Raw genomic sequence first — 278613 nt, forward strand, 5'->3', positions numbered from 1 at the left:
CTCCCGCTATCCAACGCTTTTCCTACTGTTGCACTCAGTGGAGTGGGAGTAATAATTTTTACCCCTACGCTATCCAACGCTTTCTCTACTGTTGCACTCACTGGAGTGGTAATAGTAAATTTTACCCTCCCGCTATCCTACGGTAAAAATATTGTTTATTTTTTATTAATATTATGTTCATATATATATATATGTATTAAAAAATCAAATGGTATGGTTTTTTTTAACTTACATTAATTATTTATTAATTTTAAGGTTATTTAAGTATTTTAAGTATGTTTAAGTTAATTATATTTATTATTTCATTAATTATTAATTACTTTTAAGACATTAAAAAAAATCGATATTTTGACTAACTATATTTTTTACAACGGTATTTTTGATTCGATATTTTTGTACTTACCTGTTTGGAGATAGGAATTCGATATTTTTGCATTCTATATTTTTTCCTCGATATTTTGGTAGTTCTATATTTGTGTCATCAATATTATGTCAGTGATCCGGCCTGGCTCGCGGCAAAGACCTGTGTTCCACATTTGGCAATAGGGGGGGGATACTGTGTTTATTTGGCAATGATGGCTAAGTCACCTGTTTGGTCTATACTAGTTCTGGGGCGACAGGCGCTCTGCAATGTTTTGGGGTGCTGGGCAGTCCTAAGCCTGCTGTGCCGGGTTGCAGGGGGACAGGGTTAGATGGGGGAGGCGTGCCAATTTCAGGTACTTTCATTTTGGTTTTGGATTTCACAGTTAAACTGCACGAAAGGGGGAAATATTCAGCCCTGAACGGGCTGCCCTGTGAGTGACCGAATGTGAAATGTGAGAGCACGGCTTGGTGGTCCCCAGGAAGAGACAGTATTGCTTTACCATGGCTAACGTGAGGCAGCTTAAAATACGTTCATGGAATGTTAATGGATTAGATAGAAAAGAGAAGTGATCCTCCCATACTTTATACAATATGACTCTGACATAGTAATGATTCAAGAGGTGAATATGGTGGGTAACAACTACTAAGCCTTGGATAGATGGGGCTACAAAATGCTAGCCCATGCATGATACACCTCGGACTCCTGGCAGGAGGGTATACTCATCAAGAAACTGATCCCATAATCCCCCAGTAGGCATGGAAAAAACCAGAGGGCAGATACGTGGCTCTCTTGGGAAGCTGGGAGAGTCAGACAATATATATATATATGCTCCATTTACATCCCACTCGAGCTGTATGTCCTAGTTCTGCCATAAGTAAGCTCTCTACTCCTGCAACTCTGAGAGGGTGCGCTGCAACTGGGGGGTGATTTTAACGTGGTATTGAGGGCGGACTGGGACAGATCGACAAGTAGGGCAACACAGGGAAAACCGAGCCCAATCTATGATTATTTAACCGCAACAGGGCTGGTGAGTATCTGGAGAATCCACAACCCTTAAGGCAGACAGTGCTCATTCTACTTGGGCATGCATGGTAGCCTCTCTCGTATTGATTACCTACTCATTCGCCACATGCAGGCCTACCGATACTCAGACATCTGACACCTCGCCAGAGGTATCTCGAACCACTAACTAGTATGGGCAGTGGTACACAAACAGTTTGACACTCTAGGGAGGGTATGGCCAATCTATCTATGGTAACTTAAAAACCAGAAAATCATTAGGTAGCTTCAGAACTGCACAGACTACTGAAATTGAGGGAGCAGTTGACTTAGCCCTTACTTTGTGGGAGGCATACAAAGCACAAATCAGAGGACATGTGCTCTCCCTTATAGAGGAGTTAAGCAAGACAGACAGGGAAATCTGGCTAAATTGCAGAGGGACATTCTGGAGATGGAAGGCCTCCACGTGACTGGGGAGGATGCCGCCATATGCCATAGATTAACCCTGAAACAACAAGACTATATAGACCATGCCAATAATCAGACTACAGAGGGGCACCAGGCACAGGTGCCCACTGTTGCTGATGATCTTCACCCTGGCACTGGAACCACTGACTACCTGAGTGCGACAAGAACCACTGGTCAAGGGACTGGACTGGAGAGACACCTGGAAAACAAAATATCCCTATATGTCCTACTCTATATTTCTGACCCTGAGGTGACGAATTTTGGCAAGTACTCGGCGTACATAATTAACTGGAATAAGTCCCTCTTGTACCTGCTGGCGAGCAGGATATTGACATACCACCATGTTGTGAAGTTAGCAGACTAGTGGTTGTGGGTGGAGCTAGGGGAGGACAGGAAGAGGAGGAGACGGAGTGAGAGGAGGGCAGTTAGAGTAGGGACAGGGTTGAGACAGGTTGCAGATAATAAAGCTCCTGAAATATAAGAACCTGTGTCTGTGGTTCTTTGTAGCACGATGCTACAACTGGCGACGAGGGTGGGATGAGCAAGACTGCAGCCCACAAATTCGTGTGAGAGCACCCTGTCCCCTGCAGCGTCGAAAAAGAAAAGTCCGCTGCTGTGTAATGCTGCCAGCCAAAGGAGAGACCAACAGTAGGTGACCCTGCCCCTCCTGTGATTGTGGGAGCCCAGAGGGAGCCGCTACCACGAGCGCTGAAACGCTCGAGAAAAGAAGAAGTTTTCGCGCCGAAAGCGCGGGCCCCGCCTGATGCGTGAGCTTTGGCACGCTATCGGCACCGAAGAGCGGGAACTCAGAAAGTGAGTTGGGAGCCTACCCCAACCCAACCTGACGACTGCAGTGGCCAGAGAAGAGGGAATCCTGGGGTGGATTGCCCCACGAAGGCCTGCTGCCGAGCGCTGCTGAGCGCAAAATAATTGGAGCCTGAGCGAGCTCCGACGTCGGAGAATCTCACGCCGGATGCGTGAGACTTGGCACGCCGCCGCCGAGGACCCTGCAAAGTAAGGCGGGAGCCCACCCCAACCTCACCTGATGGTAGCAGTGACCAGAGGGAGCTGAATCTGGAGGGTGCTGCTCCTGAAAACGACTGCCGGTGAGTCCTGGGTGAAGAAAAGGGTCGAATGCAGAGAGAGAAAGTAGTGCCTGCAGATAACCACGGCGGCCATCTTTGAATCAGGCAACTTTCAGGACACCTTCCCTGTGCAAACTGCAGGCGGCCATTTTGAAGTCAGGCATTGAGCAAATGAACAAGCATTGGCAACAGAAATAAACAAGCATTGGCAACAGAAAATAAACAAGCATTGGCAAACAAACAAGCATTGGCAACAGAAAGAAAACAAGCATTGGCAACGGAAAATAAAACAAGCATTGGCCAACAGTTGAACGAGCATTGGCAAAGAAACAAACATTGGCACCAGGAAACAAACAAGCATTGGTGGGACCCAGTGAATTTGACAAAAGGAAAAGAAACGCAAACAAGCACTGGACTCCACCTCCAAGCAAGCTCTACAGAGAGGCAAGTAGGATTCGTGAAACACCTACTGCAGAATGGTGTCCGATGATGAAGAGGCTAAGCCTAAGGTTCTAGGTGGGTCGCACCTGCGAGCACCCGAACCTCTCAAAGTGACCACTGGGGGAACCATGGGTCCTAAATGGCAAGAATGGTTAGAGGAATTTGAGGATTACATCAAAGGATCAGAAGTGATCGTGGACAAAAAGAAGTTGATTGCCCTGCGCAACTTGGCAGGGCGAGAGATAGTCAAAATAATCAAGGACCTTCCTGCCACTGAAGCGGACACCTATGACAAAGTGCGAGACGCATTAAACAAAAGATTTCTTCACAAAAAAAACATCGACTATGAACGACATACATTCCACTCGGCTCGTCAAGGGAAGGAGGAACCAATGAGCGCCTTCATGATGCGCCTGAGGAGACTAGCCAAGCACTGTGCATTTGATCATTTCTCGACAGATGCTGCAATAAAGTCGCAAATAATTGATGGATGTCACTCCGACCAACTGAGGAGACGATTGCTGAGGAAAGAACATAGCCTAGACGACATAGAGGAAATGACACGAGTCTTTGATCAAGCGGAAGAGTATGCAGCCGACATCGAAACAGGGCACAAAGGAAGTCGCGAACAAGTGCGACGTGTACACGCTAAAAGTGATCATCGAAGGAGTTCGAGAGACAGATAATGGAGGTCACGCCTGTCATCTCGTCAAGAGCAGTCAATATATCAGCGGCGAGAACCGTGGAAGAAAGAGAAAAGACCAGAGAACGTGAGGAAGTGCTTCCGTTGCGGGTATGACTACCCCCATGTAGACAGTTGCCCTGCCATGGGTCAGAGATGTCGGAAGTGCGGTAGAACTAATCATTTTGAAGTGATGTGTGGGGAATACCACAAGGAGAGACGAAGTGGAGCCACAAGGACAGCTCAGCCCGAGACAAGAAGAGGTACCTCGAGAATGTCCCGGTCCAACACCCGAAGACACCATGCAAGAGCGGTCCAAGAACAAACTGAGCAGTCGTCTGGGTCGTCACACTCCAGCCGGGAGTCACGTCGGTCCAGGTGGGAACGGAGGTCACCGTCCAAGGAGTCTAGGCCGTCATCCAGAGACTCAACATATACCATTGAATATCTGAACCTAGCCCCAGATCCAGACCAACTTAAGACATATCCTCGGCTGGACATCAAAGTTGGCAATCATGATACAAAGTTTGTACTAGACTCAGGTGCATCCCTGAACTATATTCCAGTCACCGAATATGAAAGAATGAGTCCGCGTCCCCCCCTGTCCTTTGCACCAGTCAGAGTCTTCACATGGATGGCTAAGAAGCCACTTCCCTGCCTTGGGAAGTTCTCGACAACTCTTAAACATGAGGACACATCCATCTCAGCGGTCATCCATGTTATCAAAGGCCCAGAAGCGGACTGTCTGCTGAGCCTACCGACAGCTGAACGCCTTCACCTAGTGGAAATCCTCTTCAAGGTCAGCGGAAACCAAGATGTGACCCGTCAGTTTCCCAGATTATTTCAAGGATTAGGCAAATTAAAAGACTGTCAAGTGCGGTTGCATATTAATGAACAAGTCAGACCCGTCGCTCAACACCCTCGACGGGTACCGTTCCATCTGCAGACCGCCGTGGAAGAAGAACTCCAGGACCTGCTAGCCGCTGACATCATCGAGCGCACCGAGGGCCCAACACCGTGGGTGTCCCCAGTAGTTATCGTCCCCAAAAAGGGCACGGCCAACAAAGTCAGACTCTGTGTGGACATGCGCCTGCCCAACACTGCAATCGAAAGAGAACGACATCCGGGACCACACTTGAGCGATATGATCTCAGCTCTCAACGGGGAAAAGGTGTTTTCCAAGTTGGACTTAAATAAAGGATACCACCAACTAGAATTAGAGGCCAAGTCAAGATACATCACCACGTTCGCAACCCATCTGGGGTTGTTCAGATATAAGAGACTCAGTTTTGGAGTTTCCTCAGCAGCCGAAATATTTCAAGAAGCCATTCGACAGCTCATCCAGAACATTCCCAACACGCTCAATTATAGTGATGACATCCTTGTGTATGGTTCTGATCTACGAGAGCATGACATTGCACTCAATCGTGTTTGCCACGTACTACTGGAGGCAAACCTGACTCTAAACAGAGAGAAATGCGAATTCCACCAAGACACATTGAAATTCTTTGGTCATATCTTCTCAGGCGCTGGCATGAAACCTGATCCTGACAAAATTGGGACTCTGAACAACACCAAGAGTCCCCAGGACGTCAGTGAGCTCAGGTCATTTCTTGGGATGGCCAGTTATTGTGCTCGTTATATCAGGGACTATGCAACAATTAGCCATCCCCTCCGCATCTTGACCAAACAAGGCCAACCGTTTGAGTGGACTCCCCAATGCGAGAAATCATTCAAGGAGATCAAGAAGGCGGTGGCATCTGCGGATCACCTGTCATATTTTAACCCGCAAAGAAAGACTGAGATAACTGTGGATGCCAGCCCGGTCGGGCTTGGAGCCATCCTGGCACAGTATGACAACGACTCAGATCCACGTCGAATCATTGCATATGCGAGTCGTAGCCTGACTGACCCGGAGCGAGCATACTCGCAGCCCGAGAAAGAAAGTCTTGCCGTAGTGTGGGCATGTGAACATTTTCATGTTTTCATATATGGTAAACACTTTACTTTAATCACAGACCACCAAGCTCTCGTCACCATTTACGGAAACCCACGATCCAAGATGCCCCCAAGAATCGAGAGGTGGGGCCTAAGGCTACAGGAATACACGTTTACTATCATCCACAAGCCGGGGAAGTCAGAAAACCCGGCTGACTACATGTCCAGGCACCCACTTGCATCGTCAGTCTCTAATTCCTCCATTGCGGAAGAGTACATACACTTTGTGACTGACCAAGCTCTTCCTCCCGCTATCCCAATGGACACCATCCGAGAGAGTACAGCCCAAGATGTTGTCCTGCAGAAGGTCCTGCGCAGGATTCGGCACAATAGGTGGAGACATGATTCTAAAGATGAAGAGACTGATCCTATCATTAAACAAGAAATGCAAGCCTTCCAAAATGTGTGCAGCGAACTGTCAGCCACCACTGATGGCATACTGCTGCGAGACCAGCGAATCGTGATTCCCACTCAACTGAGACAAGGAGTAGTTGCCCTTGCCCATGAAGGACATCGGGGTATTGTGTCAACCAAACGTGCATTAAGAGAGCGAGTGTGGTTTCCATATCTCGACCAAATGGTGGAAGCCACCTTGAAGGACTGTCACCTCTGTCAGCTCACGAGCAAAAGTGATCCTCCAGCACCACTGCACATGACCCCTTTACCACCGGGAGTGTGGCAAGAAATTGCCATTGATTTCTATGGACCCCTGTCATCGGGCAAACATGTGCTGGCCATCATTGATGAGCATTCTCGATATCCCATTGCATACTTTGTACCGTCTACAAACGCCGCGAGTACTCTCAAAGTACTTGATGAAGTCTTTGCGGCCTGGGGCGTTCCCTCAAAAGTAAAGACGGACAACGGACCCCCATTTAATGGACAAGAATTTGCAGCATTTGCGAAACATTTAGACTTCCACCATCGCAAGATCACACCCCTCTGGCCACAGGCCAATGGAACAATTGAAAGATTCATGGCCACGCTCAAAAATACTTTTCAACATGCGACCGCGGAAGGAAAGGACTTACAAGTGGCACTCAATGAAGTCCTCCGAGCTTACCGGACGACTCCTCACGCGACCACGGGGCAATGCCGGGAGACACTCATGCTGGGACGTCCCATGAGGAACCGTATTCCAACGTGGGAAGGGGCCTTGCGACCATCATTGTCATCCACTCAAGACCATCAAGAAATGATAGCAACCGACAAGCGCCGAAAAGACAAAATGAAGTCGTATGCAGATCGACGGAGAAGAGCAAGGTCACTCTCGTTACATGAAGGAGACCATGTGCTCGTCAAACAAGAGCCGCAGAGAAAGACCGACTGCCCATTCAAGGATGAACCGTTATTGATCACAAAAAAGAAAGGAACTATGTTGACTGCAGAATCAGAGCAGCGGCGAATCACAAGAAACATCTCGCACTTCAAGAAATTGCCACGAGACACCACTGGAACCCTATTGAGTGAAATGGACACTCCCGGTTCGGAAGAACCACATTCAGTTGGTTGCGAGAACACTGGTTCAATCAATGAGACACGGAACAATATTAGTCCGAGAGCCAAGTCACCACAACCTCATCGTGACACACGTCCACCCAAAAGACTTATCGAAGAAATGGACTAAGAAGTCAGTGTGTTTATTTGTTTTGTTACAAAAGGGGGAGATGTGAAGTTAGCAGACTAGTGGTTGTGGGTGGAGCTAGGGGAGGACAGGAAGAGGAGGAGACGGAGTGAGAGGAGGGCAGTTAGAGTAGGGACAGGGTTGAGACAGGTTGCAGATAATAAAGCTCCTGAAATATAAGAACCTGTGTCTGTGGTTCTTTGTAGCACGATGCTACACACCAGACTGCTAGCCAACAACTGTACTGAGAGTATTTCACTACTCTCTTCTTTGCACAGAATCAGTACTTGCTGTTGGAATGACTAAGTGGTAATGTGCAGCATTGGCGCACCCAGCAATTTTCCCTGGTGGCAGAGCAGCATTATTTATAATGATGTTTTTGTCACGCTTTTTGTATGCACAGCAAAACACCCCCTACAAGGCCCCGAAGGAATATTTCAGAACGGGAGAGGCGTTAATTCAACTAATGTTCTGGGATGGCGGGCCAGCACAGATCGCCTGGTCCAAACTGACATGGGGCTGGTGTGATGGGGGAATTGCCCTACCAAAAGTACTACTGGACAGCCCAATGACTGGGAATTCTTGGCTCAGAACGTACTGGCATTACAAATGGACAGATGTGATAGGTGACAGGGGGTACCTAGCTGCGCTATATGATAGACGACACTTTGGTGGTGAAAATCTGGAAAGAAGCAACTATATACTTAGGATGGGGAAATACACTCACACAAGTTACCCCGCTATGGGGTGCAGCAGCTTTGGCTGCTCTGGGGAGGCTGAAGGTATTTGCCAAATAGGAGATAATTGGTATCTCCACAGTGGGCTACCTATGGGTTTGGTAGACATAGTTCGCTGCCAGAATTAAGGCGAGACTTCTAGCTGGCAGCTTCAGAGACCTATCAGTATTTGCAGGTTAGGCATGCTTTACGATCAATGACAGCGAATGGTACGGAACTGGAGGAACCCTCCCCTCTGGAGGACAGACTACTGTGGGACTACTGTGGGACTCCATGCCTAAAAAAGCCTCATCCGTGACATATAAAAAGATCCTAAATCATGCCCCGGATGTCTTACAACATCTTAAGGTGCGATAGGAGGAAGATGTGCAAGGGGTTGAGGATGGAGAGTGGGAGCAGGCCCCCAAATCTGGATTACAGGTTGGTCCACCTACATATACTACCTCACCCATACTATGCCAGATCGACCCTCTTAAAAATTTGAAGGACCACTTCAAACCTATGTCTTTGGGGTTGTGGGCAGGAAGGGTCCTTCTTCCACATTTAGTTGACTTGCTAGGCGATACAGGTATTCTGGACGAAACTCACTGACTGTACTATGCTGGCGGGGTAGTTGGGACCAAGTGGCTCAGCAAAAAGGTATGTGCTGATTGTCAGGGGAGAGGTGGCGGCCCAGAGATATCAGAAATTGTGGACCACTTTGGGCTTGACTGTAGCAGGGCCGAACTGGGAACAGCAACCAGCCCTGGCAGATTGCTGCTCGACCGGCCTGGGGGTTGGGAGGGGGGTGCTAGTGAGACGTGCCGCTCCCGCTTTGGTTACAGGGGGCCGACATTGCAGCACTAGGGCCAGTCTGGCCATGGACTGTATTGAAAAGGAATATTGATAAGACGTGGGGGGTGTCTGGGGCTTCATCCGATCTAGAAATGCAGTATGGGCCGGTGCATGCTTGCTACAAAAGTAATATACGAAGGCAGGGGCTGCTCCAAGAAATGGGAAAAGAGCTGGAATACTGGAACTCATGCCGTGGATTGGCCTCAGTGGGGTCTGAGCCGAGACACCTTACAAACAGAGACAATGAATGCGAATCAGAGAAGCGCCAAACAATTTCAAAAAGATTTTCAACCGTCCAAAATGTTTGGGAGTCTTCCATTAATAAGTCCTTATGTATTGTTTGGAACTTGCTTGGAATACGAATCATAATAATAGAGAAGAAGATTGTGACTGCTTTTGTTATATGGATTTTGAACTGTGATCATTGAAAAATAGAAAAAAAGAAAGAATCTTCTTGAATTCAACATACTGCCTAAGGACTTATTATTGGAATACTCCCACAAATTTTGGACGGTTGAAAATCTTTTTGAAATTGTTTGGCGCTCCTCTGATTCGCATTCATTTTCTTAGTTCTTTGTGGCACTGAAGCCGTGGACCACACAGAGTGAGCTCCAGTGTTCATTACAATAATCTTTCCACACATCAGTATAATCAACTAGTGCGCCCAAGGTGCTTTACCCTAACCGCTTAGATGTCTTAAATTTTCACCTTACACACGGACATGGTATTCCCTCTGCAGCGGAGGCTCCAGAATGAGGGACGAAGGGTGGAGGACGATGGATGATGGTGTAAGGAAGGAAGTAAAGTTCTTGGGGAGTTCCAATCCATTCACGGTACAGAGTTCTAGAGGGCCATATGTATCAACACATTTCCCCATTGACACAGAATGAGTAAAACCCTTTGCTACATCTGGCCCTCTGTGTATAAGAAAGTGAAATGTTGTAAACAGTGTTGCACTATCTTTAAAATCTTTCATAAAAATATGTCTACAAAAACATGTGATATTTATGACAAATGTTGTGTCCAGAGTCTAGATAGAGTTTCACTGTTTTAAGAGGACCTTTTTCAAATGTCTGCCTTGCGGGCTATTAATAGTGCCTGGAACTGTGCACTTGTGTTCACCAGATGCCAGTGTGTGCAAGCCACATCTGATGAGTCAGGGTCCCCATTGCAAGTTGGCCCTGCTATAGTAAGTATGAGGTTCTAAGAACTCCCTAAATACTGTCAGAGACCCTGGTGACCCTCCCTCACCTGAGCCCTCCAAAGACGAAGGGTCAGTGGGTCTTTCTGAAGCCTCCAAAAATAACCTCAAGGGGATCAGAATTTAAATGAGAGAGCAAAGAATGGATAGAAGTAAAGAATAATGTGTCGTATTCAACTAGGGATCATCCAGACCAATACTAGACAAAGGGGGAATGGGTAGGATAAATTCATCTCACTTCTAGATCTCCTCCTGTGCAGAGGCCAAGGAAGAAATGGGCAGAGAGACTGAACTACTCCAGTTCATGAAGGCATCCTTTCTTAGGCACAGACTTAGATGGGGCCACACATTGGTCTACACTCTCACTGACTGCATACAGCTGTCCAGGGAGAGGTTATAATTTGAATGAGAGTAAAACCCTCTCATTATGCACTGTTGCTCCTCTCAAAAGAGATGTCATTTCACAACAGAGGTAAAGCGAAACATGAGCCTGAACTCTATTGCCACTCACATAAAATAAATAATCTCATGGTATGCATTCATTCCTACAATCAACTAACAATTATTCTGGGGTTCAAGGGGTGTGTTTTAAGACCTGGGCACAGTTATACCCCCCACACAAGTATTCAAAAACAACAAATAACTGTGGGTCTAATGGTGAGCTCAAAACATGCTATGTATGGCTGGCTATGTGTCTGCTACTTCTCTGAAGATAGAAGACAGGCTGGACAGTTAACCACTGTGAAAAATGTCCATCAGTTACGCGATTGTAGGCACCCAGTACATCATCTGGTCTACTCCACAGTAGTTTCACCACCACTCTATCACCATAGATCAATATTGGAGACACAGAGTGATGGATGGATGTCTGGTAGATTAGGTTATCGTAACTGTGAGCAGTGCACAAAAAATAAGAGTGTTAAAAAATGATAGGTGTAAGATTGGATGGTGCATACAATTATTTTTTATTCTGGAGTCATGCACCTCCAAGGCTAAAAACAATAGTGCAAAAAAGTCAGGTGGTTCAAACAAATACCTTCTGACTGGGCTATCTGGTCGACATGTTTCTGCGGTTACTGGTCAATTATTACCATCCGCTTCCTCAGGTCCCATAAACTTAATTGCTACTGCTAACTCAGTGATAAGTGAAAAAACAGGACATTCTATGAACATAAAAAGTGTCACCTGTACACTTCCATTTTTCTCCTGTGAGTGTCCGTTTTTGACACAGCCAGCGAATCCACATGTAATGAAAAACAAACAGTCATAGCACTCACATTAGTTAAGGCTATCCCAACAAAATTGTTCAAAATATTATAATACTCCATCTGGGTCAGATGACCCTAGTGTGTATCACATTGTCATAATAATCAATGTCTCACCTTAATTTGTAAGGGGAATGGCCTCACCTCACCTGGCAAACAGCTCAGGAAAATGAAGCACCGCTCTGTAGTGCAGAGAGAGATATATGCATACGTCAGTGTTAAAAGACAGTGTCAGGCAGGTACAGAATCACCACCTAAAGGGTGCCAGGAACGCACCCCAAAGGGGTCAGTTGACTTGTCGTGGTGCCCAATTATGGCATAATTCAATTTATTCAGCACACAACCCATGAGGTATCTAGCGTGCTGTCAAACAGCAACTTGCTCGCGGTTTGGTTGTCATATCATGATAATCAGTTATGGCATATGTTTACAAAGCTAGAGGCATTCTAGATCCGTCATATCGCCAGGGGGTGTCTCCCACAACCAATCATTAGTGTTAATGTTTTCCAAAAGATGAAGAGGGCCAACAGCACCAAGCGTCTTAATGCAATAGTTGCTTACAAACATAGTAACTGCCAAAGGAAATGACTAGTAGTTTGGCAGATAACCAAATGTCTACAAAACGCGCTGGATTCTGAAGCGCATCTAACCCATTAATACAAGCAGCGTCTATCGCGCCCTGCTCATCAAACAAGGAGTTAATGAAAAAAGAAAAAAGCAAAGCCCCTCCTGCAGCCTCACCTCTCCGTCGGTACTTCAGACAGCCAGCCGGGCTGTTTGGGGAGGTGCCGCGGGGGGAGACGTGCACTTCCTTATTGTCTCTGTGCTTGCGCGCTGGGTCATGCGCGCAGATCCCAGAACTACAAGTGCTCTAGGGTAATGTAGTCCAGCTCACTTGCGACAAGCGCCCTAGTGCGCGAGTCCGTTAAGGACTACAAAAGCCTCTGGGAATTGTTGTTTCGAAAGCGCCCCTCGATCGCGCTTGGTTAATGCTGCCGCTGTGCAGTGAGATGTCATTTATAGCGCGATGACCTAATAAAGTCAATTCTGGCGCGGAGGCTCTCTGTTTATTTATCTTAGTGTGTCAGAATGCTTGAATAACCGTCCACCAGCCATCGAGCTCCTTCTCAAAAGGACAGGGGATCGGTATGGACTATAATATGAGGTAGCATACTATCGCCATGTTCTAAGCATATTTACAAAGCAGCCATGCAATTGGCTGGATGACCTCTATCTCTGTGATAGAAATAATTACTAAGGTCCATGTCTCAATCGACAGGACTAATCTCAGGATAGTACCAGGTGGCCAGTCAGGTAAGCCTCTCAGATTACATGCAATCATTGGATGATGCTCCTACAGTGTCATCCACGGGATGTCTTCGTTAAGCCCGCCTTTATCACAGTTGAGCTTATACACCCATTTTTGCTCAATTTTGAACAGGTACCTGGATATGTCCGTGATGTGATTAGGAATATTGGGTTGTTCTAACACAGTCCACTCAAACTCCGTGGGTCTGTGCCCAACTTGAATGAAGTGATTTGTCAATCTTGTTGCCTGCTTCTTGCACCTTATTGTGCTCTTGTGCTCCGAGATCCTTGTTCTGATCTTCCGGGTGGTCATTCCAACATATCTCAGGGCGCAGGAGCAGGTGATGAGATAGATCAGATTGCTGCTGTTGCAGTTGGTGAACCTCTTCTGCTCCCACGGCCGATTCGTTCCTATATCCACAGAGGTGGTCCTTTTGGTCTGTGGACAGGCCGCGCAGTTGCCACACGGATGGTGTCCCGTTACTGGTGGCATGTTCCAAACCGTCCCCACTTGATGGATTGCCTTGGGAGGAGGTCTGGTGTGAACAAGCCTGTCTCTCATACTAGTTGCTCTTTTGAAAGCAAATAGTGGTTGTGGTAGGGAATCTTCTCCGGTATTTAAAATCCTCCAATGTTTACGGACAATGCGCTGTATGGCGTTGGATCTTGTGCTGAAAGTGTTAACACATGTAAGCCTATCGTTCTTGGTCTTTGGGACCGGTGGTTCCAATAAGGCTTCCCTATTGTTGTTAGCTGCTCTTTTCATTGAGCGCCTAATCAGTTTCTTAGGGTAGTTCCGTTCAGCAAGTTTAGATGCCAAGTCGTCAGAGTGCTTGATCGAGTCCTCCTTATTGGTGCAATTCCGCTGCACTCGCAAAAACTGTCCATACGGGAGATTATCCCGTAGCGATTTAGGATGACAGCTGGTGTACTGCAGCAAGGAATTGCGAGCCATAGGCTTTTTGTAGAGCTCGGACTTCAGACCCTGTGGTGTGATCGTAATCAACAGGTCTAAGAATGCCAAAGAGTGTCGGCTGCTCTCCAAAGTGAACCGTAGAAAAGAATTCTGCTCATTGAGCCAACTATGGAAATCGTGGAGAGATTGTTCATCGCCACGCCAAATCACCAGGATATCGTCGATATACCTCTTCCATGTGCATATCGATCTCAGAAAGGGGTTCGTATTGGTTAGGACACAGTCTTGTTCAAACTTGTGCATGTACAGATTCGCCAGGGACGGAGCAAAAACGCTGCCCATGCTCGTCCCAGACGTCTGCAAGTAGAACTGGCCTTCGAATTCAAAAAAAAAAATTTTCTTTCATAGCAATCGTAGCCAGATTCATCACTAATGGAATAGGTGTTATTGACTCCCACGTTAATTCACCCAACAAAACTTCGATGGCCTCTAGTGTTTCGTCCTGGGGAATGGAGGTATAAAGTGACTCTACGTCGAAGGATACCAGGTGATCAGTCAGGATGTTAAAATCCAGCTCTGGTAGCAGTCTCAATAGGTCTTTAGTGTCCTGCAAGTAGGTTGGCATCAATTTAACCATGGGCCTCTCCTCGAGAATACAGGACTCAAGAAACCATCCACTTTCAGTCCCCTCACAGCTATGGTTCCCGCGAAGGTAGTCACCTTTGAAGAAGCCGTACAGCACGACATACAAGAACTGTTCAAACAATCTCACAATCCATTTGTGAATATTTCCAAACCTGAACAAGAAGCCCTCAAAGATCTGACTAATGATCGTTCCATCATTATCAAACCAGCTGATAAGGGTGGTGCTACAGTCCTTTTAGATACATCTACCTACAGGGAGGAGTGTTTACAACAGCTGGGAGACACGCGTTCCTATAAGCTTCTAACAACAGACCCCACGCCAAGATTGAAAACAACTATTGGGCATCTTGTGGAAGAGGCACTGGCAGAAGGCTGGATTACGACCAAAGAAGCAGCCTATCTGACCACTCCAAATCCTGTGACTCCATACTTCTATGTCCTGCCAAAGATCCACAAGGCCAGGAGACCACCACCTGGTAGACCCATCATCTCGGGCATTGGGTCTATACTTGAACCCCTGTCCTCTTTCGTAGATGTCTTTCTGAGGCCCATGGTTAAATTGATGCCAACCTACTTGCAGGACACTAAAGACCTATTGAGACTGCTACCAGAGCTGGATTTTAACATCCTGACTGATCACCTGGTATCCTTCGACGTAGAGTCACTTTATACCTCCATTCCCCAGGACGAAACACTAGAGGCCATCGAAGTTTTGTTGGGTGAATTAACGTGGGAGTCAATAACACCTATTCCATTAGTGATGAATCTGGCTACGATTGCTATGAAAGAAATTTTTTTGAATTCGAAGGCCAGTTCTACTTGCAGACGTCTGGGACGAGCATGGGCAGCGTTTTTGCTCCGTCCCTGGCGAATCTGTACATGCACAAGTTTGAACAAGACTGTGTCCTAACCAATACGAACCCCTTTCTGAGATCGATATGCACATGGAAGAGGTATATCGACGATATCCTGGTGATTTGGCGTGGCGATGAACAATCTCTCCACGATTTCCATAGTTGGCTCAATGAGCAGAATTCTTTTCTACGGTTCACTTTGGAGAGCAGCCGACACTCTTTGGCATTCTTAGACCTGTTGATTACGATCACACCACAGGGTCTGAAGTCCGAGCTCTACAGAAAGCCTATGGCTCGCAATTCCTTGCTGCAGTACACCAGCTGTCATCCTAAATCGCTACGGGATAATCTCCCGTATGGACAGTTTTTGCGAGTGCAGCGGAATTGCACCAATAAGGAGGACTCGATCAAGCACTCTGACGACTTGGCATCTAAACTTGCTGAACGGAACTACCCTAAGAAACTGATTAGGCGCTCAATGAAAAGAGCAGCTAACAACAATAGGGAAGCCTTATTGGAACCACCGGTCCCAAAGACCAAGAACGATAGGCTTACATGTGTTAACACTTTCAGCACAAGATCCAACGCCATACAGCGCATTGTCCGTAAACATTGGAGGATTTTAAATACCGGAGAAGATTCCCTACCACAACCACTATTTGCTTTCAAAAGAGCAACTAGTATGAGAGACAGGCTTGTTCACACCAGACCTCCTCCCAAGGCAATCCATCAAGTGGGGACGGTTTGGAACATGCCACCAGTAACGGGACACCATCCGTGTGGCAACTGCGCGGCCTGTCCACAGACCAAAAGGACCACCTCTGTGGATATAGGAACGAATCGGCCGTGGGAGCAGAAGAGGTTCACCAACTGCAACAGCAGCAATCTGATCTATCTCATCACCTGCCCCTGCGCCCTGAGATATGTTGGAATGACCACCCGGAAGATCAGAACAAGGATCTCGGAGCACAAGAGCACAATAAGGTGCAAGAAGCAGGCAACAAGATTGACAAATCACTTCATTCAAGTTGGGCACAGACCCACGGAGTTTGAGTGGACTGTGTTAGAACAACCCAATATTCCTAATCACATCACGGACATATCCAGGTACCTGTTCAAAATTGAGCAAAAATGGGTGTATAAGCTCAACTGTGATAAAGGCGGGCTTAACGAAGACATCCCGTGGATGACACTGTAGGAGCATCATCCAATGATTGCATGTAATCTGAGAGGCTTACCTGACTGGCCACCTGGTACTATCCTGAGATTAGTCCTGTCGATTGAGACATGGACCTTAGTAATTATTTCTATCACAGAGATAGAGGTCATCCAGCCAATTGCATGGCTGCTTTGTAAATATGCTTAGAACATGGCGATAGTATGCTACCTCATATTATAGTCCATACCGATCCCCTGTCCTTTTGAGAAGGAGCTCGATGGCTGGTGGACGGTTATTCAAGCATTCTGACACACTAAGATAAATAAACAGAGAGCCTCCGCGTCAGAATTGACTTTATTAGGTCATCGCGCTATAAATGACATCTCACTGCACAGCGGCAGCATTAACCAAGCGCGATCGAGGGGCGCTTTCCAAACAACAATTCCAAGAGGCTTTTGTAGTCCTTAACGGACTCGCGCACTAGGGCGCTTGTCGCAAGTGAGCTGGACTACATTACCCTAGAGCACTTGTAGTTCTGGGATCTGCGCGCATGACCCAGCGCGCAAGCACAGAGACAATAAGGAAGTGCACGTCTCCCCCCGCGGCACCTCCCCAAACAGCCCGGCTGGCTGTCTGAAGTACCGACGGAGAGGTGAGGCTGCAGGAGGGGCTTTGCTTTTTGCTTTTTTCATTAACTCCTTGTTTGATGAGCAGGGCGCGATAGACGCTGCTTGTATTAATGGGTTAGATGCGCTTCAGAATCCAGCGCGTTTTGTAGACATTTGGTTATCTGCCAAACTACTAGTCATTTCCTTTGGCAGTTACTATGTTTGTAAGCAACTATTGCATTAAGACGCTTGGTGCTGTTGGCCCTCTTCATCTTTTGGAAAACATTAACACTAATGATTGGTTGTGGGAGACACCCCCTGGCGATATGACGGATCTAGAATGCCTCTAGCTTTGTTAACATATGCCATAACTGATTATCATGATATGACAACCAAACCGCGAGCAAGTTGCTGTTTGACAGCACGCTAGATACCTCATGGGTTGTGTGCTGAATAAATTGAATTATGCCATAATTGGGCACCACGACAAGTCAACTGACCCCTTTGGGGTGCGTTCCTGGCACCCTTTAGGTGGTGATTCTGTACCTGCCTGACACTGTCTTTTAACACTGACGTATGCATATATCTCTCTCTGCACTACAGAGCGGTGCTTCATTTTCCTGAGCTGTTTGCCAGGTGAGGTGAGGCCATTCCCCTTACAAATTAAGGTGAGACATTGATTATTATGACAATGTGATACACACTAGGGTCATCTGACCCAGATGGAGTATTATAATATTTTGAAAAATTTTGTTGGGATAGCCTTAACTAATGTGAGTGCTATGACTGTTTGTTTTTCATTACATGTGGATTCGCTGGCTGTGTCAAAAACGGACACTCACAGGAGAAAAATGGAAGTGTACAGGTGACACTTTTTATGTTCATAGAATGTCCTGTTTTTTCACTTATCACTGAGTTAGCAGTAGCAATTAAGTTTATGGGTCCTGAGGAAGCGGATGGTAATAATTGACCAGTAACCGCAGAAACATGTCGACCAGATAGCCCAGTCAGAAGGTATTTGTTTGAACCACCTGACTTTTTTGCACTATTGTTTTTAGCCTTGGAGGTGCATGACTCCAGAATAAAAAATAATTGTATGCACCATCCAATCTTACACCTATCTTTTTTTAACACTCTTATTTTTTGTGCACTGCTCACAGTTACGATAACCTAATCTACCAGACATCCATCCATCACTCTGTGTCTCCAATATTGATCTATGGTGATAGAGTGGTGGTGAAACTACTGTGGAGTAGACCAGATGATGTACTGGGTGCCTACAATCGCGTAACTGATGGACATTTTTCACAGTGGTTAACTGTCCAGCCTGTCTTCTATCTTCAGAGAAGTAGCAGACACATAGCCAGCCATACATAGCATGTTTTGAGCTCACCATTAGACCCACAGTTATTTGTTGTTTTTGAATACTTGTGTGGGGGGTATAACTGTGCCCAGGTCTTAAAACACACCCCTTGAACCCCAGAATAATTGTTAGTTGATTGTAGTTCCGGAGCAGCCGAGGCTGCGGGTTCATTTTTCTTATAGGGTGATAAGAATATCACCGCCCACCTCCCGAGTGAGGTTGTGGCTATCTAGTCTTTGTTGACTATTCAGTGTTAAGGCACAGGCAGAGCACCCGTTGTACTTGTCGGCCCATTTGGCTGTACTTGTCGTGTTAACGATGGCCTCCATCTTGGGTTTGGCATTCGACGAAGCCGAAATACAATCCATATTAGATGACAACCCCAGCATGCTGGATAATTTATCCAAACCTCAGGATAGTAGCCAGGATGGTTGGCCTAAGATCTTGTCTTTGAAAAAAAGTCATTCTCGAACATGCATTCATGGGATTACCATGGCGGAGTATCTTAGAGGGAACGGTGCACCAACAGGACTGATCGTAGTCAATTCACCGAGACTCTTTCTAGATGATCCTGACTTCCTAAGAGATTGGTACCTCATTGCATGGAAATGTACCAGAGACTGGCTGGTCCTGATAATTAAGACCGCGAAAAAAGCTGCGGACAAAATAATGATCGAGATTCAGCTTCTAGAAGGCCAAATCAAAACTACCATAACTGGCAAACTTTTTACTAAACAGCAGGATGAGAACAACAAAACCAACAAGGACTTCAAAGATAACATCCTCTTCTCTAAACTAGAGAAGTGTAAGAAGGATTTAGAGAAGTTCTCTAAGGAGAAAGTCTATCCCTATACCAGCGCAAACTATGTTCCGACGCCATTCAATCGCAATGGAAGAACTGGAGGCTCGACTTATGGAACATCCTCATCCGAGAACTCTACTGACTCTGACTCCTCCAACCAAGGCAATCAAACGACGAAACCTAGAGGAAGAGGCCAGTGGAAACAAAGAGGAGGACAGAATTACAATCAGGGCCAATTCAACCCCTGGTGGCCACCCAATCCATGGATGCAAGGGCCACCCCAGATCCCGCAACAGATGGGACCTTTCGGACCAGGACCATACTATCCAGGTCCTAACGTGCCTTTTTTAGGGTTTGGCCGAGGGAGGTCGCGTGGACGACGCCGGACTGCACAAGGACAAGGACAAGTCCAATGGAACGTCCCCCCACAGGCGATGGGACTCCGGAGCGGCAAACAGATCCCACAGGATCAAGCAGGCCAGAGCACGGGACCAGCCTCGTAGTGAATCTCAGTTCACATAATCTAACACCAATGGAAGAAAAGGTACTGAACCGAGGCCTGGGGTTTGTGAGTACTAACACAGGCGACCCATTTTTGACACAGATTGAGATGTCGAAATTCTTCCGTAAAGTGAGACTACACTTCTTTTACTCGAAGGCAGAACCACCTGATACTCTCCTCGAGAATACAGGACTCAAGAAACCATCCACTTTCAGTCCCCTCACAGCTATGGTTCCCGCGAAGGTAGTCACCTTTGAAGAAGCCGTACAGCACGACATACAAGAACTGTTCAAACAATCTCACAATCCATTTGTGAATATTTCCAAACCTGAACAAGAAGCCCTCAAAGATCTGACTAATGATCGTTCCATCATTATCAAACCAGCTGATAAGGGTGGTGCTACAGTCCTTTTAGATACATCTACCTACAGGGAGGAGTGTTTACAACAGCTGGGAGACACGCGTTCCTATAAGCTTCTAACAACAGACCCCACGCCAAGATTGAAAACAACTATTGGGCATCTTGTGGAAGAGGCACTGGCAGAAGGCTGGATTACGACCAAAGAAGCAGCCTATCTGACCACTCCAAATCCTGTGACTCCATACTTCTATGTCCTGCCAAAGATCCACAAGGCCAGGAGACCACCACCTGGTAGACCCATCATCTCGGGCATTGGGTCTATACTTGAACCCCTGTCCTCTTTCGTAGATGTCTTTCTGAGGCCCATGGTTAAATTGATGCCAACCTACTTGCAGGACACTAAAGACCTATTGAGACTGCTACCAGAGCTGGATTTTAACATCCTGACTGATCACCTGGTATCCTTCGACGTAGAGTCACTTTATACCTCCATTCCCCAGGACGAAACACTAGAGGCCATCGAAGTTTTGTTGGGTGAATTAACGTGGGAGTCAATAACACCTATTCCATTAGTGATGAATCTGGCTACGATTGCTATGAAAGAAATTTTTTTTGAATTCGAAGGCCAGTTCTACTTGCAGACGTCTGGGACGAGCATGGGCAGCGTTTTTGCTCCGTCCCTGGCGAATCTGTACATGCACAAGTTTGAACAAGACTGTGTCCTAACCAATACGAACCCCTTTCTGAGATCGATATGCACATGGAAGAGGTATATCGACGATATCCTGGTGATTTGGCGTGGCGATGAACAATCTCTCCACGATTTCCATAGTTGGCTCAATGAGCAGAATTCTTTTCTACGGTTCACTTTGGAGAGCAGCCGACACTCTTTGGCATTCTTAGACCTGTTGATTACGATCACACCACAGGGTCTGAAGTCCGAGCTCTACAGAAAGCCTATGGCTCGCAATTCCTTGCTGCAGTACACCAGCTGTCATCCTAAATCGCTACGGGATAATCTCCCGTATGGACAGTTTTTGCGAGTGCAGCGGAATTGCACCAATAAGGTGGACTCGATCAAGCACTCTGACGACTTGGCATCTAAACTTGCTGAACGGAACTACCCTAAGAAACTGATTAGGCGCTCAATGAAAAGAGCAGCTAACAACAATAGGGAAGCCTTATTGGAACCACCGGTCCCAAAGACCAAGAACGATAGGCTTACATGTGTTAACACTTTCAGCACAAGATCCAACGCCATACAGCGCATTGTCCGTAAACATTGGAGGATTTTAAATACCGGAGAAGATTCCCTACCACAACCACTATTTGCTTTCAAAAGAGCAACTAGTATGAGAGACAGGCTTGTTCACACCAGACCTCCTCCCAAGGCAATCCATCAAGTGGGGACGGTTTGGAACATGCCACCAGTAACGGGACACCATCCGTGTGGCAACTGCGCGGCCTGTCCACAGACCAAAAGGACCACCTCTGTGGATATAGGAACGAATCGGCCGTGGGAGCAGAAGAGGTTCACCAACTGCAACAGCAGCAATCTGATCTATCTCATCACCTGCCCCTGCGCCCTGAGATATGTTGGAATGACCACCCGGAAGATCAGAACAAGGATCTCGGAGCACAAGAGCACAATAAGGTGCAAGAAGCAGGCAACAAGATTGACAAATCACTTCATTCAAGTTGGGCACAGACCCACGGAGTTTGAGTGGACTGTGTTAGAACAACCCAATATTCCTAATCACATCACGGACATATCCAGGTACCTGTTCAAAATTGAGCAAAAATGGGTGTATAAGCTCAACTGTGATAAAGGCGGGCTTAACGAAGACATCCCGTGGATGACACTGTAGGAGCATCATCCAATGATTGCATGTAATCTGAGAGGCTTACCTGACTGGCCACCTGGTACTATCCTGAGATTAGTCCTGTCGATTGAGACATGGACTTTAGTAATTATTTCTATCACAGAGATAGAGGTCATCCAGCCAATTGCATGGCTGCTTTGTAAATATGCTTAGAACATGGCGATAGTATGCTACCTCATATTATAGTCCATACCGATCCCCTGTCCTTTTGAGAAGGAGCTCGATGGCTGGTGGGCGGTTATTCAAGCATTCTGACACACTAAGATAAATAAACAGAGAGCCTCCGCGCCAGAATTGACTTTATTAGGTCATCGCGCTATAAATGACATCTCACTGCACAGCGGCAGCATTAACCAAGCGCGATCGAGGGGCGCTTTCGAAACAACAATTCCCAGAGGCTTTTTGTAGTCCTTAACGGACTCGCGCACTAGGGCGCTTGTCGCAAGTGAGCTGGACTACATTACCCTAGAGCACTTGTAGTTCTGGGATCTGCGCGCATGACCCAGCGCGCAAGCACAGAGACAATAAGGAAGTGCACGTCTCCCCCCCGCGGCACCTCCCCAAACAGCCCGGCTGGCTGTCTGAAGTACCGACGGAGAGGTGAGGCTGCAGGAGGGGCTTTGCTTTTTGCTTTTTTCATTAACTCCTTGTTTGATGAGCAGGGCGCGATAGACGCTGCTTGTATTAATGGGTTAGATGCGCTTCAGAATCCAGGGCGTTTTGTAGACATTTGGTTATCTGCCAAACTACTAGTCATTTCCTTTGGCAGTTACTATGTTTGTAAGCAACTATTGCATTAAGACGCTTGGTGCTGTTGGCCCTCTTCATCTTTTGGAAAACATTAACACTAATGATTGGTTGTGGGAGACACCCCCTGGCGATATGACGGATCTAGAATGCCTCTAGCTTTGTAAACATATGCCATAACTGATTATCATGATATGACAACCAAACCGCGAGCAAGTTGCTGTTTGACAGCACGCTAGATACCTCATGGGTTGTGTGCTGAATAAATTGAATTATGCCATAATTGGGCACCACGACAAGTCAACTGACCCCTTTGGGGTGCGTTCCTGGCACCCTTTAGGTGGTGATTCTGTACCTGCCTGACACTGTCTTTTAACACTGACGTATGCATATATCTCTCTCTGCACTACAGAGCGGTGCTTCATTTTCCTGAGCTGTTTGCCAGGTGAGGTGAGGCCATTCCCCTTACAAATTAAGGTGAGACATTGATTATTATGACAATGTGATACACACTAGGGTCATCTGACCCAGATGGAGTATTATAATATTTTGAACAATTTTGTTGGGATAGCCTTAACTAATGTGAGTGCTATGACTGTTTGTTTTTCATTACATGTGGATTCGCTGGCTGTGTCAAAAACGGACACTCACAGGAGAAAAATGGAAGTGTACAGGTGACACTTTTTATGTTCATAGAATGTCCTGTTTTTTCACTTATCACTGAGTTAGCAGTAGCAATTAAGTTTATGGGTCCTGAGGAAGCGGATGGTAATAATTGACCAGTAACCGCAGAAACATGTCGACCAGATAGCCCAGTCAGAAGGTATTTGTTTGAACCACCTGACTTTTTTGCACTATTGTTTTTAGCCTTGGAGGTGCATGACTCCAGAATAAAAAATAATTGTATGCACCATCCAATCTTACACCTATCATTTTTTAACACTCTTATTTTTTGTGCACTGCTCACAGTTACGATAACCTAATCTACCAGACATCCATCCATCACTCTGTGTCTCCAATATTGATCTATGGTGATAGAGTGGTGGTGAAACTACTGTGGAGTAGACCAGATGATGTACTGGGTGCCTACAATCGCGTAACTGATGGACATTTTTCACAGTGGTTAACTGTCCAGCCTGTCTTCTATCTTCAGAGAAGTAGCAGACACATAGCCAGCCATACATATACATAGCATGTTTTGAGCTCACCATTAGACCCACAGTTATTTGTTGTTTTTGAATGCATTCATTCCTCCCTTGAAGATTGTCAATAAGTGAGGTATAAGCAAGAGAGAAGTCTGTCCTCTCACTCACAGAGCTCAATTCAGAGAGGCCAAGAATGGTATGGGTCTAAAGATTGCAATCTGTAGGCACTCCTACAGCTCCTTCCTCTACAGAGAGGCCAGGGTAAATCAGTCATTCATACTAAAATACTAATACTTCTAATGGCTGCTCTGACAGAAGTAGGCTGTGGAATGAATCTGTTTTTCAAATCAATTTTAATTATATGCAGGGCTCCCGGTTTTATCGTACTGACTTTTTAAACATTTATGGCGGTATTTATTAATATATCAGCACAACTTGGACTCAACATACATAGGGGAAAAAACAAGATCCTGAAGACTTACACGGCCAGCATAACTGCAGTCACTCTTGCAGGGGATGCACTGGAAGACGTTGAGGCCTTCACCTACCTGGGCAGTGTCATAGACAAGCAGGGGGCACAGACGCCGGCGTGAAGACAAGAATCGGCAAATCAATGGCTGCCTTCAATCAGCTAAAGAAGAGCTGGAGCTACAAGGACCCAACGCTGTAAACCAAGATCGGGCTGTTTAACACCAATGTAAAATCAATATTTCTGTTGTATAGAACAGAAACTTGGAGGGCAACAGTAAACTCCACCAACAAAGTCCAGAACTCAGTTGCGGCTGGTGTTGGAACAAATTGGCAGGGGAAGCGGGGGACAAAACAAAAAACAAATAAAAAACATACCTGAATCCTGCCGCATCGCTGCTCTCCTGGCTCCACTACAGGCACAGACTCTCAGACTGCCCTGCGGCCAATCCTGACGCTGCTCTCACATCAAGGGAGCAGCATCAGGATTGGCTTGAGCGCCCTCGATTTGCACTCCCAGGGAAACTGGGAGCCTGTGCCTGCTCTCTCTGGGGTGGCAGAGTGAACTAAAGAACGGTGATGGATTAAACCCAGATCTGTGACTGGGTGTGAGTGTTTGATTGGTTCAGATGCTCCGTCCATCACCACCCCCTTTTGTACCGCTTTGTTCGTCATAAGTTGGCAGGGTATGCTCAGACGTGAGTCCCTTGCTCACTTTGCCACTGGATTCAAGCAAGCCGGGCTGAAGACGGCTGAAATGCCAGAAACCGGTCCTAGGAAGCTTGTTTCCGGTCCAAGGAAGGCATGGCTTGGCAGTTCGGGCTGGACTGTTCCCATGAGGCACAGGGTCAGACAGATTTGCATATGGCCATGTCTGAACTGGGGTGGCAGAGTGGGCTAAAGAACGGTGATGGATTAAACCCAGATCTGTTGATTGGATGTGAGTGTTTGATTGGTTCAGATGCTCCGTCCATCACCACCCCCTTTTGTACTGCTTTGTTTGCCATAAGTTGGCAGGGTATGCTCAGACGTGAGTCCCTTGCTCACTTTGCCACTGGATTCAAGCAAGCCTGGCTGAAGACAGCTGAAATGCCAGAAACCGGTCCTAGGAAGCTTGTTTCCGGTCCAAGGAAGGCATGGCTTGGCAGTTCGGGCTGGACTGTTCCCATGAGGCACAGGGTCAGACAGATTTGCATATGGCCATGTCTGAACTGGGGTGGCAGACTGGGCTAAAGAACGGTGATGGATTAAACCCAGATCTGTTGACTGGGTGTGAGTGTTTGATTGGTTCAGATGCTCCGTCCATCACCACCCCTTTTTGTACCGCTTTGTTCTCCATAAGTTGGCAGGGTATGCTCAGACGTGAGTCTCTTGCTCACATTGCCACTGGATTCAAGCAAGCCGGGCTGAAGACGGCTGTAATGCCAGAAACCGGTCCTAGGAAGATTGTTTCCGGTCCAGGGAAGGCATGGCTTGGCAGTTCGGGCTGGACTGTCCCATGAGGCACAGGGTCAGACTGATTTGAATATGGCCATGTCTGAACTGGGGGCTAAAGAACGGATAATGGATTAAACCCAGATCTGTTGACTGGGTGTGAGTGTTTGATTGGTTCAGATGCTCCGTCCATCACCACCCCCTTTTGTACTGCTCTCTCCAACCCGGTAATGCAGCTGGGGCTGGAGAGAGCTTAAGTGAGCATGACAGTCTGGCTGGCCAAACCGTTATGCGCACTGATAACAGTGCCCACCACTCCCCACAGTGCCTGTCATCCCCTGGCCCCACCCCCAAGACTCCATGGTAGGAGAAAAATAAAACAATAATAGAATTGGTTTATCATCTTTTTATTTTTCAAGTTTTGCAGCTGCTGGCAGGGGGAGCGACGCTCCTCCACCATAGCGGAGGGGCCGCCGCTGCTAGAACTTCATCAACACCTGTCTAAGGGAAATCCTCCAAATCCGCCGGGCAAACATCATCAACAACAATGACCTAACGCAGCAGACTTTCCAACTCCCTCCTCATGAAGGAATCATGAAATGGCGCTGGTGCTAGGTAATTAACACCCTCCACAAGCCTGCATCAAACACCACCAGGCAAGCCCTAACCTGGAACCCTCAAGGAAAAACAGGAGGGCCAAGAAACACCTGGTGCCGAGGCTTCGAGGCTGAGGGCAAGGAGATGGGTTACACCTGGAGTCAGATTGAAAGAAAATCCCAGGACAAAGGTGGCTGGAGAGTGCTGGTTGATGCCCTATATCCCAGGAGGGGTAGTACCCATAAGTACATTATTGTTATTTATATTCTGCGCATGCTATTAGTAATTGTATATATTTATTTTATGCTTCACAAACAAATTAAGACGTAGGGAGTAAATGTTCACATTTTTTAACTGATAAATACGCGTGCTTTGATGAAGCAGCACAATTAAACATAATTGTGTGATCTTAAGAACATATTAGCATTATAGTACATACAAGTGCACACATAAAGTTATTTAAGAACATTTTATTGCTTTTGTTTCAACCTCCACGCTGTGAATTTGGACAAGTATTTACCTGAAAGTCTTGATCAACATTGAAACAAGATGACCTTTATTCTGTATTTTTTCTGCTTGTACAAATAAACACATACAAAAAACATTGTTTTCTGGCTTTATTTATCTACACCAAAGTAAAAACCACAAACGGTGAGCCTTAATTATATTTCAGACAATATCAACATATCTCTAAACATAAGCACACACAACCCTAATGATACATAAGAACTTTTTACATACACATGCCATATGGCTGTGGTCAGTGCACATTATCAGGCTCTGCATGCCAGTACTAAAAATATCTTACAAACCACAAACACTCGTTAAATAGCAATCATTACAATATTGCATTTCAGCTGTACATTACCAGGAAGAAGAGCCAAATCTGATCTCATTTCTGCAAATTTTACTATACTTGAAGGCAATCCCTATATGTTATCTTCATGGCTCATGTGTTCAATCCATAAATCAATATTGTGCATGCACAATGATTAGTAGACCCTGAAAATCAATTTCCTGGTAACTATTACAGTTTTGAAGGCATTCATATTAATAGCATTGGCCTCATCTTATGAATTGTGAACAGTTTTCTGCAAAATCACACTCAATCTTTCCAAACATTCTAAAAGGAGATGGAATAAGGCAATCAGAAAATCCAACAACCAGTGGTGTGTCTGCCACACAGTCTGCACATGCTTAGATAGCAGTGCCGATTGATTCACTGTTTCTAAGTCATTGTCAAACAAGTCTTGACATGAGTCTTTGAAGGCATGGTCACTTGTACATTTTTATTATGGACATGTTTTCTTAGTTGCAGTGGGCATTTTTCCCTGTGGCTCCAATGGACATTTTTTATAGGCATGGGCAGAGTTTGCGGAGTTCTTGGTAGTTCAAGCTGGACTGTTCCCATGAGGAACAGGGTCAAGACTGATTTGCATATAGCTCTGTCTGAACTGGGGTGGCGAAGTGAGCTAAAGAAAGATGATGGATTCAACCCAGATCTGTGACTGGGGGTGAGTGTCAGAAAAGTTTCAGTGCTCCGCCCACCATCTCCTTGTGTTTGCTTTGTTCGCCCTAAGTTGGCAGGGTATGCCCAGACGTGGGTCCCTTGCTCACTTTGCTCCTGGATTCATGCTATCCTGGCTGATGAGGGGTGTTACTCCAAAACCAGTCACAGGATGCTTGTTTCGGGTCCAGTGAAGACCTGGCTTGGCTGTTCGGGCTGGACTGTTCCCATGAGGCACAGGGTCAAGACTGATTTGCATATAGCTGGGTCTGACCTGGGGTGGCGAAGTGAGATAAAGGACGATGATGGATTCAACCCAGATCTGTGACTGAGGGCGAGTGTCTGAAAAGTTTCAGCGCTCCATCCATCATCTCCTTGTGTTTGGGAAGAATTTAATGACAGGGTCACCGCTTTACGCTGCTCTGCCGGGATGAAGGAAAATATCTTTTTCATAGATCTAATAATTTGGAAGCATGTGCTACTAGTCCGGTTAACCTGTAGGTTAAATGACAAGGAATTGTCAAAAATACCCCCTAGGTTCATTGCTGGCTCGACCGGAGTACGTAGTTAGCCGCAGGACTTTGGACACCACAGTTCAGACCAGATGGACTGCTGTGCTCCAAATAGCAAAACCTCTGTTTTTTCAGCATTTAGCTTAAGAAAGTTTTTTTTCATCCAATTACTAACTTTGGCCATACAGTCCTTGAACCTGTCTGCCACCAAGGACACAACGTCCGCTATTGACACAATAGTTTGAGTGTCATCTGCACAGGACAGCATCTGAAAGCCAAAAGATCTGACCATGGTGCCAATGAAGAAACATAAAGATTAAAAAGAGTAGGAGTAAGTGAGGAGCCCTGTGGCAACCCACATGGAAGACTAAACGTTTCTGCGCTGAACTGTCTACCACTTACCACTTGTACCCTGTCCACTAAAAAAGAATGTAGTAAGCTGAGCGCATTGTCTTCCACACCAAGTTGCAATAGTTGATTTGTCATAAGATTCAAGTAGGCCGCATCAAAGGCCGCAGACAGGTCAAGCATGACCAGAACTACGGCTCCGCCTCAATCAACCTGGCCTCTAATACTGTTGACCACGGCAACTAGAGTGGACTCCGTACTGTGACCACTCCCGAAACCAGTCTGGAATGGATCAAGAAGATCACAAGTATCAATAAATTCCATCAGTTCCTGGTTCAAATGCTTCTCCAGTATTTTAGCAGAAGTGGGCAGTAATGAAATTGCATGATAGTTTTTTAAATCCTCAGAAATAAGATTAGGTTTCTTCAGGGCTTTAAGTGGGCCGGGTCTCAAGGGGTTTGAGCACCGGCAGTTTTTTAAAGGGTGCCTCAAAACGGGTCTCTATCGGGCTCTGTTTTGAGCCCTGGCACAGGCGGTCCGTTTTTTTCTCGGACTGTAGTGACAGCAGTTTGCTGTCACTGCAGTCCAGAAAAAGAGTGCCAGGGTGCAAAACAGCCCGATAGAGACCCGTTTCGAGACAGCAGGCACATCGATGCGCCTGCTGTCACTGCTCACTTCTCACTAGTGGAGAAGTTACGGCATGACGTCTTGCCAGGTGAGCGCTGTAGGGGAAGGGAAATCCTTCAAAGAGTCAATTTCTCTCTGGATTTCCCTTCTCTTTCTGAAACACAAGAGAGGCAACATTGTGGTGGTGTCACCAGGGATTTAATTGGAAGCTTTTTCAATATTATATGTAACAAGCCATAGTTGCAGTTTTTTTTTATCTTATGCAACTAATAACCATTGACAAAGCCAATAGTCCTTACTTGTTGTAGGTACGATGTTACTTCTTGTGTCACATATCTGGATGCAATGACAGAAACAGCAAAATACAAGTCCGGTGGCACACTATGCTAAACCCAGATTTTTAGCGTCAGTGTTTTAAGGCCATGCCCCTACTTACACGCCACGCCCCTTTGAGAGACCCCCCAGTTTTTTCATCCCACTTAAAGCCCTGGGTTGCTTAACCAAACTAATGACAATTGCTTCTTTCTAAAGACTGGAACATTTTCCAGCCTCTATGACATTATTAATGGTCGGTACAAGATGTTCTGCTACAGTTTCCGGGGCAAGTTGTAAGATTTTAGGTGGAAAGGGATCCAACAGAGATTCAGATCTAATCTTACATCTATCTTACAATGACCATCGAGAAAGGATTAAACATCAAGAAAGGATTATGGGTTGATTTATCATTTTAAGTTTGGAAGTCCATCTGTTAGAAAGGAAGAGGACATTACCTTTCCCACCCTAATGGAACACCATCCACCAAATTTAGAGATAGCCAGCTGCCCAGCCATCACCTCTGTAAATTGAAAGGAATCGACATGACGATGGTTCCTTTCAATATACAAAACATTTGGTGGATAGCCACCGTCAGTTGGGACAGACGTTCAATATACTATTCCTAAGATTTTTTTTCAAGAAACAAACTCCCAAAGTGTGAGTTTATTTCTGAAAAACAACAACCTAATGACTCCCACACCCTTAGAAATGTTTCCCTTGGTGTGGGGATCATTAATGTTTTTCCTAGATCTGCCAGATAAACAAAAAAGACATCACACTGTCACCCTAAAAAGGGCAGAAAGTGTAATGTCCTTTCTCTGATGATCCATGTTGTGTTGGGTTATTGGAGAAAGCTTTTTGTCGACGCAGTCCATAGGGACTCCATCAACAAAAAACTTAAGGCCCTTCTGCCTCTAAATGGAGTGGGTGGATAAAGCGTTTGACGTACAGGGTATTCCATCGTATTTGCGACAAACTACCTGCCTGCCAAACTCTAAATCAGGTGCCAAACGTATTTAATATGGTAACGCTCAAGGTCCAGCTTGTCAGCAGAGACCCCATGGACACTTTTTTGGTGACGTGTGCCTACATGAATCCTTACAAAATGCATTAGCAGTAAGTTCTGTTTTCCTTATACAACTAGTTCAAGCAATCAATCAAAATTACTTTATTCGGTTTTTGGATGTAAAACCATAAAAGTTGCCAATATGTAAAAACAGTAGTTGATCAAATTTCATGAAAACCATTACACAATTCATTACAAACAGAAACCAATTCATAGATAAAATGGAATGCAAAATACTTAGACGGTCATTAGGATGACGGGCGGACTTTGTCCGCCCGCCACCCTATCGGTATTCGGGACCGCCCGCAATAAGGGCGGGGGTCCCGTTGGGGGAATTAGGATGTGCCCGCCACAGTGGCGGGCACATCCTTCATCTTTAGCATTGTGGCGGGCGGTGCACTGTTCACCGCCCGCCACAATGCTAAAAATGTTTAATCGCATTTGCATATGCAATGTGGCAGGCACTGCGCGGTGCCTGCCGCTTTGCATATGCAAATGTGGGGGGGCACCATAGGTACCCCCCGTGTGCAGCCCCCACCCCTCCTTCACTCTAGGGGCCCGCAGGGCCGGAAAAGCGGCGGACGGTCTTCCCGTCCGCCGAGGTCCCCCCCGCCACTAATATGGCGGGGGAGAAAATGAGTCAGAATGGCGGGCGGATTGCCCCCGCCAGGCTGGCGGTGGTAACCGCCGCCTGGCGGGGGCAATCCGCCCGCCACCCTAATGGAACCCTTTGTCTCCTAAAATCAAAGATTCAGATAAACCAGTGAATAAATAAGGCCCAGGATCCTATCTGAATTTGTCTCATTCGGGGTACGAAATTTTTTACATGACCCTCAAAGATGTTACCATCTATTCTATGTGGGCCCTACATTTTACTGCAGATTTAAGGAAATTAAGCACAAACAAAACAGAGTCTTCATACAACAACTGTAGATAGATAAGAGCTGGACGAGCCTGTCTGAATTTCAGCCTTCTTAGAATTGGGACAAAAACATTTTTCCGGGGATCACATAAAACCTACAAGATAATAGAAAACGAAGCAGATCCTGTGGAGACACACCACAGCAGCCACAGGGTGCTAAAATTTGTCCTCTGCTACTCCCCCTAGGTGAAGCCAATAGGAGGTGAAGAAAAACCAGGCGAAACCTAGTCAGCAGAAATCGTTCATATGTGCTGAAAGATCCCAAAAGATAAGGCTCAGTGGATAATGTTGTTGTCAATATTAAAAGTTTTCGGACACTAGGTTTCCTCAATTCCAGCTCTTCCCCCTCCAATTTCCTTAGGCTACCAAAAGACTCCCTTACCCAACCCAGATCCTTATTGGATACCAGTTTGGGGTTAGTGTATAATTCTGCTCTGCCCAGCCTATCTAAGCTACTCTTTTATATCTAAGCCATGGTATACGATGTGGGTGATCAAGAGAGATACACTCTTTCAATATCGATTGGGTCAACGACAATTCGTCATTCTGCCAAAGTTTCAGCCAAAATGTTAGTGGACGGAGAGCCAAGGTGTCACCCAGATATGAGACTCCTAGTTTTTTTGGGCACCACCATATTAGAAGTTCCAATTGGCACACCTAGTAGACGCTTAAGGAACGTGTTCTCAGCCACTTGCAATTCCTCCATGGCTACATGCCCCCATATTTCACTGCATATGAGGCCATCACAACACACTTGGCCTGATATATCTTTAAAAGTGCCGCTATCGGTCTTCTGCCTAATTTAGAGGCAAAATTAAAAATGGCCGTATTTGCCCGCACTAAGTCACCCCTCTTTCTTTGTTTTAGTGGGCCCCAGTTCAACTGTTCATCCAATACGACCCCAAAGTATGATAAAACATCAGTACGGGGAACCTGCACGGTACCTACCCTGAACTGGAAGGTCTTTTTTGTGCATAGGCCCACCTGCATCACAAAAGATTTAGAGTCATTTATGGATAGATCCTGATCCCTCATGAAAGCAGAGAAGGAGTCAAGCAGAGTTTGTAACCCCCTAGCGGTCCTGGATATAAGAACCGCGTTGTCCGCATATTATAAGACCGGCAGACCGCGATGGCCTACCTGCGGATAATCAACCCTTTTTATATATATATATATATATATATATATATATATATATATATATATATATATATATATATATATATATATATCTCCACACACAAAATCGAAATTCGAAATTGATGGCACTCCACTCAGGGAATCTTTAACAGCGTTTTATTTCACAACTGTGATCGCCTACGCGTTTCGAACGTAGCGTTCTTGATCACGGCACATTTTCAATATATATAGGCTATAGCTCAAGGTCCAGCTTGTCAGCAGAGGCCTGTTTTCCTTATACACCTAGTTACCAGTGTATGAGCACTGCTCTACCATTGACTTTCTAGAATATACTTGTTCTTATGGCCATACCCGGTGCATACTGGAACCTGGATACATATTAGCGGAGTCCTTGCATAGGTCCTGATGAAGAGCTCCAGATCTGCGGTGGCCTAACTACAAGGGCTGAAACATGTCAACAATGTACATCAGGGTTTAGGGACATTGCATCACCTCAAAACACCTGTCTGACATCATTTTAACCATAACAAAGGCACCGAATATTAAAGGCACATTGGGATGCTCTTCATTTATTTTTATCTTATCAGTAGACCCCAAAGGAAATAATATCAGAAATGCTCCCTGCAAAATGGTTGAACCCATCCTGGCTTATAGGGACCGGGATGGGACCCGATGATGAAGCATCACACTAGGGTGTGTGAGGGTCACTAAGGACCTAATGCGGTTCTCCTCTTCGAGGTTCTGAGTTTAGAGAGATAGTGACCATGAAGTGAAGGGTTACGGGACGCCTTTGTGTGAGAATTAGCAACCTGGGAGACAGTATCTCGGATCCTGGATCCAAATAGAAATCTCTCTCCCTTTCCAAGCTAGTAATACTCGGTGAAATAGGAAAGAGATGCTATAGACGGTCTGCATCCTAGTTGATATTATATTTTTCTCCCTGTTTGATGTGGGCATTTCTCTTCCTGATTGCGCTGGTAATTTTGCTCCTGGTTTCTAAAGCATATTCTCCGTGGTTGCCAGGGACTTGTTTTTCTCATGATTGCATAGGGCATTTTCTGTTCTATATAGGGATACAATGTATATTTTTCTGCCTGCTTTCTATATATGTTTTTATCATGGTGCATATGCCCTTTTACCATCATGCTGCTATTGACATTTTTCCACTTGGTTGCAATGAACATTTCTCCACCTGATTGCTATGGACACATTTCCTGATGATTCCTACTAACATTTTCTTCCTAGTTAGAAATAAATATTTTCTTTGTGATTGCTACATCCATTTTTTCTTGGTTAATTTTTGCCTTTTTCCGCATGGTTCATCCTGGTTGATGTGGACATTTTTTTCTCCTTGTTCCTAGTAACATTTCTTATTAAAATTACTATTGCATTTTTCCACCTGGTTGCTATTGGACAATTTTCCTCATCATTGCTATGGGAATCTTTCCTCCTGGTTGCTAAAGACATTTTTTTATCCATTATTGCTATAGACTTTTACTCTTGTTTTTTTGGCATTTTTATCATAGTTTTAATGGGTAGTATTTTCTTTGGCTCCTAGGAACATTTTCTCCATGTTTTCTAAGGACATTTCTCCTCATGATTGTTATGAACATGTTCCTCCTGGTAGATATAAACATTTTTTTCACACTCAGAAATACACAAGAAAGTGCTTCATTTTTGTTTCTGTAACTGCTGACATATTGTGAACTATTTGTAGAGTTCATTTACAGGCATTTAAATGTTGTGTATTCGAAAACAATTATATTCTACAGCCTTTCCATTCACACTGCAGGTACCCCAGCAAGTTGGTCACACAGTTCACTTTACAAAATTCTCCCACTTTGCAGGAAGAGAAAGAAAAGTGAATACCAGTCTCAATATAAAACAAATAAGCAGCAATATGTCAGAAGACATCGCCGACACCTGACCCCTGTCTTTGGAACATCGAATGTGATAAGCTAAAAACAAAATTCGAAATTCATTTCTATTGATCATTCACCTTCTGAATCCCCGCACGGTTATTTTGGGGGTGCTGTAGCTTCCCCGCACCCATACTTCCAGTGCCTATGACTGAGGGCTCCTTGCCCTGGTTACATGCTGTCAACCCAGATTATGTCACCACTTTGTCCAGTCGAAGGGGAGTTCGCTAGAATGCTGCAGAATTGCCCTATATATGCGAATAACACTCGTAACACACGTCATCTCCTGGCGTGTTGTTAAAATCCATAAATTCCAATTATACACTTTCTTATTGCCAAAATGAGGAGAGAGAACGCAGAGTAAGAAATACATTGAAAATTGTGCTTATCTTGTGTATTGAAAAAAAGAACAGGTCATAATGTTTATTTCTCATGTCTTTATCCGTTTAATTGGGATACTCCAATAAAACAGCATGAAAAAAATGTAATGCACAACAAATCATGACAGCAATACAATGCAAAAAAAAACCTCAAATAAAAAGAAAGCCGCTGCGATGGCCGGGAATCGAACCCGGGTCAACTGCTTGGAAGGCAGCTATGCTAACCACTATACCACCATCGCTTGCTTTGTTTTCACCTTTAATAATGCTATCCTATCATTTATACTGTAGCATGTATTGTATTACATAATTGTTTTGTTTGCTTTTTTTTTAATTATCTAAGCGCGTTTCTTATTCCCTCCTGGCCGTGTGTGATACGTCACCTTCCTTTGATGTATTCTAGGTGAATCCTATTGTGCAGAGCTGTGCTTTGTTCCAGCTCCATCCCTGCATCTCCCCATTGCTCTTCCCTAACCGCAGGAGGCTGCTGTTACCATAGAGACGGCTGCTGATGGCTAGACAGCCGACTGTCGCCTGACAGAGATGAGCTGAAAGAAGGTTCCCGGTGGCCATCTTATGTTAGCTGGGCATGGAGCTGGAGGATGTCAATAAAAAGCCCTCAACAGACATCACACATTTGTAAAGCAAACAGTTTCCAAAAGATACACTGTAAAATTAAGTGGCAATAAAAATACTTTGGTAAAATGGGAAAACAGGGTCATGTGGCTGGTGTGCAGCTGATCACAGGGGATGCTTCTTTTATGTTGCATTTGCAGAGGAGAATAACTACAAGGGTTTTTGTTAAATCCCCATGCACTTGTCCTGTCTGAGTCTCAGATAAGATTGCGTCATCTGAGTCTGCAGAATAGGGGGGGGGGGGGGTTGGGGGGGGGGGGGGGGGGTTGGGGGGGTTATCAGCCAGCCTTCAAACCTCAGGCAGTTTGTGCCTGGGTGTGAAGACGGAGGATTCTGACTGCTACATTGGGCATTTACCTCTCTAACTGCAACACATGAAGAAGAAACTTTGTATCACCTCTCTTACGAGTAGGAAAACGAAATAATATATATATGACGTTATCTCCACGTGCACAGCACTTCTCTGTTACTAATGTCTCGTGACGCAATCAAACAGGGACACATTCTACAAGCAGTGAGGAGCGCCCATACGCTGCACTTGGAAGTTCATACTTCAGGCGAAAGTCTAAGAGATTTATTAACAGAACCAGTGCTTAATTTGTAAAGAAGAAAGTGCCAGGGCCCTATTCAGGAGGACACTGCAGCCTGCATCACTCATTGCCAGAACCAACACAAGTACTAACCATCACTCTGCTACAAGTGTAATAATTCAAACTATCACAGCCACCCAAAGCTATTATAATGGTATATGCAAAAGATATTCATTTTTAATGTATATTAACCAGTGCTTGAAATGGAAAAATAGAAGTGCATGTACTTTGTAGCGGAGTACCTTCTTGTTTTTGAGAAGTGCCAGTACTCTCAGATTCAATGTATTACATTTCTCTTAAGAAGTGCCGGTACTCTCCCTCTCAAAATAAACAAGCATTTACAATGCAACGGTTTCGCCTTTGTAAAAGTTAGAGCTATTGGCATTGTAAATGACAAATTTTTTATTTATGTGTTGGTTTTGAAAACCTATAAATAAATGGCATTGTCATTTACATTGCCAATAGCTGGAAACAATTGTTTGTTAAATCTTGCAAATTATCAAGCCGATAACGTGTGGGCAGCCCAAGGCATCTTCACCATCAATCAACCAGGATCAAATAAACATCTGTAAACAGTTGCGAACCTTCAATACATATACACAGGGTGTGATGTTTTACCTTGAGAGTTTGGCTGCTGAAAATAACTAGATTCTCTGGATGAAACTATGAGAAAAACATTTGGGTTTGTATCATTTTATTAGTGCATAGTGTATTGTGTCACCTGTAACAGTAAGAGGAGCTTACTAGTATGTAGGGATGTTCTAATATATAAATGAGGGTAAAGAATATGGTGCAGGAAAGAAGCCAGTTCGCAGACTATTACGGCTGTATACATCCTTGTAAGAAGATTGCTACAATAAAGTTTTATTCTGGATAACATCGTGTGTGCTCTATCACTACACGCCCCCTACAATATCAGTGCCCCAGCCTCTTGATCATAATGTGTTCCGAGCCGGTCACTCCGCAAAACTGCTGCACCAGAAACCTCAGCCTGACTTTGCAGCTCAAGGAGCAAGCCTTTTTCACCAGAGAATCAAGTCCTGCGTCATCTGTGGCTGCGGGTGCCTGGAAGGTCACCCAGGACGGGAAAGGACGCTGAAGGAAGAAATTGCACGGGAACCACAAGAACATATTCAGTTTAAACACCACGTTGCTGTCTGCGGTTAGTTCACACACTTGTAAGCTGAACACCGGACAGTGCACCATGCCTAGAAATAGAAATACTCTGACCCTCACTCACCCGGTGCCCTCGTTGCCATCTTCGCCCAGTAAAACCTGCAGGAACTGCAGTTGAGGCTGAGACGTAATAGTGTGGAACGTCATTTCCGCCGAAGTAAGCCACCGGAGAAAGAGCACTAGAATGTCAATGGGTGAATGGTGTTAACATGCTAGCTGGCGGTCATCTTACGAAGGGAACACTTTGCCGTTTCTGAGCCCATAGGTTGGTGAACTCCTTTTTTCATTGATGAGCCACTTACTCTATAAACAACGGGGCTCTGCTTTGAAATAATGTTTAAAACGCCATTATGAGCAGCCAGGATTACGACATTCACCCATCACCAAAATACACAACGGTTTGAGTGAGGTGCAGGATGTTAAACTCTGGTGTAAGGGAACGTACGTAAGCAGGGTGAAAGTGAAGCAGAGCGAGGGATAGCGAACAACTTTACGGAAGGTGGGGCTACATCTATAGAACGATCTAGAAAATATTAGAATTTGCGAGAATGATCAGGGTCGGAAACTAAAACCAGGCTTAACAAACATGTGTAAACCGACCAACATTTTAATTATCTCACGGCCCGCCCGGCCGTCGTGTCGGGTGTTAAAGCGGACCACGCCATGAAGGCTACTGCCCGGCCGCCATCTTCAGAGAACTGACCAAAAGAAACCTAAAAAAATAAATAAATAAACCACCGCCCGCATGATGTACGAAAAGGGGTGGGATGAGTAAAAATCGCGGGAACGTCCACGAATCTGCTCCGGCAATGACGGACAGATCGCTCTTCCAATGGCTAGCCTCCATTTATGGAGCTAGCTAATGGAAGAGCAGGCGGGACAAAGCCCCCGTACTGTTCTGACATTAGATTTCGTCTGCGCGAACGCTGCTGCGCAGCGGATCGCCAGGCGAAACCTAAAAAGTGCTGGTACTCAATACCAGCCTGTCTAAAGCACTGATATTGACAAATTAAACACTGTTGTAGTGCATATCTCAAAATTTGACAGAAAGCGCCATCATGTGGTAGGCTGTCACTAGAGCCGGTGCTGACAATTACGTGCCAGTGGCGAGCACCGGAAACCACCAGCTCAAATTAAGCACTGAACAGAACATGCTCTCCAGTCACACGTCTTGGAAATTCACAGCTCAGTGAATGGAACAATGAAAGATCTCCCAGTGCCCTTCTACCCCAGCCTCTTTGAGATGTCCCCAGGGTTGCATCATCTACTTTACAAGCAACCATCACAAACTAATGTAGCGTAAAGTTAACGCAACCTTAAGGCAGACTAGACAAAATTGAGGGGTTCCCTAAGATTCCGCTCTTCAATGGAAACCTCAGAATCAGGCATACGATACTACCAGAGAGCAGAGGTCACTATGAGGCCATATTAATGCCAGGCTGTGCCCTCCAAAAGGGCCACAACATAACATCTCACGTGTATTGGAATTCTGAATTTTATTAAGGACGCCACGAAAATACGAAACCTTTATGAACAGCGACATTTTTAAAACAGATCATTTTAGTTTCACACGCCAGACTCTATAGCTCTGTTTTTTAAAGATTTTAAGGAGATGTAGTTTTAAATAATTTTGACATTTTAATGGATTTGTCTTATATTTGCACGTATTTTATAAACGTATACTTTTATGATATTTCTAAGTGTTGAATGAAGATTTTGAATATGAACTGAATATCTCACATGCAAGAAATGACAAAGAATGAGAGTTTAACCGATTGCACCCATGTGTAGTATGTTATGTTATGTTATGTTATAACAATTTATTATGCGCACAGCGACCCCAGCGAAGGAGCATCCCGGCGCAGAGACAACGGAGCAACATAACATAACAGGGAGACAATGCCACGGAAAAGAGGTTAAAACAAAAAGGTCTTGATGGCTCTACGGAAAGACAACAGGTCCTCAAGCAGCCGGATTTCGACTGGAAGGGTGTTCCAGACTAACGCCGCTTTCACCCTGAAAGAACGACCCCCCATCCTGCTGAGCCTAAACCTAGGGACAACAGCAAGGGCCTGACCTTGAGACCGAAGGTTGCGGGTGGGGACATAGAAGGAAATAGAGTTGGCCAGAATCTCAGGGCCTATGCCTCTTAGAATTTTAAAGGTCAAACACAAGACCTTGAAAAGAATACGCTTCCTGACCGGGAGCCAGTGCAGGGAGCGGAGGACATTAGTCACCGGGCAAAACCTAGGTAAGCCGACAATGGCTCTCGCCGCAGCGTTTTGCACCCGCTGCAGGCGGGTTAACTCAGCCTGGTTAGCCCCAGCCAGCAAAGAGCTTGCATAGTCCAGACGAGAGATGATGGTTGCCTGGACTACAAGCTGTCTGGTGGGGGCATCGAAGAACCTAAGCACTGGCCTTAAGCCTCTTAAGAGTCCAAAGCAGCAGGCTGCGGTTTTTTTGGTGTGCCCTATGAATGTGAGACCGGCGTCTAACCAGACCCCTAGGTTCTTCACCTCCGGCACCGGGGTCGGAGTGGGGCCCAGCTCCGAAGGCCACCACTGATCGCCCCAGAGCTCCACTCCCTTCCCGACAACCATGACCTCTGTTTTTGTGGCATTAAGCTGGAGACAGTTGCCTGTCAGCCAGCTGGCCGCCGCCTTCAGTCCAGACTGAAACCTGGGGGCGTCCTGTTCCGCGTCCCCGCTGAGAGTAACCGCCAGCTGTGTGTCGTCGGCATATGAGACCAAAGATAGGCCCCACTGCCTTGCGACATCAGCCAGCGGTCTCACGTAAAGGTTAAACAACGTGGGACTCAGCGAGGAACCCTGCGGAACCCCCAAGGCCAGCGGCTGGAACCTGGACTTGAAGGGAGGGATGGCAACACAGAAGGAGCGGTTGTCTAGGAAGGAGCGGAACCATTGCAGCGCCTGGCCACCGATGCCAATCTCCTCGAGCCGCTGGAGGAGGATGCTGTGCGATACAGTATCGAAGGCGGCGCTGAGATCTAACAAAATCAGCGCCGCCGTCTGACCTGCATCCAGCCTCGCACGGAGATGTTCCACCATCACCAGAAGGGCAGTCTCCGTGCTGTGACCAGCACGGAAGCCATTCTGTGTGGGATCGAGGGCATTGGACCGGGCTAGATGTTCAGACAGGGCCAGGTTGACATGGGCCTCTGTCAACTTAGCTGGCCAGGGTAGCAGCGAAATGGGACGGTAGTTTTCCGGTTTAGACGGGTCAAGAGTAGGTTTTTTAATAATCGGAGACACCACCGCCTGCTTCCAGCTAGTAGGGACTACCCCCGTCTCAAGGTACTGAACCAGTTGAGCCGGCTCAAGGCACTAATCATCTGACTTGGACAGATACTAAAACTTCTAAATGGAAAGAGGACCAGTGCATTGTCAGAGAAGTAGAAAGACACCATTCCAAGCCAGAGGGACTGCAGGGAGACATGCCTTCTTCTTGTAGATCTGAAAAGAAGCTGATGTATTGTTTCATCGATTGAAGAAGTCAAGTTGAGAAGAACCCCATAATTTTTCCTACCCATGGTTGGGGCAGCAGTGATGTAAACATTTAGCGGCCAAGCATGAAATAGTGCATTTCTTTTGGCTTCTGTAGGGGTTCGACACTTAATGTGGCTGTCTTGTTAAACATAATGGCAATGCAGCATGTGAGGGGAACCCTCCATCATACTGTAATCTTGTATGTATATATATATACTAGCAGCCCGCCCCAGTGTTGCCTGGGGCAGAAGGGGGCTGGGGGCAGCATTTCCGGATTGCGGCAGCGTTGCCCGGGGCAGAAGGGGGCTGGGGGCAACATTTCAGACTTGGGTGCACTCCCGCCCCGGCCCCCGCCCGCCCCGACATTGCCCAGACCGCCTCCCGCCTCCCGCCTCGCCTTTGCCTTTGCCTTACCTGAGCCGCCGCTCTTCCCCGCGCTCCGGACTTCACCGCCACTCCTCGCTGCTCGTCACCGCTCCTCCCCGCCTGTCGTCATCACGCACGTTGCGGACATCGCTTGGTCGCGGCCAGCGCTACGTCGCGGCCGGCGCTACTTTTAGGGGACTACTTTGTTTTTAAAGTTTAATTTACGTTTTTTTTTTTATGCAGCCTATGTCCATCTACACACCCTGAGGATTACAACAATGTATTGGGTGTGTGGATTGGCGCTGTGGTTCCCGAGTTTACCTTGCCAAAAGGTTTCTGTTCTCTCTTTATAATAGTAGTATAGATATGTGAACTCGTCTTCTTGAAAAATAAAACTGAGTCAAATCCTACCTTGGAGTGCCGGATGATTGTCTGTTTACTAGTTGGATAATCCTATATTCAATATATATATATATATATATATATATATATATATATATATATATATATCGCTGCACGCTTTCTGTGTCCGGTCCCGGTTTCAGAAAAAAGAGGCTGGCACGCTGGTATCCATTTGTACAATTTTAATCACCAATACCCCCCTCACCCCTTACAGACGCGTTTCGCCTTCAACAGGCTTCGTCAGTGTAACGTTCAAGTGCAATTAGAATCACCATTTTAAAGCTATTGGTCCGCTCCACTCTCCATGGACATAGAAGAGGGACATATTTTTTACATCATTGTGGCGGCCATCTTGTAACGTGCAAATAGCATATTATGTACATACTTTACCAATGGTGGTGTAGTGAAAGTGCTTAGTGCTCATTAAAAAAACGAGTAACGTTTACGAAATGTATCATAAATATTTTTTAACACAATTCCATTATCACAGTACTAATACTATGGTAGACAATTGAGATATTTTACATCAATTCATTGCTCATAAATTGTCTATTTTTAGTTATTTTGCCCTGAATGGGCGGTTAATTCAACAGTGCAAATCCGAAAAAATATATACATATAACAAATGCATGGCATGACGATTAGGAAGTAGAGATGGTACACAGTTCAATTTCATTATCTACTAGAGTATCCCAATCATTGTGACCTTTTACTATTTACAGATGAACCCACAGTTCTTCATTGTTATTCAAACCCCAAGGAGTGGTCGTTTTTAAATTGATAATGTGTTTGGACTCAAGAATCCGAAGAGCCTTTTCCCTGTCACCTCCTCGTTCTAATTTAGGGGCCTGATCCATGCAATAGAAACTTAGTTTTTCCCATTTGCTTTGATGGTATTGAGCAAAATGGCGGGCTACCGGATATGATTTATCATTGTTACTGATAGCCCGCATGTGCTCCAAAATCCTAAGTTTTGCGGGTTTGATGGTACTACCAATATATCGCAGCTTGCATGGACAGGTAAGACAGTAAACAGTGTACTCCGAGTTACAATTAAGTAGCTGTTTGATTTTTATGTTGGGTTTATTATCGCCTGTGCGATTAGGGTATTCCGATATTTTGTCACTAAATTTACATGCCTTGCATTTGAGACACGGAAAGAAACCAACCGATTTCGATATTTTGATGGGTTTTGCCAACGTTTTAAAATGGCTGTGGACCAAATGATCTGCCAAAGATGGACATCTTTTGTATGTAATCAAAGGTTTCTTTGGCAGACTTCTCTTGAGGACTGGGTCAGCAGTGAGTAAATGCCAGTGTTTCTGAAAGATCTTTGTCACTTCGCCTGATTTGGTGTTAAATTCAGTAATCATGCGAACTCCATCAGATGTCTCTGTTTTTACTTTGGGAACCAAGAGATCCCTCCTATTTATTTTAGAAGCTTTGTCACTGGCTTGTTTCAGGATATTGGTGTTATATCCTCTACGTTCAAATCTACCATTTGCTTCAGTAGCTGCAAGCTTGTAGTCTTGGTCAAGAGAGCAATTTCTCTTTAGGCGAAGAAATTCGCCATATGGTACATTTTTTACCAGACTTTTTGGATGATATGATTTAGCATGCAGTACTGCATTTCCCGCTGTCGGTTTTCTATACAGACGGGTATGTAAGATGTTATTATGCACGAATACTTCTAAGTCCAAATAATTGATACTATTTGTACTGATCGTGCTTGTAAATTTGAGATTGAGCGTGTTTTCATTTAATATGGTGATGTACTCTTCTGCTGATTGACGATCACCTTGCCAGATTATAAACAGATCGTCTATATATCTGGTCCACATGAGTATTTTGTTGGTCCATTTTCGATTGGAGTCACTCCATGCCTCATGCTTCTCCCACCAACCCACGAATAAATTCGCGTAGCTGGGGGAGAAGCATGAACCCATTGAAGTGCCCCTTTTCTGATTGTATAAAATACCATCAAATAGAAAAATGTTGTTATACAAACAAAATCTAATCATTGACAAAATCATAGCATTATGGATGCCAAAGTGTTCTGGTTTATGATCTAAAAACCATTTGACAGCATAAAGGCCTTGTTCATGGTTGATGCAGGTGTATAAATTAACCACATCTAGTGTTATTAATAACATTCCTGAATCCCATGTGACATTGTCCATGATATTAAAAGTCTTGTGTATCTTTTAAATAAGATGGAAGGCGTTTAACAAAAGGAGACAAATACGAATCAACAAATCTGGAAGTATTTTCAAGTAGGCTTCCTATGGAGGACACTATTGGACGTCCAGGAGGTCTTTTTGCATGTTTATGCACCTTTGGTAGGTGGTAAAAAGTTGGTAATATTGGTGCCTCGCATTTCAAAAAGAGATATTCGTCCATTGTTAGCATGCCCTCTTTTTGCCATTCATCTAGCATGCTGTGAAAAGTTAAAATGCTCTTGTTGTACTCAGTTCTTTGTATCGGAGTATAACATTCTTTATCTTTTAACTGTCTATGGGCCTCTGTTTTGTAGTGTTCTCGGTCAAATATCACAATGTTTCCTCCTTTGTCAGAAGGTTTTATTTCAATTGTAGTGTCCTCCTTTAATGATCTGATGGCTTGCCATTCTTTTTTTGTTATGTTTGATGTTTTGTAAGTTATTTTGTTCTTAGTTCCAGATGCGATTTTATCTAAATCCTCTATAACTGCTTCATTGAAGAGATCTATTGCATCATAGTTTGTGATGGGCAATTTTTTTGATGTATTTTTCATGTGACTCGGTCACGTTTTTGTGCAATGTTACTTTGTAATGAGATCTCAGTAATGATTGGATTCGACATTAATTGTTGAGTTGGTGTCAAAAGGACGTCTGCTAGTTCTTCACACGTCTGGGTATCACTAGAATTTTCAATGGGAGCTGTAGGGTTGGGTTCAATATTTGCATTGTTCGACTTCTGTAGAAAGATCTTTTTAAACTTTAATTTTCTCGTATATTTAAATAGATCAATCCGTGTTGTTACTGGGTCAAAGTCATTAGCTGGACAAAAGCTCAAACCTTTTTTGAGAATGGAAGTTTCATCGTCAGTTAGAGTTCTCTTAGAAAGGTTGATAACGTTGTTTTCTTGCTCGTCCACTATCTTCTGCGGTTCAGCCCACTCCTGGTTACTCTTGGGGATGCTGCCGCTTGTTGGCCCCCACCTCTTGCTCCTCTTGCCCCTCCGCGTCCTCCTCTTTGCTTTTGTTGAGGTGCTGGCGGGTGATTTCTCTGTTGAGGGCGGAGACGAGTCTCCTTGATTACCTCGAACTCGTCGAAAAAAGGATTGTTGGTTGCCACAGTTCTTTCTTTATTATTTTCAACTTGTTCGCCTTCTGAGACTTCAGATTCCTCAGTTTCCTCATCAGTGGGTGTGACATTTCCTTGTGCCATGCGTTTTCTGGTGGCGTCAAATTTTTTGGCGAATGTTAAAATTCTCCCTGTGAGGTAATCTTGTTCATCTCTAAGGAATTTAGATTGTTTGCGTTTACGGATGGTTAGTTCATATCTTTTAATCCTCTGGTTCATGGTATCTCTCAGTTCTTCTTTTTCTTTGGAATCCTTTTCCTTCGTTATTTTGTCTTCGAGGTCTGCTATATCCTTGAGACATTTGTCTCTGTCACTCCACGCATATTTTATTAACATTCGCACCATCCCTTTCGCTGACTCTGCAGTATACTCTGCCCAATCTTTGAGTAATGCTGGGTCCGGATTTTCATACGATGGCACAGTGTATATGCGCAATCCTCTAGGGATTCTTCCACAGTCAATGTACCTCTCCAGTGAGGTGGCCTCCCACCATTTTCGAACTGCCCTTTCTTGTGTTTTTTCTAGTTTCGAAAATAGTACCTTAAGTACACTACCGGAGGCAGTTGTTGTTGTCGTTTTACATGACTGGGTTTGTCTAATGGCAGAACTTCTGAACATAAAATTGGCGGCTGATTCCCTTTCTCCTGAGATACCTTCTTCGCCGGACATCTTATAAATTTGCACTGTTATTACTGTGTTGGAAGGTTAACAACGGGGTGGTGAACAAGTCACTAAAGTTTGGGGTTTGGTGATTACTGTTTCGGAACCTTCAGTAATGAGGCTAAGCACATAGGTCTTGGAATAGAGTCGGCGTTCACTCACCGAGCCTGCCGTCCGTTCTTAGCCCTCGTCAGCAGCCGCTGGTGTCGGACCCGCCTTCGTCCTGCAGACCCGGTTGTTTCCCGCTTCGTGTGGAGTTCAGCCTGTAAGCCGCTACACTTTTTGCCGATGCGTCCACAATATCCTTGCTTATTTCTCCTCGGGGCCAACGGTCATAGTAGTTTGTGGCACGGTTCAAAATCACCGCCGTCGCTCCACTTCTTCCTGGGTGCCAAAGACGCCAGCGTTGGTGAAACGCTTCAAATCGCTGCACGCTTTCTGTGTCCGGTCCCGGTTTCAGAAAAAAGAGGCTGGCACGCTGGTATCCATTTGTACAATTTTTTTTTTTATTTTTTTATTTAGAATTTTTTTTTATTGGCATACAAAAGAAGGCCGTACAAAAATATATATATACAGGTGTGCGTACAATGATGGCGGTCATATCTATAACAGTCCATTCGTGGATGCGCGTTTGTTCTCCCTCCACTGGAAGAGGAAAGAAAGAAGAAAAAGAAGAAAGAGGGGGGGGGGGGTTGTCCTTTACTGGGTCTTCCTCAGGTGCTCGTCGAGTGGGTCCCACATGTGTAGCTTGGCTTTATGTTCTTTTGAGAAGTTGCCCGTAATGTTGTCGGCTCCTCTCAGGAAGGTGACCCAATTAATCCATGTTTTGAAGTTTGCTTTGGCTGTGTTTTTCCAGTTCGTTAGGATTATTTTAAGGGCTGCTGTGAGGAGTAGGTCTAGGAGTTCTCTCTCTTCTCGACTTTTTAGGTTCGCTGTTAGGTGCTCAGTAGCCAGGCTCACGAAGCTGATTTTCAGATCGGTTTTGAGCATATCGTTCAAGAAGGTGTTGATTTGTGTCCAGAACCTCTTGACTTTCACGCAGGTGAAGATGAGGTGCTCGAGGGTGCCTTCTTCTTTCTGGCAGTTCCAGCATTTGTCTGAATCTGCGATGCCGACCTTGTGGAGTTTGGATGGCGTCCAGTAGGCCTTGTGGAGTAGCCAATATTTTGTTTGCGCTAGCTGTGGGGTAATTTTGTTTGTTGTCGCTGAGCTCCACATTTTTGCTCGTTCTGTTTCATTCAGTTGCCTGCCCAGGAGCGTCTCCCATGTATTAGTGGCTTTTTTGTTCTGCGCCAGCTTGGATGGGCTCAGGAGCTTATAGATCTTTGCCGTTTGGTGACCTGCTGAGTTGAGGAGCTGCAGGTATTTGATGATTCCCGGCTCTCCTCCGCATAGGTTGGCTTTTGTTATTGCTGTCTTGATCTTTAGGAAGTTATAGAGCTCTTGGTTCGGGAGGTCATGTAGCTGCTGTAGGTTCTGAAACGTCAGCGGTCTTTGCCTGGTTTCTGTTTGGCTGGGGGTGCTGATGCCTTTCCCGATCCAAGTGTCATTATGCAATGTCGCTCCCTGGTAGGTCACTTTAGTGTTGAACCAGATGGATTCCCATGCTGTGCCTTTCAGCTTCTGCGCCATGTGCCTGTCCACTTTCAGCAGGGCCTCTCTCGTGTGTTTTAGTATGGCGTTGGCTTTTAGTGGGTGCCGGTTCGCTGTTAGGAGTGCTATTGGCTTGAGCCCTCCAAGGATGTCCTGTTCGACCTCTAGCCATACTGGTATGTACGTTTGTGTGGCATCTATCCAGGCGATACCCTGTCTCGCCAGACATGCCGTTTGGTATGTCTTGAAGTTTGCCAGGTTAAGGCCTCCGAGGTCCCTTGACAATCTTAGTTTTTGTAGGCTTATCCTTGGTTTTTTGTTTTTCCATAGAAAGATGTTTATAAGTTGGTCCAGTTTTTTGTGGAATATCTCTGTCATTGGGAGTGGTAGCATTGTTAGCGTGTAGTTTATCGCCGGTGTTATCATCATTTTGATGGTTTCAATTCGTCCCCACCAGCTGATGTACTTTGGTGACCATAACTCCAGCCTCTCTTTTATCTTTTTCAGCGTGAGATCTTCGTTGTGTTGTAGCGTTGATGTGAGGTCTCTCCCAAAGTGGAGACCTAGATATTTTAGTGGTTTCGTCTGCCATGCCAGGCCGGATTCGCCTAGGACTTCTCTTGTGGTGTGGACATTCATTGGCTTGCACTCCGATTTCTCCTTATTGAGCTTGTAGCCTGAGGCTTCCGCGTATTTCCCTATTGTGGCCATCAGCGCTTTTATTGACGTGGAGGGGTTTGCTGTTGTGATTAGGATGTCGTCGGCGTACGCCGCTAGTTTGACGGTCTTCTTCTTGAACTTGACGCCTGTTATCTCTGTGTCGTCCCTGATTCTGGCTAGCAGGGGTTCTAGAGCGACCAGGAAGAGTCCGGGGGAGAGGGGGCATCCTTGTCTGGTGCCTCTTCCCAGCGTGAGCGTTTCGGATGCACTCCCGTTTACCACTATTTTTGCTTTCGGTTTGTTGTATAGGGCCATGACCATTGCCGTGTACTTCCCGCCTAGGCCAAAAGCTCCCATGCAGTTCCTCAAGAAGGGCCACGAAACTCTGTCGAAAGCTTTCTCCGCATCCAGCGCTATCATGACCGCCTGTTCGTTGCTACTTGCTGTGTGGTTGATTAGATGGCACAGTAGCCTTGTGTTGTACTGCGATAGTCTGTTTTTGATGTACCCCACTTGTGAGGTATGGATGATGTCTGGCAGAATCCTGTTTAATCTATTGGCTAAGACCTTCGCGTAGATTTTGCAGTCGACGTTTATTAGCGATATTGGTCTGTAGTTCTGTGGATATTGTGGGTCTTTCCCCTCCTTGGGAATTATGGTGATGTTGGCTTCGCACATGGACTCCGTCATCTTCCCGTTTTGGATGCATGTGGAGTACGTTTGTGCCATTAGCGTTTTAATGTGTTCGCTGAAGGTTTTGTAGAATGCTGCGGAGTAGCCATCCGGCCCTGGCGCTTTGTTCCGTTTCAGTTGGCATATGGCTGTTCCAATCTCTTCTTCCGATATGTCGGCTTCGAGTGACTCCCTCTCCGTCTCCTTGAGTTTCGGCAGGTTGGTGTTTCTGAGCAGATCTAGTCCTGCATCCTTGCTCAGGGTTTGATCCTCAGTGTACAGCTCTTGGTAGAATTGTCTGAAGACCTCTAGTATTCCTTTGTTAGTTGTTTGAGATGTGTTCGTTCGATCAGTTATTGCTGCTATCGTGTGTTGCCTCTGTTTCGCCTTTAAGTAGGACGCCAGCTGCTTCCCTGCTTTGTTTGCTGCGCATAGGTTAACTGACTTGAACTTCTTCAGCCAGGACCCCGCTCTTTCGCTTAAGATCTTGTTCAGTTCGTATTTCTTTTTTGTGAGCAGGGTGAGCGTGTTCTTGTCCGTTATGTTTGCGCAGTGGCCCCTCTCCAGTGCTGGTATTTCCTCCTCGAGCTCAAGGATTTTCTTGTTCCTTCCTCTGTTCATCCTGGCTTTGATGTTTATCAGTTTCCCCCTTAGTGTCGCTTTGAGGGCGTCCCAAACGGTGTCTTTCCCTACTTCGCCATTATCGTTGTGCTCGAGGTATTCTTTGATTGCGGCTTCAATTTCTTTGACGTTCTCTCTATGCTGGAGGATGTCATCGTTCAGCCTCCATCTCCTCGTTGGGTTTTCGTTGTGTTTCCCACTTAGAGTGAGTGTTATGTGAGCGTGGTCCGAGATGGTGATTGGAGCTATTTCCGTCTCTTCTATGAGGTGCGTGTGTGTGTTGGACATCAGTATATAGTCAATCCTGCTGTAGGAGTTGTGTGGGTGTGAGTAGAAGGTGTACTCGCGCGCCGTCGGGTGTTGGAGCCTCCACGGGTCTGCCAGATGCTGTTTAGCGCATAGGTCTTTCAGGGTGGTGTTGTTGTTGTTGGAGTTGTGGCTTGGTCTGTTTGGGTGTCTGTCTGTTGCCTGGTCCATTGTCTTGTTCATGTCCCCAGCTGTGATCAGGAGGTCCTCTTGGGGGAGGTCGGATAGTTTGCTGTCCACTCCCTGCCAGAATTGTTTGTCTTCCGAGTTGGGACCGTAAATGTTGACCATGTGGATTCTATCGCTACCTCTCTGGACGCTTGCTATGAGCATGCGGCCGTCTTCGTCTGCGTCCGCCGCTTGTGTTATTAGATTGGCCCTCTTGCTCAGGACCTCAGACAATCGCACAACAAGAACAACCGTATCTACCTCAGCAAAGCCACCATTTGTACAATTTTAACACCAATACCCCCCTCACCCCTTACAGACGCGTTTCGCCTTCAACAGGCTTCGTCTCCACTCTCCATGGACATAGAAGAGGGACATATTTTTTACATCATTGTGGCGGCCATCTTGTAACGTGCAAATAGCATATTATGTACATACTTTACCAATGGTGGTGTAGTGAAAAAAAAAAAAAAAATATATATATATATATATATATATATATATATATATATATATATATATATATATATATATATATATATATATCTATACTAATATAATAAAAGAGAGAGCCCAAACCTTTGAGGCGGGTAATCTCAGGAACCACAGCACCAATCACAACACCCAATACAGCGTTGGAAAGGGCAGCTGCAGCAGAAGGACATAGGCTATGCAGACGCCCACCATATACATTTAAAAGGTAAAAGAAGCGTGCCAGCAAAGTAGTCCCTTGTGGGCGTGTCTGCGTTGTGCTGTGGGCGTGTGCTGGGGGCGTGACAAACGCTGGGGGTGTGTGGTACGTTCCGCCCTTCATGCCATGTCTCATATCGTGTGCTGTGGGCGTGTGCTGGAGGCGTGGGCGTGTGTGGGGCGCGGGATTACGGAGAAAAAAAAGCGAGTGCTATGCCCAATATTTCATTGTTTTTTCTTCCCAGGTTCTGTACATTCCAGCTCCGGGTGTCCACCCTGCTCCCTTTAAATACCCCTGCACCTCATAATCATAACACACCCTAAATCTTTAAAATACCCCAACACCCTTAAACACTAACCCATCTTAACCCTATAAATATACACTGTACCCCAAAACACAAACCTACCCCTGAACCCTAAAAATACCCCTATACCCCAAAACCCAAACCTAGCCCTGAACCCTAAAAATACCCCTGTACCCCAAAACCCATACCTATCCCTAAACCCTAAAACTACCCCTGTACCCCATAGCCCAAAACTATATCTGAACCCTTAAAATACCCAAACACCACAAAACATATACCTCAGTACCCCAAAACATATACCCCTATACCCATACTTACCTTATCCAAACATTAAAAAAAACATGCTTTTACCATTTATGCATTTACAACGAATTTCGTTGTAAATGGATGCATGGTAAAAGCATATAAAATGTAATGCCATGCGTTATAATGGCATTGCGGAGTCATGGTACTTTCATAATGAAAGTATGCGGAGTGATGGTATGCGGAAAGAAAGTTGCGGAATAATGGGTGTTTACCCTCCCCCGCTAAGTACATTGGTGGCACGGCGGCCCACATCTCCAGCAACATACTCATATTTTTTCACCACCGATTTGAAAAATGCACAGGTCTCTCTCATTGATGGCCAGCACCGACATACACTTTTAGACACACCTCCCGCCACAAGTTCTAGAATTGCGAACTTTAGAGCTGGGGAGCTACGTTCGAATCTCGGCATCAGCTCAACATCCTGTGATTCCAGGCAAATCGCTTTGTCTCCCCGTGCCTACCACAAATGAATGTGTTCTTCTGTAATGTAAATTGTGCTATTGCCATGTTGTCGAGTTCGCGCTATATAATATTGCAAGGAAAAATAAAGTAGGGAAACTCGAGTTCACACACTACTGAACGCGCACCCTTAAGTGCATCAGCAGTGCACTGTGAATCGGAGCGAAATCCTACAAAACAATATACTACTGGCCGGCAGCAATTCATACCCGGACAACGTCGGGACCGGCTGCTAGTATATATATATATATATATATATATATATATATATATATATATATATCCCAAACAAAGTTGCCTGTGTATAGAAGACGCCATCACCACAGGATGCTGTATGCCAACTCTTATTTATTAACGGAAGCAGACACAGCATTTCCACATCGTAGTCCACAAAATTAAAGTCCCAGCCCGACGCGTTTCATTCCTTCTTCATCAGGGGCTTCGGGTTTGAATACAGCAGCAGAGCGTTTTGGGCGGCACCTTAATCTGTTCCAAGAACCCCGCCTCAGTGGGCGTGGCCCAAACAATGGCCTTCTGGTTCTTGTAGTGCAAGCCATCATACTCCAGTGAGTGGCCTGCTGCGTATCAAAATAATCAAAACAATATTCTCCATATTGTCCATATATTCTGACACCCTACACTGGTATGAGTAGCGCTATGAACCAAACAAAACTTATTTTACAGAGAGTCTATGGAGAGATGAGGGGCACAGTTGGAGGCTGGTAGTGAAGGAATCCTTGGAGAAGGAGGTCATGGCGGCAGGATGTTATACATTATTCCTATCTTTGTTTCTGTGTTTTCTTACCTCACTGTATTCTAGAATATGCATGGTTCTGTTCTCCTCTCGAGATTCTGAGTTGAGTCAGTTGCTCCTGACCAGCTCCTTGATGAAGATGCTTAACCTGTTATCTGCGCAATAAACCCAGCTTACTCCATGGACGATTTGCAGCTGGTCAGTGATACTCTAGGTGACCTCCAACAGATCATGAGGATTCAGGTCGTCATTGGGAAAGCGCAGTGCTAACTACGAACAGAAGACTTCATCAAGGAAAACAAAGAACTCTACGCGTGCAGCCTCTCTGCCCTGCCAGCGTTTGCCAAATCTCGGATAATTGCGGAGGAACTGTGAGTAAATTTACCTGCAGCGCGAGCGCTCTTCAACCGGTAGCGTTGCTAGGCGCTGTCCCCGCGAGGAGCAGTAAGAAGCCTTGCACGCGTGCGCACTCAAGGTGACGCCGGTGCTGTTGCTAGGCACGCTGTCACTAGCATCAACGGAGCTCTACGTGCAAGCGCACAGTGACGTCTTTGCGGTTCACGCCTCCTTTTCACACAATCCAAGCCTCGTTTTGGCCTGGCGGCCATTTTATCGTGCATTTACGCTTTCAAAGCGCATTTTCTTCGTTTTGATCTACTGTTGGGGAGAAGTTCCTTCATCAACAACTTGACTACCAATAAAACGAAACAAGTTCTCCCAGGTACAATACTTATCCAGCGGTACGTTTTCTTACTATATTAACAATTTTAACAATCTTTCATATTGATACTCAAGGTTGTAATTAAATAAATTGAACTAACTAATATGGCACAACAAATCCTAGTTACATTACCTCCTCAATTTCTACCTGAACCTGGTACACCTGATATACCATGGGAGGATTGGTACATTATGTTTGACAACTACCTTGAGGCACTTGACGGTCAAGAATTTTCGGCAAAAAGAAAAAAAGCCATCCTTTTGAGCACGATAGGCAAAGAAGGGCAGAGAGTTTTCCGATTTTTACCCATAGCTTTAAGAGCTAATGGACAAGACATGGATGATGAGTTCAAAGAAGCTGTAGCAAGGTTGGAAGTAAGATTTTCCAAGGAAGAGAATCTGGTCATGAACCGATATAAGTTCTACACTCAGAGACAAAAAGATTCTGAGTCCATAGATGACTTTGTGGCCCGACTCAGAGAGCTGTCTATCAAATGCAAATTCGGTATCATGAATGAGGAACTTATAAGGGACCAACTTATAGTACAGTGTTCGAATAAGAAAATTCAGGAGAGATTGTGGGCGGCAAAGAATCCTTCGCTCAAGGATGCCATAGACCTAGCAAAGGTCATTGAGGAATCGAGCAAGTGTATGAAGACACTGGATTCCCACAAAGCGAGTCCACAACAGGAAGTTTCAGTGGTTTCTGATAAGAATAATTCTACTGAATGTGAACATTGTGGGAGTGACAATGTTGCAATAGTGAAAAACAAATCGAGATTTCCACAAAAGAAAAGCTTCAATGCCAGCAAAATATGCAACAGATGTGGAAGCAGTACCCACTCTTCAGAGGCAAAATTCTGTTTTGCGACAAATAAAGAATGTCTCAAATGTGGAAAAATGGGACACTTTTCAAAGATGTGCAAGACAAAAACTAAGCAAAGGGTTGCTTCGGTTGAGGATTATCTACATGAGAATGAGGCAGAGAGATTCTTAGTAGTGGATGATATCGATGTGGTTTGTGATGATCCCAGACAAAACAGACCAAAAGCTGTCTTCACAATTGACTCCCACGAAGTATCATTGATGGTGGACACAGGGTCACGTCATACCATTATTCCTAGAATTACTTTTGACACCTTCTGGCAAGGAATGAACTTAAATGAGAGTGACATTTCAGCAAAGGGTTTTAATGGCCAGAAGATCGAAATCCTTGGGTTCTTTGAATCTGATATTAGCTTTGAGAAGAGATCCACTCGAGGGAAAGTATACGTTTCAATTGATGGCCCACCCATTCTTGGTTGGATCCACCAATATGATTTGTATATAGTCATCAACCCGAGAGCCAAGAATCAAATCATGGTAGTGGATGATGATTCTATCGAGTCCATTCTCAGCGAATTTGATTCAGTATTTAAAGCTGAGCTTGGTGAGCTGAGGGGTTACTCTCATCTTATCAAACTCAAGAAGAATAGTTTACCCATACAACACCGTGTCAGGAGAATTCCCATCTCTATTCGTGAAGATGTAAAGTTGTTGATTGAAGAAATGCTTCAGTCAGGAGTCATAGAGCCAACAGAAGCATCAGCCTGGGTTTCCCCTGTGGTCATTTCTAAGAAGGCTGATGGCAAACTCAGGTTTTGTGTGGACCTTAGGGCCTTAAATAAGTGTGTTGTTGCCGACACTTTTCCCCTACCGAATATTTCTGAGATGGTGTCTACCCTTCAGGGAGCAAAATACTTCTCAAAGCTGGACCTGAGGAGTGCCTATCATCAGGTCAAGCTTCACGAATCTTCGAAACACCTCACCGCATTTATCACTCCGGAAGGCATTTTCCAATTTACTCGCCTTCCCTTTGGTTTGATATCGGCGGCGAGTGTGTTTCAAAGGTTAGTTACGGAAATTTTCAAGGGGTTGAGAAATGTGGTGTTTTTCCAAGATGATATCTTGGTATTTGGAGAATTGATTGCTGAACACAATCTAGTTTTGAAGAATGTATTACATAGGATTTGGGATACAGGGCTTACCTTACGGAAGGAGAAATGTTCTTTTCTTGTTCAGGACATCGAATATTTAGGCCATGAAATATCTGCCAAGGGAGTGAAGCCTAAAAAAGATCTCCTGGAGGCCATACGCTCTGCTCCTTGTCCAGCCGACAAGGATCAATTACGGTCCTTCATGGGATTAATTGAATACTATTCCAAATTCGTGGAAAAATTTTCTGAAAAAACATTACCTTTGAGAGCATTACTTAAAAAAGGTTGTAAGTTTGTTTGGGGACAGGAGTTGGACACATGTTTCAACAATATCAAAGATGCTATTTGCTGTGCAAGGGTGTTGGCACCGTTTGATACCAAGAAAGTCTCTACTTTGTTGGTGGATGCGAGCGCGTGTGGTCTTGGCGCTGTTCTAGTGCAAGCACATAAGGATGGTGAGAGGCCCATTGCGTTTGCTTCCCGCATTCTTTCTCAAAGTGAACGGAATTATTCCGTTATTGAGAAAGAGGCTTTGGCTGCCGCCTGGGGCGCACACCATTTCCGCACTTATTTGTGGGGTACGCGTTTTAACCTAAAGACCGACCATAAGCCACTTATAAGAATACTTTCTCCCGGAGGTACAGTCTGTAGTTCCCCAAGGCTAGCAAGATTGGCCTCTAAGCTACAAGAGTATCATTTTGATATCTCTCACATACAAGGCTGGAAAAATTTCCAGGCTGATTGTCTGTCTAGATTAGCAGTCCCGACTAGACATCTGTCTGATGATGAGTTCCATCTTGATAGTGGGGAAGAAAACATTGCTTGGATTAACGATGTTGTCTCCCTTGGTGCAAGTTCTTTCACGCATAAAGATTGGGTAGATGCCATGTCCAATGATTGTGTGCTACAAGAAGTCATTCAATTGATCAAGTTAGGTTCACGAAGGGAAAGTTGTGTGCATGTTTCAGTTCGTCCTTTCTTGAAGATTATTGACGAATTGTCTGTGTGTGAAGAAAATGTTGTAATGCGCGGAGACAAATTTGTTCCTCCTGCTGACTTAAGAACCAAACTTATTGCCATAGCACATGAGGGGCATCTGGGACAAACTTTGACACAGCAAAGGCTTAAGTTAAACTTTTGGTGGCCAGGTATAGACTCCTCTGTTACTTCATGGGTTGAGGATTGTCCTACTTGTAAAATAGGTGAAAAACGGTTGAAAGTTTCAGCAGGGTCTCAAGTTGGAGGGTTAATTTTTCCTGAAGTCCCATGGCATACTATATGCCTGGATTTTATAGGTCCTATGAACGAGTTACCGATCTCTCAGAGGTTTGCCGTGGTTGTAGTGGATTGTTTTTCAAAATGGTTGTCGGTTGAATTTTTGAAGGACATTACTACTGATACGACTATAAAGTACCTAAGATCTTTATTCTTTGTGGAGGGTTTCCCTAATGTCATCATCACTGACAATGGAACGCAACTAGTTTCTCACGAGATGCGTTCTTTTCTTAGTGCCTCTGGTATTTCTCATCACAGAACGTCTCTCTACAACCCGCAAGGGAATGGACTCTGTGAGCGCCTGAATAGATTAGTCAAGGGGACCATTCAGATGGCCATATCTAAGAGTTCGTCTGTCTCTGTTTTGGTTAGCGAGATGGTCTATGCCTATTGCACTACACTTCATGGTTCTCAGAACAAATCTCCTTTTGAGATTATGAGAGGTAGGGTTGCCAGCACGAAGTTGACCCCTTCTTGGCTCAAGAATTTAGTTTTTCAAATGGGCTTAGTAAAGGATGATTCTGTGCCTGGGTCTTCGTCTTCACCGACACATGTAACTTCTGCTAGGACTTTAGTTGAACCTGCTTCGAGCAGAATCAATAAGGGTGACCTTGTAAAAGTGAAGTCCGGGAGGGTTTCTGGGGGTTTGTCCAAATTTAGAGGCCCTTTTCTCGTGAAGATGGTTTACCCTCACTATGTTGTACTTTCCAATGGAGAAAAATGGAATTTGAGAAGAGTGGCTTTGTATCAGAAAGCTGGTTTCATCAGCTCTCATGGTTCAGGGTCAGATTCTTCTCAGGTTAGACATGAAGCTGACGATGATTCCTCAGGTTTTATGTTTATTCCTTCCCATGTTTCTTCCAATTCTGTAGGAGGGTTAAGTGGAAGGTGTGGTGGGGGTGATTCCCACACTCTTTCTCCAATTGGTGATATTTCCCAGTGTAGGAGGGGTGGTGGTGGTGATGCTCTTGAGGCTCAGTCCAGGGAAGAGGCTTCAGATGGACTCCAGCCATCCTCAAGGTGTCTACGGCCTCGCAGACCACCTTTGTATCTTAATGATTACTGTTGTGATTGATTGATTGGTTAAATGAATCAAAAGCTTGTTCTCTATAATGACTGCTAAAAGTGTTCCCTGTGCCATGTACTTTCCTGTATTACATATAGATTGTTTCCTGTTACTAATAGATATTTTCTTTCTTTAATTATTCTAGTACTTTGTATTCAGCGAGAGGAGATGTGTTATACATTATTCCTATCTTTGTTTCTGTATTTTCTTACCTCACTGTATTCTAGAATATGCATGGTTCTGTTCTCCTCTAGAGATTCTGAGTTGAGTCAGTTGCTCCTGACCAGCTCCTTGATGAAGATGCTTAACCTGTTATCTGCGCAATAAACCCAGCTTACTCCATGATTTACTACACAGGACCAAATAAGATTGTCGCACTGGGCTCCACCAGTGCTAGAGCTGACTCTGGCATGCTTATCCAGGTATGTTCATTTTTTATATCACTTGGTCAAAAGTATTTGTGGGCAGGGACCCGACTATGGTACAGGGTAAGAAAATGGTCTCAATGATCAAGAGACTTGATTTCCTTGGTTGGATGACCAAATGATAACATTGATCATCGCAAGTTTTTGATGGGAATCCTACGAATACCTTTTGGGTTCTACTCACAAATCATCGCAGACTTTGCATTTCTTGTTGTAATACTTTATTCGAAAAAAATATTTCATAAAAGTATAAGTATTCAACATACAAAATAGATCAAACAAGTTACAAGTATTACAAATCCATAAAACATTAAAAGAACATGATAAAAAGTTTCTTTACCTAAAGGAAATAATCAAGCATCGGTTAACAATTTCGACCTAATGAACCAAGCATTCGCCACATATTTGGCTACCCCACAAACAATATACATGGAAGAAACGTTGGTTAAGATGATACGCATTGCTGATCTGTGGTCCCTAACTCCAAGCTCCCTACAAACAGGTTTCAGCCATTTTGCTCTCGTCTGTTTATATGCAGCACATGCAAACAAAAAATGGCCCAAAGATTCTTTCGGGCAAGCACAACCTGGACATTTTTGGTCAGGTTCTCTCCATCCCTTCTACCCTTCCTTAAATGAATTAAGGGGTAGGATGCCATATCTTAGTTTCAGAAACAAAGTTCTGTCACGGGGGGACTGGATAAAGTCCAAAAATGGCTCTAACTTTCTGAGGGGCTTGTGGTCGAGGAAGATATTCGTCAAGGGGCCCCAATTTGGGTTCTTTAATTCCTTTGCCACAACCCAATCCCAATAAAGTTTTTTAACAGTTTGTTTTGGCGGGGGAGTTTGGGAGATCCAACAATCCTCGAGACCTATACATACCACCAACTTCTTTAGATTGTTGAGCCATTTTATTTTATTAGCTACATTCAAACTGATTAGCTCGTCCAATACTAAAGCATAATTAAAAAATTCGGGGGCCCTTCTAAGCCGAACCCAATATAACAAGGGACGAATTTGGACTAAGTCAGAGATCGTTTTTTTGCCCAAATCTAAAAATAATGGTTTCAGAGGGGTTGATAGAGACAGCGAGACTATGTCTCTTATAAACTTATTTTCAGCCACTGCCAATGCTTTGGTGTTCTCCGCACCCCAAAGTTCAGAGCCATATACTGCCGCTGCTAACGCTTTCCCCTCATAGACTGCTAGGGTAGGAGATATGGGTCTGCTAATAGATAGCCGCTGACACTCCAGAAACCCTTTTGAGGTTTAAAACCATTTTAGCGATATGGGAATTCCAACTCAAGTTGTTACTAAGTCTCACTCCGAGATAATCGAATTCTTCCACCACCTCAAGGCGAGTGCCGTTCAATGAGAGGTTAACCTTCCTATGTTTTTTGTTGGCGGACAACACCATCAGCTTTGTTTTGGCGGTATTTTCCGACAACCCTCGATCTTTACAAAAAATACAAAAGCGATCAAGCAGTTTTTGCAGGCCCATGGGGGATTTGGACATCAGAAGGGTGTCGTCTGCGAAGAGGAGTGTAGGTGTTTTCTCTCCTGCGAGGACAGGGGCATCAGCGGGGTCCTCCCTCAAATGGTCCACCACCCCATTTATAAAGAGGGAGAACAGGGTTGGAGCCATCACGCATCCCTGTCTCACTCCTCTGTTAACCGGTACCTTCTCTGTCAATTGGCCCTGACTTCCCCATCGAATCCTAGCATAGTTCCCCTCGTGAAGTTTAATAATAAACTGCAGCAAATAACTGGGGAAACCCATATCAGATAGGACTGACCAGAGTTTGGCGCGTGGGATGACATCGAATGCTGTTTTCAAGTCTATGAAAGCCAAGTATAGACTACCCTTGGCAATTAATACTGACTTCCAACAGACTGCACAGAATCCAAAGACCTGGTCTATTGCACCGACATTGCGCCTAAACCCAGCCTGGAAGTGGGACAGAATGTCTTTGTCCACAAGCCAGGCTTCGGTGCGGTTTATGATGACCCTGCCAACCACCTTTTGGATAGTGTCTATTAGACTTATCGGTCTGTAGTTGGCAGAGTGATCTCTTTCACCCTTTTGTATATGGTTATAACCTCTGCGCCCTTCCAGGATTCTGGAACTGGGTGGCCATACTGGATCAAATTCATCAGACATGCTATAAACTCTGCTCATAGTTTGGAATCATGCATTAGCAAATCCCCGGGAGGCCATCTGGCCCGGGTGCTTTCCCTGGTAGTATTTTAGAGATAGCGTCCTCAACTTCTCGCTGGGAGAATAGGTCTACCTTAGAACCTGGCTTCTCGCAAGCCTTACTTAAAGGGTCAATAACTGGTGATGTTGTCGAGCTTTTCAAACTATCCTCACAATATAAATTTAAAAAATGGGAATACCATTGCTGTTCGGTTATATGATTTGTAATTGGTGCTGCCCCCCTTCTATCAAATGCATTAATTAATTTCCAGAAAATGATGGAGTTTTTCCCACAGGCTGCGGAATTTAGCTGCTGCCAATGCTCTTCCTCCCAATCTTTCTTTGCTGTTGTTATACTATTAGAGTATTCCTTTCTGGCCACTCGGACAGCCATAGGGTCCTTGCTTTTTATCGCTTGGGCAATTGCTTTCCTTTTATTCCTACAGTTTGCCGTGTACCAGGGGTTACTCTTAGAGAAATCACGGTTAAGCCGTGATTTCACCCGGGGCTTCTTACAGAAAAGGGCTCCTAGTTTAATCATTAGATTTTTATAGGAAACCAGCAGGCTGCGTCCAGCATGATTGAATGTTGCTGGTACCATGGCAGTGAGTCTGCTGGTTTCTTCTAAGACTAACTCTTTGATGTTTTGGAGCTTCTCCTCATCACATTTGACCACATTCCATTTTAATTTCCGATTATCATTTGTGGGGAAAACCTCTTTAGTGATCATCTCTGGTTTCCCACTAATATCAATCCCTTTTACCCAGTGGAATTTCATACATAATGGATTGTGGTCACTATCTGAAGACTGCCTAATCTCCATGTCAATTACGTCAGGCCATGATTGTATATCTAAAAGGATATAGTCAATTCGGGATGGGCAACAAAGCCTATTAAAGGTCATTGCCCCATCGCGATCCGACATAGTCCGGCCGTTGAGAGCCCGTAAATTATGTTCTAACACCAGAGAATTCAGCTGGATGGCTCTGGCTGTCCATTTCTTAATGGGTGTGAGCGCTAGGGGAGGTATAGTCTGTCTACTGTCCTCTGAATTGAAACCCAATACCTCTTCATCATCTAGGGGTTCAAAGGTACAGTTAAAATCCAAACAATCAATATTTTAGATATGGGAGGGAGATGTGATAACCTCACATCTAGCAGCTCTATTATTGGGGAGGAAAGCCCACCCTGGAGGCCTCTAGCATAAATACAAAAAAGTTCAAACTTGAGTCCCCCAGATTGATTCTTAAGAGTAATGTGCAGGATGTCATTAGAATCAATTTTGTGGGAAGTAACAGTACAGTTCAAGGACACCTTTACCCATATAAGCAGGCCACCAGAAGGGCGCCCTTTCCCCACCGAAACTGCAGGAATAGAGAAGGTTGAATAACCATTTATATATTGCGGGGAGAGACACCAGGTTTCCTGAAACATACATATATGAAAGGTATTAATAAAATCATTCCATTCTGGATTGGCAAGATTTTTCTTTAATCCAGCTATATTCCATGATAATATGTTGATGGAAGTTGAAGGTACAGTAGGTTCCCTGATTTCAACTAAGGCACTAGATTCCAGTTCTCCTGTGCCTTCACCAATTAATCCAGTATTAACTATTCCGTCCATAGGTAAATTGGATTGTTCCCCAGGGGTGGCTGGCATTTCTCTATTACCAGAACGTCCAGAAGCCTGGAATTGAAGTTCCGTGGTTTCAACTAAAGTCCAAGGTTCAATTCCTTCTCTACCTGCGCTAAAGAGTCCTGTAATAACTGTTCCTTCCGAGTCCAAATTAGGTTGTCCCCCAGGGGTATCTAACACTTCCCTGCTTCCAAATAGGCCAAAAGACTGGTTTGGGAGTCAATCGACTCCCTCCAGACCATTGAAGCGATTGTAACACGGAATAGGATAATTAAGCTGGGGACCCAATCATCCCTCATTAAACCGGTTACCACCAATTAAGGGCCTCCCTGCCCCTCTTTGTAATACATTCCAACCTCCATTTTCATCCCCACCCCAATTACAAGGGTACTGCCTTCCCAGTTGTTCTGGTCTCATCCTTCCACTGTCATGGATGGGCGCCCTCAACCAACTCCACCTATTATCATAATGTTCCGAGGACATATAAAAATATGACAGGGATTTGACCTTGATCGTTGAGTCGTTATTACGTCGGGACCTGGAGCAAATGTACTCTACTAAACGTGGGTCTTCAAATGTAATCACAACACAGTCTCCCTGTAGATTTTTCTTTTTATCTCCTACCCAGGGCGCTCTCTCCACCATGAGCAGTTTGTTGTTAATATTAGGGGGAGGAGGAAAATTTCTATCCAGCCAATAGCAAACTTTATTTTTAAGTGCCCAAAAAGGTTCAGGTGTGGCAGGTGCAAGCTCTGGAACGCCTGTTAAAACTAGCACATAAGGGCACGCGTCAGGTGGTAAACTAATATTCCGCCGTGCCCTTGGAGTCTCCTGCTGAGATGTTGGGGGCTTAACAGCTGGGACGGCAGTACCTGCTACTTTCTGGGGGTTTGTAGCAACAATGGGAGCTGGCTGGGTAGATACATCGTTATTAGCCTTTTGGATGGTAGTTATAGGGGGGCGTTTCTTGGAGGTAGGGTTAGGTCCTGCAGAATGAGTCTTGACCAGGGATGAAGAGTTACCAGTTGGGACTGGAGTGTTAGAAGTCCCTTGTGCGATGTTTTCCCCCTTAGAATTTCGTTCCTGACGTAGGGCCTGAAGTTGATGTTCTATACCTCGAAGTCTAGTCTCCAAAGGCATGAGTAAAGACCTAATAAGGGCCGCTAAGGAATCTAAGAGTGGAACATTCTGGTCCTCTAAGTCTTCTAGGGATTCATCGCAGCTGCTATTATCAGGGATACTGACCAGGCTTATATTGGAGACTGTCTCATCTGGAATACCTATTGGCAGGGGGTGGGATTCACGCTGTGCCCTTTCTCTGCCTGCAGGGGCTCCCATAGAGACCCTCCCCTCTTCAATACTGTTACCAGCGCAAACCAGATTTCCCGAGCAACCCATCATGTTCTGGTTAGTTGTAATTACGCTGGTCACCTGAGGAGGTGTTATGTTAGGGGTGAGGGTTGTACCTTCCACAGTGCCCCCTTCAATTTGCGAGTTCGCTCTGTGAACAATAGCAGATGTAACAAGTGGGTTGTTAAAAAGGGGGGGGCGCTGTTAAAGATAATGGTAATAAGGGTGCGGGAGATGGATCTATACAGGGAGAATGGGGCTCATTAGTATTAGGGGGCACAGGGACAGCTTTCATCAGGAGTGAATCAGAATTACTCAAGGCTTTGGTCGGAGTGCATGCCAAAGCTATACTCCCTAGTGAAGACCTTTTGGCATGTAGGAGATCTTGTGAAACCCTCCTTTCCATGAGAACAATACCCTCATCAATTAAGGTGTTAGTACGTAAAATAAAATTATCTAAGGTCCTGGTAAGTTTTTTGGTTTTGTTTTTTGCACCAGCCGCTGCCTGACTGCGGGTTTCACGGGTGGACATAGCTTTATAAAAGAACAATATCAACTTTCAACAAGAAGCACGAACAGATGTAATCCACATATAAAAAGCAGAAGCCTCGGTGTTTCTAAGTATAATGTGGGAGACAGCTTGCCTTGCTAGGGTTAAGAAGGGGTCATAAGCAGCCCTATACAAAATAATAACTAGTTACTTGCCGAAAAACTGATTTGAGTTAAATAAAAACCTGCAAGGGGCCAGAGCCAGTCCAGTCTCTACGGTCCTCGGAGGGCCACAGAGGGCCCGCCCTTTGCCCGGGCTAAATCCCGCGTGCGTCCCGCGTCGCGGGATTAAGAGCGAGATTAAATCGCTACAGGCGGGGGGGGGGGGGCGGGAACGCCGAGGGAAGAGGCAGCAGCTGGGTGACAGAAAGCCTGCTGGACCTCGCAGTCCCTCGGCGTCTGAAGCACTCAGGGAGCTCTCCCCTTTCCACAACCCACACAAAGCAGCAAGCGCTGGCAGATACTCGGTAATCCCACGACGTCCTCTGCTCACGACCAGCAGGATTCAGGGTCAGAAACACCAACACGCAATGAGCGGCGCCCGCGGAGCGGGGGCCGCGAAAAGTATTTCAAGTGTCCGGGCGGGGGGGGCGGCAACGCCGAGGGAAGAGGCAGCAGCTGGGTGACAGAGAGCCTGCTGGACCTCGCAGTCCCTTGGCGTCTGAAGCACTCAGGGAGCTCTCCCCTTTCCACAACCCACACAAAGCAGCAAGCGCTGGCAGATACTCGGTAATCCCACGACGTCCTCTGCTCACGACCAGCAGGATTCAGGGTCAGAAACACCAACACGCAATGAGCGGCACCCCATTTGCATTTCACTTTGCTGTCCCTCTCGTTGAAATTAGTTATAAGTCATTATTGTATTGAATACCATTTGTGACTGTTTGAGATAATTCCTCTTTTCTAGACCCCTAGGTTTCTTTGTTGTTTATATACTGTTTAAGGGGGTGTTAACCTAGGCTAGGTCTTTAAATTCCCTCAGACCCTTTCTTCATCGGTATGTTTTGGTATGTTCATTTTGTTCACACACTGCAGCTTCACCACTTACAGTCCGCACACATGAGATCCTCGCCTGTTCCTTCCCAGATATGATCTTACAGACACCATGTGACTGACAATGTGGGGGCCACTTAAGCAGTGGCGACTGGCATCTATGGAGCGGGGACGGGCAAATGAGTGGGTGTGTGAGTGCAAATTAAATTCCCAAATTAATTAAAATTAAAACACTTACTGAATCCAGACGACACAACTTCATCCTTACTCCGAACCTCTTCAGTTGAGACTGCAGGGCTGGCCCCAGCAGATTCCCTTGACCAATCCTGGCACAGCTCACATGCTGTTAACCAGCATGAGAGCAGCGCCCTGATTGGAGGGAGCGGCCTCTCTCGATGCTCTCCAGCGCACTGGAGACCTGCACTTGCTCTCAACTCAGCTGTCTTAAGAGGTTTAAAGTACACATGTGTGGCTGGCCGTTCCAAGACGGCCAGCCAAAGAGACATGCGCACTGTAAACAGTGCACAGGAAGCACTCTGCCCACCACTTCTCTCTGCTGCCACTCAGCAGGACCCGTCCCATTCTGACACTAGGTTCAGGACGGGAGGATGAAAAATGAAATGGTAATAAAGTATCATTTAACTTTTCATCTCTGGGGCTTTGGGGGACATTTAATTGGGACAACCTCCGCACCAATGGACTGCCGACCCAGGACTTAAACACGCGCCTTCGGAGCATTGCGATTGGTTATATTGCAGCCATCATGATGTCAACAACACTAGTGGGTTGAGCAGGGAACGTTGTGATTGGCTTGACTGGCTGTCACTTCCAGGTTCTGCAACGCAGCTCTGCTGACTCCAGCCCTCGCGTATAGATCGTCCGTATCCTGTACTGAATCCGGGCTCCATCCATGTCCAGAGAGCTCAGGATAGCTCGTGAGCCACCACCTGTCGGAGAACCTTGGTTCACACACTGTACAGAATCAACGTTCGTGCATTCGGCCACAAACCGTACAATGGATTTATTGGCGTTTGCTGCCCTCTTGTGTTCGGATATGGTATTTCCGAGGTTAGTTCAAATATGAAAAAAATAATTCATTAGAGTTCAATATGCATTTTGCAGACTGTGCACAGGTGAAGGGTGAAGCTGTTCTTTCATAATGGGAGGCAACTATCAGAAAACACCCTGACAGCAATGCTAGAGCCTTGACCTATAGCTAATGCTACAAGAAATTTCACTTAAAATAGAGACTTTTCTTTTTCTAATTCACGCTATCATGTTATTCTGCTTTGGAAGAAATAGCTAAGAATACGATCTCATGACCGATTATGCGTACAAACTAAAAATGTCATATGTTTTTTCACAGGTAGCTGCCTGGGATTAAAGGCTGGACTGGGAAACCTAAGCAGCTGGGGCAGGAATGCTAAAACCAGCCCCACTCACTTCATTTCCTTGTGCAAAGTCTCTCTTTCCATCCATTCAGTCTCTCTCTCTCCTCCCTCTCTGATTGCTTTCTCTCTACCTTCCACCTCCTTCCGTCTCCTTCTCCCTCTTCTGAAGCCACCCCATACCTGCTGCGTATATCCTCGGAGAGCTGGGAAACTGACAGAAATCAAAAGAACAGATGATGGACGGAATGCTGAACAAATCAAACATTCACCCCCAGTTTAATTCATCCTTTTTTTGCTCACAACGCCACCCCAGTTTCGACCCAGCCATTTGCAAATCAGTCTTGACCCTGCTCCCCATGGGACAGTCCAGCCCCTTGCCAGGCAAGGGCTTTCTGCACCAGAAAACAAGCATCCTGGGACCGACAGATGCATGAGGAGCGCACCTCACACTCTAAAATCAGGCACATGGGGCTCCAGTGCACCAGTATAATGCTTGGTTCAATGAAAGGTTACCCAGCCTTGATGTGATTCTGCGTTGATACTTAAGGCCTGATTACGAGTTTGGCGGACAGGGTTACTCCATCACAAATGTGACGGATATCCTGTCGGCCATATTACCTTTCCATTATATCCTATGGAACGTGTAATTTGGTGGGCGGGATCTTCGTCACGTTTGTGACAGAGTATTGCATCCGCCAAACTTGTAATCAGGAGCAGAATGTCCTCTTTTTGCACGTTCTCTGGGAGTTGTCTCTGTTTACAGCCTTTGCATATCCGAGTACCCGGGTGGTTTTGTTATTTAGCCGGCTGAACCGTGAGTGACCAGATCCAAAGGTTCTCTTCATGGGGTATATGGGCGCCCACCTGGCGTCTCACACCAAAGAACACAGCAGATGGTCTTGGGCTGCAGCTCTACACAGAATAACCTTGTCTGTGACCCCTACATTCTAAGGCCCTGCTCTACCCTCACAAAAGACCTAAAGTAAATGTAAAATTCCATGCCTCCCTCACTATGCCTCTTTAACAGGCCCTACCAAAGCCCAAAGGTACGTGTCTTTGCTAATGAAAAGAAAGGAATGCAGGTCAGGTATATGGCTAATGGAGGAACCCCTCTCAAAGAGTGCTCGTATACACATGAAAATGTATTCAATGTATAAACTTTATAAATAAAGGGTTTGAGGCATTGAGGCTGCTAAATGTGTCTGGAAATCAGGTATGAGCACCTGACAAAACACATAGCCCACATATGCACCAACCGAAGTTTAAAACCCAAGTAGTTGGGCTGAAATGCGTCAACAACTTAAGGAGGAATCCGTTGAATATTGAATTGAAATATAATAACTGACTTGCACACAAAAAAGTTTGCTTTGAGGTGGAGAGGATACCTCTAATGTGCAAAGGGTTACCTCGCAGTGGATCGCAATGTATTTTAGGAACGGACACTTGTTGTGAAAAAATTTGGGGTCTAGGAAATTATTATCTTTGATCTTTTGTAATTTTGTATGTTTTTTTATGTATGGTGTATATATTTTTTTCTGATTTTTTTTTATAGGTGGCACAACAAAAAGACTATTGGTCCTAACCAGATATGAATTAAGAAATAAATGATGGTTTTGACCTGGAATGAATAATGAATGTGACTTATTGAAAATATATATGAATTTGATGGGACATTGATTGGTTCCCCAGGTTAGACTAATGTTCTGATTTGTTACCTTTGCCTCAAATTGTAAAGCACTCTGATGTCCTTCGGGATCAAGTTTGCGCTATATAAAACTTTATAAACAAATAAAAAACAAATAAATAAAAATGTGACATCTCTGGATGGGATTCTGGGAAGATGCTACCAGACAAGAACTCCTGACTATTAAATGTCTTAATCCAGTTATGCGGGCATGAAGTATTTATGCGGTATAACGTGCATGAAAACGATCTGCATGAAGAATAAGCTGCAATGGATGAGTACTTTACCATCTAACTCAGCAGTAAATGGCATACAGATTATGAGTTCTCCATTTACATGCTCTTACTTTCTACCGTTAAAAAGTCCTGGAAATCAGCTTTCTTATATGAGACCTTCACCCTGGGGCGGGCTTGATGAGAACCGGGTCCCTCTCACAGCTGCACTCTTTGTGAGCTTCATCTGTGAAGAGATGTCTTCCAGGGCACCCAAGGTGGTGGGAGGCACCCCAGCAGAAGAGGTATCCTGTACAATGCAGTTTTACAAGCATGTTATTTGTGTAGCGCAGAGGCTGAAGTGGATGACAACTATTGGGAATTGTATTGGCAAAAGACTGGTTGTACCCAATGCCAAGATTTGCAGAGAGCTTTGTGTCAGCTCCTTGCTTATCACTGGTTGTCTTTTCTCCTCAGTCTCATTTGCTAACTTCTTATTCAATGGCTTGTCTTCCTCTTCTTATGTCTATCCTTCTAATGCTTGCATTCCGGGAATGTTGGACCCGGCCTCGTGGCGTGGTCCTCCCTGACCCGTAGTGACCCCTCCTGACCCGTGCATCTCCCCATGGCCCTGATTCACCCGACCATTCCCTCCATGACCCACATCCCCGACACTGGGCTTCCCCGTCCTCACCCTCCATCTTCCTGGTACCCGAGGCCGATGCCCATGTCGCTGCACCTAAGATGGCCGCCCCGGCCCCAGCCCGACCTTGGCCTTCGGCGCGCCATACCCGGCTGGGGGGTAGAGCGCTCCCCGGGAGCGAGAGAAGGAGGAGTAGCTTGATCACACCTCCCACCTCCTCTCGAGAGATGAGTTTCGATCACCCATCCGGCCTCCCTGAGGGCTGGCTCCAGGCCTGCTGAGTGTCTGGGATCCCTCCAGACCCAACTTGAAAGGATGAAAGGAGCCGCCGAGGCGGAACACACAACAACCGGCCCCCAGGTGCTAAGACCTCCGCCTGTGAGGACTCCGGACATCAAAGGGGAGCAGTCCTATATCAAGGGTTGCTCTGGGACGATCAAGTCAGTTGTATCCTGGAACTACGAGAGCCCTGCTGACATCGTCGGGGCTCCTACCTAGCAGAGAAGGACTTCTGCTCGAACTACCTCATACTTGCCCGAGCCCTGCTGATTCGATCGCGGCTCAGAGACTATCCTGGTCTGGCTGGACCCAAGATCTACCCGTATCCCCCAGATCGAGGATTGAGAGCTGTGCACCGGATACGCACCCGCATTGACTTTGAACCTTAAGACTGTCCCCCTACCCTAACCCCTACCGAGACTCTTTGAGCCTGTGCTCTGTTTGTACATAAGAATCTGCGGATCATAAAGATCCATTTTACTTGAAGAGATAAAGAATACGTTCGCTTGAATCCTACAGTGTGGTGTCCCTTAGTCGAGTGGTGCTAGCGCAGCGCGTGCGATCCTAGATTCGAGATCCTCTCCCTGAGGGGTCTCCCGCCAGTGCTCGGCAGTGTTCCTAGGAGAGGTGGATCACAGGGTGATCAGGTGCATATTCTGGCCTCCCCTGGGATCGCCCCTTCTAACATTGGTGGCAAGCGACGGGATCCGAGCCAATAATCTAGAGATCGTACAGTGAGTGGCTGACGCACGACCGAACAAAGATGGCAGAAAGAAACACCAAGAGTTCCACTGAAGCCGACGCGAGTACCACGTTCCGCGCGGAACGGCTGGAAGAGTACACGCACAAAGAATTGAAAGAATTTTGCAAAGAACGAGGAATCGCTACCACAGGCCTGAATAAGAAGGAAGACATGCAGAAAGCCCTACAAGCTTGGGTGGAGTCCGAAGAAAACCCTCCCCCGTCAGGAGGAGAAGTAGAGCAGCCGGCCGAACCCAAACTCAACCCAAGAGGGGGCAGCAGCGCCCAGGTACGGAGCAGCGCACCAGATGGGGGCCTCTCCCCAGAAGAGCTAGCGGACAGAGAGAGAAACCGCAATCATGAACTTGAATTGGCCAAACTCAAAATTGATGGCGAACTAAAGTTAGCAGAAAAGAAGCTAGCGGTAGAGCAGCTACGAGTGCAAGGAGAGTTGGAAGAGAAGAAACTCCAACGAGAACATGAAGGCAAGAGACTCCAGCTGGAGCACGAGAACGGCCTGAAGGAGATCGAACTAAAGGCCCGGAGCGAAGAAAACCGAACCCCGCGGAACCGAGAAGCCGTTCCCCCGGTAGAGCCAAAAGTCCATATCCCCAAGGATGTGGTGAAAGAGTACTACAAGAACGACGATATCCAGCAATGGTTCAAGGCCTACGAAGTCACCATGACCTCCCACCGAGTTCCACAGAAGGATTAGGGAGCTGGGTTGTGGGGTCGATTCCTGAGCGAGGGGAGAGACACCGTGCTCGATCTGCCGTCCTCAGTGCAGACCTCCTACAGCCACATATAAGAGGCCCTCCTCACGAGATACGGGCTCACCCCGAGATGTATCGCCAGCGGTTCCGAGAGTGCAAGAAGATCCCTGGCACCACGTGGGTGGAGTGCGTGAACTTTTACATTCGAGCATTAGAAGGGTGGATCAAGGGCAGCAAAGTTACCACCTTTGAAGAACTTACCGACCTCATTGCATGGGAACATTTGTCCTCGAACTGTTTTGTGGAATTACGCCAGCATTTGCTGGACAGCAAGCTCGTAGATCCGAGGAAGCTGGCCGTCGAGGCCGATCGCTGGGTGAACACCCGGGTCCCCCGGGGCCCCGTAGGAGATTACCCCCGAAACAGTCAGGGACCTTCCCGCCAGAGGGGAGGAGGGAACCAAGGAAGACAGAGGGAGTTCCAGTCAGGTCCCCAGCGTAGTCCCCCCAGAAGCCAACCCCAGAACTTTCAAGCAACCCCACCACCCAATTCTGCTCCCCCAGGTAAACATGGGCACCGGGTCACCATCACCTGTTTCCGTTGCCAGCAGCCAGGGCATTACACCAGTGACCCCCAGTGTCCCATGACCCCGCGACCCTCCACGACAGCTCCCCCAGCCCGACAGATAGCCAATGTAGCCCTAGGGGAGGAGATGGAGGACACCGAAGAGTGGGAACCTGCTGCCATGGCCCTAGTCTCCCTAGGAGCCCGAGAGATGATTCCCGGAGCCCCCCTACCCGATAACACCAAGAAATACCGGCAACTGGTGACGGTGAATGGCCACCGGGTGGAGGCCCTTCGTGACACCGGTGCAAGTATCACAGGTGTCCTCAGTCATTTAGTCAGAGAGGACCAAATCATTCCGAATGTCCTGTGCCCCGTACTTTTGGCTGCAAACACAGAGAGCTTGTGTAAGATGGCCCTAGTACCGATTGAATGGGGGGGAGTGATAGGCAAGTTACGAGTAGCTGTCCGAGCCTCCCAACCTGTAGACTGTCTCCTGGGCAACAAACTGGAAAGTTCCCCGTGGGGACAGGTTGAGCGCAAGACCCACCTGGGCATGATGGGCCTACCCGAATGGGTGTGCGCCACCACCCGATCCATGTCGGCCCGACCCTCCCCCCTCGGGGCGGTCGACGCCGAGCCTCCCAGCCACCTCCCTGTGAATAAAGACGGGGACAGAACCGAGCCCAATGAACTCCCCCCAGGAGGAGAACCCGTCACCGACGACGAACCCTTGCATCCCGATCCCGCACAGATCCCTGAGCTAGATGATCCTCCCGAGTTGGCGCAGTGGTGTCACGAGGGGGGCCCCTCCCGAGAGGAGTTTTGCCGGGAGCAAGCCACTTGCCCATCCCTGGTCGGTGCCCGGCAACAGGCCGCAGCTCAAGCTGCGGGGGACCAGTCTGGAACCCATTTAGTGTATTGGGAGAATGACCTCCTGTACAGTGAGCAGAAGTCTGCCGAGCTAGGGTCAGCCCGGGTGCTGGTGGTACCCCTACGCTTCCGAGACTTCCTCCTAGGCCTGGCCCACGATGTACCCCTGGCGGGACACTTGGGCCAGGACAAGACCTATCACCGCCTAGTTACGCACTTCTATTGGCCCAAGATGCGAGCGACTGTAGAGGCCCACTGCAAATCCTGCCCCACGTGTCAGGCTAGTGGGAAAAGTGGAGGAACGCGCAAGGCTCCCCTCCAACCCTTCCCCGTCGTCAGTACCTCCTTCGAGCGGGTCGGAATCGACATTGTGGGGCCCCTCGACCCCCGAACCTCCCAAGGTCACAGGTACATCCTAGTCCTAGTGGATCATGCCACACGATACCCCGAGGCCATTCCCTCCGCACCGTAACGGCCCCCGTGGTGGGCCGAGCGTTGATGGGAATCTTTTCCCGAGTAGGCTTTCCCCGCGAGATCGTGAGTGACCGCGGAACAAACTTCATCTCCAAATACATGATGTCCCTGTGGCAGCAATGTGGAGTGTCCTACAAATTCACCACCCCGTATCATGGCCAAGGAAATGGCCTAGTCGAAAGGTTTAACCGGACACTGAAGGGGATGATCATGGGCCTACAAGAGCCCCTCCGGCGTAAGTGGGACGTCCTCCTCCCCTGCCTCTTGTTCGCCTACCGGGAAGTCCCCCAAAAATCCCTGGGGTTCAGCCCATTTGAGCTGCTGTACGGGCATCCCGTCCGGGGGCCCCTCAGCCTGGTCAAAGAGGGGTGGGAGACGGCCCCCCGAGAACCCCCTCCAGATGTGTTCTGATACATCCTAGCCCTCCGAAATCAAACTCGGAAGTTCCAAGCGCTGGCCGAAGCCAACCTCGAGGCAAGTCAGGAGGAGATGAAGCGCTGGTATGACCAGAATGCCACTCTGGTCGAGTTTCAACCGGGCCAGCAGGTCTGGGTGATGTCCCCGGTGAAACCCTGTGCCCTCCAAGATAAGTGGACCGGTCCCTTCAAGGTCATGGAGAGGAAGAGCCAAGTGACCTACTTGGTGGACGTCCAGTCCCCTCGGTTCCCCTGCGGGTCCTCCACGTGAACCGCCTCAAGCCTCACTTCGTGCGGACTGAGTTGAGCTTGCTCTTGGCCACCGACGACGGAGCGGAAGAGGAAATGGAGCCTCTTCCTGATCTCCTGTGTGCTAAAGAGAAGGATGGCTCCGTAGACGGAGTGAGCCTCTCTCCCTCCCTCACTCCTCAGCAACGAGAAGACTGCCGCCAGCTCTTGGGGCAGTTCCCTGATTTGTTCTCCCTGGTCCCCAAGGTCACCGACTGGTGTGTCCACGACGTGGACACCGGAGACAGCCCGCCGGTGCGACACCGAGCCTACCGAGTACCTGACCGAGTCCGGACCTGCATCCAGGCCGAAGTCTCAAAAATGCTCACCCTAGGAGTGGTCGAGCCCTCCGACAGTCCCTGGGCCAGCCCAGTGGTACTGGTCCCAAAAGCCGCGGCCCCTGGTGTTGTCCCTGAACTTCGGTTTTGTGTGGACTACCGGAGGCTCAACGCAGTCACCCGAGCAGACGCCCACCCCATTCCCCGCGCAGACGAGCTCATCGACCGCCTGGGGTCTGCTCGCTACCTAAGTACCTTCGACCCGACCTGCGGCTACTGGCAAATTGCGCTCACAGAGGGAGCCAAGGAGCGGTCCGCCTTCTCCACCCCGGACGGGCACTATTGCTTTCGAGTGATGCCGTTCGGGATGAAAAATGCCCCGGCCACCTTTCAAAGACTGGTGAACCGAGTCCTGGCCGGGCTGGAAGAGTTCAGCGCCGCATATCTGGACGAGATTGCGGTGTTCAGTTCGCAAATGGGACGAGCACCTCTGGAGGGTGTTGCTGGCCCTGCGCCAGGCAGGCTTGACAGTGAAAGTTAGCAAGTGCCAGATTGGGCAGGGGTCAGAGACCTACCTAGGCCACCAGGTCGGGAGCGGACAGGTCGCCCCTCTCCAGCCTAAGATTGATTCCATCTTGGCCTGGGAGCCGCCCACCACACAGACCGAGGTCCGAGCCTTCCTGGGCCTCACCGGTTACTACCGGAGGTTCATAAAGAGTTACGGCAGCATAGTGGGTCCCCTCACAGAATTGACGTCCAAGAAGCAGCCCAAGCGTGTGCAGTGGACCCCCTCCTGCCAAGAGGCGCTCGAGGCCTTAAAGACCGCCATGTGTACTGCCCCCGTGCTTCAAGCCCCGGACTACTCCAAGGAGTTTGTGGTCCAAACCGACGCCTCCGAGCATGGCATCGCGCCGTACTGTCCCAGCTCAATGAGAAAGGCATAGAGCAGCCCGTAGCATTCATTAGCAGAAGGTTACTGCCCCTAGAACAGAGATGGAGCACCATCGAACGAGAAGCGCTCGCAGTAGTCTGGGCCCTCAAGAAACTCCGACCCTACCTGTTCGGAACCCATTTCCGAGTGCAGACAGATCATCGACCCTTACGGTGGCTCGTGCAGATGAGGGGAGAGAATCCCAAACTGCTGCGATGGTCAATCTCCCTCCAGGGGATGGACTTCACAGTAGAGCATCACCCTGGTACCGACCACGCCAACGCTGACGGCCTCTCCAGATTCTTCCACCTCAGCGATGAGAACCCCCAAGAGGATGGGTAGTTCTCCTCGACCTTCAGCTGGGGGGGACGCGTGTTGGACCCGGCCTCGTGGCGTGGTCCTCCCTGACCCGTAGTGACCCCTCCTGACCCGTGCATCTCCCCATGGCCCTGATTCACCCTACCATTCCCTCCATGACCCATATCCTCCACACTGGGCTTCCCCGTCCTCGTCCTCCATCTTCCTGGTACCCGAGGCCGATGCCCATGTCCCTGCACCTAAGATGGCCGCCCCGGCCCCAGCCCGACCTCGGCCTTCGGCGCGCCATACCCGGCTGGGGGGTAGAGCGCTCCCCGGGAGCGAGAGACGGAGGAGTAGCTCGATCACACCTCCCACCTCCCCTCGAAAGATGAGTTTCGATCACCCATCCGTCCTCCCTGAGGGCTGGCTCCAGGCCTGCTGAGTGTCTGGGATCCCTCCAGACCCAACTTGAAAGGATGAAAGGAGCCGCCGAGGCGGAACCCCCAGGTGCTAAGACCTCCGCCTGCGAGGACTCCGGACATCAAAGGGGAGCAGTCCTATATCAAGGGTTGCTCTGGGACGATCAAGTCAGTTGTATCCTGGAAGTACGAGAGCCCTGCTGACGTCGTCGCGGCTCCTACCTAGCAGAGAAGGACTTCTGCTCGAAACCATCTGAGCCCTGCTGACCTCGTCGCGGCTCCTACCCGGCAGAGAAGGACTTCTGTTCGAATCCATCTGAGCCCTGCTGACTTCCTCGCGGCTCCTACCCGACAGAGAAGGACTTCTGCCCAAATCCATCTGAGACCTGCAGACGTGGTCGCGGCTCCCACCGGCAGAGAAGGACTTCTGCCCGAATCCATCTGAGCCCTGCTGACATCGTCGAGGCTCCCTTGCAACCTTGAGAACTCCTGAGCCCTGCTGATTCAATCGCGGCTCCGAAAGACCGGAAGAACTACCTCATACTTGCCCGAGCCCTGCTGATTCGATCGCGGCTCAGAGACTATCCTGGTCCGGCTGGACCCAAGATCTACCCGTATCCCCCAGCTCGAGGATTGAGAGCTGTGCGCCGGATACGCACTCGCATTGACTTTGAACCTTAAGACTGTCCCGCTACCCTAACCCCTACCGAGACTCTTTGAGCCGTGCTCTGTTTGTACATAAGAATCTGCGGATCATAAAGATCCATTTTACTTGAAGAGATAAGGAATACGTTCGCTTGAATCCTACAGTGTGGTGTCCCTTTGTCGAGTGGTGCTAGCGCAGCGCGTGCGATCCTAGATTCGAGATCCTCTCCCTGAGGGGTCTCCCGCCAGTGCTCGGCAGTGTTCCTAGGAGAGGTGGATCACAGGGTGGTCAGGTGCATATTCTGGCCTCCCCTGGGATCGCCCCTTCTAACAGGGAACAACTTTTTTCTTTTGCTTCAACACTCCATGGACTGCATGTGTTTTCTTGCTCTCATCCCCATGTGCTGATTCCCAGCTCCCCTAAGCTCTATGTATCGCTCACCCAGCCTGTTCATCACTTCTCCCTGTCCCTCTCTGTGCAGGTTGAGCGGTGTGTGACTGTAGGAAGAGCAGCTATTTTCGTTGTTTTTCCAACCCATGTGCCCTCAAAGCTCCTTATCTCGGTTGGACCAAGCCACTAAATGATATTAAGTTGTTTCCTAACTTCCACTCTCACTCATCAGTTGCTCCGCTGCCCTCTTCTTCCTCAATCCAGAAGCTGCACTTTGGGCCTCTCCTTTCTTGATAATGTGCTTATGCACATGCCACTATTTTTTTTCTAATTTACTAAGATGGATGTCTGTGTTATTGGAAAGGAAAAATGTTTTTTATTAAAATGGCAGCCGCGCAGTCATGGCGCTTATGTGTGCTTGTGTGGTGATGCATGCACACACCTACATCAACACCCTGGGGACCAGCTATACAGAAAAAGAAAAATTATGTTGCACCCCCATGACACACACGCATGTATGATCGAAAGGGGATTTGGGTCTGCTCACATGTTTATTACTTTGAGTGCAACATTACGTTGGGAAGACGTTAAGAATTTCCTCTGTAAGAGTGCTTGTATTGCATTTCTTTTGGCTTCTGAAGGGTTTCAACACTGAATGAGGCCTCCTTGTTAAGTGTAATGACAATGCAGTATGTGAGGGAAATCCCCCCATATTATTGTAATCTTGTAAACATGCATATGGTTTTTCTATAGCGCAAACTGAGGCAAAAGGCAGAGGAGCATTGTACATGGTCAAAGATGAGCATAAAGTCAACGAGACATAGGAGAGAAAGATGGGTTGAGGAAGGTTAATGTAGGGTGATGTAGTTTTCTTTACAGAGGTTATCATTAACTCTTGAAGGATACTGGGATCTTGTTCCAGATCCTAGGTGCATGATGGAAAAGGCCTGCTGTCTTGTTTTTTATACTTCCTAGCCTTCAGGCTGAAGGTGTTCTGGCTATGCGAGTGACAAGAACCACAAGAGATGGCGAGCTTTCCTGCAAGGTAAGCAGGGGTGCCAGTCTTGATGGTTTTGTAAAAATGCAGCTTTTTTGATGATGGAGCGGGTCGGCAAGGGTAGCCAATAGAGTTCCATCGGGTTGGGGGTGATGTGATTATATTTCTTCAGAACCTGGATGTGCTGCGACAGATAGGCTTTCCCCAAGGAGTGCCAGTGCGGAGGCTATGTGACCAAGGAGTAAGGCAGTACCACCATCCAGATGCATGAGTACGAGAGATTGAAAGCAATTCTGAAATTGCTTTCTGGAAAAAACTGTTTTGGGAAGAGAAAGCTGGTACCAGGCCAGCTTTGTTTTTTGATGATATATTAATTGAGACTGAGGTTGGTGTCCAGGATGAATCCAAGTAAATTGGCATTCAGTGAGAGTTGGGAGCCAAAGCCATCAATATTCATGTCATTCAGTCAGGTTTGTACTGTATCTTGGTTGCTGTTCTTGGCAAATAATAGGAATTCTGTCTTTGTTCAGTGGAGTTTCAGGTTGGTCCTGGACATCCAAGACTGGATGACGAATGAGACGTGTTTGGGCCATTGTTTGTCTGAAGCAGAGGATATTTTAAAGTAGATGTGTGTATCATCAGTATACTGGTGAATCTTGATGTGGTTATTTGTAAGTAGAGCACAAAATGGCTCCACGTAAAAGCTGAGGAAGACAGGTGACAGTATGGAACCCTAAGGGACTCCACAGGAGATACAAATCTCTTGTGACCGAAGGTGCCCCATGAACAAACTGGTTTTAGATGAAGGGTAAGAGGACAACCAGTAAAGGACATTGCTGGTGAACCACATTAGAGGCTCAAGGGTGAGTATGAAATCGGGATGGTTGACTGTGTCAAAGGCAGCTGAGAGGTCCATCAATATGTGGAAGCACGGACAATCTTTCCCTATAGTTAAAAAGACAACGTCTACTATGTGTAAGGTAGTGGTCTCCATGTTACAGCAGACTGGTAGTCATGCAGTAGATGGCTAGCACTGATGTGATTTTGGAGTTGAATATAGACTCCTTTTCCAATGATCTTGCTATAAAATGGTACGTGAGAGATGAGCCAGTTGTTGGTAAAGTCTTCAGGGTCTAGTTTATGTTTCTTTAGCAGTGGAAGTACCTCACCTGGCTTGAGAAGTTCTGGCAAGATGCTCGAGTAACGGAAGCATTGACAATGGTAAGTAGAGGTAAGAGAGCATCTCTAGAGAAAACTTTGATGAAGGACAGTGGTAAGGCATCTTCTTCATTAGAGCTTTATAAGGGAATTGAGTATGTCAGCAAGATCTGGGAGAGGTAGGACTTTGAAAACTGACCACTGTGGGATTCTACAGGAAGAGGATAGTATACGAGATCAAGCAAGCTTGGTATTGTCAATGTTCTGTCGGAACTTCTGCATTTTTTCAGTATAAGAGGGTACTCTTCCCTGACCCGCTCCTCGGTCTTCTTTAGGGTTCAGGGTAATGCTGTAGAGATTTTCTTTGAGATAAGGACTTCTCTGGCATCTTATCTTATCATTAGTAAAATGACTGCTCAAGTCTTGCAAATCCCCTTTGTAATCGGGTCTGTAGTTGGCAGAGGTCTGCACCCTGTCCAACTAGGGACAGCAATCCTTGTCAGGGTAAGTCAAAACACAATCCAAAATGATCCTGGGCTCACCCCTTGGTAGCTTGTCACAGAGCAGGCAGGCTTAACTTAGAGGGAAATGTTTCTGCAATAACCATACAACAACACAGTAAATACACCACAAAAGGACTCCACAACAGTTTATACCAATAGACAATATTTATCTGAGTAACACAAGGCCTAAACAATCAAAATCCATCAAGTAGAAGTTGAGATATTGAATGTTGAAGACATAAATGCAATAAAGCGTTAGAGGCCGGTAGCACAAAAGGGGTTACTTCAGGTCGCAAGATACTGGTGCAAATCCAAAGTTCAAGCAGACCACGATGGAGCGTGGGCCGGCTACAGAGACCCACTTGGGCCCGCTGAACACAGTACCGTGTATCCTGGGATGCAGTCTGCACCGCAAGGCTTTGCGTCGTACGATGTCGGTTCCGAGAGGCTGTGTGGTGAGGCTTTACAAAGCTTCACATCATCCAGCGATGGTTCCGAGAGATCTCAGCTGTGCGGCCAGGCTTTGCGGGGCTTTGCGCTGCGTCGTGTCACATTTGGTAGAAACTCAGCTGAAGAACCCACTTCTGAGGTCCAGAACTTGGAGGGGGTACCTCAGGCAAGGATTGAACTCATAGAAGGAGGAGTCCAGCAACACCAGTAGAACTGCAGGAAGTCTTTTGTGTCCCTGAAATTTCAGAAACAGGAGGCAAGCTAACAAGCCCTTGGAGATCAATTTGGAGGGAAGGCAGAGTCCAGCTCTCTTCACAGCAGTCAGAGAGCAACAGACAGCAGGGCAATAAGCAGGAAAGCAGTCCTTAAAACAGTCCAGTTGAGTCTTTTGAGCAGCACCGCAGTTCTTCTGACAGATTCAGCGTTGGTCCAGAAGTGTCTGATTTGGGAGGGTCAGGGACGTAGTACCCAAATGAGTCTTTGATGTGGGGGAAACTTCAAAGAGTGGTTTTGAAGTGCACAAGCACCCCTTTCAAGCAGTCCTGTCAGACAGGTTATCTATGGCCATCACCAGCCATTTGTGTGGGGTCAGGTCATTACTTGATGTCCCAGTGTGAACCCCCATCCTCCAGTCTACCCAGGCGGGGCATCGGAATGCATATTCATGCAGAGGAATGTTCAGCCACCGCTAGCTTCCTGGGTTTATGGATGTCGGGGAGAAATGCACAATGGGATCATTCACCCCGTCCAGAAGTTTATCAGAGACAGGCTTGAGGTCACATAGAGCACAGTTAGAGGCAGAAAAATGCCCACGGTCTGAAAGTGGCACGTCTGAAAGTGGCACTTCTGCACTAGTCCAACCTTACGAGCAAAAGCGCAGTTATCACTACTATTCCACCTATACCAAACATGATAGAGCTACTCCCCTTGGATCAGGAATTACCACTTAGAAGCATGTAAGGGAATTCCCAATGCTAGTCTATTAGGGGAGTAGACCTCACCGTAATGAAAAACTAAATAGGATGTTTTTCACTACCAGAACATGTAAAGCACATAAGCACATGTCCTTCCCTATGCTTACATAGCACCCTGCCCTCTGAGTTGCCAAGGGCCGTCCTTAGGGGTGACTTTTATGTAATAAAAGGGGATGTTCAGGGCTTGGCAAGTAGTTTTATCTGCCAAGTTATAGTAACTGCGAACTGGACATGCAGGTCCTACCATGGCAGGCCTGAGACATGGTTAGGGGACAACTTACATGGGCAACAAGATCACTGATGCGCGCCCACTTGTAGCATTTAATTTACAGGCCCTGGGCACCTGTGGTGCACATTACTAGGGACTTATAAGTAAATTAAATATGCCATTTGGGTACGATCCAATGTTACCATGTTTTAGGGAAGAGAGCACAAGCACTTTAGAACTGATTAGCAACACTAAAGTGTGCAGAGTCCTAGAGCCAGCAATAATGGGTAAGGAAAATGGAGGGAGGCAGGCGAAATATTTGTGAGAACACCCGCCCAAGGCTGTCAAGTCTAACAACCATAAAACATGAAAGTCTCCCTGCAATGGTTTCAAATATACACTTTAAGTGTAATGGAAACCTGAAGACGGACACGCATTCAATCAATCAGGGTATTGTAAAACACGCTACTCACCCGTGAGGGTCTCATGGCGCTGGGGGGGGGGGGGGAGCCGCTTGGTTCAGCCGAAGAGCCAGGTCTTGAGGGTCTTCCTGAAGGTGTCCAAGGAGAGGGCATGTCTGATGTCTGCTGGTAGCTCGTTCCAGGTCTTGGCTGCGATGTGAGAGAACGATCTTCCGCCTGATCTAGTTCTGCGGATCCGCAGGGTTTCAGCTAGTGCAAGGTTGGAGGATCACAGGTTTCTGTTGGGTATGTGGAAGTTTATTCTGTTGTTGAGGTATTTAGGTCCGTTGTTGTGCAGGCACTTGTAGGCGAGTGTGGATCTTGAAGGTCCAGTGTAAGATGTGCATGTACATTGTATCGCCTCTGACTCTTTCAGCAGCAAGTGCTCGCCTCATCCCACCTCCCTTGCTCCCTTTTCACCCTCTTGCTTCGACTGCCATAGCAGCAGACACTTGAATGCTGAAGGGTTGTAAAGTCAGCATTAAAAGTATCTGCTTTGTGACTGTGAATCCGCCCTGGTAACCCTCTTTGTACAGCAGTGCAGATGGTTGGCAGTCTGTTACTTATTGTTCTGTTGGCAATATTTAATCCTGTACACTAACAAACAACATGTAGTTTAAGCAGATATGTATGACCCAAAAGAATATTACCACAAACCAGTCCACACTGATCTCATGTACCAAAGAGGGATTCAGGTATGCAGACAAAGGGCAAAGACATTTATTTTAAGATTAATTGGCTGAGGTCATGTGATTCGGTAGATTCTTGTTGTGAGGCTTCCGGGCACTACACTCAATAGAATACTCGGCAACTATGCACTTGGGGAAGATGGAGCCGTCAGCGGTATGGATGTCCACAACCCTTCTGCACAGCTGTTTTGATTTGAAATGTAAGTGCTGCATAACTGCAGGCTGGAAACTAAGCAGGCAAGCAGGTCTTGGACCGGTGTGTTTTTTGGGGTGAGTGGTGTAACTTTGAGTGCAGGGAGAGCAGTGTGTAATGTGAGTTCAGTCTGAATGTCAATTTTGGCTTGACACTGAGACTCTTTGACCAGAAGGAGAATGTATTCTTCAGCCCCGTATCTACTATTAGAGTTCAATGCCAGCTTGTCCTGGTGGCACACAATCCAAACATGAGTCATCTCTGCATATAAGTTGTGTAGAGATGCTTACAAGATTCTTTCCAATTAGAGTTTTGCACAAACAAGGTACATTGTTCTACACTTCTGCATGAGGGCAATCTGACACCTGTAAGATGTATCAATTATTTGGAAGGAACAAAGTAGAGACTGCTTACAAGTCTAGTTGAATGTTTATGAGCATTTTGCATGCAGAGGAAACTTTCTATTCAAGCAGAGTATCTTCCAGGCAATCTCTAAACAATTGCCGAATGGTGCCAAGTTTTGTACACAATTACCAAATCGGATCATCGCTCAACAGATTTATTTAAATGTAACACTCACCTTTCTCTGTTTGTCAGTTGCACACCAGATCCCCAGGCTCATGCCATAGATGCATTTTACCAAGACAGGTCTCAGGGTCTCAATCATGCTTTTCTTCCTTTTATTATGGTTGAAAGTTTTAACCATAAATATGACAACAAGGAACATCTCTGTTCCAAAAGAAATTCGAACTTGGTAATCCCAGGGTTGGTTGCCAACCTGCTGGAACTGATATCAGATGGTCCAATTCAAATTCTATTCACCAGTTCTTCTCCTTGATTCTCTACAATGCCACATGCTAATCCTCAACCAAACTGTCAATGTAATAGCATGGAAATGTTTGGGTCCACCTGGAGATGCCCAAGCGTTTTGTAAGAGGCTGCAAACCTCATCCACCCATCTTGGGCCCCAGGAATCACCAAGGCTTACCAGTATGCATGGAAGGTTTTGAGTAGTTGATGTGTGAATAAGGATTCTAATCTCTTTTTAGGTCTCAGCCTGCGTAGGCTGCGCTTGCGCAGTCTCGTCGGCAAGATCTTATGTTTTACAGAGTGGGGCTTGAACCCGCCCCTCTTCTCCATTGGCTGGCGTCCTAAACGGAGGCCAGACAATGGAGAAGACAGGCGTCTTTCCATTTAAGCCCTGACTTTTGGGGATTGAGGGGTGTGTTTTTTAGTTTCTTTCTCTCCTCTTCCCATTGGCTGGAATTTTACATTCCAGCCAATGGGAAGAGGAGAGAAAGAAAAACACGCCCCCCAGTCCGAAAATGAAGGGGCGTTTCTCCGAGGTATTTCTGCTTGACCTCGGAGAAACATGGTGGGAAATGAAGGGGGCTCTCGTGGCCACACGATCCGCATTGTGCCCAAAGGACTGGCCCAGCGTGGCACTGTACACGAGATACCTGCATGCACAAGGCTTCTGAAGGTAAGGGGGTGGTGGGTCCTCTAGCGCAGCTGACGGGCTCCTTACGAATCCCCGATGCTCTCTGCAGGCTCACTAGCGCGGCTGGCGGGCTCCTTACGAGTCCCCGATGCTCTCTGCAGGTTCACTGCACACCTCCAACTGGAAGAAGCAAGCGCTTGAATACCTGGGGGTTTAAGCGCTATATAAATAGCACATACATATCTATCACTCGTCGTTGTTCATCTTCTTCCCGAACCCCACAGCTACCTAGAGAGCGCGGCACCCACCGCCGGAGCGCCGCTGTGCATCCCCGGAGGCGAGGCTCAAGTTTCCTGCCGGGACCCTCCGGACGGGTCCGGAAGAGCGAGGACTCGGATCGGCCATGCAGGGCGAGACACCACGAGCGGGCTGAGGTGTGGAGGAAGCGGCGAGCCTGCCGGTTGAGCGGAATTTTTGAATTTACCAGTCAGAGGAGGCGCGAGCCATTTGCGGATCCAAGATGGCGGCCGCCGCTGTTACGTCTGACACCGTGAGAATGAACAGCGCAGAGTGAACCGACCTGAAACCAGCTGCAATCGGGAGCCAGTGCGACCCACAAGTGAGGCGCGGCGACATTAGTAGGCTGTATCCCGTTTTTGGCAAGTTAGCGGGATTTGAAAATCCGATTAGAAAATCAATCATAGCTGTTCATTGGTTGATGGTTTTAGAGACTGTTGTGCCACTGGTCAGGAATTTGCCTGTAGCACTTCCCATTCTTCCATAGGAGCGCCGAGAGGTAAACGAAAGCTCTGCACCGACGCTGCTTCTCCGTCACCAGACCTCGACTCCGCCCTGAATCGAGTTTGTAGTATCATCCGTTTCCGACAACAACTAGAGTGCATCTAAGGCTTCATCGATTTATTTATTCCCCTCCACCCCCGCGTACTGTGGCTCAGCACACGGACTGCACCCACACCAGAAGGTATGATGATTTAAGCCCGTTCTGATCAGGCCAGGTTGTATGCCCCCCAATGTTCTTTCCTTCCAGATATAACTACCTGTTAGAAATGCTCTCTGTGTGTGGCTCTCTGTGGGTGGCTCTGTGTGTGTGTGTGGCTCTGTGTGTGTGTGTGTGTGTGTGTGTGTGTGTGTCTGTGTGTGTCTCTGTGTGTGTGTCTGTGTCTGTGTGTGTCTGTCTGTGTCTGTGTGTGTCTGTGTGTGTCTGTCTGTGTGTGTGTGTGTGTCTGTGTGTGTGTCTCTGTGTGTATGCCTCTGTGTGTGTGTGGCTGTGTGTGTGTGAGGGGGGCTGTGTGTGTGTGGGTGGGCTCTCTGTGTGTGTGTGGCTCTGTATGTGTGTGGCTCTGTGTGTGTGTGGCTCTGTGTGTGTGTGTGGCTCTGAGTGTGTGGCTGTGTGTGTGTGTGTGTGGCTCTGTGTGTGTGTCTGTGGCTCTCTGTGTATCTCTGTGTTGCCCGAAGTTGTCTTTGCCAGCAGCGGCCGGCACAGGTAAGCGCGATGAGGCAGGGTAAGGTGGGAGGGAAGTCGACAGACAACAGAATAGGTGTTATATATTTATTTAATTATACCTATTCTGTCGTCTGTCGACTTCCCCCACCCCGTCTCGCAAGTTGGTCGACAATATGCCAATGTACTTTATGTCGCCTGCACGGAAGTCTTGCATATTCATAAAACCACAGCAGCATTAAAAGGACTCATTGTATCGACTTCAGAAGGATGACAGACTGATCTAGTCAAGGGAGATACAAAGCTAATTCCACTGTATGCGGATCTACTCAGCAAGAGCGTGAACCTGCAGAGCTGTCTAGTCAGCTAGATGATGTTGCAGCCCCTGTTCCCTCCCATTTCGAATGGGGATGAGCAGGAGTATCTGTAAGGATAAGCAAAGGTGCCAGGCGAGAGGAGGGGGTGGAGCTGGGGGGCGGGATGGAGAGAGGGGCAGGCACTGCATGGCATCACAGCGCTCTTCTTGATACTGACTTGTGACCTCAGTAGATAACCCTCCCTCTGCCCACCTCCTGCACTAACACCTCAGCATCTAAGGGTATGGGTTTATTTTGGGTTTTTTGGGCGGGGGGGGGGGTGATTGCGAGATGCGTGCCAGCGCCTGTCTTTAAACCTTACCCACACAAACACAGTCACAAAAGAGTATTTTATTTTATTTTATTTATAAAGTTTTATACAGCGCGAACTAAGATCATTGTTATTCACAACCTACAATTCCAAAGTTACCACAGCCTTGAAGATCACAAAACAGGTGTAAATGTACTTCAGCCCAGCCCTAGTAAGTCTTGCACCATACATGGCCATTCATAGGTAGTACAACACACTGCCATAGAAAATAATGGAGGCGGGGAGTTAGAATAACAATCCGTGATATATAACCAGGGCCATTGGAATTAAGCGGCAGGGGAGGGCCAAATTATGCTGCAGAGTAGACTAAATTATGCGGCTAGAAAAATTTAATTCGGCGGCATAATGAGGCACATTTTATGATAGTATACTTCAATTTTTTGTTTTTTTTTACACATAGTAACAGAGTGAGAAAAGATTTCGCCTTATTAGTACCAGTTTAATACCCAAATATAGCAATAAGCAACTGTAATGTGTCCAGTCAACATTTGCAACAGGCCTTCCACCGCACGTGTTCGCTGTGCCACCATGTTTTTAGTAGCAGATGATGGATTATCCTGAAAAAAACCTCAAATACGCAGACAACGGTGCAACTGATAAATGATTTGTTTTTTTTAATTAAATATTTACATACTGTTTGTGATAAAGGTATGTCAAATAAAAATAACATATTTTTTAATGTTAAAATGTAAAAGTTAACTCATTTGAAAACATTTATGTTGACAAACTGTTATTGAAAAATAAAATGTTGCATAATTATACACTCATATTTTAATTACATGGGGAGCCAGAAATTATGTCATTAATTATCAGACTTTGACCAGAAGACGAGAGACAAAGGCAGAAATGGGAGAAAGATGAAGGAAAATAGGAAAGCAGTGAGAAAGGGAGAAAGTAGAGATGCAAAAAGAGATTTCAACAAGCATTGGCAATGCAAATAGGTTGGGCTTATAAGTGACTCCACGGTAATTGACGGGGTGAGGCACTCAATGAGTACTCATATAAGCACTCTGTAACCTGCAAAAAACACGCATCGTGAAGTCCACATGGACATGAGTCACGCATTCTGCCGCTACAGCCTTTTTAGGCAAAGTAGTTTGCTATGCAGCACTTTTCACTTTTCCGTTTGCAAGCATTGGCCTACATGTTTCATTCAGCATGCAAAGTGAAATGCAAAAATGTGAACAGACACCTCCTTTTTCCTTTTAAGTTACCAACAATCCCTAGTGACGATGACATTATAGGATTTTTGTTGATTTCAAAGTTCACTCCTCCCTTTAACTGCACTCATTTCCCAAAGCTGAATGGGTGTACGACATGGGTGGCAAGTCTATGCCAAAGGGATGAAGGTCTCTTTCTCACCCCATGTCTCTCTTCCTATGCCTCCAACGTTTATAAAAGTGAAAACTGCTGTTGTGAAATGGATTATGCAATAGTAAATGCGAGACAAAGTAATTCAGAGTGCCAGAGGACAAATGTACAGGCTTGTCGCAATACATTAGTTCCTAATGTGTGACCAGTACCAAGGTTGCCAGTGGATGTTTCTGTGCTTCACCAGAAGAATGTTTGTCTGCATGCACTGTTTGGGTCTCCCTTCTTCAATAAAATTATTTAGACATGCAAAGCTTAGTAGGGCTGTATGTAAAAACAAAACTATCAGAATGGAAAGAGTAAAACCAGGACATAAAAAACTACTCATTGCAGACATGGACAAACATAAGAGCTCTGAAAACCCAAAGCACCCCTTGAAAGGGGAAACATCCTTTACAACGCAACTTTTACCACGCAGTGCCTTTACGACGCAACTTTTACAACGCAAACCATTACAACGCATTGCGCTGGGGGGCGCTCTAGGATAGGGAATAGGTTTAATTTACTATCCAACACCTTCCCTACTATCCACGGGGACTGGAGTTGGAATAGTAAATTAAACTATTCACTATCCAGCGCCCCAAAGCACTATGCGTTGTAAAGGCATGTGTTGTAAAAACAGTGTTGTAAAGGCATGCGATGTAAACGCATGCGTTGTAATGTCATACATCCCTTGAAAGACTAGACCCTATACAATCTCTGATAAGTGGGCTTTGTGTTCTGTTGTATGACACACATCCAACCTACAAAAATAAGGATGAGGATATTTTGTGCTATAGCACGTCTGGTCTTATTGTCTCATTTAGTTCTGTTTTACACAGCATTCTGGGACTTGAAGTTTTATACTCATGAAAAACACTACGGTTAAAACAAGCACTCTGTAAATTACTCATGTCTCCCACAGGACTACAGAATGGCACTGTAATAACTTGTTTAGAGCCGTACAGGGAACAGGGGTGGTGTCAAATTTTCACAGGGAAGAGGGAAGCTTTGTTTTAACAAAATGTAAACTCATGGCAAGGAATCAGAATGGTTTTATGAACAAAGCAAATTACCGACATTAGCCCATATAATGCCAGAAAAACTTTTTGGGACATTTAATTAAGTAAGAAGCAGCTTCCCTACTCCATGGCTGGTGGCATTCTAGAGTGTATGTCAACATCAAAAAGAAGCGTGAGAGCTCTCGGTGGCCATTGGACAATGGTTTGGCCATCAGCACTTTTCATCCTGTGTTTTTTTTGATCCAATGCTGATTTTGTTGCAGTCTGGCCCTGTAGCCAGACTTCTGCATCTGGTCGACAGGTGGGGATATGTTGAGTAGAAGATGCTGATGGCAGTAGATGAAAGTACTAGAGGGAAAGGGAGAGAGAAGGAGAAACAAGCTGGGGTTGATTGTGATGGTGAGAAGAACCAGGGACAGACATAAACTTAGAAATCAAGTTTTAAAGCAATAGTAGGACAGACCAGACAGATTCTGCTTGTAAGCATTTTTAATATAATATCATAATTAATATTTCTCTCTTGCTGCACAGCCAGATTTAAAAGCCACAGGAGAGCATCTCCCATAGGCAGGCCAGTAGGAGAGCTAGGTATCACTGTGCGAAGGAATGGGAAACTGAAAAAGAGGCACCCAGCATTAGTGTTTTTAAATGTATCTCTAGATACCAAAGCCATTATTCCCCATGGCAACGCAACAGAGTAGGAGGCTTGCTGTCTATCAACCGGCATAGACAGTTGCTATACAATACTGTGAGGGTCCAGTGCGCCTCTCCTCTTACATGAATGCTTGTCTCTTCAGACATGCTGAGTGTGCTAATGTTAGCAAAGTGGGTTGACGCGCATGCTGCACAGATGTTAGTGAAGTTCAGGTCACAGATGTGTGAAGGTGGGCAGCGTCTGAAGGATGTGTGCTCTAGTGGATGATATATTACCTCTGGAAAGAGATGACCCTGCATCTTAACTATACCAGCTTGTTTGATCTTAGACAAATAACATTATACTGATGACTTAATTCATTGGTATAGGAAACAGTTAAAAAATATTGTCTGTGCAGTTTAGCTTCAGGGAAGGTGCGATGCTCAATGGCTGCTGGAAGCACAGCCCTGGTGAAGGAAAGTGCCCCTTTTTTGCATGGTTGACCCCCACTTTTTGCCTGATGTTGATGCTCTTCGACTAAGTGTGCCCTGGGTTCCTGTCAAACAGGTACCCAGGGCCTACGTTCTTTCCCTAAAACTGTACTGTTACACATCCAAATTGGCAACTCTCTGACCACACGTAAGTCCCTTGTAGTAGGTACCGTAGGTACCAATGTCACTGTGACCAGAGAAGGCCTCTAAGGGTAGCAGCACATATTGTGCTACCATTAGAGGTCCTATACCTTAACACACACACTGCCCTTGCTGGCTGCATGTTTTAGTGCAGAGAAAAGTGAGGAGTCGACATGGCACACATCCCTGTGTTTCAGGCCTTTAGCCACGGCCTCTTGTATTGGTAAGCCACCCCTCTAGCAGGATGCACTATGCCACTGGTCAGGGTACAGGCCCCCTTATAGTATCTAGGTCTATTCTTAGACATTGTCAGTGCAGTAAAGCCATAAAGAGTATAGGGCCTGGGAGTTTGTCATTATGAACTCCACAGCACCATAATGGCTTTTATTGAAATCTGGGAAGTTTGATATCAAACTTCTCAGCACATTTAACTCACACTGATGCCAGTGTGGGATTTAATGTAAAATGCACTCAGAGAGCATCTTAGAGATGCCCCCTGAAAAATGAGCTAAACCAAGTGTCTTGGCTGACTTGCTGCTTGCCAGCTGCCACCCCCAGACATGTTTCTGGACCCCTGGATCAAGAGCCTCCTGCTCTCGGGTCCTGAAACAAAGCACATCCTGGGCAGAGGTGCCAAGCCTCCTCCGCCAGGTTGGGCAGGGTCCACGAAGGGGAAGCTTCAAAGGCTGGCTGCCTTTGTAAGCTGACCGAGCCATTTGCTGCTCCCAGAAATTTGCCTCCACTGGTTCTGACCCCCACTTTGGGGGGGGAGAATCAGCTGGAAAACCAAGTTAGGAGGAGAGGTGTGCCCACCTTTGCCAACTCAACCCCTCAGGTGGGGGAGGCAAGGTGAAGCACAACTCTCAGTCCCCACCGTCTTGAAGATGAGGGCATCCAGCCAACCAAAGCGAGGCTTATTGCCTCCTCCCACTGGAGGGTGCCATAAAAAGAAGTGCTGGAGCCTGGAAAAATGGCCCAACCTTCCAAGAGAAGACTGGGGAACAAGAAAAGGCAAGACGACTGGGGAACCAGCTTCTGAACAGCCAAAGGTCCAGGACCCCTCTCCTCAGGGAGAGGACTTGTAAGCCCCAGAGGGAACTGAACCCATGGATCTTGATCCTTACCAGACTGAGCTCCTAGGCCCAGGGGGACCCACTAGAGAAGAGTTGTGCCTTGGACAGCAGACCTGTCCAACTCTTGAAAGCATGAGGCAGCAAGCTGCTGCACAGGAATAGGGAAATGTTAGTGGTACCAACAGAGCCTATTGGGAGAAAGGACTCCTGTTTACTGAGGCAGAACCCCAGCCCTGGTGCCACTAGGAGAGTGGTAGTGCCTCCGATGTACAGAGAGTTTTTAATCACTGTGGCCCATGACATCCTCCTAGATGGGCATCGTGGCTAGACCAAAACTTGGGACAGGCTAGTTAGCCATTTTTACTGGCTCCAGAAATTAAACGAGGTTGGCAGCTCCTGTGTCACAAGTGGCAAAGCAAATGGGCACCCAAAGGCCCCCTTAATTCCACTACCATTGGTTGGGGCTCCCTTTGAAAGGGTAGGTGTGGGCATTGTGGGTCCACTTGAACCTCCCACAGTCTCAGGAAACAAATGTTTACTGGTGGTAGGGCATCATGCCACCAGGCATCCTGAAGCAATTTCACTTAGGACTACTACAGCTCCTGCAGAAGCCATGGCCCTCTTTGGTGCCTTCACCAGGGTATGGTTTGCTAAGGAGGTGATATCAGAAAGGGGTCACACTTCCTGTCTGCATACCTCAAACACATATGGAATGAATGTGGAGTGCAGTACACGTTCACTATACCCTATCGCCCACAAACCAATGGTCTTGTTGAAAGGTTTAACAAGACATTGAGGGCATGATCATGGGGCTAACCAAAAAACTCAAAAGGAGATGGGATGTCCTCTTACCATGCTTGCTTTTTGCCTACAGGGAGGTGCCTCAGAAGGGAGTAAGGTTTTCCCCCTTTGAACTTCTTTATGGCCACTCTGATAGGGGACCACTCTGTCTTCTTAATGAGGGTTTGAAGAAGCCTTTCCAAGAACCCAAACAGGATATTGTGGACTATGTACTAGGCTTAAGGTCCAGAATGGCAGAGTACATTGAAAAAGATTCCAAAAATCTTGAGGCCAGCCAGGAGCTCCAGAAGCACTGGTATGACGAAAAAGCTATACTGGTGGAATTTCAACCAGGGCAAAAGGTGTGGGTTTTGGAGCCTGTGGCACCAAGGGCCCTCCAGAGTAAATGGAGTGGCCCTTACCCCATCTTAGAAAAGAAAAGTGAAGTCACCTTCTTGGAGGACCTGGGCACAAGCAGGACACCCAAAAGGGTGAGCCATGTGAACCACCTAAAGCTTTTCCATGACAGGGCTGACATAACTATGTTGATGTTTACTGATATTTACTGAGGAGTGAACCTCTCCCTGACTTCCTCTGTTACAGCCCCAAAGATGGGTCAGTAGATGGAGCTGTCTGTTCAGACACCCTCACTGGCAAACAGCAGGCTGACTGTAGGCTGCCTGTAGGCTGCCTGCAGGCTGACTGTGACCAGGCAGGTCGCTCCCTCTGCCACCGCGCAGACCCCCTGTGTGCCGCTGCTGCTGCTCCGTGTTATCTGCTGCCTCCCTGCAGATTGGTCTGTCTGACCGTGTGTCATCTTCTTCCCTGTTGACTGTGTTTCCTTTCTTTGCCTACTGTTGACTGTGCTTCATTTTTTGCCTTTGTTGACTGTGCTTCGTTTTTTGCCTTCTGTTGACTGTGTTTTCGTTTCGCCTCCTGCTCCACTTGCCCCTTGTTTTTCATTTTTGTGCCCGCTGTGCCTGTCTCTCCCCCTGCCCCCTCTTCCCTTCTGTGCCATTTTTACCGCCGCTCGCGCCCCACGTGGCCCCGCCCCTCGGTTTCCATTGGCCGCCCCGCTCCCACCTCCCAGCTGCTCCTCTCTCCCTCTCTTATGGAGGCCACGCAGTGGCCGCGCGCAACGGGCACGCTGCTGGCGCGCCAAAGGCAAGCCCGTCTGCGCCCGGACCGTGCCCAGCGCCAGAACCCCTGGCCCTTGACGATGCCAGCCCACACGACTGAGCTACGACGCCGCCACCCTCCACGCATTCAACACCGGCCGGACCCCCGCCTGCCACAGAGCCACCCCCCGAAACGCACCCATGGACCCTTCACCTGCCAAGCCTGCAAATTCACCTGCCTCCGGACCTGCACCACACCCGCCAGACGAGGCACCAGCAACAACCACCTCAAGTGTATCCTGCTCAACACCCGCTCAGTCCACAAGCACGCCGTCGAACTCTGGAACCTCCTCGACACAACAGCCCCGGACGTCGCCTTCCTCACAGAAACCTGGATGGATGCCTCCTCAGCCCCCGACATCGCCATAGCCATCCCGAACGGCTACAAGATCACCTGGAGGGACCGCGTCAACCAAACCGGAGGAGGCATCCCCATTATCTACAGAAACACCATCCGCTTCACGACCAACGCCAACGACACCCTCACCGCCGCCGAGCACCTTCACTTCCAGATATACACCGACCCCAAAACCACCCTCAAAGGTACTCTCACCTACAGACCCCCGGGATCACGCACACAATTCAGCGAAGCCATCGCAGACTTCATTAGCCCGCTTGCCCTCACCTCCTCAGACTACATCCTCCTAGGGGACCTCAACTTCCACCTGGAAGACAACAATGACAACAACACCACCACCCTGCTAGACAACCTCACCAACCTTAGACTCAAGCAACTAGTGAACACCACCACCCACTACGCCGGCCACACGCTTGACCCCGTCTTCTCCTCCAGCAACCACAACTCCTTCAGCCACTCCACCAGACCACACTGGACAGATCACAGCTGGGTCCACTTCAACTTCAGGAAAACCACGACCCACCACCACCCGCAACAGGCTCCCCGAAGATGCTGGAGCAAGATCACCACCGACCAGCTCACCACTTCCTTGAGCCAAAATCCTCCCGCCAACACTACGGACTCCAACGAAGCAGCCCGTAACCTCACACAGTGGCTCACCAACTGCCCTTGCACCACTGAAGAATCCTCCCAGCAGACCCAGCAGCAAGAAAATCTCGTGGTTCACCAACGACCTCAAAGACTCCAAGAAATCCTGCCGTACCCTCGAAAAAGCCTGGCGCCACGACCAGTCTACAGAAAACATGACAGCCCTCAAGAACGCCATCCGCAAACACCACCAGCTGATCCGCACCACCAAAAGGACAGCATTCAGAGAATGACTAGACAACAACACCCACAACAGCAAGGAACTCTTCAGCATCGTAAAGAGCTCTCCAACCCCAGCACCAGCAAAAACAACATCACGCCCTCGCAAGACCTCTGCCACGCACTCGCCTCGTTCTTCCACCGCAAGATCACCGACATACACAACAGCTTCGATGCCCAGACCACGCACCCAACCACCGAACCAACGCATCCCACCACCACCCTCTGTGCCTGGACCCCCGTCAGCACTGAAGACACAACCCACGTAATGAACACCATCCACTCTGGCTCCCCAGCCGACCCCTGTCCACACAACATCTTTAACAAAGCCGGCTCCATCATCGCACCCCAACTCCGGAACATCATCAACAACTCCTTCGCATCTGCCACCTTTCCGGAGAGCTGGAAGCATGCGGAGGTCAGCGCCCTCCTAAAGAAACCCACCGCCGACCTCAAGAACTTCCGCCCCATCTCGCTCCTCCCTTTCCCCGCTAAAGTCATCGAGAAGACCCTCAACAAGCAGCTAACCACCTTCCTCGAGGCAAACGGCTCCCTCGACCCATCACAGTCCGGATTCCGAGCAAACCACAGCACCGAGACCGCCCTCATCGCAGCCACCGACGACATCAGGTCCCTGCTCGACAACAGGGAAACTACTGCCCTCATCCTCCTCGACCTATCGGCCGCATTCGACACAGTCTGCCACCGCACCCTAACAAACTGCCTCCACCACGCCGGGATCCAAGGAATGGCCCTGGAATGGATCACCTCCTTCCTCTCCGACAGAACTCAGAGAGTCCGCCTACCTCCCTTCCGCTCAGCGGCCACCAAGATCATCTGCGGCGTACCTCAAGGCTCATCGCTCAGCCCCACCCTCTTCAACGTCTACATGAGCCCCCTCGCAGCCATCGCACGCCAACACAACCTAAACATCATTTCCTATGCTGACAACACACAGCTGATCCTCTCCCTCACCAACGACCCCACCACTGCCAGAGCCAGCCTCCAGGACGGAATGAAAGACGTCGCGGAATGGATGAAGCTCAGCCGCCTGAAACTGAACTCAGACAAGACGGAAGTCCTCATCCTCGGACCATCCCCCTCCGCCTGGGACGACACCTGGTGGCACCCTGCTCTGGGCACCGCCCCCAAGCCCACGGACCACGCACCCTGGGTTTCATCCTGGACTCCTCCCTCACGATGACCAAGCAAGTCAACGCCGTCTCGTCATCATGTGTCAACACCCTGCGCATGCTCCGAAAGATCTTCCGGTGGATCCCCACCGAAACCAGAAAGACGGTCACCCAGGCCCTCGTCACCAGCCGACTGGACTACGGGAATGCCCTCTACGTTAGAACCACAGCCAAACTACATAAAAGACTCCAGCGCATACAGAACGCTTCAGCACGACTCATCCTGGACATCCCCCGACACAGCCACATCTCTGCCCACCTGAGAGACCTACACTGGCTCCCCATCAGCAAAAGGATCACATTCAGGCTCCTCACCCACGCTCACAAGGCTCTCCACGACATGGGCCCCATATACCTCAACAGCCGCCTCACGTTCTACACACCCACCCGACAGCTCGGATCCACCAGCCTCGCCTTCGCCACCGTCCCACGGATTCGCTGAACCACCACCGGAGGAAGAGCCTTCTCCTACTTGGCCGCCAAGACGTGGAACTCCCTCCCTACCCACCTCCGACTGACCCAGGACCATCTCTCCTTCAGGAAGCAACTCAAGACCTGGCTCTTCGAGCAGTAGCAGTACCCCCCCCCCCCCTCCCAGCGCCTTGAGACCCTTGCGGGTGAGTAGCGCGCTCTATATATGTGTTTGATTGATTGATTGAGTGATTGATAGGCAAGTCTTACAGCAGTATGCTAAGCTCTTCTCCTTGACCCCTGGTCAGACACACTGGTGTACCCATGACGTGGACACTGGGGACAGTGTACCTGTCAAAAACAAAATATATCGACAGTCTGATCAAGTTATGGAGAGCATCAAAGCTGAGGTGAGCAAGATGCTGGAGTTAGGGGTTATTGAACCCTCTGAGAGCCCCTGGGCCAGCCGAGTGGTCTTAGTCCCCAAACCTCATCCACAGGGTTGAAAGAGAGTAATGAGGTTTTGTGTGGACTACAGAGGTCTCAACTCGGTCGTCAATACAGATGCTCACCCCATTCCCAGGGCTGATGAGTTGATAGATAAACTGTGTGCATCCAAATTTCTAAGTACCTTTGACTTAACTGCAGGGTAATGGCAGAATTGCATGACCCCAGGAGCCAAAGAAAAGACAGCATTCTCAACACCTGATGGGCATTATGAGTTTACTGTTATGCCCTTTGGTTTAAAGAATGCCCCTGCCACCTTCCAAATATTGGTGAATCGAGTCCTTGCTTGATTGGAGGCTTTTAGTGCAGCATATCGTGATGATATTGTTGTCTTTAGCTCCACCTGGCAGGATCTCCTGATCCACCTGGGGACGGTTTTACAGGCCCTCCAAACTGCAGGCCTAACTCTCAAGTCATCCAAATGCCAGATAGAGCAGGGCACAGTTGTATACTTGGGCCAACTTGTTTGTGGAGGCTAAGTGCAACCTGTACAGCCCAAGATCCAGGTTATCCTGGACTGGAAGGGCAAACACCCCAGACCCAAGACAGGCATTCCTTTGCTTGACTGGGTACTACAGGAGGTTTGTGAAAGGGTATGGATCCATTGTGGCACCCCTCACACAAATCATCTCTAAGAAGATGCCCAAAAAGGTCAACCGAACAGTTAGCTGTCAAAAGGCTTTTGACACCCTGAAAGAGGCAATGTGCTCAGCACCAATTCTCAAAGCTCCAGGCTATAACAAGCAGTTCAATGTGAATACTGATGCCTCTGAGCTAGATATTGGGACAGTCCTATCCCAATCCAATGATGATGGCCAAGACCAACCTGTTGCTTTCATAAGCAGGAGGTTGCTACCTAGAGAGCAGTGTTGGACTGCCACTGACAGGGAGGCCTTTGCTGTGGTCTAGCCCATGAAAACGTTGAAACCATTCTTGTTTGGTACTCACTTCACAGTTCATACTGACCACAGCCCTCTCAAATGGCTAATGCAAATGAAAGGTGAAAAGTGAAAATCCAAAACTCTTGAGGTCTCCCGACAGGAAATGGACTTTACAGTGAAACATAGACCTGGGACTGCCCATGCCAATGAAGATGTACTTTCCAGGTTCTTTCACTTAGACAATGAAGACTCTCTAGGGAAAGGATAGTCTCATCCTCTTTCGTTGAGGGGCGGGGGTGTAAGAAAGTGCCCCTTTTCTACATGGTTTCCCCCCACTTTTTGCCTGATGTTGATGCTCTTTGACTAAGTGTGCCCTGGGTTCCTGCCAACCAGGTACCCAGGGCATATGTTCTTTCTCTAAAACTGTACTGCTGGACATCTAAATTGGCAACTCTCTGGCCACATGTAAGTCCCTTGTAATAGTTACCATAGGTACCAAGGGCACTGTGACTTTAGAAGGACCCTAAGGGCAGCAGCACATATTGTGCCACCTTTAGAGGTCCTGTACCTTAACACCCATCCTGCCAGTTGCAGGCTGCGTGTTTTGGTGCAGAAAAAAAGTGAAGGGTCGGAATGGCACACATCGCTGTGTTCCAGGCCTACAGCCACTGCCTCTAGCAGGGTGCACTATACCACTGGTGAGGGTAGAGGTGCATGAGCCCTGTACCCCAAAAGTGTCTAAGTCTATTATTAGACATTTGCAGTGCAGTAAAGCCATAAAGAGCATATGGTCTGGGAGTTTGTCATTACGAACTCCACCGCACCATAATGGCTTTACTGAAGTCTGGTAAGTCTGATATCAAACTTCTCAGCACATTAAACCCACACTGATGCCAGTGTGGGATTTAAAGAAAAATGCACTCAGATGGAAAATTAAAGATGCCCCCTGGAAAACAACCTAACCCTAGTGTCTTGGCTGACTGGCTGCTCGCCAGCTGCCACCCCCAGACATGTTTCTAGTAAAACCTGGGTCTGCAGCCTCCTGCTCCAGGGGTCCTGAAACAAAGCACATCTTGGGCAGAGGTGCCAAGTCTCCTCCCCCAGGATAGGCAAGGTCCACGAAGGGGAGGTTTTAAAGTCTGCCCGCCTCTGTAAGCTGACCCAGCCACGTGCTGCTCCCAACAAATGGCCTCCACTGGTTCTGACCCCCACTTTGGGTGGGAGAATCGCCGGGAAAACCAAGTTAGGAGGAGAGCTGTGCCCACCTTTGCCATCCCCACCCCTCAGGTGGGGGAGGCGGGGTGAAGCACAACTCTCAGTCTCCGCCATCTTGAAGATGGGGGGGGGACAGCCAACCAGAGTGAGGCTTATGTCCCCCTCCCACTGGAGGGGGTCTTCTCAGATAAGAAGAACCAAAGAGCCATGCTGAAGGAAGAAGAGGAGGACACCAACTGCCTTGGGCCCAGCCCTGCCGGCCTGTCCCGACCTTGACCTGCTCCAGTGGAATCCTAGCGTGTCCTGCAGCCAGCAGCCATCCAGAACCCGGAGAACCTGTCCTGCCTTCACTGAAAAGACTTTGTCTCCTATGAGCACCGGATTTGCTCACACACAGACTCTGGCTCTGACCAAATCCATGAGTCTGCACCACTCCTACCCGACGACCATGGCCCGAGTTTGAGTGGCCCAACACCATAAGGAGGTCAACCTGGCGATCCTAACCTGAGATCCAGTGACCCCTGACCTGCCGCAAGTCTACAGCCAAAACCTGCAGCCTCTATCTGGAGGGTACCCCCAACCGCGACCAGGCGCTGGTATGGAAAACCGATGCCAAAAGACACCCTGCACCTGATGCCCCAGGGCCTTGGGTAGCCAAATCGACGGTGTCCAAGCATCCCCAGCACCTCAACTTACCTCTCCAACCAATGGTCTCCTCCAGAAGATCTTCGTGTCCAAGCATGCTGCATTTGGTCAAGCCGGAGAATCCCCATTGAAAGTAACAGGGCATCCAACACCAAAACAGCACCCTCCACCCAACCACCCTACTGCTGCTGTGGGTGCACCTTGGGTGCATCCCTGAACCGACTTTTTTCCTGAGCTTAAGTCCAGCAGCTTTGTTACCTCAACCTTGTGGCCTGCTCGTGAGCAGCCACCAACCGAAGGCCCGCTATACCACATTGGATAATATTGCGCCTCAGCACTCTGCATCCGGCCGCTCTAGTGCTGTTGAGGATGCTCTGAGAGTGCATCCTTGACCCTGGGGGAACCCTTGTTCTAACCACAGAAACCCAACTCCCACAACTAAGTACTTACCAGTAAACCTATAACTTAATTTCCTCCCAAAGGATTGCATTGACTGTTTTTCTGTGAAAAATGTTCTAAGTGTGGAGTTGGAAAATTGTATGAAAACATAATAAACTGTATACTTACAAAAACTGCTTTACTTAACTTTTATTGAGGAAATGTCCCAGTGTGATATCTAGACATATCACACTGAGTAGAGAAAGTAACTGGAAAAATAATCTAAAAAGTAATCATACAGTAATCCTACAGTAACTGTAAATTTACTGCAAAGTATCTACAAAGTAATTTCAACTGTTTCTGCATACCTTACCTACCTGTATATAACACCAGTACATACAACTGCATTCAACTGTATTGTTTCTGCAAAGTATTATTTCACGTATCTGCACCAGGCTTGGCTTGGTTCTAGAAATAAAATACAACTCAGTAATATTTTTTGACAAAACAAATTGGTCAGAGTTCAGTCTTTGAGTGTGCACTATAATTCCTTGCCCTGAGTCTGCACAATAAATGCTTAACACTACCCTCTGATAGGGACTTACTGCTCTCCCACACTACCACAAATAGAGAGTAGGGTACTATCTACTTTAGCCTCTGCCTACCTTTGGGGATCCACTGAACTCTGTACACAATATACCTCACTCTTGTATAGTAAATAAAGAGCCAGCTTCCTACACCTGGGGCCTAACCACTGGTGCCTCCCGGCCACGGACTGTCCGCTGCCTCCCAGTGTTTCCTTCTTGGGATGAGATCTGTAGAGGGCCTTCACAGTGTCTGGGGTACAGTACAGTTTTTTGTGGAGTTTATGCGCTCTGAAACTCTATACAAAGCTGAGAACAGATCCTACAATGAAAGACGGCCTTTGCCCACAATGCATGATGCAGCTGTGTGTTTGAGCTGGACAGGCTATTGACTAGGCCTGCAGGCACCTTGCCTTGTCTGGAGTAGAGCAAGTGCCGTGGTCTGAAACCCACAGCCCCATGGGTTAGATTTTATTTGTGCATTGTTCACTGCTACTGAAAGGCGCAGGTGGCATTTACGGGGAGAAGGGACCAGCTCAACTAAGAGGGAGCCGCAAACAGACTTGAGAACAGTACACTGATGGGAAGAAGGGTTACTCTGTACAGAGCAAACTGATAGTAAAACAAGAGGGTAAAAAAAAGAGAGAGCGGTGTGTCCAGGCATTGCCTGCAGCTTCAAATGGTATTGAGACCTGATCTACTGCGCTCCAGGGGCAAGGACATGTCATTCCTGCTTGTGTAGAGGGATGCACCTTGGAGCAGGGGGGGAGAGGTGCTAACTGTCCTGCACTTCAGTGAGACTGGGTAGAAGAGTGCAGGCTTCTATGGCCGACTTTCAGCTCTTTTCTTTCTGGAGAAGGGTCGGGCATCCACAGATCTTCGTGGGTGCTCCTGTGGCATTCCTGCTATAGCAAAGTTCTGTGGGTAGCCAGCCAGGGGCATATGCCACCTTTCCAGCTTTGTGCATGTCAGCACATAGACCACAGGGAGGAGGCAGGATGAATTTTGCCACAAAGTCGCAAGTTCAGGAATGTTAGACCTGGCTTTTCCAGCGGGTTTATCCCAAGACTTTTTGGCCTCCTGTTTTGGACCCTGTTTTTGTTGGTTTTATGACTCTGGGCACTTTACCACTGCTGATCAGTGCTAAAGTGCATATGCTCTCCCTGTAAATTGTGTTGATGGATTGGTAATTCCATGATTGGCATATTTGATTTACTGTCCATAGTACAGTGCACTGTGTAAGCCCAGGGATTGTAAATCAAATGTTGCTAGTGGTCCTGCAGCACTGATTACGACACCCACATTGACCAGCCTGTAAATGTAACTCAGACCTGCCTCTGCAGTGTCTGTGTGCAGTCTAGGACTGCCATGTCGACCTGGCAACTTGCCAGGCCCTAACTTCCCTTTCCTTATATGTAAGACACCCCTAAGGTAGGCCCAAGCCAGCCCCAGGGGCAGGGTGTAGTGTATGTGAAAGGTAAGCCATGTACTGAGGTGTGTGACATGTCCGGACAGTGAAATACAATGTACTTCGGATTTCACTATTGAAAGGCTATCTGTCCCATAGGATAGAATGGGAGTTTATTTATAACATCTTATAAATATAACTTCCCATCAGTAAAATATCGAAATATGGAATTTAGTATGCCTGAACTAAGAATATAAAAATGCATCTTTTAGTAAAGATGATTTTTATATTGTATGTTAGAAAATACCACTTTTATAAAGTAGGTATTTTCATGCTTAGCCATCCTGTGTGCCGCTGCTATGTTTGGGTATTGACTGTCTGGCTTTTGATTGACAGGGGCTGGGGATGTGCATTCTCTAAGACTCCCACCAGGGGGGTGTTGATGTGTGTCCTTTCCTGAATGAGTCTGGGCTGGGCTGAATAGACCTGGGCTGCATTTAGAGTAGGTGGAGATTTCCTTGCACCTGAATAGGCCTGGTCTGCCTTATACAATGCTGTCTCCACCTCCTGCTGGCAAGCTGCACCAGAGAGGACAGAACTGGTTTTGGCTGGGCAAAGAGCTCCTCTGCCTCCAGAGAGCAAAGGAATTTGTGCTATTAAAAGTGGGGCCCAGACCACTGAACTCTAGATTACTGCTTAACTAATGATCCTGCCAGGAAGAGGAACCAGGAAAGCTGGAGGAGGAGTACTGCCCCTGTGCTGTGTGGTGCTGGGGTTGGTCTGCAGTGGTTCCTTCTGTCTTGGGCAGGAAAAGGACTGGACTGTGCTTTCATCATCCTGCTGTTAGAGTTTTCTCCAAGGACTTGAAGTAAAGCGTGCCTCCTCTTGGAAGTCTCAGGGATAGAAAAGACTTCTGGGATTGGCCTGCAGTGGCTGTTTCTGCCAAGGAAAGGACAAGGACTTTGTTGTGTGCTGTATCCCCTGCTTGAGAAAGATCGCCAAGGGCTTGAAGTAGAGCTTGCCTCCTATTCTGAAGTCTCAGGGACACAGACTTCACCCCCAGAACCCCTGAACTTCCTTGCTGGGAGTTCAGACCTGCCAAGAGGTGCCTGCTGATTCTCAAGGCCTCTGGAGGTTGTTCCTGCTGTTGGGAGCTGGACAGGCAACGCAACTGAGAGAAGCGCGATGCATCCACACCTGTTTCTGATGCACCGCTAAATAAACTGATGCAGCGCCTGCCCGCGGCTCAATAATTCACTGCACGCTGCATTGAGTCCACCGATCTACGAAGTCAGAGATCATTGCGCCGATTTTGACCAAGGCCCGGCTGTGCAGCTGCAAGAACCAACACATTGTTGGACCGTGGCTGGAGAAACCGACGCATACCCGATCCTCATGCATCGCATCTCAGCGCCACGCCTACAAGTACGCCGGGCCGCAGTAAGACACCGACACATCACCTCCCTGCACAGTAAGAAACCGATGCATCACCTCCCCTTCAGTACGGAACCGACTCATTGCCGCCCCTGTGTGGCAGTAAGGCACCGACGCATCACCTTCCCTGCAGTAAGGAACCAAAGCATCACCTTCCTGGACGAAAGGAACGAACGCATCACCTTCCTGCGACAGTTTGTTTGTGCGCGTGACGCAACCAAGGTACTTTGTGTGAAACATGTCGCATCTGAAATTTGCTTTGAACAGAACTGTTTCTACCTTTTGAAAGTCATATTTTATTACTGTATTGTGGATTTTTGTAGTTTTGGTCTTGTTTGGTTTAGATAAAGATTACTTATTTTTCTAAACTGATGTGGTGTCCATTTGTAGTGTTTTCACTGTATTACTGTATGTGTGCACAAATGCTTTACATGCTGCCTCTGAGATAAGCCTATCTGCTCGTGCCAAGCTACCAAGGGGGTAAGAAGGGGTTAATTTTGAAGTGTATTCCCCTCACCCTGACTAGGAAGAAGGGTCCCTACTTGGACAGAGGAGTAACCATTGCCACCTAGACACTCCTATTTCTAACATGAAAACCACTGCCAGCTAGCCTGATAAAACACTATAGAAGACTACCATAAGCCATTGTGGTTCCCCTGGTTCTGATTCCCGTAAGCAAAAATACAAAATCATGCCCAAAAAGAAAATCAAAAATACAAAACCTGGGTAGAGTCTGCAGCACAGTCCCCCTGGTGCTACTCTGAGCAAGTGTTTTCCTCTTCTCGTCTTCACAAAGACAGAGGAAGGCACAAAAGAGCTGCCTTCTCCCACCAGTGAGAGTGATTGACACCTCATTGACATTAAACAACTAGCAAGCAAGCCTCTGCTCCTGCTCTTGGGCTTGGGCGGCACATGAAAGAGAAAAAAGCTTTTTGGAGTCTCCAAAAGAAAAACAAGCATTTGCAATGCAATAGGTCTCGCATTAGAAAAGTTTGAGCTATTGGTATTGTAAATGACACATTTTTTATTTATGTGTTGGTTTTGAAAATAGCGAAATTAATAGCTTTGTCATTTACTATGCTAATAGTTGTAACTTTCGTAAATGTGCCACCTATAGCATTTGTAATGCAATATGTGTTTTATTTATGTGACTTAGATGTATTGACATTACAAATAACAATGGCTTTTTTTTATAATTAATACTTAAATAAAAGCTTTTGTAATTTATAATGGCAATAGCTTACACTTTTGTAAATAACTTTTGTGAAGATTATGTTCAGTGTATTTTATTGTTACGAAAATCCAAGAACAGAAGTGAAATATTAACATCTTTTTGTGACATTTGTAATAAAGCTTGAAACATTGAGAGAACATATTTGAACCAGTTGTTGTTGAATGGTTGCACAGATTGATGCTGTGGTGGCGCTGAGTGATGTGGTGGCGAAGAGTGATGCTGTGCCGTACAGTGATGCTGTGGTAGCGCATAGTGATGTTGTGGTGCCCCTGAGTGATGCTGTGGTGGTGCTAAGTGATGCCGTGGTGATGCGATAGATAGATAGAGTGAGTGCGATAGATAGATAGAGGGAGGGCGATAGATAGATAGTGAGGGCGATAGATAGATAGCGTGAGGGCGATAGATAGATAGATAGATAGAGTGAGGGCGATAGATAGCGTGAGGGCGATAGATAGAGTGAGGGGTAATAGATAGAATGATGGTGATAGATAGATAGATAGAGTGGGGGCGATCGATAGAGTGAGGGCGATAGATAGATAGAGTGAGGGCGATAGATAGATAGAGGGCGATAGATAGATAGATAGAGTGAGGGCGATAGATAGAGTGAGGGCGACATAGATAGAGTGAGGGCGACATAGATAGAGTGAGGGCGATAGATAGATAGAGTGAGGGCGATAGATAGACAGATAGATAGAGTGAGGGGGATAGAGTGAGAGTGACAGATAGATAGAGTGAGGGTGACAGATAGATAGAGTGAGGGCGACAGATAGATAGAGTGAGGGCGACAGATAGATAGAGTGAGGGCGATCGATAGAGTGAGGGCGATAGATAGATAGAGTGAGGGCGATAGATAGATAGAGGGCGATAGATAGATAGATAGAGTGAGGGCGATAGATAGAGTGAGGGCGACATAGATAGAGTGAGGGCGACATAGATAGAGTGAGGGCGATAGATAGATAGAGTGAGGGCGATAGATAGATAGAGTGAGGGCGATAGATAGACAGATAGATAGAGTGAGGGTGATAGATAGAGTGAGAGTGACAGATAGATAGAGTGAGGGTGACAGATAGATAGAGTGAGGGCGACAGATAGATAGAGTGAGGGCGACAGATAGATAGAGTGAGGGCGACAGATAGATAGAGTGAGGGCGACAGATAGATAGTGAGGGCGACAGATAGATAAAGTGAAGTGGCCTTGTGGTGGACGTGGTGGGGGCCGTGGTGGTGGTGGTGGACGTGGTGGTATTGGATGTTGTGGTGGTGGACGTGATGGTGTAAGTGGTGGTGGTGGACGTGGTGGTGGTGGAGGTGGGTGTGGTGGTGGTGGGTGTGGTGGTGGTGGTGGACGTGGTGGTGGTGGAGGACGTGGTGGTGGTGGAGGACGTGGTGGTGGTGGAGGACGTGGTGGAGGACGTGGTGGTGGTGGACGTAGTGGTGGTGGATGTGGTGCACGTGGACGTGGTGGTGGAGGTGGTGATGGGTGTGGTGATGGGTGTGGTGGTGGATGTGGTGGTGGACATTGTGGTGGTGGATGTGGTGGTGGTGGACGTGGTGGTGGTTGACGTGGTGGACGTGGTAGTGGTGGACGTGGTGGATGTTGTGGTGGTGGACATGGTGGTGGACTTGGTGGTGGTAGTGGATGTGGTGGTGGTAGATGTAGACGTTGTGGTGGTGGCGGACGTGGTAGTGGCCTCGTGGTGGACGTGGTGGTGGCCGTGGTGGTGGTGGTGGACATGGTGGTGGATATGGTGGACATGGTGGTGGATGTGATGGACATGGTGGTGGTGTACGTGGTGGTGGTGGAAGTGGTGGATGTGGTGGCGGTGGTAGTGGTGGTGGTAGGTGTGGTGTTGGTGGACGTGGTGGTGGAAGAGGTGGGTGTGGTGGTGGTGGACCTAGTGGTGGTGGACGTAGTGGTGGTCGACATGGTGGTGGTGGTGGATGTGGTGGTGGTGGATGTGGTGGTGGTAGATGTGGTGGTGGTGGTAGTGGACATGAGGGTGGGTGTGGTGGACGTGGTGGTGGTGGAGGTGGGTGTGGTGGTGGTGGACTTGGTGGTGGTGGACGTGGTGGTGGTGAACATAGTGGTGGTGGATGTAGTGGTGGTGGATGTGGTGGTGGTGGAGGTGGTGATTGTGGACGTGGTAGTGTTGGACGTGGTGGTGTTGGACGTGGTGTGTTGGATGTGGTGTGTTGGACGTGGTGGTGTTGGATGTGGTGGTGTTGGGCGTGGTGGTGTTGGGCGTGGTGGTGTGAAACATTGGAAATAGCTAGAGGCATAGAGAGATCTGTTCTAGCATCCAAGGAGTTTGGTAAATCCAAAGTGTCTTTAGCAGAAAGTGTGAATACAATCTCATAAAGCCAAACCTTCTTCAAATACTAAGGTAGAGTTGTATGTGTGGGTTCGGAGAGTTACTGCTGCCAACTGTCCTGTACATGTACTTTGTATTAGGGATGGGGCACTACAAAATATATCTGTTTAAGGGGTTATAACATCAAGAAACACCAATCAAGGTGTTACTAAAGAACATCAAAAAGTAAGTGTTCGATCTTTTAAGACCTGCGTACGATTGCACAATAAGTACGAACAATATGATGACATCACATCGCAGAGGAGCCGATATTTAAATTGAAAAGTAATAACAGATGGGTCATATTAACTACTGCAGGGTGACTGCACTATTGTCATGCTGTATGTATAGTGCATTATTATAGCTTGGTAAGAAGGAACCTTTTCTCTATAAAAAAGGCAACACACGAGGTATTGTCAATGCTCGTTCTCATTCATTTACTGTAAGGCCTACACATACTCCCAATGTACAAAAAACGCTTCGTTTGGAACCAGCATTAGCCGCCAGCACCACCTCTAAACTGGCTCACTGAACCCTGTCTATTCTGAAAGCAGAGTGTTGTAAAACCTGCACTCTGTGTAAAGATTTATATCTATCATGTAAACAGCATATTCTACATGGTGTAGGCATTCTGGAAAGAACTCTTGCCAACCTCAAAAGAACACATTTCACAGCAGGCTAACACCCTCGCTGGAAAGTACACCGGATGTTCTGTACACAGCACATTTTATAACCTGTAAACACTTTAACTGTAAAGGACTCGGTGCAGTAAACACAATATTCGACAGCCTGCAAACAGTCTCACTGTAAACGACCCTACATGTTACGTCAACTAAACAGTATATTTTACAGCCTCCAAATGCTCTCACTATAAAGAACACTACATATTCTGTAAAAAGGTTATTTCAAAGCTTGCAAACACTCTTTTCTGCAAAGAACCCTACGTGTTCTGTAACTAAGCCTTGTATTCTACAAGCTGTAAGGAATCTAAGTGAAGAACTCGAGACTAAAAGCAGCGTATTCCACAGTATGTAAACAGTCTCTAAAGAGCTAAATCTGCATACTTCACAGCCAGTATATACTCTCTGTAAAGTCCTATCTATTCTGTAAGCAGATAATTCCTTTTTATTCGAAGCTGAACTTGAACCTTCTTCCTGGTCTTAATGTGACATCGCTTACTGTAATCATAGTTACTAAGTTTTAACAATCTTCTGCCAACCGAGCATAACGCCTTTCATTGGACCTGTAAAGACTTATCCGCTTTTTTTTCCTAATCGGTTTCTATCAGGAGTGACAAGAAAATGATACAAAGGTTAGCAGGAGGACAGGGACCATAGTGGAGCAGTTTCGGAAAAACAAAGTGAGAAATGTGGAAGCGGAAAGATGGAGAAATGTAGAAGAAAAGCGGAAGGTTGGTAGAAATCGTAATAGTGCGGATTTGCCAGCGAGAAGAGGACAAAAAAGAACAAGAGGAGTGAGGTGGGTATAAAAGCATACACAAATATGGAAAATGCTGAAAGCAAGAGAAAAAAAGAAGGAAGAGTAGAAGGGACAGAAGGAGAAAGACAAAGTGAGAAAGAAACAGAGAGACAATTGTAAATGAAACTGTTGAAACTAACAATGTTGTCATAATATGCTTGACAAATGTGTGTAGAAAGGTACAGTTAGGTTAGTTATTTTTATTTAGCATGCCGTTCATTTCTTCCAACAAGCGAGGGGGGATGTGATAAGCGTGAGGCGAGAGACGGCGTGGCGGCCGTCAAAGTGAAAGCCGTGGGCAGTGAATAAATTAGGGGAGGAGAAATGCCTGAGGCACAGCGCACGCTGGGGGATGCCTGTGGGAGGGAGGCTGGTGGCTTTGATGTGCACAGCGCACGCTGGGGGATGCCTGTGGGAGGGAGGCTGGTGACTTTGATGTGCACGCGCTTTTTAGGTCAATGCGCTTGCGCATTGAGCCTTGCTTTTCACGGGCACAGCATCAAATCGCCCGATGGTTAAGCTCTCGTTAAGCCCCAATATCTCTCGCAAGCGCATTGACAGGCTCGACCTAACAAGTATGAAGCTGGAGGAACACAGTCTGACATTTGATCTCATCTTTGAATACACAACAAATGTGAGGAGATAACAAGAATTACAGCCCTGTTTACAGAAATGGAAGTCAGAGCAACTGAAAAGATAGAGTGCTTGTCTGCAGTGCTCTTGGACAAAAGAAAAAGTTGTCCCTTTCACCTTTGCTAAAATGGAACAAGTGGAAGGCTACAAGTATTGGGGCTCTGCTCCATGAGAGTGAACAACCGATGAAAATGAAGAGCAAATAAAACAAGCATTGGCATAGCCAATAGGTCTCGCCTTTGGGACCTTATAAGTGTTTAGCCATGCAACACTTGATGTTGTTGCACCAAGGATATTGTGCAGGATAACTAAACACTTATTAGATCCCGAAGGCGAGACCTATTGGCTATGTCAATGCTTGTTTCCTAATGGTTTCAGGATATGCACCTTGCAAAAAAAATATGGCACTAAAGAAGCACGGCAAGAGTGGCACTGTGGCCACAGCAGGAAGTAGGGTTACATTTTGCTCAGAATTAGGGCTATTCACAGGTACGTGCACCAGAGCTATCAATTTAAAGGCGGTCAGGAAGTGGAAACACACACAAAATGATGAAATTCTGCAGAGGGATAATTTTTTTGAGGAACATAATCAGCTAGAGAAAAGCGGTGAAAAAGAACCCAAGCAAAGTTCCTCCAGTGCAGCACAACACGCAAGATGTAGGTGGAAGTAGAGAGAACAGCTGATCGCTCGTCAAGTGCTGACACGAGTCAGGATGATGCTCAAAAACACTTAGTGCCCAGAAAGTCTTGTACCGTTCAGCCGATGAACGGGACAATTCACTGTCTCAAAGGATTTTACTGTGAACAGCATGAACAGCTGATGCAGGGAAAGAAAATATATATTGGCGCTGCGACTTTTGCAAAGCGCCGCACGTGGAATGCCAACTGCACAAATACTGTGTGCCATTTTTTCTCCAAAGATAACGGCATGTATGTAGACTTCTGCTTGTGAGCTCGAAATACACCAGCAATTTCTTCCTTCAATATGTTGGTATGTTGCACTGGTATGCACGCATGCATCAATCGTGTGCATTCCAGGGACGCCACTCCTATCGTTGGAGAAACTGGAGATGGGTTGGTGAAAGGTGCCACTGCCAATGACTAACTGCACAAGTACAATCCAGAACAAGCAATGGCTGCGCGGCCGTGAAAGTGGCACGGCCGCGCGGCTGCTAATGTGAAAGTAATGGCCAGTGATGTGGAGGAAGAGATAGCAAAAGGCAGATGGCGACTTCCCGCGTGCATGCAAGCTTGAGGCCAGGAAAAGTTTGTGGGTAGCACTTTTGAAGCCCCTTAGTAAAAGTCGAGGCTCGACTTAAACAAGACGGAGGGCATTGCTGTGGGGAGGGGGGGGAGGAGAAATGCGACACGGCGGGCAGGGGAGGGGGCGGAGCGGGGAGAGCGGCGATGAGGGTGTGAAGGTCTCACATGAGGGGGCGTGGTATCTTAAGTCGTGTTGCTTGGGAGGCAAGATTTTAAAAAAGCGCCATACTGAAAGAAAGGCGTGCGCCGCCTTGTTGAAAGTGAAAGGTGCTGAAAATAAACATATGCAGCGGCACTACTGCTGAAGCGCAAGTGCGGAGCTGGTTAAAAAACCATGAGTAATTGAAATTTAAGGGAGCCTGCTGTGAGGAAAAAAAGCCTCGCCCGCCATTGTTTGTATGCGCTGTGCTTTGCTCAAACATGAAGCCCGACGCCCAGGCGATGAGGAGTGCACGACCCCAGAGCCTAACCCTGCTTGGTGTACATTTAAGAACTCCGTTTGGTCTCTCATGAAGGGGCGTGGGATCTTAAGTTGCGTCGCTGCGGGAGGCAAGATAAAAATACAAGTTAAACAAGTTTTAAGAGGAGACGCGGCCGTGAAACTGAAAGTACGGCCGACCGGCCTTGAATAATTAGGGGGTGAGGAATGCGCTGGGAGGGCTGCCTTTGATGTGGCAATGCGAGGCAGGCAGGCGGCTGGTGGCATTGTGCATGCGCTTTTTAGGGCTTGCGCAATGACCTAAAAAGCACATGCACTCCAAGAAATCGCCAGTGGAATCGCCAGTTCGGTAAACTCTCGATAAGCCCCTATATATCTCGCTCCCGCTCAGATAGGTCGCTCGACCTAAAAAGACTAACCACTGGGAAGCAAGGTTTTTTAAAGGACACTGAGAAAAGAATGAAACGTATTGGGTGGGCTGTAAACCTACAAACTATAAACAAAACTTCTCGCGGAGACAGTGGAAGTGGGTCTAGGCTCAACCTAGGCTAAATTGTTCATTTACATAAGGCACCAAGCATCCATTTCATTTCTCCTTTCCAGATGACTTGATTTATCCCAAAAACCTGGACATGTTTACAAGGTTAAGAAAAGCAGCCCTCTGAAATCCGGGGCGCCTGGTCACCCTTATCTTTTATGTAACTCATGTAATCCTAAATCCTTATGTATCGCAACTGGTCCTTTTGTAAAGCGCTCTGACACCTTCGGGTAATGTTCGCGCTATAGAAAATGGCATTAAATAAATAAATACAAATAAAAAATGTTTTTAAAAAAGAGCAACCAGGCGCGGAATGGTGCTACCGAGCAGGTAATGCTCGATTTCAGCAGCTGGGAGCGACCCTGCTGTGGGAAAAGTCACCATCTTAACCTCGTTCTCGGAGGGGGAGGGGGAGGGGGGGGGCGCGTAGAACACGTTGGATAAACGGCTAGCCCAGTGAAATCACGACAGACCCCTTTAGCCAGCCTGACTGTAAAAAAATTGAGGCTGGCAATGTCAAAACTATATTTTGCCATCACTATGGGATGCCGGGGTAATGTGCGGCGTAGTAATACATTATGTGACGTTTTTTATTTAAATTGTTTACCGGCTTTCGTCGCAGCCCCGTCCTGAATAATAGTTGAGACGATGGCACCAAGGCTATCTAGGCAGCTCAAATATAGTTTGGAAATTGTAAGACCGTAGGGCGGGATATCATATCATACAAAGCGAAACTCGTTCCGATTTGTAAAACCGTTGCTGCAGAACCGGAATGGTGCGTCATTAAACACAGAGGAAGGACTGTGGTTGCTCATGCAATTACATTTTACCGCGTTCCATGTACTGAGGATATTTTTTTTAACCTACTGTACCATTTGAAATTAAAGCAACGAGTTCAATAAGGAATACGAACCGAGCATAACATTTTTAACTAAGAAAACAAATCATAGCTTAGCTGAATATTGTGCGTTTTTCTTTATTGAAATATTATTCTTTAAAAAAATGTTTTTAAAAAACTGTAAAAGCGATACAAAATTGTTGACAGTCTAGGAAAAAAACGTATTTTCATCCTCCTGATTATGTCAAAAATGATCTTACCACGCTCCCTTCCAAGATGGCTGTTCTATTTCATTACTTTCTTTAAGGTTTCGCGCCCTGTGTCCCCTTTTTGTTTCTTCGGTGTGAACTTCACCAATGACCAGGTGGGAAACTGGAGAGGGGCGTTACTGAGCTTCGAGAGAATTCGGCGAGGAATTCAAGGGGCTGAGCAACAATACAGGTGAGAAAACACCGGAGGAGGGTCGTTTTGACAGGCGGCGGCCGAGGTTGTGGGCGAGCTTGAGAGGTAAGAGACAGCGCAAGAAGGGCTGTAAAATGGCGTAGGTGAGGCAGGAAGATAGGCGTACGTAGAGTGGATGTCAATCCTGCTTCATGGAGGGATACAAGACAGGGAAGAAGAAAACGGGGTGATGTTGACACAGGGATGTCAGAAGGGTGTGGTAGTGAGGGGAATTTAGGGGATGACGTATTAATGTGGAGTGGGCAGTGGAAGCAAGTGCGTGTCCAGAGGGTAACCATTTGACAGGCGAATACTTGGCCAAAGGGGTTTACCTAATTTTTTTAATTTGCATTTCGTGAACCCTAAATATCTGGACGCCATTTGGAGTTATCACTGTATTAGGCAGAAAGCCATGGAGTTCATGTGCAATGTTTGTTTGTGCTAAGCTTTGCCTCCTGATTTGCGGATTTGAGGAGTAAAGGGAGTATATTTTTCGTAAATATTCTATACTAACGTTTTGCTTTCGATACATTTAAATCCAGATGAAAAATTAAGCGCCATGTGCTCTTTATTCTCTGGAAGTGCACGTGTAAAAAGAATGCTGAAAAGGTGGTTCTTTTTTAATTTCCACCTCCTTTAAATGATTAGCTGGAGGGCGAGGTTGCAAGGACTAAAAAGGTTGTTCTTTGACATGGTCTAAAGGTGTATTTTAATACACGTCTGTCAATTTTTTTAAGGTGCGTAACAAATCGCCTTTATATAGCTGATCTTGTGAAGACGTTAGACTTTTTTAAATGTTCATGTTTCTAACAGCATCCTGTATTGGCCCATAGACTGAACCTGGTAAGATGTGACTGTCACCAGAGATGTCATGTTGAATGTGTAGGAAGATCTGTTGTAACCGTGAGGAGGGCTTTTGATGTAGCCTTGGTCTCTTTGTGGTGGCTGTTCTGATAACAAATAAGGTTATTCGTAGTACTTAAGGTATATTCTTGACCAATGCGCCTGAAGCAAGGATGTTTACGGTACAAAGGGGAACTTTTTTGTTGGTAAATTGATGATATTAAACTGTTTAAAAAGAAGTATCAAGCCTTTACAAACCTAAACGTTGGAGATTCAGCCCCTTTGAATGTGCTTTGTCTTGAAGAATAACGAATGTGGACTAATTTTTAAGTTCATAAGGTCAATGAATGTGAATAAAGTGTGGGGGGGGGGGGGGAATGTGAATAAAGTGCCCTATTGACAGAGGAACAAAATTACTGGTCTGAATTCTCACTCCCGAATTGTGTGGCCCTGGACAAATGTTAACAGTGTGTACTATGCTGGAACACTGAGTGAGCAATCTCTTAGACTAGCAGAAGATTTACATACTGGTGCAAGAACGGTGCCTACGTCATATATTAGTAGTGGTTGGTGTGCGATTGTCCTGCAATAATTTCTAGTTCTGAAATATCTAGTGTCTCTTTTGTGTAATGTTAGTAATGAGGAATTACTGATGTTTTATAATTCTGCTTGCGGTGGGGCTACAATAAAAATGAAGGCATAATTTTCTTACCTGTTACTAATAGTTACTGTGGATTAATTGTTCTGAGAACATTTACTAGTAAGTGTTTGTTGTTTATGTTCGACTGAGGCATATAGTTGCAAAATCTTTCCTCAGAACATGTGGCGTCTCAAGATGGAATACCGTATCATGCTGCAGTTGTTTTAATCCGAATCTCAAGCATTAGTAGAGGTGATATTCCCAGCGACAGTATTTATTGACAGATTTGAAGTAGTCCAGTTGCCGTTTGTGTCCTGCTGCTTAGATTCGGCTGGTATTACTATATTTTACTTTCCATGTCACTGTAATATATCCTGGCCAATGTGCTTAATATTAAGTCATGATTGGCCTCTTGTAATAATGGATGTAACAGAAAGGCCAGTTGGATTTCCATGTATTTTTATTGTAGATTATGAAGATCAGGAATCACAACATGGCGTAGGACAGAAATAAGATGTAGATTAAATCTTCTCTTCAGTGCCCCACCAGGAGCAGCTCCCTTTCTGCTCAGCTCACCCTCACAACTGACACCACTCACAGACATTCCAGCATTCCATTACCTCCCCACACATCCAACATTACACAGAACACCTACACTGGCTGAGCAGCAAGGTAGAGAGGCATGAAAGGCGTGATACACTAAATGTCAGTATACTACATCTCTCTAACCGAAAAAGTAAAAAATAAAAAAAAAACCTTCTCAACTGGTGTTCTGATTTCACAGTGTGCACTTAGAATCCAGAGGGTTCAAATGTCCCTTTAACATCTTGTTTTTAGTGCGTAAGCATAACCTCACGTTTTAAGTCTCTGCACATTGTAAAGTTTTTTTTTTAAACTGAAGCACCTAAGACTCCTGGAGAAACAATGGAGGCAAGCACCCTCCACCGATAATTTGGCTACGCTTCGTTCAGCAAGATCCAAGGACCACAAGCACATCTTCCTTGGGAAAGCATCACACTTCAGAACCCTCCTTGACTCAGCCAAAAATAGACCCAAAAAACTATTTGATCTCATCAAGAATACTAACTACTCTTCCCCCAACCTCCAAATTGGAGGATTCTACAAAGAAAGCTGCTGATTTTGCTGTATTCTTTGACGAAAAAGTGAAATCACTTGTGGTTCAGGTCGCTAATCCTACCCATCTAGAGGAGCGCAAATATCTAGCCATTTGGCAGAACTTCGACCCCATCTCTGAAGATGTCCTCCTCAAGTGCATCCTCAAAACAAAGCCCTCCAACCACTCGCTCGACCCCCATCCCTAGTGCCATTGCCATTGACTTCTATACCCATTCTCTTCCCTATTGGACCACTCTGGTCAACCTCTCACTCTGTCAAGGCTCCCTCCCTGTTCCCTTCAAAACTGGGCAGGTCACCCCTCTGCTTAAAAAACCCACTGCGGATGCGAATGACCTCAACAACTTCCGCCCTATCACTAACCTACCCTTTCTTGCGAAGATCATAGAAAGATGTGTTGCGAAACAACTCTCTCGTCATATCAAGGACAATGATCTTCTTGACAATTTTTAGTCCGGCTTCATCCAAAACTGCAGCACGGAAACTGCCCTGCTGCAAGTGATTGATGACGCGCTGCGAATACTAGACTGGGGGTGGGGGTCTTGTCTTCTAATTCTCCTTGACCTTTCGGCAGCCTTTGACACTGTCAATCACAACACCCTCCTCAACACTCTTCAACAGAGAATGGGCATGGAGGGCACTGTGCTTAAATGGTTTGCTTCTTTCCTTTCTGATGGATCCCAAATGATCAAAATAGCGGACAGTCTTTCATCTCCTTCGGCGGTGGGTCAAGGTGTTCCCCAAGGCTCTATTCTTGCACCCACATTGTTCAATCTCTATTTGGAACCTCTGGGAAATCTCCTAAGTAAATCTGGGGTCAACTATCATCTCTACGCAGACGACACTCAAATCTACCTCAAGGTTGCCTCCACTCACGATCTCTCCGTCCTAAGCTCTACCCTCGACTCCATTCAAAACTGGATGTCAACACATCAACTGATTCTGAATCCCTCCAAAACTGAATTCCTCCTCCTCTCCTCCCCTGGTTCAATCATGGATGGACCAGATGAATCTGCTGAACAATAAACCCATCATTGTTGACAGCGCAAAATCCCTTGGTGTCATACTCGACACAAAACTCAATCTACTCTCCCATATTAATTCAATTGCAAAGTCTGGCCGATACCAACTGCGCCTTCTTTGGGGGATTTGTCGCTTCTTCCCGGAGCATGACCTTAAAACCCTGGTCCAATCGCTGGTCCTCTCCAGACTGGACTACTGCAATTCTCTTCTGACTGGCCTCCCCAAATCCCACCTGTTCCCCCTTAAGTCTGTTCTCCATTCAGCAGCTCATTTCATTTTTGGGGCCAAAAGAAGCGACCACATCACTCCCATGCTATCCACCCTCCGCTGGCTTCCCATCGAGGCTAGAGCTATATACAAGACTGCCTGCATCACCCACAAAGCCTTGCACTCCTCCTCTCCGCGCTACCTGGCGAATAAACTGAAACTCTCTGGAGGCTCTAGACCATCACGAAATGCGGAAAATCTACTGCTTGAACCTCCCACTTTCAAGAAGGAAAGATCGATGGCCCAATCCTTTTCAGGCTGCGCAGTGAGAATCTGGAACTCACTTCCGCCTCGGCTCCGGACCACCACCTCCTCCCAGGCCTTCAAAACTGACCTCAAAGTTCTCCTCCTTCAAAGACACTTCCAAATGTAATCTATGCCCTCTCTATTATCTGAAGGAAACCCTTCCATTATAGAAAATCTACTGACTTGACTATGGAAGTGTCTTCCCAGTGTGTTCTTGTGGTTTGAGAGTCTGCCATTTTTTGCAGTATTATCCTTCTACCTGTGTTTGGTACTCGTGTGTAACATGCACCAGTCACTTTCTCTTGTAACACACTGTTTTCTACCTCTTACATTTGTTTGTTTTCGATCCCTGCACAAGTGCCACCAGTGCCTACGTAACGTTTGTTCTTGTGCTTGAGTGTCCTCCATTTATTGCAGTATTATACCTCTATGTTTATTTTGTACGCTTTTGTAACCGGCACACGTCACTTTTTCCTCCTGTAATGCACCGTTTGCTACCTCTTGTAATTTGTTGGCACACGATTGTCATTTTTGCTTCATTTAATGTAACGTTTGCTTTTGTATTTTGCTCACTTGTAATGTTCTCATGTATCAGTTATGTTCCTATTGTGAAGCGCTCTGACACCTTCGGGTAAAGTTCGCGCTATATAAAATCGCATAAATAAATAAAGGAAATAATGGATCATGTTCTCTCTTCTCCCCGCCCCCCGTCTCACAACTCATTAGGTTATGTTACTTTTATTTGTATACCTCACAATATGCCTCAGTGTGGTTTTTCATAGTGCAGGAGTGACTTTCTAAATTGTTCCAGACCAAAGTCTGATGTAGCTTATCAGGATATGCAATTAGTAGTGGGAGTTGGTATGTTCCTGTTAGGAGAATATGCAAATGGGTTAATATTTTGTGAGTTAAAATTAATCTTGTTTGAGGGTTGTGACCAGGGATCTGAACTGAATACATGTGTGTTCCAGGATGGTAGGTGTGCCTATTGCCGACATAAGTAAATGCTGGTGGTATGAAGTGTTGTTGAATTTGACTATATCCAGTTGGGGGTGGGTAGGATAGTGCATGGCGTGTCATGTACAGTGCTGCTTCAAATAAACTCAGTAATCCACACCTATTTGTCTTATCTGGACTGTGCTGGGTGTATGAGCTGTTATCTGACTTGTGTCTTATGTATAGTTTGTAAACACAACAAGATGATGGGCGGAGTGCGGAAACTTTTCAACCTCTCATCCCCAGTCAAGAGATCTGTGTTGAATCCATCATTCTTTTTCTCATTATGCCACCCCAGTGTGGGCCCAGCCATATGGAAATCAGTCTTGACCCATCTCCTCATGGGAACAGTCCAGCACGAACTGCCAGGCCAGGTCCTTCCTGGACCGGGAAAAAGCATCCTGGGACTGATTTCGGGAAGGGTATGCCCAGACGTTGGTCCTGTGCTTGCTACGCCACCGGATTCCAGCTAGTCTGGCTGATAAGGGGTGATAACATGAAACTTGTCGCAGGATGCTTGTTTCTGGTTTGGGGAGGACTTGGTCGGTCAGTTCCGGCTAAACTGTTAACATGGGTAGCGGGGTCAACACTGATTTGCATATGGCTGGGTCTTAACTGGCATGGCAAATATAAAAACAATGTATTTGGCCCAGATCTGTGACTGGGGGTGAATGTTTGATTTGTTCAGCACTCCGTATATCATCTTTTTTTTTTTTTTTTTTTCTCATTATGTAGAGTTTGTGCCATTGTAATTGTCCAGAATAGTTGCGAGAAAGCTGGAGTAAATTTGGAGACCAACCAGACAAGAAAACAGGACAGGATAGAAAGGTGGTCCGTGTGATCGAACACGATCAGTTTTTCTGTTGTGCACAAGCACTTAGGACCAGGCTTAACAAGAACCACAAGGGGCTATGTAAAAAATTGCCAGATTGTTCATATCCTTAATCGTGAGATTATTATACCTTCTTGGGAGCTGGATTGCAAAGTGAAAATCTTGAAACAAATTACTCTCTTTGAAAGTGTTAAAACAACCATGTAAACTCAAGGAAGGATTCTGTTATTTTTGATCATTTTGGAATCCAGGAGATGAAATTAAGGGGTCGGTTTCATGCAGACGACTTGTCGAGAGGGCAAGCTAGAGGTGAAATATGCAAAAGACTCAACAAAATTAGAGGAGCTATCCCAGTTGTGTAAAAAGTGGCTGCACTGAAATATTGCACTAGTCAAAGGAATTTGATTCTTCATTCTCAAGGAAGATGTAAAGTGGATCCTGTACACTAATCTGCTTCCCCTGTATTGTTTGCAGTTATTCCGTCCTAACACAAAGGTGGGATGATGACATGCGGTCTCAAGAATCAAATTTCACACATCTAAGTAGAGTAAGGGCATCAACATAAGTTACTAGTGTTACATGTTTATAAAAGTGAGCCACATTCTTCTTTGCCACCCCTGCTTTTGCTGTAATCCATTTATGCCTTTATAACTTCTTGCACGGCCTTGGTCTGTGGTTGTATGAAAGTTATCCTCTCTATCAGGGGTCTCCAACCTTTTCTGTAGTGAGAGCTACGTCTGATCAGTGAAAAGTTATGAGCTAATAAAGGCTAAGCAACTCTCACATTTATCCGATAGCGCCACCCCCCATGCCCAGCTTCATTGACTTTAAGCCTAATTTCTTCGGAGCCCATACTGTGGTTTGAACAAAAGGGGCCGCACTCCCTATTTTGAAGCTACAGACAGCTGCAGGTTGTGCTACCAGAAGCTAAAGCTTGTCTTGCTAGGTAGCATTCCTGGAAAGTGTAACAAGCTACTGCAGGATACAAGCGTATGACCTCATTTTGTTGTCTTCAATCCAACTTGTTCACACACTGTACAAGTTAGACCTCATCATGTATTCCTTACCAAATGTGATTTATTGAAGTCTAGCTTAGCTGCAAGATCGCTAGTTTTCAAAAAAGAGACTTGATTTATCATAAACTGCCTCAATTATTTCCCCATCACCACATATTCCTTTACAAAAAAGTTTTAGAAGTCCTGCCCTCGTTCCGATTTAAATAGTTTTTAACTCGTGATTCATTTAGGGTTTTATTCACTAGTCTGTTTTCGTTGTGGGGGTGAATAGGGATTTCTCTTTATGTAGAATGCATGTTTTTCAACATAATACATGGCCCAATCAAGTGGAATCTAAACTAAGTTTGAATAAAAATAACATTTCAGCAGTCACAGATGCTCTAGGCAGTCCGCATCATACAGAAACCAGGAATTCATCCGCCAAGCCGTACAATCACCACCAGGGGTGTTCCCGAGATGGAAGGAAACAAGCGAGTGGTCCGAGTTGTCTCGGGCAGGTTCGTAGCCCCGGACATCAACTGACAGTCTGGGGCTGGCAACAGGAGCATGTCGATATGAGAGTGAGTATGGTGGGCCGCCGAAGTGTGAGTGTATTGTTCTCGGTGGGGATGCCACACCTCCATGCATCGCCGAGACCCAGAGCGGAGGACCAGTCAGATCGGCGCTTCGCAGAGGCATGACGGGAAGCCGAGGGAGCAAATGTCGTGTCACGGGAGGGTTGCATAACGGCACTAAAGTCGCCCCCAATGACCGTCAGACCCTGTGAAAAGGTGGAGACTACAAGTGTGAGACGTCAAAGGGCAGAGGACGTTGTGGCGGGGGAATGTATACACAGAGGAGATTAAAAGGATGCCCTTCGATCTTGCCCGTCATGGCCATGTAGCGGCCTTGTGTGTCCGTCTTGGCCTGTGTCCAGGTAAAGGGAAGCCCCTTGCGAAGCAGTAGGGCAACCCCCCGGGAGCCCCGTACGAAACCAGAATGCCAGACCCTGTCGAACCCATACCGGGCGAGGAAGGTGCAATGAGTGCCCAGAAGGTGTTTCCTGTAGAAAAAGGATATCTGGAGCATGACGCTGGGAGCTGCGAAGAACAGCAGTACGTTTTATGCTGTCTAGTAGGCCGTTGACGTTCCACGACAGAATGTGGAGGGGTCTATTCCCTGCACAAGTTTACTAAACACTATTGCCTGGACAGCCAAGTCCGGAGAGACTACTTCTTCGGCCGTTCAGTTCTCCAGAAGTTTCTGGTGTGAACTTAGTTCTCAGTCCCAACTCCGGGGGTGGTATTGCTGGAGTATCTATTTTAAGCTTAGGAATCTATAACAAATAGTCTCTTTCAGATGAACAAGTTACTTACCTTCGATAACAACATATTTGTAAGAGACATATATCAGTTATAGATTCCTTACCGCTACACCCATCCTCCCCGTTCTGCAAACTGACTTCTAGGGTCAGCGACTCCCTTTCATGGTCAGGGCCCTAGTTTTGTGCATAAGTGTCTTGCATGGCTCTGCGCCTCAGGCGTGGAATGTCGTGTAAAGAACTTATGTCAGCGCGCGAGGGCGGTGTCTAAGTAGATACCGCGACGGCTTCTCGGCGATGCCGACGACTAACACTGAGTTGGCCAATACCACCTACCGACGCGCAGGGGTACTGCTACGAAAAAATTACTCCGGATCCAGGCTGATGCCTGGGGGTAATTCTAAGGTAAGAAATCAATAACTAATATATGTCTCTTACAGATATATCGTTACCAAAGGTAAGTAACTTGTTCATTAAAAACAAAGTCTGAAACGCTTTATTTCAGTGATTAAATTTAATCATTAATAAAGCAGAGTTTCACACTGTTAAAAAAAAAAAAAACATTTTCATGTGCAAGTTAAATCTGCTAAGCCCTCGCCTGTGCAGCTACTAGGCCATGGCAGGGGCTCACAATGCATCTGCAAAACAACTTTGAGACTCCAGACTCTTTACGTAAGTGTGTGAGATACCTGTTGTTTTTTAACAGCTTTTATTGAATAAAGAGTAACACCGGGTATTTTCAGTGTTATATGGGTGTTGTTGACGCACTCTGTTCCCAAGAGGCAGTCAAACTCCACCTTCAAACTGGGGATATAACTAAAATAATCTGGGTCTGTCTATGATCCAGAACTTTTGCTACCCAAAGAAACTGCTTTAGTATTGGTGTTGATTACCACTTACACTAGGAACACTTGTCAAAGGCTGTAGCAAGTCATGGCCTTGCTTGGACCAATTTCTTTTTTTTCTTTTTAGGAGTGCAGACGGGGGTGTGTTTATTTTTTATTTATTTTTTTATCTTGAGCCTTCAGTAACGGAAATTGAGCCTTGACAACATCCTGCTGCTTCTGATTTATAAACCTAAATTTCGACTTTGCTAGCCTTTTCGGCTTCTTCCAAACTATGAGGCAATGTTGCTGAAGGCATCTTAAGGGCCTCCTTCGCTCTAGGCTGGTGCAGACTTGGCTATAAACGAGACATTTCCAAGTCTTTCAGTTGCCCCTGATATACCAGCGGCTGCAGCACACTTACAGTACAGAAGGCGCATATAACAGCTCCAGTCTGGAGAACAGTGCATTAAGGTGTTTACTGGCCAGGCCTAGGCTTACCGATTGAACTGCTACTCCAATTTAGTGAGCCAGAAGAAACAAGCATTTGCAATGCAATAGGTCTCGCATTAGGAAAGTTTGAGCTATTGGTATTGTAAATGACAAATTTTGTATTTATGTGTTGGTTTTGAAAATAGCAAAATTAATAGCTTTGTCATTTACAATGCCAATAGTTATAACTTTTGCAAATGTGACACCTATAGCATTTGTAATGCAACATGTTTTGCATTTACGTGACTTAGCTGTATTGATATTACAAATAACAATAGCATTTTTTTTATAATTAATACTTAAATAAAAGTTATTGTAATGTTTAATGGCAATACCCTAAACTTTTGTAAATAACTTTTGTGAAGATTATGTTCAGTGTATTTTATTGTGACGAAAATCCAAGACCAGAAGTGAAATATTAACATCTTTTTGTGACATTTGTAATAAAGCTTGAAACATTGAGAGAACATATTTGAACCAGTTGTTGTTGAATGGTTGTGCAGCAGAGCCCCCCTCCTTAAAAAAACAACAAATAAGGCAACAGTCTACCACAATTAATCAACAGTGGGAGAAGCTTAAAAGCAGCAACTCAAACAATGGGAACAGCCCAAACACAAGCATTTGCAATGCAATCAGTCTCGCCTTTGGGACCTTATTAGTATTTATCCATGCTGCACATTATCCTGGGTGCGGCAACCACCGGCTCAAATTAAGCAGAGGGGGAGGGGAGCAACAAGGGAGGGATGAGAAGCCTGGAGGGAGAAGGAAATTACGAGAGGCCTGGAGGGAGAAGAAAGTAGCATGGGAGGACAAGCAGCATGGGAGGACAAGAAGCCTGGAGGGAGAGGGGAGCAACAAGAGAGGGATGAGAAGCCTGGAGGGAGAGGGGAGCAACAAGAGAGGGATGAGAAGCCTGGAGGGAGAGACGAGCAACAAGAGAGGGACCAGCGGCTTGGAGGGAGACGGAAGGGACGAGAGGCCTGGAGGGAGTGGAGAGCTGCAGAGGGGGGACAAGAGGCCTGGAGGGAGAAGGGAGCAACGAGTGAGCGACAAGAAGCCTGGATCGAGAGGAGAGCAACGAGGGAGGGACGAGAGACTTTCAGAGAGAGGGGGAGGGACGAGAGGCCTGGAGGAAGAGAGAGGAGCAGAGAAGGGACGTGAGGCCTAGAGGAGGAAGAGGGCAGCATGAGAGGACAAGAAACCTGGAGAGAGAGTGGAGCAGCGAGGGTGGAACGAGAAGCCTGAAAGGAGAGGGGGGCAATGAGGGAGGGACAAGGTGCCTGAGAGGAGAAGTGGGGTAAGAGAGGGCTACCGAGCAAGCGTTTGTGAAAGATAAAGTGCGCCGTTGATGAATTGGTCATTGAGCTGAGACAGGAAAATGCTCATTAAAAGTGACGGCAAAGGGCGCCAAAGGATTAAAAATAACAAGCAGTGATGGAGGGCGGGGCGCAGGATAATTTCTCTAAAGACGATTTAAGGGCTACAGACCTGAAAATGAACCGCAGCATTTTTACTGCATGTTTACGATCGGTGCACACAAGGCAATGTGGAAATCTACCACCAAATCCGTTCCAGTTTATGCTATTGTTTCTTTAGCTGGTGCCACGTCCTCTCCGATGCAGAGAAGGCGGTGAGAACGTATTGGGCCTGCAGTGCGACTGCCTTAATAAATCCCAGTGCTCTACATTACGAGGTGGTGGTGGGGGTAGGGGACTGCACGGGGATGTTAAGTGGCAGGTTGGGGCAATGAGAACGATTAACAAGACGTCAGCGTTTAGTTGCGTCGGCCGCGAAATGGATCCAAAAAAACCAAGCTGGAGCCAGCTCGGGCGCAGCACGTCTTCCGGAGACGTGCACGTTCACAGAGCACAATCGGCTCGGGCACAGGCCAATAGCCGCTCGTGCACAGCTCTGTACTCCCTTGGCTGTGAGCACGGTGACTGTAATACTCTCTGCGGCAGTGCTTCGCGCTGCTACCGGCAGCGAGCCCTAAAAAGGTAGGTTCCTTGGGTCCGTAGCAGTGCAATACAGCTTGTTCCACCTGAACACTAGTAGGCTTTCCAGGACCTGCTGCTCTGCTCCAGTACATGGCGTGCACAATCAGAAGCACGGTGTAAGGCTATGAAAGGCAGGTGGCACAGACACGGAGTTCAGCAGTAGCATCATCATCCTCTTCGCCCCACCCCAGCTAAGCACAATTAGGCAAATCTGAACCTCTGGTTTGGGTGAGGGCGCCCAACAGCTATGAAAAAAGGCCTAACAATAATAAGAGACTTAACAGGCTACAAAATAGAGGTGAGGGGGCGCGAGCTAATCGCGGGGTTTCGGTGAGCTACCGGTAGCTCCTGATCAACCAATTGGAGACTGTTGCTTATTGTGTTGGTTTTTTTTTTATACAGGTTTTAACTTTATTTTGATCTAGAACTTAGTCTTTGAATGGTCACAGTTATTTATTTTACTCTGCTAAATTGTTGGGGTTAATCCTGTGGGGGGTGGTGACTCCAGTTAAGATCCAGCGTGCTTTTGCCGAACTATTGAAGGAAAAAGTTTGAGGTGGGTGACTATTGGGGTTCAGTCAATTATTTGGGGTTTAATTCTTAATGGATTAGGCAGGCAGATAGTGACTCAAAATTCAGATTTGTTACATTTCATTTCAGGTGTATGGAGACCAAAGTAGTTATTTTAAAAGGAAAGCTCGGGTGGGGGGGGGGTGCACTTGTACACTGTCATGGTAATAATGCATGATGTGATGCTTGACAGAACTCTGGATCGTATGTGCAACCTCGATTTGTATACGTTCTTCTTCTCCCTTTGGCTCAAGAATTCTTTTCTGTCTCCTTTTTTGTAAAATTTTTGAGGCATCATGCAATTGGCAGGCAAGGAACATAGCAGCTTGGTGGCAAGATTGTTTTTTTGTTGGCAGTTCTCACACGGCCTGGTTAATTAATTCTTCTGGAGCCGGAAAATGTATTACTTCAGATTGCGATTTGGCCTCTTTGTTTTGATTAAAAAGGAGTTGGGGGATAAGCCACCGATTCTGTTGAGGTTTTGTACGTAAATTGAGTGACCATGTCGTATGTTGCTATCCATTATTTTATCATTTTAGGTCAGAGAAAGTTTTTGTTACCTTCTCTAAGTTTGCTACATCTTTGCACATGTGCCATAACAGCTAAACTTTATTTTACTGGCTGTGGTATGCACCTATAAGTGGTGTTTTCAAATTTATGATGGCCATTGGAATTTTTTTTTTGTTTTTAGCTTGTTTATAAGAACTATACTGTAAAATCTATTAGGTCTTTTGCAGTGTATGTTTCTCGGTGACTGTCTATGTTTCAACGTATGTATTTAAAAGAGAGACCCCTTGTCAAGTACCATGGGAATGGAGTACTGTCAATACTGGAAAACAAATTATCCCTTGATACACTCAGTCAAAGAAACATCCTACACATGATAAAATTCATATCTGGCACAGTACACATGAATGAATCCCTTTTCCCCAGAAAAAAGGAGGGAAAATAAATCTCTAAAGATCCTTACTTTGATCAACATAAACTGCCACTAAATCATGCAGCAATAAAATCACTGCCGTTTCGCAAGCTTTCCAAATTCGCTAAATTCCATTTGTTCTGCAAGGGTTAAAACTGGGTCCCTGATGTTCTATTTTAACATACAGAGCCTCCGCATATATTTTCACGTGGTGGGGACTTCAATATATACACCTCCTCCCCAACATACAGAGCCTCCGCATATATTTTCACGTGGTGGGGGCTTCAATATATACACCTCCTCCCCTCATGTTGCGCTAGCGTCGCGCTCTGATTAGCTCATGGATTTCCCATCCTGCTTCGTCCTTTCACAGAATAGAAATGCCATTTCTAGTTTTAACCCTTGCAGAACATATGGAATTTGGAAAGCTTGCGAAATGGCGTTGATTTTATTCCGCTTACAAAGAAAGGGTTGGTATAAGCTAACCAGTGTTCAAATTCAAAAAGAATAAGAATAAGTGCATGGAATTACTACGTAACCAAGGATACAATGATCAAAAATAACACAAAGAAAAATTAACCTATTTTATTGTCTTGATAAAGATGGAATAATCAGACATCCATCGAAACGCGTCGACGCATTTCTGTACATTATCCCGAGGACAAGTTGGACCTGCAGATACAAATTACAGTCTTATGTATATAAGCTAATCTTGTAGAAATCATTCCTAGGGACATGTGGTACTAGAAGACAAAGTGTATTGTCGACTGTTGTTGTTCCCCTATATATTAGGGTTTTTTGTGGTAGAAGTGTTACTTAATGTCCTGTTCTGTAATGATGAGATTAATTGTATGATTTTTAATTGTATGTTTTTTTTTACTATGTGAAATTGAGATGTTATGTTTGAATATGCATTTTATTACACAAAGTGTGTTTTTATAAGTATTGTACATACTAAATCAAAATATTTTTTCACTGCATGATTTAGTGGCAGTTTATGTTATTCAGAGTAAGGATCTTGAGTAAGATTTATTCTCTCCTTTTTTCTGTGGAAAAGGGGTTTATTCATGTGCACTGTGCGAGATATGAATTTTATCATGTGTAGGATTTTTCTTTGACTGTATCAAGGGATCATTTGTTTTCCAGTATGTTTCAACGTAAGCCAAGCGGGACCCTGACTTTTGATCTTAGGTTATGATATGGTTTTAATTAACTACGTCAGTAAAGTATTTTAACAGTTATTCAGTACAAGCCACAGCATTTTAAACTCGATCCATTGCTACATTTCAAGGAACTCAATGTCTTGGACACCGAGTCAAATTTCAAAAGAGCAAAAATGAACCAACTTCACTGTAAGCTCAGGAGTTTAGTCCAATTCCCCTCGAGGAGGCCTACATGTAAGGCATTACCAAATGTAAGACATAGCCACAATTAATCATCAAACAACTGGCCCACAATTCTGAGGTGTAAATGACAGGAGTTTTTTTTTTTTACAGTGTAAGAGTAAAAAGCGGGTGGCTCTGCATATCACAACTTTGGTTGCATTCAACCCAAACGCCAAGATCTTTTTGCTACAGTGACAGGTACTAGAGGATCTCAACGGGTGTCGGACCAAAGTCTTTCAGACCATATCGAGGATTCATTACCCAGTCATCTGGATTTCTGCTCTATTGCCGTTTCATTTCAAGAATTCTCTGCCATCCAGGTCTGAACAGCTAACAGTCAGTCACCAAGGCAATAAACAAAATCTGAGGAGGGATAGTCAAACCTCGAAAACAAGTGGGCCTCCTTTCTGACACTTCTTAGACAATAGAGCCTTGTGGCATGGTCGATTGTTTCAAAGGCTGCTGAGTGATCTAGTCTGGGGACGAAAGCCTTGTGTAGATCTTGCTTCATCAAGGTGTCCACTAGAACTGCTTCTGTTCCTTTCCCAGAAGCGTTCCTGAAATGTAACCACTGCACCCAAGTTATCAAGAATGCTTGAAAATGCTGCGTTTGTATGGCGTGTTTTAGCATGTCTTTTGATGTTTACACCCGTAGATTGGTGTTTTTATAGTTCACCTTTGCCATTCAAATGTGGTGGCAGGTGTACGAAAGTTGCCCATATCATTGGATCTGAAACAGGACGTTTTTTTCTGCCAGATGATCCAGTCTGCCCACCCACTTCTGAATGAAAACATACCAGAGGCATGGCCTTTCGTAGCACCAGTGCATGTGGTGATCTTCCCAGATTGCAATCATATACCTTCAGAAATTAAATCGCTTCATTGCGCTAGTAATTAAGAAGGTGGTATGTTGAGAGGAGCCAAGATGGCGATCGGAACAGTCGCATAAACGCCTCGCTCCGAGATCCCTTCCTCCCCGCCACCTATCCTGTCTTTCATCCTGTTCGGGGTGTTCCGAATTCGGTTACCAAGAAAAAGCCTTCACTCACCGTCCTTTTCCGGGGCTCTGGCGTGCAGGGGTTTCTGCGTTCTGCCCTTGTTGCCTTGCTGGCCTTCCCGGCCCTGACGCCGGGGCCTCGAGTGCTGCCCCTGCCCGGAGTTGTTCGGAGTGCCGGCGGTCCGGAACCGGTGAAGAGACCCGATGGTGAGAGCCGCGAGCCGGAAGCGCCGGAGCGGACCCACCCCCGATGGTGGGCCACCCCGCTTGCCTGCCGGCCTGAAGGAGAGAAGCCGCGCTGTCCGGCACCCCTCGAGTGAGAATCCCACTTCTGTCGATTGTCCCGCCTGGGATCCGGTGCAGGGCCCCCCTGAGTGTTGTGGGGAGCACGCCCGTTCTTCTGGTGACTCTCCTTTCTCCGCCGAGCACTATCCGCCGCAGATCGGCTGTGTATCCTGGGGCCTCCGGTGCTCCTGGTGGGATTGGAGTCGGCTGCGACAATGGCGGAGGGCGATTTGCTCAAGATGGCGGATGGCCCCTCGGAGTGTCTTTCTCCTGGAAATAGGGACGTTGCTTCATTTGCTCTCTCCAAACTTCATTTGATTCGGGCGGCTCCTACTCGGAGTGCTGTCCTGTTTGCCCTGGCTGTTCTGCGGATCGACTTGTCCTTGAAATACTGGGACTTGGAGTTGCGGATCGCCGCCATGGTTGCTCCGCCATCTTGTGACGCGGTGTCGTCTCCCCGAGTTGTTATGGCTGAAACTTCTCCAGCTGCTGTGCTGGGATCTCCGGCTGGGTGTTCGCTTCTGTGGGACCAAGTGGACCCGATGCTGCAGTGTTTCCTACATCCTGATTTCTTTGCTTCGTGCTGGACAGCCCAGATATTGTGCTTGGCCACGTGGATCTTTGAGGTACTTTTGCATTCTGACTGCTGCCAAGTTCTCCTGGTTGCTTCTTGTTGGCTGGGACGGTGTTCCGCGGAGATCCCACTTGCTTTCCCTGACTGGTATGAACCTACTGTTTCATGCTGTTTCTTGACCGTGGCGGAGTCTGGCAGCCCGACTCTTCATAGAAGTGGACTGGGGTGATCGTGCCTGGTTGCCGGCGGGACCCTTGTTTTGTTAAATGGCATCTCCGGACCTCATTATTTGGACATTTCCTGTCTCCATCCTTGTGTAGGCTTTTTCTATATCCTTTTTTTGACCTCGATTAGTGATCCGTTGTTTCAGGTGGGGTGGTGTTCTGTATTTCGATCGCCGGCTCCTCTCCTCTCTCTTCCTTCCTTTTCCGCTTCTTCTCTCTCTTTCTCCTTTTTCTCTCGTTGTTATTATTCCCTTTCTCTTTCTTCTATATTTCGGGTGCTTCTGGGCGACAGGCACGCTGTTTAGTGGGGTAGGCCATAGCCATTACAGTGATGTAGGGTGGGGGGGGTGTTTGTTATTTTAGTTTGTTTTATTCTATGGTCCCTTTTTGCCTTTTTCTAGGGGGTGGGCTATGTCCCTTTGCTTTCACTGCTTCGTTTCGTATGTGTCTGCACTTTTCCTTTTTCGGGGCGGGAGGGATGTCTATGTGGCGTCCGATTTATTTGTTTGCTATGCTTTTTCCTTTATTTTTGAACTCTGGATGGGCGTGGGATGTCTCTGGGCCTCGCCCTACGGTGGTTCCTTGATTGCGTGGGGGGCTGTATCCCTCCCGGCCCCCCCCCCTTTTTTCTGACTATGTTGCATGACGCCCTGGTAGATATGGTTGCTGCCTCCTCTATAAAACATAAAATGAAACCTTTCTTATCCTGGCGCTGACTCTGTACCAACTTTATTCTACGTTTATCCTGTATTCATTCTCTCGTACACATTGCTTTTGCTCCTTTGTGAATCTCCTGATTTTGCGGCCGGCCCCTGTGGTTGTAGGCCTGCGCTTGTACTTATATGTGTTTCTCAATAAAGGTTTTTTTAAAAAAAAAAAAGAAGGTGGTATGTTGTGACGTCACAAATTCAAATCCAGTTCCGGACAAACGAGAGCAGAGTAACTATCATTATAATAATTGTCTTTATGCGAGTGAACTTCTTGTATCCTCTCACAAAGACCGTGCTACAGGGGGTTTATTCTTGCACGATATTTCACGCCATCGCCCCTATTCTTGAGCAGCCTGGGAGCTGTGCAAGTCTGATGGCCTGTGATCCATTCAATTCATTCGTTCGTTCATTCAAAGCCGGTTGCCTCTCCGCTGTGGAGTGCCTCAGGGGGTCTTACCAGAGTTCCAACTTATTCAACATTTGAGTCCTTTAGTGGAAATCGTATTGCCTTTCGGGGTACACATAGTGATGTATGCAACCAATGGTGGGACTCAAGCAGGCAGATAATTCCTCCTCTAGTCTCTCCCACCTGCTTGAAAGAGGTAACCAAATAGATGAAGGCCTCCTTTCCAAAATTGAATGGCGAAAAAACGGAGATCATGATTTCGGGGAATCCATCTCTATTTGATCCTAATCTTTTGTGGCCAGCCGACCTGGGCCCTGCTCCTTACCCCAAGAGTCAAATAAAAAGCCTGGGGGTATGGCTGGATCGTGATAAAACCTTTAAGGCTAAGGCTCGTAATGTGGCTGCCTCATGGCATCCTAAAGAAGCTCTGCAAAGTACTCCCTCTCCTCCCCTTCTAGGCAAGGAAGATCTTGGTTCAGGCACTTATTTTATCCCTCCTGGACTACGGGAATGCCCTTTACCTTGGGGCTCCATTCAGTACCCTCACAAAACTTCAGACAGTCCAAAATTGGGCAGACAGAATACTTCTGAATATCCTGAGGGGCCAATTGGCCGAATCTGCCCTGAAATCTCTCCACTGGCTACCTATCAGAGAGCGAGTTTATTTCAAGGCTATGTACATTGTACATAAGTCACTAGCCAGAATCCCCCCCCCCCCCCTTATTAATCACTATTGTCCGGCTCTACCGTGCTAACAGATGCCTCCGCTCTGACGATCTTCATCTTGTTGTAGTTCCTAGGATTCGGAAAACCAGAAGTGGCAGACGGCGGTTCTCATACAATGCCGCCAAATACTGGAATACCCTCCCTCTCTACTTGAGCAAGGAACCTCGGCTTTCGAAAGTCGTTGAAAACATAGCTTTTCCCTTAGTTGATGGCTCTGTTGCCTGCCGCTATCAGTGCTCGGATGCCCTCGGGTAGCCATGCGCTATATAAATGCTCTTTTCATTTCATTTCATTCTGTGCTAGCCATCCCCAGAGTTCGATCTGACATCCAGTCACTGGGAGGGCTGACGTCTGTGCCAACAGAGAAGAACTACTCCGCTATGCAGCTACACAGGACCTCTTCCAGCATTTGTATGTGAAGTGTAATCTTGGAGCGTCAGTCAAGACTCTATTCTTGAGACAAATGCAAAGTCTTCATACATTGCGATGACGTCAGCTGTGAATTCTGAACACCTGCTGCAGCGCCTTGATCTCTAGCACAGATGATAGCTCTGTGAACTTAAACTTATTTTTTAAATTCTCACTTTTGACACGTCAGAAAACCTTCGTATGTCTCTTTGCCTCCCACGGGGGCCAGATAAAGTTGAATTCAGTCCCAGCCTCCGCCTGCCCATTATTTTAGACGTGTGCTAGCTTCCGGTCAGCGCGGGAATCCCTTGAGGCTGTTTCACGGGCACCGCCACGAAACTGGTTTTCCATCCCGATCTGGAAACGAGAGCGTCGCAGCTCAGCCATTGCAGGCATTCAGGTGTTGCTGTGCATTCATTCCTTACGACTGACGTGTTTATGCCATGCACTGAAATATGAAACCGATTCCTGGACTGCTCCCAAATGGCACCCACTAAATTGGCATTTCATAAACGCTTATAGAATATTTTCTAGACGTGCTCGTTTTTATGTGTGTTCGGTGTTAAATCGTTTGCTTAGCTTTTCACTTGCCACCACACCTGCATAAACGATTGCCTTCGACACAATTTATCGCGTGGATCCATACTTAATATTAACAAAATGCTTCTTCCTTGGAGATATTTTCCAGAAAACGTTAGAACTCTTCTGCATTATATTGTAAGTGGAAATCCTCTTCAAAATGTAAACTTAAAAACTCTGAACACAATTTCCAGCTTAGCTTTATTTGATAAATGTGAAAATCTTTACCATGTGGTGAAAAATACGTTGCCATTCGTCGAAAAATGTGACATGAGGAAAATGCAACGGTAAATCGGAAAGCCATGCAAGCTTTGTGAAGGGTAAAATTCGGGAACTTTACAAAACATGGTCAGCGTGTTTAGAATAAATAAATACATAACGTGGAAACCCCCAACTGTGGTATCTGCAACAGAGGGATTTCTTAACTGATAAAATGCATCCTAGAGCAACACATAATATGAATATAGTATGCTGTCCTCTGGTACTTTTTAAACCGGGGCAAGAGGCAGTTTTAACTGTCTCACCATCCTCGTGTAAATAATTAATAACAAATATATATATATATATATATATATATATATATATATATACACACACATACATACATACATGCATACATACTGGGGGGGAGGGGTGGGTTCAGGCCTTTTCATTCATTCATTGGTCTGTTTATCTGTGCTTCTCATTTTGCTTTTCCCCGGCAAAACATGGGGCCTATTCACCTAAAAGTCTTCCCCAGTACCACGGCTGGTGACCCAATACTTGTGTGTAAACCACCAGCTTGCCTTTGCCAGACCGGTTGCCTTGCCCGTGCTTGTACGTAAACGAAAGATTGTCAGGCGCTCTGTTATTTGAACACGATTTAAACCCGAAACCAAGGACATAACTGGTATGTTGTGGATAAATGAGGCACTACGTTTGACCGCCTGTGTTTCACCTGTCCGTGATACATTGTGCTTTTTTCACAATCTGTTTCTTTTCAGTATATGCAAAGGACAATGTTTGTAACATAAAATGGCGTTCCTATGCTTCCATGTAAGACAAAATCACAGATCCTGAATGATGTTTTGAGAAGGATCTGCTGATTGTGCACAGTTTTGTCACAAGACACTTGCGTATCGTATCGCTCTAGATTTGGATTCCTTTTGTATGTATGTTAGTGTTGAATAGCTTCGTGATAATGCCTCAGAATGTTCAGCATAATTTCCTTTTACTTGTACAACTTGCCATATATGCTCTTCCTTTCTACACTTTTTCCCTTTCTTGCTGTATGGTTTAGTAAACTTGCTGCATAATTTGACCCTCCACTTTGTGTATGATGCACTTGCTTACAGGCATTATTGACTTTTCTGGTTTGAGATTGAACAAAAAGTGCATCCCTCCTGAAGAATATGTAGAAATGAATGTCGGTGCAGGCCATGATAAAATACAATATCAGGAAGATGTTGGAAATCAGTGGCATTATGTTTGCTTCTTTTTTTTGTTGGGTGGCCAGTTTTGGCACGTGTTTCCACCTACGTCGTACTTTTTTTTTTTTTTTCTGACTTTATATTCCAACAAGAACTACAGATTGTGCACTTGTCCTTGGACTGAGTGGGCCTGCGGAATTTTAACACAGTTGTACAAAGGTCTCTGTATAGCAATTCCCTATTAGCCTTTCCTGTACTTGCCTTATCAAACGTTACTTTTACAACTGGTGGAAACCTGGTTGCTGAATCAGCCTGGCAGTATTTCTTACCGATCTAGAGGTGGTAGAGCTTGTTGTTGATTTTGATTTAACGTTAACATTTGTATCCAAGAATGGAATGATCGGGTTTGCACTAAAATTGACTGTTCACGCTCATCTGCTCTCAACGAAACCGATATGTTTGCACTCCACTAGTAGGTTTTAATAATATACCATGACCTGGACACCAAAACATCTCAGACACATGTGATATGTAAAGCATCTAAAAGATTTTCTCGTTTTCCTTGGGTTAAGGATCTAATGTTGTGGGCCGTGATTAAGATTTGTTTACCAGTGGTGTGTGAAGGGCAGTGTGGTCTGTGGAGTGTGCAACATTAGTACAAACGTAGGCAGGAACAGTCTGTGCTGCACTCTAGGGTTCTAGTTCTGTACAAGTTTGATGGGGATTTATTCTGACATTGGGGGGGCAGGAGAAGTAATTGGACACTATAAATCGCACTGCTAGGCTTATTCAGTCGCATTAACTAACTCCAGCTTTTATTCGGAATTAAGTCAGATAGTAATGGTACCCACAAATGACTGGGGCCTCCATAAGGCTTCAGTGTGCCCACACCCTTGCTCGCAGTAATGACATCAATATCCAACTTTGTGATTTCGTTTATTCACATGTGCCTACTCTCACTGCCTTCAGTTATCCCACCCTTAGTCCAGAGTGAAGTTAATTAGCAGAGGTGTTGTGTTCAACCTATTCCTATCTGTTTGGCTTGTGTTTCTCTTCTTGCTCTTGGCACCTGACTTTAGAAGGTCATTTGAGTGTTCTCAGTTTAAGCGCTAACATCGCTATTTTTATTGCATGATCCAGTGGCATTATTTTGACTGAGGCTTATTACTTTGCAAGCATTTAAATTGTAAAGAAAAGCATTGTATGTAGTTAATGAATTCCCTCGCAAATAATTATCAAACAAGAAGAAACCTACCTAATTGACACCTGCAATATAACTTTTATTTGATGTATACTTTAAACCACAGATTTCTCACCTTAGGATGCCCCCCAGGCACCGAATTTGAGCCAGGAAACTATCTCCATTGGACAGAGTGCAGAGTCGCACTGTGCCTCTGCTAGCTGGCTCTGTGCAGCTTTGCGCTGACTTCACACTACCCCTGCAGTGGCGAAGCAGAGTCTCATTTAAATACCACCCTTGTGGCCAGACATCCATTCCTTTCTTTCTGTGACTTCAGACTGAACAATGTCGCCACTTAAAACTGCAAGTTTCAAGCCGTGCTGCGAATGGCAACAGCATATGTTGAATGTGGACCCACAAGAGGTGTCTTTAGTGTCTGGCCTTTGGACACTACTAAGTCATGCTGTAATGCAACCTCATGAACACTAAGGCGAACCCAGACTGGAAAGCTGAACAAAAGTCGGCTCAAGCTTTGCATAAGTCCCACTCCTATCCATAGGACCAGACTCGGTCCATGGCTGTTCCCAAAACTGCTCAACTTCACATTTGAATTCTTCTGGTAAGTTCAAGCACACATACACAAGATGGCGAAGCAGGACTCCATCCCATCCCTCTACTGAGACTCAAAAGTGAAAGCATCACAGTGTCAGTTGTACTCTTTTGAGTTCTCCAGCCACCAAACCGATTCCCCTATTGATCACCTCATGCTCTGAATTATCCCTGCTGCTTGCTACCCCACAGGAGATCATGGCCTTCAGGGAGGCCAGGCAGACTTTTTTGGTGCATGGACCCACAGTGACCTCCAGTCCAGTTAAATACAGTTGGCTGGTCTAGCCACGGTGCTGTCTGCCCCTTTGGACTTGTTACCGTGCCCATACTGACACCAGTAGAGAAATCTACTGTGGCCCCAGAGGTCCACATTTGTACCTGCGAAACTGATGCTGGTACCATCAACGGAAGATGATCTGAAGCCGATGCCAGTGTTGGAACCTTAATTTTCTTTGGCTCGAACCTGACCAATTTCAGTCTAGGAAATCTCAAAAGCTCAACCGGCTGTCATCTATGTGACTTTTGATGATTCTAGCGTTTTCTGTGAGAAGGGAGACTGCGTGGAATACTTTAATGATTGCAGAGCTATCCTTATGCATGCTCTTTAGGACTGTTAATCTCTACCAAACGGTTTCTGCATCAAGGCTGAAAGTTAAGGGGCTATTCCATAGGGTAGGAATATAGACTGACAAGGTTCCCAACCACTACACCACGTACCTCAGTCCTTTCAACATTACATAAACTTTGATCTGGCAGACAACGTGCAGGCCAGCTGGAGTATCAGTCCTTCAACTCCACTTCACACTGCTACAGTTGGCATAAAAAAACAAACTTTTGTTTGCCCCTAGTGGTGCATGCCTAGCCGGTGGGGGGCAGGATCCAAAATGTCATCCCTGGTTGGCAATCAGTCACATCCTTATACATTGTTCAAAATGGCTATTCCCTCTTCATTTCTATCTGTCCATCCTACTATTCCTTCCAAAGAAACGCATTTTAGAGTACCTGTTCATTCTGTTACTGCAGGTGCAGTTGTTATCCACAGGTGCTGAAGAGCAGATTCATGATTCGGAAAAAGGAGAGCATTGTTACACTCGCTATTTACTTGTTCTGAAACAGAACAGTAGCTTCAATTCATTTCTGGACCTTTTGACTCTGAAAGCCTTTCTGTGGAAGGACCAATTCTGAATGCTCACTCTGGCTCAGATTCTATCTCTTGAGGATCACCTGATTGATGGTGTCCTTGGACCTGCAGAATGTATATTTTCTCACATCCATTCTGCGGTCCCACAGACACACTCTGCGATTCATGGTAGGCCAGGAGTGTTTTCTATGCACGTTTTCAGCCTTGCCTACACCCCTCCCGTGCTCTCGAAAGTGATGGCAGTGGTTGCCGCCCATCTTGGTAGACAGGGATACCAGTGTTTCTGTACCTCAACAACTGTCTGCTAAAGGCAGTCTCACCACAAATAGTTGGGCACCATAACCAGACGACAGCGAACCTACTGACATTGTTGTAGTTCACAATCAATGAGTCAGTCTCACTTCTTCGTAGAGGCTTCCATTCATTGGCATTTCTGGCCACATTAGAGTTTAAGGCTTTCCCTCTGCGGTAATGATTCCAGAGCTTTCAGGCAGTGACAAACTTGATCTTGGATCATGGTCTGAACAGCTCTGATGCATCTTGACTTCTTAGCATCCACATGCAGGCTCTGTAATGGAATTGGAAGTTCCAGTGGGCCCAGTATCCAAACAATGTAACTGATTCCTGTGGAGGTGGCTTGAGATTGCTTCTTCTAAGCAGCTGGCCCAGCGGCAGACCCCCTCTCCCTCCCCTACTGAAGGTGACTGAGGTGGTGAAGGTCAGGAGGCTCTGGTCTTCAGAGGAGCGTCTGCTCCACCTCAGTCTGCTGTAGCTGTGGACCATTTGTCTGGATCTGAAGGCTTCCTACCATCCATCAAGGGGAGGCTACTGCGAATACTCATGAACAAAACCACTGCCATGGGGTTTTGCTACAAGGTAGGTCAAGTGTCCTGTGTCAGGAGCCTTTGCGCCCCTAGAGGTGGTTGGAGTGCCTGGGCATCTTCCTGATAGCAAACCTGGCAGATTCACTCTGTACCAGAGATGACGTGCTGAGCAGGCGGTGTGTGGCAGAAAGCAAATAGTGTCTACATCACAAGGTGGCACAAGGCATCTTCCAACAGCAGGTAGATCCTTGGCCACATTTGAGAACATGCAGTTTCAAAATTTGTGTGCGTTTGCATTTCCGCAAGAACACTTCTTAGGAGATGTGTTGCAGTAGGATTGGAACACTGGACTCTTCTATGCTTTCCCCTGCCGGATTCTGAAAAAAAATAAGGAGCGACCCAACCTTAGTTATCCTAGTGGCTCTGAATTGGGAAGGAAAAGTTTAGTACCCAGACCTTCTGGGCATGAACAGCTGTCCTCCAATTGGGCTTCTGCTTTGCAAGGACAGCCTATGTCAGCAACAGGGGAGGATCCTCCACCCGAATCTGTACAATCTACACCTGCATGTGTGGATATTAAGCAGTAGCAACTGACTGCATTTGATCTGCCTCCTAAAGTAGTGGATGTCTTCCTTGGCTGCTTTTTAACATCTAAAAAGCTCTCTACTTGGTGCTCAGCACAATGGTACAATTGTTCGTTATCTCCATCTAAGTGTGAGGAAAATGAAAAGTCAGGAAACTGATGCAGTACATAGGGATGGCATTTATATGCTGCTCTGCAGGGTGGCGTGGAATCTGTGCAAAGGCACAAGCACCACTTAGCAGTGTGTGGGGAAGAGCTGCAATGCAGGACATTTTCCATATCCGTTCTGGCACCTAGGGAGCGTTTTTTTAATTAATTTTTTTAATTCTCTTTATTGAAGTTTCAAAATGACATATGCAGCATATCTGCCATGCAAGGCAGCTCGAACAATAAACAAAAAGAAACAAAACCTCATGTGATTGACCGCTCAGTTTATAAATCCAGTCATAAACTTCTGACAATGTACATTGACTAGATCTGCAGTGAGAAGAATATAAATACAAATTAACAGCACTCTACATCAGATTGTGATCCATTTTGTGACTGTGAATGAAGATATTGACAGTGGTACCCAGATATCTTTAGGTGTAGACGACGATGGAAGTTCTTCTGCATAGAATTCAAGGTTCTCTTTACAACATACCATATCTTTAATCCAATGAGCACCTAAGATGAGGAATGTGCTGTTAATTAGAATATGCACCTGAAAAAATTGTTCCCAAAGGTAAGTAACATGTTCATTGCTTCCCTCAGAAGATAAGTTGCTTCGCTGCGCAAGCACTTGACACATGTATGAGGTCTTTTGTAGTCTTTGCATGTGGTTTCTTTAAAGTACTATTTTCACGTTGCCCTGCTTCCAGTCGGCTGATGAGGGAATAGAGTAATGCTTCCCTGAAACGTCTTTTGACAGCAGAAATTTTATTCCTTATTGTCTCGTGGTTGCTTATGGTGGGTGCACATGCAAGCTACTGCTCTAAGTACTTACTTTGCCACCCTGTCCCTGCTGCCGTTTTTAGATCTGGTGGAGTGTGCACCTGTATGTAAGACATGTTCTGTTGCTAGAATATGCACAGTGGGGTTTGGTCATCCCTCATCATCCACTGGCTTATCTGCATCCGCCACTTTCAACTATTGGCTCGAGACCTTGTCCGTCAAATATTAGTTCAGCCTAGAGAGCTATTTCTGTCTTGCCCCATCTCTCTCACTATTGGTTGTTTATCCTTTCACCTCCCAAGGAATGCATGAGGGTCTATTTTACATTAAACTATCCCTTAAATTGTCACATTCAGTTCCCTATTTCATATATGCATTCAGTACAGAAATTCATCTTTATTTTTAATGTAGAATGCGTTTTGAAATGCTTTTATCATGACTCAAGTTTGCGTTTGACCTGGACGCATCTTCTTATTGTGATTTTGTTTTTCCCATTATCACTGATTCCTTCACCAATATTGGTCCCGCCACCAACACCACAAGCACAACCATACCACTCCACCATTACCACCACCAATAATATCACTTCCAATACCATAACCAAACATTGAGAAAGCTAGCATGCCTGGTTCTAATGTACCATGATATGGAAGCATAGTTTCTGCACGCCTGTATTTGCATGCGTTACATTAAACTTATACCATTTGGCTTTGCAAATGTTAGTTGCCATTTTTTCTTCAATTTCAGATGTTTACATAAGGATTAGTTGGCCCTTTTTTTAAAGCAAACTGAGACAAATCTTTTCTTTATGTAATAATTATTTGTTCGTCTCCTTGCACTGGGCGCATTTATTGACTTGGCTTGTGTGGCTTTCTTTCCTCCTTCTTTCCTGTTTAATCCTCCAAATATCTAAGCAACTTTGTGTTTTAAAAAAATGTTTTTCTTATCCTGCTTGCTGTACTCCACTGTGGATGCAGTTTTGTTTACTGAGATGACCTCCTGATGGGTGAAGACAATTGGGGTTTATTCTGGCTGCTATTACCCTTCCTTTCTCAAAGAGGTATCTCATGACAGACAGCAGGAGCACGTGTCTCATTAATAGAACCATCGCATCTGTGAATGTTGCTGTGAAGTCATGCTTGCTCTCCATGCTTAGTAGTATGAATGATGGTAGAGTAAATCTTTGAGAATTTTGCAAATTAGATTGTCCAATAGCAGTAATTGAAACAATGCCTAGCAGATAGTTCCGCTGACTTACTGTATTCCAGGTGACAGGAAGTGCTTTCTGAAGTGTAGAAATGTTGCTCAGTAATGTACATTTAGTTAGTCCCTTTGGAGGGTCACAAAATGATGCAACCGAACAGGATGGGCCAGAAGACCGGCCGTACCTGAGGATGATCAGATCGTGGTTATAAGAGAGACATGGGCAGATTGAAAAACCAATTGGGTTACAACCGTTCTCATACTCCTCTATGCCTTTATTTGAAGACTTGAGCTGGTTGACTTCTGGCGGATCTGATAATCATTAGGGACCGACTTGAGACCCTACTCAGCGGCCCACTGGAACCGTGCCCGAAAAGATGGCAATGAATAACATGAGACTAATTTTAAAGGGGTCTCTAGAGCTTAATGACTGAGGACAGGATGTATGTGGATGAGAAAGCTAGTTTCCAGCGGTGTTATGTAGAGCTGTCCATAAATGAGCCCACCAATGTCGAAAGGTACCCAGAGTACCTATAAGACTTGACTAGAGATGAATTGGAGGAGCGTAGCACTAGAGAGGAAATCCTAAGAACCATTGGGAGCCTACTCTCTTCAAGAGCACCTGGACTGGATGGGCATAAGGCAGTCTTGTTATCAAGTGTCTGCAAGTGTTGTGCTTTTCCCAGCAAAGTGATTGGGTGAAGACAGAAAAAAATATCAACTAACGCTGTGTACTTAATCATTCTAGAGAGAAACAAATGACTGCTAGGTTCGCTGCGAAAGAGAGCTGTGTTTGGTCTCAAGGTCGTAAAATTATCAGTAGCAAGAGGGTCGACTCGGCCCTTCGTTCTTCTCTTGTCAAGTTAAAATGAATCTCACTTAGCATTGAGTAAAATACTTTTAGGTGAAATAAGTGTGCCTGAAAAGGAATGGGCAAAAGGAGACTCCCATGTGGATGGGTTTACATGAATATAGTATGGAATTAAGAGGCATGAAACAACCAGCCTAAAGCAATAAGACGTAAAAAAGTGATTTGCTTACTGAGCAGTTCTTATTGTTCAGCTTTTATTTCAAACATGGTAGGGAATCGGATGTCTGCCGGGGATTCGCTTTAGTTGTTTGTCGCTGTTAAACTTGCCACCCCCAGGGTCTCTTAACCAAATATAAAAAATACTCCATAATGAATTACGTTTCGCATAATTTTCGATACTACTTACAATAGTAGGAGTCCTTGGCGATTCTCCAATTGTGATATTTAAAATGTTCCGAGTTGTCTATTTCTTGTCTAGTACTCTGGCACCAAAGGCTTCTAACCCGAAACAGCAGACTCCAATAAGCACGAAGAACCTAGTCTAAGCATACCAAATTCAGAGTGCCTGTCTTCAATGTTTACTGAAGCCGGCGCCAGAGCCGGTTCCTGCAGCCTTTCTTCTCTCCGTGCCACACGAAATAGGAGTGCAGCAGGCAGTCTTATCGCCAGTCCTTCTAACTTTCCACAGGGCTGCTATCAGTGACCGGCATGGTCACCCACTATGTACCCAGCAGAGGCCCCGATCTCAGCTGGGACACCACGCACAGCTCCCATTATACAGAGGCGGCTTTAAAGAAGTACCTAATTGCGTGGCCATTTTAACAGAAGAAATGTGTTAGTCAAATGGTCAAGAAGAATAACGGAAGTCCGTGGGTAAAGTCAGTTTATAGGCTGGTTTCATTTCCTATTTGTTTCCGGAATGTACGTAATTGTTTTTCATCCAAAACTGTTGAAATTTGACTTCTCTTTAAATATGCATTGTTCACTTGAAACAAAGCCTAAGAGTAGTCACGCATTTAAAACCAGCATTTAACCGCTGTCAATTGTTTAGAACTTGCTTAGGAAGGCTTTTGCAAGATCCCCTAATATACTGGAGCAAGGTAAACCTATTTCTCTGCATACACAAACTACCTGCAAGCATCCATGGCACGCACCGGCAATTCAGCGATTTCCCATCTACTCTGTTTATATCAACCTTCCCAAACATTGCTCTGTTTCTTCAAAATTACCTCTCCTGCACTGGCTCTCCTGGTCTGTTTTGTCAAAATTAGCTTTCCTGCACTGGCTTCCCACTGGCTTGCTTCCTCTAGAGCAGGGTTTTCAAAGTCTGTACCGGAGGGCCTGATTCATGCCAGATTTTTAAGATAACTACATTTATCTAAATGGGGATATGGTGAAAATCTGGCCTGGATCTGACCCTCCGGCACCGCCTTTGGAGAACCCTGCCCTAGATCTTAGACATTAGGTCTCCTTCACCGGCTCCTCATATGTAAGACGATCAAGTATATGAGTCCGAACTTATTTGTGGAGCGGTTCATGAAACCGGGCCGATGGGTCTTCAAAAAATGATGACCCACTACTTTTCACATAGATCTTTGAGCTCCTCCAGTTCGGGCTGTGGTCACTCACGCCAGATATCTCTTGAAGAGAAGGGGGGGGGGCATACTTTTGCTGATCTGGACACAGCCTGGTGGATTCTACTTCCATCTAAGTTAAGAAGGCAAAAGTCCCATTCTTACTCCCATGGAGAAATACAAATTTGCCTTTTCAGAGCAATGGATTAATCGGCTTGTTTCGTCTTGCTTTTCTTCATCTTTAATGTCTAGAAGCCCATTTCCATGGGCAGTGTTGCACTCTTTTAAATCTGGCTACATTACATGACCCCGTTATAAGTCTTTGTCTCACAAGGTTCTCTTCTGGGCCCTCTCCTATTTGTCTTTATTCTTTTCCCTTGATGGCCTCTTCTTGTTTGTCTTCTCCTAATACTTAAATGCTGACTGCACCCAGATCTTTAAATTCCCGAGCTTTCTCAACCAATGTATCTGATCATCTACCTATCTCCAGGACACGAGAAGCTCCAAACCAGCAGGTAGAGAGGCCACCGCGAGCGCCCCCAGGCAAACGGCCCGACAACCAGGCAGTATGCATCAACGGCTGCCGGAGTCAGGAAGGGCTGAGTAGTGCGCAGCCCAATCGCGGCCTGCCCCCTATTCACTCATGGCTCACTAAAGCAGAGACTGACTGCTCCAAATGAAGTGGAAATGGGAGAAGGAAAGGGGAAGATCCCCAAGCACATGGGCCCGCTAGAGTAGGGCCTCCACCCAGGGACCAATGATCATGCTAGAGCAGGAAACAACACTTTACTGTACAGCTCACTTGGAGAATCAGTGCAGAACCAAAAAAACAGGCTGTGGGTGGGGCTGACCCCCCCCTCTTATAGAGGTCAGGGGTGATATGGGTTGGCCTAGTTGGGAAGGGATGGGAGGGTAACTTTTGCTTTGGAGGGTTCTGGTGTGGAGCTGATGCTCACTTTGTTAAGCATGTGGCTAGGAAGACTTACGAGGAAGTAATGTATCCGATTGTCTAACACCTGCATATCTCTTGATGGCACTGCATTGACTCTTGAGGTAACCCTCCTCCTCTGCTACAACTATTTCTTTGCATTCTCCTGTCTGATTCCCTCCCACCATCCTGATTCCCTCCCAACATCCTGATTTTACACCTCCACAGCCCGAAAACGTGGTGGTGTTTTCTTATGCCAATGAACATGGAAGGAATCTTTTTTCATGACCACACAGCTGCTTGGTACCAGATTCAAAACGTATATAACATATGCATTTGTATTGTGGTGTTCACCTCTGCACTGAACAAATTGCTAGTACTAGGCCATTTGGCCACCTACAACAACATACAAAAGGGCATGCCACATAATTCTTATGCCCACTAGATAAAGCTCTAAAGTTTGCCTAAAGAACCCTCTTCATTTTCCCAAGGCATACTGTTACATGTCACTATAATCACCATACTGACTTGCTGTCTGCCTGGGTTAGTGTGCTCCAAAGGTCTTGACATTGAGCTTCAAAGCTGTTGAGGGTACATTTCTAGTATGCCTCTGATCTATCTTAACATGACCTAACTCCATCCACAATCTAATATCCACCACTCAACACTTCCTAACTTCACCCAAGTTGTTTTGCATGGGTATCCTGATATCGGGCTTTCCGCCTTTTAGGATCCACTTCGGTAGAATTCTTCCAGGTATTCTCAGGGCTAGCCCTTCATTGCGGAAGTCCAAAAGAACTCCGAAAAAGCTTTTTCCCAGATAATTGAAACCAACAATAGTTAGAATTATCAGTCTTCTATCACGCAGCGTAAATATGAACTTCACATACAATTGTTTTCTATGTTGTTTAAGACGTACAACGCAAACCAGTCACCATGGCAAATCTAGGTAAACTAGCAGAATGTAGAACTTTGAAAATGTTTACCAAATTTAACAGAATTGGGGAATTTAATCAATGATTTAAATTCATCCAGGCCCAGGTAGTACCTGTGTGTTTTTTAGGTCCACATACTTGTGAAACTATCAATGTAACTTTGCTAGGACTGTTTAGGATACGATGTGCGCTCTTTATCACTGCTCTTGCTGCTATTGAACAAGTGTAATGGGTCAGTGGTGGCTAATAGGTTTCTTTAGATGGAGGGGTGTGTAGGACCTCTGACGTGGCCACTGAATAATGGTACTGGATTAAGTTTATCCAAGACTAAGATTCCTGCTAGTTTACCAGGCAATTTTGGATTATGTTGAATGTCTACCATAGCACTGCGAAAGCCTATGCTATGTTGTATCTTGAAGAACATTCTTAAGGTTGAGTCCTGTGGTAGACAATAAGGTAATACATTCTATCAGCTTGTCACACACCACAGAAGTCCTCACCAGTCACTTGTAGCTGTCCTAATAGGATACGATTGGCCTACATTCTAGTTTCTTCTGTCAAGGAATATTCAGATCCACAGAACTTAGAAGTACAGTTTGCTAAAATATAACACCTAGGCTGACCACATGATATAGATTACTCAAGATACCCAAGAAGCAAAAGAAACCTAGTTCTTGTGAGACCAACCATTATTTTTAAACTAATTACTAAGTATAGTTGCAAATACCCTATATGTGTGCTTAGAACACTGCAAAAATATCTGTACGCTACCAAGTGGGAAGAAATGGAAGAACTTTTTCGAGAGGGCAAGAAGTATGAATATACTACTTGTCATTTTTTTTGTCAACCAGTCTTGTCCCAAATAACCACTGCAGTATTTTCTGTATCTTATGTGCTGTAGAGAGCGGGGATATGTATGAGTGTGTTCTAAGTTATTTTGGTGGAGTCCATTCCAACACCATTCACCTAGCACAGCATTAATAGCCAATGTTGGTACTCTTCCAGGACTGCCAGTAGTCCCAGGTAATGTGGCTTTAGACTGAACCGGAGGCACCAAGTGAGCTATAAATGAAGGAAGTCAAATGTGCAACTTCTGTGAATGCTGCCGAAATGCATTGAGATGGTAAAACCTTGGAGGTGAGCCATGAAAATTATTAGTCGGTGCTAAGATTAAAAAGTTATGCTAGCCTTCTTTGCTATCTGACAAGCCATTATTGCATAAAGGGGAGAGGATTTCGTTTATTTGAGTACCAGGAAAATGGGTGTATTTGCTGGGCATTTTATTCAAGCCTCATATGTGCAGGGACGGCATTCAATAGTGGTGAGCCCTGTGTTTGGAAGAATCTGCCTCCAAATCCTTTGAATGTGGTGTTATCACCAAGGCTCTTTAGGTCCATCGCACCGAGAAAAAAAATAAGCACATTTAATCGATATCTCCTAAAGACTTGAGGCACTATAGTGTGCGGCCATTGAGTAACTAGTAACTTGTTAGTGAGGCTGAGGACCTTGAACTACCTTATCTTCTATGGTTGGTAGCCGCTGAATAGGTTTCAAGGCCGCTGTGACTTGTTCTCAGAATTTCTGACCAAAGAAGATTGCTGTTCTGCCTGATATTAATCCCCCTCACTCATGCAGCTGTTGATGGGCCTTTCTCTTTTTTAATCTCAATTCTTTATTACGTTTTTATAAAAATGAAACCATTATCATTAATCAAATATCTTCATTTAAACATTAAGCGTCAGTGATGCATTATGGCATATGAGCAAAAACGATAACAAACAAAACAGCAAAAGAAAAATTATTACATGTACAGCATTTACAGATCTAGATGATTAGTCCATATAGTAGTATGCCACAATATTTTTACAAAAAATAAATGTAAACAATATATAAGAAACCTGTGTAAACCCATCAACAGTAAGTATGCATTTGAGAATCATCATGAACCTAGAAAAGGACCCCACATGTAATCAAAGTGATGTGAATTGTCATTTAACTTATACACTATTTTGTCAAAATTAGCCACATCAAAAACCTTTTCAAGCCCGGAACGTTGGAATAACATTGGTCTTCCAAAAATTTAAGATATTAACTTTGGCTAGGCTGAGAGCTGTGAAGAGCCATTCAAAAGTATCATCGGATATAGGTGGTATTTCTGAAGTATCATGTAAAAGTTATAAACGCTTTGTGAGGGAGAAGTTTATTTGAAGGCACTCTATTCTATTGTCTTCATTCTGAAGCCAAAATGTACAAATGCTTGGCAATCTCACAGAATATGAACTGTCACAATAAGGTGCTCTACGTCACTAACAGAGAATCAGGACTACGTTTAGCTGAATGCGGCTTACCAGGAGACCAGTGCCAACAGTGCCTTACTCTGAAGTAATTAAACTTTTAACCACTTCCGTGCTCACGTTGGCAGTCGCGAGCACTACCTGGCTGGTGCTGCGAACGGCCGACGCGGCCCGCCCACTCTTAAGAACGCCCGCACTGCGCCGAAATAACAGCCACGGTAAACTGGTTAAACACAGTTTTTTGTTTCATTTCGTAAATATGCGTACACACTCAGTAAGTTAACGAGTATATGGCATTGCAACATCTCTGTACATCTTGACTAAACTGGTATAGCTGCCCCTGTCCGCGCAGGGCCATCAGAGCAAGAGGGGAAACTCAGGTTTTCTTCATAAGTGAACCACAGAACAGAATAGAGGCAAAAAAAGAGAAATCCCACACAAAAACACCACCCTCCCCACCCTGGTTCATTAGTCCACACAATACAATATGGTTTAGGAAAAGATGGGGTGGATGTGTATACCGTCGCAATTATAAAAGGAGTTTAAAGTGAGAATAAAGCTCCAACAGGTGGAGCAGGCCATAACATACAATCCTGGGCATCAGCAACAAATCGTAATAAATGACTACACAGTATCAAGCGATTCAGTCACGGGGAGGGAGGGGGTGCAGATGATGATATGGGCTCAGGCGGCGACATCGGGTGGTGAGTGTAACAAGGGCCTTAAGCGCCTCTAGCATTTGGTCCCAATCCATAGCAATGCGGGTTTTGCGGTGGCCTCGATATTCTTCCTGTCTAATGACAGCGCTTTCTGCGGTTCCCCACCTGATCAATTCCGCCTGCCAAGCCGCTGCTGTAGGTAGGTGGGCAGATTTCCACCTCATGGTGATGGCCCGTTTCGCAAGCAGCGCGGCTAGGTCCGCAAATTTATATTGCACTTTCAATGTCCTGGGGCGTTTATGCAGACCTAGTAGACAGCTCTCCACAGCTGTCCAGTCGGCGGTGCCCGTGACCTCTCGGACCCTGTAAGCTATTGTTTGCCAATAAGTTTGCAAGCGTGGACAAGACCACAGCATGTGGATGAGATCAGCATCCGCTTCTTGACATCTAGGGCAGGAAAGTTGGGCGTCTGGGTAGATACAGTTCAGTCAGTGTGGGGTCAGATAGGCCCTGTATAAGATCATGTGTTGTATATATTTAAATTTAGCGTTCCGGGAGACTTTCTTGGGGAACTCCAATATAGTCGCCCAGTCCCTGCCGTGAGTTCTTTTCCCAGTCCCGCCTCCCATTTTGCCCGGAGCGGGGCCAGAGATGTCCCTGAGTGAGCGCGGATTCCCCTATAAAGCCATCGGGTAAGATGTCGACCAGCACCCATCAAGTATGTAGCGTACACAAGTTCATTTTTGGGGGGGGGCGGGGTTCTGCCCCATCAGGGGACCAGTGGCGCTTGATGTAGTGAGTAATGGTGGTGTGAAGGAGGAACCGTGTCGAAGGGACCCCCTGTGCACGGGTGAAGTTGTCGTGGTCTGCCAGAGTGCCGTCTACAAACAATGCTCCAACTGTGGATATCCCTTCCTGCTCCCAAGAGGACAGTGCGCTTCGTTATTAAGCCATGTGCGCCAGGGATCCCAAGGAAGGGAATGTTCGAAAGGTAAGGGAGGGTTTGTCGTGTGTATTTAAGGGACTTTTTAAAGTACGCAAGCACAGTTCTAAGCAGGGGGGGGGGGGGGCGTTGGCGGGATTTTAGCCCACGGCAGAAGTAAAGCGTGTAATATACCCTGAGCAAGGAGGCGACCGGTGTATCCAATCTCATGAGTGTTCTTTCCCGCCAGCCAATAGGACAACCACTGTAGTTGACCGGCTATATAGTATGCCCGAAAGTCTGGCGCCCCCAGGCCTCCCTCAACAGGTCTAAGCTGCAACTTCGCCAGTCCCATTCTTCTGCGTACCTTTCCCCAAATAAGGTCTAACAATAGGAAGTCCAATGTCTTAAATATGCTGGGCTGGATAACAACTGGTATGTTAGTTAAAAAAAATGAAAGGCGAAGGAGCATCACTATTTTGGAGATGGCTATACTGCCCATCACAGGCAGTGGCAATGAAGTCCAGAAGGAGATCTGGCCTGAAGTAATTTAACTTAAGACTGCAATCTCTAACTCCTTTATTATAGTTTTCTAATCTAGTGTCCCACTATTTATCCGTAAGTTCCATATTCAAACTTGTCGACCACCATGATCTTACATTTTTGGAGGTTTCAATAGAAAATGAGGAATCAATTAGAATGACTTGGAGACCAGAGACAGTACCCTTGAACTCTTTCCAAGTGTGGCTATACCGTTCAATCGGGGAGGGGGATGTTAAATCATGATTTTTTTGCCATTCTTAAGGCAAGAGCGGATGAAAGTTGAGTATACCTAGCATGTTGTGAGGAAGGAAGGTCAAATTCCTGTTGTAAACTTGAGAATGGTTTCAGAGATTGACGTGTAAACACATCCACTACAGTATGCAGTCCGGCAACTGACTGGAACGCTAGTTATTATTCGAAATGCCGAATACCCAAGGGTTCATGCTTACAAGTTGAATATCTCCCGATGAAGGCCATCCTGCCCGAATTGCATTGTGATTGTTGAAACTTGTACGTCCAAACATTTATTTACATATCAACATGCATGTAAATGAATACGATCGGAATGTTTTGAATTTCATCATCTTGGAAACAAATTAAATTAAAGGAATTTATTCAAGAATCAATAAAGTTTCTTTCAGAATATTTTTGTTGACACCGATGAACTTGTTTACATCTCCTCCCAGGATACAAGCGGTGCTACTAGGGTATTCATTCCTTAGTGGGAAGCGCATCGTTTACAATTGTTAACACACTTTTGATCAGAAAGCGACACCTTATTACACACAAGCAAACCAGATACATTTATTAAACTGCCCACTAACACAGGAGTGCTCAAGCCATCTCTTCGATGTCTGTGGGAAGACAACACATACAGAATAGGGACCCTCCCAGTTCTGGGTGTGGTTCATTCTCATTCTCCCCACCCCAGTCCGTGTTGCCATTTAAGTATGAAACTCATCATCTAGAAAATAAACCAAGAGTTAAAGGCAATTTCCGGGATAAACGTTGTGGTGTTCCTGAAAACCATCTTTAACGCTAAAATGTTTTCTGTCTGCTTTGAGTCCAAAGAGCATATGAAGACGAGTAAGAGGCATAATGAGTTCTCTGAAAATTGGTTCTCCAAGCCTGCTCAATTCTTTCTCAGCACAAATATTGGTTTTAGTGCGCTCCCCTGGGCCACATAATCTACTGTCTGTTATTCTGTGAGTGTTATCCACTGTCTAAAATAATATGATCATGAGAGAAGGATCACTTGTCCTGCATAACTAGGGTATGCCGGTCGTTCTTACTAGTCCCAATAAAAAAACCCTCATGCACGTGACTTCGATGGTAATGTAAGCGGTATATCTTGGTTCTCCGCTTTCCCTCTCACGTGTGTGCATAATCATTGGGTTCTGTTGTTATGCACCCTCCACCTGGAGGTTTTACCCTTAGTTACGAGCAGTAGTGACCAGTGATGTGGTTGTGAAAAGTGAGGTGGAAAGTTTAAAAATCCCTTCTATCCAGATTCATAAATTTTATTATTCTGGGTTCAGAGATATTAAAAATAATTTAAGTGACTGAGAGTGATTATGACTCTCTCACAAAGTGATAAGTGAAGTCGGTCGACATGTTTCAGCCCTCTATAGCCGATAGGTCAATGGGGCTTTCTTCAGGACCAAGGTGTAGACCGTGAAGGGACCAAGGGCGTCTCTTAATCTTTTTGGCAATCTAGGTACTTCCTAAAGCGCCATTCTTTTTTTTTAAGGAGGTTTCTGATTAAACTCCTTGAGGTCGCCCAGGCGCCAGAGTCCGCACAAGTCGTGCCTAAGGAGACTGATGAAGGTCTCCCTGACCCACTGGGACTCGGTTGAGGTTCAAGAAACCAATAACTCGGGTACTGAGCGACCTCAAGGAGTTTAATCAAAAACCTCCTTAAAAAAAGAATGGAGCTTTAGGAAGAAAGCCCCATTGACCTATCGGCTATAGAGGGCTGAAACATGTCGACCGACTTCACTTATCACTTTGTGAGAGAGTCATAATCACTCTCAGTCACTTAAATTATTTTTAATATCTCTGAACCCAGAATAATAACATTTATGAATCTGGATAGAAGGGATTTTTAAACTTTCCACCTCACTTTTCACAACCACATCACTGGTCACTACTGCTCGTAACTAAGGGTAAAACCTCCAGGTGGAGGGTGCATAACAACAGAACCCAATGATTATGCACACACGTGAGAGGGAAAGCGGAGAACCAAGATATACCGCTTACATTACCATCGAAGTCAGGTGCATGAGGGTTTTTTATTGGGACTAGTAAGAACGAACCGGCATACCCTAGTTATGCAGGACAAGTGATCCTTCTCTCATGATCATATTATATTGGACTTAAGGAAACCGAAAGGATCACACATTCCTTCTCATATGCCTGTTCAAGCATTAGTTACAGCCGTCATGTTCCATAGTTTGTCTTAAACCTCTTCTCAGTGAATATCGCAACACAGCACCGCATGCCTTTTGTCAGGAATATTTCTCTGTATTCTATACCAAGAGGTGTTTGCTAAACCAATTATCTTGTGTTCTCATGTTTTAGACCTCTCATTCTCTACCATGTCAGTTCAAAAGGAAACTATAATAAACTTCAGTCTTGGTCAATTTTTAAACTGGTCCTTCTGTTTGGGCAATGTTGTTCAGTTCCTTATTTCACTTCTTACAAAGATTGCATATGTGTTTGCATGTTACTCGCTCTTGTCCTGCTTTTGTTGTTTTATTGTTCCTGTTCAAGATATACTAATATTATTCAAAAAATGTAGATGTAGGAATGCCTCTTGAATATTGGGATGAGTTCATTGGGGCCTTTTTCCGCTGGCTTCTTGATGATTGTATTGGGCTCTTGATAGCTCTTCATCTTTATTTAGACTCTGCTTCCTTGTTTGAGGCCAAGAATATGTATTGGGTTCCAGGGAGACAGAATACTTCCTGTGTGTTATTCCTTATTTATTCATTTTTGTGACCGTAGATACTTCAATGTTCTTTCCAAAATGTTAATTGTGCTGACTAAGCAAATTAAAAGAAAAGGAAATTCTGCCTCATTGTCTACAGTGTAAACCAGACATTACGTTATTTTCAATAAAAACTACTTTATTTTTTAAAGAAATGCTTCTCAATATTGCCAAAAAATTGTAGATTTTAGAAGTGGGATATTCACTGTCTCTGCCATCATAAAGTATAACTTTGCAGGGAAGCATGGGCCATGGATTTACTATTAACTTTGAAAGCACTTTAGCAAACTAACACCAACTGTAAATTGTATTTAATATTTTCTTTTTATCAACCTTTCACAAACGTGGGTGTCTTTTTAAGGTTTCGTGGAAATGTCCTACTTTTTATAGTCCATTCCTAAGTATGGTAGCAGTAGAGGATATAGTAAAAAAAAATACTCTCCATATACACATTTGTGAACATTACTGTTTAGAAACACAGAGGGACTTTAGTAACCATTTTTGCCAGACCGCCTTACTAAACCTCGCTGAAGTTTGGAGTAGGATACCAAGCTATGACAGAATAACTATTTATATCCCAGAGTATGTTTAATTAATAAATAATTAATTATTTTAGATCAAGAAATCCGATCAGGGTTCTAAGAGTCTTTTTCATCAGTATCTAGGCATATGTAGGCTTACTGATTCACATAGATAAATGTGAAGGGATGGATAGTCATCTAGTGTCTGCTCTAGCGATATTATGAAGTGATGGGTTTCTGTTCTCTGCTGGTTACTGTACTCTGTGCATGAACATACAGACTAGGATAGCCTGCATTACTCTTAAGAGACATTTGTCCATGTTGTTCCACCCAAGGCTTAAAAGCTTCACTGGTAGATTGGTATGATCTAGATTTTACAGTATCGTTTGAATTGTTGGTCAGCCCATCATGTGTAAGGTCAGGCAGCCTGGTCATAGTAGTGCAGTGTTTAACTTTTTTTAATAGTGTTCCATTGATTTTCGTAGAGTTTTATTAAAAAAATTATCGCTTAATTTGTAGCGAGCTATTTTGACAATTATGTTTGTATTTATCTAATTTGTAATTGGCTATTTTGCCAGGTCTCTATTGTTAAAAGATGTTTTTAACCTTTATGGGATTATCTGAAGCAATAATGGGTTACCAAACAAGGCTCACCCGCGTCCTCCAGAGCAATGAGCAATCGTCTTTTTGGGATCCCAGTGTTGGCAGGTAATGCGGTCTCTGAACACTTGAAGAGGTGCTTTAATAGCAGTGTTTCCAGGTGCACTCATTCTTTTTGGCTGCAAGATGCAATTGGGCATTGTTTGAGGGTAATGTACAAATGTCTGTTGTTTCCAGGTAGCAGAAAAAATGGTGAAGGAAACTGGATACTATGACTTACTGGGTGTCAGGCCAGGTGCACCTCCAGATGAAATTAAAAGAGCATTTCGGCGCCTGGCATTGAAGTACCACCCAGACAAAAACCCTACCGAAGGTGAACGGGTACGTATTGAAATTCTCTTCAATGTATGTAAGCAATGATCCTTTCAAGAATAATTTAAAATACATAGGCCAGCTTAGTGACCAATTTCTCTAATAGGTTCTCCTGGTTTGGAGGTACGTTTGCAAAGCGTATTCAGAGATTAGAGAAAGAAGTTTCTTTTAGATCAGCAGCGGGAGCGCAGTCCAAATGAGTGTGTGCTGCCAATAAACTGTACGTTTTGAGGTTTACATCAGATATGCACTGTGGGCATCCAGGAATGTAGTCTGGGGTTTTGGTACTTAACTGATTCCTTTGTGGATGTGGCGGAGAGGGTATTGATGAAGAGTTGGGCGAATATGTATTGCAAGTGCTGTGATCTTCGTGGTTGAGACAAATGGCAGTGCCACCGCCTCTTTTTGGCTTCCAAGCTTGTATTAAGTAAATTTGTGCACTTCAGCTAGTTTTTAATGGTTTTTGATGGTGACTACTGCCAGTCTAGTAGGATTAAAAGGACCATGCCAGAAGAGGTGAGGGTAGTGCTTGGATGAACAGATCCTAAATCCTTTTAGACTGCCAGATAGAGTTAAGGATGACCCCTGTGCTTTTGAACTTGATGCTAGATATAAGCGGCTGATCTAGAATGAGCAGCAGTGTGGTTTTAAGAAGTGTTGTTTGAATTTTGATCCATTAATGTTCAGAATGTTAATTAATATTTAAGACTTCATGCCAGTTTGTATTTTATTTCTCTCTCACATTTCTAATGTTTTTGATCATTAATGGTATTTTTTGCTGTCGCTAAACCTTATACTTGGCCAAAGGAAGTAGGGTAGTTGAGCTTTAACTAAAAGAAATCAGTTGACCGGACTCTCAGATATTCAGCACCTGTGATTATCTGTAATTTGACTTGTGTCGGCAACCACCCACTTTGTTACTTTCGGGTTCTTGATACAGGAGTGTAAACGCCCCTCAGGATGTCTTTTGACTCAGACACATAAACTTGAATTTGAGAGTTTGTCTTTTTCAGCAGATATGACAATTAAGTGTATTTTTTGTAATTTATTTGTTTTATCTTCGTAAAATCAGGGTCTAATGTTCATTTGAATTGAAAAGACCTTTGCCAAGAAGGCGTATAATGCATTTATTGCCAGATATAATATTGCCTTTCCTGCTGTTATAAAACAGTGAGTGGTGGATACTGGGGTTGGACTTTGGCCCAGCTGTATTGATGCAGATTCCACCACAGTCGCAGTGTTAGCTTTTGAGATGTGTCCTCCATGTTTATCTCTGCTAAATGGACTACTCCACACAATTGTAAACATCTCCCCGTGACTAACAAGGAAACACATTTTGCAGAGGCATTTTAAGAATATTCCTTTAAGGCTTAATTGAATATATATTATCACCACCTCTCAATTTTGGCTTTGTGTGAAATATGGTCCCATGAGTACTGAATGTTGGAGAACCAAGCGTAAAATGAAGGTGTTAACATTAGGGTGTCTTTGGTAAACCTATTGTTTAGGTTCCCACCGTAACCAACCATCCAATTCCATTAGTTCTTCTGTTTGGGTTTGGTAACAGCGTGAGTACAATGTGGCGTTTAAGTCGGTATATTAAAGTGTGCAGTGAAGCAATAGGACAGCCATATTCTGCAATGCATCATCACAGTACTAGCTGTTTGCTTTCTCCTTAAATGTTCAAATTTTAAGTAGAAGTTTTCAGTCACCACAGCTTGTTTGCAGGTTTTATGTGGTGGTAACAGAAAACAAAATGCTTTAATTTTACCGAAGAAGTACTGAAACCCAATAAAGTCAAGGCTGCCATACGTACCAAAAACTGAATTCTGTGTTGTGCATCCTCTGCTTGACGATGTGCTTTTGAAAACGTGCTTGTTGACTGCCCTGCAGCATCTTTTACTCGCACAGCACATTTTATGCTCTATGTATTTAAATTCGGAATAGTTCAAGAATATATCTCAAGCGTACGAGGTGTTGTCTGATGCCAACAAGAGAGAGTTGTACGACCACGGCGGTGAACAGGCAGTGAAAGGGGGTGCAGCTGGAGGCCGAGGAGGCTTCAGTTCCCCGATGGACATCTTCAACCTGTTCTTTGGAGGCGGAGCCCAGATGCCCAGCCACCCCGAGAGGAGAGGTAAGCAGTGCTTGTGAGCAAGTTCACCAAAACTTGTGTGAAACCTTGTATACAAAACATTTGCGATGAGAACTTCGTTTTTGAATGCACAGGAACTTTGTAACCTGGCTACATAGTCATACTTGCCGATAAACCTAAAAAAAAAAACGACACTTGTAAGTTGTTTCCAGTTGATAGACACTCTTATCTGAATTGGAGAGAAAAGCGCTTGCTTGTGGTACGCACAGGCTAGGCCTTGCTGCTGCAACACGTCTCCAGCACACAAGGGTTAATGACAAGATGTATGCATGTGCTTTATGGATTGGTGGCGTGCACAATGCACGCTACATGCTTCTAGGTATTTTATGTTCAATACAATATTTATATACAGTGCTTTAAATGGGCCGGTACTGAATACCAGCACGTTTTTATTTTGAAAGAGGGAGTACTTTTACTTCTCGAGTGACGTAATAAACTTAAGTGGAGAGTACCAGCACATCTCCGAAACAAGCAGGTACTCTGGTACAGGGTACCTGCGATTCTGTTTTTCCATTTCAAGCACTGTATACTACCTGCAGCACGTAATCAATACCAAGATAAACAGAAAATCCAAAGGGTCAGGCTAGTACTACAAGCACGTTTGTTTCATCAGACAGGCAGAATGTGTTATATTGCTTGCTTGGTTAGTGTTGTATTTGTTTCTCTCCCATAAGCTTGGTTGTGATTGATTTATGCCACATACAAACATAATAAGACTGCCTTTGGTGACCCTGCATAATTTGTTTTTTTCCCTTTACAATATTTCTCTAGGAAAGTCAGTAGTTCATCAGCTGCCAGTTACTTTGGAGGATCTGTACAATGGAGCTACCCGAAAACTCTCCCTTCAAAAGAATGTCATCTGTACAAAGTGCTATGGTACGTTTTGTCTCTAATTCCGGCACTTGGACTGTGTGGTTTCTTTTGTTTAGGTTTCGCCTGGCGTTGCAACTGCATAGCAGTTGCTCCGCTCAAGGCGAAATCTCATGTTCCTACATTTGGCTTTGGTTCTGCCTCTGTCTCTCATTGGCTAGCTCCATAAATGGAGGCTAGCCATTGGGAGACAGAGGCTGTCAATCACGCTTTCTTGTGAAAACGCGATTCGGGGGCGTTAAGTCCCGCCCCTTTGTCCTGGGCCACGCTGTCATTGGCTGCCGGCCCGGGACACCCCGTGACGTCATTCCCCGGGCCGCCCTGTGATTGGCTGCCGGCCCGGGACATCCCCCTGACGTCATTCCCGGGCCGCGCTGTGATTGGCTGCCGGCCCGGGACCTGACTTGTTTTTTCTCTCTGCAACTTGGTTTGCTTCTCTTGAGACAGGTGGTCCATATTTCATATTTCTGTCCTCCTAATGTTTTACAGTGTTATATATAAGCTTACTCTGGAGACTTGTGAATCTCCGATCAAAGTAGAGGAGACACATAAGTAACATTCTGAAGCTTTACGGGGACCTGAAAAAATTGCTCCAGGGCCCAGATGACCTCACCGCCCTCAAGATAACGGGCGAGAGAGTTTCCAACGCCTCCCGCTGCTGCGTGCCCCTTTAAGTATAAAGCTCTGTGAAAGTTGAGGTAAGGGAGCTCTTTATCTCCTGCAAGTAAAGGCGGCTGCACAGCACCAGGCTCGCCCCGCCCTCCTCCCGGAATCCTATCTATTGCATTTTCCAAACATGCCCGGAGTTAAATTAACAATCGGCAAGACGTCCATCCTGGCGCGCGGCCCCTACCAACACGCGCGCCTTAAAGCGAGGACATGTTCCTCATCTACAAGAGCCTTGCCCAATCGGAAATGAAGTATTCATCTGGGGAGTCCGGTCGTCTTAGCTGCCGTTTGTATTGCATTTGACCGTTGACCCCCTCTTGGTAGTTACTGTGCATATTCATCACCAGCGAAAACACGAATAAGAAAGCAAACACGCAAGGAGTGGCGGCAGAAATAGTCCCAGTAGCAGATAATTCCACGGGGCTACGTGTGGCAAAGGCAGGGCAGAGTTGTGAAGCTTGGTGGTGGTGTGGAGTTAGCAAAGATGCAAAAAGCCATCTGAGTAAGAAATAAGCCTTTCCCTTCGGGGGAAAGATGTGTGTTCGTAAAGTTTTGTTTCCGTGTATACAGAGCACAACCCCAGGTCCGTTGTTTTCCTTCACTATAGCTATGTGTGGTCCTGGGCACCTCCATACATTGCCCTGGTGCCCCTGTTTACTTTACTGCGATGATCGTGCCTACTGAGAACCGCTGTGACGAGTGTCTATGAAAGAGGAGTCCTGGTGTGTTCCGCTTGTTGTGAGGCTGGCGATGCGAGCGGGCGTGCTGTATTGTTGTGGTATCACCCTGCGCCGGCAGCAGCAGGGCCGGTTTTTCAGGTCATTGTTTTCTTGTCTCGCCCTCTGTGCCGCTCAGTGCACGGTGACAGCAGAGGCGGCAGCGCCAGTACTAGACGGCTATTTAAACCCTGCTGGGCGAGCGCTTCCCCATCACATGACCCGCCGTTGGCTGTTTGGAACTTCACTGCAAACCGGAGCAGTCAGCAGCGCCCGAAGCACCGTGAGTACACAGGGCACCTGGGCAGAGGGCGGGGTGGCTGCTGGGAGCCTTGCAGCGCTGCTGCTGGCTGCCTGGCGACGCCAACGGTGAGCCGCTGTGCATGGGCGAGGGAGCCCGCTTCGTGGTGGAAACAGAGGCGAGCGCTTCTCACTGTCCCTGCCAGGACAGAGCGAGCCCAGGCTGCATAGGGTTGCGCACCTGAGCTCTGCGGCAGTGGAAAGGACGCGTCGAACCATTAGTACCTGCGCATCAGGGAGAGACCAGCGCCACTTGGACTACCCTCGCGGCGCTTAGGTCAAAGGATGTCAGCGAGGCTCTTGTTACTGAAAGCGAACGGAGCTCCCACCCACCGCGTTTTTCTCCAGGAGTGGAATGGTGTGCAATGTTCGTTTTTTTTTATTTCACATGATTTTATTAGACAGAGTTTTTTTTAGCATAGTAAGTAGGCTGTCGACGAGCCCTGTGCACAAAAAGGAAACATGATCTCGGTCAATGCAGAGGTCCCACGAGGAGATGCTGATATCACAGTTTGACTGACAGACGGAAAGTGTTTATCATTTTCCAAATGTATATTATGCCAGTCGTTCTTAGGTGGCTTGTTTTCTGCTCAGCGACGTTTGGCTGCGTTACGATGGCTCATTCTAAAGTGTCGTGGGCAGGTTGCTCTTCACAAAGAGGGGCACATTTTTCGCATAAAATGCAAAATCAGAAAAGGGCCAGGTTTGGGCTAGATCATCCAGTGCTTAATTTGAGCCGTTGGATGCAGGATAGGCCCGCGGACACTCAGGTATGGGGGCGGGCACTTATTTTCTTCCTCTTCAAACTTTGGCCCAGAGCAAGCGAATGAAAAAAACACAAAAGGGGTAAGAGACACGAAATACGTTAAATCAGTGAAAAATGGATGTAGCAGGGAGTGTCTATGGTGGATGAAGAGGCTTGAGGTGGAATCGAAACTAGGCAGCTTGGTATTCGTCACCTCTACATTGAATATTGCTAGCTGCCGGCTTCTGAGCTAAATTTTGGGCCCCAACACTTATGATACATACATTTTTAAACTCCGTTTTATTTGTAAACAGTTCTTGCTAGCTGACCCGTTTACACCCTGCTGACAGGGGTGTGAGGGGCAGGGAAGCGTAGCAGGGCCATGCAGCGTTCCCTGCCTCTGACGACATGCTCGGCCGCTGGAATCCGGGCAAGCTCACGAGGCATCGTAAAGCACAATTTGGTAGCGCGTAAAAATAATCTAAAGGTTACACTCGGATTCCTGGCCCAGCTCTCCTTTACATATAAGCGACAGTCTTCCAGTGCAGTTGAGAGAACTTCAGAGACAAAATAAAAATAGAAAGCAAAAACACGTGTTGGGGTTTTGCAAGAATACAAGTGATCCTGGCCTCTCTGACTTGTACCAATAGATTGTACTATGCAATATTGACAACAGCCACGAAGAGAACCTCCCCGGTAACTCAAACATACCTTACCCACATTTCTTAATGTGTAAAAGAATGAGTGCTGGTGCCCAAAGCTCTGATAAGAAACCTATGGCCGGTGTGATTAAAAGTTGTGTATTCTTCAATACACCTGTGCTTCTTCCACTCACTACCAGACACTCCTTTCCCCTTTATCTCACTCTTGCAGTTGCCGGCTTTCTCCATTTGAGACGATGTTCTGTCTTTTTCTTATCCCTTGTTTCTCCAGTGTTTGTTTTTCTCTCTCTTGCTCAATGTCTGAATAGTTCAACTAAGTAAGTACCCGTGCCCAGAAATGAGTGCAGTGGACCCCACCGGCAACCACCGGCTCAAATTAGGCCCTTATTTTTCAACCCTAACCCTCTCGGGTCTGTATCAAGATGCTCCAGTGTCCCCTCTTGCTTTCTTCCTCTCTCACCATCAGGCATATTTACTGGTTGTTCTCAGGACGGTATTTGCAAGGGGGCAGCTATGTGGTGTGGTGGGGCGGGGCCTGCACGGCAGCTGCAGCGGGGGTGTTGCAGGCATCAGAGGCCACTCCAACCCAGGCTTGACCATGGCATCTTCCAAATGTCTGGCTCCAGCTTGGCCCCTGTCCCAAGGGGACTTGCGACCCAATGAGGAGCCAAGTCCAGTTTTCAAAGCACGGACCCATTCAATCTTAAAGGCACTTTTGTAAAACTAAAGCTGACAAATGAAAGAAAGCTGGAAATTGAGCAACATATGCTAAACACACACCATCTAAGTGAAGTTTCTCTGTGGCCAAACCAGTGGTGCTGGAACCGTTTTCAAAGTAGGGGTACTGCAACCAATGTAACACCGCTAAAGTCACTGGGACAGTAAAAATTCCAAGCTTTTCACAAAGAACAAACAGCAAATTAGCCATGCCCATGCAGCAAGACAGTGGTAAAGGTGTACTATGTAGCCAGTCGAGCATTTCGAAATACACTGTTGACAATATATTAATAAAGCATGGTGTCATATCACACTGTAATTTATAGACAGCACGTTTTCCATTGAAATAGCCACACAATTCGCACTGACATGCAGGTTTATTGATAAAACTATATAGCACACAAGCGCAAATGTGTGGAAATTGAGTTTCAGCGACTATTTATCAAAGGCACATAACCAGTTAAAGTTTCTTCATTTATTTTGCTCCTGCTAAAGTCTTTGTTTTCTTCACACCTCAGAAGTGTAATATTTGCTTCATTTGCACTTTCCTAACTGATGATATATTTTTAATTCTTTGTACAGTTCATTTGTGGTTATTTCCATTTTGTTGTGTGATAGGAAAAAAACGATACTTTACATTATTTGCTTTCGCACACCCAAGATTGTCAGATAGTTGACTTTACAAAATCCTCTAACTTTACAGTTAGAGCAGGAAAAGTAAACGCCTATCCCCATGTCAAATGAATAAACAGCAGTTTGTAGAAAGACATAGCCTAACGCAGAGCAAACCACCAAGGTAAAAACACATTTCAAAGGCATCGTTATTGCTCGTTCAACGTTTGAACTGCAGCATGGTTATTTTTGGGGCGGTGCAGCTCACCCCGTACCACTACTCCCAGAATCTATGAGCCAAGCTGCATTTGGAATGTGTCCCTTTGAAGACTTACAATCGCTGCACAAATTCCAATGAACCCTGCATTCCATGCCTTCATTTTGCCATTTTCCTACTCAGTTTAGTTGCACACAATGGTTTCATGGGGCCACACTTAAATGAGTTTCCAGTAAGGGGAAGTCAGTGGTTTTACCATAATAAGAAAGTGACCTGCTTTCCCTTGCAAATAACCCTGTACTATGGAGAACAGAACAGATACGTTTTACAAGTTCCTGGATTGCCTTGTGGATTTCCTAGAAAGAAAGGCTTCTTACATAGAGTCCGAATGATATAAGATGTGACACGAGTATTTGCAGATTGGTTGTCCTGAACATAGCATAGATTAGCTGCAGAAAGAACTGAACACGCAGCATTGTTCTTTGGTGTTAAACTTGAGAGTCACGGTGATGTCTATCTTGCGGCCTAATCTTGCAATTCAATGTCAAAACTGGAAACCAAAGCTCAAAACCTACCCCCGCCCCCATGAGCAAACTATGTGATCCACTTCATTTACAACATGCCATTTTCTTTGAAGGATTTAACTCAGTAGGTACAATTTGCAAAAAAGTTGCATGTAATGGTTTAACTATCCTGTTGCTCCATATATTATGGCCATATTGGCAATACATTCAATGCACTTAGCGAAACTGATTTGGCTCCCTTCGTTTATTCAGGACAGAATTATCAGGCATTGGATGGGAGTTTTAAAAGGAAGTAGCCAGGAACTATCCCCCCGCTTTGAGCCATGCCTGTAATGACACAGTGAGAGTGAAGCGCAACCCTTCCTTGCAGGGTTCCTTTTGCCTTTCCCTCTTCCTACCATCTGTCAATCCTTTCACTCATCCCTGCGTTAACCCTTACAGTAACCTCTTATTCGGCCTCCCGCCCGTTCCTCTTTCTTTCCTTTCACTCATCTTTACACCATCGCTTCATTGCACCATTTGCCTTTATTTCTATTGTTCCTCTCTCCCCTACGCTCTCCCTTTCACCCTTCCTTCCTTTCACCTTTGATTCCTCCCCAAAGTGGGGGGGAGGAATGTTTAGTCTATCCAACTTTCAAAGGCAGGGGAAGGGACTCTTTTATTGATTTTATCTTTGTTACCAACGCGTTAAAGTGCTGGATTGTAAGTTTTAACATAGAGGTCAGTATTTTTAGCGACCACAATCCCCTGGTCTTGTCGATTAGGGACCCCAACCTGAACAAGCATCTGTGCCGGAGGCACGATCATAGCCACCGATCAGGGAAGGAGACTCAAATGGGCCAATATTAATGGTGAAGCTTTTTACAGAGCGTTAATCTCAGACAGTGAACAGCAGGGTTGGAAGTGTTAAGATCTTACAGTGGAGGGGGGCAGATTTGATTAAAGCCTTTGAGGGTGTTGCCCAACATATTGATGGTCTGCTTAGGAGCAGAACGCCGAAATAGGAACTGGAAATCCCTAGGTGGTTTGACCGTAATTGCTCCATTGCCCTGAGGGAACTGAAGTCCGCTTTAAAAACTGTCCCTAAAGATAAGATGAAGGTGTTCACATGCAGGGCTCGGTACAAACAGGCACTAAAACGTCGCAAATCCTCATTGCAGCAGCAGGCGTGGGAAAACCTAAGAGAAGCTACTGAGTCGAAGGACTCGACCGCTTTCTGGAAAGTTATAAACAACCCTTGTTTTCAAGACATAAATAAACCCAAGGGAGCAAGTCACATTCTACCAGAGTTTTGGTTTGAGCAATTCCAAGGCCTTTACAATCACAGGAGTACCATTGACTCGATTGTAGCAGAGGAAGGGAGCGGGAGCTTAACTCGGATACTATTTTCCCTGGGAGAGATAAAGGTGGGTATTGAGGGTCTGACACAGAATAAGGCCCCGGGTCCCGATGGGATCCCTCCAGTCCTTTTAATGAGCCAGGTAGAACTTTGGGCGCCCATAATAACCAAAGTTATTAATGCAGCAGTAGAGTCAGGTATGCCAGGGTCCTGGTCCACAGCTACAATTGTCCCTATCTTTAAAAAGGGTAACAGGGATAGCCCACAATGTTATCGGCCCATATCCTTTATTGATGTGACAGTGAAAGTACTAGCCAGGGTCATCCTCAATCGGTTAATGGATTGGGCGGATGAACACGAAATAATCACTGACACTCAGTATGGATTCAGGTATGGCCGTTCAACCACCGATCAATGCCTTAACCTATATCTTCTAGTAGCCAAGTACACCATCGCCAGCCTAGAAACAGTGTACTTGGCCTTTATGGACTTGACGGCAGCCTTTGATCGGGTAAATCACAAGAAATTGTGGGAATTCATGAGGGCTCTTGGAGTAGATCCAGGACTGGTAAACATCCTAAGAGTACTGCATCAGAACACCTCTATCCGGGTCAGATATAATGTGGAGGGGAGCACCACTGACTCCTTCCCATGTTCTAGGGGAGTGAGACCGGGTTGCATCTTGGCGCCTTTCCTATTCACCTTGTACATAAATGGTTTAGACCGGGCGCTTGGTGCTCTAGGAGTGTATTCCCCAAGGATAGGAAGGAGAGGGATTCTTGTTCTGCTCTACGCGGACGACGCGGTGCTAATTGCACACAATGCGCGCGGGCTCCAGTGCCTGATAGATGGTTTTGTCCATTTTATGGAGAGTTTAGATCTGTCCCCCAACCTCTCTAAATCATACATCATGGAAATGGGAAAAACATCGAACAGGAAATTTAACTACATGATTGGCACTCACTGTTTGGAAAAAGTGCAGGCGTTCTCATACTTTGGGATTTTATTCGATACTCGGTTCAGCTTCAAAGCCTTGGTAGATGAGAAATGCCGTACATTAGCTAGTTGCTCCGGGGCAATTATGAATTTCGCACGAAGGCTGGGCCGTTGGTTCCCGGAGTAAATCTTGAAATTGTATAGTTCCATGTGTTGTGCTAAAGTTCTATATGGCAGTGAGGTCTGGGGTTTTACTGACCTTCAGAAGCTCCAACTAGAAGAGAATAAATATTTGCGGCGGTTACTGAAAGTTCCCCAGAGCACACATTCCACCATTATTCATGAGGAATTGGGTGTTAGCTACATTAGAGACAGGTCGCAACTCAAACCACTTACATGTTGGATTAAAATCTGGACAAATCCTGAGGCTTTATTAAGTAAGCAGATAATAATGGACTGCATTGCCCGGGACCTGGGTAGGAATATCCCTTGGCTCTAATATGTGAGGGAAACTTTGACAGGACTGGGATATGTGGATTATTTTAACTATCCTACAAAATTGTTACCCCGGGACCCTTCACTTGGTTTTATTATGGCCCTATTATGCTCGCCCTAGGAAGTTATTTTTAAGATGTATCTTAAAACACGCCAGGTTCAAACAAGCAAAGCTGGCCCTATTGTTTCTGAAACTGTCCACAGAGGTTTTAACACTCTTTTGTACTGTAAACTTTTTAAGGTCGGCTGTGAGACTTAGCAACACAAAATGTGAGGGTTGAATGCACATGATTGTAGTATCTCTTTGGCAGGAATTTTTTAAATGAAATGTGCGGGGGTGGGTAACTTATTAGCATATATGAATTAACTACTCATGCACCAATATGACTGATTTTATATGTAACTCGCCACCAAACCCACGCCTATCCACTCTAACCTGGGACAGTTTATATATGACCCTTAAGAAGAATGATATGGAGAACTGTCCCTATTTGTGAATTGATTATATATGTACTTTTTAGACTGGTTTTTTTATATATTTGTGATGTTTTTTTAACATTGTACTTTTATGGTATTGTATTATGCCGAATAAAGTAATTTTGATGATGATGAATAATATATTATTCGCTATTAGAGTAATAAAGAATGGATTCCTCCCCTATTCCTCCTTTCCTTACACTCTTCCTTTCACATTTGATTCTTCTCCAAGTCCTTCTTTCCTTCCTATCAGTCAGTCCGTCAGACATCTTTATTCGGTTATATTACACAATAACCATGAAAGTACAGTAAAATCACATCATCAATTAAACATCAAGTAAATATACGATACAGAATAATAAAAATCAAGGTATCCAACTTCATATAAATATCATTCATATAACTCAATACGACTTAAATAGTTATTGATTTCCGTGAGATAAAAACATTTTTAAGAAAAGCCGAAAGAGATGCGACAGTAAAAATGTTTTGCAGCGTGAATCTTTCTGGATTCACTATGCTGTGCATATTCCGCAATCTGGTGGTGGGGCCTGGAATCGTAGTCTTTTTTTCTCTTTTTCTTTTTTTTTTTTTTTTTGTCGTAGCCCAGGTGCGCGTCGACGTCCCACCATTTGGTGTCCCTTCGGTGACGTCGGCGTGCTTCCGGCGGAAGCTACCAACCTTGGGCGCCATCTTCAGATTCTTTTTTCCGCCGTTGGGTCTGGATCGTCGTGTGAAGCTCCAGAAGTTTTGGAGGATGAAAGAAGGAATGTCTTAATGTACTGTAACCATCTCATCTTGTGGACACAATCAAGATTTATAGCGTCCCTCAGAATGAGGCAATTAAAAGAGCATTCCTCTGTGGACCAAACCCTGTGCCACAATAGAACCGGCTGTACCTTGATAATATCTTCCAAGTACTGCAGTCCAAGTTCAGTATGACAATTGAAAGTGGACACACTATCCGGAACTGAGAGCAAATATCTTAGGAATTTATTCTCCATTGCTTGGAGGATAGTCACTTTGATATACCCCTAAACAGACCCTCCAGGATATCGCGATTTCGCGAAATCGGCACTTTCGTAAAAATGCCGCGATTTTTACAAAAGTGCCCGCGAAATTGGCACTTTTGTTGAAATCGCGGCATTTTTCCAAAAGCCGCTATATCCTGGGGGCCCACTTACATTGTTTATTGGGGCGGGCGGGAAGGACACAAAAGAATAACTTTCCGGGCTTAATGGGGCAGCTTAATGGGGCATTAGCAGCTCACTGTGAAGGGCTTTGAAGTGCCCCTCCCGCGCCTGGCTCCCCGCTGGAGACCCTCCCGGTGACTGGGGCGAGGCCCCGCCCTCTCCCCTGGAGCCGAGGGTCAATATGGGACAGAAAGGCCCTGATGGGCGATCAGGGCGAATACTAACTGTGCCCCCCCCAGGCGCAGTAAAGCCATGTCACCGGCGCGCACACAGTCACGCTAGACCATGTGCTGGTGTGTGTCACGTCGTCACTGCGACCACCTCAACTTTTCTATCTTGCAATAACTTCACACTTGAAGTTATTCTATTTATGTTGTCCTTCATAAAAACTCTCACGCAGACTAATTGCCGGCTCGCACCTCTGAAGATAAGGCCTGGAAAACTGACTGAGGCCTGCGAGACGAGTGCCAGGGCCCCTTCTGGAAACGGGAAGAAAGGGAGGGAAGAGAAGGAGAGGAGAGCTGAGGAGGGGAGGGGACAGGATGGGAGGGAGGGAGGAGAAGGAGAGAAGAGAGAGAAGAGTAGAGAGAGGAGAATTGAGGGGAGGGGAGGAGAGAAGGGTAGTGGGAAGGGTAGAGAAGGGGAGGAGAGTACATGAAGCAAGTGGAGCTAAGGAGAGGAGGGGCGGGCTGGGCTGGGCTGGGGAGGGTGACCGGCAGAGGAGGAGAGGAGAAGAGGGGTAGGGGATGGGAGAGGAAAGGAGGAAGGAAGAGAAGGTAGGATGGAAAGGCCAAGTACAGAAAGAAGGGCAGGTTGAGCAGAGAATGAAGGGAGAGATGGAGGTTCAGGAGGTTTTAACAAAAAGTAACCCCTAAACCAGAGCTTTACCACTACATTGTGGACATTCATTTCGTGTAACTGTCAAGCTGTAGGAAAAGGGAATTACTTAAACCCACAATCAAGAGTGTTTCTAGGGAGAAATGCTTACATTAGTATACCTACATAGCTTCATGTTGTTAAATAACGAAAAAAACTAAGATATCTGTGTTTGTTGTAGGAAATATGGCCAAATAAAATGCCGCAAAATTGCCGCTAAATTTCCATATTTGTGCCGCTAAATTTCCATTTTTGTGCCGCTAAATTTGCTAGTCCATGCCGCTATATCCTGGTGGGTCTGCCTAAATTCCCGCCCCATATGTAGCAATTGCGACGCAACTTAAGTACGAGTTCTTTAATAGGTTTCTTTCCCACTTTCTTACTAAACGATTTAAGCGCCTCAATAGATTTTAAAAACAGCAATCGCCTAGTTTTTACTGCATTGCACCATTGACCGGAACAATCAAACAAGATACCCAAATAGGGAAAAGTTTGAGTAAAATCTAATGGTTTGGAGTCAATATACATTGTTTTCTTTGGTTTGAGTGTACGTGGACCACAATTCATACAAAACGTTTTAGTGGAGTTGACTCTCAAATCCAAGTTGGTCATAAAAGTAGCAAATGATGTTATCATTTTTTGCATTGCAAGCGGAGTCCTGGCCATCAATACTGCATCCTCAGCATAAATTAATGCTGGAATTGGACGATTAGAAGCCAGTGGCATGTCCTGACATTCCTGCAGTAAAGTTTTCTCTAAATCATTAATATAGATAGTAAATAAACAAGCATTTGCAATGCAATAGGTCTCGCATTATACAAGTTTGAGCTGTTGGCATTGCTAATAATAATAAAACACCAGCAGCTCAAAGATTCAGTAATGTGAGACCTATTGCATTGCAATTTTTTAATTTTTTTTATTTTTTATATAGCACGAACTACATACACAACCACACACAGAACCACACCAATCATTGGCATAGCCAATAGTTCTTGCTTTTGGGACCTTCTAAGTATTTATTTATGCAGCATATTATCCTTTGTGCAACCACATCAACTGTTGCATGGCTAAACACTTATAAGGTCCCAAAGGTGAAACCTACTGGGTATGCCAATGCTTGTTTTTTATTTGTAAATATTTTGGGGGGGGGGGGGGGAGTGTTTCAGTGCAAGAGCGTGACATTAAAAAACATGATCTGTTATGTTTCAGTACATATGAATATTATGTTATAGTGGAAATAAAGTTAATTGAAGGTGCTTTGTGTCCAGTCCTGAAAATAACGAGACTGACACCCGGTAGACTGTTATCAACCTCTTTATTTTCCCTCACATACTTTCTCAGTCCCTGACTATTTCCTCTCAGCATTCCCCCCCTCCTCCCTCGCTGACATCCTTCCTTTTGCCTCTAGCGGATGTTTGAGCCTTGTCCCAAGGGTCCCAGTGCCACACTTTGTATCCTGTCTTCATATTGGATAGAACAAGATGCCTTATATTTAAGGAAATGTTTTGTTGACCTAAACACGTGTATTATAGAATTTGAAGCGCATAGGACATTGATGGTAGGAATATTGCTTTAAAAAAGTGATGTTTTAAACCACTTGCAAGTCTGCACTGCCCCTAGTGTTAAGTGATTCAGCACTTGTATTGTACGCTACTATATAAGGATTCAGATATTTCGAAAATAAAAAGCAGTTCTTGGTGTCAACGGATCTGTTTGTTAGAAAGTGAACTGTATATAATGCCATTATTCAATCATTTGTTGGACTAAGTTAATTTCCGAGTCTACACTTTTTTTGTTATTCCTTCATGTAAGCTCATTATTCACAAATTGACTTGGCGAGTCCTTTTCACAATTGGTGGTCCTCCTGCTGGACATTTATATTTTAGGATGAGATGGTAGTCATGCATTATTTGTCTTTCAAGTCTGAAAAGCATTTCTGTTGCTCTCAGAGAGGTGGCCGAAAATGTTTTTATGTTGCTGGTTAATAGCATGCCCAAGAGGAGGACATATATGGTGAAACATTTGAAAAACGTGACTGTGGTTTTGAGCTTGTATAACCGTTGCCTAGTTCGAGTAATATGCTAGTGATGATGATCTACTTGAATTTTGCAAAACCAAACCTTGTCTGTGTAAACATGATTCAACAGTATTTTGTACATATTTGGTTTCTCATAAATTTACGTTGAGACCACTACTAGTGCTGCTGGATTAGCCTATTCCACTAGGTTTTTGTGTTTGTAGCAAACAATTATGTTGGTTTGAACGCACCAGTGATATAGTCGGTCTGTCCAGGAATAAGAGTTGTTGGACTGAAAGTCTTTCTCTTCTGTGATGGATGACGTATGCATCTTTCTTTTACCCAGGGTTGGGCACCAAAGACGGTACATTGGGCCTTTGCAGAAAGTGCCAGGGCACTGGCATGAAAGTGGAAGTCCAGGTGCTGGGGCCAGGCATGATCCAGCAGATGCAGACCATATGTGCAGATTGCCAAGGCCAAGGGGAGTGGATCGGGCCTCGAGATCGCTGCAGAGGATGTAACGGGCGAAAAGTGACCAAAGAGAAGAAAATACTGAGTGTCCACATAGACAAAGGTGAGACGACTGGCTATATTTATAATGTTATAACTCCACTCAAGGAATCGGTGCTTGTGCTCACTATCACTGGTACGAATCCCAGCACGTTCACTCCACCCTTCTCCCTTGTGAGGTGGATTAAAATAAGTACCATATAGTTGGGTGTCAAACAACTGTAATACAGCGCCCAGATGCCTCTCCGAGCGAACATGCATTTTATATGTTTGCACATTATGTATTAAATTATATATTTCATAGCAAACTTGGCATGAGAAGCTGGAAAAGTTAAAACGCACTTCTTACCCATTGTTTTTGATGTCTAAATTTCGTCCTAAATATTTGTTTCATGGCCTACACTAGCAGTTTGCTGCTGGGCAGCTCCAAACTTCTCTTTGAAAAAGATGAGACCGTGTTTTTGCACACTTAACTTTCTAAAAATTAATTTACTGATCCAGGATGGGCCACGATCTTGGAATAGCAAATCAAAATGGTGACTACTTAAGACATGTCAGGAATCATATGTGTTGTGACACTAGGTCTGCCTTTGTGTGCCATGAAGCATACATGTGGAAGTGTGATGACGACTGCATTCATGCCTTCGCGCCTAGGCCTCCCTCCCCTACTCCAAATACAGTGCATCATTGGCAAAAAAAGCACTGGCAAAGCAAATGGAGAGACGTATTTGCTTTTCCAATTCTTGTTTTCCACTGTCTGGACAATTCCCTCTCAAGACCCTTGTCTGCGAGCCCTTACATTTTAATCTTGTGAATTGGTTATTACGTTGGTGGTTGCACGTTTTGCTTTTGACCTTAATGCCACCATTGAGGGTAAATGTTTTTGGGTTTTTTTCCTGGAGAAAAACGAGTGGCCATGCAATTAGCTAAAGCACGTTGTTGTCAATGAAAAATAAGTTCCCATGTGTGATTTGTAGGTTATACAAATCTATTTTATGTCCTGCTTTAACCCATAACCCACACTGCGTAAACTGGTAACCAGTGATTCCACCTTGCATGACCAGGAGCTGTACTGTTGAACAATATGTACGTAGGTTATACAAAAGCAGAGGACTAGCCAACTAAAAAGGCTCTCTGTTTCTCTAGCTGAGTTTTTGGGCAGATCATCATGCACAATGTGTCATTTTTTAGGTCGAGCATCGAGAACCTCTTGTATACTTTAGTATACCTCTTGTGCTTACTTGAATGTGGACACGAGTCGGACGCGTGCTTTTTCAGTGTCAGATTTGTCCGTGTGAGCGCGCTTCTGAGACGCGCTTGCGCAGACGCACAAACAGCCCCTGCTTTCGCTTTGCTTGCATGCACTAACGGCGCGCACACACACAGCCAACGCACACGTACATACGCTGCCGCTCCCCCTGCACACACACACACACACACACACATACAGACACGCACGCATACACGCCACCCCCCCCCCTGCACGCACACACACACACACACCCCAGCCCCTTCTCGCCGGACCGGCCCTCTCCCTGCACGTCTTGTAATCTCTTTCAGTGTGCGTGAGCGAGAAACAGCCAAGGGAGGCAGGCAGGCGGGATGGACGCTGTGAGTGAGTGCCCCTGCCCTGGGGGCTTTCAAATGTCTGTTGTCCCTCGGTTTGTGTAAGCGCTTCTATCACAGACTGTCTCTGACGCCCTGGGGGGGACAGGCCACGGACAAAAGAGAGCTTGTCTGTGATGCATGTGACAGGCGCTGCCCGAGTCTCCTGATTCAGGACATCACGAGCGTGGAACGTTCGGTGCTGATCCGATCACAGCCATAGATCAGTTCATGGGGCAGCAGCACCCTTCTCCGAGCCCGGCACATCTCTGGCACGGGCCGGCCGGGGCCTCCGAAGCCTCCAGAACTTCTCGGAGGCCATCGCCGTCCCGACCCGGATACCAGCAAGAACATTGCAAATACAGTTGTAAACACCACAGTATTTACTCCGTAAACACCACTCGTACACGGCAAAGGAATAAAGTCCAAAGTTGCAACCAGCCTGGTCTGGAGGTCCGGTGCGGGGCGGTGAGGTGGCAGCACACACCAACGTTACTGGTGAAGACACAGGGCCTCTGTAGTGCTGCCGGGGGGGGGGGGCGGAGGGGAGGGGATGGGGGAGAGCCAGTGCTTAATTTGTGCCGGTGCTTTCCGGTGCTTAGCACCGGCACTTATTTGATAGGGCCGGGTCTACATAACACGGCAATGTAAATGTCAGTCAGTAATGTATATAGAAAATTAAATTACCTGAGACTCGCAGCGTGGCGCGCATCACTTATGTAATGTTATTTGTTCATATTACTGATTCCAGCAGTCCGTCCGGTCCGACTCAATTTAATTATTGCACTGATGCAGATGACGCATTTCAAATTTGTTTTAGGCGCCGCAGCGCCGTGGCGGATGGTGTTGCTGTCAATGGGTGTGCCGCGGGCACAGGACACTGATTGGGCAGGGGGCTGTATTTGGTTATGTGGGGGTTGGGCTGTGCTGTGCGGCATGCAGCGTGTGCGTTTTTTTTTTCTTCAGTATGCCACGCCCCGGCACACGAGCACGCACGTCCTCGCCATTACTCAGCGGTTTGCAGGCAGTTGGTTAGCCCACCGTGGAGTAAAGACAGAAGCAGGCCTGAGCCGCCTATTGAATAAAGGCAGGCCGGCCAGTGCCCACCGCCCACCACCACCAGCAGTAAACTGTAAGTAGCAACGCTGCTTTTTATTTATTTTGGACTCTAGCGTGGTGGGTAGCGTTACACTGTCTGTGACTCCGAATGAAAGTCAAGGGTGTGCTAGGTGTAGGCTAGCACCAGCTCCTGTTCGGTGATGAGGTCGGGCTCTCCGGGGTTAACTTTAAAGGCCCGTAGGTATACCGTTTGCTTTTTGTTCGGCAGGAGTCACTAGTATGAAATGTACACGTAGTTAGGCCGAGGTTAGGCAGGGCCAGACCTCGCTGTATTCCTGGTTCGAAAAGGTATGTCTAGAATGTGTGCCTGCTACGATAGCATTTTCCGACTTCAGTCCTACTTGGAGCAATGATAAATACCCACTACCGAAGGGCATGGCTATCATTAATGAGGACAATGAAAGTGCACCAGGGCCCATGGGTTGAAGGACGGACCCACTAAATTATTCCATTGACCTTACAGAACCATTTTCTTACATCGTGCTCTCTAAGCCAGGACAGCCGCGCTATGATATTCAAATTTCCATTCCGTACGTTTCGATTAGAAATGACATGGTACACTCATAATTACTTTAATAGCAAAAACACGGATAAAACAAAGATGGGTGGATGTGGTTTAATTTCCTTTTAATATGACGTTAAGCACTTCCTTTTCCCAAACACTTTAATAAACTGACACTCTTATCTATCAGAAAGATAAAGTCTGACTCTTGAGGAATGGCGTACCCAGCCACTATAAGAAAATAAGAGGCACAAACCCATTGATGCTTCGGCGACTTAAGGCAAAACTGTGCATCACTATATAACACATTGATGAGCTCTCGAGGGCACTTCTATTTTTTTAAGTGTTCATGGCAATGCTGACACAGTAGTGTGCAGTAATATGCAATGTTCACTGGGGAAAGTAATATCCCTTTCTATACTTACTTGTGTACTGCAGTGCTCAAGAAGGCCAGAAAGTGAGTACATAAGAACATTTCTGCTCCTAATTTTGGGGTAGAAGTGTAATTCAATAAAATGACATCAATTGACCCTTTAAAGTCCATGCATGTCAACACCACCCCTATAGGTGACGTGGGTGGAGACATGCTGGCACCCTCAGGCTCTACCTATACTTTTGTGGCTCAAGGTAGCCAATGCATATTAGACCAGAGATTAAGTACCGCCTGCTCCTATATGTATAAAGGACTGCCCAGAGAATGAAAGTGCATGAGCTCGTACCATTTGTGAATTGGGACCTGCCTCCAAAAAAACACACGTGCACAGGCAAATGAAGTGGTAGGATTTTCTTTTTATTCAGCCATGGTGCACCTCATCGGAATGCTGTACAGCATGGCTAAAATATATTAGCCAAGACAAGAGATTCCAAAGGCAAGACCCATGGGTTTTGCCAATGCTGGTTGTTTATTCTCTTTGTTAACTCAAGCCATTGTGTGCATGGACACCTTTCTGCGTGCTGGTGTGTGTACATGGATGCCTATATGCCCTCTGGTCTGTGTTCGGGATGCCTCCAAACCTCCAAACCTCCCAGCTGCATGCATGGATTTTGTTTGGTTGTTTATCTTTGTGCATGGACACCTACGTTTTTAGTGGTCTGTGTGGATAAGTGCCTGTTGGTCTGTTGGTTTGGGCACATTCTACTTGACTGTCCCGATCAGCCAACCATGTATGAGGGTAAATGTGTTTACTGTGACTGTGTTTGAATGTGTGTTGCGTGAGATTATGAGTGTCTGTGCCTGTACTTTTTGTGTCAATTGTTGTATATTATAAAACGTCATAGTAAATAAACAATTACATAAAACACGTTTATTCTTTTATGTGATCTGTTCGTAAAGGTGTGCATATATGTTCTTCTGTACCCCATTTTACATGTATATTGTACATAGGCTATACAAAAGCCAGGCCTATGGATTTGGTCAATGCATTTTCATTTTAAAAATATACGCAACAGATTGCATTTTTTAAGTTGCACCACCGTACTTTTCTTTGATGAATTTCACTTCTTGTCAGATCCATTCCTAGGAAAGGCAGTGGCTCCTCCTGATGGATTCTTGGGTGAAAGTTAAGCAAAGCTTTTATCTCTATGAGTTCTGTGAGCAAAGCCCTGTACTGAGCACCACAACACGCTAACTCAATTACCATCCAAGAAACGTAAAGCCGAGTTGTCTTTCAGACCCTGCTCTCATGAATTAATTCCGTGCCAACTGCCAGCCCTATTCTCAAAGGGGTTCAAGTATTTCTGCAACAGGTGCTACTTATCGGAAGGGGGTCCTGAGCACAATTGTTTGGCAAATCGACACCAAAAGTGCTTCTGATAGGAACTCTGGAGCAGGCCGTCAGAATGTTAAACTACTTATTCTGCAGAAAAAAACGCCCCACGTTATATATATTTTCTAAAGGTGTATGTTACAAAAGGGAAAACGCAGCATTTGGATGATTTCCTCAGTAGTTTTTTTCTTTCTGTCACTTTTTTCTTAATTTTTATTTACCTTTAAATTAAAATCCCAACAATGCCTGTAAAATATTGCCCACAAGAGTACAATACCTGTGTTTAATAAGTCAAAATACATAAAAATAGTCTGAATTATATCACTTTTAGGACTGAAATTGTATGTAGTTGTGCTGGTACTATCACTGGCAGCGTTGGCAGGGGTAATGGGTGGTGCAGGCTGTTGTGATCTCCCAAAAAGGGCCCTGTCACTTATTTTTATTTACAAATTAAGCACTGGGGTGGAGCAACTAGAGTAAGTGGGTGGAGCCACAGGTGGAAGTGGGTGGAGCTGAGAGAAGTGGGTGTGGCCTCCTAAAAAATATTGAGCACCTGCACTTCATATTTTACAAGTTAAGCACTGGGGAGAGCACATGCGTGGAAAAGGGTCTGCACCTCTGAAGTCATCCAGGTCTCTTTCAAAGAAAACGGTCATCACATTGGTCAGTCGTTCGGTGCATAGGAGTTAACTGAGAGCAGCTGTGGTGTAAGGACTTTTGGCGTCTCAGGCAAATTATTGACGTAGGCACTTATTTTATTTGTTTATTTCATAAAGTCTGTTTTGGGCTCTATGTAATTAAGCAAACTGATTTCTACAAAAATATTTCACTTTAAATACTATTCGGCAGTTGATTTAGTTATAAAAGGCTGCACTTGTATTACAAAAACACCACTGTTAACATTTCAAAAATTCACAAGCATTAACATTTCCAGGCCTCCCATAAGCACTTAATTTTACTACGATTGACCTCATTCATAAAATTATCTGTGCGCTTTCTTTGATATATCCTAAATTCATGAAACTGCATAATTTCCTGTTAAAAAATCCTACTTAATTATGCTGGTTAAACTCTGGAATAATAGCTTCCTCTTCGCAAACAATTTAGAGTGAGAAAATATGATACGTTGATGTACCTTTTGCTCATCAGAAAGGTGACGTAAGATCACGTTGTGTAAGGGCTCATTCATCTACGTGTATCCCATTAGGTTTTCGTATGCAGAATGACCTGCAAACTACAAATTTTGGCCAATATCTCAGTTTCCTCACATTTCAGTGCAGGGAAAGTTCTGAAAACCGCCAGGAACCATATAAGTACTACCACCCAGCCTTCCCAGGTTTTTTTACACAGTGTATTGGGTTGGAGCGGCTCAGGAGGCTGGAAGCCAAAAGGTGGATTCATTCTGCTCTTATTGACATTGTTGTGTGCCTGGTTCACAGGAAGCTGTCTTGCATCCAAAGATAGAAGCTTAAACACTGCGTGAACATGATTTGCTTTCCCAGTTTTATTTAAGAAGCAGAGGTAAATCTGACATTGTGCATGCTATTGCTCAGTTATCTGAATCAGTGGCACATGTTGAAATGATTGAGCTGCAACAAGGGACTCAGGTTATTGGGGTTTATATTTCTCTATCTATCTATCGCCCTCACTCTATCGCCCTCTCTCTATCGCCCTCTCTCTATCGCCCTCTCTCTATCTCCCTCACTCTGTCGCCCTCACTCTATCTGTCTGTCGCCCTCACTCTATCTGTCTGTCGCCCTCACTCTATCTGTCTGTCGCCCTCACTCTATCTGTCTGTCGCCCTCACTCTATCTGTCTGTCGCCCTCACTCTATCTATCTGTCGCCCTCACTCTATCTATCACACCACCACAGCATCACTCGGCGTCACCACAACATCACTCGGCGTCACCACAACATCACTCGGCGTCACCACAACATCACTCGGCGTCACCACAACATCACTCGGCGTCACCACAGCATCAACTGTGCAACCATTCAACAACAACTGGTTCAAATATGTTCTCTCAATGTTTCAAACTTTATGACAAATGTCACAAAAAGATGTTAATATTTCACTTCTGTTCTTGGATTTTCCTCACAATAAAATACACTGAACATAATCTTCACAAAAGTTATTTACAAAAGTTTAAGCTATTGCCATTATACATTACAATAACTTTTATTTAAGTCTTAATTATTAAAAAAATGTAAAAGCCATTGTTATTTGTGATATCAATACATCTAAGTCACGTAAATACAACATATTGCATTACAAATGCTATAGGTGTCACATTTGCCAAAGTTCAAACTATTGGCATTGTAAGTGACAAAGCTATTAATTTCGCTATTTTCAAAACCAACACATAAACAAAAAATGTGTCATTTACAATACCAATAGCTCAAACTTTCCTAATGCGAGACCTATTGCATTGCAAATGCTTGTTTATCCCGAGGCGGCTCCATGTGTGCAGCCCTTCCCTGTGGCTGTGCTTCTAGTGTCTGGAGCCAACAACATTTAACGTTGTTCCTGCTGGTTAGTGGAAGATTCTGTTGCTCGGGTGGACAGTGCAGGTGGTTAATAGGTCTTGAGTGTGCAGCACGCCAGCTCATTTCACAATTCTAGGATGTATAAGTTCCCAGATCCATATCTTTGCGACTGATTGCATCGTAGACAAGAACTTCAGCATGCATCCCTGAAACGGCTACCATCTAGAGTTCTCCAGTTTAAAGGAAAGAGGCTTTTGGATCCCACCTTAGCCGATGCTGGCCTCTAATTGAGAGAGTCTGCCTGCCAGAAAAAAAGTGCTGCATTTGGACCTAATGCCACCGATAGCTCTCCTTCCTTTCTGCCCATTTATGTCTCACACCTTGCTCAATATCTAGATCCCTTTGACTGTACTGGCTGAGAACGGCCCTTGAACATCTAGGGTCCGGTGGACCGTCTGCCTGCCGCGGACTACAGAGACACAGTTAACTGGAGTTCCTATTGCCCCTCGGGACTATAAGCCAAAGACTTGACTCTGGGTCAAAATATCTTTGTCTTTGCCTGCCAAGCTCTTCTAACTGCAAAGGCCTCCTTGCTTCTTGATGTTGGATTTCTTTTGTTTATTTACTTATGATAGTGGAGTATAAATCCAACTAATAGCTCTACCTCCCTCCTTTGTTTAAATTATACTCCTTGCTTCTTGGCCACTGCGCCCATGCTATATCAGAGTTAGTAAGAATACATCATCCTTCTTGACCGTCTCCAGATCTGGTCAACAGTGGCTTGATTGTCCCCAAACAAGTCTTAAAGTGCATTTTGATTTCTGCTAACACCGTGACTTGATAAATGGCCACAACATTACCATGTGTCCTCATCCTGGGAGGTATTCTAGAGACTTCTTGGATGATATCCAAGCAATTCTAATGCACATGCTGCATGGAAGCAGCTCTTTAAATGGAAGTCAACTCCTCCCTGTATCTGGCCTCTCCGGTAAAGCTGTTCATCTTGCAGTATTGAAAATTCTACTGGTACTGCAATGGAGGACAGTCTCTTCCAGTATAGTCCCTGACCTGTTTCAATATCTTGTATCTGATAGAGACTTCTAGCCGCAGATTCCTTGCCTTTTGTATTTCCCAGGTGCCAGACTGGATCCGAAAGATTTTTCATGAGCAGTACCCCTGCGTGCTGGTAGGTGGTGGTGTTCGGTTCTTCGTCCCTCGGTGGCGTCTGCACTGAAAGTGGCATCCATTGTACCTATATAGGTGCCACATAGGCATGCTGATGTCAGTTCTTTTCTTTCCGTGCCAGCCAGTTCTGATCCGGGGATCTACCCCTCAGGCACTATTTGACTGGATTTGTTTGACGTTTTGTCAAGTGTTCTTTGAGGTTTTGTCCTCCTGATGTGAAGGATGTCCTCTAAAAACACCAGATTCAAACGCTGCGGAGCCTGTCTTCGGCCGATGTTGGTGACGAGGCCGTTGTGGCATTCAGGACACTCTGGTAAGTTGAGGCACAAGAATAAGTTGACGATGTCCTCAACTTCTCCTTTTCCATAGGCTGACCAGGGAGTGTCATCATTTGAGGCCGGTCTCTTCGGTAGAGCCTGCACTTGGGCCTACTCCGCACCTCCTCAACTGTCCGGGAGGTGTAGCATCCCCCGCTGAACTAGTTCAGTTCTATGAGGCCATGCGCCTCATATTTAGGTGGCCTGACTCCTGCAGCGCACATACTGGCCCCACAGGGTTAGAGGGGGGGCTCCATCTATTTCCACACCAGCGGCTCCGATTGCCCCCCCCCCCCCATGGATCCATTCCTGGATCCGGACCAACGCCGGTTGTTCCACCTTCCCTGCCACCAGTCCCGGTGCCGCTACCAGTCTCCTGATCCCCAGCTCAGATACTGTGCCGGATGGGCGTTGCCCGATGCCGCATCCGCACAGACCGGAACTTTGCTTCCTAGATCTGACCCCTTTTCCCTTGGGTTGGGACTCGGGGAGGAATGGGAGTGATTGCTGGACCCTTGAGAATACCAGCCTTATGAGGAAGACCCTAACGTGTACTATTGTGAGGAACTGGGTGAAGCCAGTGCACTAGATACTTCGGTATACTGGTATGCTTTGTCACCTGTTGTGGCTATGGGGAAAGGGAGCCTTTTATGCAGTGGTGGTGCAGAGGGCGGCTGAGCTTTACCTTCAGTTGCCCTCTGTGCCAGTCAAGACTAACCTCTTGACAGAGGTGCTGCAACTGGAAGCCTCTGACTGAACCGCTACTCCTGTTGAATGACCCCCCCTCACTGATGGGCTTTTGACGTCCTGGTTCAAACCGAACGCGGGGGCTCCTGTGAACAGGGCCACTGCCCTGCTCTAGGGGACCCTAATTCCTCACCCTACCCCCGAGAGCTTGGTGTTCCAAGCCTCCACATCCCATGACGCTTTCGCTACCGCTCCCATTGAGGTGGACCTCTTTGGGGAAGAAGTTATTTTCTTCCTCTAGCCTGGCATTGTGGTATATGAACACTGCATGCCTTTTTGGTCTGTTATTCCCAAACTCTGTGGGACACGGTTGTGCAAGTGCTGCCACAGGACCTATAGGAGGCCCAAACCATACTCTCAGGGTGTTGCTGATGGGAAAGATGCAGCAAAGTTAATTAGCTGCTGTGGACTTGACACGGCCAACTCACTTGACTGAGCCGTTTCATCGATGGTGGCCTTGAGGCACCATGCCTGGTTGAGGATGACTGACTTTTCAGGGAATGTCCAATCCTCACTTTGACATGCTCTTCGATGGCACTTGGTTCTTCGGAGACCAGGCAGATTCGGCCCTCATAATCTGCCCCTTTACCACCATGCCATCCAGTTGGTGGCAGGATTCGCCATCACATGCCCCACTGGCAGTCCATAACATCGGACAGGTGGGTTTTGCAAGTCATCAAAAGGGGCTAATCCCGCCCCTTCGAGGCCCTTCCCTCCATGCCACCATCTCACGACCAGCTCATTGAGGATCATTTTACCCTTCTCCACAAAGAAGTAATGGCTCTCTTGGCCAAGGGAGCCTTTAGAGAGGGTTCTGGCATCAGAAGTAGGCTGTTGTTGCTCTTCTTGCTACTTTGTCTTTGTCCTATTTTAGATCTGTGGGTCTTTAACTTCTTCCTCAAGAAGAACTAATTCAAAATGCTCATGCTAGCTCAAATCTTGTCTGCCTTGGATCCAGCAGACTGGATGGTACCGCTGGACTTGCAGGACTCCTTTTTCTACACTCCTGTCCTGCCTGCCCACCTATCTGCAGTTTCAAGTAGGCCACAAGCATTTTCAGTTCACCATGCTCCCTGTTGATCGTACCAGCCCCCTCCAGTGTTCACCAAGGTGATGGCGGTGGTTGCCGCTCATCTGAGGTGATCATGGGGTGCCCGTCTTACCCTATCTCAATGACTGGCTTTTGAAGGCAGGCTCGCCCCAGACTGTTGTCTCACACCCCCAGACTACGGCAAACCTCTTGCATTCGCTGGGGTTCGCTATCAACATACCAAAGTCAACCATGATTCCCTTTAAGATGCTCCCTTTCATTGAAGCCGTTTCTGCATTCGCTGGAGTTCGCTATCAACATACCAAAGTCAACCACGATTCCCTTTAAGATGCTCCCTTTCATTGAAGCCGTTTCTGCACAAAGTGCAGTTTCTTGTTTATCCTGATGAGTCCAGGATATTCAGGCTATGATACAGATGTTTCAGCCTCTAGGAAGGATTTTGGTGAGGCAGACCCTGATGGTGTTTGCAACTGCTGCATCCTGGTGGTAACTCTGGAAATAGTGTGGGGGAGAGCGAGGATCCCTGGGGGACACCCAGCGAGCAGGGACTGGAGTTGGATAGTGTTTGATTGGATTTGAGTCTCTGAGTTCTATTGTTGAGAAAAGAGGCAAACCATTTTAGAACAGTGCCTGAGAGCCCCATCCTACACTCCAATAAGCTCAGTAGATTGTCATGTTTGACAGTGTCAAATGCTGATGAGAGATCAAGTAGTATGAGTAGGCAAGACTCATTCTTGCCAAGCAGGGTGAGTGCGTTGTCTTCTATATGAGTGATGGTCTGGACGGAAGCCCGATTGGAATTGGTTGAGCAGTTGAAATTGCTCAATGTGTTTGCGCAGTTGTTCCTGTACACATTTCTCAAGTCGTTTTGCCAGGTTAGGGATGTTTGTGATTGGCCTATAGTTATTCAAGTCTTCAGGGTCTGCTGTGGGTTTTTTGATAATGGGGAGAACTAGGCCCTCCTTTAGGCAGTCAGTGATCACACCTTGCAGGAGAGACGCATTGATGATCTTGACCAGAGTGGGACCAGTGATCCTATCATTTCTTTAAAGAAGTTGGAGGGGAGGGGGATGATTGAAGTAATTTGACAGTTTCGGGGTTCAGAGGATGCTGAAGATGGCAGCGTCATTGATGGGTGTGAATTGACTCCAGGAGGCACTGTTTTTAGTGGAGTGAAAGGGCGGAATAGGAGGGGAAGAGTGTAAGGAGGAGTCGAGAGGGTGAGAGATCAATCAGGGCAGACTTTAGATCTGATTTGATCTTACTCACCTTTTCAAGCAAGAAGTCGCAAAAGCTGCATCATGGCTCCTGGGCTCAAGCTAACTTAAAGATGTTGACCGTGCCCCTAGCAACCATGTGACAGTATAGTATGCACAGAGTCCAGGGGATTCCCAGAGGTATAGCAAAGGCTAAATTAGATAATCACTAACAAGTCACTTTGTGATAGTGTGGTCGAGCAGTCAAGGCTGATAGCACACGCTCAGAAACCAAATCCAGACTGATTGGGTAAGTATAAAAAAGGTATACTTATGTTTTATTTCTAGAACTCAAGCAGGACTTGGCACAGGTAAGTGAAATATATACTTGAGTGCAAGACTTTACAAGGTAATGCAGTTGTTTGAATTTGCAATAGTTACCGATTTGTATGTGCTTTTAAAACCGTTTAAAATGCATAAAGATTACTTTTGGATTACATTGACTACTCTAGGTGATATGCCTAGATCTCACACTGTGGATCCTACAATACAAAGTTAAGTAAGACACTTTGTGGTTTAAAGCACAGTTGCTTTTCTTCCATACAAAACACAGGTCCACACAAGATTTTTAGGAACAAAAACTCATAACCTTCTTTTCCCTATAGGAACCAATGTTATCGTTTTGGAGGTAAGTAAACGACCTGCAAAAATATTTTTGGGGGATTTGAACCAAGTTTCTCCAAGGTTCAGTTAGGCACTCAAATTGCACCACCAGCGGCACTGGGGCTGCCAGGTGCAGAGTGCACAGGCCTAATGTTAGCCAACAGGGGAAAGGGGGCCTTTGGTCAGGGGCTGCTTACCAGCAGAGCAAAGCTCCTGGGGTTAAGATCACCTCTGCAGGGGCCAACAATTGTGATTCTCATATTAACATGATTAGAGAATCTGGATTTCAATAAAGACACTGAGGATGACATTATGCATTATTCCTTTAATGCAGTCCAAGCAGCCACTTGCATCACAATATTAAAAGGTTCCAGAACAGAAAAATTGCAACACATGAAAGGCATGGGCCATCAACAGTCTGCCTCTTTTAAATGTGGAGGAAAATAAGTTCATGAAACTTGAAACATCAAAACGATCTGATGAGCAGGATGAAGGAGAAGGAAGAACGAAGGTAAAACCAAAGGCCAGACGACACACAGTTAAGGAGCATTACCTGAAAAGAGAAAGAAGTAAATATCTCGTGAATGTAAAAAATAGTGTCAAGCTTATCAAGCTAAAAGGACCAGAGATGAAACAAGTAGTGGTAATAAAAAGTACAGTAATAAACTGTAACAAGAACAGCATTAAATCATTGTAAGACCACCAAGGGGAGGGATAATGTCAGCCTCCGTGTCTTTAACCCCTTGCATGCTGCCGCGATTCTGCGCCTGTGCGGCAAAATCGCGAGTAGGCGGGTTTATGACGGCCCCCAGCCGTCATCAGCACACGAGCGCCGTAGTGCATGACCGATGGGGGCCGTCATCAGCATGCAAGGGGTTAATGAAATCAAGATTCTCTAGTCATGTTAATGAGAATCGCAATTTCATTACAGGAACGGAGGCTACATTATGCATGTTGGTAGCTTTGTAAAACAATATCAGACATATGTTCAATAGGCCTGTAATAATGACGTACAAAGGTGCTAGCATTTGACCAGTCAGCAGCTTTGAGAATGTCGTCCAACTTACCTCCAGACCAGAGAGATTTACTGGCCATAGCACCCCACTAAGGGAGTGAGCTTGAAATTTCTTTTAGTCAATACCTGCTAAACTCATGACCGTCTTTACCCATCTAGGTTATGCCTTTGTGGGGTTTAACAGAGGATATAAGTAATTGGTTAACATCCTGAGGGCGAAGGGCAAACATTCTGCAATCATACTCTCTCATGCAGTCCACAACGCAAAGTTTTGGACATAAATCAAAACGTGGGTAAGAGATTGAATCAGACCTAGTCTTTGTTCTTCTATAAATCTCAAATTTGACTTAGAACATGTTAAAAGATCTATTCGTAATCTCCAGGGCTTTGACATCAGAGACCCTCCTGCATGAGATTAGGCATAGTAGAGTAGCCAGCTTAATGGAAAGGTTTTTATTTTTATTTTTATTCAGCAGAGTATTAACAGGCCAGTTATTGAAAAGATCAAGGATTAGTTTGACTTCCCAAAGACTTTAATATTTAGGTTAAGAGGTCTTAAGCTAATGCTTTTCATCACTCTAAAAACAATGACATTTTTACCTACCGCTTTACCATTGACAAGGACATGACCAGCAGAAATAGCCTATCCATGGCAATTGATAGTTCTATAGCTGAGGCCTTTATCAATTTGTTTAACAAGGAAGTTAACTATGTAAAAAAAATAGGTGCTTCCAAGGAATACAGGTTCCTTTCCAGGCACCAACGTACCCAGATACTCCATATGTAGTTATATCTGTAGTGAGTGCCTGGGGCCCAAGACTCTCTGAGGAGAGTTGCAGCGTTGCCGAAAGTCCTGAGATTTCATTGAATCTCCTCACACTCTCCAGGCAAGAAGCATTAAACCCCTGTTCTGAATTAGGGGGTGAACTCCTCCGTCTACGTCTGCAAGAAGATTCTCTAGAGTAGGAATTAAGAAGGGGGGTTGCAAGCTAGTTCTAGAGTGGTGGGGAACTATGCTTGGGATGGCCAAAAGGGAGTTATTAGGACAAGGAAGAACTGATCCTGTCTCACTATCTGAAAAACTCTCTGAATCATGGCAAAGGGAGGGAATGCGTACCCCTTGACTCCTTTCTAAGATTGTAGTAAGGCGTTGACTGCTAGAGCACTTCGGTCGGGCATTCAGCTGAAGTTGTTCCCCAGTTGAAAGGTTAGTCTGCTCGCAAATAAGTCTATCTCTAGAGAGCCCCAGATTTTGTTTAGGGTACTGAACACGGAAACATTCAGTTTCCAATTGCTGTGATCTAACAGAAATCTTGAGTTCCAGTCTGCAGAGATGTTCTATTTCCCCAGAAGGTATTCCGCTTTGAGAGCGATCTTATGACTCCAAACAGAACATCCAAAGTTTATTTGCTAGATTCTAGAGGTCAGCAGATTTGGTGCGCTCATGAGGGCGTAAAGCCCAGCTGTTAGTTCTAAATAATTTGTGGTGAGATGATTCCTATTGTGACCAGATACAACCAGTGTTCTGATTGAGAAGGCAAGCTCCCCAGCCATGAAGGTTTGCATCTGATTCTAAAACAAACTCTGGGTTTGAACCAAAGATTGCTCTTCCGTTCTAAGCGTCTAGGTTCTCGAGCCACCAGGCTAGTTCCAATTTGGCTTCTTGATCCAGCCAGATTCGATCTCCATACCAGCCAAGGGGCAGAGGATAGTCCGAAGGGAAGAGCCTGAAATTGGTAAAGGTGATATTTCCAGACAAATTGAAGAAAGGGTTGGTGGGATTTGGCCATAGCAATGGTGAAGTAAGCATCCTTTAGGTCTAGTTTGACTAGCCAGTCTCCCTCTAGAGGAAAATCCCTAAAGAGGTGAATGCCCTCCTTCTTGAAGTGTCTGTAAACCAAATATTTGTTTAGTTCTCTTAAGTTTATGACGGGTCTACAACCTTTGTTTTTTTTCACGTGAAAGAGTGTGCTGATAAATCTAAAATTTTCTAATGGGACCTCTATTATGTCTCCTTTCTGAAGCATAGAGGAGATCTCCTCCTCTATTATTTTTTTGTTGCTCTGGAGAGAGGCATGTCTCTTGGGAAAGAAGTTTGTAAAGGTATGAGAGTCAAATCTATCATAAACCCATTGACAGTGTTTAAGAACTAAGGATCTTGAGTGATCAATCTCCAATTGTGAAGGAAGTATTTGAGTCTGCCACCCACTTTTTGGTGGAAAGAAGGAGAAGGGAGAGGGGAGAGAGTTCTCACTTGCAGGGTTGTTTGCGATGAAGGTTCCACAGGATCTAAATCATCTGTTGTGTTGGCCTCTAATTCTCTGGGGGTAGAATTGAGGCACGTTGTACTGCTGATACCCTCTTCCGAAACAATAGGATCTTGGAAATGGCCTTTGAATGAAGTGGCCGAAAGAGAGGACCGTCTTCTGGCCCGCCATAAAATGTTAGGACTTGAAACTCTCCACATATTTTTCTGTGCCTGGTCCAGGGCGATGAAAGTGGAGACTTATTTCTCCAAGGATTTAATGAGGTCTTCTCCAAAGAGTAAACCTTTTGGGTTTTGCGAGGGTTCTTTATCCACCATGTCAATTAGTTTTGTATTTATTTTAGTCTAAACGACTTTGTCTTTCTGCATTAATGCTAGCGTTGGCTTTACCCAGTAGAATTAATGCTCTCTGGCTCCATCCCCTGATGAGACTGTTGTTGAGTGGGGTGCCATTGATGTGGCTTTCTTCTGCGGAATCTAGGATTCTGGCTAATGGTCCAAGTACGTCGAGAAGACAGTCTTTGCACCCTTTCAGGGATTTTTCCATCCCTTTTCTTGGATAACGTCCAAGTTTGAATAGGAATTTAATGAGTTCAGGGTCCAAATTGGGGGTATAGCAGCTTTTATCTTCAGTAGAAGGTCTAGAGCATTCAGCTCTAAGGATGTTACGAGTGCCCCTTTCTAAGAGGTTTCCTATCCATTTTTTAAATTCATTTTGCGACGTGGTCCTGAGGGAACCACTCCGAACTTCTTGGGTTTTTCAGATTTAATGGGGTTAACATTTCTTCCCCTAAGGGGTCAAGGATAATGTCCTTAGAGGATGATGGGAGTTCCTCTTATGGATTGTAAAATTCTTGATCATCTTCATAAAGATCGGGGACATACTCATCAGGTGTGTCTGAAGATTCTATATCATTAGATTCTTTATCTCCGATATTGTAAAGAGCATTATGATATTTTGTGCCGCTAGGGACACCCCGATGTTTTGTGCCACTACGGACACCCCAATGTTTTGTGCCGCTAGGGACACCCCAATGTTTTGTGCCGCTAGGGACACCCCGGTGTTTTGTGCCGCTAGGGACACCCCGGTGTTTTGTGCCGCTAGGGACACCCCGGTGTTTTGTGCCGCTAGGGACACCCCGGTGTTTTGTGCCGCTAGGGACACCCCGGTGTTTTGTGCCGCTAGGGACACCCAGGTGTTTTGTGCCGCCACGGACACTCGGGTGTTTTGTGCCGCTACGGACACTCGGGTGTTTTGTGCCGCTACGGACATGTGTTGTGCTGCTACGGGCACCCAGATGTGTTGTGCCGCTACGGACACCTTGGGAGTTTAAGGTTCGAGGACCTCCATTAGAAGTGGAGGTGCTAAGACCTCGTATATTGCTCTTATGAGTGTTTTTACTTTTCTTAAGTCTTTTACCCCTTAATTCAGTGATCTTGTCAGAGTAGAGGTTTGGAATTTCTGAGATTTCGTCCTCATCAGGAGGTGACCTTTTAGAGGACATGATCTGACTTAAGGTCTCAAACATGCAGGACCTCAATTCCTGAAGGGTTTTTTGCCGGCCTTCCTTGTCTATGTTAGGAGTAGGGGCAGGAGCCTTGTCGGAGTAAGTCAGACATGGTATATAGGAAATGTTAACTTGTAAAAAGTGGTAAAGCCCTTTAATGAAGGATAATTAGGGAGGATTTTCCCTTAATAATAGTGACAAGGTTTATAGATGAAGGACTGTCAAGAGAATAATTCCTCTCTTATTATCATTAATTTTATTATAGAATGTTGAAAAGGCCAGTTAAATGAGGATTTCCTGCTAAAAAACACTTTTTATTTATTTTATGAATACTTTTGTATAACAATAACAACTTACGGATGAAATACGAAATAATAAAAGGTAGCGATGCAAAGCCGCGTTGGAGTGCACGGCCTGCATCGGTGGAAAGAGGTGTAAAACTGGAGTTAAACGTAGATATTAGGTAAGCTCATTATGGCAAAAGGAAGTAGAACAAGGATGAAATTAAAGAATAATCGTTTACACAAAAAAACAAAATGTTAGGGTTCGATTAAACATCTAAAAATCTTTAAATATATTCATACATTAGAAATAGTACATAAGTTGAAAGAAAAGGAAGGTTAATCTGGTCAGTCACGCAAGGATGGGACTAGGGAAGGGGGTGTACGGAGATCTCTGTAAATTGGGGATCGGTATAGAGGCAGTAGGAAGGGGGGTGGGGTTAAGCCACACACAAGGAAACTTCAAAATAGAGATACAAATGAATAATGGTAATGAAGGAAAATGAACTTATCTGCTTGGAGCCGCATTTAAAAGAGGCAGATTGTTGATGGCTCGTGCCTTTCATGTGTTGCTATTTTTATATTCAGGAACCTTTTAATATTGTGATGTAAGCGGCTGCTTGGACTGCATTAAAGGAATAATGTATAATGTAGCCTCCGTTCTTGTAATGAAATCAGCACAGGAGCTGCACCACCAGGGGCAATCGGATGCACAGTGCCAAGAAGAAAACAGGAGCCCTGTGGTTTACAATGGAGATCTCTGGTTTGAAGAAGAGGCTGCAGGCTTGGGCAGGTAGGCTTCCTGAAGGCGACCACCACAGTAGATGTAAGTTGGGTTCTTGGGGGATGCCTGGACACTGTCTGTTGGGCCACCAAAGGCCGTGGGGCTTCTGGTGCAGGTGTCGTGTCTTCTTACCAGCTCCTGTCGCGATCAGGGGTATCCTTCAGGTTGAGGCTACAGGCCACGGCTGGGAGCTCGAGGTAGGTCAGGGATTACCAGACCCCAGGTCAGAATCGCTGGGGAGACCTGGTAGTGTTGGGCCAGTCTAACTCGGGCCGCGGGCGTCTGATGCAGAGTGGTGCAGAACAGCAGAGTCGCCTGGATCCGGGTTCTGTGTTTTGAAGTCTTAGTTGAGCAAATCCAGTGCTCACAGGAGACAGTCCTTCACATGAATGCAGGGCAGGTCCTCCAGGTTCTGGGGGGCTGCTGGACACTCCGGGGTTTCTGCTGTAGGCAGGTCGGAGTTGGGACAGGCCCTTAGGGCTGGGACCAAAGCTGTAGGTGTCCTTTTCTTCCTGGGTCAGCACAGCTCTTCGGTCCTTCTTTCTTCCTCCAATCTGAGGAGGCAAGGTTCAGGGTTGTCCCTAAATATTACATTCATGAGTGTTTACAGGGGTGTGCAGGTCAGGACAAATGGGTCCCTTCCTTGGGGTGGGTACACCCCTATTATGCCACCCTCCAGTGAGGGGGGGAGGGGGGCGGGCAGGAGCTTCTTCCTAATTGGCTGGGTCCCCTCAGCTTCAAGATGGAGGGGCTGAGATGTGTGCGTCACCTCGCCTCCCCCACCTGAAGGGTGAGGTTGGCAAAGGTGGACATACCTCTCCCTCTAACTTGGTTTTCCAGCCGATTCTCCCGCCCAAAGTGGGGGCCGAGCCAGTTGCTGGGGGCAGGGACAGCTTACAAAGCCAGCAGGCCTTTGAAGCTTCCCCTTCGTAGGCCCAGCCCATACTGGGGGAGAAGACAAGACCCCTCTGCCCAGGATGGGCTTTATTTCTGGAACCAGAGCGCGGAGGCCCTCTACCCAGGGGTCCAGAAACCTGTCTGCTGGTGGCAAATGGCTGGCAGCCGTTCAGGAATCACACCAGGGCTGGTTGTTTTTCAGGGGGCATCTCTCAAATGCACTCTGAGTGTATCTTACATTAAATCCCAAACTGGCATCCGTGTGGATTTAATGTGCAGAGACATTTGCTACTAAACTTCCCAGGTTTCAGTAAAGCCAATATGGAGCTGTGGCGTTCGTGATGACCAACTCCCCGACCATATACTCTTTATGGCTTTACTGCACTTACAATGTCTAAGAATGGAGTTGGACACTGTAAAGGTACAGTGTTCATGCAACTGTACCCGCTCCTGTGGGCTAATGCACCCTTCTAGAAGGGTGACTGTGAGAAGCTGGGTTTCTGTTGCAGTAACACACCCTCCACACTTTTTGCCAGAATTACTGATGCACTTTGATGTTCCCTGGGTCCATGTGTTCTTTCCCCAAAAATGTACCAAACCCAATTGGCACCCTGGCCATAGGTCAACCCCTGGTAAATGGTACCCCAAGTACCACAGGCACAGTAACCAGGTAAGGCCTCTAAGGGCTGCAGCACTTATTGTGCCACCCTTAGAGACCCTGTACCTTTACTCTCACACACTGCCTTTGCAGGTTGCGTGTTTTGATGCAGAACAAAGTGAAGAATCGACATGGCACACATCCCTGTGTGCCTTGCCTACAACCCACTGTCCTGGCATAGATCAACCACTCCTCTTGTTGGGGGCACTATACCAGTGGTGAGGATGTAGGTGCATGAGCCCTGTACCCCTACAGTGTCTTAAGTGCAGTGCTACCATTAAGAGTATGTGGTGCTGGGAGGTTGTCATTACGACCTCCACAGCACCACAATGGCTACACTGAAAACTGAGAAGTTTGGTATCAAACTTCTCAGCACATTAAACCCACACTGATGCCAGTGTGGGATTTAATGAAAAATTTATTCAGAGGGCATCTTCGAGATGACCCCTGAAAAACGATCAGCCTCTGGTGGGTTCCCTGACTGGTACGCTCCAGCCTGCCACCACAAGACATGTTTCTGGACCCCTGGGGTGGGAGCCTTCGCTCCCTGAGCCCCGAAACAAAGCCTTTCCTGGGCTGAGTTGTTACCACCTACCCCAGGCCTGAAGAGCCATCTGTCCCTGGGGAGCTTCAAAGGCTTGGCAGCCTTTGTAATGCAACCCCCAGCCTCTCCTGCTATCAGGAGCAGGCCCCCTTCCTGTCTCCCATCCTTTCCGGCGGGAAAAATTAGCCAGCCCAGAAGGGGTGCCCACATCTGCCAACCCCACCCCTCAGGTGTGGGAGGCGAGGTGAAGCCCACTCTTCAGTGCCCGCCATCTTGCAGATGGCAGGTACTCCCCAATCAGGATTAGGGACTGTGCTCACTCCCCCAAATGGGATGAGCACACCAAGGGTGTAGTCACCCTAAGGTCAGTAGCCCATTGCCTACTGACCCAGAGACCCCTAAAAGGCCCCCTAAATACAGTATTTAGGGGACATCCCTAAACCAAGAAGGCCGATTCCTGCAACCTAAGAAGACAAGCATTGGCATTGCCAATAGGTCTCGCCTTTGGGACCTTATAAGTGTTTAGTTATCCAGGACAATATCCTTGGTGCAACAACATCAACTGTTGCATGGCTAAACACTGCGCTAGGCTCGACCAATAAAAAGGAGGAATAGATAAATATGTATTTAAAAAATACTTGCCACTAGAAACCATTCCAATATACAATAAAAATTTTACCAAATGTCTAAAGACTCCCGTTAATTGGCGAGGCTCTCTTGATGTTCCAAAATGCTTACTTATAAGTAGCAGCTAAGAAGCCACATGTCACATATATGACACCTTTACCCAGCGATTACTTTTTTAGCAGATATGCATATACATCGGAACCAGCATCTCCGTGCGGTTTGGGGATTCAAATGATGGCACAAAAACTTAATTATATTAAAACCAGTTATATTTTCTTAACGAGCAGTTCACGTGATCAAAAAACGTTCTCAGTCTTATATATGTTCTTTGCCTCGGAGGATGTCTGTGTAGGACGCATGGACGATCGCTTACTAAGGCGGTTATTATCCCACTGGGGATTAAGAATACTTATTGACGGAACTTAGCCCTCTGCGTACATATACAATGGTTCGGTGCACTTAAACTGACCTACCCTGAAGAAGTTCTTTTGGCTTGTTGCCGTATTGAACGAAACGCGTTGGCTGCCTTTTTTTGTGAAATCATATCTGGATTTGAAAAGGAAGGGTTTAAAGGAAATATATAAAAAGACTGAGTTTTTTGTTCAAGTGCACTGCTTGTTAAGAAAATATAGTTTGTGAATCTGTGACCAGTGGCACCGAAGGGCTGTGCTGAGAAGTGTGTAAAACCACTACTCCTATAGGACTACAGCACAGCTGTAAGGTGCTTTTCTAGAAGTCTGTTGCCCAGTGTCTTTTGGATCTAACATTACAACAAGTTTGTGCAACCAAAACTTGCCAAACAACCATAAAAAGTGGGCACACTTGTTCAGCATTCTCAAAGTGTGATGGGGGAATCTGTCTACCCTCACTTTCGATTCCAGATTACAATGTTCAGCTTCTAAATACAAATCTTTTATTTGTGACAGTGGGAACCCGAGACACTAGCAGGCGGCCGCAACAAAATGGGTATTTACAATGTGGGTCCCAAACACTAGACTTAGGCTAGAACACTAGTGTGATTAAAACTGAGGACCCGGGCACAGAGGGTACGCTACCACTTTGAACCTCAGTCACTGTCATTAAAACTTCAGGGTAAGACGCCAATGTTAGTGAAAAACAGAACATCTCCACAACTCGTCCTGTTAATTTCAACTATTTTCAACTAAATTGAGCAAAAACTTAGTGATCTTCTTTAGGATAGAAAACAGACCCACATTTCATGCAGTTGAGTCTCACAAAATCTTTGGACAAACCTCTTGCAAGAAACATACAAACACAACTCCAAGGTCGTTCGGAAGTTAAAAGTTGCTTATTTAACATCATAAAAACTAAACCATTTTTTCTACTCTTATATATGAATAAAAGAGGTACAGAAGTTGATTAGGTTACTGCAACTCACTTCATTCAGATCTCCTTAAACGTCTGGTAGATAGCTCACAAAGAACAAAAATTGTGGCAATATGTTGGGCCTGCAGTAATGCGACCACATGACTACTAAACAGCGTGCTCTTCTTAGATTCCCAGTTTGTGACCATATGTTATTTTAAGATCCATTACCAAGATGTTTAGTGCCTTCACAAGCAGGCTCCAAAGTTTCTTATTTGAAAAAACTTCTACTTTTCTATGGTACTTAGTACCCCTATTGGGGCAGTTTAAAGTGCTTGCCTACATGGTAGCATGCTACACCATGTAGGATGTGTGGTTGTAAGTGTGTTTATCTTTGTTTTGAACTTATGCTGGAAGTGTTTTTATGTCCAACGTGATGACCACCAAGGTGTGGTTATTGTGTTGGGACGCAACACGTAGCAATCTGATGGATGGAGAACTTTCAGGGAGATGCGCACCTTTTATGTTTTTTAGCGAGCTATCAGCTTATGTGCCAGTCTATAGTAATAACCCACCTATCACCGATTGAACAGGTATGGAATAGCTGATCCACATGCCACAGGTCATTTAAACCCTTTAGGATCAGTGCTTGATTTGTGAAAAAAGAGTGCCAGTGCCCGAAGCTCTGCTCAGCATGCTGAATACCAATGCTGGTAGTCTTAAATCAACTTTATGCCTCTTTAATCTACTACCAGGCACTCTTGCCCCTTTATCTCACTCTTGCAGTTTCCTGCTTTATTCCTTTGTGACGGTTTTTCTGTCTTTCTCTTACTCGTCTTTCCGATCTGTTTTCCCTCTGTTGTGTTCGATAAAAAATCCAATGACAAAAAATAAGTGTTGGTTACAAAAAATAAGTGCAGTTGGCCCTGACCGGCTCAAATTAAGCACTGAATGTAGTCCACCTCTGCAGGTCCCGTCAAGTTACGTGCTATGACCACTTCTTGACATGTCACAATGGCAATCAGAAATGGAATGACATTAGCAAAGTCCATCTCCACAGGTCTCCCTGCAATTTATAAATCGTACACCCCCTTTGCAGCAAAGCACCAATGCTGAGTTTACAAAAAGCATATCAAGATCCTTCTGTCCTTCAGAAGTGGGAAGGCAAGTATACGTTTACCATAAGGCTCCTGGTGACAAGTGTCTATGCGACAGGCTTGGTTTTCTTAAACAACAAATGCATACGGGGAGATGTATCCCCAGTTTGCCTCACAAGAAGTAAAGTTCTAATGAAAAGAAAAAAATTAGAACAAGGAGTCTCTGGTATTAAATTCCCTGCAGAGAGCGCTTATAGAGAGCAGTATTTATTGTTATATAATCTTCAAAGCATCAATAACTTGGCACCACCCCTGACCCACACCAAGAGACCAGCAACCCTGCAAACCAGTTGGAGTGGAGAGGGAGTAAGAAAGACCACAGAAGTGTTGCGTCTTGACGTTAAAGTGAATCTACTTAAACCATTAACGTCAGATTGCCCCAATCCGGGCGGTTAAAAAAAGAAAACACTAACAAAATGGAGAAAAAATAGTTAAGGATGGTATTGGGTAGGGTAAAGAAAGAGGTATAACAAAGAAGGCGCTGGCACTCACCGTTCCTCTGTCCATAACTGCCCCTCTTCCTCGAAGTGAAGACTTGTAGCTTTTTGTTTTGTTTTTATTATTAAGTCAAACAAAAGAGAGGGGGGGGGGACCAGGAGCTGTTATGGTCCAGTGCCTGTGCTCCAAAACAATGTGTAGTCACAAAAAGGGGGGGGCACTGTTCCGTCGGTGAATGTGTAGCAAAATTACATGCACACCCGAACGAGGAAGGAAAAGAATCGGGTCTCAGAGTCGTCATCAAATAATAATGAAGGAGGCCACCGCGTAACCCGTCGTGGAGATGTCATTTCTGGAGTTACATGCCTCTTCCTTTGAGAAATGCAGATTTTCCCAGTCGTCAACGGGATCGTCGCATTCCTGTCAAGAAAGACTTGTCTTTGAAAATGGCCTCGTCGACGGGCTCGTCAACGATGGCTACGTCGACGGCATCTACACCGTCATCGACGTTTAAGACGCCTGATTCCTGTTCGTCGTTGACGAAGCTGACATTTTCTACGTCGGCGATGACGACGACATCCACTACTACTGCCCCCATGATTCTGACGACGAGCTCGTCGACGACTCCGTCAACGATCCAGCCCTCGTCGACGAAAGCCATCTCGCCGTCGACGACTCAGCTTTCGACGACGAGCACGGTCTCTTCATCGGCGCTTCCGTCGGCGAAACAGTCGACGAAGATTCAACCGTCGACGACGATCCCGTTGACGACTGGGAAAATCTGCATTTCTCAAAGGAAGAGGCGTGTAACTCCAGAAATGACATCTCCACGACGGGTTACGCGGTGGCCTCCTTCATTATTATTTGATGACGACTCTGAGACCTCCAGTACCGCAAACAGTGGCAGACGCTTTGCCCTTACGGGTGCGTGACCCAGAGCCCGTAGAACATCCTCAGGAGGTGGTTGCCACTCGGGATGATGATGCCTCATCAGATATGGATCAGCAGGGGGATCCTGACCAAGATCAGAATGTGAACTGGAATCAGGATGGCCTTCAAGATCCAGATGTAACTGGGCTGATACCGCAACCTCTCCTCCTGCAGATATTGGAGGTTTTCACAACCTAATGGAACGAGCGGCCAAGAGATTTGGTCTTCCAATTACTACAGTTCAATCTGACTGTTTTTTGTACGACTTCAAAGAACCATTCCTAAAGTCAGTTCGTTCAATCCCCATCATTGAGCATGTTTGGTCAGAGGAAATAAAGCCTATGCAAAATCCAGCCACGGTCCTCCCAGTGCTTCCCAGACTGGAGAAAAAATATAAGGCGCCGGAGGGCAGCCCCGCATGTCTTACAGGTCAACCACAACCGGACTCGGTTATCTCCCAGGCCGCACAGAGTAGATTGAAAAATCCATCCACAACGCTAACGACATCACCTGATAAAGAGGGGAGGCGTCTGGACAATGTAGGAAAAAGACTCTCCACAATGGCCAGTCTCCTCGTTAGGGCGGCTAATGCTCTGGCGATTCTGGGGAGACATGATCGCCAGATGTGGTGTGACCTGTCCCTGTTTGTGGAAGAACTTCAGGATGGGTCTAAGGATGAGGTCAGGAAAATCTTGATGGAAGGGGAGCGCGCCTCTTCGGAGGTAATCGACTGCGCTATGGACATAGCAACTATGGCCTTCCGAGCGCTAGCAGGCTCGGCTGTTTTAAGACGCCAGGGTTGGCTGCGAGCCACGTCGTTTAGGCATGAGGTACAGAACAAGATTCTGGACCTACCTTATGACGGAGATGTTATTCGGTAAACATGTGGATGACGCCCTACAAGGCATAAAGAAAGATACTGACACGGCTAAATCCGTGGGAACATTACAATACCGAAAATTTCCTTTTTAAGGGGGCAAGAGGAAGAGGTTTCTCATCCTACAGAGGCGGCAATCAGCAACGCTACTCTTCCTACTCTCAACCTGGTCAGTCTTACAAACCCTAATATTCGCAGAGGCAGGGTCTGTCGGAGTCTTTCTCTCGCCAGGCGCCAAGAGGACGTCCGGGTCAACAGAGGAGAGACAATTCTAAGAGACAATAGCGGCCATGTGGCTCTTTCTACTGTTCCTGTACCCTCGTTAACACCAGTGGGGGGCTGGAATGCCCATTGCCTAAACAGCTGGGCGGTCATAATGTCAGACCAGTGGTTCCTGAACCTCATCAAAGGAGGACACACGTTGGAGTTTCAAAATCTTCCTGCAACGAGAGCTCCAGACGCCATTACATCCAAACATCTAGGACTTCTTCGTCTCGAAGCCCACCAACTCTTCATCAAGGGGGCAATAGAGCCTGTACCTCGCTCCCAGAAGGGGAGAGGGTTCTATTCCAGGTTCTTCCTGGTTCGCTAAATGAAGGAGAAGTGGCGTCCAATTTTAGATCTACGGGAGCTCAAAACTTAACTCATCAAGTTGTCTTTCAGGATGGTCACCCTTCAGGACATTCTCCGCCTTCTCAATCCAGGGTACTACATGGCAACCCTAGATTTGGAGGATGCATATTTCCATGTGCCCATTCATCCAGCTCACAGGCAATATCTTCGATTCACAGTAGGCAAGAGCCATTTTCAATTCAGAGTTCTACCTTTTGGTCTCGGTCCGCACCGAGGATCTTTACAAAGGAACTGGCTCCTGTGGCAGCTTTTCTCAGGAAGCAGTCTTTCGAAGTCTTCCCATATCTGGACGATTGGCTGGTAAAGGCTCCTTCGTTCCAAGAAGCGTCCAGGGCAGTCACGAGCTGCAGTCAACTGTTCGAGCAGCTGGGCCTTCGGCTCAACAAGGAGAAATCGATTTTGCGCCCCTCGAAGACAGTGAAGTTTGTGGGTGCTATCCTGGACACGGATTGCTGCATGGCTTTCCCTTCGGAAGAGCGCCAGACCAAACTGATTCTCTCAGCTCGCCTCCTGCACACAAGGAAGTCTGTCAGTCCGTCAATACAAATCGCTTCTCGGATCGATATCATCCTGCATACCAATGATACCGCACTGCAGGCTTCGAATGCGTCCACTGCAGGAACAGCTGGACAAACAATGGCGTCAGGTGACGGCCTCCTTCGACGACAAGATCGTGATCACACCGGGAATGCGAAAAGCAAACAGCTGGTGGTTGCTAAAGGAGAATCTTTCAGGAGGTTTGCCATTCCAACTTCCACCATCTCCCATGGTGTTGACAACAGACGCTTCCATGGAGGGGTGGGGAGCGGTCCTCCAAGAATTGAAAGTCTGTGGTCATTGGAGCACAATCCAAGGCAAGTTCCACATCAATCTGCTGGAACTTATGGCCATCCGTCTAGCCTTACAGGCTTTCCTTCCAAGGATCCGCAACCGTTCCGTGCTGGTTCGTACAGACAACACCACGGCCATGCACTACATAAACAAGCAGGGCGGGACGAGATCCTGCACCCTTTCGAAGGAAGCACAGAGACTTTGGAATTGGGTGATCCGACACAATATCACTCTTTCAGCGGAACATCTTGCGGGCACACTCAATGCCACATCGGACGCTTTGAGTCGCCAAAAGACGATCAGCCATGAATGGGAATTGTATCAGACCATTCTGGAGGAACTGTTTTCACGTTGGGGAACCCCAACCATCGATCTGTTTGCGACTCCTCAGAACGCCAAATGCCAGTGCTATGCAAGCACGGATCACCATCAGGGATCCTTGGGGAAAGCGCTTTTGATAGCCTGGTACGGCGCATTTGTTTACGCCTTCCCACCAATTCCGCTGATCCCGAGATTGATCCGCAAGCTCAAGGCGGAGCCATGCAGAATGATTTTGATTGCACCAGCATGGCCCAGGCAGTTTTGGTACACAGAACTTCTTCTTCTCTCTCAAGATCAACCAATTCTCCTGCGGCCTGTTCCATCACTATTAACAATGGCTCACAGGCAGGTTCTGCATCCAGATCTGAAGTCACTCCAATTGACAGCGTGGCTCCTGAGTTCAGAGAGTTCCAGGGTTTGACTCTTCCAGGTGAATGTAGAGACATTTTAGCCCAGGCCCGAGCGCCTAGTACGAATAAAACCTATCGGGCAAAGTGGAAGAGGTTCTGCCTTTGGTGTCAGAGGCAAGGTCTACATCCCTATACTTCTGCACCGCACCAACTCTTGCCTTGCATCCTTTCTCTTGCAAAATCTGGATTGGCTCATTCTTCTATGAAGGTCCATTTGGCGGCCATTTCTAGATTTAGACGATCATCATCAGGTCCTTCCCTTTGGTAAGCGAGGATTGTTAAACAGTTCCTGAAGGGCTTGTTCAGGGTATTTCCTCCAGTCCGGCCTCCACCACCACCCTGGCATCTTAATTTGGTCCTGTCACATCTGATGAAGGCTCAGTTTGAGCCTATTCACAGGGCCGATATAAAGTTTGTATCATGGAAACTGGCTCTTCTCTTGGCCCTGACATCGGCTAGAAGAGTTAGTGAGCTCCAGGCATTCACAATTGAGGAACCCTTTCTACAATTCAAGAATGATGTTCTCATCCTGCGGACAAATCCTGAATTTATTCCAAAGGTCCCCTCAGAATTTCATCTGAATGAGCTGGTGATCTTAAAGTCCTTCTTCCCGCGGCCCTCCACGCCAGCAGAGAGGGCATTACATTCTTTGGACATTCATAGATGTCTCAAATTCTACTTGGAGCGGACGAAACTGTTCTGGAAGTCTTCCCAGCTTTTTGTTTCATACAGTGCTCCGCGAAAGGGTTATCCAATTTCTAAACCCTGCATTTCCCGCTGGATATCAAGTGCAATCCAGTTTTGCCATCGAAAAGCGGGAAAGCCGCTTCAGCGAGCAGTTCGTGCTCGTTCTACGAGGTCAATGGCTTCAGTGGCTCTATTCTCTGGTGTCCCGATCAAGGACATATGTAGAGCGGCGACATGGAGCAGTGTCCACACCTTCACTCGCCACTACTGCTTGGATTCTTCTGTGAAAGAGGATGCGGCAGTGGGCCAAGCGGTCTTGAGGAACCTTTTTCAATAATGCGGTGAGCTTTCCTTTCTATCCCGCCTTCCTGTATTGCATATTTTGTATTACTTGTGGTTGTTCTGCTTTGTAATGCCAATGTGTATCTGTGTTTTCTTATCATGAGTATGTATGACATTTACAGATATACAAATGACAAAATATGCTTTCTCTTTACTGCTAGCTATTCTGATACAAAGCATGGGAATCTATGAAAGTTCCAATACTGGGGCAAGAAAACAAGTTACTTACCTGTAACTTTGGTTCCCCAGTATTGGTAACTTTCATAGATTCCCATGCGCCCACCCTCCTCCCCTGGGAAAGCTCAGCCTTATTGTTCAATGATGTTGCTGTTCACAACGGCTACGAAAATCTGAGGCTCTGAGGCTCTCTCAGGAAGGTTCTATGGGGTGAGGCTGCTCTGATTGGCTATTGCAAGAATTTGGTCTCTTTTACAAAAAGAGGTGGATAAGCTACAAAATGAGATGAGGCCTAGGCCTATTTTTTCACTTTGTGCTTACTGCTATGGTATTTTTTATTTACCGAGGCTCCCATTCCGACGACGGGGAATGATACAAAGCATGGGAATCTATGAAAGTTACCAATACTGGGGAACCAAAGTTACAGGTAAGTAACTTGTTTTCTTCTTTGCATGTAGTGCTGTAGAATCACATGCACCCATCTCTTCCGCAGACGCAAGTGCAGGCCTGTATTTACTTTTATGTTTACCTTTGTTCACATTAGTTGCATGGACATCACATTACTGAGACACTAACTCCTTTCTCGCCCACCTGCGGCAAAACATTCTAACACTGGAGTTGATGCCCATGGCAGTATAACCGAAGGAAGAGTCCTACAGCCTTGTGACTTGTAAAACCTCTTCAAATAAAAACAACTTTGAATCATCCGAGCCCAACACTAGATGGTGGACTTATTTTAAGTATGTGAATCTACAGCACTACATGCCAAGAACAGATACTTACCGGGTAAGTAACCATCAATTTGCAGCTTATTAGTTTAAGTTAAAATAGTAAGACAATCTCTTTACTTCCAAGGCTCGCTAGAAGATTAGAGATGTTTCTCTCTGCTGGATGATCACTGAATGCATATTCAACATATCTTTGTAACATACAGTACCATAATCTATATGTTTAAAATTCTCTGTATTTCCTATTGAACATCTCATTCATTTGAAATGGTGATGTTTCTAATGTATTTCCGCAGGTATGAGGGATGGGCAGAAGATCACATTTCATGCAGAAGGGGATCAAGTGCCAGGACTGGATGCAGGAGATATTGTTATCACCTTAGAACAAAAGGAGCACCTTGTGTTTAAGAGGCAGGGCCATGATCTGATCATGCGGATGGAGATAGATTTGGTAGATTCCTTGTGCGGCTGCAGACAAAGTATCCGAACTTTAGACAACCGGTCTCTACTCATCACCTCTCGACAAGGTAAAAGGGCATTGGGCAAGCAACCAATTCATTATACTGCAGCACGACAAATCACATCTTAGCAAGATAAGGAGGGGATAGTGTATTTTGACCCTGCACATAGGTGCCCTTGTGGACACCCATTACTATGACGATGAACAAAGAATCCGGAAATGCAAAAACTAGAATCCTAGTCTTATTAGAACGTGATTTTTAAGTCCAAATGCCTAAGAGATTGCAATGGATGGAACAATAATTTACATTTGCACTGTAGCCATACAAGGGCAATTGATAATTAATAACTTTAAGATATTGGATTATTAGTTGAGGTGTGCAAGTACCCACCTCAAGTAATGATCAAAATCCTTAGCAAAGTGTGCCCTCCGTTACTAAATTCTACTGAGCTGAACACCCTGGTAGCTAGACTGACTCGCCTTGGGGAAATGTGTAAAGTATTTGTGACGTACCAAAACAGTAATTACATTGTAATGCAATACAATTGAAAAACCATCTGTAACCAATTAGAAAACAGTAAAATGTAATAAACAAATGACAAATACAAGGGTAACTAGAGCTAGGAATTCTAAGTACAAATACAGCCATGAAACACGCATTGCCAGTGATAGTCAATGGTTGCAATGGAAGACAGGTTGAATACACAAAGCAGGTTCGTCCTGGTCATAGACCTTACCTTTTGACTCCAGTCCTTTAAGTCATAGTCCACCCTAAGAGTACACTTCTGAATCCCACAGACCTCATGGAGGCACTTAAAGACTTAGACAGACTTAGACAGGCACTTAAAGACTTACCCCCAGATTCATCATGGTCATGTTTTGCGAGTCCTTAATAGCGATTTTTAAGGAATCGCTATTAAAGACTCAAAACGGGATTCATGTAGAAATCGCAATATTTTTTGCGATTTCTACTGCTTCCTTATTTGCGATTCGCTAATTGCTAATCGCAAATAAGGAATAGCTTTCCCATTCATTCCTATGGGCCTAAATGCCCATAGGAATGAATGGGGAGTCGTTCCTTATTTGCGATTCGCAATTTGCGAATCGCAAATAAGGAAGCGATTTCAAGAGTGCCAGGGTGTCCAAAGGACACCCTGTAGCACCCCTGAAATGGTAATGGCCCAAGGAAAGCCAGAGCACCATGCAATATAATTTTGGAAAATAAACGTGTTGAACTAGCAGATATTTTTTGTTACTTAGGGGTCCATATGGATAGACGAGGTAATTGGAAACCTGCAGTCAAAGCGAGAGCTTTAGCGTTCACTAAAGCAACAGGAGCACTTTTAAATTTTGCTAAGAAGATAGGTTCAAGGCCACCCAGGGAGCTTCTTCAAATTTATAAATCTAAATGCGTCTCCATTGGCACCTGTGGTGCAGGGTTATGGGGGACGCAGTCCCTGGAAACTATTCAACGAATAGAGAATAAATTCTTAAGGTATGTCCTGGCAATGCCTTCCAGCACATCAACATGCGTACTTCATGCTGAGCTTGCCATACAACATATCTCAGATACCATTAAGATGGCACCAATTTTATTGTGGCATAACATCTGGACTAATATTGAATAGAACTGTAATAGAGGACTGTTTGCTATGTAATGGGGTAAAACACATTACTTGGCTCACCTATATTAAGAACTCTTTCTCTGACATTGGTCATCCAGAATAGTTCTCTAATCCAGCCACAATGGACTTTGTTTCCAGATCCATCCTAAAAAGAACTTTGGTGGAGCACTTTGAATCGATCAGATGGAAAAGTCAAAGGTCCAAGATATCAGTCATAAATCACGATGAAGTGACATTGTATAGAAACATCCAGCTGTATCTTGTTGTCGATCAACCCTTTTTCTATCGTAGAATTTTAACATCTTTCCGATTTGAATTTTTTTTTTAATGTATAACTCTCCCAAGATGTAACGATTGGTCCAAGGATAAACTTATCTGTCCCTGTGATGAGATATCAATTCAATCCAACATCCATTGCACTTTATATTGCACTTTATATTTGCACCCAAGGCGTCAAATACTAAGGCCTCTTTTGCTAACATGGGGTATAAAAAAATCGAGAGAGGCTTATAACAAATTACGGTCTTTGGAAGATCACTACACAATTAATACTGTAATCATGTACTTAAGAGCAATAATGAAAAAAGATGGACCATTACATTTGAATAAGTACGGACCATTAAATTTGAATAAGTTTTGTATCCCTAATGAATTAATGCTATGCTCTTGCCACGTCCAACTTATTTGCCTTCTTTGAATGCTTAGTGTTACTTGTTTTAAAATATTGTGAATATGGATTTTAATATTGGTTTTTCGTGTTTTTTTTATATAATGTAACCATAATGAATTTTAACGATTGTGATGGTACTGTATGCTTTTATAACCTGTTTTTACTGTTCGAATAAAGTTTTTGAACTTGGTAATGTACGCTGATGTTGCGCACACACATGTCCAAAGGACATGTGTGTCTGTAACATACAACTTAGAAAAATGCATTGAAGTGCATTTTTCTAAGTTTTCGCTATTTACCACGTAGTGAGATTTCGCGGTAAATAGCGGCCCCAGATTGCGAAATCGCAAATTTAAAATGGTTCATGAATTGCATTTAAGGAATCTCAAATTGAGATTCCTTAAATGCAATTATTCGCAATTTAGCGATTTCTTAAAATGCGATTTTTGCATTTGGGATGATGAATCCCAAATGCAAAAATGGTGCTCGCAAAGGGCCAGATTCTCAGATTCTGGCCCTTTGCGAGCCGTTTTGGGCTTGATGAATCTGGCTGTTAGACCACTGATCTCTGACGCAAGCTATTGGATTAGAATGATCCCTGGGGACGACCTACGAGGGATGTGGAATTCTTATAGACGGACACCCAGGACGTATTGTTTGGGGTCAAGGGCAACAAGTTTTCATATGCATTTTGTCCTTGGGACAAGTAAACCCAACCCCCTGCAGCACAAACCCTTTGGCTGTCAGTTTGCAGTACCACATTATAGATCAGGGAAGGGCACTGGTAGCAGTTAAGGTAATGTTTTTGTCCATATGCTAATGCTGTCCAAACTTGTATTTATGGTTCATTAATTGAAAGCCTTTATTATTAGGGTGAGCGCTCTAAGTAACTGTTGTAAGCTCCAACTGCCCTACTGACAGTGGTTCCAGTATAAAAATGTGTACACACGTTTTCAAAGTTTAGCAATATGATGCTATGTATAATGCTGCCAGAATGCTCTCTGTTTGAATTCGAATATTTGCAGAAGATTGAAAGCAAGATTAATGATTCTTTGCTTTCAAAATAAAATGTTGTTAAAAAAAATGAAAGCAGGAAAAAACATTTCTCTAAACTACTGTAAAATTTCAGGTACCATTTCTTTGCAGCATCATTTAGTAACATGTGTTGATGCATGCTAGTATTACCCTAAAATATTCGTAATGAAAAAATCAGTGTAACCAGTTTCAATAAGATGGTGGAATACGAAAATAAACAAGCCTTGGCAAAGCCAGTAGGTTTGAAATTGGTAAAAAAAAAAAGTCCACATTTGTAAAGCGCACAATCACCCGTAAGGGTCTCTGGGCGCTGGGGGGCCGTCGGGAATATTAAGCGAGCTATTGCCCAGAGTCACATGGTGGTCAGCTTCTTAGTTTTGTCAATGTTTGAATTGTTTTGGCATGTTTTTTAAAAACCCTTATGGGTGTGGGAGCAGCCCGGCCCTCACCATTGGCAAAAGCGAAAATAGTTTTTGGTCTCAAAAGCACACACTGCCACAGTAGTTACTGGTACTGAACAAAACTACTTAATGTGCCGATATGTTCCTTGTGAAAGAGCAGAATACTGTCACTCACAGTGAAGCCAGCCGATACACACAGAGCAAGAGAGAATTTTATTAAACGTAAAAGTTCATGGTCAACACCAGACCAAATTAGGGGTACACTTATTAAAGGAAGTCTTAAAAGTGCACCCATGGTGTATGTCCTTGCATTAAGTGCAACTATGTGACTTTAGTGAATTCCCAAGAATTTACAAAAGTAGGATAAGAAATAAAACTCCTAGAAAATATTTGTGAACTGCATTTTAGCATGAGCAAATGTGCATGTGTTGATTTGCTCATGCAAAAATCTGAGTGTTTACAAGTTCACTTTACCTCCAACCACTTTTTCCCACTGCATATGCCATTGTCAGGAGTAAATTTCTAACATTTCTCCGTATGAGAAAAGATTAGAGTAGAGTTGTTGAAAACCCTTAAAACATGCAAGTTAGTAGGTTTGCACAGACTCTAAAGGGCAATCTAACCCTGGAACTATTGCTTACCACTACCTTTTAGCCCCAGTATGTAGATCTGCGGAAACGTGGCAACATAAGGGGATTTCAAGTATTCAAACACTACTGTGGTATGAGCCCTGGCATAATCGGAGGCCAAATCAGAGCTCTTATATAACGAGATTGCTGTCATAATTTCTCGCAGCACTACATGGCTTCAAAGGGACTAGTGGATTTTGTTACAGGACAGGGCGGGGGGGGGGGCTAAACAAAGGGTGCAGGCCTGGATGTTCACTACATCTGCTTGTTACCAGGGTAGGCCTCTTTGCAGTTAATCAAGTGATTTTGCCCATCGCTCATGCCATCCTGTCAACAGCACCTCCCAACACTCAAGGCCTTCTCGTCCCTTTCCTGGGAGCAAGTACATACCTTTTCTCCAGTATTAAGGGTGTCTTTCATAGATTCACATGCTTGAATATTCCCCGTCGTCGAAGTGGGAGTCCCACGGTAAATAAAATAGCAATAAATGCTAAATATATATATATATGTATACATAAACATAATACCAGAAAAGAAAGGAAATACACTGAAATCCTCTAAAAACCATTCCTACGTAGGAATGCAAGGCAAAGAGAAAAAAACATTTGTAACACAGTGTCATTATGTTAGTCCAAACTGCAGCCAATCAGGCGCCAGCACCCTCTAGAACTTTCTCCTCAGAAGCTCAAGCCCTCAGATTTTCTACCGCACGTCGTGTGAAGGGAGTCTCCCTGAGCTCTGCTCAGTTTTCTTCTCTAAATCTCTACTTCCAGCAATTTCTTCAGCATGTCAAGTAAGTAGTCTTTATTTAGACCCTGCTCTTCTTGTGGGAAGCTGCGCCTTTTTGAGAAGGACCTCCACCAGAAGTGTATTTATTGTTTATATCCTGATCATGTGGCTGCCAACTGCAAGTACTGTAGAACTTTTTCTACTAAAACTTTGAAGGACAGGGAAGGCCGTCTTCTCCTTTGGCTGCAGCGTCTTAAGGACAAGGACTCTGTGGTGTCCGACGCAGAAAGTTTACATTCTGGTTTCTGTTCAGCAGCCTCAAAACGTGGTAGTGTTCATGAGGTTCCTTCACCTTTCCTCAAGAAACCTAAATTGGCTTTGCCTGTGGCTCCTGTGATGTCTTCTGCCACTCCTACCACCTCTACGCCCACGAGACCTGGCTCTCAGGCGTCTGTGGCTACCTCTCTAGATGTTTTCACACATCTTCAAGTTCCACCGTCGACGGGAGCGTCGACGAGTGCTCCGACGACAGCAGCATTGCCTGCATTTTCGACGACTACGCTGACTACCACATCAGCATTTTCATCGTCGACGACGGTTTCGTGGACAGCCTCGACGTCGACGAGGGTTTCATCGTTGTCTACACCTGTCCCGTCGACAATCCCCTTCTCGTCGACGAAGAAAAGTGAGTCCCCCTCGACGAAAGGCCCGAAGACATCGTCGTCGATTAAAGCCTCGTCGACGAAGCCACCGTCGACCAAGATCTTGTCGACGAAGAAGATCTCGTCGACGAAGACAGGCCCGTCGACAAAGACATGCCCGTCGACGAAGACTCAGTCTACGGAGTCGATACCAGCATCGACGCCCCCGTCGACAACTACAGCTCCAGTGGATCGCCCGTCGACGGTGTTACAGTCGACGACCACTCCGTCGACGAAGATTTCTTCAAAATTACTATTGCCAAAATCGGCCTCGTCGACCCTACCGACGACGGCTCCGTCGACGGCAGAACCAAATTTGTTTGCGTCATTACCGTTAGTGCCATTGAAGACTGCCAAATCTTCACACCCTCGCACTACGGTGCCCTGTCAACAGATCTCTCATCCAGAGCCTCAACCACCATCTCCAATGTTTGCAACTAGTACGGAGCATGACACTGATTCGGAGCAGGAAGAGAACACGTTTGGGGCAGCACGTAGTCTCTCTGACTTGATAATTAAATGTCAAGACACAGATTCTGATGATGGTAATGGCCCAGAATTTCAACAAGAAGAACAGTTCACTCAAGCTCCTGTGGCTACCATTCCTTTGGCCTTGTTATCTAATCTCCAACATATGCTGGACGATTATAATCGCCGATTTCCTGCAACGCCGCAAACTACACCTGCGCTGTCTCCCGCTCCTGTGGCTCTACCTCCACCTGCATTGCCGTCTATTGTACCACCTGCACCTTCTCAGGTTCATCGGTCTATAAGCATCCATACCACTATATACCCGCAGGATGCGGATGAGGAGGAGGAGGCGGATGCGGAACGTGAGGAAGGTGAAGTCCCTGACAACACGGATGATGAGGCAGGCGACCAGGATATGGCCGAATGGGATGATTATCGGGCGCAGACGCCCTCTCCTCAACCTGGTACCTCGAGTGAGTCTCCACCAGTAGATATCGCCAGATTTCCATCTTTTAATGGATAAAGCGGCTCAACGTTTCAAACTCCCCCGTTCCCAACGTGAGGAGGATTGTTTTCTATATGATTTTAAGGACAAACCTTTCAAGCAGGTGCACACAATCCCTATCATTGAATTTGTATGGAAAGAGGGTATTAAACTGTTGAATGCTCCGAACTCCTTACCTGCTCAAATTCCGCGCCTTGAGAAAAAGTACAAGGCCCCTACAGGTTCTCCAGCTTGCCTGATTTCTCATCCCAAACCGGATTCTGTCGTGACTCAGGCAGCACAACGTAGAGCACGTAATCCGGCGTCCCAAATCACAGCCCCTCCGGATAGAGAGGGTCGACGCTTGGATGCAATTGGCCGCAAGTTCTCGGCCATGGCCTCCACATCTGTCCGAGCAGCTAATGCTTTGGCCATTTTGGGTCGTTATGACCGGCAGATGTGGTCAGACATTGCAGATTACATGGCACTCATCCCTGAGGCTTCCAAGGCTGATGCACAGCAGATTCTCCGCGATGGACAAAGAGCAGCGGAAGAAATCATCGATTGTGCAGTGGATATTGCAAATACAGGTTTCCGCCTCCTGGCAAGTGCGGCTGCACTTCGACGTCAAGGTTGGCTAAAGTCCACCTCCTTCCGGCAGGAAGTCCAAGCCCGAATACTGGATATGCCATACGATGGAGAATCGTTATTCGGATCCCATATTGATGATGCCCTTGAATCCATCAAGAAGGACACCGATACGGCGAAGTCCTTAGGCACGCTACAATTTCGTAAGCAGTCCTTTCGAGGTGCGCGCGGACGTGGCACTTCCAACTTTCAGGGTGGTCAGCAATACCGTTCATACAATCAGAGCGGCCAACGTTACACGCCCAATCAACAGTCTCGCCAACATCCCGCCAAAACATTCAGAGGAAAGTCGTCCTATCGTGGCGCAAATCAGAAACGCCAATGACTTTTGCCACTCTCAACGTGTTGGAGGACGAATCTCTGTTTTATTCCCAGTGGTCCTCGATCACCTCGGACCGCTGGGTTTTGGACATTGTCAAACGGGGGCATACCCTGGAGTTCAGAGATTCCTCCTTTCACCCCACCTCGTGGCCCACCTCCTCCACATCTCGAGGAGCTTTACCATCAGGTCCGTCTTCTTGTGTTAAAAGGAGCAGTCGAAGTGGTCCCAAAACATCTAAGAGGGAAGGGTTTTTACTCTAGTTTTTTCCTCATACTCAAGAAGAACGGAGATTGGCGACCCATTCTGAATCTGAGGGCTCTCAACCAGTTCCTAAAGTCTCAATCATTCCGTATGCTGACGCTACTGGAGGTCCTGCGTCTTCTGTCCAGCGAGGATTTTATGACCACCATAGATCTTCAAGACGCTTACTTTCACGTCCCCATCCTCGCACAACATCGCCAGAGAGGAAGATGGCGGCCGAGTAGGACGCTCGGTCGGAGCGCTCCTCAAACTAAGAGACCTGGAGCCAGACAGCATGTAGCGAGGTTTAAACGGTGCCAGCAATACGCATGGTTTTTCCGCAAAACTAGTCAAGCAGCGGATCTGAAGTCTGAAAATGCGGGTGATATAATTATACTGCTCTGTGTGAATACGAGCGTGAATACGAGCAGACACTCACGAGTGAACACTGGAGGAAAAAAACGATTAACGCAGCTAGACCGGGATGGTCTATCACTCACCTTTTGAAGTTTTCCCAGTGCAAGGAGGGTCCGGCGAGTGTGGCGCGCAGGCTTCGGCGGCTGCTTTGGAGTGCAGCGCGGGCTTCCCCGGAGTCTGGGCGGAGGCAGGAAGAGCAAGAGCGGCCCACAGGAGAGTGACTGGAAGGCTCGGTTTCCTCTTCCGGGGGATTAGCGGAGGCAGCAGCAGTAACGGCGGAGGGCTGTGGTGCCCCTTTCCAGCTCATATTACGACCAGGGAGAAAACCCCTCTCGAGCTTAAAATTCAAAGAAAACAAACAGGCGAAAGACAGTGTGTATGTTCGGGGGCTTAAGGTAAGAGACTCAGCGCTATCAAATAGAGCGAAGCAACACATGAGTGAAATACTATCAGAGGAGGGGGGAGCAAGCGAAAATATTGATGCAATCAGGGAGGATAAAAACAAAGATCAAAACAAAATTATAGACTTGCATCAAAAGAGTGAGGAACTACAAAATCCAGCCAAACAGAGCGGTAAAGAAAAAAAGAAATATTTGACAACTGTGGTCTCAAGTTATAGCCTCAGGAACAAGAACTTCCTTAGACAAGAACAATACCCCAAGAATATCACCCCTAAGGAGGTAAATCGTAAGAAAATAAAAAAAACACTCCCTGAGCCCCAAAAAAAAAAAAAAGATAAGGGGAAATTACTTGGAGATAAATCAGTCTCAACTCCAAAAATAAAAATTACACCCTCATTGAGAACCTTCTTTAAGGTACAGAAGCAACAAGCACACAACAAAAAGCAAGACAACATATCTACTAATACCCCCTCCAAAACAACAGACAAAATTGATTTAGAAACAAAACAAGCCGAAAAACAAATTGAAGAACCCAGAACCCTCTGCTCCCCCCGAGATATGGAGGAAATAGCCCCAATAACCGGCACAGTAGTCCTAACAACAGACGAAATAGAAGATTTAGAAGAGTGGGAAACCCCTAAGGAAAGACATGGAGAAGCAGAAGAGTCAGGAAACCGAGAGGGCGGAAAAAACAGAAGCTAAAAGCACTACTGATGAGCTTTTGGAGAAAATATGGATCGAAATGAGAGAAAAATTTGCCATATCCGAAGCAAAACAGGATAAGATCCAAGAAGTCTGTGAACAATTGGACTATAAATTAAATGCTCTAGGAGAGAGGGTTACTGCTGTGGAGGGTGAAGTAAACAGACTAAACAGCAGGGTGGAAAGCAATAGGAAAGAGCTAAACACATTGAGACAATAGGGGAAACATATGAGCGAGAAACTGGAATCTCTCGAAAATCAAGCAAGGAAAAACAATATAAGAGTTTTAAATGTTCCAGAAAATGAGGAAGGTACCGATATAAAGAAATTTATTGTAAATCTCTTGGTGGAATACTTCCCATGGAGCGACGCAGAAACTCTTGAACAGGACATAGAGAGTCCACAGAGACCCGTTTGGAAGAGCCAAGGAGAGAAAAACACCCAGAAAAATTCTTATAAATTTCAAGACGTATACATTAAAAGAGAAGATTCTTGGTGAGGCTCTGAAGAAAGGAAATTTAAGTAAAGGCTCATGGTCCTTCAGAATTAGATCTGATATGTCCAAAGCATCACAGGACAGGCAATGGGAGTTGGGAAAACTCATGCCAGAGTTACAAACATTAGGGGCTACTGTACAAATGAAATTTCCGCCCTCCCTTCGAATCATGTGGCGCAACAAGATGAGAAATATCAGAGACCCGGAAGAAGTGAAAAATCTGCTCACCTTAATGAGGGACAGTGTCCGGATGGAAAATCCTACAAGTTGATAAAACAGCTAAGATCAAGAAATTATAAAATACAACAATTATTCGTAAATATTCGCGACTAGGTGATGGCGCAGAGTATTAAAAAGTTACTCCAGGTCTAGATTGAGGAGCCCAAAGGGGCCAAGACGAAAGCCCCAAGAAAAGAAAAAGGAGGCTTCCTCGGGGAGGGTAAGAACGAAACACAAAATCAAAAAAGTTAATTAAAAAAAAAACTCACAAAAAGAAAAAATGGGTGGGGAGCAAAATGGGGGAAAAAAACAAAAAATTATCCTCAGAACTGAGAAAAAATGGAAAAAAATGGGACACCAACATTTCACTATCCAAGCCACTAAAATCGATAATCAAAAGCTGAAGTTAAAAGCTTTTAAAAAAAAAAAATAATAATAATCTAATGGGGGACACCAGCAGAAGCGTTAAACTATTATGCTGGAATGTTAATGGCATGAGAACGAGAAGTAGGAGGAATAAAATACTGGAATACCTTAAAGCATCTGAAAGTGAAATAATGATTCTACAGGAGACACACCTACTGAAAGAGGAGTGGGATCAGATCATGAAAAACCAAGGATGAGTGGATATGCATATTTGCACAAACCAAGGATGCAACATCAAAGGAGTAGCCATAGTTTTTAAAAAATCCCTAAACGCGACCATGGAATCATCAGAGGTCGACAGTAAAGGTAGGTGGGCAATAGCAAGAATAAAAGTAGGGAATTCCGCTTTTACAATAGCAGGATACTATGGCCCCAACCTTGATGACCCTGAACCTTTACAGAAACTGTACACGCAACTGCTACTAGCCAATACTCCAATAATTCTAGGAGGAGACTTCAACCTCATATTAGACCCAAAAACTGATAGATCACCCCCAGGAAGAAACTCCAATTTACCTAATCTGCCAAAAATGAGAGAGTGGATCGGGTTTTATAAGAGAGATTTAGAGCTTGTAGATATATGGAAAGAAAAAGGAGACAATAGCCAACCCTTCACATTATATAATAAAAAGCTAGGTCACAGATCTAGAATTGATTTCTTCTTAATAGAAAAAAGCCTCTCTGAAAGTGTAACAAACCTGAGCCACATTCCAGCCCACATATCAGACCACTCCGCCGTACAGTTAACACTACAAATCAAAGTATCTCACACATATAAAAGGTTTACGGTGGAAAGAGCCATGTTTTTGGATCAGGAAATTATACAAGCACTCAAAGAAGAAACTGAAAACTTTTTTGAAAACAATAAATCAGGAACATCAAAACAAATAGTATGGGATACGTATAAGGCCGTATTAAGGGGCAAGATACTTTACCTCGGATCACATAAATCAAAAAAAATGAAACCGGAAATAACAGACTTAGAAAAAATTATAAACACCCTAGACACTCAAATATTAGTGGAAAAAGATCCCGACAAGAAAGAAAGCTTGCTAAAAGATAGACAGAGGCAGAAGGACACCCTAAGTGATATTTTGGAAGAAAGAGTAAGAACAAAGTGGGAAGCAAGCAAGCTAGCAAACCATGAATATGGTGAGGGATGCGGAAAATGGCTTGCATGGAAACTAAAAACCGATGTAGTAAGAAACAAGATAAAAACCTTAAGGAAACAAGATCAAATAAGCCTGACTTCAGCGGAAGAAGAAATCCGAAACGAATTTAAAACCTTCTTCTCGGAACTGTATACTGAAGATGTCAACCCATCTAAGGAACAGATAGAGGAATACCTAAGGGATACGCCAATGTTAAAATTATCGGAAGAGGAGAAAAACGAACTAAATATGGAAATTTCACCAACAGAGGTTAAAAACATAATAAAAACACTGAAGAAAGGAAAAGCTGCAGGCCCAGACGCATTGCCAAATGAGTTGTACTTGTCACTACTGGAAACCCTGGTTCCACATATAACAGAGCTGATAAACTTATCTTTTAAACACAAAGAAAAGATGCCAGACACATGGAACGATGCAGTAATAACAATCATTTTAAAACCAGGTAAAGACCCCAAAAAATGTGAATCATATAGGCCGATATCTCTGCTCAACACAGATTATAAAATATTCCCTAAAATAATGGCTAAAAGATTGGGGAAGCTTACACCGAAAATCATACATCTAGACCAAAAGGGCTTCACAAAAGGAAGACAATTACATGAACTATCTCATGAACTTATTAGCGCTATAGACATAGCTGTGTCAAAACACATCCCTCTCACAATATTAACGGTCGATGCCGCAAAGGCATTCGATAGAGTAAACTGGGAATTTCTGAATAGTATAATGATTAAAAATAACCTAGGGGACTCCTTTCGACATGCAGTAGGAGAAATCTACAAAAACCCTAGATCAAAAATCCTGGTTAACGGCAACCTTACGAGTAATATCAAAATTGGCAGAGGCACTAGACAGGGGTGCCCACTCTCTCCCCTACTTTTTAATCTATACATAGAACCCTTGGCAAACAAACTTAGAAGCTGTAAGGAAATAACTCCATTCAAATATCAAGGCTGGGTAAAAAAGTTAGCACTATATGCAGACGATCTGATGCTATTTACTGACAACTATATAAAATCTATACCAGCTATCGAAGAAATTATAAGTAACTTTGGACAAGTGTCAGGATATTCGGTCAACCACACAAAAACAGAAATAATGACATGGAATACACGGCTAAACTGCCCCAACATAAAACAAGAGATAAAATACTTAGGCATCTTGGAAAATCAAGATTTAGACAAAATTGCACAAAACAATCTAAATAGTGTAGCCCGGGATGTAAGGAAATTACTTAAAATATGGGCTAGCCTACCTCTAAGTTTTATAGGAAGGTCTAATATTATAAAAATGACTATACTCCCAAAATATACCTTTTTGTTCAATAATATTCCATTGGAATTCAAGAAAGCCGCATTAAAAAAACTGCAGGGAGAGATCGCGAGTTTTATTTGGGCGTCCAAAGGAACCAGAATTTCGTGGACAAAATTAAGGAGGACAAAAGAGAAAGGAGGAATAGCAAGTCCAGACCTAACAGAATACTATAGAGCCTTTCAATTTAAAAACATACGATCTCTCCTAAAAATACACCAGTATTATCCGGAACACCTCAAAGCTATGACTGAATCGGAGGACCACTTTCTTTTTAAATTTGGTCACCAAAAATATTTCAAGAAAATCAAGTTAAAGACAATAAAGCAAGCGGTTAAACTTTGGATACAAATTAGAACAATCCTAAATATCCCTTATTACAGTACGATGGCACCGATATGGAACTCCCCCGGTACACCGGATTGCTTAAAAGACGCCATGGCCACCCCCTTAAAACTAAACAATATCAAATACTGGGGTCAACTTCTAAACGGGTCAACTTTAATCTCATGGGAAGAAATGCACAAGATCTCAAATGGTTCAATATCAAAATTTAAGTTTTACCAATTAAGCAGCTGGGCAAAGACAATACCAACACATGACAAGGATAGCAAAACTATAGAGAAAGAAATGATAAAAAATCTACCCATAAACAAGGAGATATCCAAGTGGTACTGGTCTTTAATAATGGAGGAAAATGAAAGTTCCCAGACGGCAGTTCAAATCTGGGGGAAAGACCCGATTACAGAAGATCTAACTAGTATATGGGAAGACTCAATAGAGAAATGTTGGTCAACATTAAAATCAGCGGCACTGAAAAAGAATCATCTTTATACTTTGCATAGAGCGTATTGGACACCAAAAAAACTTTCGAAATTAAAAAACGCAGGTATCAAAAAGTGCCCTAAATGTGGAGAAGAAAAGGCAGATGACGTCCATATGTTCTGGAGTTGCCCATCCTTAAGAACATTCTGGGAAGAAGTTGGTAAGACGTTAAATTCGATATTTCAGAAACACCTAAAAGTAAGTACAACCCTTATTCTCTTTGGTATTGATAACACAACAGAGAATGTTAAATTAACGGTAATGGAAGTAAAGCTTCTTTTTGTATCAATGGTGATCGCTAGAAGAGAGATCTGCATTAAGTGGATTGGCCCATCCCCTCCGACACATGGAGAGTGGATGAACTCAGCTATTAAGATAAATAAACTAGATAAAAGGGGAAAAACTAGCAAGAGGTTTGAATATTGGGAGATTATGGAAAAATATCTGACCTCTGAATAACACACCGTCCTATGATTAAAGCGAAAGCATAATATGGTTAAATGAGTATGATACTCGTAGAGTAGCCAAGGTGGCTAGCTCCCCTCCTCTTGATTACAGATATGTTTATATGTAAATGGAAAAAGGAACTCCTCTGACTGAGCAAGATAAGGGAAAACTCCCCAGACAAGAGAGAACATGGGGCAGTGACGGTACAGAATCTTGAGAGGCAGAATCCAAATTTTTTCCATACACAAAGTTTTTTCGCAATATGAGGATTAAAATAAATAAAAAATAAAAAAAATCGCCAGTACCTACGTTTCACAGTGGGAACCATGCATTTTCAGTTCAAAGTTCTACCCTTCGGACTGCGTTCAGCTCCTCGTGTGTGCACGAAGGTACTGGCCCCGGTGGTGGCTCACCTGCGTCTACAAGGAGTACAGATCTTTCCTTATTTAGACGATTGCCTTCTCAAGTCTCCATGCCACCATCAACTGAGTCGGGACACGCACCTTTGCCAACAGGTGTTTCAGTCTCTGGGGTTGACCATCAATGTCGAGAAGTCAGTTTGCACCCCTGCAGACCAGGTCCTTCCTGGGAGCGATCCTAGACACGTAGCTCTCAAAAGCATTTGTCTCTCACGAGCGACGTCTAAAGATACTTCGTCTGGTCGCACTCATTCGGCGAAAACAGTTCATTTCTGTTTGGACGTTAAAGTCATTCTTGGGAATGGCTTCGTCATGTATCGCACTGATCCCAAATTGCAGGTTGCGCACCCGTCCTATTCAGGAAGAACTGGACTTACAGTGGCGTCAGATCTCCGGGTCCTTCAACGACCTAGTTGCCGTCACAGCCCGTATGAAGATGAGCCTGTGTTGGTGGGCACAGCCCGCGAATCTGAAACTAGGTGTGTCCTTCCTCGATCACATTCCGGACCTGACGCTGACGACGGCCGCCTCCCTGGAGGGGTGGGGCGCTCATGTCCAGGGCCTCTCCATCAAGGGCAAGTGGTCGCCGACGCAGCGCACGTGGCATATCAACAGGCTAGAATTGATGGCGATCTTTCTAGCTCTCAAGTCCTTCCTCCCAGTTGTTCACGGGGAATCAGTGCTCATCCAAACGGACAACACCACCAGTATGCACTACGTGAACAAACAGGGCGGAACCAGGTCTCCTCTTCTGTCCCGCTTGGCCCAGTCAATCTGGGATTGGGCTCTTCGTCATCGCATCACCTTGACGGCTGTCCACCTTCCGGGGGTGTCAAACCTTCTGGCAGACTCTTTGAGCAGATCCACGTCCTCAACACACGAATGGGAACTGCACCAACCGACTCTGGATCATGTGTTCCGCCAATGGGGTCACCCAGATCTGTATCTCTTTGCAACACCGGAGAATCGGAAATGCCCGTCTTATGCAAGTTGGCATCCCCACCCAGGAATGCCCTTTTGATCAACTGGCGCGATCTATTCGCTTACGCTTTTCCACCGCTCCCATTAATACAGCGAGTACTGTGGAAGATGCGGAGGCAACCGTGCCACATTCTGTTGATCGCACCTCGTTGGCCCAGACAGGCATGGTTTACAGAACTTCTTCTGATGTCCCAGTGCAAGCCCATTCCTCTACGTCCTCGTCCAGACCTCCTAACTATGGACAAGGGCCTAGTGTGTCATCCAGATCCCTCAACGCTTCAATTGTGGGCATGGAACCTGAGTACCTTGAGTTCGCGGACTTGAACATATCCCAGGAGTGCAGAGACATTCTAGCTCAAGCCAGAGCTCCGTCTACCATTAAGACTTACAAACTTAAATGGAAGCGGTTCTGTCATTGGTGCGTTTCAGCCAATATACATCCCATCCATTCCACTCCTGAACAGCTCCATCCAATCTTTATGAGCCTCGCTCAGTCAGGACTTTCTCATGCTACACTGAGAGTGTTCTTAGCTGCAATATCTCGTTTCCGACATGATGGCTCTTCATCCCTCTGTTCCTCACGAGTTATACGTCAATTTTTCAAAGGGCTTTTCCGCAAGTTTCCACCTGTGCGTCGCCCTCTGCCAGCTTGGCAGCTCAATGTAGTATTAGCTCAACTTATGAAGTCACCATTTGTGCCTATCCATAGGGCCGATATCAAATTCATCACCTGGAAGGTTGCACTTCTTCTGGCCTTGACCTTATCTCGTCGCGTGAGCGACCTTCACGCTTTTACAGTCAAGCCTCCTTATCTACAGTTCAAACCTAACGGAGTGGCACTGCGTACCAACCCTTCTTTCTTACCTAAAGTGCCTACGGATTTTCATTTGAATGAGCCTGTGTTCCTAAAGACTTTCTTTCCGGACCCTAAATCTCCGGCGGAGCAGCGCCTTCATTCGTTAGACATTAAGCGATGTCTTAAATTTTATATTGCAAGAACTGCTTTTTTCCGCAAGTCCGACCAATTATTCATTGCATACGGACGACTGCGCAGAGGTCATCCAGTTTCCAAGCCGACAATTGCCAGGTGGCTTTCCTCAGCCACTGCCTTCTGCCACCAACAAGCGGGCAGACCATTGCAATCTTCAGTGAGGGCTCATTCTACGAGGGCGATGTCTTCATCCACCGCCTTGTTTGCTGGTGTGCCACTTCATCAGATTTGCTGTGCAGCAACATGGTCCAGCAGGCACACCTTCACCAAACATTACTGTTTGGATGCCATCAATGAGGCGGATACCGCAGTGGGGCAGGCAGTGCTTCGCCATCTTTTTCAGTAAGGTGAGCCTCTGTTCCCTCCTCCCTATTATTTCCTGTGATTGCTCTGATGTTATATGACTGTATTATTTTATTATAGTACTGTCTTGATGTATGCTTCTTATGCTTAACAATCTCAGTTCTAGGAGGTTACTGCTTTCTATTCTATTCAAGCATGTGAATCTATGAAAGACACCCCTAATACTGGAGAAGAACAATTGTTACTTACCTGTAAACAGGTGGTTCTCCAGTATTGGTGTCTTTCATAGATTCACATGCGACCCACCCTCCTCCCCTCAGAGGCTCTTTTCTCCTCATGCGCTCTTAGTTACTTTGTGCTACGAAAATCTGAGGGCTTGAGCTTCTGAGGAGAAGGTTCTAGAGGGTGCTGGCGCCTGATTGGCTGCAGTTTGGACTAACATAATGACACTAATGTGTTACAAATGGTTTTTTCTCTTTGCCTTGCATTCCTATGTAGGAATGGTTTTTAGAGGATTTCAGTGTATTTCCTTTCTTTTCTGGTATTATGGTTGTGTGTGTGTGTGTATGTGTATATATATATATATATATATATATATACATATACATACAAACAAAAGGTTGCCCTTTAGGAAACGCCGACACAGTTCCTCGTCGCGGAAACGCTCCACCGCCTGAACAGCGGACCTTGGCACTTGAAGAATCGAGCGCCAGTAGGAGTTGGTGAATCCGGTATTTTGGGGGTGGATACTAGCAGGTACTGTGGTGCATCTCCCCCATGGAACCCACTTGGGGAATACAGGAACTTCACACGAATATTCAACAGCACCAACTATGGTTTTTTTACGGACTACTACACCCAACATGCATTGAGGCAAGAAGTCCCACTGGGGCGGGTCGTAATGACAATTAGTCCACACAGCTGCTGATGTTTTTGTGAACAGCCAGTGAACAAGGGCGGGAGCCCGAAAGCATTTGGCAATTTTCATGTGAGAGAGATGGTACGCTGTGCCTGCTGCCTGAAATAAATGATGGAGACATTTACCAACTGTGTCGGCGTTTCCTAAAGGGCAACCTTTTGTTTGTAAATATATATATATATATATATATATATATATATATATATATATATATATATATATATATATATATATATATATATATATTTAGCATTTATTGCTATTTTATTTACCGTGGGACTCCCACTTCGACGACGGGGAATATTCAAGCATGTGAATCTATGAAAGACACCAATACTGGAGACCCAGAACCCCCCCCCCCCCGTCACAGATCTGAGTTGAATCCATTATTATTCTTTAGCTCAGTTCACAACCCCAGTTCAGACACAGCAGTATGCAAATTGTCATGACCCTGTGCCTCAAGGGAACAGTCCATCCCGAACTGCCAAGCCAGGTCTTCCCTGGACTGGAAACCAGCATCATGGGACCGGTTCCCATGAGGCACTCTGTCAAGGAGGACTTGCATATGGCCAGGTCTGGGGTGACATGGTGAGAAATATAATAATGGATTTAACCCAGATCTCTTGACTGGGGATGAATGTTTTGATTTGTCCATCAATTGTGTGTCTTTTGCTTTCACTTTCTAAAAGTAGCATTTCTAAAACAGTAATGTTAAATCAAACTTCACTAGTAAGGAGGATTTATCATTACAATTCCAAAGACATAAAACAAGACATAGTTACTCCTTTCTGATCATAAATGAACCCTTAAATGTGTATAAGGGAATTCCAATGCTAACCTATGAGAGAAGTTGGCTTCACAGCAGTGAAAACCGAAATCTAGCTGTTTGCCACTCCCAGGACTCGGAGAACGTAAAAGTACATGTCCTACCTTTTACTTACATAGCACCCTGCTCTTAGGGCTGCCTAGGGCCTACCTTTGGGGTGACATATGTAGTAAAGGGGAGTTTAAGGAATGACAAGTAGTTTTAAATGCCAAGTCTGAGAGGCAATAAACTGCACACCGACCTTGCAATGGCAGCCCTGAGACAGGTTTGAAAGGCTACTTCTGTAGGTGGCACAATGGGTGCTGCAAGCCCACTAATAACATATAAATTACAGGCCCTGAGTATATGGTATACCACTTTACAATGGACTTGTAGGTAAATTAAATATTCCAATCATGTATACACCAAGTACACATGTTTAGGAAAGAAGCACATGCACTTCAGCACTGGTCAACAGTGGTAAAGTGCTCAGAGTCCTAAGGCCAACAACCAGATTCACCAAAACATGGAAGTCAAAAGCAAAAAAGTTTGGTGGAAGACCCCCCTAACGACGACGACTAGTCTAACAGTTTTGTAACATCTTCACAGTTCGCAAAAGAGTGATTGCCGTTTGGCATTATCATGAATTAATAAAATCTTTTTTTACAGTTTCTAAAATGCAGTAGATTTGTTTCTTTTGCCATGCAAGGGCTACTTAACCAGCTGATATTAAACCAGTAGAAATTTCAAAATAGAATATGGCAAAGGAACAAGAGCATTTCTCATTGATGTGTTTCTCCACAAAGTGGTTTTCTCCTTATCTCTAGTCTCACGGTAAATTTCGTGCCAGTCCTAGGATGCCCTAAATTTAAGATTGTAATAATATTCTCTTGCTGTAAATGATTTTTTCCTTCAAATTTGTTTACCGTCTTTTATGATAACATTTCAAGATAAAGTAATTAAGTTGCCGTCACAAAGCAAACCATTGCTGGTGCTTCTAATTTTTTTTCCTAAACTCAGTAACGGATGACATAGCCAGAGGAAACCATTGTATTTTGTCAGAAATTATACTGAACCGCCAATTCTCCAGTATTGGGGTGTCTTTCATAGATTCACATGCTTGAATATTCCCCGTCGTCGAAGTGGGAGTCCCACGGTACATAACATAGCAATGTAGCCATAACACAAGCATATATACATAGAGAAAGCAAAAACCATAGAGTTTTTCCTAGATAGACAACATATCACTTCTGATATATCATAGTCATTATGTTTTGGTCCAAATTCCGGCCAATCGGGCGGCAGCACCCTCTTAGAATGTTCTCCTCAGAGGCTCAGGCCCTCAGATTTTCTACCGCACGTCGTGTGAAGGGAGTCTCCCTGAGCTCTGCTCAGTTTTCTTCTAATTTCTTCTCAGAAATCCAATTTTAAGATGTCTTCCACCAAGAAGTCCCTTTTCAGACCTTGTGGGACCTGTGGAAAGCAGAGACTTCATTCTGAAGATCCTCATAAAAAGTGCATATATTGCCTATATCCTGAACACCAAGTCAAGGATTGTAAGGTATGTAGAACCTTCTCTCAGAAGACCTTGAAGGACAGAGAAGGGCGTCTCCCTCTGTGGCAACAGAAGTTGAAGATTTCAGAGAACCCTCTCTCTGTAGTGTGTGTGTCTTCTGTCAAGACTTCTTCATCCCTGAAGAGAACCAGTGAACACCAAAAGGTATCTCCAAAACCTAAAATGGTGAAGAAACATCATGTGGATCAACCTTCAATTTCAAGAGGGGTGAGTATTGCGGCACCTGTTACACCCTCGAGATCCGACTCTCAGGCGTCAAAGACTCCATCTACGCAGTTTTTACCTCAGAAACTGCTCATCTCGTCAACTAGGTCGTCGCTTCCCCCGTTGACTAGAGCTGCCGTCGTCACGTCTACGACTGCAACATCTTCATCTATGAAGTCGGCTATGATCCTGTCTTCTGCATCTTCACCGTCGATGTTAGTATCTGTGAAGGTGAGGCCTATTTCGTCTACAGTGCCTTTGACTTCGTCGACTGTGTCAAGTAAGCAGAAGAAGATTTCGTCGACGCATTCTTCGACTGTGGTTTCGTCGGCAGTGGCTTCGACGGAAACTGTGATAGCTGCTTCCAAGAATTTAGTACCATTGAAATCCTCAAGTTCCCTCTTCTTCAGCGGCGACACTCTTCTTTGGATACACTAATGCCAATCCAAACTTCTTCTCCAGCTGCATTATTTTCTTCAGATGATGAAGACTCTGAAGAGGATGATAGATTCCGGGCTGCTCGCAGTCCCTCTTAACTTCTTCTAAAGTGTCAGGACTCGGATGAGGATGAAGACCTAGAGGAAGAAGACGAAGAGTATTCTACTTGTGGCTCACAACCTGAGCCAGAACCTATTATGGCACAGATGCCTTTAACACTCATTTCAAATCTACGATTCATGCTGGATGATTACTACCGGCGTTTTCCGCGTTCAATACGGGCCTCTCCAGTACCTCAAATGACGATGCCCTTCAAACAATAAAGAAAGACATTGACACGGCCCGTGCTCTCGGAACTCTCCAATTCAAATAGCAAACTTTTCGAGGCGCAAGAGGTCGTGGGTCCTAGTCTTCCTTTCGAGATAATTCCAGTCAGTACATACAAGGACAACAACGTTATTCCTCACAAAGTCAACAGTAGTACAGGCAACAGCATTCTTCGTCCTATAGACAATACAAAGGTAAATCCTCTTGCAGAGGAAAGGACTCTTCCAAAAAACAATGACTTGCTCCTCTCACCATCTCTAACTCCGCCCTTTTGTTTAAGGGTTGGAGGTCGAATCTCCCACTTTTACTCAAAATGGTCACTGATTACTACGGCTCTATGGGTTCTGGATATTGTATGCAGGGGACACTCATTGGAGTTTCTAAAGATTCCTCCCAATTCTCCACCAAGAGGTCCACCTCCTGCCCACCTGAAAGAACGTTTAAACCAACTACTCACAATTCTGTTAAGAAAAGGTGAGATCGAAGTGATACCAAAACTACAAAGGGGTTTTTATTCGAGGTTCTTCCTCATACAGAAAAAGTCAGGAGAATGGCGCCCCATACTTTACTTACGTGCCCTGAACAAATACATCAAAAAGCAAACGTTTCGCATGTTGTCCCGTCAGGAGGTGCTTCCTTTGCTATCTCAAGGAGTGTATATGACAACTTTGGATCTCCAGGATGCTTATTTTCATCTTCCAATTCTGCGGAGGCACAGAAAATTTCTCAGATTCAGAGTAGCCGGGAAGGACTTCCAATTCAAGGTTCTTCCATTCGGCCTTCGTTCCGCTCCCCATGTGTTCACCAAAGTCCTCGCACCGGTGGCAGCTTACCTTCGCCTGCAAGGAGTGCAAATCTTTCCATACTTAAACGACTGCCTGCTAAAGGCACGGTCATTCAAGCAGGCTTCCAAACACACTCAAATCTGCAAATCCCTCTTTCAGTCCCTCAGCCTCACATTCATCATGGAAAAGTCTCAATTTCTCCCTGCTCAAAACAGGCTGTTCTTGGGAGCCATTTTGGACACCAAGCTAGCAAAAGCTTTGGTGTCGCACGAAAGACGTCTGCGTCTTCGAAACTTAGCAGCCTCCCTCCTATTAAGAATCTGCTTCTGTCTGACAGTTGAAATCTTTCCTAGGGATGTTGTCCTCTTGCATCCCTCTTGTCCCTCACTGCCAACTAAAAATGAGACCTATTCAGGAGGAGTTGGACAAACAATGGGATCAAGTTTCCGGAACCTTCAACGATTTGATCAGAGTCACATCTCGAATGAAAAGAAGTCTCTTGTGGTGGACTCTCAAAGAACGTCTCTTCAGGTCGTCCGTTCCTGATGGACGCTCCAAGCTTCACTCTCACAACAGATGCATCCTTGGAAGGCTGGGTGCACATCTTCAGGCGCTAACAGTAAAAGGAAAGTGGAACATTCAGCAAAAGACCTGGCACATCAATCTACTAGAGTTGCTGGCCATTTTTCTAGCACTAAAAGCATTCAGTTCCATCATACAAGGAGCATCAGTGTTGGTCAGAACGGACAACACAACGTGCATGCACTACATAAACAAGGAGGCACGAGATCCATCCTACTGTCCCATCAGGCTCAGCAGATTTGGGATTGGGCGATTCAGCATCAGGTTGTCCTTTTAGCAGTGAATGTTCCGGGAGTGTTAAACAATCTTGTGGATTCAATGAGCAGGTCTTCTACAACCAAACAAGAGTGGGAGTTACATCAACCCATACTGGATCACATTTTTCGGGTATGGGGTCGCACAAATCTGGATCTGTTCGCAACACATCTGAACCGCAGATGCCTGTTCTCTGCAAGTTGGCTTCCCCAACCAGAGTGATGCGGAAATGCCTTTTTGATGAACTGGTCGAAAATATATGCCTACGCTTTTCCACCAATACCTCTAGTTCTCCGAGTTCTTCGAAAAATGAGGAAGGAACCCTGTCACATTATTCTAATAGCTCCCAGATGGCCTCGACAAGTATGGTTCACGGAACTCCTGCTTCTGTCACAGTGCGATCCAATCATTCTTCGCTCTCTGCCGGATCTTCTAACCATGGATCAGGGCCAAGTTTGTTATCTCGACCCAGCATCTCTACGCTTAGTGGCTTGGAACCTGAGCACTATGAGTTTCTAAATTTAGGCATTCCTTCAGATTTTAGAGAGGTCCTGGCAAACGCGGGAGCAGCTTTAACTGTGAAAACATACAAACTCAAATGGAAAAGATTCTGTTTATGGTGCAATGATGCTCCGGTACATCCTATACATTCCTCGCTGGAGCAACTTTTACCTTTCTTTTTACACTTGGCAAAGTCGGGCCTCTCGTTTGCTACCCTAATAGTTTTTCTAGCAGCAATCTCAAGGTTCCGTCAAGATGGCTCTAACTCTCTTTACTCGCCCAGAGTCATTCAACAATTTTTTTAAAGGTCTTTTTCGGATGTTCCCACCAATTCGTCGACCACCTCCTCCTTGGCATTTGAACATTGTGTCGGCACAACTAATGAAACACCCGTTTGAGCCAATCCATAAGGTCGATCTTAAATACATTACCTGGAAGACTCATCTACTTCTGGCTCTCACTTCTTCCTGTCGAGTCAGTGACATTCAGGCGTTTACTACTAAACCGCCTTTTCTTCCGTTTACCAAAGACTCAGCCTTGCTCCGCACCAATTCCGCCTTTATCCCCAAAGTGCCATCGGACTTCCACCTCAATGAACCAGTTGTTTTAAAGTCATTTTTTGCTAATCCTCAAACACCAGCAGAGAGAGCACTTCATTCTTTCGATATTAAGAGGTGTCTAAAACTCTACCTTCAAAGGACTGCTACTATACGTAAATCTGACCAACTGTTTGTGGCCTACGGGCGGATGCGAAAAGGACATCCAGTCACCAAACAAACAATTGCACATTGGATATCTACTGCAATTACTTTTTGCCATCAGCAAGTGGGAAAGCCACTTTCTGCAACTGTTAAAACGCATTCTACTAGAAAAGTTTCCTCGTCTACAGCGCTGTTTGCTGGTGTGCCTCTTCATCACATTTGCAGAGCTGCAACATGGTCCAGTAGGCACACCTTTACGAGACATTACTGTTTGGATTCTGCGGACAACGCTGACTCAGCCGTGAGACTGGCAGTCCTACGAAATCTTTTTAAATAAGGTGAGCCTCTGTTGCTTCCCTACTCCTGTATACAAGGTACTTTCTTTTTCTTTGATATATACTTCAGTCTTTTCGTACTGTGTATTATTATGGTTATTATTATCATTATGTTGAATGATAAGTACCTTGTATTATTCTATCTCTATTGCTCACTACTCTTAATCAAGCATGTGAATCTATGAAAGACACCCCAATACTGGAGAAGAACAAAAGTTACTTACCTGTAAACTGTGGTTCTCCAGTATTGGAGTCTTTCATAGAATCACATGCGACCCACCCTCCTCCCCTCAGAGGCTCTCTTTATCTCTTGGCTCTATATTACTCTTGTGCTCTGAAAATCTGAGGGCCTGAGCCTCTTAGGAGAACATTCTAAGAGGGTGCTGACACCTGATTGGCCGGAATTTGGACCAAAGCATAATGACTATGAGATATCATAGAAGTGATATGTTTATCTAGGAAAAACTCTATGGTTTTTGCTTTCTCTATGTATGTGGAAAAACAGCCAATCTCTAACGAATACCCAGGCTGCTTGGCGCAAGACGCCTCTAATTCCCTATATCGATAGTTACCAAAATAAAGAGACAGACGTTGGAAACTGGAAAGCAAGACAAGTTTATTTCTCCGGAGGAGAACATGTCAACGCAGACACGCAGAATGTCTTTGGGAGATGCTCTGACAACTTCTCTGCTGCTCCCCTTTTTATACCATTTACAATGACTTTATTGGTGGGCAAAACATCCTAGGAATTCCTGCCTCCAGCCGGTTCCCACACAGACCCACCAGCTGTCGTTCCCCCTCCCAAATCTAACAGATGATTACCATATTGCAGCTGGACATTCCGACAGGACATAAGTGTGTGGGATCGGTCGGATCTAAAGGTTATGCAAGTGATAAGATCAAGCATTTCTGTTCGTGCAACAAGTCTTGCTATGTCCGCAAGGCTTGGTTTACAGCCTGGGACCGGATCAAGTGGCCAGTAGCAGTTGGGGGTTATCAGAAGGCCTTGCTCATGTGCAGGGGGTGAAAGGACAAATGTGTTTTAGGGTGGGAAGTGGCTCCGGGGCGTTGTCATGCTGACAAGGTTTTATGACCTTAGTGCATTTGGTCATGCTGAATCAGGGCACCGGGGATGGTTGCGAGGTCAGGGAGAATCATAGGTGACTCGCAAAGCGCGAGATGGCCGCGGCACCTAAAATGGATGCCGTTTACATGCGGACAATGGCTCTTGTTAGGCAAGATGGCGCCGGTGATGTTCATGATTGTCAATTATGTTTTAACATGTGTGTATATGCTTGTTATGGGTACATTGCTATGTTATGTACCGTGGGACTCCCACTTCGACGGGGAATATTCAAGCATGTGAATCTATGAAAGGCACCAATACTGGAGAACCACAGGTTACAGGTAAGTAACTTTTGTTCTTTGTCTTTATACAGCATTTTTGCTTCCAGATTTGATTTTTTTTTTTTTTTGTTTTATTTTTTTAAGTGTTTACTAGTGGCTTTTACCTATTGGTAGCCCTAAGCACTAGTTGTATTCTTTTAATAAAGTGCAAGACTTGGTTTTGCTGACTCTCTAGGGCATGTGTACCAGCAAGTACTGCATCCAGAGAGAGTGATTGTATACTAGCATATGAAGATTGGCATACGACTTGCCCATACCTCTGCAACAAGGCATTGACGATGCAGATTGTATTCACTGTCCGAATACACAATGGCAGTGGAGAGAGGCATTTTTAAAAAACATATTTTCTTGTTACAATTTTTTTGTAACTTTTTCTTTGTCTGAGGGCTTATTCAGCTAGAGGTAAACATCACATTGTCGACGTTTGCAAAGCTGCAACTTAAAGGTCCCTTCCGTTTATCCATAGACATTACTTTTTATACTGCTATGTTAGACTCACTCACTTGTTGGATTACTGATGTTTCTTGCAAATCTATAATAAATATAACTTCCAATTATCTACCATTACAGGTGCTATCTATCTATCTATTGTAAAGTTATGCATATGGCAGGATGAGTTTCTAGAGAAATATTGTTATGGTCAAACTATTTTTGTTACAATAGATCCACAATGAAAATGTCCTCCACAGATTTATTCAGCCATTTCAGATTTATGCAGTAGCAATCCTGGTATTAAGATGGTGTTCAGTTGTGAAAGGAATGTATTTCTCACAAATGTCGGTCTTCCTCTTCCTGCCAGGTGAAGTCATCAAGCCAGGCGATGTGAAATGTATTCCAAATGAAGGGATGCCCATTTATCGTGATCCATTCGAAAAAGGGAGACTCATTATTCAGTTCCAGGTGAGACTGGGGAGTAAAAGTAGAATAATGTAGCACTATACTTTTTATCTTAATGTCTATTAAAATAAAATGTCACTAGAATTGTGATTCTGGAACATTAAATGCCTGAAAGATGAGGACTTTTCTGTGTATCTGAGCAGCAGTGCCCTTGCCACCGTAAATCAAAAGCTGTATTCCAGTGGTAATGTTTTACAAAAACCTGTTTGCCAGGGGCATTTAAGGGACCATGCCACACCAAGAAGCCCTTCCTCTAGAAGCATGGTAGGTGAGATGTCCTGGCCAGAAGAGGGGTCATTTCAGCCCAGCACAGAAATGTTAACTGGAAATAAAAACGCCAAAGCAGTGCTCTCACTAGTGCATCCTTATGCTGCCCTGACCTAGTATTGTTCTGACCATACCGGTTAGGCAGCATATCCCTGGTTCCCCTCTTTCTGCTGTCACATTTTGAGATTTGTGCTCCACTTTTGCTAATACTCTGTACTTTGTAAAAGTTTTACATATTTTGTTCTACTAGCAGTGAATTATTGATGTGGTGTTCAGGTTTTATTCCTGATAGTACGTTGTGGCATAGTGCGCCTTCTGTTGCAATCCTGTTTGAGTTTTAGTTGACCTTTTGGTGTGCGACCTCACCGGGTCTTTTTTTTACTTGCAGCCAGGTCCTTGGACTTTGTCATGTGTGGCCCAACAATGGGTTTCAATAGGTCTCACCAAGTCAACTCAGTGACTACAATGAGGCTTCATATAGGCATCAATGTTGGTGCTAGGCACCAGGCCTAACCTGACAACCCTTCATTGTGTAGTTCTGAACTTCCATCAGCAAGTAATTCAAGAGGACACATTAGTACCAGCTTCAGGTAGCCCTGTGGTCTGACCCCGTGTTCTCTACGGTATACTGTGTGTTTAGTTAATGCTTTAGTGTGAGGTGGCCCTCTGATCCAGTATTGCCTTTTGACTCTTTTGGTGATGTCCATTGTGGTCTCATATTGTTTTCTCACTGTTGTCCTCATCTGGGTGGTCCTGAGTCCTCTGCCTTTGTCAGAGCAGCTTGGACTTAATATTGAACACTATTACCTTGAACGTCCTCTCTTGAGGCCCTTTGTCCAGTGTCACTAAGCATTAGATGCCCTTGCTTCTCAAATTAATCCACAACTGTTCCACTTGAGCTTGCTTGTAGTGCTATGCCGGTTCACCTAGAACCTCCTTGGTTGTCGTAACTCTTTGCTCTGTAATTGCTTTTGATTTCCTCTAGGAACCTTGCAGAGATGCTCACCACAGAATTTATTTTGAGTACCTGTTAATATTCACCATGACCAAGTACTGATGCGACCCATTAATGATGTTCTTCTTAGGGGTATCTGCATGCATTTCATGTATTAAAGTAGTCTGAACTCCTCAATGGGGCCTCAGCCAGATTTTTTTCTCCTTTATGCACTTATACCATACCTACCCATGAAAGCTTCTGTTCCTCCTTTCCATGCTATAAGTGCTGGCCTTAATAGTTAAACCTCCTCATATTTTTCATATGAGCACCCTCTGTGCTACTGGAGTAAGGTCTAGTCTCCAACTTCAAGTAACTAAATTCTCGGGAACTCTAGAAGACCTATTGAACTCCTTGTGTGTGGGTTCTGGTAGCTCCATCTCTGTGCCTGGTTGTGAACCTTGTGGAATTCCCATTCAGGTATGTTATTGGTGAGTTTTCTCGTGCAAGAGCTTCCCTTATACTGTGATGTGTGCCTGGCTAGTCTCTGGCACTTCCATAGTGGCCTACCTGAGGTGCACGTAGCTCTCTGGAAACTTTAAGTTAAAAGGGAAACTGAGCATAGAGATAGTTATATTTAGCAAAATATTGTCTTGTGTTTGCCATATTGCTTTTATTGCTTTCAGCTACTGAGTATAAATTTTGAAATATAGTCAAAAAGTCTTCAAAAGCATGTCTTGTTGCTTTGAATATGTTGCTTATATTTCAATTCTCCTTCTTGCGCAGTAGTAAAACTGTCAGCATACGTGTAGAGGTCCCAGGGGCATAGTAAGCCTGAGACTTCTGAGGGCTGAAAAATTACATGGACGTCCGAGCATCATGAAACAGTTAACATAAGCGAACCTAAAAAAGCATTTCATGACCGTACAGATATTGGAGAGTACACTCACTGTTGTACGTGTAATTGTGTACTACACCAACCTGGTGGCACTGGACATGCTGAAAATAATGTATTTCATTGTGAAAAGGTAGTTGTCAAAATAAGAGTGTAGTGATTAGGAGAGAAATACAACAAAAGGCTGTGTGAGTATATTATTCTAGGAATCCTATCGGACTAGTCCATATTAAGCCATTGAGAAAGGCAAATGTACTTTGGTGTTGCATTGTGCATGTAAATCCTACTGATGGATCTGGAGAGATTGCCAAAAGTCAGTGAGCAAACGATGATGAGCATGGCTTGTGGGGGATATTGGGCGATAGAGGTCTACAAACACAAGGAAGATTTGTTGACTTGTTAAATCGCAGTGTCTGTAAAACTTTGGAAACTTTTTTCTAAATAGTCCCACTACTGTAAGCTTAATTAGTTGTAGAATAGATTGTCTGCTCCCATATGCAGCTGCTTTGTCATTAAATGAAGTTGGTTTTTCTGTACACAAAACCAAATGCCCACTGTTGTCTCCTGCACAAATGCACTTAACTACACATACATAGGGGTGGGCAGACTGATGGGCTCTACAGGCAGACCTGTGTGCTCTCTCGTGTAAACTGACAGGCACTTAGATGAAACAAAAGCACACTTAATTTTTTTTCTTCTTTTTTAAATGAAACCACTTGAGTGCACTGCCTACTTTTCATGTTTTTTCTGGTCTGGTACTAAGTGAATTCTCTAGCTGACCTCTACTCCTGCAGTGCATCTTAGTATGGCTATTTGCAATTATGGGTTTATGCACTCTGGATCCTTTGATGCAGTCAATTGTTGCCTGAAACATCTATCAAGCAATATTTTTGCTAGAACTCCTCACACAGTTATCTGGTAACATCTATCTGTTTTGCAGCAGTAAAGTAATGGATTTCGATCTAGCAAATCCTATAACTCTTCACTTTCCCCAATTTACTGAAGAAGGCAGTACTTGTTCTCCTTTATGGTACGCATACCTGTCTAAAACCCGATAGTAGCCATGAGTTCTCCGGTCATCTGATTTATTATTCCGGTTGTCATTTTGTGACCGAACATCATACTTGTGGTGGTTCCTAGCCTCGAGTCTTTGTCTCGTCTTACTGTCCAGGACAGTCTTCAATCATGCTGATTAAAGTTTATTACTCCTGAGAGGAAATCAAAATGTTGCTGATCTTGGCGGGTTTTAGTTCATAGATGGTATGGTAATGCTTAAAGCTTTCTCCAGTCGTATAGCTCAACCTTTATCATAGCAGTTTCTGGATGGTGTTCTGTGGTGTGCATAACTACATCCTGGCCAGAGTGAAGTAGTGAAACAATGGCTTCTACTTTACGTATTCGTTTTATACTGTAATGTATCGCCATCAAGTGCCTCTTTATAGTGCAAGGTGCCCAGACAGTTTAGTATCTAAATGTCCTGCACTGCTGCCCAAAATAAAATGGCAACCCAGCGGAGTTTTTTATTATTATTTAAAAAAAAAAAAAAAATTATTTAAAGCTGAACTCTTCCAAAATCCCATTAGGGGGTGGCTTCCCACCTGTGATCAAATCATCAGGTGTTGTATTTCACACCTGGTGGTAGGAACCAGGACACTGAAATGCTGATAATCTGTAAACATTTGGTCGAGGCATGTGTGCTGTAGATACACATGCTTTGCATACTCCAGCCATCTAGTGTTTGGAAGTTTTTTGTTTTTTTAAGAAGTCTTTCCTAGTCACGAGGTAAGGTGACTCATCCTTTGGGTGATAGTGCGCATGGGCATCTACTCCATTGTTAGATTGTTTTTTACCACTATTGGATTCGGGCGTGTATTGCTGCGTTTCAGTACGAACCCGTCCTTCGGGTTCCCCTCGGTGCACAATCCATTGTACCCTCGGTGGTATTGTTATCGTAAGCGTTTCCCTCTCTCTGCGTATCCATTCAATCGGGGAAACTCCTCTTCGATCGAAAATATTGTGGGCGGCCTTCAGGCCTAGCCGCGTCGGTCCATTCATCAGCCGATGGAACATACTCCATTTCAATTCTGTCCTCGGTGCGGCGCCAAATGCCGTTGTACCGATCTACACCAAGTCTGCAACTTGTGCCTCTCCCCGGAGCACAAGGAAGAAGACTGCGAGGCCTGCCTGTCGTTCAGATCGAAAAAGACTCTTCGAGATCGTCGGGCTCGACGACGAGAAATGCAGCGATAAAGCACTCCAATGCTCTGGATATTTTCGGAGAAGAATCCGAGCATGAAGTGCCATCTGCGGAAGAAGAGAAGGCCTTCTCGGTCGCAAAATCCGATTGCGAGCTAGAGATTATATTCGAGTCGTAAGATATTCCAGCGGGACAGGTGGTCGTGAGTACTAAAACCCCCATACCCCATAAGCTATGTTCCACTAAGGAGAAGGCTTAGGCACCACCTCTGCCTTCGGGCCTTGTTTGGCACTGAGATGACGTTTCTGATGCCCCGGCCTTGGGCCTGGCACTGAAACAAGTAGTCTAGCCTACCGGCATTGGTTCGAGCCGAGACCGATCGTCTTCAAGCCAGAAACATTCCGCTCCGAAAGACAAATCTAGTTGGGAGCAGAAGTCCTCAGTTTCGAAACAAAAGTCCACTTCCGAGCCAAAACCTTTGCGTTCGAGGATCAATCCAGTTCGTCACCGAAACTTTTGGCGCTTACATCCAAAGACTATATTTCAAATCCCCCTGAACCAATTTTGGATATGAAAGACAGTTTGGACCCAAAGCAGAAAAATCTTTACATCAATCCAGACACTGGCCATATATTAGCTAAAACTCCTTCCAAAAGGAAAGTCAATTCAGAGGACACTGGATACAAGATCCCCCTTAAGAAGAAAAAAGACATTGCTACAAGTCCTATCCATTCTACTTGGCCATCCCCTCTGCCACTTCCACCAAATTCACCTTTACCAATACTGCCAGACTCAGATCCACTAAACCGAACATCACAGGGATCTCCTCACACAGAGCCTGATTTAGGAGATGGGGATGATAATGACAATATTCCTTTACCTACAGATCTGTGGGATGATTATAATATTGATCCACCTATGGATAATGATCCAGACCTATACCCTGCAAAACCGTCTCCTCCAGATGATAATGCTTTCTATCTAGCGTTCATTTCCAGAGCAGCAGCATATCATGGGGTTACACTGCATCAATGATGACAATTGTTTTATTTGAGATTAGAGTCCTCACACATTTAGCCAAAGTCTCACTTGCTAATAGGCATGATGAGATATGCAGATGACATTTTAAGGACCCTGTTTGTGCACAAATTTTAACACCTAGGGTTGATAAAAAATATAAAGCATCAACCTCTGATCCAGTTTTTGTTAAAGGACAGAGCCCTCTAGATCCATTGGTAGTTTCCGATGCTCATAAAAGGGCGAACGAAGACATCTGAGATGCTCCTCCCCCAGATAAAGTCAAAGCTTATTGGCGCATCTGGTAAAAGGGTAACTTCTCAAGCTGCTAATCACTGGCGCATTGCCAACACGCTGGGCCTTCTAGCTAGGGCACACTGGGATGAGATGAAAGGTCTACTTCAGTACTTCCCAGAAGAGCACAAGAAAAAGGCACAAGAGCTAGTTCAAGAAGGGAAGCTCTTTTCTAACTCTTCTGTTAAATGTGTCCTTGATGATGCTGACACTGCAGTGAGAGAATTTTAACACCAGCATTCTCTTACGTTACCGCGCCTGGCTTAGAATTTCAGGGTTTAAACCAGAAGTTCAATAGTCTATTTTAAACACTCCTTTTAACAAACCACATCTGTTCAGACCTCAGGTTGGTGAGGCTTTAGGAAAAAGACACGAACATGGCGAAATCCATGGGAGCCCTTCAAGCAGAGGCTCCTTTTGTCGCTCATTCTATAGAGCATGGTCTAAAACTACATCTTCAGACCCTAACACTTCCTCGTACAAGTCCAACATGCAACCCTCTTCAGTAGAGGTTTCTTTAGGGGAGGGTACAGAGGAAATAATTTTAGAGGTAAGGGCACGTCAACACGTAACTCCCCTTCTCCCAATAAGCAGTGACTTGCCTATGCCTTTCCCAAATCATCTAACACCTGTCAGGGGAAAACTCCCATTTGGCAATCCATAACCTCAGACAAATGGGTGCTAGAAATTATCCGAAATGATTATTGCCTGGAGCTCACCAGCAATCCTCCCAGCTTTCCACCTCGCACTCACAAACTCTCATCAGAACACCTACAGCTTATCAGGCAAGAGGTACAAGCTATTAACAAAAGAAGCTATAGAACAGGTTCCATTACAGTACCAAGGTTAAGGAGTGTACTCTGTACTTTCCAATCCCCAAGAAGGACGGCTCCTTAAGACCAATTTTGGATCTAAGGACATTAAATCTGTATATACTTTCAGAACATTTCTACATGTTCACGCTTCAACACGTCCTTTCATTGTTACAGCAAGGTGATTTTATCTCCACACTAGACTTAATATACGCATACTTTCATAATCTGGTTCACCCAGCACATCGCAAATACCTTAGAATTGTGATATCAGCGTCGCTGGGGTAGTGGGAAAGAGACCTATATTGGTGCCAACGAGCTGAAGAAAGTGTATAAAAGCAGGGGGGTGCGCTTAAAAAATGAGAGAAACTATTGGCACCAATGGCGTAAGCATGGAGAGACTGGGGGGGGGGGTCTTTATGTACCAGCCATGCTCCGGAAGGGTGGAGGGCTTCTCCGATTGACCAGGTCTACACACATTGTTCAGAAATATGTCTCACACTGAAAAGGTGCCCCTTGAACTGCTTGAGGCAAATCTTATCGAACCTCTCTCGTACAACATTTATGTGACGATGCAACATAACAATGTACAAAAGTATATGCAATTTCTAAAATGTATGGTCTTCTGAGCAAAGTTAATAAAAAGGATTTAAAAAAAAAAGATTTGTGATAGCAGGAAAACTCTATCAATTCAAAGTATTCCCGTTCAAAGTACCTACAGCTCCCAGGGTAGTCACAAAATATTTGGCGGTAGTGGCGGCACATCTGAGAAGACAACCGATTCATGTCTTCCCATATCTTGACGACTGGCTCATCAAAGCCAGCTCACACCAAAAGTGTCTACACCACACTCTGACTACATTAGACCTACTTTACCAATTGGGTTTCATGTTCAAAGGTCTCGCCTTCACAAATGCAGTCTAATCTGGGAGCCACTCTAAACACTTCCACAGCTCTAGCCACTCCCAATGCACATTCTCTGCAACTGTCACGCCTCTGACAATTTGGCTTTGGGCTGTTCATCACAAAGTCCATCTTCTGGCAGAGCATCTCCCAGGTGTGGACAATCAGATTGCCAACCTCCTAAGCATAAAGCGGCAACAAATTCACGAGTGGGAACTTCAACCCCAGGTTCTCCTTCCATACTTTTAACAATGGGGATTCCACAAATGGATCTGTTCGCCATAGTGGACAACTCAAAATGCCCAAACCTGCCCTCCAGGTTCCCACAACCTGTATCCAAAGGCAATGCCCTATGGATAAATTGGTCCGGGGTATTCGCCTACGCTTTTCCGCCTCTCCCTCTCCTTCCATTTCTGGTTCGGAAGCTTAGGCAAGCATCCCTCATACGGATTCTAGTAGCTCACACTTTGGTTCGTCAACCGTGGTTCACGACACTTTTAGAATTGTTAGTAGTTCCACATCAAAAGCGACATCTCAATTCCAGTCTTCTCACGTAGAACAATCGAGAAGTCAGACATCCAAATCTCAAGGAGCTCAATATAGCGATTTGGCTCCTGAAGTCCTAGAGTTTCAATGTCTTACCTTGCCACCAGAATGCATGACCATTCTTAAAGAAGCAAGAAAGCCTACTACCAGAGCATGCTATGCCGCTAAATGGAATCTATTTTGTCATGTATTGTACTAATATTGATCCTCTAAATGCATCTACTCAAAATATAGTTTATCTTCTGCATTTACAGTGTGCTGGTTTAGCCTACACTTCCATTTGTTTGCATCTTGCAGCAATAGCTGCATATTTGCAAAACTGACAACATCTAAGCTCTATGGAGGGCCTTAAGAGAATAATACCACCCAGGGTAACTCCAGCAGCAGTTCAAATCTGAAGATTGTTCTTACAGAGCTCATGGGTCCACCTTTTAAGCCATTACACAACTGTCCACTACAGTTTCTTTCATTCAAAGTCGCCTTCCTCATTGCAATTATTTCATTAAGGAGAGTTGGTGAGCTACAAGCTTTAACCTTAGAAGAACCCTTCTTTCAACTTCAGAGACAGGGTAGTTCTTAACACCAACCCAAAGTTCCTTCCCAAAGTGGTTCCTGCTTACCATATCAACCAATTCGTTGAGCTGCCCGTGTTCTTTCTTCAACGAGATTCGGTATAAGAACGAGCTCTTCATACTCTTGATGTCAGAAGAGCACTATTGTACTACATTGAAAGAACTAAAGATTTTCATAAAACAACTGTTGCATTTGCTACAACTCACAAGGGCAGTCTAATTTCTAAACCTGGTATTACAAGCTGGATTGTTAAGTGCATTCAAACCTGCTACACTAAAGCTAAATAACTGTATACCTCCTAGAGCACACTCCACTCGTAAAATAGGAGCATCTATGGCCTTTTTAGGTAACCTCCCTATAGCTGACATTTGTAATGCAGCAACCTGGTCCACACCACACACTTTTACCAAACATTACTATGTGGATGCGTTAGCACGTCAACAAGCCAATGTAGCCAAGCAGTGCTACAAACACTTTGTCAAACAGCTGCAACATCTACTGGTTAGCCACTGCTTTGGGAGAATACTGCTATATAGTCTATGCAAAGCACGTGTATCTACAGCACGCATATCTCGATCGGATTATGCTACTTACCCAGTAAGCATCTGTTCTTGGCATATGGAGCTGTAGATTAACATGCACCCTTTTACCTCGGGCACTTAAAGCTGTTGCAGTTTTGAATTATTTACATTGCAAAAGCATGGACATCTCTGTACTACACTTACTTACTCCATTCTCACCCTCTTTCGGGAAAACAATCCAACAATAAGTCTATGCCCATACGCACTATCACTGAAAGGAGGAGTCCCCTTACCTCGTGACTAGGAAAGACTTCTTCAAAGAAAAAAAACAACTTGCAAACATCCGTGCCCAACAGTAGATGGTAGGAGTATGCAAAGCATGTGAATCTACAACTCTACATGCCAAGAACAGATACTGGGTAAGTAGCATAATCCTTTTCAGGTTATAACCGTATGGAAATCTGATCTATATTATCCTGATAAGACAGCCCTGATGAGAGCATTTCATTTTCACAGTAGATTGTGTAGTCTAGATTGGTAAAATAACTCCAATCTCTTTTCCTTTTTGTGTTTTTTGTCTGTTTTTATTGTTTACCTCCATCCACCCCCACCCCCATCTACTATTCAGTTATTCTTAAACATTCTAAAGGAATCTGATAATCCACCTCTTTCCTTCTTTGAAAACCCCACCCCCCCTCAGTCCGTTCAGTTTTTTTTTTTATGTGATTAATTTTTAATTAGTGGGAGCCTGCATTTGTGCCCCTTGTTTCCCTCTGTCCTTAGTTTCACTTCCACTCCTTTCCATATGACTATCCCACTCTGCTTTTTTCAGTATTGTAGTCCGTACCCATTACTACTTGCCCCTATTTTGCTTTTCTTCCTTAATCTTCTTGTCTTCATCTTTGCCTGGGCACTTGCGGTAGACCTAAATACTGCTGTAACCCTGGGGTTTTGTTTTATTTTTCTTCCGATCTGCACTTTTTACTTTCTCACCATCCTATGACTTTTTAATGTAGGATATTTTTTGTTTGCTTTAATATTTGTAAATGATTTTACTTCACGTCGTGGGCCTTTAGCAGATCCATTTCTAGTTTGTGTTAGCAACTTCTGTTGAAAAGGCATGTTATCTGTTTTAATTTTGTCAGAAAGAATCCTGCCGGTCCTTCGACTCATAACTACTGTGCCCCCCCCCCTCAATCTGTGACTGCAAGGGAATTTTTTCACCCTGCAGGTGACTCCCTCCTACTTTATCATGATCATGTCCATACATGAGTTATTTGCATGTTGTCCTCTACCCCATCTCCTCTCCATTACCCTCCCCTCGCCTCCTTGATCCCCCACTCCTCTTTTTTTTCCTCCTCCTGTCCCTCTGGTTCTCTCTTGAGCTGATTCTCCCCCACAAGTTACCCCCTGAGTTGGGATTTAGGTGAGGTATATGTATGCTAGGAAACTTTAATAAAAAGTTTGGAACCATAAAATAATATGTACCATTGACAAAATAACTGTTAGATCTTACCTTTTGGATTTGTATTCTGTATTTATTTACTTTTAGCTGCTAGAGTCCATTGGTACTTAAACACTCATTCTACTATGCCAAATGTGCACTTGCATGTCCGTCAGTAGAACTATTTCACGCAAAACTGCAAGACCTGAACCAACTCCACTATTTCACTCTGTCTAGTCTAAGAGAAGAGACCGGTTTGCAATTGTTTCATATGTTTCAAAAAATTGAGCATTTTAATTTGGCTTCAGTTTTACAAACTATCTTGTTCTGTCCATTTATGCGTTTTGCTCTTCGTTGTTTTTGCATGCAACGTATATCACTGACCATTATTAAAGTCATAAGCCCCCACACTTTAAAGCATTCTAGACCTTCTGAGAGCAATAGGGTTGAGTGAAAACTTTCGGACTTGTAACTGTTGTAACTTTATGACTTTGTTTTTGAAGCGTCACTGATCTGTACACAATGCACTTGTTCCCTCTGTGGAAGCTTCTTGAGTGTAAATGATGGGTCCCAAGCGGATATAAACTTTTTGCAATAATATCTGTCTTCCCAGGTAAAGTTCCCAGAGACTGGTTGGCTTCCTACAGACAGCATGCGGCAGTTACAAGACTATTTACCAGCTCAGGTGGAGTTCATGACTACAGAGGACATGGAGGAGGTGAAATTAACGGACTTTGATCCACACGCCCAACAGAAGCGGCAATACAATGGCGAGGCCTACCACGAAGATGAACATGACTACACTAGTAATCGCCATCAATATCACGAAGCTCCGTGTCAGACATCTTAATCTCCCTTCCACTAGATGGACTATGTACATACCAAGGTTCTTGAGGGTCATTTGATTAGTTCAGCAATTTGGAGCTGCAAGAGTGCCGCTCTGACTTTTATATTTTTTCAGTGAAAGATTTCCCAGTTGCCTCTTTGATCATCTGTGCCGTAACATATCTACACACCTCTTCAGTGCACCACCATTCCAAACCAAGGATTGTTGTTTGTGGGAGTCACGAAGTGGAGGACCAGAAATCTTAAGTACTGGGTTCTTTTTCAAGGAAAAAGTCCAGTGTGAACTAACCGAATGTGGTTTCTAAAAACGGAGGCTAATTACATTCCAATATTCATTGGTAGATACTTATTGTTGGGTCAAATTTGAACGCAACCTCAAAAAATATTTGACACAGTTCCCTGTATTTTAATCATTGTATTTATGTTTAGGTTCTACAAGCTCCTATCTTAAAAGTGAGTTTGCGGCTTTTAATTATTTCAAAGGAACAGCTGGAGAAGCAATCGTCTTACATTGCAATTTGACACATTCTAAATATTCTATAAACTTTTGTGCAGTGTTAGCAATGCCACACTTTGTACTAATACATTGGAAAACGTGATGGTACGGAATATGGGAGAAACGTGGTTTCAGAAAAACTTGGGAGCGGAGTATGCACCTTCATCCCTACTCAGCCTTATAAGTTCATGCCTTCCCCCAGCCCACGCCCTGCAGTTAAAATTAACAAGTGTTGGCATTTGATGCTGCCATACCTCAGCACTAGGTAGAGTATTAACATTTGGCCATAGGGTCCCTGTTTGATAAATGCTTTATTCGGTTTTACACCGTAGAATTTTTGCACATATGATCTGGCTGTGTCTGTAGCACTGTTGCATACCAGAGACTGCCTCTAGTGTCTTCTGAACAGTGCAGCTACAGAAATTAGTCCTGATAAGCAGGCCGATTGGTGAATCGGTAGACTAAAAATGGTTGGTGTACCCAGTTTTTGACAAACTTGAATGGATCCAGAAGCTATATAAGCATTTGTTTCCTGTGGGCAATTCTTGTTTTTCCTTCCTATGGAAGCGATTTCACTCTCCTCTCTTTGAAAACTTAAGATACAGAGCATAACTGCATCTTAATGATGTTTGGAGATTTTGAACGCTTTCGAGTTTATCATGAACTGTAATCCATTTATGACAAAAGTTCCCTATTGAAATGTGATGCTTGTCTTCTCACTAATCATCTACGCCTCTGGGAGCTTAGTGGGACGTTTTACTTTGTATTTGCAAAGATTGGCCTACACTGGAGGAATGGATGTTGGAACGACAGTGCAAAGATCTGGCCATCAGTCTTACCAGTTTACAAATTAATACCTTGCTCTTGGGACTCTTTATATGTTAATACGTGAAACCAGGTCCGGGAAGAAAGCTCCCCAAAAATACTATTGATCTTCTGCCCTTTCCTTCCGCTGCAGCCTTGTAGGTAACTTAATAATCTTTTGTTTTTGTATTCATAGTTTTTTGTTTGCCTGTATGATTGACTTGTCCTTCGAAATGCCAGATTAAAGGGTATTTCTTTCAAAGTGTCTTGTGGTTTGTATCGCTTTCAGCAAAACTCCCCATTCAACCATTGAAACTGTACAAGAAGCACAACCAGTTTTACCAAAACTGGCTAGAGAAGTATTGGTTTAAATTTTCCCGGTTGCTAATTAATTAGGACAAAATGACAAAGCAGTGTCCCTATCGTAGAACGCAGACAGTTTAAGGCACACACTCAACAAACTCATCTTACTGACACACACCACAATTTCCCAGGAGGGCTGCCTCCCAGTTTTTTTTTGTGATATCCACACAAAATAAATTTACAAGCAAATAATCTAAATGGCAGTCATTCACACAGTCTTTGGTTATCCTGAAAATCTGGTCTCCCAGAAGGTATACATTGGACTCCACTCCTTGGAACCTGTGTAATTGTGTAGGCACACTTTTTTTTTATAGTGTAATAACTAGTATTCATTTTGTGCTATTCGAATGTAAATAATTATCTTCAATATAAATAATGTGAATGAGCAGTTGCTGAGCCATGCAATGCTGCTCTTGTACCTACTGTGGAACTGGTGACAATATCAGAATGAATGTCCCATCTGATAAATGCTTCTAACTGCAGATTCTTCACCTTTTGAAAACTCTCCAGATGGAGAACTGGATCCCAAAAACTTTCGAGTAGTACCCCTGCACGCAGTAGGTGGCGTTGTGCGACTTCACACTGACATGGAAGTGACTAGTGGAGCCACATATAAGCACCACTCACGTGAATGGAAGTCTGTTCCTTTCTTTTTTTACCAATGAATCTGGAGCTACCCCTCGTCTCTTCACAAGACAAATTTCTTTAAATTTAACCTTAAATACTAGTGTGCAAAGGACAATGTCGCCTCCTAAAACCATTGGGTTCAAAACTTGTAGGGACTTATACAAGCAAATGTGTTTAACTGATCCCCACCATGTTTTTCTTTGATGTTTTGAGTTTGGACTACAACTTCCACTGCGCCTTTATCAATCCGAAGCCATCCGGGACCATCAAGTGAAGCCGTAGGTCACCAAACACCGGAAGGCTCCACGTCGTGAGGGGAAGGTCCTGTTCCTGAAGTAGTTTCCACAGCAGATCTATCTGTCACAGTCATCGTCATCAGGTAAGTCCAAAAAGAAGCACCAGAAATCCAAGTGAAACTGGCCCCCTTCCCTCCACACTCAAACGTGTGAGAAACCGCAAGGGGGTAAACATGACTCTCCCGAACTCCTTCGAAGCTGATTCCTACTCCCAGCAACCAGAGTTTCTGGGTCCTTCAACAACTCCACAGCAAGTCTAGGAGTTCCGTGAAGCTATGCTGCATCTCTTCTGCACACCGCCCTCTGGTCCAAAGGAACCATCAGGACCTCAGACTTTGATTCCAGTAGTCTGTCTTCCCTCAGTGCGAGATGGAACTTCTGGGCCCATTTCGGGACCGGCACCACCTCTGGTACGGACGTCTGTCTTGTAGCCACAACCCATGTTGCCGCGGACATTGGCGCCAATGCCGACTCGGAACAACGAAGTGCAACCCATAATGCTCTGACTCTGATCTAACTCAGGCTTCCATTATCAATCAATGAAATTCTCTTATCCCACAGGGGTGCTACTTTTTGGCAACCCATCAGAATACTGCACTTTGCCCTTACCTCAAGGAAGGGCTCAGATCTTTCATAATCTTTTCAGAACTGATAATGATCTCCGTAATGAGTTTGCTCAACCTTTCACTGAAGATAACTGGTATGTTGAGCGACAGATGCCAATTGACTGGATATTTAGCCGTACACTGGACAGGTCTCTTCAACAGAGCCAACTACTGAGGAAAGCGACTCCTTCACAGTAGTGATGCGAAGGGCTGCTGAGGTTCTTGACCTCCAATTGCCTATTATGGGGGCAAGGTCCTCCAACCCGGACAGACTACTACAGAGACCCTATTGCCTTTTAATTAGGCTTGCATGGACATTTTTGGGGGGACTTGGGCAAAGCTGTGTTGAGGACCTCTGGTTAATAGGCAGATAAGCAAAGCGCCTCCACCCTACCTGGGCTATCCAGTTTCCAGAAGCAGGGTCAAGACAAACGTGTTCCATACAACCTCACCGGCTGCATGTTCTCCACCAATCCGGCCTTGAGATTTGTCAATGCTGGCTGTCTATTGAACGTATACACTTGTACCTTTTAGGACTGTCGCTCAGGTACTACTGCTGTACCAGAGGACTTACACCCCAGTCTTATACTAGCCGTTCAGTATGGCTGCCTTCTGTGTGGCAAAATTCACATTTGGCACCAGTCTAACACTCGGGAATATATGCCTGGATGAGATCTACTGGCATCTCTGGGACTGTCCAGTCATCCCTAATGAACTTGCCCATCAGTGGCTCTTGCCTGTTTGATGATAAAGCAGGCAGCCCTCGAGCAATTTAAACCCAACCGGGCCAGAGCGCGCAATACCGCCAGCAATCGCTTGTGCAGCCAGCTCAGCCCACCTTATTGGCTTCTGATTGTGACTCCTATAGACAACGGGGGCAACAAGCAGCCCAATCGCCAGCTACCAGAGCTGCAAAACCTCTTAAGTGGTCCTATCGGACACACAGCAACCCTGTTGGAGACAGGATGCAGCATTTTCTCTTGAAAGGCAAGCAATCACTGAAGACAAGTGGGTCCTGCTAGTTTTCTGGCAGGGTATACTCTCCTGTTTAGTTCCACTCTACCACGCCGTGCACTGCTCTCAGAACAGCTGATGGAGGAACATCTGTTTTACAGAAGGAAGAGCATGCCCTTCCTGCCAAAGGAACAATAGAGAGAGGGACTGCTCTCTTGTGCCAAAGAAGGATGGAGGCCTTCGTCCTGTTTTAGACTGTTGCCCTTTCAATGCTTGTCTGAGAAAAGATAAATGTAAGATGCTCACCCTAGCCCAGGTCTTGTCCGCCCTCGACTATGGAGATTAGATGGTAGAGTTGACCACCAAGACACTAATATCCCTGTCCTTTCTCCCACAGGTGTTACCTGCAGTTCACTGTGAGGCAAGAGTAGTTTCAGTACGCTCTGCTCCCCTTTGGTGTCACAAGAGCGCCTCTGGTGTTCTCAAAATTATTGGCTGTTTCAGCACAACTACTAAGGTTGGAGTGGGGGGTACCAGATTTTGCCTACCTCAATCACTGGCAGGTGAGGGCAGGCTTTTCCAGGCAGTTGTCACACATCTCCAGAATACAGCAACCCCCTTGACATCCTTGGGGTTTAATATCAACGTGCTGAAGCCACACCGGACTCCTTCAGACTCCCCTTTTTTTGGTAGTTATTCTGGACATGTTGTTTCGTCCTATCCCACAGAGTCGAGACTCCAGTACATTTCGGGCCATGGTCCCAATCTTTGAGCATCTGTCCTGGAGCTCTATATTAATTTAAGTCTCCTCGGACTGATGGCCTTCTACATCGTTCTGTTCAAGCATGCTAAGTGGCATATGCAGGCTCTGCAATGGAACCTGGAGTCCCAGTGTGCACAGCATGAGGAGGGAGAGGAGAGGAGGGGGATGTCGCCCCACTATGTCCAGATTTCAAAGGAGACCGCAAAGGACCTGCAGTGGTGGCTGCTGGATCACGATTGGGTCAGCAGCAGACCCCTTTCACTACTTCGTCCCTAGTACCTCTCGCACCCGGAGTTCTGAAAAAGGTTAGGAATGACTGGGCCCAAGCCATTCTAGTGGCTCCAGATGGCTAAGGAGAGTGTTATTCAAGGAACTCCTAGCATGAGCATCTGCTGTCGCTCAGGCTGCCAATTTGGAAGGACGTATCGCAGCAGCAGGGCACTGCACCCAACCCTACACAGACTTAATCTACTCTCCTAATTAGTTGATGTAATTCTGGCAGACTGCTGTCCCCCACAAAATTAGTATATGCATGCTGTTAAGACAAATTTGTGTTTAGGAGACCTCAACTTTCACCTGGAAAAGAAAAACGACAGCAACACCACCACCCTTCTTGACAACCTGGACAATCTCGGTCTCAAACAACTTGTTGACACCCCCACCCATATAGCCGGACACACGCTCGACCCTATCTTCACCTCCAGCAAACACATCTCCTTCGATCGCACAACAACTCTCCATTGGACGGACCATAGTTGTGTTCACTTCAGCTACAAAACCACCTCGACCCTCAACCCCCCACAACCTATCCCTCGAAGGAACTGGAACAAAATCACCACCGACCAACTCCTCACATCTCTCAACCAAAAGCCACCCGCCCTCTCATCGGATCCAAACCAAGCTGCCACCGAACTCGAACAATGGATCACTCACAGCGCTGACGAATTAGCACCCTTAAAAAACCATCACACCAAACAGGACAACAAAAAGGCCCCCTGGTTCAACGATGACCTTAAGAAATCCAAGAAGCTATGCCGTACTCTCGAGAAAACATGGAGGAAAAACCCAACCACCGACAACATGACCACCTTCAAGGCAGCCACCCGCAAACACCACCAACTGATTCGATCCACCAAGAAATCAGCTTTCAAGAATCGACTCGACAACAACGCCCATAACAGCAAGGAACTATTCAACATCGTCAAAGAATTCACCAACCCCACCGCAGCCTCAAACGACATCACTCCCTCTCAAGACCTCTGCGATTCATTATCCTCATTCTTCTACAACAAAATTGCCGACATACATAACAGCTTCAAAAATGTTTCCAACGAACAATCCTCTCCACCCCCCTTCGAACCCAAACTGCCCTCTAACAACCTCAGCGCCTGGAACGCAATCACCACTGAAGACACCATCCGCCTAATGAACTCCATCCATTCTGGCTCGCCAACCGACCCCTGTCCCCACCACATCTTCAACAAAGCAGACTCAATCATCGCACCCCATCTCCGTGATGTCATCAACTACTCCTTCAACTCCGCTACCTTCCCAGAAAGATGGAAACACGCCGAAGTCAGCGCCCTCCTGAAAAAACCCACTGCAGACCCCTCTGAACTTAAAAACTATTGCCCCATATCCCTCCTCCCATTCCCTGCCAAAGTCATTGAGAAAGCCGTCAACAGCCAGCTCGCCGCCTTCCTTGAATCCAACAATTCCCTCGATCCCTCACAGTCAGGCTTTCGAGCCAAACACAGCACCGAGACCGCCCTCATCGCAGCTACAGACGACATCCGAACACTACTGGACAACGGAGAAACAGTAGCCCTCATTCTACTTGACCTCTCCGCCGCCTTCGACACTGTCTGTCACAGCACCCTCATACAATGCCTCAACAACATCGGCGTACAAGGAAAAGCCTTGGACTGGATCATCTCGTTCCTAGCTGGGAGAACTCAGAGAGTCCGACTTCCCCCATTCAATTCAGAGGCCACCGAAGTCATCTGCGGTGTACCACAAGGATCATCACTCAGTCCCACCCTCTTCAACGTTTACATGAGTCCACTCTCATCCATCGCACGTCAACACAACCTTAACATCATCTCCTACGCTGACGACACCCAGCTAATCCTTTCCCTCACCAAAGACCCTAACATCGCCAAAACCAATCTTCACGAAGGCATGAAAGAAGTAGCCATATGGATGAAAAACAGCCGCCTAAAACTTAACTCAGACAAAACGGAAGTGCTCATCCTAGGATCATCCCCCTCTGCCTGGGACGACTCATGGTGGCCTTCGGCTCTGGGCTCAGCACTCATACCCACAGACCACGCACGTAACCTTGGCTTCATCCTAGACTCCTCACTCTCGATGACCAGACAAGTCAACGCCGTCTCATCCTCCTGCTTCAATGTACTCCGTATGCTTAAAAAAATCTCCTGCTGGATCCCCTCCGAAACAAGAAAGACTGTCACCCACGCACTAGTCACGAGTCGACTAGATTACGGAAACACCCTCTACGCCGGTATCACAGCCAAATTACAAGAAAAACTCAAAAGCATCAGCGAGACTCATCTTGGACATCCCTCGCCAAGATCACATCACCGGCCACCTGAAAAACCTACACTGGCTCCCCGTCAACAAGAGAATAACGTTCCGTCTCCTCACCCACGCACACAAGGCCCTCTACAAACTAGGTCCCGAATGCCTCAACACTCGACTATCCTTCTACACACCCACTGCCAACTAAGATCCTCCAATCAAGCCCTCGCCGCAGTTCCGCGTATCGAAAGATCCACCATAGGAGGTAGATCTTTCTCCTACTTGGCGGCCAAGACCTGGAACTCACTCCCCACTCACCTCCGCCTTACGCACAACCACATCTCCTTCAGAAAAGAACTTAAAACCTGGCTTTTCGATAAATAATGAACCCCTTCCCCAAGCGCCTTGAGACCCTCTGGAGGAGTAGTGCGCTATATAAATTCTTGAACTTTTGTGCATTACTCTGCCCATTGACCCACCCCAAGCCAAACTATCGGAGGTGTTGCTCTTTGTGTTGTTTCTTACCCTGCAAGCCCTTTCTTTGGGCACAGTTAAAGGTTATTTGTCTCGTCTTTAAGCTTTTTGTGGAGTTGCCAGACCTGTTATCTTTATTTGAATCACCTTTATTTTGGCTCATAGCCTTCATCATTCCCCAGTGGCACCAGATACTAGTTCTCTAGTTTATTGTCTGAATATCAGACATTCCTGCAAGTGAACTACAGGCCTACTCTGTCAAACACTGTACACAACATTCTTTCCAACCTAGTTGGTGTTCAGGATCCCAGCCTTTTTTCTACCAAAAGCGGTCACTTCTTTTCATGTCAGGCAAAACATTACCCTCCCAGCGTTCTTCTCTCCACCTGAACAATATAAGGAGGAGAAGGAGAGAATATATCTGCTGGATACCAAAATGACCTTTCACTTCCACTTTGTTTTGCCAAAGAATGTGTGGAGAATCAATGCTTTATTCGGTTTGCTCGAGCGAACACAGTGCAGAAAAGGACCATTTCTCTCTGGGTCTGTCTAAGTACCTCCGACAGCTTGCATTTTTTTTCCCGTATAGTTTTTAATGCATTTGAACACAGCATACAGTACCATCTCAATTCCATGTTTACCACATTCATGTGACTGATTAGCCGACAAATCCCCAAACTCCCCCGTCCCCCACACTGCTCTCTATGGTCGCCTTCATACGTGCACTGCACCATTCCAAGAATGGCACCTATCTTCGCTGACGGCGCCCAATGCATGCATTTGCAATGCCACCTTCAAATTGTCCATCGTCATAAGAAGTCGAAGCCAGTAAGACTCCAGCACACCCCCCCCCCCCCCTTGTGAATTTCATCATTGTTTGTCGTGTCTGCCTCTGCAGTTCAGCAATTACATATCCACATTTGGCTGGGAGTCGGGGGTGTTCCTCCATGCATCCAACATGGCCGCCCACACTCTTAAATCTGCCTCAACCCTGTTGTCTGATCTTGTCTGCTTCATATGCGCCTCCTTCACCACCGTCCACTTCAATATTTCCCTGAGCCAATTTCCTACTACAGAAGGGTCCTGCACCAGCCACATGATGGTAAAGCACTGTTCAGTCAAACCCAGCCCCATAAACCGAAACCTCTTGCTCAGTTTCCGTCCCTTCGGTTTCTGAAGCAAACCTAACAATAACGATTGGATGTCCAGGTTGAAGTTCCACCCATGGCACAATTAAACCTGTCCACTATCTTCTGCCAATATGTATCCAGGGATGTCCAAGCAACGTGCAAGAAATCTGTCTCTCACGGCATCACGAACATCTTGCCTCTCTTGTGGGATGTAAAACATACAATGTCGTGGGGGTAAGGTATACTTGGTGATTGCAATTGTACTGCATCAGTTTGAACCTTGCATTAGAGGAAACTGTCCTCGCTCCTACGTTTACCTTCTCCCATCCCACCTCATGAAAGTTCATCTAATGCTCCTGCCCATTTCACCAGTATTTTCTTTTAACAGAGGCATGGGACGGTCATTCCGCCACACCCTATAAAGGTGGGATATCCGCTTTCTTCCTCCTGATAATGCCAGGAGTCCTTCGAGGGTCTAGTAAGGAGACTGCTCTTCCAGGAAGCACAGCGGCAGTTCTCGTGCTGTGGCAGAGTTTTTACCATATTGGAGGAATTGTCCCTGTCCCATCGTAAAGGTCTCCATCGTCTTCTGTCTTGTGATGAATCATCCGTCTGTGTACAGATCCCTCTGGGTTGCAGCCTCCCCTCTTCCATTTCTGCAGTAGGGGATCTCTGTGTATAGTCATAATCTAGTGAATAGTCCCGCCCATGTGCGTGGACCCCGGAGCAATCAAAAATAATCTCTTACAGTGTCGAAAAATGCAGAACTGCACAGACACTTAAGAGAGAATTTAAAGACAGATAATGCAGCCTAAAAAGGCTACACTGTCCAGTACTTCAGGTAGAAATTCCACCACAAAATCCACAAAAACAGCAAAGCCTGTACAGATTTCCCTTGCCTTAACAGCAAAAACCCTCAGGAATGATAGAGAGAAGAACCTGGACAGACAAGCCCCATAGGCTGCCATTATGTGGCTCAGAACAGGATACTGTGCCTTTAAGAGAACTTTCCAGAACTTCACAGTATCCCAGAATGCCCTGCAGGTCCCAGTTACTTTCAGTTCTTTTTTCCGGCTCCTGCAAGCGGGACCCTGGAGCATTGAGCTCTCCCTTTTCAAGAGTTTATTGGTGTTTTTTTCACTTTAAATTCGATTTAGGTACTTTCCAAGTACTTTTGTACCTTTCTTCTTGTTTTTTTGCACCCTTTTGATGTCAAATATGCCTGCATTATTTGACAAATGCCCGGTGCTCCAGGAAGAAGGCAAAATCAGACCCCCATGAGGTGTGTATCCTCTGCCTTCCCTCTTCCCACATCCCAGAGGAGTGTGAGATCTGTCAAGGCTTCTTTGGCAGGACCCCGAAGGACAGAATAAAATCAGGCTTCAGGACCTCGAAGAAAGAAGGCTGAAGGCGCAAGGTGGGTCTGGAGGGGCTTCATCTGCCCATGCTGAGGCCTCTGGGGGGGCTCCCCAGGGGCAGGAAGTCCAGCAAACGTCCCCATTCTCCGTCTGGGTCGGTGGCACCGACCACAACGTCGAGAGGGAGGTCCAAGGCCGGCTCCCCGTCTCCCCAGGGCTCTGGGTCAAGGAAACGTCGACGTGGAGGGACTTGCACAGGCCGCCGTCGAACCCCGTGACGATTTCATCGTCGTCGTCTTCGATGTCGAGTGGTCGGCGGGCCCGGTGTCGGCGCTCGCCGTCGAGGCGACACCGCCGATCGCCGTCGACGGACAGGACACTATCGTCGTCGAGGCCGCCGTCGAAACGGAAGAGGTCGCTGTTGAGGCAGAAGAGGTCGCCGTCGAGGCGGAAGAGGTCGAGTTCGGCGTCGAGGCGGACGAGGTCGAGGTCGCCGTCGAGGCGCAAGAGATCGCCGTCAAGACACAAGGGATCGTCGTCGAGATTGTCCGGATCAACGTCGAGACATGGAAGACGTTTGACGCCGAAGCATAGAAGACGGTCGACGCCAAAGGGGCGCTCGACGTCGAGGGACCTACGTTCGACGTCTGGTCACAGTTCTTCGGCGTCGAGGGATCGTGATGCAAGGCCTAGGACTGTGGGGGGCTCCCCTCAGTCCGGGAAGGATGGCGGGTCACCGGGATCGGTGTACTCGGAGGTGTATACTCCGAAGAAGACTGTTACACCTCCACCTCCGTTGCCAAGAGGTCTACCTCCGAGGGCTCCAACCCCTCCTCCGTTACCTCCTCTACCTCCGCTTCCAACAGGACCGCGGACCCCTGTGCCAGACAAGCCGCCACCGGTTCCACTGAGGTCGGTCTCGTTGCCCAGGCTTCCGACCCCTCCCAAGAAGACTCCTAAGTCTAAGGAACCGCCCAAGCCCAAGACGTCCGCCCCGGGGAAACCGGCAGAACGTCCCAGGCCTAGGAGATCAAGGTCTTACTCCAGACAGAGAGAAAGATCGAGGAGCAGACAAAGGTCCTCCACTAGATCTAGACATCGTCATAGGAGGCATAGGTCCAGGTCCCGTACAGCATCCTCTAGGACCCGTTCCTATTCGCCTACTTTATCAGACTCCCCGGTTGACGACATTGGCACGTTCCAGGAGGTTCTCCTGAGGGGGGCTGCAAAGTTGGGTATCACGGTGACGGCTCCTACACCTACAACGTCCGTGATATTCGAGACTCTTCACAAGAAGCACCTGTCTCGCCCTCTGCTGCCGTTGGTACCAGGACTGGTCGAACCTGCGGAGGTGCTGTTCCTTACACCGGCTGTGGTGAAGGCTGCTCCCTCAAGACTCCTGAAAAAGTACAGAGCGCCTGACTCTGACCCGGCCTTCCTACGTGTGGACCCAGTGCCCGACTCTGTGATAGTGACAGCGGCCAGGAAGTTGCATTCTACCTCCCCGTCCTCCACCGTGCCACCGGATAAAGAGAGCCGCTGGATTGATTCGGCTGGTAGGAAAGCCTGTGGGACTTCTTCCACCACTATGAAAGCCTCCAGCGATTCGGCTTTGCTAGGGCGGTACAACAGTGCGCTATGGGACTCCCTGGAACAGTTTGCGGACCTTGTGCCACGCGACAGGAGGGAGGACTTCCTAGAGATTGTCAAGGAAGGGATGCTGGTCTCCAACCAGGCCATCAGTGCCGCTGCAGACATAGCACTGTTGGCCGCACATGGCTACTGTCACGGGGTCAACCAGCGCCGCCATGCTTGGCTCAGGCTTACGTCGCTCAACCCTGAGGCGCAACAGCGGGTGGCCAATCTGCCGTTTTCCGGTGAAACACTCTTCGGGAAACACGCCGATGATGAAATGGCCCGCATGAAGGCCGAGGCTGAAACCCTGACGGCTGTGGGTCTGGAGAAGCCCAAGGACAAAAAGCCCTACCGCCAGTTCCAACGGCGGTTCGGCTCGCAGGGGAAAGGAAGAGGACAATCTTTGGGACAACAGCAGCAGCAACAACAGTAGCAGTTCCGGAGACCCTTACAGAAACGCCAGAGGGGTAGAGGTGGACAGCAGTCCTCTACCGCGAACAAGGGCCCGGCCGGGTCTCGACCCTGAGCGGTTACTTCCCCCTTCATCCGTTACCCGCTCTGGTGGGGGGAAGCGTTCAATTTTTTCTGGCAGAGTGGAGAAAAATTACTCAGGACAAGTGGGTGCTGAATATTGTTTGCAATGGATAAAGTCTTCGGTTTACCAGCCCTCCTCCGTCGATCCCTCCGGTCGGCTCGCAGCATCAGCTGCGCGAGCTCCAGGCGGAGGCCGATATCCTGTTAAGGAAAAGGGCGATAGAAGACGTACCTCTGTCTCAAAGAGGAAGAGGTCTGTACTCCCGGTTCTTTCTGGTTCGCAAGAAGGACAGGAACGAGTTCAGGCCCATTCTAGACTTGCGACAGGCAAACAAGTGGATTCGCAGAGAAAAGTTTCGCATGCTGTCGTTGCATCAGATTTATCCTCAGTTGCAACAGGGGGACTGGCTATGTGCTATAGACCTACAGGATGCGTACTTCCATGTGCCCATTGCACACAAACACAGGAAGTTCCTGCGATTTCAAGTCGGCACCAATCACTATCAGTACACGGTACTTCCATTCGGGCTGAAGTCTGCGCCCAGGACTTTCTCGAAGTGCATGGCAGTGGTAGCGGCACACCTGCGGAAGAACAAGGTGTTTCTCTACCCGTACCTGGACGATTGGTTGATCAAGGCCTCCTCCTTCTCGGAAGCTCAAGCGCCCTTCCAGAAGACGTGCGTTCTCTTGAACAAGCTGGGGTTGCACATCAACATGTCCAAGTCCGTCCCGACTCCGCTCCAGTGCATTCAGTACTTGGGAGCCTCCATCGATACGCTGTCAGCAAGCGTGTCTCCTTCGGAGGAGCGACGATTATCAGTCCTTCGGAAGGCTCAGGCTCTCATGACCACTCCATTTACGACAGTGCGGAAGGTGTCTTCTTTACTGGGATCGATGGCATCTTGCATCTTCCTGACGCCACATGCGCGGCTGCACATGAGACCGCTGCAGGAGTGCTTGGAGGATCAGTGGGACCAGAGGAGAGGATCCTGGGACGACAAGATACGACTGTCTCTGCATGCTCTTCAGTCTCTGAAGTGGTGGTGTTCAGCGGAGAATCTCCTGAGAGGGGTTCCCTTCCACAAGGACATTCCCAAACAGACTAGCGTGACGGATGCTTCTCTCCAGGGATGGGGAGCGCATTCCGGAGACTTACAGATTCAAGGGACGTGGTCCCCGACGGAGTCCATGTACCACATCAATTTCCTGGAACTCAGAGCAGTTCACTTGGCACTGAAGGCTTTTCACCCGTCCTTCCAGACCAATTCTCTGCTTGTACAGATGGACAATACGACCACGATGTATTACCTCAACAAGCAGGGGGGCTCGAGATCCCACACTCTGTCGCAGGAGGCGCAGGCGATCTGGCACTGGCTTCTGGCCCGAGGACTGTCGATAACGGCCACCCATCTGCCAGGTGTGCAGAATGTTCAGGCGGACGAACTGAGCAGACTGATTCAGGAAAACCACGAATGGGTCATAAACGACGAAGTACTAGGAGAAGTCTTCGCAAATTTGAACTCCAGACGTAGATCTGTTCGCCACCGCCGAAAACAGCAAATGCCGAGACTTCGCCTCCAGGTACTACCAGCCGGGGACGCTGGGGAACGCGTTATGGATCAACTGGTCGAACAGCTTTCTGTACGCTTTTCCACCCATTCCCCTGATTCGGACGGTTCTCATCAAGCTGTCCCAGTCCAGGGCGCGGATGATACTGATTGCCCCGGAATGGCCCAGACAGTGGTGGTTCACGGACCTGCTTCACCGGTCTCTCCTTCCTCACATGAAGCTGCTGTGCAGGCCGGACCTTCTCACGAAGTTCGGGGGGCGGATGTTGCACCCCAACCTCTCGTCTTTGAGTTTGGCGGCATGGCTCCTGAAATAGTGCAATATGGCCATCTGAATCTCCCAGAGGATTGTATGGACATACTGAAGGAGGCTAAGCGACCTTCCACTAGGACTTCTTATGCTTACAAGTGGAAGAGGTTTTGCATCTGGTGCAAGTCTAAGAACTATGACCCTACGACATGCAAGGAGGATGTCATCCTTCCATATCTGCTACATCTGGCGCAGTCTGGCCTTAATGTTCATTCCATTAAGGTTCATCTGGCTGCTTTGACTGCCTACAGGAAATACCCTTCACAGACTTCCTTCTTCCAGATCCCTGTGATCAAAGATTTTCTGGAAGGCTTGAAGAAAGTATTCCCTCCTGTCAGGCTTCCTTCGCCTTCGTGGGACTTGAATGTGGTGCTGTCCAGGTTGATGAAGGAGCCCTTTGAACCTATTCATAAGGCTTCGTCACAGCACCTGTCCTGGAAGGCGGCATTCCTCGTGGCCATTACATCGGCCTGCAGGGTGAGTGAAATTCAGGCGTTGTGTTGCCAAGAACCTTATACTGTATTTCATGCTGCTAAGGTTGTTATGCGTACTCACCCTAAGTTTCTTCCCAAGGTCATTTCTGATTTTCATATCAACCAGACTATAACTACCTACGTTCTTTCAGAATCCTTCATCTCCAGCGGAAAGGTCTTTACATTCCCTGGATGTTAGGAGGGTATTGAAGTTTTATCTGGATAAAACCAAAGATATTCGTAGGTCAGACCAATTGTTCATCAATTATGGATCAGTCAGGACGGGTCTTGCTACCTCTAAACAGTCCATCTCGAGGTGAATTGTGTCCTGCATACAATTGTGTTACTACAAAGCTAATAAGACCTTAGGGGCAAACCTAAGGCTCATTCCACCAGGGACAAAGCTGCCACGACAGCGTTGCTCCGTAATGTTCCCATTGCAGAGATCTGCAAGGCGGCCACTTGGAAGTCGGTCCATACCTTTGCTAAGCATTACTGCCTGGACGCTGATGCCAGGGCAGACTTCGCTGCGGAATCTGTTCGCACAATAGTGGAGTAATTTCTTTTTCTCCACCGCCGCTTGGTGTGGGGATGGGCTTGCCATTCTATTCACTAGATTATGACTATACACAGAGATCCCCTACTACAGAAGGAGTAGTTTCTGTCCTGTAACTCCAGTTCTGTAGTAGGGGTATCTGTTATAGTCATAAGTGCCCACCCTCCTCCCCGGTGGAGAGAGATATTCATGTAAGGAATGCTACAGGTCTGGCGTGTTACGCCTTCAAAAAGAACTGAAAGTAACTGGGACCTGCAGGGCATTCTGGGATACTGTGAAGTTCTGGAAAGTTCTCTTAAAGGCAGAGTATCCTGTTCTGAGCCACACAATGGCAGCCTATGGGGCTTGTCTGTCCAGGTTCTTCTCTCTATCATTCCTGAGGGTTTTTGCTGTTAAGGCAAGGGAAATCTGTACAGGCTTTGCTGTTTTTGTGGATTTTGTGGTGGAATTTCTAGTTGAAGTACTGGACAGTGTAGCCTTTTTAGGCTGCATTATCTGTCTTTAAATTCTCTCTTAAGTGTCTGTGCATTTCTGCATTTTTCGACACTCTAAGAGATTATTTTTGATTGCTCCGGGGTCCACGCACATGGGCGGGACTATTCACTAGATTATGACTATAACAGAGATACCCCTACTACAGAACTGGAGTTACAGGACAGAAACTACTCCTTCTCTACTGCCACGGTACCGGCCACCTTCACAAACTGCTGGAGTACCCAGCTAGTTACAAACCAATGGGGTAGACCCAGACACATCACTAGGACCTTGGTAAAATACTGTACATAAAGGGAGGGTGATCCCAGTTGAAACACAATATTACATCAGTCTCACCACATACAGCACCTTCAGAGGCACTAACATGCCCCCACCCCCACATGGGCGGTGACTCCTTGTCACAGGAGTCCCCTAAGCAGTTGCTTCTCCCACTTGTTGTCGGGATCTAACCAATGTACTGCATGTTGCAAGTGGACCACCATATAGTATGAATCCATATCAGGCAATTAGTCCCCCTGAGGCCAAGTCTGTTTAAGTGTTTAGTGTTGACCCCAACTTTCACCCGTTTACCCGCCTGTAGCAGTTCTGTAATAAGGTACTCTACATTGGTTCCATCTCAGGTGCGAATAGAAGTAGCGACAGTGGGCAGCCCTGTCTCCCTCTATGTAGAACAAATCTCTCAGATACCATCCCTCCTGTCCTGACTCTCGCCCTGGTTTGGTCTACAGTACTTAACCCAACCTAATACTTGTTGCCCAGGCCGGCCTTCACAAGTGACATCCATAAGTATACCCAGTCCACCAAATCGAATTCCTGTTCAATAAACCAGATTAATCAAAGCACAGAGAGAATGGCAAGGGGAGGATTAAAGACCAGCAGGAGTTGTCTCTCTAATATATCACTATAAAGTACAACAGAACTCCTGGGTCTGTAGTCTAGGCAGAAATGGGAAGAGAAGGAGAAAGGAAAGGAAAGACATAGCACAGATGGAGTATTGCTTTTAAAGGACAATTTCACTCACCCGCCATGGGTGGCATGCCTCCTCATCGGAACCCTCCTCACACCATGATGCCCAGTCACGGTGTGGGCTACAACCCCCTCAATAAGAGGGAGTGGCTCTACGAATTGTTTTTTTGGGAGGTATAGAAAATACCATATAATGAGCACAAGGTGGTGAGCTCAGCAGAGCATAAGCTAGAACATGGGGTGATAGTAGACCTGACTACAGGGTGTTCTAAGAACTTTATTATCCCTTGGCCAGGATTAAACAGGACTCCATTCCTTAAGGAGTCCGAGGGGTACTTATATAGACCAGGTTAGCCCCCCACTCATTAGAACCAAACACAAATAAGGACCTGGCCTAAAACTAGAACCGCTACACGTGAACCTAATATCAATCGATAGCTGCCACAATTATATGTGCAGCTAAAGTGGTGTAAATTCCAATGTCTGTCTGAATAGGTCCCAGGTTCTATGTGAAAATAATTAAAACATGTTCCCAAGGTGTGCAACCCCACGTGAACTAACCAAGGAAATTAATAGTGCCAGTGAGTCCCAGATAGGTGGACGAGCGAAGGTGCGGCACCAGTGAGCCCCGGGCTAACCACAGTAGTAGGTGAGGGAACCGCAATAGTGACACTAAAGAAAAGGAGGTTACCGGTATGCTTATAATGAGCACCCAAGCAGTTTACACACGAGTGTGAAGGAACAATAGAGTGGTGGGACTGACCCACGCCCTGAAGAAATTGCCTTTAAATCTACCGGCAATGAAACATGTTGGCCCTCTATGATACAAGGAGGCAACAGAGTGTCCCTTTAATGTGAGCAAACCCACAGCAGAGAATAAAGGTGGCTAGCTAGTGTTGGTTGTAGCTCGTTTTTAACACATAAAGGGGTCCCCATTTGAGAGGATCTTCTTTATGGGGTCAGTCTTGGTGTTCACAGTATCACTTTAGCACATGCAACTAGTATACTCACCATTGATACTATTGCACACATGCACTATTATATATTGTTTGTTCTTACTTTCCTTCACGGTATGGATGTGCTGATGATGAGAACCTGAGTCCACTGGCGAGTACCAACCAGTTAGACTCCCATGGTGTTGTTTCCGTGAGGCACTCCATAACATTTCTCACATTTTTTTTCGCCACTATCTGGGACTCACTGACACTATTAATTTCCTTGGTTAGTTCACGTGGGGTTGCACACCTTGGGGACATGCTTTAATTATTTTCACATAGAACCTGGGACCTATTCAGACAGACAGAAATTTACACCACTTTAGCTGCACATATAATTGTGGCAGCTATCGATTGATATTAGGTTCACGTGTAGCGGTTCTAGTTTTAGGCCAGGTCCTTATTTGTGTTTGGAAGGATTAAACAGGACACTGCAAGAAAAATTTAACCTGCTTGCTTGTGTCACTAGGGAAGGTCAACCTGTTTCTGCCTATAATCCTCAAAAGAGGTTTTGTGGCATTCACTATAGGTCCTGATAAATGCCACAACACATCTTTTGAGGGTCAGATTTTTGTGGTGTTAACCAGTCATTACTTCGCTTATCTCTGTCAGCTGTATTCCCACTGCTGACTTCTGAATGACTGCACCCCCCAACAATATTATAAGATATGACTGCAACAATGGTGCAATCATATACAGGCTGTTCAAAGTGCCCTTAAAACAACACTAAATGCTCCACAACTCGCCCCCTCCCTGGGGCAACAAACCCATCCTTGCAACTAGCTGTTCCTGGCAACTCATCCACCGCCCGTCCCCTATCTCCGAGATCAATTAACACTTCCACACTAGTGCGTAGCTAGTGGTCCTGTGACCAATTTTTAAGGCCTGTTGCTCTTAAGCCCTTCACTCCTGACAGCAGGGCCCACAGTTGCTCCTGCTGGTAGAACTATCATTAATCAATTGAATTACATTAATAATACATTTGACACTGATCTTTTCATGTCCTTACTGTTTCATACTGTCTTACCAGTGGCTACAGTGTTAATCAGAGCAGCACCCCCAATGAGTCCGCCTGGGGTGCCCCACAGTGTCCACCCCTCACCCCAGAGTACCTTAAAAATGCAGTCCTGGAAGTTCAAGAAGTCCTGTGTCTGTGATATCACTGCCCGACCCAGGGTCTTCCCTGTGTCTTGAGAAGGAGACTCCATTGTCTGGCACTACCTCCGTATCTGCTAAGCTCTCATTGGGGCATACAATGATTCCTCCAATTGATTGTGAGGAATTTTGGCTTGCCGATGACAGTCCATCCTCCGTCTCGCCGATTGTCCCACTGCGTGCTGACCGGTCCATCCACATAGGGCTTCTCCCCCGGCGCGCCCCAGCCAGTGTGTCGAGCCAGTCACTTGCCTCTTCCTATGTATCGAAGAAGTGTGCTTTCCCTTCGTACACAATTTGCTGTTTTGTGGGGAACATCGGGCTAGATTTCAGGCCTCAGTCTCTGAGATGCTTTTTGACTGTTGTACAGTAATTGTGCAGATATGGCACTTTTTTGATGTCATCTGGAAAGATAGAGATGGTATTCTCTTCGAACTGTGGCGGTCCCTGCACCTGAACATGTTTTAAAATGATGCCATGGTCCAGAAAATTAAACATGCGGGCTATAATGGCCATGGGGGGTGTAGCCGTGGCAGTTGTACCAACGCCCTGTGTGCACGTTCAATGTTGAAGAATTTGGACAGCCTTTTCGGTCACAGGACTGCCACAACCAGTCCTCTAAGAACAGCTCGGCTGACTGTCCCTCAACTTTCTCGGGGAACCAATAATGCGCAAATTGTTTCTTCTTGAACTACCTTCTGCATCCTCCACCCTGTCCTTCAATATTGCGGATGCTTTGGACAACCTAAATACTGTCTCTTTTAGCTCCTTAACTTTGCATTTGAGTTCCGAGACTGAGCCTTCCATCTCAGTGACCCTGTCCTCTACTTTCCTGAGATCTGTGCACAGAAGGTTTGCATCAGTGGCCACAGAGTCCATCTTGTCCACCAGTTCTTCTCGTGAGCTGTTAATTGCTGCCATCTGATCTGCCAGCGTAAGGGCATGACCCCCTTGCTCTCCACTCTTGCCCCCCCCGTATCGGTTTCCACCCCCTCTGGATGGATCATATGCATATAATTTACAGTTTTGTTACTCTGTGACTGCTTGGCTGGTTTGTCCTTCTCGTTATGGCTTATATTTCAGTACAGCTGCACGAGCCCGCAGTATGGACGGCGCTTGTATTTTGTCCCCCTGTTGAGCAACTGGGGTTGTCCTCTGTGGCTGTTTTTCTTGGGGATCGCTCCTTGGCTTCCCCTACTGGTATGTCCTCCTTCTGCGTTACAGCAAGGAGACAGTCCCAGGGTCAATTGGTTCACTCCGGCTTATGCTACTGCCGTCCAGGGTGGGCATTCCCCACCTTGTTCCCTCTGAGGGCCACCCCAGTTCATCAAGGACCCAACACCCTCCTGTGCTGGGATGTGTTTGACGGGCCTCCACCCCGAGCTCCAACACTCACCGTCTCCTCAGCGATTGTGTCCTCGGGCCCTGGCATGCAATCCATTGCCCCAGTCTTGGTACCCTCAGCCTGCTATGCCTCTCAGTAGTGTAGTGCCTTTCCTGCACGCCACCGGGTGTCAGGCACTTTTTTTGAGGGGTGGCAAGCCTCCAAGGGGCTGGGGTCTAGGCTGCTGCCTCAATGACTCCGATGCCATTCTGCTGTCGTGAAATGACCTCGCTGTGCTGGCCGGTCGCCGCTCTGCTTCACTCGCCCACAAATTGGAGCAGTCGCCATCAGCCAGAGAGACTTTGGTTTCCGCCCAGGTCTGCCACCGTAGCTCCGCTCAAGACCTTGGCCGCCCAAACTCCCTGTTTAAGCCACTGGTGTATGCGGGGGAGGGCCACTGTGCCCAGCGTGCTCACCTCGTAGGTGGCCCACTCTTGCTTAAGGGCCCGCTGTGCCTGCTGACCGCTGCTCTGTTTCTTCCTCCTCGCATTTGGGGATGCTGCACTCCGGCTAGGAGGACTTCTGTGCCCGTCAAGGTCTTCCACAGGACCGGGCCATGAAGTCACTACTCGGGCCACTGGTGTGCTAGAGGAGCTGCAGTGCCCAGAACGCTACCCCCCCCCCCCCCCCCCCCCCGATGTTTTTGTTTTTTTTTGGTCCCCAGCATCTCCAAAGGCCTCACCAGGCTCCCTGTGTGGCCGCGACTCCGCCTCCGATCTGCACCTCACAGGTAGCGCCATCCCCATCTGCTGATTCTACCCGCACACACACACTATTGTTCTGTGTGCCGTTCAGGATAGTTGGTGGCATCAGTGAGCCAGATGCCACAGGATTGTCGTCTAGATCTTGGTTTGCCGGTTGGAGCTGTGCGAGATGCGTCTAGTCAGCCATGTTCCCCAGCCATGCCTCCCCAGCTTGCAGGTATATTCCGTGAGAGCTAAACTGTTATCACTGCTTTGGTATGTGGAGGACCTGTTCAAAAACATTTGCAAGGCTCCAATATGGGCGTTGCTGCAAACATTCACAAAGCTTATTGCCTGTTAGGTTAGGTCTGACTAGAGGGGCACTTGGCTTCCTCAGTCCTGCAGGATTTTTTGGCTTGAGCTGGTTCAGAGGCCTATGCATCGTAGGTACTGTTTTTCGTTCAAAAGTTGAAAAATCTGCAGTTAGAAGTATCCATCAGAACAAGGGAATTACCTTTTGAAATGAATGCATATGAGCTGCAGATCACACACTGTGCATAGATCGCCATCTGGTGTTGGGCCCGGATGTTTGCAATTTGTTATTGTATTGTAACAAGTCTTTGGAAGTCACAAGATAGGTGACTCCTCCTTTGGACAATAGTGCGCCTGGGCATCGACTCCATCTTCAGATTGTTTTTTTCCGCCATCGGGCTCGTATGTGTTCGACGCTTTCCAGTTCGGTATTGTTACCGATTTAACTTTCGACGCGCAATCATTACTCTTCTTCGGTATTGTTTTTGATCGTGTTTTCCCTTTCGACGCGCATCTCTACAAGCTTCTACTTCGGTTCCGGTAGTCGAAGCAGACCTTCGGGCCCATCTGCGCCATCAGGCCTTTTTGGCTCATGGAAAGGACTCCCTTCAAAAAGTGTCCTCCATGTGGATCCAAGTTTCCACACGCCGATCTTCATGAGGTGTGTAACCTCTGCCTTTCACCTGAGCACGAGGCCAAAGACTGTCCGGATTGCGCCTCTTTCTGCTCCAAGGAAACCAGAGATCGTCTAGCTCGAAGAAGCATGGCTCGATCGTCAACATCGATACTGGACGACGTTTTCCATGAAGGATGTGCAAGAGCGGATGGAAGAAGGCACCTTCAGAGCCTCCGAAGCCAAGGAATCCGACGTCGAAGACATCACCCCTGGGCAACGGGTCGTAAGTACTGACCGACCCCTCCCACCCACCCACCCACCCATTCAAAGGCTTCGGTAACACCTTCGGGCCTATGTGTACACCGGGATAAAACTTCCCATGCTCTCCTTCGGGCCCGGCGAAGAAGTCTACACATAAGCCTTCAGGCCACTCTGGATCGAGCCAGCCTACCGTCGGTGCCAAAACCCCGTCCTAGGCACCGACTAAGGAGAAACCACTCAGTACGCTCCGAAGCCTGGTTCCACATCGGCGCATTTGGCACAGAAACCTATAGAGACAACCTTCGGGTCTGAAAAAAATCCTCGGAACCAAAAAAACAACCGGTTCCAAAACCATCTGGCGCACACACCTCAGATCCCCAAAAAATCATCGGAGCTGACCAAGCAACTGGTTCCGAAGATTCCAAGCAAACCTTCGGAACCCAACAAAGCTCCCGATTCGAAACCAAAGGAGCATAAGACCGCTCCAAAAAGTGTTCCACACAAACATTCGAACCCAATAAAATCGGCACTGAAACACCCTACTTCAGAGAAGGAGCTTTTTCGACCCGATCCTACAGAAAAACTCTCGAAATAGACCCAGAAACAAGTCATTTTAGGATTAGTCCGTCCAACAAAAGGAAAATGGACAAACCTACACCACCTCCAATTCCTTCAAAGAAAAAGACATTGCTACTTCCCCTTTAAGGGTACCTTCTACACCTCCTCCTCCACAATACATTTCTCCTATTCCATTTCCAGTACCCGCAGAATCTCCTCCGCCTCCAGATGATAATACCACTATTGACGAAGGGAATAATGAAGCTCTAGGAGAACCTAGTCATCATTACATCCCAAATGACCCATGGAAATATTATGGCATACCAGATGTTCCTAATGTACCACAAGAGGATGTCTACCCATCTAGACCATCCCCTCCAGAGGACACTATAGGTTTCACTGAGCTAATACACAGGGCTGCAGAATACCACTGGGTAAATGTACATTCAAACCCCATAGAAGATTTCCTCATGGACACTTTTGCAACATCTCAAAGGTCCACCTCCATTCTACCAATGTTAAAAGGGGTAATTAAACACGCTCCTGAAGTCTTTAAAAACCCCGTAAGGGTTAGAGTCATTAACCCTAGAATAGAACAAGCATTTGCAATGCAATAGGTCTCGCATTTACATGACTTTAAGCTATTGGCATTGTAAATGACAATGTCCTTTATTTATGTTTTAAAAACGAAAGGAAAATAAAAGGCATTGTTATTTGCAATGTCAATAGCTCCAACTCGCTCAAATGCAAGACCTATTGCATTGCAAATGCTTGATACTCTAGTGCCAAAGGGCTGCCCTTGCCCCGCACTGCCCTGTAAGCTCTACACAAGCACTATGCAGAGGACACTCTGCCTGTAATAGTAGGCGAGCAGAGGGTCAGTTGAAGGAAGGTAGGCTAGAGACAGCTGGGACAGGGGAGGGTCCATGCCGTAAACGCAGTGGTGCACCAGCATTATTTGTACTGCAGAGCGCTGATGTCACTGGTGCAATAGAGGCCAGGATTCACAGGTACTGGTGTCTCGGTTTCTGATCATTTGAATGGACCAAGCAGGGCATCTAGACGGGAAACGGACATGCTAGAAGGGACAAGAGTCGGGGAGGTCACTATAGTCCATACCGAGGCTCCTGCCAGCGCGTCATGGGCTCTAGTAAAAGCAAGGAAACGGGTCTCCTGGCTGCAGGTTAAACTGTGAAATAGCAAGAATCGACATTCAGGGGCTCCCTCTGGGCCCCAGTGCCACTGCACCTGATGCGGTACAAAAGGGGGTGGTGATGGATAGAGCATCTGAACCAATCAAACACTCACACCCAGTCAACAGATCTGGGTTTAATCCATCACCGTCTTTAGCCCACTCTGCCACCCCAGTTCAGACATGGCCATATGCAAATCAGTCTAACCCTGTGCCTCATGGGAACAGTCCAGCCCGAACTGCCAAGCCATGCCTTCCCTGGACCGGAAACAAGCTTCCTAGGACCGGTTTCTGGCATTTCAGCCGTCTTCAGTCAGGTTTGCTTGAATCCAGTGGCAAAGTGAGCAAGGGACTCACGTCTGAGAATACCCTGCCAACTTATGGTCGAACAAAGCGGTACAAAAGGGGGTGGTGATGGGCTGAGCATCTGAACCAATCACTCACTCACTCACACCCAGTCAACAGATCTGGGTTTAATCCATCACTGTTCTTTGCAAGCAGCACTCCGTCCAGCCACGGGGTTGCTGAGTCGATTCCACGAGGGGGTGGGGGGGGGCTGTTTTCACTTGCTTAGATTCCACGATGGCACCTCCGTAGGACGTGGTAATAGTGCCATGCCTTGGAAGACGTCAGTGAGCAGTAATAGCCGGTGCTTTGCTATTGTGTCGCCTGGGGTTGCAGCAGGGCATTTCATTTCAATCGAATTAGGCCCCTGGCCTCAGCAGGCATATAAGAATAAAAATTGCCAGGGATCCCATAGTCACCCGAAGCTTTACCTGGCCCCTCAATCCAGAGCAGCCTTCCTACAGCTGTCCGTGCACTGCACGCTAACTGGGGCAGCGGTGGAGGGAGCCCTTCTGTGCAGCAAGGGTGCCAGGCACATCTGCTTTTGGGCTGCAAGTGTGGTCACAGCCTTACTGGACCGAGCCTGGCTGTTCCTCCCATTGTGCACCGAAGCAGGAAGCAGCAGCACTGTGCTGTTTTACAGTAGAGGAACGCACACCACCCTGTACATGGCAGGCACACACTCACATGCTGCCTGCTGTTACGTTGAACATACTCTGTGTCTGTAGACTCCGTCTGGGCCATGAGTTATTCCAACACTACAGCACACAGGCCAGAGAGGTATACAACAAGTGGGCTGCATGTCACTCATTGCGCGCGCAGTATGCATGAGAGGGCATGCCCCCACCCAACCCCTTCAGACAGAGCAGAGGGGGGAAGCTGGACCCTGAGAAAAAGACAGCAGGAGGTAGGAAGAACAAGAAATCATTGTGGTTGTGAAAGCCATAACGTCCGTGCTGGGGAAATTAGTACAAGTAACCTGATACTGGAATGCAGCCTGCCATGCAGCTGGCACACTGCGCGCCGCTGATGACTGCGCTCGCTCCCGAGACACATAGGCTTTAGGAAGGAACACTCAAAGAAAAGGCGGCACATACCCACGCCTTTGGCCATTTGCGTGCTTTCTTATGTGTAAGCCTTACGCAATGGTCAATCAAATGTGTGGGCGTAAACAAAACATGCGGGAAAAGCTCTAGGGAGTTGGGAGTGCTTACAAGAAGCCTCCCATAATGCAGCGCATGCGAGCTGCGCTAGGCTCGACCTAAAAAAGCACTATGACAAGGCCAGTGATGGCTTAGGGTGACCAGAATTTTAAAGCAAAAAAAGGGACATTTCATAAAAATAGAAGGACTATAACTTTACGTCAAGCGAGCGCATAGAATGACAGCGCTCCTCAGCTGAGAATTACAAAACAGGCAGCAAGAACATACATATGATGCAATTTTTAAACCCAGTAGCTTGCTTGTGAATTAAATTGCTTTCTTGGAACAACTGCTAACTATCCCAGCTTTGTGAAAACATAAAAAAAACACCTCTCTCCCCCCCCCCCCCCCCCCCCCCCCCCCCGTTTTTAGTCGACCCTTTCCAAAAACCGGGACATGAGCTAAATTTCTGGAAATCTGCCCAGACAGCTGGTGAAAAACAGGGACCGTCCTGGCAAAGCCGGGCGCCTGGTCACCCTATGATGGTTGTATGATAGCACTTTTTTTTTCGTAGTGCAGGTGGCGGGGCAAGGTAGAGGAAGGGGTTCATCATAAGGAAACTATTTTCCCAAAAAACTAAAAATAGGTAAATATACAAGTGTGCACTTGTGTTCTATTTATGGACGCATGAATTTACATCTCATTATAAATTCGCATGAGGACATTTTTTGCATTTATGTACTCGAAACAATGTTCAACTATGGCATCTTCTATCCCTACCCTTGAGATAGTTGGTGAATATCACAAAGAATCCCACAAGAGTCGAAAGTGTTCTCCCATTGTAGGAGTCATCATACGGGAGCAACTAACCTTTTTCATTGGACCATTATGAATTGGGCCCACAAAGCTTTCAGGTCATTTTTCCCCCAAAATTGACAGCTGTTTTATTCATCTACTTGTCCTCCAGATGGAGCCCAGTCGATCTGAAGACTTTCCTCCCAAATGCTAACATGTTTCTCTTAACTCCATTGCAGCCTGGAATAATTACAGTTATAAATTTGATGTTTCATATATCCTCCAGGCAGTCTCACTTCAAATCCAAACCTCTCTTTTACTTGCCTCTGTGCTAGGGATACGGTCTGAGGTTTCCTTGCACAGCACTTCAAACGCCCTTTCGGGCCTGGTCTGTACTCTGTAAAAACATAGAATGAATAGCCGGTGTGGTATACTGGATGAAATGCTGGTTCATATAGCAATAGGCACCAACAATGTTAATACCGACTGGCCAGTCCAACCCCATCGTGTTTAAGACTTTGGGCCTCCAAAAGGACTGTGGGTCTCCAGGGCCCTCGCTGTTTGGATCATATTACAGTTCTAAATCTCACTGATTATATGTAAACTTGTGAATGGGGTAATTTACTATTTGTATAGCTGAGGGAGCTTGCCATTCGGGTAAAGTAGAATAGACAATCTTTGCACCGCTCCTGTGAGTGAAAGGGACATTGTAGCAAGGTTGGTACCAGGCTTTTTTTTTGCCTTTCAGGATTTAGAGGTACTTAACATTATAAACAGTTCTTTAGGTCAACACCGCCCCCAGAAAAAAATGGTGCTTCTTCAAACTCAAAGCCCTGCAACTTCCTAGCACCATTTTTTTGTGTTTGGCAAATAGCAATTATTGTATCTTCTGTCATGGACTTCAGGCAACAAGGACAGTTGTCTTATCCAGAAGACATTACACATAAGAAGCAATCTTGGTTTGCCTAAAATATCTACTTAATGCTTAATCTGCGAAATGATTCATCAGGAATTCCGCTGCTGCATTGCCCTATATGGTACAAAAGATAGAAGTTCTAACATGCCAACAGAGCCCCCCCTTCTCCTCAAATAGATTGTGAATCCATAATTTGAAAAAATATGTTGAGATGGTATGTGCAGGTGGCAGTGGATTTTCAGGCCAAGGAGGTCAACAATGGATTGACACTCAGTTGGACCTGAAATGTTTTGAGGACCATTTCCCACCAGACTTTTTTCCAAAACATTTCTCTTTCCACTTCAATGGGCAGGTCCTGCCAGGTGCTGTCTACCTTCAATCTCAGTAACAAATTAGCACCTTTACATAGATGTTGCTTAATAAAACTCTTACAAGATTTCGCAGCAAATATCCAGATTATCATCTGGCGAGGGCAACGATTCACAAAGCAACGCAAATGCTCCATATTCTCATTGTGGTCACAATCACCCTATTTCATTGAGAAAAGTCTGTGCATCTCTTGCCTGTGCTCAACAGAGGCGTCATAGGTACAGGTATGGCAGCGGTACCTGTACTCTGAGCCGAAGATGAGGCTGTTCAAACCAGAGGAAGATACTGAGATAGAAGGTGATGAGAGTGGGTGTCTGCGAAGAAGGTGAGAATATGGAGAATATATTCTTTGGCGGTTAAAGACAATCAATAATCTGTGGCACAAGGTAAAGGTGAGTGCAATTTTCGAGGTACATAGTTGGGGTAAATATGAAGTCATGAAAATTGTATGCTGAATTTTTACAGTACTTTCTAAGTATGTGCCCTTTTACACTTAATCGTTTTACTTATGCTTTTGTATGTTGGTCATTGCCGGTCGGTTTATGGGTCTAATAAACACTGTCCAAAAGTGAAGTTTGGTTTTCATACTATATCCTGCCGTTAGTAGACCGATGCCAGGCCATTATGTTCCAGGTCAGGATCTAGAGTGGCCTTGAGAAACAGCAATACTACCGGAATTTTAAATCTATTAGAACTTAGTTGCAAACCTCATAAACAAAGGGTTGTTTGGTGTGTAGACAAAGCAACACATTTCCTATGAGAAAACCTTTTAAAGTAACACCCAGACAACAAAGATCATCCGCATATGATCTATTTTCATTGGCAAAGCACATGCTCTCTTACTTAAATCAATCACAGTCGCATTAAACCATTTATCGAATGTATACTCTAGAATGTTTTGTACTATTGCTAACACCTTTCAATAAATGCAAGGGCTCTGCTCCTTTACTAGTGTTTAACAGTCCTGCCTCCAGCCACCCTTGCTCCTAGGGCAGTTGCGCCATGTCCTGCAACTGCAGCCCATCTCACCTCCTCCCATGGCACGCCCATAGCTGAACATGGCTGCAGGAGAGAGCAGTCCCTGAATTTATGCACCGTCATACTCTCGGAGCACTATACTGAAGGGTGTCCTTGCCAAACGAGGCCGAAAGGGAGGGAAAAGTCCTGAGGGGAGAGAGTCCACTGGGTGTACAGAATGGGGCAAGTTACGTAGGATGGTCACAATGTACTATGATGAGGTTTCTCAAAGATTTAATTGAGTTGCAATACTTTTATTTTAGTAATTAGAATTCAGCATGGCCATATATAACACCGGTACTTTCATTTTTAACATTACCATGTCAGTTGTACCTTGAAATTGACTGGTCCCAGGTGACTGCAGCACAACCTCCTACCAACAAGAATCTCTGTACTAAGATGACCAATCCCAGTAGAGGAACTGTATGGAAGGGTTCTAGCCTGAGGCGGTCCTGTACCTATGGGGACTCTCGGAAAGAGAGCTCTTTTTAGGGCGTACCACTTTGAGAGCCGGGTACTGCTCAGTCACAACAGCAAAAGGGAAGTACAATTACTGGTAATCTAAGGAGAGGCCCTAAACGTAAGGCAATGAGGGCACATATACTCAGGGTTGCCGCAATGAAGACCTGCGTTTGTAAGAAATACAAGCTTGCTAAACACCCACAGGCCCAAAACCATTGAAACTGATGGACAACCACGGACCAACAGTGGACTTACAACCAGAGCAATCCTACAACAAGCTTTATCGTCATGGTGACGGACAAATTCACTCCATCACAATACTAAAATACATTTTTAAAAAGCACAGCTGCCTCGAACACAATGCCAAAATCACCTACTGTAAGCCATCAGTCTGCTGGCTGGTTGGGACTCGAACCGCAGATCCTCAATGGAGAGCAGCTCTCTCACCTTTGCATATACCTGAAGCCGCAGGATTCCTCTTGCAAAAACCTACGCACATCCGGGAGCGCCGGAAGTGACGTCATTGTTCTGCAGCAAGAACGAAGACCGCCGTGAGTGCAATGGCCATAAAAGGGACAGATGGATTGGCATCGGTCTCTTTAATTTTCCAACTCCACTTCCTTCATCGATTCCAGCGTATACTCAGGTAATTGCTGCAGCTGATACCAGGGGGTAGATGTTAGTCCATCGAGGCAAGCTCCACACTATATCTGCACGCGCCCATCCTGGGTCAGAGCCCCCATTCATAGCGCTGCCTTTCTTAAACAAGCAAAACAAAGTAGATCGACATCCGGCCGGGGGAGGAGACCTGGGAGGGTGAGGTCTAACTGCGCATGTGCTGTCCTTCAACATTTGCGTGCCCTGCGGCTCGCGCACGCAGCGCCTGGCCCCTTCCGGGGCTCCCATGCTGAAACAGAGCTCCGGCGCCAAGAGCAGGATATAGCAGTGCGGGGCTCCCATGCCCATGAAGAGAGCCCCGCGTTGTTTAGCAATAATTACAGAAGAGCTGGAGTGCTCCGCTTGCAGGCAGCCAGCCACCGTTTAGGAGCACCCCCCCCAGGCCGGGTGAGTCAATGGGCAATTAGTTACGCTGTGAAGCTGGACAGGAAATGTGTGCGCGGCTGTATGCGCGAACGTGAAAGTGTATGCTGGGGATGTGCGTGATGGGCACCTGGTCCAAGCCCTCCAAAGTGCCCCCTGTGGATCGGAACGTGGCCCGACGCCACCGCCCGGCTCCAGGCGACCCTAGCTTTCTGTTCATGCACCCCTCCCCCGAGAGCCTGGTCATCCAGGCGTCTACGTCCCAGTCCGCATTCCTGACCGCTCCCCTGGATCGGGAATCCAAAAGCTTTGATCAGTTTGGCAAGAAACTGTTCTCACTAAGTTTAGGGTTGCGGTCTATCAACACAGCTTGCCTTTTGGGCCATCCTACCCACTCCCTGTGGGACACGGTTGCGGACGTGCTGCCCCCGGGCCGGCTCGCCCAAGCCCTTGCGGAGGGCGCGGGATGCAGCACGTTATTCTATCAGGTGTGGACTGGATACCACGGACTCGCTGGGAAGGGCGATTTCCACGATGGTGGCGGTTCGCCGCCACTCCTGGCTGATCGTCAACTTTTCAGGCGATGTCCAGGCCACGCTCATGGATATGCCCTTTGATGGCTTTCGCCTCTTTGGCGACAAAGCAGACAGTGCGCTTGAGCGTTTCAAGGACTCCAGGGCTACGTCCAAGTCCTTGGGCCTGTCTGGCCAGCGCCAGCAAACTTCTGCTTTTCGTTCCTTTTGTGGCCAAGGAAGGGGCACCCAGTCACATCCCGCAAGCCACAGGCCGCAGAACCAGCCTCAACGCAGCCGTGTAAGTGGTAACCACCGTGACGGTGCCGGGGGACAACGGCAGGGCCAGTCCACATCTGCTCCCGCAGCACCTGCCTCAAAGCCTTCCTAGTCCGAGCTTTCAGGCCCATTCAACGCCAGTGGGGGGCAGGGTCCGCCATCACCTCCTCCACTGGCACTCCATCACAACGGACAGGTGGGTGCTGCAAATCGTCCGAAGGGGCTAGTACCTCCCCTTCGAGGCGACCCCTCCAGCCATGCCACCGCAGTGCCACCGCATGTCGGGAGATCACTTGCAATTTCTGCAGGAGGAAGTTATGGCCCTCTTGGCCAAGGGGGCCGTCAAGCGCGTTCCTGGGCCAGAAGTAGGACGTGGTTGCTACTCCCACTACTCTCTGGTACCCAAGAAGGGCAAAGGAGGCCTTCGCCCTATCTTGGACCTCCGGAGCGTCAACGGCTTCCTCTGGAAGGAGAAGTTAAAAATGCTGACTTTAACTCAGGTTCTAGCTGCCCTGGACCCTGGAGACTGTATGGTAGCGTTGAACTTGCAGGATGCGTATTTCCACATCCCCGTCCTGCCGGCCCACCGGCGCTACCTTCGGTTCACAGTAAGCCACGAGCACTTTCAGTTTACAGTGCTCCCCTTCGGCCTCACCAGCCCTCGACGGGTGTTCACGAAAGTGATGGCGGTGGTCGCAGCTCATCTGCGCAGATCAGGGGTCTCAATCTTCCCCTATCTCGACGATTGGTTGTTGAAGGCGGCCTCGCTCCAGATGGCCGTCTCCCACCTCCAGACTACGGCCGACCTCCTGCACTTGCTGGGGTTCTCCATCAACGTGCCAAAGTCACACCTGAGCCCCTCTCAGAAGCTCCTTTTCATCTGAGCGGTTCTGACAGTTTTGGGTTTATCCCCCTGAACAGCGGGTTTGGGATATTCAGGCTCTGATTCCGATATTTCAGCCTTTATCATGAGTTTCTGTCAGATTGACGCTGAGGTTCCTGGTGTTGATGGCCTGCTGCATCCTTCTGGTGCATCACGCCAGGTGGTGGGTGCGGGCTTTGCAGTGGGACCTGAATTTTCAGTGGGCACAGCATCAGGGCAACCTGTCCGACCACGTCCTGATCTCGGAGGGCACTGCGAGTCAGTTGCGGCTCACGGACCGCGGTTGGGTCAGCGGCAGATCCCTCTCCCTGCCCCAACCAGAGCGCGTAGTAGTGACGGATGCGTCCCTCCTGGGATGTGGGGGCCACATGGGCGAGGCGGAGATCAGAGGCCTCTGGTCTCCAGCGGAGTCCCGGCTCCATATCAACCTTCTGGAGCTGCGGGCGATCCAACTTGCACATAAGGCATTCCTTCCCTCTGTCCGGGGTAGTGTAGTGCAGGTGTTCATGGACAACACCACTGCCATGTGGTACTGCAACAAACAGGGCGGGGTGGGGTCGTGGACCCTTTGTCAGGAGACTCTGCGCCTCTGGCAATGGATGGAACACCAGGGCGTCACCCTGGTAGTTCAACACCTGGCAGGTTCCCTGAACGCCAGGGCGGACAAACTCAGCCGCCGGTGAATGATAGATCACGAATGGCGTCTAACCTCGGACGTGGCGCAAGGTCTCTTTCAGCAATTGGGAGAGCCTTGGTTAGATCTATTCGCCACCGAAGAGAACGCGCAATGTCATCAGTTCTGCACGTTGGAATTTCCAAGGCAGCGCTCGCTCGGCGACGCTTTTAGGCACGAGTGGAGCTGCAGTCTGTTATACGCCTTTCCGCCTATACCACTTCTGCCCAGAGTGCTGAAGAAGATAAAGCGAGACCGGGCCCAAGTCATCCCTGTGGCTCCGGACTGGACACAAAGATACTGGTATCCCAAGCTACTCAGCAAGTCAGTCGATCCCCCGATTCGTCTGCCTCTTCAGGAGGACCTTCTGTCGCAGCAGCAGGGGACGGTCCTCCACTCGAACCTGTCCAGTCTCCACCTTCTTGCGTGGAGATTGAGCTGCGGCAATTGAGGCCATTTGACTTGCCTCCTGAAGTCTGTGATGTGATTCTGGCAGCCAGGCGACCCTCCACAAAAACGGTATACGCCTGCAGGTGGAACAAATTTGTGGCGTGGTGCACAGCAAAGGCTGTGGATGCACTCTCTGACCCCCCCCCCCCCCTTCTCAGAGGTTCTCCTCTTCCTTCTTTCTCTTGCCCAGCAGGGCTCTGCTCTGGGCACTATCAAGGGCTACCACTCGACCATTTCAGCCTTCTTAAGACTTCCTGATCAGCCTTCCCTTTTCAAGTCCCCGGTTGTAAATAGATTCTTGAATTGCATCACACACATGTTTCCTCCAGTTCCCTTCGTGATGCCTCAGTGGGACTTGAATCTTGTACTAACGTATCTGATGTGCGCTCCCTTTGAGCCACTTCATAACTATCCTCTTCGTCTTCTGACTCTTAAGATTGCATTCCTGGTTGCCATCACCTCTGCCAGGAGAGTGAGTGAGCTCCAGGCTCTATCTTCGAAACCTCCTTTCCTCTCTGTCCATCCAGACAAGGTTGTTCTGAGGACTCGTCCTTCTTTCCTGCCCAAGGTGGTCACAGCCTTTCGTATCAGGCAGTCCATCACCTTGCCCACCTTCTTTCCGCCTCTACATACCAAGAACAGACGCATACCAGTAAGTAGCATTTTCCTTCTGCTGGAGACTTTATCTAACCTCAGATTCCTCACCAACATTCTAGCCTCCGCTTTCTGTGAATTGGACTCTTTACATCTAAAAAGGTCCCAATCCTAGAGATCTACACACTGTTCAAGACCAATCTGCTGTTGGGCTGTGCATCTGGTGGCGCTGACAGCCTAGAATGCAGCTGACATCTGCATGGTTAGGTGGCTCTTGTATGCATTTCCTTGTGTCGCTTCAGGTGTAGAATGTGGGTGCAGTGTCTCACAATACCACCTATTGGCGTGCAGAGATCATGCTTGAAAAATTCCAGATACAATCTGATGCCTGTAAAATATTTAAATAGGGAAGAATCTGCAGGTTGATAAAGTATCCACCAGAGTGTGTAGGAAAGTGCCCCGTTTTTTTTGCATGGTTACTCCCCACTAGGTGCATAATGTTCATGCTCTTTGACTAAGTGTGCTCTGGGTTCCTGCCAACCAGGTACCCAGGGCCTATGTTCTTTCCCTAAAGCTGTACTGTTGCAAGCCCAAATTGGCAACTCTCTGTACACATGTAAGTCCCTTGGAATAAGTATCATAGGTACCAAGGGCACTGTGACCAGAGAAGGCCTCTAAGGGCAGCAGCACATTTTGTGCCACCCATAGAGGCAGTGGCGGCTCGCCAAGGAAGTTCTCGGCCAGTTTTTAACAGCTCTTTAATTAAGGCTGGGTATGGCTGTCACATATGAAAGGAAAACATTTTATTGACCAGGTCCTGGAATCCGGCGAGGGAGTTGGCCAAGGACAGTGAGCATGCCTTGGCTGCATTAATTGATGCAGCTACAGAATCCTCCTTGTGCAGGTTTCTCCAAATTGGTAACAACACGATATGGATGGCTAATTAGTAAAGCTCTTTGACCAGAGCACTAGCCAAAAGTTATGAACATGTCTTTCGACTGAGAAGTTTTTGCAAAAAAGGTATGTAAAACCCACTCTACCCCCCCCCAGAATACAAGGCGAATATGTAAACTGTGAGACCCACAGGGTGACCCACAAGGTTGCTGCGAATTAGTCTACCTTACAAATTTTACAGATGACAAAGAAGAAGACAATATGGTATAGACATCTAGCTGCAGAGTCCTTACCTTTGAGTTTCCCAGGCATCAGACTGGATCTGGAAGATTGTCCTTCAAGCAATACCCCTGCATGCTTGTTGGTGGCTGTGGTCAGCTTTGCTTGACGTCTGTGTTGTCTGTCCCGTTGCGACCTCCACTTCAACTATAAGGGCACAACCTTAGCACACTGACGTCACTTCTTTTCTTTCGACGCAGATCTGTGAAAAGAACTACCCTCTGTCGCTTTTTGACAGGCTTTTTTCAACATTTTGTCTACCCCTTTTTGGTGTGGAGGTTTTTTTTTTAATCTCCTCATGTCAAAAGTCTTCTGGTTTTAAGCTGTGTGGCGCCTATCAGTGCGCAATGTCGGTGACAGAACCACACATGGTTTATCTCTGGTGCCTGGCGTGCAACCACAACTCTTAGTCTTGCTCCGACTGCCAGGCCTTGGCTCCAAAAGGTTTGAGGGAGTGGTCCCTAGAGCAGCTTGCGGCCCAGGGCTCAGCACAGAGTCATTCTTCCCTGAGGTTTTATTCTTGGTCGAAGGGAAGGTCCGGGCAAAGCTCCAAGAGTCCAAAGTCCTCTTCCTCCCACTTGAAGTCATTGAGTCAGTCAGTCAGATAGGAAGCACAAAAAACATAAGAAGTCGAAGCGTTCTTCGACCTCTTCCCGTCTGTCACCCAATGTGATGGAGGAGTCTCTGCACTCTAGGCCTCGTTCCCCAGATCCTGCACCTGGGTCATCTCCGTGCTTCCCAGCCTTCCTGGGAGCCGGAATGATGAAAGCCAGCTCAAGGAATTTTGTGATGCCATGTGCCTCATATTTAGGTGGCCTCACCCTACTGTCATGCCTTCAGGCCCCAGAGGCTCAGAGGGGGCTCCATGAGGTTACATGCTGGTGGCTCCAGCCCCGGTGCCAATAATCCCATTCTGGCCCCCACCCCCCCTCCTGAGTCTCCTGACGCCGCCTGTGCCCACCGGCGGCGCTGGCCCCATTCTTGTCCCTGACGACCCAGAAAAAGGTCCGCTCCAGTAGAACCCTTAGGTTCTAGTTCTCTTCATCAGCCCTATACTGAAGGGTTAGCAATAGAGTACGATTTGGATGGGATTACTGGACCCTTTACAAGACCAGCCTTATCGAGAAATATACTGATATTAGGAATTGGGTGAGGCCAGCAGACTGGATACCTCTCCAGATTCAGGCATGCTTTCTCCCCCTATCCTGGGTAAGGAGGAGGGAGCATCATACGCTGTGGTGGTGCAAAGGACAGCTGAGGTCCTGGATCTTCAGCTCCCTTCCATGGCAGACAACACAAATATCTTGACGGAGGTCATGCAGCCTGGTGTCTCCTCCTCGGAACCCTTGCTGCCTTTCAACAAGGCCTTAACTGATGTCCTATTGGGAACTTGGTCCAAGCTCAGCACAGGGGCTCCTGTGAATAGAACAGTTGCCCGCCGCCATCGCCCTGCACCGGGTGACCCGAATTTCCTCACCAACCACCCTATCCCCGACACCTTGGTGATCCAATCCTCTACCTCCCAAGGCACGTTCCCTTCTGCACCCCCAGATAGACAATCCAGGAGACTGGATAGTTGGGGTGAAATAATTTGTTTCTTCTGCCAACCTTTCATTTTGGTCGGTGAACGCTGCATTCTTATTGTGCTGTTATTCCTACACTTTGTGGGAAATTGTTGTGCAAGTGCTGCCACAGGTCCCGGAGGAGGCCCGGCCATCCTCTCCCAAGCAGTATCAGATGGGAGATGTGTGGCAAAGTTCACCATTCATTGTGGAATCGACCCGACCGACTCGCTAGGCAGAGCAATTTAAACGACGGTTCCTGTTCGACACCACGGCGGGTTGAGGACTTCTGGCTTTTCAGGGGATGTCCAGGCTTCTCTCATGGACATGCCCTTTGATGGCACCCATCTCTGCAGAAACAAGGCTGACATGGTGCTGGAGAGCTTCATGGACTGACGGGCTAAAGCCAAGTCCTTGAGCCTTTCAGTGACCACTTGTCGTCAGTCTGCCTTTTGCCCCTTTCTTGACTACGAAAGGGGCTTTCAGCTGCACCAGTCATACCCCAGCTAACGGACTGCACAAGTTCAACAACCTTTACGTGGCTGTGTGTGCGGCTCGTTCCAACCCCATGGGTCGGGCAGCCAGAGGTCAGGTCAGTGCACCACCCCCTCTGCAACCTCCGCCTCCAAACCTTCAGAGTTCGGCCCTTGAAGATCATGGGCAGCCAGTTAGTGGCAGAGTCAGCCATCACCTCCACCACTGGCAGAACGTCATATCGGACAGGTGGGTATCCAGATAGTCCAAAGGGGCTACTCCCTCCCCTTCAAGACTACACCTCCCTCCATGCCTCCAACTTATGTCAGCTGATGAAGGATCACCTGACTTTGCTTCAGGAGGAAGTCAAGACTCTTGGCAAAGGAAGCCATAGAGAGGGTTCTGACGCCAGAAGTAGGCTGTGGTTGTTGTTCCTTCTACTTTCTGGTCCCAAAGAAGGAAAGGTTCCTGCACCCTATCCTAGATCTGCAAGTTTAACTACTTCCTCAAAAAGAAAGTTCACAATACATACTCTAGCTCAGGTCTTGTCTGCCCTAAACCCAGGAGACTGGACAGCAACATTGGCCTTGCAGGACGCCTATTTTCACTTTCTCGTCCTGCCTCCTCATTTGCGCTACCTGCGGTTTACAGAAGGCCACAAGCACATTCAGAGTGGTCTGCTTAATTCAGGCACTCTGTTCATCACCACCCCCTTTTCTGAATCATTTTGTCCACCATATGCGTGGAAGGGTATACTCAGATGTGAGTCCCTTGCTCATTGCACCATCAGGATTCAAGCAAGCCGGGCCGACGACGCCTGAAATGGCAGAAACCGGTCCCCGGAAGCTTGTTTCCTTCCCAGTATAAGAATTGGCTTGGTAGTTTGGTTTGCCCTGTTCCCATCATGCACTGGGACAGGAACAGACTAATTTGCATATAGCCAAGTTCTGAGCTGGGATGGTGCAGTGAGCTAAAAAACGGTGATGGATCAAGCCCTGATCTTTGGACTGGGTAAGAGTGGTCTGCTTAATTCAGGCACTCTGTTCATCACCACCCCCTTTTCTGAATCATTTTGTCCACCATATGCGTGGAAGGGTATACTCAGATGTGAGTCCCTTGCTCATTGCACCATCAGGATTCAAGCAAGCCGGGCCGACGACGCCTGAAATGGCAGAAACCGGTCCCCGGAAGCTTGTTTCCTTCCCAGTATAAGAATTGGCTTGGTAGTTTGGTTTGCCCTGTTCCCATCATGCACTGGGACAGGAACAGACTAATTTGCATATAGCCAAGTTCTGAGCTGGGATGGTGCAGTGAGCTAAAAAACGGTGATGGATCAAGCCCTGATCTTTGGACTGGGTAAGAGTGGTCTGCTTAATTCAGGCACTCTGTTCATCACCACCCCCTTTTCTGAATCATTTTGTCCACCATATGCGTGGAAGGGTATACTCAGATGTGAGTCCCTTGCTCATTGCACCATCAGGATTCAAGCAAGCCGGGCCGACGACGCCTGAAATGGCAGAAACCGGTCCCCGGAAGCTTGTTTCCTTCCCAGTATAAGAATTGGCTTGGTAGTTTGGTTTGCCCTGTTCCCATCATGCACTGGGACAGGAACAGACTAATTTGCATATAGCCAAGTTCTGAGCTGGGATGGTGCAGTGAGCTAAAAAACGGTGATGGATCAAGCCCTGATCTTTGGACTGGGTAAGAGTGGTCTGCTTAATTCAGGCACTCTGTTCATCACCACCCCCTTTTCTGAATCATTTTGTCCACCATATGCGTGGAAGGGTATACTCAGATGTGAGTCCCTTGCTCATTGCACCATCAGGATTCAAGCAAGCCGGGCCGACGACGCCTGAAATGGCAGAAACCGGTCCCCGGAAGCTTGTTTCCTTCCCAGTATAAGAATTGGCTTGGTAGTTTGGTTTGCCCTGTTCCCATCATGCACTGGGACAGGAACAGACTAATTTGCATATAGCCAAGTTCTGAGCTGGGATGGTGCAGTGAGCTAAAAAACGGTGATGGATCAAGCCCTGATCTTTGGACTGGGTAAGAGTGGTCTGCTTAATTCAGGCACTCTGTTCATCACCACCCCCTTTTCTGAATCACAAGCACATTCAGCAGCGCCCCTCAGGTGTTTACCAAGGTGATGGCGGTCATTGTAGCTCATCTGCGCAGATCAGTGTTGCCAGGCTTACCCTATCTCGATAACTGGTTGTTGAAGGCTAGCTCACCCCAGGCTGTTGTCTCCCAAGTCCGGACTATGGCGAACTGCCTGCATTCGCTAGGGTTCACTATCAACATGCTGAAGTCACACCTGACTCGCTCTCAGATGATCACTTTCATCAGAGCTGTTCTGGACACAGTCTAGTTTCTGGCCTATCCTCCTGAACGTTGAGTCCAGGATATTCAGGCTGTGATACTGATGTTTCAGCCTCTATCCTGGATTTTGGTGAGAATGACTCTGAGGTTGCTGGGCCTCATGGCCTCCTTCATCCTGCTAAAGACACATGCCGGATGGCATATGTGGGCTCTGCAATGGGACTCTTAGTTCCAGTGAGCGCAGCATCACGGGAAATCTCTCCAACATGGTCCAGATCTCAGAGTGAACTGCACAAGACCTGCAGTGGTTACTATCCGATCGTGATTGGGTCAGAGACAGACCCCTCTTCCTTCCCCCAACCAGACCACACAGTAGTGACGGATGCGTCACTTCTGGGATAGGCCAGCCATCTGGGAGAGGAGATCAAACGACTCTGGCCTCTGGTTGAATCCAGACTCCACATCAACTTGCTGGGGCTCCGAGCAATTCACTTGGCATTGTAAGCCTTTCTTCATCAATCAATGGAAAGCTGGTTCATGTGTTCACACACAACACCACTGCCATGTGGAACAGCAACCAACAGGGTGGGTGAGATCATGGACCTGCATCGCTGGACAAGCAGGGCATATCTCTGGTGGTTCAACACCTGGCAGGTTCTCTGAACGCCTGGGCGGACAAACTCAGCCTTCGATGCCTAGCGGATCACTGATGAAGCAAGCAAAGTGAGCAAGTGAAAGGAATTCAGGCATTACTTCACGAAGCCTACGAGGCAACACTAAACGGAAGACCACAGTGCGCCCAGTAACAAGGGATAAGAATTGTTACCGTATATATACAAATACCGCCGTCTCTGTCTAAAAGGATTAGTCATGAAAATTCACATTGAGGATCAGTACGCCCCTCTCAATTTCCAAGCAACATAAGCCAAAATGACCTGGTCCTGGTCCAGGTCCAGGTCCTGAAGAGAACGCCTAAGAAAAGACTCTGGTTTGAAACGCGGTGACCCCTGCTCCTGGGAAATAGTGTTTGCAGTGTGCCTGGGAGAGATTTTGTATTGTTACTACTCTCCATTTTACAACACTTCAAGCTTATGCTCCCAGAGCTGTACACAAAGGCAGGATAAAATAGATATTTTGAAAGTGAATGTTTCTGCCTTTTGTTTCATATGTTAGTTAGGACTGGTCAAATATGTCTTATAAAGCAATAAGTTTGTATATGTCACTTTTGTAAATAAAACTGTGTTTGATGTATGTTTGTACTTTGTTCTCAAGTGTGTCCAAAAATTATGTGTTGCCCTTCATGATGATATGCTTTAAATGTAAAAAAAAATCTGAAAAAGCCAAAGAAAAGTGAACTAAATCTCACTGGCTAATGAATTATAAACATTGGTTCGTTTATATTTGAACTTTTAACAAGCAAGGCAACTAGCGGATCACAAATGGCATCTCCTTCAGGAGGTGGCGCAAGGTCTCTTTCAACAGTTGGGAGAGCCTTGGTTAGATCTGTTCACCTCTGCCAAGAACGTGCAATGTCAGCAGTTTTGTGCGCTGGAGTTTCCAAGGCGACTCTCGCTTGGTGGCGCATTTCGTATTGAGTGGAGCTCAGGCCTTCTATACGTCTTTCTGCCAATTCCATTCCTGTACAGAGTGCTCAAGAAGATCAGGAGTGTCTGGGCCCAGTTATTGGGCACGGAGAGTATGGCATCCCGACCATCTCCAACTGAGCATCGATCCTCTGATCAGGCTGCCCCTTCGGGAGGATCTTCTATTGCAGCAGCAGGGGACGGTCCGCCACCCGAGCCTGTCAACTCTACGCCTTCTAACGTGGAGATTGAGCAGCTGTAGTTGATCGCATTCAACCTTCCTCCTGAAGTCTGTAATGTTATTTTGCCAGTGAGGCGCCCCTCTACCGAGACCGGGTGTGCCTGCTGATGGCCCAAATTTGTAAAATATTGTACAGAAAGGTCTATTGACCCTCTTTCTGCTTCCCTTTCCCCTTTCCCCTTTCCCATTTTCTGTTTTTTATTTTGACCCTTGCCCAGCAGGGCTCTGCACGGGGCACTCTCAAAGGGTACCTTTTGGCCCTTTCTGCCTTCCTGCAGCTGCCAGACCAACCCTCATTCAAATATCCCATTATAACTAGATTCCTCAAAGGCCTTGTCCATTTGTAACCACCTTCTCCTTTCATTATGCTTCAGTGGGACCTTAATGTGGTTCTCACCTTTCTAATGTGTGCTCCATTTGAACTTCTGCACATTTGTTTCCGTCAGCTGTTTGCTATTAAAAGAGCCTTTTTAATGGTTATTACATTTGCCAGGAGAGTGAGCGAACTGCAGGCTCTGCCATCCAAGCCTACGTGCCTGACTTTTTTTCCGGATAAGTTGGTGCTCTGCACTAGGGCCTCTTTCTTATCAAAGTGTTAACACCATTCCATGTGGGTCAATCTTTCACTTTGCCGACTTTCTACACTCCTCTGCACCGATCCAAAGAAGAAGAGCGACTCCACCGTTTGGACCCAAAAAGAACGTTGTCGTTCTTCCTTGGCCACACTAAAGAGTTCAGAGTAGATGACCAACTCTTCGTGGAGTATATTGGGTCAAAGAAAGGTTGCGCGGAGCAGAAGAGGACTATCTCGCGATGGGTCATCCTCTGCTTCAAAAATTGGCTACTCTTGCCAAAAAGCAGCCTCCTGAAGGCTTAAGGGCTCATTCCACCAGAGCTAAGGCTGCTGCTGTGGTGTTCCAATGTGGAGTTCCACTCCTCTGCAGGCAGGAACGAGGGCATCCCTGCACACGTTTACCAATCCCTACTGCCTGGACAGGCAAGTCCGCTGGGACGGCTTTAGGGCCACTATGTCCGGCAGGACTTCCTAGTCTAAACTTGTCTTCAGTCCCTCCGCTGAGGATGGTATTTCTTGGGTACCTATTCAAAGGTAGGAAATCTGAGGCTAGATGTCTCTATCAGATTGACATGTTAGCTACCTTGCCTTACCTTACTGTGCCTTATCTGGTAGCGACATAATTCAGCCGCAGACGTCTTACCAACCCACTCATCCTCCCTGCACTGCGGGCAGGTTTTAGGGTCAGAACTGTTCCCTTTCAGCGCCCTTGTTAAAAACACACCAATGTCAAGGTGCTACATGGCTCTGCACTTCTGGCTTGGAAAGTTGTGTAAAGTAACTGATGTCAGCTTGCCGAAGTGGTCCCTTTATAGGTGACATGGACATTACAACGGTGCGGTCGACGACAATGACATCACGCAAGCTGACCCATACCACCTACCAGCGCAGGCATATTGCTCAAAGAAAAATCTTCGGATCCAGTCTAACGTCTGGGAAATTCAGAGGTAAGGAATGTGCAGATAGATCATGTCTCTACCAGATAAGGCGTTACGGAACGTAAGTAACTCGTCCTTTTCAACAAGGCACTAATTTCCATCAAGTTAAACAATATGATCATTATGGATCTCATTCATACACAATGGCAAGACATTGTTAGTACAGTAAACAGGCAAAGAGGTTGCAAATCTTTGAAATTCGTCGACAAAAGAAATCGAGGCTGAGTTGCCCAGGCTCCCTACTTTCCTCTTGACTCTTCTAGTGGGATGTT

At 46.0% G+C, this 278613-nt stretch overlaps 1 protein-coding gene, 1 long non-coding RNA gene and 1 other non-coding gene across 4 annotated transcripts; 1 reads left to right on the forward strand and 2 right to left on the reverse strand.

Annotated features, from left to right (window-relative positions):
- Window positions 1-35396: 35396 nt before the first annotated feature.
- On the reverse strand, window positions 35397-35468 carry TRNAG-UCC (transfer RNA glycine (anticodon UCC)). The gene has a single exon. It is a non-coding gene; the product is annotated as a tRNA-Gly (tRNA).
- A 50219-nt stretch (window positions 35469-85687) lies between these two features.
- On the reverse strand, window positions 85688-110355 carry LOC144799888 (uncharacterized). Its single transcript, XR_013603894.1, has 2 exons — window positions 110189-110355; window positions 85688-87815 (listed from the first exon to the last, which is right to left on the reverse strand). It is a non-coding gene; the product is annotated as an uncharacterized LOC144799888 (long non-coding RNA).
- Window positions 110356-110762: 407 nt separating this feature from the next.
- On the forward strand, window positions 110763-237457 carry LOC144798873 (dnaJ homolog subfamily A member 1-like). 2 transcript variants are annotated; one of them, XM_078669964.1, is made up of 8 exons: window positions 110763-110860; window positions 151149-151292; window positions 153231-153420; window positions 154210-154314; window positions 167150-167377; window positions 197686-197916; window positions 224549-224649; window positions 235663-237457. In XM_078669964.1, exons 2-8 carry the CDS (start codon window positions 151161-151163, stop codon window positions 235897-235899), a joined length of 1224 nt encoding a protein of 407 aa, XP_078526090.1. In that variant the 5' UTR covers window positions 110763-110860; window positions 151149-151160; the 3' UTR covers window positions 235900-237457. The 2 variants fall into 2 exon arrangements, with proteins under 2 accessions (XP_078526090.1, XP_078526089.1); XM_078669963.1 differs by having other exon boundaries at window positions 110789-110926.
- The last annotated feature ends 41156 nt before the right edge of the window (window positions 237458-278613 follow it).

The sequence above is a fragment of the Lissotriton helveticus genome, chromosome 12 (genome assembly GCF_964261635.1).
Source record: "Lissotriton helveticus chromosome 12, aLisHel1.1, whole genome shotgun sequence".
Taxonomy (NCBI): Eukaryota; Metazoa; Chordata; class Amphibia; order Caudata; family Salamandridae; genus Lissotriton; species Lissotriton helveticus.

Coding starts and splice junctions, on each gene's coding strand:
- LOC144798873 (XM_078669964.1), top strand. CDS start 151,161: ATGGTGAAGGAAACTGGATACTATGACTTACTGGGTGTCAGGCCAGGT. Junction 153,421..154,209: donor CAGCCACCCCGAGAGGAGAG/GTAAGCAGTGCT, acceptor ATATTTCTCTAG/GAAAGTCAGTAGTTCATCAG. Junction 197,917..224,548: donor ACTCATCACCTCTCGACAAG/GTAAAAGGGCAT, acceptor TCTTCCTGCCAG/GTGAAGTCATCAAGCCAGGC.